This window comes from Artibeus jamaicensis, unplaced genomic scaffold, assembly GCF_021234435.1.
Source record: "Artibeus jamaicensis isolate MK-2021 breed Jamaican fruit bat unplaced genomic scaffold, CSHL_Jam_final scaffold_474, whole genome shotgun sequence".
Lineage (NCBI taxonomy): Eukaryota > Metazoa > Chordata > Mammalia > Chiroptera > Phyllostomidae > Artibeus > Artibeus jamaicensis.
Genome location: NW_026522046.1, coordinates 19,728,889 through 19,943,601, shown reverse-complemented (window position 1 = coordinate 19,943,601; position 214,713 = coordinate 19,728,889). Strand labels below are relative to the sequence as shown.

Here is a 214,713-nt window from a genome sequence, read left to right as displayed (position 1 = left end):
ATCAGGGAAATTATAATAAACCATAAACCCAGCAACTCAGAGCATTCATCAGCATCGTGCTAGTCTCCTGGAGAGTTTACCATCACACCACTGGCAGAATGGGAAGTTTGGGGAAAGCATTTTCAAGATGGGCCATTTTTTAATAACTGAACACTTATCTAAGGCTAGTTGATTTTTCTAAAAACCATGATCATCTTAGATCTGAAAGTTTAACAACCAATAAACAAGGTTTTTTTTAATGTTAGCACATACTTTAAAAGGGTCAAATAAGCAAGCACTTTTTGGAGTAGATCAACATGTTTACCATGAACTTAGAAATCAGAGACCTGTGCAAGAAATGTTAAATGGAAATGAATGTAAATAAGAATAATAGTTTTAAACTCTTAAAAGTTTTAATTTTAATATGATACCTTTATTCTAGATATATACATTTATTTGAATTTTTTAAAGAAAAAAACTGGTAATATATAATCCTGAGTATAATATCTTGTGTTTGAGTGCCCTACTAAGTAAATATCTGTCATTTTCTTCTAGCGCGGGCCCTGGAAGGAAACCAGGTACTGACTTTCAAGCTGCACTCGGTCTTTCAGCCGACCCACCCATCCTTTCATTACACTTGGCGTCAGGGCACTGAGAAGCACTCCAGTCACCCATGTTTTACCTTCTGTGTGCAGGCTCCCTTGAGAACTGAGGACGTTTCTTTAGATGTTAAGGGTCAAGACATCTTTTAAAAATACTCTCCAATTAAAATGATGAGTGATATTAAAAGATACTGGGTTTAGGTCCAGAAGACTTTGTGTCAGTGATCTCTGAGCTTCACCTCATCCACATGATGAACGTGGGAGGATGCCCTCCACGCCCCCCATTTGAAGGATATCAAACAAAAGCTCTCTGATCGGTGGCCTGGAAAACAGCGGGGCCCCTAAAGTACCTCCAGAGAGGGTGGGTCCAGGGAAAGGGGCAGCCTTAGCAACTACCTTGGGAATGGAATGAGGGAATGTCAAAGGCTCTGCTGTACCCACAGCTTCCCTGGTTTTATCTATTTTACGTAATGAGCCTCTGCAATCCGATTTAATATAAAGACACTCTTCTATAGCTTAAAAAAAGTTTGAAAGGCATGACAATAGAGCAATATACAATTATTATTAATTCTGTATCCGCTAAAAACACCTGATTATAAATAGCGATAAAAATATTTTGTATAAACCCTTTCAGTATAAACCCTAACCTAGGCCTTTTCATATATTGATTTATGTATTTCTATGTTATCTCTCCTACCTATTCTCACATAATCAGCTCTTACTGTAGGTACTCCCTTGTGAATATTTTAGGAATCAGAAAATTATGGCATCCATCCAAGATTGGTAACAAAGTCAGAAATTACAATTTTATTCCCAGTCTTGTCAGCTTCTCTTAAGACTCAAAATCTAAAGATGGTTCCATTTACTTAAAATGATTCATTCCTTTAATTTGGATTCATCCCCTTTTGTACGCTTAATGTCATAAAAAATGATGTGGAAAGAACTGTTTAACATCAAGTATTTTCTTAATTTTACATCAATATATTTAAACACCATTAAAAAATCTTTTGAGTGTCAAATTGCTCTAATGAAATGGGAGGCCACAAATTTTTCTCTCTAAACTGTTCCCCATACCTATAGGAAAAAAACAGTTGCTCTGCTTGGTACTTAACATCTTCCATTATGCATCCCAATCTTCCTATGCCTTGTGCTTAATTTTCTACTTCTCCGCTCACTAAGTTTTATTTTCTATTCAATGCCCAGTCAGAAGGCCATCTCTACCATGAATATTTCTTCCATCAAAACTGAGTTTCACCAACTTTGTAGATATCATATGGATGCATTACACCTATTTGCTATTTGATGCTGCCTCCTGTTATTTTTTGTCTTCCTTTCCTTATATAGGTGTTGTTTCCCCAAGTATCTCAAATACTTGAGGGTAATCTCACCTTTAGTCTTTGAATCCCCAGCGATTAGTAAAAGGCCTACACAGTGTACTGCCAACAATAGTGTGGTAAGTTTTAAGTACTTAATTTTTTTCTACTGCTTTGAATTCATTGAACAACCCACCTTATAATTTTTTAAATGAATATAACATCTTTCCCACTGCAACATATCTTTTTGTTTCCTTTTTTCCGGTGTCCTAACGGACTTTGATGAGCTTTCTACAAGTATACATTGAGCACTTCTTCTGTGACAGGTATCAGGTGAAGCACTGAGGAGCAAGGTGGCCCAAAGTACCCATTCCTAACTAAATTTATACTCCAGTAAAGAAATTAGGAAGAAAATCAAAAACAAATAAAGTAATCGTGTAAAGTATTGTGTTTTGAAGCAAACTGAGGACTGAGATACTTTCAAATAATTTCAGATAATTCATTTGTAATACAACGGGCAATATGATGGTAGATGAGGACAGACCTCTGTGTAACTTCCAAGATGCTAGAGGGAGCTGCGGGGTTTAGTTTTGTTTTGTTTGTTTGTTTGTTTGTCTGTTTTGTTTTGTAGTTGCTGTTGTCAGGTTATTTTGTTTTCTATTAAACAAATTTTCAGTTTGCATAGTTTTATCTTGTTGTTTCAACTTGATATGACTTGAGACTGCTAGCTCTTGATTTTAAAAAATACATAATTGAACCTATATATCTGAGCACCTCTAATGCTGATTTAGGAAAAAGTTCCACAGCTGCAGTTTAATCAGTTGGGGATCTGGCGTCCTTCTCTCTCTGAACTTTACTTTGGAGGAGTGCACTTCTGCAATGAAATGGGTGCATGTGTCTGCCACGTAGAAAGAAGGCTAGGAAAGGGAATGAGATCATGGTATTTCAGGCACCGATTTTTTTTTCCTGAGGCGCAAATGGCTTCAAAGAATAAAAGAGACTAGCATTTGAAAAGGTCAGGTTGTAGAAGGAGTACCATTGCTGAAGGCCCAGTTTCGCGGCCCGAGGTTCACCCTTGGTTCAGGTCGTCATTAGCAAACACGAGCTGGGAAGTCTTTTGCTTATAGTAAGGAAGACTATTCAACTCCTGAGGTCCAGGCCGCGTCTTGCAGCCCGCGGGCCTGGAACTGCCTCCGGTACCTGGCAGGAGCTCAGTGAACACCTTCCGGCCCGGCGACCTCGGCTCCAACGGGAACCCAGTCTCCCCCGCGATCTCACCCGGCTCCCTAGCCCAGACCTGGCGCGCTGCCCCGTCAGTCGGACCCCGAGGCCCTCAGCCCACCGCCGCCAGCCCACCTGGAGACCCTAGACATCCGTGTCAACGCCGCCAGCCTTGCCGCCCTGAGCTTCCGCCTTGGTCTCCTTGGTTACCGCGTTTCTTCCGTACCCATAGCAACCGGAATGCTGAGTCCTGCCGCTGTCTGCAGGCAGAGGGAGCCGAGGAGCCACTCAGGGGTAAGGACTGCGATGGGGAGGAGGGAACCTAGGAAAGGAAAGGGCTGCGAGGCTCCGCAGGCCCTGGAGGCTTTCTGCTGGAGTGGGGAACACTGGGCTACCACTTACCTCCTTTGCAATATTTTATTCCATCCTCAGTACAGCCCCATATATTTCTAAGAAAATTAAGGCACAGAAAGTTTCAATAACCGCCTAAAACTACAAGGCCAGCAAAGGGCAGATGCAAGAAGAATTAACACAAGCAAGTTCAGAGCTGTCATATATATACTCTGTTCCAGCACTCATGGAAGGTCGCAATAGACAAAGTCAAGACAAGGTCTCTTGGCAAACTCAGAACTCTTTTTCTTAATACCAATATACCAAACAGACCCCCGTGGAGAGCCTATTTTTGGCTTTTTAAATCTGTTGTAATTTTTTATTACTGTTTTTATATTCTGCAGATAGAATGTGTGGCTGTTTCTGCAGTTAGTGGGTCCAAAACCACGAAGCTGTGCTTATCCACACTGACTCTCCCTTGTTTCTGGACTAATAATCTCAACAGCAGTGGTAAAGATACGACACTTTGCACCGCTGCTTTCCACCATGATGCGCCTGCCAATACTCAAATGAATAATGTTTTGTTTGCTCATGTGCTGTTTTTCCTTGGCAGATTCAATCATGCAAGATTATAACCAGAACCGACAAGGAAGAACAACGATAGTCTGTGGTCATGACTCTGGGCTTTGAAATCACAGCAGACCTGAGTCAGACTTCCAAGACCTGCCACACTGTACCTGCTGTGTGACCCCGAACAAGTTATAAAACCCAGTTTAACTGGTATCATTACCCTTAGTCCACACATGATGGAGCATGGAATAGTAAATGACCCAATGTATATTAAGTCTTTAGCACAAAGCCATAATGTGGCACAGGCCCATAATAGGTACTTAATAAATGGGAAGGCGATGGTGGTGGTGTGACGGTGGTTGTCTTCTTAGTGCTTGTAGTATAAACCCACTAGGTTCTCCTTTCAATTTAACACAGTGACAAGTTTTAAATGGATGGGACATATTCCCAAAAGTTTCTTGCTCGGGACTGTATTTCCCAATAGATAGCTGTGCTCTTCAAGTTACTGGGAAAGGTTTTCATTATGCATCGATTCAGTCATTCATTTATTTATTTATTCAACAAATATTTATTGGGAACCCACCATGCCAGTTTCTAAAACTATGGCAGTGAGAAAAACATAGCCCCCTCCTTCTGTCAAATGTATATTTTAAGGGAGGAAGAAAGACAATAAATAAACATATACATCTATGGCAGGTGTTTTAAAGGGAGGGCAGAGTGAAGAAAAAATTATCAACACTTCAAATTTATATAAGGTCAGGGCAGAGATTTCTGAAATTTATGTAAGGCTTCTGAATGCAGAGATAGAGAAACACATGGGCTAATGAGGGCAAGGAACATTCCAGCCTGGGAACAGGAAACAAATGTCACTTCTGACGTAGTGAAGAGCAGTATTTTACGTAAAACTCTGATCACTTCTGTACAGCACTTTTTTTTACTTCAGAAAAAAATTCTTGAAAGTATATGCTGGTATAATAGTAAAATTAAACATAAAAATAATACACAAAATATCCCGGCACTTTTCAAAAGCATTAATGGACATCATCTTGCTTATATTTAGGGAAATATCTTAGTTCATACACAGCTATGCAAAACAAATCAAAGCCGTAAAAATAATAATAAGCCCATGCCACATTACAGAGCAAAATGAAAAACTGTGAAGTGTTTGTCTTTCAGAACCATGATGAGTAACAAAATGAAGAGTTTGTCTTTCAGAACCATATAAAAACAACGACACCTCTAGAGAGACAATATCCTGAAGCACAGTGAGTTTAACTAACCAGCAATTCAGCAAATAATTTACCAAGTTTGTATCAGGTGCACAAGACTCCTAAAAACTTTTGCAAATTCATGCTTCATTGTGGCAGTGTGAAGACAGGATGCCAGTTTTCTAAACCAGGTATATTCAATTTAAAGAGATAAAAATTACCCACAAGTAAGAAATCGAGAGCATGGATTTACTGAATTAAAAGGGTAGCTTCAAGGTCATACTTAAAAAGATACATTCTCTCTCTCTCTCCCTCCCTCTCACACCCATACACACACACGCACACTGCCATGCAGCAACCCCATCTTGATAAGTAACCTCATTTTCTCATTGGTAGGCAGGCCACTGCCTAAAGAAAAACTGGGGCAGGCCCCAGGACTTTTCTGGTCATTTGCAATAATAAAAGTGCTTAGATGAGGAAGAAAAATGTCCGGTCTCACATAATTGTCAAAGCTTTGCACATGATTTAGCATTGAGGTTTTTGTCCTTTTGCAGTTGCCAGGCGGGCTGACTGCAGACCAACATGAAGTCAAGGACCTACTAAGAAAGGCTTGTGGTCTTGACTTTTCTTGTTCGACTTAAACTCACTGAGCATGATATTCTCAAGATCCATCCATGTTGTTGAAAATAGCAGTATTTCATCTTTTCTTATGGCTGAGCACTACTGCATTGTATATCTGTACCACATCTTCTTTATCCAACCATCTATAGCGTTTCTCTGTCTTGACCACCATGAATAAGGCTGCAATGAACATAGGGGTGTGCATGTCTTTGCAAATAAATGTTTTCAAATTTGGGGGGTGGATACCTAAGAAGAGGGGTTGCTGGGTCATATGATAACCCTATTTATAATTTTTGAAGAACTTCCATATGTGAATATGGAATATTCCATATATGAATTTCACTGATATGTGGGAAACAAAATTGAAATAATTAAGTAAACAAGAAAAACTACAAAACTCATAAACACAGACAATAGTATGGTGGTTACCAGTGGGAAGGAGAAGGGAGGGTAGTAAAGGGTAAGAGGGTTCAAATATATGGTGATGGAAGATTTGACTTTGGGTGATATATCATAGAATTGTACACTTGAAACCTATATAATTTTATTAACCAATATAACCCAAATAAATTTAATTTAAAATGCTTATGTTTCTATTTCTCACCATTCATTCTTGCTTCAGTCTTACTTATTGCCTATATTAGGGTCACAGAAAAGGATAAGAATTAAAACAGAAGAGTTCTAACTTGACAGGTATTGATCTTTCCATGTGTTTAAAGCTGTGGATGCAAAAGGGGTTCTATGGAAAGTAACCTCACAGGGTGATCTGACCATAAATTCTGAACGGGGTAGGTCTTATTGTAGCCAGTCATGCCCTAGACATATAGCTTTTTAGTTAAAGGTTTTTTTGCTTTAAGCGAGCCCTGCTTGTTGTTTCTGTGCATCTAGGTTAACCCCCTTTTGAAATGCCCCTTTCAGACTCCTTAAGAGAGCACATAATCTTAACTGTGCTGTAACCCCACCCCTGCCTTGCTGTCTCCCACCTTCATGTAGTCTTCCTTGCAGTTCCTCCTTCATTCAGGTGCATAAAAGAAGCTGCAAACTGACATTCTAGGAAGCATTTTTCTTAGTCTGTTGAGATCTTGCTTCAAGGTATATCCTCTGTTTGCCTCAAATAAATTTTTTTAAAAGTCTCAATAATGTCAGACATTCTATGTGAACAAATCTATCTAATCCAAAGAGCCTGCCATCCACTGGGGACCTCCCACCTAAATTCCTTTAGACGCCAGTCATGGCATTCTCCTCTTACCTACCGAGCTGCTTACTGGATGCTAGACATCGAGTGATTCTTCTCACTTCTCTCTGCAGGCTCTCAGTTGTCCTCCTGGACAGCAATTTAAGTGCCCTATTTTCTCTTAAATGTTTGCATGTTTCCTGTCTAACCTACAGAAAAATACTCTTGCATGCTTTGCCCTGCCACGCTGCTGGAGAGCAGGACAGCCAGCAGAGTTGCCTCTCTTTGGCCCATAGATCGGCAACCAGCCACCCTAACAATTGCACTTCTGACTCCTCGGATGAGAGTTACAAACCTGCCCAGTGTCCCCAGCTGCAAGGGCCCACGGGTGTATCTTTCACCAGGCTTCACATAACAGTCAGGGACTGTTAACTGACATCGTTCAAAGCCTGGAAATAAGGAATAACCACATACTTTTCAATGTTCACTCTAAGACACCACTCCAAAATTACCTTATTCTCTAAGAAAATGTACCTTTTTGTGATTATCATTTACTATTCGTAAGGCTCTGAAATGTTCCAAGTAACAGTCCTTTAGATAAAATAATTCCAGAGCTTAGGGTTTCACTGCCCTGTACTACAATCACCAGTTTGGTATCCAACCTGGAAATCATACATCAGGATATTTGGCCAATGTCCCTCTATAGTCAGCCTAGCAAATTTTTCTGAACCAGCTTTACCATTCTGGTTGCTCCTTCCGTAATGAATTAAATAACCTGTGGAACAAATACATTCTATATTTATAAAACATCATGTTCTTGCCCCGGCTAGTATGGCTCAGTGGACTGAGCACCAGCCTGTGAACCAAAGGGTTGCTGGTTGGATTCCCAGTCAGGGCACATGCCTGATTTTCTATCCAGATCTGCATAAAAGGCAACCATGGATTGATATTTCTCTCCCTTCCTTTCTCCTTTCTTTCCCCTCTCTCTAAAAATAAATAAATAAAATCTTTTAAAAAACATCATGTTCTTAACTACTGAAATAATAATATTAATAATTATTAATTATTTTGTCCAGCGAAAATGCCATTCAAAAGTAAGGACTAAATGAAGACATTTTTTAAAAGAAAAAGTCTAAATGTAGTTGCAGAAAAAGAAAAGCCTTATAATATTGACTTTGGTTAGAAGAAACACCCTTTATAAATGTCTTTCTTTTTTCTTACTGCACATGATTTTCAATAAGATGTTTACCAGGAGATTGGATAAATCCAAACTTTCCCCAGACTCCTTACAATCCCCCTTGACCCTTTCCTTCCCAGGGGCACAGTCCCCAGGTGGTCCAGGCTGCTCAGTGTCTATGCCTTGTGCTTGGCTCAGTGGGGACAGGACCCCTGACCGGTGCACCCTCACCTCAGGAACAGGATTTACATATTTCTCATTCTGCGCAGTTTCTTCTCGGTTTACAACACTGCCTCTCTTTCTGCTTGCTGCTCTCTAAATGTTCGTTTTTCAGGATTGTATCTATGCCCTTCTCTTTTTTCTTTATTATTGAATTTATTGTGGTGACATTGGTTAATAAAATCATACAGGTTTTAGGTGTACAGTGCTACAATATATCATCTATATATTTTATTGTGTGTTCACCACCCCAAGTCAAGTCTCCTTCCATCACCATTTATCCCCCTGTACCTTCTCCTTGAAGTTATTTTTGATAGTACCAAGCCCTACTCTTCTGAAGGGAGGTGGGACACATAGAATACCACTGCACTTCTTGGCTCCTCAAACTCTTTTTATAGGCAGACGTTGGTGATCAGTTCAGCACTACAAAACTAGCTCTCTGGCTTCTCCTTTTTACAAGTCCTGAAATGCATCCTTCCTTCGAAATGGAGCACCTACTTCCTTCATGCCTTGGCAGATACTAAATATCACATCCCATTACATATGTATGGGATTTTTTAAATTGTCAAGAATAGCTGAGCTTTAGAGGCAATGTAAAATTACAAAAAGATTTCTCAAAAACCTAAATTAGTATGATGTGAATATATTTAATTGTGTCTGAAGGGCTAAACTTAAAAGAAGGAAAAGAGAGAAACTCAGACTTAGGATGACATTGTCCTTTTGTAATATTTTTCAGCATTATAATTTCTGGCTGTCACCCATGACACACAATTCTTCAGTAAGTAAATTTTCATAATATAAGGCAATTATTACTGATGTTTCACAAGTGTAGGAAAGTCTTCACATTATATGATGAATTCCTGCTTCCTACGGTGTGAAATTCTTTCTCAGTTGAAAATAGATACACAGGCTTGTTGGATGGGCATAGTTTCATCTACTGAGGATCCACCCAACACCTGTTCTATCATAGGCTCTGCCCTCAGATGGATACAGAGGAGAGCAAAGACTGTATATCTGGCCTTCAGGAACTCATCGTCTATTGAGGGAAGAGAGGGTGTACAGAAACAAATTTAATATGTAACATAGCAAGTACAGTATGTATTTGTAATGTACAGGAGCATGACATGTGTGTGGCATGATCAGAATTTCTACATGGTTCAAACCTATTATATGTGGCAGGGAGACAAGGATGGAAATTATGCCATGGACACATTTAAAAGCACCTCAGACATTACACTGTTCACAAGAGAAACTCCAAAATTGTTTTAAAACAGAAAATATTCATCTCAGTATGCTTATAGCAACATCTTTGAAAAGTGATTCTGGTGGCAATGTGAAGATAAGTAAAAGGAGAAGATGGAGACAAAGAAACAAGTTTAAAATATCTTGGTCCAAGTTAGAAATGATGAGTCTGGGATAAATCAAAGTAAAGGGCACAGACCAGGTGAAATAGACCCCAGGGGTTTCCTTGGACTCCAATGAGACTGGAAGACTGAAGAAATGTGACTGCTGAGAAGCAGGAAACTGTTCACAGACAGTGGGGATGAGGAGGTGACACAGAAATGAGTTTAGTTGTAAGATTTTACTTTATTAAAGATGGCAACAGGAGTGATACAAATAAAATGTGAGGCCTAATTATTGGAGAAGTGACAGGGACCGGTCATGTATATTAGGGTGTCCTCAGCATATGGAGAGTAACCAAAGCTAAAAGAATTGAAAATGTCCCAGAAGCCTTCAAAAATCTATGGAGGAGATGATTTTGAGAGAGACATCCATCCAGCATTCCTAACGTAGACCAATATGAAAGCCACACTAAGTTTACTTTATCCAGCAGTATTTATTGCGAGGTCCTCTCAAATGAGTTTGATGACATGAATAAATTTATTAACATGATCTTCAATTATTCCTTGTCATTCATACATTTACAGTCAAGAAATATGCACTGCATGCAGCAGTAACAAAATAACTGGCATCAGCCCCTGAAATATCTGTTGCCAATATCAATTCACCCACCTACAATTACAGAACAGGTCCAGAGTGGGTGAAGGTAAAACTCGCCTGATGCAGTTTTTAGAAAGATACTTTACTGAAACATCATGCTTTTGAGTTGTTTTCCCTACACTCTCTAATTTAAACATGAGGCTACTATTTCTCAGTACCATTCAGAAATTGATAAACAACTATTATGGGCTCTGATCATCGGCCCTCCAACATCTCCCTTTTCCTGGAGACAGTCTGTGTGTCTCGGTAGCAATGTTCTTCCATATGACCCAGCCTACCCTTGCCATGGCTTATTGGACAGGAGTCCAAACTGGACCCATCGGATTCTCTCCTGTGAGAATGTGGCTTTGAGACTGAGAGATTCTTGGCTTAACAATACTATGCCACATGGACAGTCAGAAGGAAGAAAGGATGAGCAGAGGGAAAAAAAGAGGAAAGGAGGAAATTATATGAAAGTTTCCCTTTCTTGAGGACTAACTACATTCTACCCTTGGGTCCCAGGATACATCCCTGTATCCTTAAAATAAGTTGGCTTTGTTTCTTAAACAAGCATGACATGGTTTCAGTTGTGCCGAACAAAGACTCTTGAGTAAGAAGACTGCCAGAACTGTAATATAAAATAACTTCTTATATAAGGCAAGTCCAAAGTGCACATTCCCAGCAAATTCTTTTAAACGACAGTAGAATTAATGTTTCTCATTATTTTAAACTAATATTCCTACATATAAAAAGGAAAGTCATCTGACATTTTTTGAAGTCATTCCTTCAAAAAAACCTAGCACCTTCTGTTTATTTTTTAATCAGTTTAATTTCTTAGTTTAAGTTTAGTGGTGCCAGTTTTGCTAGTAGACAATTGTTTATAATTGATGTAGCTTTAGGAAAAAAAGCTCATCATTTTTAAAAATCTAGCTTTTCAGAGAAAAAATCATTCATTTCTGGTCCTCGCCAAGTTTTAATAAGTGTATCCTACTGTCTCCTTGAGATTTATGCATGATTAGCTATACTTCAATTCGAAAATTTGCATTCTTCTCTCAAGCACTCAAGCTGGGAAGCACAAAACAAGAGTTACAAGGTTTGTTTGACATGAAATGTCTAACAGTAATTTACTTTCGTCAATTTTATTTCCCCACAGTTCTGATTTCCAAGGAAAGATTTTTTTATCATATTTCGTGAAACATTTTATAATAACAGACTTATCTTTGCAGAAGTTGTTCCCAAAACATTCAAAAGAAACTGTCACAACTCTCTCCATTGCAGAACAAACTAGATTTTCCATTCCTATGCCCACTGTGAGTTAACATGACCTGTGTACCCATCTTCACATTAATTCAGAAAAGCATATACATCTAATGTAGCTAGCTTTCATGAAAGTGTGGACATTTACCAAGTAGTTATTGAAGACCTACTATGTTCCAAGTACTTTGATAGATAATGACTACCACCACGAACAAGACAGATTTGTATTCTGTATTTTCTGGAAAATTAGGCTATATTGGAGATACAGATAGGAACTCAGAATATTAACTGTTAAAATTGATTGAGAACATGTCACTGTAAGAGCACTGAGAAAGAACACTAACCCAACCCAACAGCTGAGGCTCAAGAAAGCCTTCTCAGCATAAGCAACACCCTCTGTATTTAGCCCAGGTGGGTGAGCAGGAGTTCCAGAATAGTTTGGGGGTAGGAGAATAAAATTAGGAAGTGTTTTGCATTTTTCAAAAAAGCATATGCAAACTTCCACACAGTGAGTTAGAATATGACAAATTTAGAAAATCTAAAAATGTCCAGTCTAACTGAACACAAAAGGGACTTAGACATGGAGAAGTGGGAAGAAAAGAAGTGCAAATCATATAACTTTGGAAAAGAAGAAACTAATTAAGAGGATACTGTCATAGTCTGGTAGGTAGGAGAGTGACCTAGGCCAAGATAGAGAAAGCAAGATTAATGTCAAGTAAAAGGATCCAATATTTACATCGAAAAATTCATCAGTGGACTTGAGATTGATGAGAGGCTGAGGAATTTAGGATATTCCCCAGCATTTTGGGGACTAAAGATAATATTGTTGCATCTTTGTTCAGTAGAGATACTGGTTCATAATTTTCTTATAATGTTTTGTCTGGTTTTGGTATTAGAGCAACATGGCCTCATAAAATTAGTTAGTAAGTATCCCTTCTACTTCTATATTCTTTTCTTTTAAGATTTTATTTACTTATTTTTAGAGAAGGGGGGAAGGAATGAGAAAGAAAGGAAGAGAAACATAAATGTGTGATGTCTCTCACACGCCCCCTACTGGGGACCCGGCCTGCAACCCAGGCCTGTGCCTCAATTGGGAATTGAACTGGCAACCCTTTGGTTCACAGCCCATGCTCAATCCACCTAGGGCTGCTTCTATATTCTGAAAGACATTGTACAGAATTTGTATAATTTCCTCCTTAAATTTTTGGAGGAATTTACCATTTGGGCCTGGTACTTTCTGTTTTGGAAAGTTATTAATTATTGCTTCAATTTATTTAACAGATATAGACCTATTTAGATAGCTATTTTTGTGCATTTGGCAGATTGCATTTTTTAAGAATTGTTCCCATCATTTGGTTATCAAATTTGTGAGCCTAGAATTACTCTTTTAACATCTAAAACATCTGTAGATCCCCCCTCTTTCTGGGACTGGTAATTTGTGTCCTCTCTTTTCTTCTTGGCAGCCTTGGTAGAGGCTTATTAATTTTATTGGTTATTTCAAAGTACCAGGTATCCATTTCATTGATTCTTCTCTATTGATTTTCTGTTTTCAATTTCATTGATTTATTTTCTGTTTTTAATACTTTTTTTCTGCTTACTTTGGATTAAATTTGATTTTTTCTACTTTCCTATGTTAAAAACTTACATGATTTATTTTAGATATATTTTCCGATGTCTACATTTAATGCTATTCATCTCCCTCTAAGCATTACTTTCACTGTATTTCACAAACATTGATAAATTTTATCTTCTTTTTTATTTAATTCATTTTTTAAAACTTGCTTGAGAGTTCTTCTTTGGACAATGTACTATTTAGAAGTGTTTTTGTTTAATTTCTAAATATTTGAAGATTTTCCAGCTATTACTCTGTTATTGATTTCCAGTTTAGTTCCATTGTGATTTTTAAAAAGATTTTATTTATTCACTTCTAGAGAGAGAGGAAGAGAGGGAGAAAGAGGGAGAGAAACATCAATGTGTGGTTGCTTCTCACGTGGCCCCCACTGGGGACCTGGCCCACAACCCAGGCATGTGCCCTGACTGGGGATCAAACTGGTGACCCTCTGGTTCCCAGCCTGCGTTCAATCCACTGAGCTACACCAGCCAGGGCTAGTTCCATTGTGATTTGGGAGCAGACATCGTGTGATTTATATTCTTCTAATTTTGTTAAGGTGTGTTCTGTGACCTGGAATGTGGTCTATCTTGATGAAAATCCCATGAGAGCTTCAGAAGAATGTATTCTGCCATCGTTGGATAAAGTATCTATGGATGTCCTTTTATTCTTTCTTTCTTTAACTTTTCTTTATTTTTCAATTATAGTTGACATACAAAATTGTAGTGGTTTCAGGGTTCCTACATAGTGATTAGACCTTTACACATCTTACAAAGTAATCTCCCCAGTAAGTCTAGTGCTCACCAGACAACATATATAGTTATTACAATATTATTAAATATATTTTCTATGTTGTACTTTACATCTTCATGACTATTTTTATAACTGACAAATTGTACTGACTACAAAATCTCTTAACAGGCATATAAACTGCTAACAGTTTCTTGGGGCAATGGAACTGGGAAGATTTGGAGTAGGAAGCAGATCAAATTTTCATTGTGTACATTGGATCTGTTTCACTGGTTAGCATTTCATCACTGAACTCTTCCGTCAGCTACTTAATCTGGTTTTTGCTTATAATTGAAAAAACTAACACATATAGATGTTCTTTACATCGAGTTTATTAATGGTGTTGATAAGTTCAACTGTGTCCTCACTGATATTGTGATTTTTGGATCTGTTCACTTCTGAAAGAAGGATGTTAAATTCTCCAACTATAACAATGGATCATGTACTACTTCTTGCAGTGCTATTAATACTTGTCTCACATATTTTGATACTCTGTTGTTAGGCACTTAAATGTTAAGAATTATTATGTTTTCTTAGAAAATCAACCTCTTTATCACTCTGTAATGATTCTCTTTATTCCTGATAACTTTTCTTGCTCTGAAGTCTGTTCTGTCCAAAATTAATATAGCTACTCCTGTTTTTTATTAGTGTTAGCATGATTTACATTTATCCCTTTATTTTTCATCTACACATGTTTTTATATATAAAGTGAGTTTCTTTTAGACAATATAGAGTTGGGTTTTGTTTTTGGATGGACTCTGTCACTCCTTTAACTGGTGCACTTAGGTAACTGACGTTCAAAGTGATTGTTGATATAGTTGCAATAATTTCTACACTTTTTACTTTACTTGTTGCTCTTGTTCTTTGTTTTTATTTTAGTCTTCCACTCTTTTTCTGCTTTGTGTGGTTTTAAATGAACATTTTATATGATTTCATTTTCTCTTCTTTCTCAGCATATCAGTTACACCTTTAAAAATGTTTTTAGTGGTTGTTCTAATGTTTGTAATATATATTTCCAACTAATCCAAGTCTTCTTTCATATAACACTATGCCACTTTACAGGTAGTGTGAGTTCCTTGTAATAACAAAATAATCCTAATTCCTCCTTCATTTTCACTGTGTCATTTACTTATATGTAATATAAGTAATATACATATGCTTACAAAATTGAACACATTGTTGCTATTTGAACAAACGTTTTAGCTCAATTATGAATAAGAAAAGTAAAAGCTTTTCTTTTACCTTTACTTATTCCTTCTCTGTTGCTCTTTTTTTTAAATGTAGGTCTATTTCTGACCTGTCTCTTTATATCTCTGTAAAGAACTTCTTTTAACATTTATTTCAAGGAAAGTCTACTACAAATCAATTCCTCAATTTTGTTTGTCTGAACAATTCTTAGTTTTTTATGTCCTCTTGAAGAATACTTCTAGGTTAACTCTTAAAGGTACAGAATGCTAGGTCAATGGGATTTTTTCCTCAACATTAAATATTTTACTCCATTGTCTTCTGGTTCACGTTGTTTCTAAGGAAAAAGTAATATAATTCTCATATTTGCTCCTCTCTAGGTCAGGCTTTTCTCTTTCTGGCTTATTTTTTTAATCTCTGATTTTCTATAATTTGAGAATGATATGCCAAGGTATAATTTTAAGGCATTTATTCTGTTTGATGTACTCTAAGCTTCCTAGGTCTATAGTTTAGCATCTGGCATTAGTCTGTAGAAATGCACCATCATTGTTTCAAATATTCTGTTTCTTTCTGTCTTTCTTCTTCTTTCAGTATTCCCATTACATGTATGTTGCACCTTTCATTTTTTTCCCCACAGCACTCAGATATGCTGTTCTGGTTTATTTCCAGATTCTTACCCACTTGTTTTCAGGTTTTGGAAGTTTTAATTGAGATACTGTCATGGTCAGAGATCTTTCCTCAGATATATACAGTCACCCATGTGAAGAGGCTCATCAAAAGCATTCTTCATTTCTTTTGCCATTTTTTTAAATTTCTAATGGAGCTTTGAATTTCTCTCTGCTTGCAATGTCATTCTGTTTTTGCATGATGTCTATTTTATCCATTAAAGTTCTTAGTATATTAATCATAGTTGTTTTAAATTCCCATTCTGATAATTCCACATCCCTGCCATATCTAACTCTGGTTCTTATGCTTGTTTTGTTTCTTCACACTATGTTTTAGTGTTTTGTTTTGTTTTGTTTTGCCTTTTAGAATGTCTTGAAATTGTTTTTCTTGATGTGTGAATGTGATTTATGGGTAAAAGTGTTGCCTCACAGGGACAACACAGGGACAAGGACCAAGGAGGTTCTACCAGACTGGTCTGAAATGGGTTTTGCAACGTCAGAAGAAAAACATTTCAGGGACCCATGTGTGTCAAAAAATATGAGCTGTAGCAGCAAGATTTAATGGCAGGACACACAAAGCATATATGCCCCGGAAGAGGCAAGCACACTTCTTCATCCATGACCAGGTTGCTCAGCCCCAGCCTAGCTGCAGGAGAAGTCCATCTTCAGGTACCACATGCCCAGGACAAGAGCCAGGCCCCAGAGCTGCCCTGCCATTAGATTGGCATCTGGGCTCTAGTAGCCCAGCAGCCTCTGTTTCCATCCAGCCCACTTTCAGCTCTGTACACAACCCAGGTGGCTGCCACAGCCAGGCCCCTGAGACTGCTAACAAGAGAAGCACCAAAGAACTCCTCCTGTGTTAAGGTTTCACAAGATTTCACTGGGCTTGCGAGAGAGCATATTTTCTTTCAAAACTCACCAATCTTCTTCCTAACCATTCCAAGACTTGTGCTGGGCCCTCCTGGTCTTATTCTTTTCCTGGATCTTCTGGGTTCCATGCCCTTAACCTATCTGGCCTTTTCCCAAGATTTTCCCAGTCTAGCCTCCTCCTCCTCCTTTTTGTGATCACCATTTTGGCTACTACTGCTCACGCCTCAGAGTTCTGCATCCTCATCTGGCTTCTACCTGCATGCATCCCATCCACCAACAGAATTTTCCCTAATGGATTTTTGCTCCCCACCACTCATAACTGGCCTGTTGTTCTCCAAGGAGATTGGAAAGCTGGTCCTTCTCACCTGCCTGCTCAGACCTGCCTTCTCTGGGATTAAGTTCCGTGGCTGTCCCAGGGGTGTCTGTGAAGCTGCAGCTTCCTAGTTAATCAGGCCTAATGTTTGATCCCATTTACTCCCCTCCTTTATTAAGAACCAACTAACTACCTACTGTCATAAAATGAACTGCTATGTGTCAGGCAGGCTTTTAGTGATATGGTATTAGGTATAGGAAGAAGGGAAACGTTCAAGTCCTACAATTAAATCTCAGCCCTTTAGTGAATCTGTACCTCTGGACTGTGACTGTCACTTATCTTCTCAATTGTTTCACCTGCCATTTAGGTGGAACAGCATGGCTAATACCAGTTGAAGTTGAGTATTCCCCTTCTCCTTCCAGACTCTGAGAAACCCATGGCTTAGAATCTGGTTGAATAATTTCTCCAAAAGTTATACTTTCTCAAGAAACACAGAGTGCTCTGGAGTATTTTAAAATGGTTTCCTTTCTCCTTCCCCTGCAAGATGCAATAGGGGATTTTCCCCCATTATTTACAGTGAGAACATGGTAGAATTTCAGGAGGCAAAACTCACAAGCATATGTGGTTCCTCTAAAGACTGGGTCCTTTTAGAGTGTTTAACTCTCTGAGTTGTCCGCACTGTACTGCCAGCAATTCTTCAATTACAGTTCAAGTTTCCATACCCTAGCACCTGTTCCCAAGGAAGGTTCTGTCCCAGTAAGTTGTGACTCTCTGAATCTATCTGTAGGTCCCTAGAATTTGGGAGCAATGGTTTGCCCAGTGACTTCGCTTCTCTTCTAGATCTAAGGAATACTGTTGATTTCTCAGTTTGTTCACCTTTTTACTTGTTAGGATTGAATGGTGACTTCCAAACTTCTTACATGTCATACCAGGAACTGAAATCCTCTGTTTATTTTTAAAATAATTAATATGTAAAATCATATTTTAAATTTGCATTTACTTTATTGTGAGTTTGAACAATGGCCTTTTGTGTTTTTATTTCTGAGAAATGCTTTTCTCTATGATTGATTTAATTGTTACCGTTTAGTATCTACTATAATAAGGCAATCTTTTTTGACCCAGCTTTACTGAAATATATATATGTAATGTACATACATTAAATTATACACATTTTTAGTTTACAGTCACTGAATTTTGATAAATGTTTATATACCTTTATAACTACCATTAAATTCAGATTATATTTATGTGTGTGTGTGTGTATATATATATATATATATATATATATATATATTCCCCCCAAAGTTTCTCTTCTGCTCGTCTATTTGTAGTTAATGTCCCCAGGCAACCACTGGTCTGCTTTTTGCTACTATGGAATAATTTTTCCTATTCTCGAATTTATTATAAATATAAACATGCCACTTTCATTCTTTTGTGTAAAGTTCCTTTTACTCAACACAATGTTTCATAAATTTTTCTACATTGTGCTCTTTTTTGTCCTCATAAGTATTTAATTGGATAGATATACCACAATTTGATTATACATTTCCCTTTCAATGGACACTGTATTGTGTCTATTCTTGCCTCTTATTAATAAAGCTGCTGTAAACATTTGTATGAAAGTATGATAGTTCCATTTGTCACCACTTCTTTTATGAGCAAAACCTGGACATTGTACTGTGGCTTTAGTCTATAAATCCCATTAAGCAGGGCTTAGTCATGTGACCACACTTGACTGTGAGGGAAGCTAGAAATACAATCTGTAGCTGGGAGGCCTAGTGCCCATCTAAACCTCAGGGCTTCTGTTACAAATGACAGAAAGGCAAATGTCAGGAATTGACTTCAGGTCAAGGAGAGAATTCAAATGTGGTTTCTAGAGTTGAGGTGGATGTGGCTGCATTGAATGATTTAACATGCTGAGTTTGAGACATTGTACAGCCGAGTAGATGCGTAAGTAAACTGTTCACTACACCATTCTGGTATATTTCCAGCAGGGATCAAAGCTGGAGAGAGAAATTTAGGAATCATCAATATAGGCATGGAGTTTAAAGTCATGATATGAAATGAGGTTACTACCTGGGGAGTAAATGCAGGATATCACTTCTTTATGATGATGCAATAACTTCATGAACTGTTTGGAGAAACAGAACTACATAGGAATATGACACACAAAATGCTAGTTAGCATAAAACCAAACACAAATCAGAACATCTTTTTACCCCTTTTTTCCTGGTAATACATTGGGCCCCTGAAAAATGATACTCCCCAGCCTCTCTACAAGCCAGGCGTGGCTTCATGACTAAATCCTTGCTGATGGAATATGAGTGCCACAGTCTCTCTACCCAACTGAATTCCCCTCTCCAGACAGACTCCTATATCAAAGGAAAAATTAATTTCTTTCTTATTTGAGCTACTCTATTTGATTTTTAGCAGCTTAAGCCTTATCTTAACATTCATGAAGCATATTTAATTATTTCTTACACTCAACTAAGCTAATTTCCATTGCCACTTATTCATTTTTATTGATTTTGTCACAATCTTGTTTATGTTTTTGCATTACTTATGTGGATATAGTTTTAAAAAAAATTAGGTTACTAGCAGTTTTAAACTGCTCCGAGAAATAAAGTAATGATGTTATTTCGCAGAAAATTAATGAATATTTTCTTAATATACTTGTGATTCTTTCCAGTCATTGCTTCAATTAATTCTTGATGGTAACATTAAAAAAAAAACTAATGTAGTTGTCTTCATTTCACTGAAGAGGAAACCGAAGCAGAGATATTACATTATTTGCCCATAATAGCAAACCAAGTTAGTGGAAAAGCTGAAAGTAAAATATAATTACCTCACTTCTGTTTTTATTGAACTATTGGGTTATAAGTCACAACCAATTAAGTACATGATACAAGATCTAAGAAGCATAACCTTTTTATCATGTAGACACCCTCAGAAAACTGTCTATCAGCACTTTTGTAAAATGTTTCTTAAGATTTTAAAAATTAACTTTATTGATAGTTGATGAAATTTGCATATATAGACATAGACAGATAAATGAAAATATGGAAAATATTTTTAAAGTAGAAAATGTGGTCACTCTAAGTTTTCCACACATATCGAAAGCTCTCTCTGTATATGCATTCATATATTTTCTGCCAGCCCTTTCTCTATGCATATCGCTAATCATTTAATTTTCACATATTCGCGATCAAATATAAACTCAGATGGCACCTAGTATATATAGTGTTTCTCAATGCAAGTGAAATTCAACAGAAAGCCATTGGGTGGAGTTGTACTATAACTTAACATTTCAAAGTGTTTTTCAACTTTCTGTTTTTAACCTTTTCCCAAAGGCTTTATACAGGTTATGACTAAGCTATATCTGCTATTTGAATATCTTAAAAATATTGTGTTCCCACTTTGAATTGTTTGGAGATTTTGACTTAGACATTATTTTCTTTTCTGACTGCATCAAGTATAAGTCACATGCACATGAACACAATTTTAGATTAAATAATCCTATCGAAGAACATAGTTGCTTATTATTCAAAAATATGAGAGTTAAGAAGATTAAATAGAAAATAACAATGGACCTGGCAAAAATGCTCTCCTGTCCTTTCATCCTTCCAATTTGTGTTTTTTCTGCTGTCAAGAAGAGAGGGAAGCAGCTGATATTTTAATTCCTGTGAGACAAAATGCTACATGCCCAGAATAAGCAAGTCTTTATTAATGTTGATTCATTCTAACTGGTGCTACAGAAAGCTGCCAGAAGTTTGACATGTAATTGGGGAACTAGCATCTCAAGAAATGTTTGTACTTACATATGCAATCAGTCTCTCTCTGGCAGAAGTTCTGACTTAAATGTACATAAAGGACTCAATCCTGGAAAATCCGATTTCATCAATCTGAGATGGACCTCAAGAATCTGTACACGTTACAAGCACTTGTAATGGTCCAAGGATCATGTGTGGAAGCACCAACCTGAGCTAAGGAGGAAGAAAATGAGGACCTGCCATCAGAGAGTTCTCAGTCTTGACCCATAGAAGGAAACAGAGGCACATTGAAACTAACCCACAGTTCAATTATCCCTGTAAGTCCAATTCATTCATCCTCTGAAAGGAGACATAGAGTTTTCTTATTTACTCCCCAGGGCTCATGTATCAACCCTCTCAAAAATGCTCCAGTTACTGACTCCACTTAGAACACAGGGGGCCAAGTCTGTGGTGAGACAGTGATGAGTAGGAAGGTTTAGGGACTGGACTAGATGGGTATTTTCTTTGGCTGACTAAGAATAACTAAATTCCTTCCTTAGTAGGAGATAATGTTCTTGAATATTGCACTTTTGGTATCAGGTTTCGTATAGAACAGTTATCAATTTTGGTATGAGCTGGTTCTACCTGCAATACTGGTCTTTTTATGTGAGAATCTGTTTATGGTTTTTTAACTGGATACACAACAAGAGCAGATAGGACTACCAATGTTAGGAAAGCAGACTTGTACCATGGAAAGACCATAAGGAATCTTGAGACCTGAAATTGAATCTTAATCCCATATATAATAGCTGAGTAAAAAGTGAGATTTTTATTAGTATAATGCCAATAATAGTGCTTTAACAACTTTATCGTGTTATAATGAGGTTTGCAAGATAGCCCACAGTAAAGATACTTTATTAACTGTGAAATGCCTTGAAAAGTACAATAACCTTGTTTCTAATGATACACTCTCACTTCCAAGTCACTATCCAAAACACCACTGGCTGTAAGCTGCATACAAATTGAAGGCTGAGAATCCGTCAGAATGTTCACCAACAACAAACTAAATTAATGCTGAACACCCTGTCTGTTTTTAGGGCAATGCTAACTCTGGTAGAGTCATGAGAGATATTTTCCTTTTGTACAGGTGATTACAATAGAATTATAGAATATCAGAGTCAAAAGACACCCTACAGGTATATTTCTTGATTATAAAACTCACTTCGGATACTTGTTAAAAACTCCAATATTTGGGCCCTACATATCCTGAATCAGGGTTCCCAGGAGACCTGAGAACCTGCATTCCATAGTAAATTAAAGAATTCTGTTATGATGAGAAAAAACTGGAAAACTTTCTAAGCTACTTCTTTTTCAAACTCCTCCACCATCACTCAGACAGTACCCTTTGATTCAGTTAAGCTCACATTTTCCAAAAGTAATATATTTTACTGTTGGTATTTCAGTCAGTGCAGAGTTGGGAAGGCAAGATTACATACATGAAATAGCAGCAAGCACTACAGATGGTGACTTTGCTAATGATACACACAAATGCTATGTTCTAGACACCTTTGTAAAAGTGGTGTAGACAAAGATACACTTAAAAAAATACCCAATTCCATGGTAATATTTGTTCTGGATAGCAACACATATCAATGTGTATCTATAATAATAAATATTGAGAAGCAAGCTTTTTATTTTCTTATTTTTACAACAACATTCCATTCACCCATGTGTGGCATTTTAGAAGAACACACCCATGCCAAACACAGTAGAAAGAAACAAGAACAGTTATTGGAGGGTCTCCTCTATTTTCACGTGTCCCTGTGCTTCCTCAGAGCGGGCACTTTGATTCCTCTTTGCTCCCCTTTGCTCTGGCAAAGGTCTGCACCTCCTTTCTCAATCCACACTGTGGAAGATTGACTTGGGCCATATTTTAAGAGGTTTTAAAAGGGCTAAACAGTCAACAGTGTTCTTTGTGTGATCCCACCTCACCTGCTGTCTTCCACTCAGGGAGGCTGGACCGAGGAGAGTGCCAGGGACTGCTCCCTGACCTGTCCTCCTTCTCTCTCCTTCCCCAAATGATCACTAAGTCTAGTTACGTTGGCCTGGCCCGAGGCTCACCAAAGAGGCAGCTAAAGGCAGCTCCGCCATATTGGGGGACATACTCTATTTACTTTTCTTTACACCTGTTTTTGATTCTGGCTCATTTCACCTTTTTGTCTATACATATCATAAGTTACAAATTTAGAAGAATTAATGCAAGAACATAAAATGAAGAGAGAAAGTCACATGGTCTGCTTTGGTTCGAGGTTTGGCATGCTTAGAATATAGGAAACCTTCATGGTTCATCCTCACTTATGAAAGTTCTGCTTTCAGACTTGAGTCCAAACCTCAGTTAAAGTAAACTATTTCTTCATTTTGCTTTGTCTCTTCATAGCTTACTCAGCAATTACTTGAGGATGAAGAGAGCTTTATTCAGAATTCTCATTTTCCTTGCATAGTTTCTCCTTAATAGACTCAAATCTTTTTCATGCAGAAATAAAGCTCCCGAATTTATGTCAGCTCATATGCTGATCCTGGGCCTGTTTGCCCCAAATCCACCTTTGCTCTCTACTCTATTCCATCGCACAGGGGAGCTGGTGACTGCAGGACGCTGTTCCCTGGCTCTGTGTCAGCTGCTGCTAACTGCGTTCTGTTGTTGAATGCACAGTTGACCCTTGAACTCACAGGATTCATTGCTCTAACACCCCAGACCCACACAGTTGAAAAATCTGTATATAACTCTTGACTCCCCCAAAACTTAACTACTAAGAGCTTCCTATTCACCGGAAGCCTTACTTACAGCATAGGTGATTAATTCATATTTGTATTATATGTATTATATTCTATAGTCTTAGAAGCTAGAAAAATAAAACCTTCTTATGGAAGTCATGAGGAAAAGGAAATATATTTATAATATTTATTTTAAAAATCTGCAAGTAAGTGGATCCATGCAAGGGTCACCTGTACACATGAATAACTACGGAAATGAGGCCGGACTGCATGGTTGCAAGCTGGGTGTTGGAAAGTCAGGATTACTATGGTGCTCACCTCCTGTGGACAACATTAACTTTGAAGTATACCTTAATGGCATGTAATAGAATTTTAACCATGTAGCTTGTGTGGCCAAGTTCAAGGCCATAGGGCAGAAGGCTATCAGCATTGGCAGACACAGAAATGAGAGAAAGAAGAAAGTTTTAAAAATGGTAATATTATAGGCAGAGTGGAGTAATGGAAAGAACATTGGATTAAAAATGAGGGGAAAAAAATTTTAATACACATGTGAGAAAGGGAAGTCATCAAAATGGATTAAAATCACTGAGGCAGAGCATATGTATCAAAATATGACAGGGATAAGGTTGAACTAAGAGCAAGGCTAATGGCCAGAATTAGCAGGGGGAAACTAAGTGAAAAAAATCAGAAGTGGTAGGTGAATCAACTAATGCAATACTGTGAAATCCAAGGGGCGGGTGAGGGGGAGCAGCGAATGTATCTAATGGACAGAGACCATAGTGGTCTGCTGCTGTCGAAAAACGAATGTGGGGCCTGGACAGTAACTATGAGCAGGAGAGTTAAAGTTTTGTTAGGGGAAAGACCATGTGCTCGGCAAATTCTATTACAAATCCTTTTGCTCTAAAAAGCACTACAAGTGATAATAGGTTCCATAGGTTTATGATTGAGAGCAAGGACAATATTTAGGTTTGTCTGAAAAGTACCCAAATTTCTGGGTACATAAACACCTCCTGGGGACTTGTTAGCAATGCCAGTCCCTAAAAGTCATCTCACAAAATTCAGATTACTCAGGACTTCCACCAACCTGCTAATTCAATGTGTGCTTTGTGCTTTGAGCACAGTGTGAGTTTGTAAACTGCTTGTTACCAGCAGTGGAAGAAAGAAATACTGATGATAAGGGGGAAGGAGGGTGCGGACAGAGGAAGAGCTCTGGTGAGTTTGCTGACTGCTGCATCCCTAACAAGCCACAGACCCGAGGATTGGGGACCCCTGCTGTAGAGCACAAAATAAAAAATGTCAGTCATCCACAGAGTAAGGGGAAAAAAATAAGAACTTAATCACACACAATTTAAACAGCCTAGATCTAAATAATTCTGATGCAGATAATCCATGAACCAAATTTTAACAAAGCATGCACTTAAAAAGTTTCATAAAGATCTTCATTCAGTCACATTTGAATCCTTTAATTTTCATAACAAAGAAATATTTATGTATCTGTTTTTGCTACCATGGTGATATCTGTTTAAAAGATAAACAAACAGACATATTAAAAATGTTAAGAGTTTATGTGAGCAAAGAGTGATTTGAATGGGGCAGCATCCAATGAAGCAGAAAGAAGCTCTAGGAAGCTGTACAAGATGGACGCCTTTCATGAGCACAGAGACGAGGAAGTTTTTTACCAGGCAAAAAAAGCGGGTTGGTTACTGCAGGGTTAATTTTCTTTATGGGGTGGCAAGGGTCTATCAGACAGATAAGCTCATTAGTGCTGATCAGTTTTCTGACTGTTTCCATTCTGGGAGAGCAGACACTGTCTCAGTTTAGCCATGGGGGCTTAGCAGCTCCATCTCGGGTCTGTTGGCCTGTTTTTAACATATTCTAATGGACTCCTATACAATTTCAACTAAGTGGGTAAAATCGGGGTTCACATCCTAGAGATTTTTGTTAAAGCCATTTTTATGCTCAGATCTGACTTATGTTTGAGAAGTAGCAGCTCCTTTTTTATTTTGTTTTGTTTTGTTTTTGATGAAACTAGTTATTAATACCTGGGAATGTTGTACATATTTGTGGTTTGTGAATAAGAATGCTCACGTGACAACGTCCTTTAGAAATAAGCACAATAATGATGGCACACTGACATCTTTGAGTTTTCATCATTTTAATTGGGAAAAATTACATTAGCGATTTTTCTTACCCTTTTGTTCCCAAGAGCAAATGGTGATGAAGGCTGAGATGCAGCAACATTACTTTAGGGAATTTAAATGACCTCTCTCTGCCTTTCACAAGATTTAAATTAAATGAAATATCACTAAAATGTCAGATCTGGTCATTGTTATTGGAAAGACCAGAAAGACAGCGTGCCCTACCTAGTCTCATATGATGAGCATTGCGCTGCTTACCTTTTCTTTTCCCTTTCCTAATCATTAAATACTCAAGTATCTCATTTATAAACATGAAATACTCAACCACACACTTGCAGAACTGATGAGGTATTAGTTATACACAGAGTTTTTCAGGCGTAGAAAATCTGGCTTCTTTCTACAAACTCCTTCTACTTCTTACTTACCTTCTCTGGTCCCAATTCCTTTGCATTTTTTAGGTTTCTTTGTTTGTTTGTTTGTTTGTTTGTTTGTTCAGCCACCAACTGAACTGCTGCTTCCTTTGAATAAGAAAAAAATAACACTCTATGTTCTGCAAAGATACAGAAATCACATCTCATAGACACTGTATGACTGACCCACGATGCTCTTCTCGACACTAATTACTTCCCATGCCAGTCCAATATACCTATGCACACCATACACTCATACTTTTTTCCACATCATAAGAAAATGATCAGATATGTTTTTCCTTACTTTTTCTTCTTCCTTGAAACACTGCTTATTCTCATATATTAATATTTCATTTCCAAATGTAACATGTCACAGTGGGGAGTTGTGTTGACTAGCAAGAAGTCAGAAGGTAAGAAATTTCCCTGATCCCAGAAAAACTATTGTTAGCACAGCAGACAATAAATAAGTAGGAAAGGCAGGAGGAAGCCTTTTATGCTGAGAGAAATGCAGACGATGACAAAACTTATAAGGCTAAGGAAAAACAAATCATCTTTAGGAGAACTTGCACTGGAAATGGCTTTGCCTTTCAAAAGGAAAAATGCCCCGCTGAATCAGCAGCGTTTGAGGGAGAAAAAAGTCTTGTGTGGCTTTTGAAATACTAAACTCAAATTCCCTGGCAAAAAAGGAAAAAAAGGTTAAAAGGTTGTGTTTGCATGTAAAATGAGAATGAGTTTAAGCTCAGAAAAATCGCAAACTGCAGACAAAGAAAAATCAAACGGAGGAGTTGGGAAGAAAAGAAACAAAGCACATCTGGGTTGGTAGCCTCCTGATGTGCAAAAGAAAATCCACATAGTTGGTAGCTTGCCCATCTCACCCCACACTCTGTTTCACCAATATGCTATAGGAAGGGGAAAAAATGAATGAGCTCTTATTTTCTTCAGTCATACAGCTGCTCAGTCAAGCAAGATAACCGATAATGAATCTCTACAATGGAAAATTGATTTGTGGGTTCTCAAATTCTTCATTTTGTTTATATTTCAGAAACGTGTAGAGATGACAGGGTGTCTTACTGTGGTTTTTTTTCTATTCAATATTTTATCACAGCAAAAAAGAGATGACGATTGTAACTGTGAAATGCAAATTTATTTTATCTTGAAATGTCAGATATACTATTGTCAGTCTACAACAAACATAAAAAGGAATAAGACTCTCTGAAAGACCAGATAACATAATAAATGTTATGCTTTTACTGTGGGAAACAAAAAAAATCCTTCAATTGTTCAGAAAATATTCAGTCTAGATTTTTACATACTTTAAATCTATGGGTCATAAATTGTAATATGTGTGTTGTATTAGTTAGAAAACATTTGCCATTCTTGGTGAATTTATCGTGTAAAATGTACATCAACTACATGCAGATTTAATGAGTAACTATTATCATTACTGGTTGGTATATACTACAAACATTCTTTTTTGTTTGAAGAATTATGATAGCACATAAAAGAAAGTTTAATTTTAGATAGCTAATACTTGCAACCTTCAGCAAAATATGAAGACATGTGAGACACAAGAAGTAAATGGTTCTTTACTTGACAGAGTATTATCACAGGAAAACTTAGTACAGGAGCAGCTAATTAAGAGCCATTGTTAAATTGATAAGAATGAACAAATCTCAGATATAAGAAAAATAGTTTACAAAAATAATCCAAGTAAAAAACCCAGCTATTGGTCATTCATTCATTCTCTCACTCACTCACTCATAAACTCAGTCATTCAATAAATATTTCGTGAACACTTGGTAATAACAGGTATTTTATTGATTCCACACAACAATAACCACTACTTATAGAGACCAAATATGTGTCAGCCATTGCACATATACAGTTTCAAAAAAGTTAAGAAATTTGCTAAAAATTTCAAAACATAAAGTACAAGCCCAGTCCATTTAAACACCATTTCCTCTGCAGTGGAAGCCAATGTTCTTTCACCCACACTAAGCTCCTTTCCTTCTACTATTTTCATAGTTCATACTCTGGTCCTGGAGTTAGGTCACAGTTAAGACTACAATACAATGTGATAAGGGCTCTGGAAGTCTGACTAAAAGGGGGTTTACTGTCCTGGATGTTAAAATAGAAGCTTGATTTGTCTAAGACAAATACCATATGATCTCACCTTTAACCGGAACCTAAACAACAAAACAAACAAGAAAGCAAAATATAACCAAAGATACTGAAATAGAGAACAGGCTGACAGAGACCAGAGGGGAGGGGGATGAGGGAATTTCAGGGGAAAAGGGGAAGAAGGGTTTACAGGAACAAGTATAAAACTAAAGGGGGGTGGAAATGGGAGGGAGGTGGGGAGCACTGGGGGGGTGGGCTGAAATGGGAGTAAAAGGCAGAAAACTGTACTTGAACAACAATAAATGAGTGAGTGAATGAACGAATGAATGAATGAATGAAAAGAAATAGAAACTTGAGTTTCCCAGGAAAAGGAAAGAAAGGAAATCGCATGCTATTGGGTGGTGGTGCGGGGGTTGAGGGTCAGCATGTGCAGTCAGGGAAGCACGAGAAAATACAATATATTCAACAAGCATTCATTATGTATCGATTTTGAGACAGGATCTACACTATGCACTGGTTGAATAAAATGTGGCCCTTGGACTCAAATATTTTATTATCTCATAGAAAGGTAAATCCTATAAACAACTAAGTACTTGAATGTGTCACTGCTGAGATTGTAGAATTGTATACAGGAGCCACAACACAGCTACATTCAAATGAGAAGTTCAGTGAAAACTTCTAAGTAGCATTTTCAGAGGCTCAAAAAATACTTAAAAGTTCTAAAGGCAGTATTTGCTGCCAAGTAGAAGACAAAAGACCTCAATTTCCATATGAACATCTAAAACATCTAAATAATATAAAAATAATATGTGTATATGGGACTATCAAAGGATAATGTATGCAAAAATGCTTGATGAACTCATTTGCAGCTGGAGGAGTTCTTCACAAGACAGCAGTGAGTCCTGGACAGTCTGGGTGTAGGTGACTGAAGGCTGCCCAAGATACAGGCCTTCACTGCTGGATGGAGACACCACCACCTGAGCTCCTGGCCCTGGTGAGGATTGTGAGATGCGTTGGAATATGAAAAACTATCAAGTTTAGTAATAATTTCCTCAGCACAGCAATCTCCATACTACTCTGAATTTGTTTAGAAAACTGAAGTACAAGCAGGACTGATGAACACAAAGAAAATATTCCACCTGACCCACCTCCACATTCTCTGTATACCCGAAACTGTGAAATCTGAAGAGGTAATATGGGATTCCAAATCAAATCCGGATGAGAACAAAGAACTGCCCTGCCTTAGAAATCTGTATGCAGGGGGAGGAGCTGACCAGAGGGAGCTGAAGCCCAGTCCCAGTCAAATGAACCTTTGCTGAAATGTGAGTAATCAATCACCTCCTCACTTTAGCCAACAGATGAGAGAAGAATGTGAAATTCCAGGAGGTAAAATCAAGCACATTTTCCATTCTCACTTGTTTCCTATACCTAATTTCTGGATGCAATAAAAAAAAAAAGAACTCTAAACCAAGGAAAAATATAAGGCGACAAATGATGTAGTACAAGAATTCACAAAAAATAATTTAAATTTTCAATTGTAAATAGAGAAAAATGGTAAGAATAGATGAATGACTGGGTCATTTCAGCAGAGAAATGGAAATTATAAGAAAAATAAATAAAAATTATGTATCTGAAAAATAAAATACATGGAAAAAACAAATGGGTTTAACAGAAAAACCAACAAAATAATTAACTAATTAGTGACCTTGAAGACAGATCAGAAGAACTTATCCAAAATAAAGCCTAGAGAGAAAAGATAAAACAAAAATCCATTAAGAGCATTTGTTGACCTGTGGATGGATCGATATTGAACAGTCAAATATACATGTACTAGAGTCCTGGAAGGATAGGAAAGAAAGCATAAAGAGAAAAAAAACTTTAAGAAATAAAGTTTCTATTTAACTTTATTAAAGTTAAATAAAAATAAAATAAAACTAATAAATTTAATAAAATAAACTATTTTATTAAAATCATTTTTATTTAAAAAACTTTTTTTCTATGCTTAAAATACACTAATCTACAAACCTAAGAATCTCAGTGAATGTCAAGTGGAATAAGTTCATGAAGTATGCACCTAGGCATATCACTGTCTGTCTACTAAAATCCAAATGTAAAGAGAATGATTCTAACAGAAGCCAGGAGAACACATCACGTGCATGTGTGGTGGGGAGGGGAGCATGCTCATTAAAAGGAGTACAAACCATAACACAGTGGATTGGCTCCTTTAAGGTGCTACAAGAAAACAGCCAAAAAATAATGTCAACCTAGTATCTTATATTCAGCAAAAATAGCCCGCAAAGATGAAGTGAAAAACATACAATATTAGATAAATTAACAAATAATAAATGAAAGCCAAGAGAATTTGCTGCCATTGAATCTGTACTACAAGAAATACTAAAAGAAATTCTTTAGTCCAAAAAGAAGTGACAGCATTTGGAAATGCAGATCTTCAAGAAGAAATGAAGAATGTGAGAAAGGCAAATGAGGCACCTCTAAATCTCTTTTTTTTCTTCTAATTCATTTGAAAGACATTTGACTAATTGGAGAAAAAAATAACATTTGAAATGAAAGTGGTGGAGTTATAATTTGGTGAGTTTCCTACCTTATGTGTGAAGCAAAATAATATTAATTCAAGGTAGAAAATGATAGATTAAGTGTGCATACTTTAGTCCCTAGAGTAACTACTTCAAAAAAGTAAAATAAAAATCCAACAAGTTAGATAAAATAGATTAATTTAAAAGAAAAGAAGAAAGTAAAGGAAAAAACAAGCGGAAAATAAAAATTACATGTCAAACTTCAAGCAAATTATATCAATAGTTACATTAAATGTAAGTGTAATAAACATGTCAAAGAAAAAGTGATTATTTTCAAAGGGTATTAAAATGATTACTAATAGTAACTAGTAACATTTAAAAAACAATTACTCTTGGCCTAAGTGTCTGTTTTTATGAAACTAGACCACCTTATTACATCATACAAGAATAAATTCAAAATGGATCAAAGACTTAAATGTCAGACCTGAAACCATAAAAACAGTAGGAGAAAATATAGACAGCAAAATCTCAAACATTGTTCACAGAAAATTTTTATTGGATATATCTCTCCAGGAAGGAAATAAACAAAAAAATAAACAAATGTGACTACATCAAACTAAAAAGTTTTTGCACAGCAAAGCATATCATCAACAAAATAAAAAGATAACCCACATAATAGGAGAATATATTCACTGATACATCTGATAAGGGGTTAATATACAAAATTTATAAAGAACTTACAAAACTCAACACCAAAAAACACCAACCTAATTTTAAAATGGGGTAGCCTGAATAGACACTTCTCCAAAGAGGACATACAGATGGCCAATAGACATATGAAAAGATGCTCAGTGTCACTATTCATCAGAGAAACACAAATTAAAACCACAGTGCAATATCTCTCACACCAGTCAGAATGGCCATCATAAACAAAGCAACAAACAACAAGTGCTGGAGAAGATGCAGGGAAAAGGGACCCTACTGCCCTGTTGGTGTCAATGCAGCCTGGTGCAGCCACTGCGGAGGCAGTGTGGAGATACCTCAGAAAATTGAAAATGGGTCTGCCTTTGGACCCAGCAGTCCCACTTCTGGGAATATGTCCAGAGGAACCCAAAACACTCATTCAAAAGAAAGTAAGCACCCCAGTGTTCATTGCAGCATTATTTACAATTGCCAAGATATGGAAACAGCCCACGTGTCCACCAATAGATGAGCAGATAGCAGATAAAGCAACTATGGGACAGTTACCCAATGGAGTACCCCTCAGCCTTTAAAAAAAACTTTATATTTTGCAACAGTATGGATGGACCTAGAGAACATTATGCTAAGTGAAATAAGCTAGTCAGAGAAAGACGAATATCGTACAATTTCACTCACATGTGGAATTTAATGAATAAACTGAATTAACAAGAAAAATTGGGGCAAACTCATAGACGAAAAGCAGCATGACAGCTAGTAGGGGGAGATGTGAGGGAGTGGTGGGATTGAGCCAAAAGGAAAAATGACTCGTGGACATGGAGAACAGTGTGGGATTGCTGGGGAAAGGGGCATGTAAGGGGGCTAAATGGTAATGGAAAAAAATACAATAAAGATTAAGTAAAAAAAAACACAATTACCAATAACATGCTCTCTATGAGAATTGCAATTTAAATGCAGCATAGATTGATAGAAAAATAATGGAAAAGTATATACAATGCCAACCCCAGTAAAAACAGATCTGGTGTGGCTATGGTAATATTTGACCATGTAGACTCCAAAACAGGGAGTATTTCTAGGAAGCAGGGGATATTCACAATGGCAAATAGGTTCATTCACCAGAAAGATATAAAGTTTCTCAAAATGTATGCTCCCAAGAATGGAACTTAAAAGTAAGTGAAGTAAAACTTCACACAAACAAAATATAGACAAATCCACAGGAGACTTTACCACTCTTGCAAAAATAAATGGACAAACTTAGAATTATAATAGTAGATTTCAACATATTTTCCTTCATTAATCCATAGGACGGCTTTTTAATATCAAAAGAATATGATCAGATTTGCATTTTTCAGTCTGGTGGAAGTGTCGAGGGAGTATTGAAGAGAGAAGAAGATGTATGTGTGTTTGCTGTGAGGGGGTAGGAGGCAGAGAAAGGGGGAGAGAGAAAGAGAAATTATTAATTAGCAGTCATAATAGTTATCTAATGAGAGATGGTGATGGCCTGAATTAATTTTTAAAAAACAGTGAGCATAGAGACAAGGTAATTAACTGGAGATATATTTGATTTCTAAATATAAAAACCGGTCGCTTCTTGGCTGTTTGGCACAGGTGGGAGGTGACAATAGAGAGATTTGTAGAACTTCACAAGTTCTTTTTAAGAGACTGAGGGGTTGCTTTTCATCAAAATGGTGTGAAGGAGGAGGATCCCATCTGAGAAGAAAGGCACAGACTTCACTGTTAGATATTTTTATAATGCATGTGAGGCATTGTTGGAAATGCCCAGTAGGCGATTGAAGCTGTGGGTCTGGAAGACAGGGAAGACGTCAGGTTAAAGAGAGTTGCCGTGACTGAAGTCATTGGCAACATCGAAATAGCCCAGTAAGCGCAGATAAAAAGGCGACACACGGAAAGAACCCTTGAATTTTGACATAGAAAGGGTGGGTAGAGGAAGAGAAACCTGCAAGGGAGACAAAAATGGAAAAGATGAAATATATGATAACCAGAAAAAGTATGTCACAAAAATGAAGGAAAGATATTAATTTAAGGGAGCTACATACTGCAAGAAAGTGAGGACTGAAGTGCGTTCATTGAACTCGACAAATAGATTTCTCCCAACATTAACAGAATAGGCTTTGTGAAGAGGTGAACTGAATAAAAAATAAAGGTGAAGAAAATTTAATGCAGACTATTTTTTCTTTCAGGCAACTTGACTCTTAAACTGAACAGGAACTACTGCTCTGAAATTAGTAATGATAGGAGCCATTCTTGGTGAGTTGGCGTCACCAAAATTAAAAAGACTACTAAAAGTCCTAAGAAAAAAGCAGGAGGCATTTTCTTCAATTTAAGTGATTAATAAATTCTTCCCCACTGGAGAGATTATTATAGTTTCTTTAATGTTATGTCGATATTCAACCTAAGTAATATCTTCAGGGATAATTAGCCCTTAATAATTTCTCTTTACAGGAAGCCCTGTCTGAGTGAAGTTTCCAGGAAAGGTATGCATTTATAGAGTGTGAAAAACACTTTAACAGTGTTAACAGTGTTTTTAAGGCAATTCGGGCAAAAGCATACTTTTATTTTGCACAACAAACAGTGGAAAGGTGTAGCACACCTTTCTTAGTAATTTATACAGTGGAGAGCATCTCCAGGGATCTCATGTGATTAAAAGGGTGTGTGGAAAATATATAAATGTTAGAAAATCTAATTGATAATTTCATAAGTAAGATGTTTCTTCTTAGGATTATCTCTGATTTGAGCACCACACGTACATTTAAGAAAGTGTCTTACAACTCAGATTTCACTGCAAGTTAGTAAACTCTCTCCGCTCTCTACCATGATCTCTGGGAATAAGGCAAAGGAAAAGAAAAGACTATGAAAAGTGGCAACAACGAGCCAGACGGTAACTTTATTCCTGATAGGTAGGTAGAAACGGGAGTTGTGCAAGGTAGAAATTTTTAAATTTTGTGCGTAGGAATTGGCACTTGCAAAGTGATCGTCAGACTCAAAACATCAGTTTTCTGATCCTGGTAGTAGTTTCTGAATGGCCTGACTGCCTACTGTCAGGAGAATGAGGACTGGCTGTTCTCCTGGAAGCCCCACCCAGTCCACCTCTACGGACGCCTCCGGCCAGCTGGCTGCCCTCTTCAGCCCTGTCTCTAAGAGGCCACAAAGTCGTCGTTTGCTTGGTCTGCTGGTGGCGCCAGATCATTGCGGAACTACGGAGTCCCAGAAGTCTCAAGCATTCAAAACATATACATATAAATATACTTATGACCCTCACCATATATTTTGAATTTTTCTTTAAAAATTCAAAGAAGGATACTAGAAAGTAGTATGAAATCTCTCAAGTGTGCATACATTCATTTAAAATGATTTTTTCTGATATTAATGCTAAAACATTTTTATGTATACACGTGCCCAAAGGTCATGTTTATACCTAGGGCTTTTCCAATCAGTGAGGCAAATATAGTTATAGTACGGTATACAAAAACAGCATGCGAGTTAAAATCACTGATGCACTTGCGGGCTGCTCTGGGAAGATCTGGACTGGGTCCAACTACCATCTCAATGTAACATCTCCACTGTTCCCCCAGGTGGTCCCCCATAGTGGCTCCAGGTGGATCTTTGGCTGCCACATTCCTCTCCAAGCTTATCTTAGGCAGCTAGAGTCTCCATACCCAACTCACAGTCAGGCCCAATTAGCCTGCAAAGTGCTATTCACTGTCTCCTCATTAATAATATTGCTCTTTCATGCCTCATAACTTCAATATTTTACTAAAGTAATAGCTATTTTATTGAGTAGACAATAAAGAAAGTGCTGATGCTTTGAATGATTTTAGGGTGGAGACTGCTAGTTGTCTATCAGAATCCATATTCCTATTCTTCATAGTAATGAAGTTCAAAGCAGATGTGTGGCCACTGGGTGGGAGACTGTTTTCCAGACTTGTCTGCAGCTGTCTCTGAGGTGTGACTTAGTTATCACCAAAAGAATATTAGTGAAAGTGATAAGTGCAATGTCTATCTCACTGGTGTAAGATAAAATTGTTCCCCCTCAATATCTGTTCCTTTCCCTTGAGTCAGGCCATGGGCACATCTGCAACTCAGCTTTCATCACTGCCTAGGAACTGACAGACCTTTTAAAGCCTCTGTATTCGGAACACATTTTTTTTGTAGCAACTTAACCTTTACCTAACTAACACAATGTTAATAGACCAGTGAGTTTTATCTCCCATGATTGCATTTTTAGCACAGGCAGCACAGAGACCCAGTTACCTAATGACAAGGAGCACCTCTGTCTGCTACAGGAATCCTGCACATCTTGGCAAGTCAGCCATGTCTGCTACTCACACAGCACTAATGACTTGAAAGGCAAGACTACGTTTTTCTAGCTCTAGCATTTAACGCAGGTTTTAGTACAATAATAAGTGCATAGTAATAGAAGTTAAAAATACTGGGAATAAGAAGGGTTTGCAGCCTCTCAAATCATGTCCCAGAGGCAGCCACCTAACCTGTTTATATGCAGAGTGAGCCCTACAAAGGTCAGGATTTATGAGCACTAACATTGCTGAAAGCTGGATATAATGTCAAGCCTGAATAAGACCATATGGCTAATGCCTGCACATTTTGACCTGGCAGAAATCGTCAGTTCATCAGATCGGCAGTGACTAATATTGACATCGCTAACTTCACTGACATCTGAACTGTGCTTTAATATTAGGTGTCATAAAACTGCATGGATGGTGAGACACCCACAGGCTTAATAAAAAAACACTGCAGGATTAGTTTTCCAGATGAGGGTAATAAGAAATTTGAATCTCTAGCATTAATGCTGTTACTTGGATGCTGTGTAATAGCAATTCTGGTTCTCCCTGGAGCATCATCCAAAGCTGTGTTTGTGTACCTTAGGGCACACCTGGGCAGATGCTAACATCAGCGAAGCATTATTCATGGCTGAAGAGCATTTCTCAGGCTGCTCTACACACAGCAATCTTAGCCTCAGTTGTAACTTTGGTCTGCTAATCTAAGTATCCATGTAACAACCCTTGAAAGGTGGTTTTTATTTTCGGCTGGATCATAACAGCAAAATGAGTCCTAGAAGAAAGTACTCAATCTATAATTCTTTAACCTGCTATATGCCCAAGAAATACAAATAATGCCTTGCCAGTCACTGTCCCTTTCTTCACTAAGACATCATAGTCAAGTGTAGAGAAAATGTTTATCAAGACCCAGGGTAGTTCTCAGATACAAGTACAATAGAATAAATGCTTTTATTCCATTTTTCTCTGAGTCTTAAAGTGAACCCTGTCTCCTCCACGCTCCTTTGCCAGGCCTTCCCTTGCTTTTGAATATTGAATATAAAGCAATGAAATGTAGCTCTGTGCTCGGGAAGGATGTAAACAAGCTGTTCTGCCAGTTTAAACTGTCTTATCATAAGCCAAAGGATTTTGTTTGTGTTTCTTTCTGTCCAGCTCAGCCTATAAAAACAAATACTTTAGAGTTAGGGCAAAAGTCATACATTAATAAAGCATTTGCATTTTTTCTGGAAACTTCTAAGAATCTGAGTATGTCGACCCCTAATATTTGTGGGTTCCTGAAAAAAGGACAAAGACCCACACACTATATGTCTAAGTATTTAAAAGTTATATATCAAGCCAAAACACTTTAAAAGTGTGTCTATCTGTAAATAAACCTTTATAATAACCAAAAAACAGTTTTAATTTAGAATTCTTCAATCTGTTGGGGTTTTGTAACAAAACAGCACCCTATGAAGAGACAGACCCCTGTCCTGTGAAGGAAGTAACTCCCTTCTTTCTCCCCCTTCTCTGCCTCTGCCCTGCTCTCTGAAGGGCTTGGTGGCATGTGCATCCCAATCCCTCCACCTCTGCTCCTGCAAACACCAGGCCTTGGCCCTTCCTTGGGTCTTGAGGCAGGCCCTCTGGCTGTGCAGAGAGAATGGAGTCTAGTAACGCCTTACAGGCCTTAGGAGCAGGCTTAGGGCTGTTTGGGAAGTGAATTCCTGGACTTCATGTACCTAAAGCATGGTCCAAAGAGAGGCTCAAGCTCTGGATGGACATACCTCTAGGTTATGTAGACTTTCAGCTCTGTGGACAGAGGAGTTAGTCAGAGAAGGTTGTAACATGGGACCCCAACTCCCTAGCCTGGGTCTGCCAGTGATATTGAATCTAGGGCAGCAGTAGGCAGCGAGGAGATTTGGGATTCGGGCTCTGGTCCTGCTTCCTGGTACTGACACTGGATTTCAACCTTCAGGAAAGTATCCTTTTGAGTACATCAATAGTTAACTATGTTATAGGATGGCATAGAAATTGATAACATCAAATCAGGTCCCTAGGATCCATTAAAGACAAGGAAGAAATTATTTCTGGGCACAGTCATGATGAGCATTGAAATTGGAGATTTCGAATGAGGGTTTATAAAAAACGTTATCACTGCAGCACTTGTCATATTGCCCTAGTTACTAAATTAGTCTAATTAAGATCCAACTTTCTAGTCCCAAGGGTGAAGCTATTGGAATTATTTTCCCCCCTTTAATTAAGTGAGTACTCACATAGAGACCCAAATAAGACAGCACTGGTAAGATACAGGCCAGGTTGAGCATTTCCACTTCGAAGTCCTCCCATTAACCAGAGGAACAAAATTTAGGGTGCCTGGCCGACAAAGAGAGGTGGGTGTTACATTTTCTCCGCATTCTAGGAGGACTGAAGGGTAGTAGGTTGCATTCCTTTAGGCAGGACCTATCGTCACCTGTCAGCCAGATGACGCCTGTCCCAGTGACTCAGGCTATAGGAAGGGGCAGCACCAGGACTTTCATTTCATGGTCACAATCCACTGCACTTCTAACATCACCAACAGAGACACCGCATTCTGACAAGAACATTCTGGACAGAGCACTTTAAGAACTGATCCCAATGAGAAAAGTCAACTTTATGCTTTCATTGCAGACCTACCCAAATCCACAGTTATGCTCTCAGGCTGCATCAGCCCCCCATTTATATAGGTCTTGATTAATTTAGGTAAGAGTCTGGTGCCCAAAGAAAGAAATATCTTTACAATATAGCAATCACTTAGAGGGGCTCAAACTTCTCAAAGAAAATTCTCCAGGGGATTTCTACCAAAATAGTTACTGACAATGATATGTAAAGAGAGTGTTTACACCAATTATTAAAGTTGCAGTAATTAAGTGTTGCAATGAAGATTGGCTGAGCCACTGGTTAAGGTACTAAGTTACCCAGAGATTAGTAAAAATCTGTTGGATATATTTACATATCTCGTTTCTAATAAAAGGCAGCATTTGTCTAACTCACCAGGCACTTGTTTGAGAACTAACTTATTCCTTAATGAGCACAAACTCCTAAATATCTCTGTGCATTAACTATCTTGATCAGGGCTAGACATAACCCTAATCGAGCCCACCAAATTATTTAAGCATTTGAAATTGGAATTCAGTGATGATAGTTGGCATCTCATGGTGGCTTGGCTTACAAACATGAAACATATGTGGGTCATATTTAACCATACCATGAAACAGCAAAAACACCAATCTATAGAAATAAATTATTAGGATCCCAGAGAGAAGTAAAGAGGAAAAATAATGTGTACCAAAAAGAAGAGTGTAATTTAATAATATCTTGAAGACTTAATGTTAGTCACTTTCAGGTTCTGCCCCCTCCTGAAACTTGATTGCAGTTTCTTCCTTGGTAATCATAATATCCATGTGTCATTTAACAAACCATCTTCCCTGCTTCAGCATGAGGGTTTCTGTGTCCAAGGAGCCTCGACAAAATACTACTTAAATTCTCATTTACCTTGTAAAGCTCTCTGCAAATACTGAGAAAATACAATTGAGTTTTGCATACCTTCTAATGAGTGTTCTCCACAAAACAATCTGCATGATCTTATATTTCTTCAAGACAGAAACACACCCATATACACGTACATATATGAATATATATAAATATATACAATGTTTTTTGTTTACACTGATTCTCTGTGGCCCTTCCTGTAGCTATATTATTCAGTAATGCTCTCTCTCCTACCATCGTGCCAGTTTTTTATAGCTGTTCTGTTTTCTTTTTTGGTGTGAGAAAAATATTGAAGGGGAGGGAAGCATTTCATACTTGACTGTATTATGTATCTATGACTGTAATGTGCCTATTTCACAGCACAATAGTCTTGGTTTCCCGGACTCATGCTTCTACTCTCCCTCCCATTACTTATTGACATTTTTTGTGTATAGTTTGTTTCATGTCAACGTGGCCTATGTGTATACACTAGGGGTTCTCAGTTTGGTCTATATCTCTTTCCATAGTTACAAATCATGGAGCATACTGAAGAGCTAGGTATTTGTCATATTAGATAGTAAAACTAAATAATTAAAACATATTTATATTAATTCACTTTAATGTGGCAATAATAAACTTTTATATGCCAGCCTAAGTAATATATTTTGATTTTAAAAAACTATTTTTCAAATTTTAAAAAGTCACAGAGAAGAATGACATGACTTTATATTTTTCATATCCCTTTTATATCTTATTTAATAGAAGATAGCAATAAGCAACAGTCTCATATCTGTCTTTGCATTCAGTCTGTTGCAATAGTACATAACTTGTAGCCTATAGAAACTCCACTGTACACTTATGAAAAACTAAGGGTACATGGACAATTCATGGTATTATTGTGAAGGTAGTTTGACTTTATAGAGCTTCAGGCAGTTTAAGAAGTATTGCTATAAACTATATAATCATAAGCTTAACCTATCAAAAATCAAAAGTAAGTTTGTTTTTATACAATTAAAAAATAAGAAATTAAATATTTTAACATGAAAAATCTTGTTTTTGTGGCTTTTATCTCAACTGACCAAATTTACATATTTGAGATATCTTAAACCAATATAACTTCTGAAGGAGAAATTACATTCTTATTTTAAATTTGCTAATACATTTTTTATTTTATTTTTAATTTCAATTTACATTTAACATTATTTTGTATTAGGCTCAGGTATACAGTATAGTGATTAGATAATTATATGCTTTTCAAAGTGTTCCTCCAATACTTCCAGTACCCACCTGGTACCATATACAGTTATTACAATATTATTGATCATATTCCCTATGCTGTGCTTTACACCCCCATGACTATTTTGTAACTCCCAATTTGTACTTCTAAATCCTTTCACTTTTTTACTCAGTCCACCAATCCCTTTTAATGTCCGTAATCATCAGTGAAATGCAAATTAAAACCACAATGAACTATCACCTCACTCCTGCCAGAATGGCCATCATCAAGAAATCAATAAACAAGTGCTGGTGAGGATGTGGAGAAAAGAAAGCCCTCATGCATTGTTGGTTGGATGCAGATTGCTGCACTCCCCGTCGAAAACAGTATGAGAAGTCCTCAGAAAATCAAACATAGGACTGTTTTATGACCCAGTGATTCCATTTCTGGGTATAAATCTGAAGAAACCCCAAACACTAATTTGAAAGAATATACGCACCCCTATGTTCATTGTAGTGTTATTTACAATAGCCAAGGTATAGGAGGAACCCAAGTGCCCATCGATGGACAAGTGGTATGTATGCATGCATGCATGTATGTATATACATATATGTATATGTATGTGTATGGGTATGGACATACATGTGACATATATGCATGTGACACAATGGAATGAAATCTTATCATTTGCAACAGCATATTGACTTAGAGTACTGTGCTAGAAGAAATAAGCCAGTCAGAGAAAGACAAATTACCATATAAATTCACCTATGTGTGAAATCTGAAGAACAAAGTAAACAAACAAGAAAAATTAAGACAGACTCATAGGCATAGAAAACAAACTATAAAATACTTTGGGGAAATTTAAGTTGGGTCTGAAAAAGCTCATAAATCAATCCATATAGTGAACTAGTTTGTTAACATTTCATCATCATCTAGATAGAATGAATATATTAGTAATAGACTTTGCTTAAATGTCTTAAACAAATAACATTCCTCTTTTTCCTTTGAACATATCCATGAATAGAAATGGACTATTGTAGCATTTTTCAGTTTTAGTATATTTTTTATCCTAATCTACTGGTATAATAAATATATTAAGAATTGAATATATTGGTCAAAATGAAGTTACAGAATTCTACAAATCTCTAAAAGGGGAAGAATGTATGCTGTGGTTGATATATTTAGTAAAGTTCAAATACTCCAGCTTCCAAATTATCTTTCTTCAACAATATCTAAATAATTTGATCGAATAAAATTTCCTCTCCCCATCTTTTGAGAACATACCAGAGTAAAACTCAATTACACGCTATCTGTCCTCAGACAATTAGTTCTATGCCAAAGTCAATGTTCACAGAGAAATGTAAGGTTGTCTCCTTCTTCTCTCCACCATGGGCATGCAGAGCACTTGAAGGGGATGTCAAGGGTAAAGAAATCAACTTAAGCAGGAGGCTATCTGGATTGTAGTTAATCACTGCACAAGGCACAGGTGGGAATATGTATCTATGTTTTCCCTTTTGGATTCCAGAATTTTGCTGCTTTCTTTCAAGGAGTGATGGCAAGGTGAAGACAAAGTGAGAACATGTGGATAGAAAACTAAATAAGCAACTATTTTTATTAAACTTAACAATCAGCCTGGAAAGCAATTGGTTAGCAGTTTCTAGAACTTCTCTCAAGATTTAACCCAGTTCATAGCAGAATTTTCTACCTTTGGCCTTCAAAAGATCTGCAAGTTATAGCTTTTAAAATAAAATGCATGGGGGTAAAAGGCAGAAAACTGTACTTGAACAACAATTAAAATTGTTTTTAATTAAAAAAAAAACCTCAACTTCTTTTTAAGGCCAGGCAAAAAAAAAAATCCAGAATCACAGCAACATAATAACAGTAACAATGCCCAGCATCCAATCAAAATGCTATACATGCGAAGAGGAAGAAAATGTAATGTATAAATAAATGGAAAATCAATTAATAGAAAAATGGACCCCAAAGTTTAGCTGACAAGGATTTCAAATAGCTATTATAAATACTGAGAATTTAAAGGAAAACCTAGTTACAATTTAGAGAAAAATTAAAAATACTTTCTAAAATGAAATTTTGAGAGCCACAATATGTAATACATGAAATATACAATACAATATGTAATACAATATGTAAAACATGAAAGTTTCACTGGGTAGAATTTATTGAAGATTAGATCCTGCAAAAGAAATTGTTAATGAACTTGAAAATATAATGGAAATTATGCATAGAGAACAACAACAAAAAAGCTGCAGTGTCCCACAGAGTAATGCAACACAGTCTACCATGTATGTACTTTGAAGTCCAGGAGAGGTATGAGAGGAAAGAAAAATATGTGAAAAAATAATGGCCCAAATCATTCAAATCTGATGTTAACCACTAGCCCACAGACACAGTAAGGACAACAACCCCAAGCAGCATAGACACAATTACAGTGACACCAGAGCACATTATAAGCAAGTTATTGTAAAGTCAGTAAAACACAGGGCCACATTCCCTATAGAAGACACTTTGATTATGAATTCTTCAGCCTCCGGGACTGTTCGAATGAAATGCCCCTTTGTTTAATCCACCATCTATGGTATTGTGTTGTAGCAGCCTGAGCTCATGAAGACGCTACAGCACAGGGCGGGTTTACTGAGGAGGCCGAGTCTATGATGAACACGGAACCCCTACATGAGCCCTAGAGTTACAACTTGTAGACTTGCTGCACTTTACGGAAAAGTAAACTTTTGTCATCTTAAGTCATTCTTTTATGAGTCAGGGTTACAGCTGAAACTATCTCATACTCTACAATTATCTACAGCTTTAGGACCCTTTTCTACAGACTAATAAGGCAAACATATACCTGAAATGATATGAAATGATAACTCTAAAAATATTTTTTCTTTCTAGTCAATTCGATGACTCCCCATTGAGCATTTTATAGGACACAGTGGAGTCCTAGGTTCACAGGAAATAGAGCAGTAAGATCTCACTACAGTGTAATTTAAAAAAAAATAGTGTTTCCTTCACCTGTTATTATAAGAGCAGCTCAAACAAAGAACTATTATGAAATAGGGAAAGAGTGTTAGTGGGAAGAAGTTGAAATTGAGAGCACCTTGAATGGCTTTTTTTTAGGAAAGAAAATATTTGAACGAGGCCTTGAGTAAAATTGGAGCTTCGACAGATAGCTTTTATTGAAGAGGAGAGGAAATCATTTTCGACAGAGGAAGCAGCTTTAACAGCCACCACACAAAGTGAGAAATTGGGGACATACTGATGACCAAGCACCAATGAGCGAAGATTAGTCTAGAAATGCAGGATTAAATTGAAAGGCTTTGAGTATTGGTTACAGTCTTCTATTCTTCATGCAATGAGGAGTCTTCATCTTTACAATTTATTTACCTCCTTCCATTTGGATTTTTAGTATAATCTTTATTTACTATGGTATTCTGGAGCCTTTTTTAATTTTGTTGATTGTCAGATCATTCTGAACACAGCAAAGCTTATCAAAGAAGAGCAGCAATGTATCCTATTGCAGTGCATCTCCCGGTATGGCTCCCAGACCGACAGCATCAGCAACACTGGGAAACTTGTTAAAAGGGCAAATACAGAGGGCCCTGTCCAGACCTAAAACATTAGAAACTCTGGAGGTAGTGCCCAGTCATCTGTGTTCTAACAAGCCCTCTAGGTGATTCGGATACACATCAAAGTATGAGAACTACTGGCTGGGTGATTAAGAGGTCAGGTCTGGAGTAAGAGGACCAGAGTTCAAATACCAATTTCACCACTTACACTCCATGTGTGACCTTGGGAAAAGTTCATTAACATTTCGGTTCCAGTGTTCTCATTCTATAAAGAGCATGACAGAGATGTCAGGGTTACATAAGATATGACATATGCATTACTCAGAGATAGTAAGGTCTCTGTAAATATAAGCTATTATTAATTACAAAATAGGCAGTTACTTGCCAGAAATTTGTCCCTATGTTTTCATAGCTATAAGAATATGAGTAATGTAATGTAAGGCATGACAAGCCAAATGATTCAAACTTAGTGCATATATACAAGCTAAAAGAAAAAATTGTTTTGGTGCCCACAAATGCCCATTGAGAACTTCTCTAACCAGCTTTTCCCTTTCATTTTAGGTGAAGCATTAAGCATATGCTTTTAAATATCATCACCAAGGCCACACCTGCACTCCTCGTAAGTGGGCATAACATTATCTTTCAGTCAAACACCGTTCAGGACAAATCTTTAAGGAAGACATCCCCACACTCCCACTTCCACCACACAAACACACAGAGTAACTAGGAGGCAAAGGGCAATTTTTTCATAATCAAAGGAGTCTCAATTAAGAGAACCATGTGTTAGTTGGACAGAAACTTCATTAGTGGGGCTTCTGCATTTTACATTCTTTTCTCTCTTTTGGTAAAGATGCATTTTTATTGTGGAGCTGAACAATTTGCATGGAAAAATACACTGGAAACAACATTCCTGAGCTTCTTTCACAGAATTAGGCAAATTGAAATAGCATTTGGAAATATTTTTGTGACAGGTGTCAGACATTATGATGAGAAAACAATTACTGTGGATTAATACATGGAAAACATGTATTAAGAACCTGGTTATATTATTTTGGTGAGACCAGATACCCAGTTCCTGTGGCCTGACACCATATGATGTGTTTCCTACATGCAGCAGAGACCAGTGTGGGGATCTCTGGTCAGTGGGGGGGAGGCAAAGGGTAGAATGGATGTGATATAAGCAGGCATCAAGATCCAGAATTGATGGAGCCTCTGCCATCTTCCAGGTGCCCTGAAGCCTTTCATGGATGTCCTTAATGTTGATATACAGCCAAAAGAGTGAACAACAGAGAGAGAAAGTGGACAAACTCGCTCCCTAACCACTGCAGGCAGAAGTGACATGCAGCATCTCAGTTCACATTCCACCTGGTAGGAACAGGTTGAGCAGTCTACCAGTTCAAGAGAGATGTGAGATATAGTCTCTGGGTGGGTACCAGGTCAGTCCACACATGGTCTATTTTCCAAGTTATCAGAGGCAACAGTTTTACCAAATATCTCCACAGCTTAGCAAGCCCTCCTGCCTTCCAGCCTGCTATAATTGTGTTGTTGTTTTTGTTGTCTAACTTAAAATTATGCCACATACTTTGGGTTTGTTATATAATCACCCCATTAAAGGTGCCAGATTGACACTCACTCTTGGCTCCACTAAATCCCTCAAATTCCATTGAAAATATATAACTCTTGCCCACACCACACTCCAATGCCAGTAGGTAGTCTTGGTTGGCTTTGACCGAGACGGGAGAAAGGGTCTATGATGCACAATGTGTTAAAGGAACCCAGGTCACAGTGGGCTGTCATCTTCTAGGCACCTTCAAGGGCTTCCAGGGACACCTCGATCGTTGGCATCTACCTGGTACAGAAGGAGAGAGCTCTTAGAAAGGGGCACTGCCAAGCAAGTGCTCTACACTATGGAAGCCATGCCCAAAAATCTCCACTAGGTAGAGGTCTCTGCCATAACAACAAAATTGTTTTATATGCACTCTGTTTTTAAAAATTTAATCTCAAACTTATAAACAGATAGAGGTAAACAGTGGAGTAAATATGTAATGGGCCTACATGCTAGTGAGAGGTATATCTTGAACTTTCTTTGTGGTGAAAAAAAATGCTGCTTATGGACAATAGTCATTCAAATGACATTATTCTAATGATGTGTTTTTGTTGAGAAGTCCAACATTTATAAACATGGGACTGTGGCATAAAAACTAAAAAGGATTTGTGTAATCCTTGACTATACGGGTGAGGAAACTGAAGCCCCAGAGAAATGAGGTAACAAGCCAAAAATATAACATTCCAAAATGAAAAAGATTCCATCCTTTACTTTCTTTATATACCATCATGGTGGTCACTTGAGGTATCAGAGAAAGAAACTAGATCTCATGCTTCAGATTTAGAGATGATCAGAGAAGGAGCCAAAAAAAGGAGAGAAAGTCAGAAAAAAGAACTCTTACAAGCAGGTACCAGCAGACTGGCTTTTGCACCTCGTGTGAGGAGCCAGTGCCAGGCCTGCAGCTCAGGGGCGTAGCTGGTTCCACGCAGCGTGTCTCAACAATCCAAGGCCATACTGTGCAAAAATACCTATGTCCTGAGGTCCAAAGCACTGACTTCTATAAAGTCTGCCTAAACTTTTCTCTGTATCTTTTAAGGTTTCCACATCTTCATCATCTAATTCAGAAGGATCCTATAAACCCCACCCCCAGAAAGTGACTGTTCATTATTGCAGACCTTTAACCTCTGGGGTTCCACGGCCTGAGGTAGCAGACGCCTCTAAAATACATCACGAATTACAAGTACTCGAAGTCACTAAAACCCAATCTCGAGTCCCCCCCACACTGCCAAATACTACTACTTTAATGGGCATTTTGCCTCAAGGAGGGAAAAAATATGTATGCAATTTAGTAGACCTTTATTTGCTATTTTAATCTGATAATATTTTTATTTCAAAAATTATGTACTGTTGTGAATCTTAACAATTTCATATAGTTTGGCAAAAAATTATTTCAGACTTATTCTGTTTCACAATATACATGTTTTATAAATATATTTTAGGTACTTCTAACTTTTGTGATATAGAACTGTTACAACTACCAAGTTAACTGCAGCTGAAGGTAAAGATTAAAATTTAAACATGGAAGTGCTTTGGGAACTCTATTTCTAGAAGGTAGTAGAAGTGGAGGTTTTCAGCTGGAACCCACATGATACAGATATATTCTCGACTATAAGATCTTAAACTTTCTTTTTCCTTTTGTAACCAAAACATAGGTTCAGCTGCCCACTACTCTAAAAACCAGTACATGAGAGGCAGGTGCTGAAAGGAAAGCAGCTTATTTTCATGTGTCCACCACCTGAAAATGGTGGAAGATGGGGGACTCACGTCTCAAAGTGAGTCTCCACATCTCAGTGGAGGCAGAGGTTTGTATAAGGAGGGAGAAGGGAAGCAGAACAAAAGATCAAGGAAGTGGGTTGAAAAGTTTTCTATGAGCCGATGAGCACAGTCCATTCTGACAAGACAAGTGATGGTCCAATGTGCATCATCCTGGTTTAGCCATCTTGGATTCGTGTCAACACAGCTTCAGTAACCTGGATCCATGGTTGAAGGTCAGCAAATCTGGAGCTGGGATGCCTGAAGGTCAGAGTCTGTGTCTTTTGAAGTTAGTTCCTAGGATTCTTATACAAACATGCTGTTCGTCTACAAGCTACATACTAGTCAGAGCTGGCACTTACAGAAACAATATCCGATGAATGGTGGGGTAGGTTGCAATTTCCCACTGTTTTAATTTTCCACTGTTACAACCTTTTTTTAAAGCAAGTAACACCTTCCAGATATAGAATATGAAATCAGTGAAGAAATATGGTATCCAAAACAACCCTACAATACAAAGTCAGCCTCCATAGTAGGGAACTTGAGGCAGACATTTAGCAGATCTTACTGAAGAAAACACAATCATGTTACACTATCTTATTGAATAAAATCTCTCTTATTTCTTCATCCTGTTTTACTAGTCATGACTTTTCACCATTTGAAATTGATTTATGTTTGCTGCTGTTCACTAGTTTACTGTATTTCTGCCACCAGCAAAATATCAGCCCATTGAGGGAAGAGACCATGTCAGTTTTTTTTTTAATATAATTTATTTTATTTACTTATTTATTTATTTATCTTTAGAAAGGAAGGGAAGGAGAGAAGGAGAGAAACATCAGCGTATGGTTGCCTCTTGTGAGTCCCTTGCTGGGAACCGGCCCGCAACCCAGGCATGTGCCCTGACTGGGAATCGAACTGCGATCATATGGTTCGCAGGCCCGTGCTCAATCCACTGAGCCACACCAGCCAGGGAGACCATGTCAGTTTTGCTCACTGGTTTATCCCTGGTATCTAGAACGCTGCCTTGCATGTGGTGGAAGCTCAGTTATAGTAAGTGGAAGGAATGAATGAATCATCAGAGCAGACCAATTTGTTACATGGGGAAGATCATACAAACTCAGGCAATCCCAGTACCACAGGAGTCTGGAGGCCTCAATAAAACTACACTATCTTAACTGACCTGCTTTTTCTCTTCTTCCTGAATAGAGGAAGCATATTTTTAAACCAATTCCAAGACAAAGAACAAATTTATGGCATATCATTAACATGTAAATTAGCATTTGTTTTATTATTCCTAAGTAAGTTCAAGTTGGTGGTCTAAGAAAATGAACATTTCTTTTAATATGTTATTGTTTTAAGTAATCACAATTAATTCTAAAATTGTCTTCATAATATCTTGAATATTGTCCTAGATTTCTGGGTAGTTAGACACCTAGACTTATGGGTCTAGACAGCACAATGTGTCAGGGGGAGACCTGTGATGCACCGAAGGACATAAGAAGGAATTAGAACTCAGAGATCTTTGTCACAGACTTCGAGGTCAGATAGCCTTGGGTTCTAACTTTGCAATATGGTCCAGGCCATCATACTAATTTGCTAAGTATTCTCGGTTGAATTATATAACATCTTCGAGTCTCAGTTTCATCATCAGAAAGATGAATAATAGAATCTCATCAGATTTTTTAGTACATTTCACATAATGTAAAGTGTTTACTTGAGTGCCTGACACATAATCAGGGTTCAATAATGAGTAGCCATTATCATTAAGCCCTCTGCCAAGAATTGCAAAGACAAACAAAAAGACACTTGACATCATTAACATGCAAATGGAAAAACTGTGAAACATGTTATACCAAGTCATTGGAACAAAGTATTATTTTAGATATTCCCATCTGACATTTCAGGGCATTCAAAGGAAGGGTTCTGCACTTAGTCTTTATAGATTAAAATCTTCACGCAAACACTTCCTTAGCTCAGTGTTGTAAAATCTCCAAAGGTCAGCCTCCTGAATCACACTAATTTAGCTGCCACTTCGCCACATCAGAAAGCTTTATAAAAGTTCGTATCATTTTTCCTTTGTAGACATGTTGACAGCTTAAATCAGAACAGAAAAAAAAATGATGGGTCCTGAAAGGTATTAAGGCAAGGCAAATGTTAAATGCAACACACAGAATATCTAATTAAGATTAGCAAAAAAGCTCAAAACTTCTCCATTGCCATAGATCCTAGACCTCCACATCCTAAGTGGTACCCCAGAGATATGCGCACACACACACACACACACACACACACACACACCCCATCCCTTCCATTAACCCTTGCTTCCCAAGGGCCCAACAGTGCTATTATGTCTGGGAATAAACTAGCTCAGTGTTCTAGCAACATAGAGGCTTTCAAATCTGAGACAGAAATTTGAAATCTAAGTAAGAAATCTAAAATATCTTACACAGGATTGTTCTAATATGTTAATAGTAGTATGGACACAAGTTCACTGCTTTTGATTCATACAGACTTCATAAAACACACAAAAAAGAAATGAAGCACTAAATAAATGTTCATTTCTTGATAATTTGATTTATTCATTAATACAGGTCTATGTTGCTAAAGATTGACAAGGCACAGTTTAAAACAGAAAAAGGTACATAGAATATATTTGCAAGATGATGATATTGCCAATCAATGATTTTTTAGTAATCAATCACCTTATCATCTGTGCATTTTATTCAGAGTGAATCTAAATCTCTTCCCTTCACGTTCTGGGTGTAAGGATTTGTCACTCGTCCCATAAATAAAATTGAATCTAGAAAAGAAAAAAAATTTTTATGAATTTCTGGAAGGAAAAAAGTTAATAGTAATTAGTTTTTCTTAGTTTTAACAAATCAGTTAGACAAATAAGCAATGTCTAACAACAAAACCCTCTCTTTTGTCTAAAATAAATAATTACATCATTATTAATTACTTTCTGGTAATTTATAAGGTAAATTAACACCCACAAAAACTTGTCATGAAAAATACATTAGTCCAGTTTTTCATATAGGAAAGTAAAAATAAAGTGACCTAGAAGTGTTCTTCTAAATATAGAGACTCAGCCAGGCAAACACAGAATAATAAAATAGTGATGAGCAGAATAGAGTTTTAAATTTAATGCATTAGCAGTCATCTTTTAATGCATGTAACATAAGCCCTTAGGTTTAAAAGTACAGCTTCTCAAGATCATCAGCTCTGAATCAAAGCTCACTGCTAAAGATAATATTTTTATATCTCCAGTGCTTTCAAAACCTCATGGAGGTGATACAGTATACATCATAAATGCAAATGCCTAATTCCAGACACTTTGCATTCACAGGTGAAAAGGAACTAAGAACTAGAGAACAAAACAGAAATAAATGATGCGTTGAAAATCCATTCACCTTTTACTCAACCAGGGGAAGAAAAATGGTTTGAATTGAACTATGTCATGTGCTTTAAGTTCTTTACAATCATATGGAGTTAAGGTTAATTTCGAAAGTGATCGAATGAGTTCCATGCAATTTTAAAGCTGATGAAAATTATATTTTAATGTCTTTGCAATAAGAGTGATAGAGTCCTTTTCTGTTAGCTTTTGTACTGTTCAGTCTAACAACTGACACACTCTTAGATGAGCCAAAAGCATAGAAATAGATGTAATCACTAGCAGACTTTTTCTTCTTTTTTTGAATAATTATAATCAATAATAACAAAAAAATATAATCCATAGTAATAAAAAATCTCAAAATAGTTCTGAAAAAAAAGAAAACTAATACTCCTATTTTTCAGTCAGATAAGGATGCATAATTAACTTCTCCCAGTATAGTTGAGATGATTCTTATAACAATAAGAATCATCAGTTACTCATATCTTTATAATTCTATGGTATCAAAATTCTTAGGAGAATTATTTGTTCGGGAAGTTGTTAGAGTAACTTTTACAGAAATTCATAACTGAAGACAGTAGTTGAAAATATTAAATGCTCAGAAGTGTAGGATATTATACTAAAGCCACTTGTCTCAGCCTTTGAGATTGGTTTCTTTGACCCAGGAGGGCCACCTTTTAAATTAAGCATTCACACACTCACCTATCTACTCCCCACTGCACTGAGAAGGTTACTGAAATCTTGTCTGACATAACAGCAATAGATTTAGAGACAGGATGAAACAGAAATCATAACTGTTTTAATTTTCTCTTCATGTCCCCTTCTTAAAGAGGTATTCCATATTTAGTGATCATATTTATGCATATCTATATAAGATGTAAACAACGTTTGCCTCTTAATATTAAAATATAATAGCATAACCAAAGCTAATGGCTTAAAGTAAAAGTTTCTTAATAAATATCCTACAGTCTGTTTCTCCCTTCAATTTAAGACCTGAAAGAGTTCAAACACGGTATTTTTTAATATGCATGTGGCACTGTCAGTTTCAAAATCATGATTCACTACTTTCTCAGAAATGACACACTGCATGTAGCATCTTCCACAATTTTTCTCTGAAAGTGTCTAACATTGGCCTATATCCTCAGCCCTCAAGCTCCCAAGCCCTTCATCCTAGAAGAATAAAAACCATTTTTTACTTCCCTGGAAGTTCAGCTTAGTAATAGCTTTGAAAGACTACACTAAAATATAAAACTAACCTGATAGAAAAATACAAATAAGCATGGATTTTACACAATAGAACTGTTTGACCCAAAACAATTTTCAAATCTAGATAAAAATTGTTGCACTGAATCTGAAATAATTCCTCTTCATACTTCTGAAATTGTCAAATGAATATATTTTATATAGAGCATTAAGCCTCTTATTAGTCTAGTCTACCACGCTATGCAAAATCGCCATCTTCATCAAACTAAATGATTTCTTGAGTTCATTTGTGAAAGAAAAATAAACAAATCTCTGAATGTGTGTTGTCTTAAGATAATAGCCCATTCTACATTTTATATGGCCACAATTCACAGCCCCCAATAAATGGTTGAACATTCATTTTAAATAATACTTTAAGGGAATAACCCTAGTTTAGAAAGTTACATTACAATTAAGATCATGGAAGAGTAGAAATTGTCATTAAGATCTGATAGTGAAGCCATGTAACAAATAAATAAATAAGTGCTTTATTTTAGGTTTTGAATTTCACTGCCATTTAACTGATGACTATTGCATAGCCTTAGTCATCGACTTAGAAAATAGAGTCAAAAATCACTATTCTACATGCTATTATTTCCTGTTTATTGATGTCCAATGTAGCTTCATTTCTTTCTGTTCTCCATACTCAGTAATTGCATACTAATTGTAAGAAATTAGAGTTATTCAAAGGTTAAGTATGTATGAATCAAATGACATACTCAGAATATCTTTAAACCCTGACACATCTACTGCTGGAATTGAAGTTGTGTTTATGTAATTTCAGCCAATATAAAATGTCCCACTGTTCTCAGAATGTAACTTTCAGAAGGGCCTTTCAGCGTTAGTCTCGTGGAGTCTAAATAAAGAGACTGGCATCACCTTTTAGGGACCAATAACATCAAAATCCCTAGTTAATCTAATAGATTTAGATTTCGAAATTAATTATTTCTCCTTTCCATATAAACCAATTTATACAGAAAAACTTTTTTCATTTTCCTTTATGTAGTCAGTCATTCACTCAATAATATTTATTGATTTGTTTATAGTAAACACTACAGACTTAGACACAGTTTTATAGACTTCGTACATTCTTGTATTTAACTTTATGAGATGAGCTATTATACTGATATAGGAAATAAAGAAAATACAATGTAGAAAGTGTAAGTGATTGTGCTACAACTATTAGCTAATTGAGCTGGGACTTAAGCCCAGGTCTGACACTCAAATCCACACTCTCAGTCTCTAGGGATACGGATATCATGTACAAGGCACTCTGCCACACACTGGGTACGTGAATGAATAAAAAATGATTTTTGTTCTCTGGTTTATAACCTTCACATAGTCATTACAACTCTTGGAGTCCTGAATGTAAATTTAGAGAAAGTTCTCTCGCTGGATCACACTCCTGACCTCCCTTTTTCATAAAAGAAAGTATAGAAACATCTACCCAGACAATCTGCATTTCCACATGTTGACATTGTGTCGGATGCCAATTCAATCCACCACTATGACCTCTACCTTTTGTACCTAATTGCATCATCTTTCACCAAATTACTACATCAGAGATTTAGAATTATGTTTGGCCCATCCCTCCCACTCAGAGTCTATGCATACTCACTTACTTTTTGGGAATCTACCTCTGAAACTTTTCACAGCTCTACAGCTCTTAATTTGGATTCATTTTGTAGCATTGTAGATAGCTGACTTCAGAGACAAACACATCCTATCTAGTGCCTCTCTGCCACTTAGACAAATTACATAACCTCTGTCAGAGCTTCTGTGTCTTTATTAGTCCAATATCTAACCTGCTGAAATGATGTCAATTTAAAGATAATATTTAAAATGGTTTGCACCTATAATAGATATGTGAGCAGCTATTATTACCACTGCCTTAGTTTCGGCCCTTGATATCTCTTAAAATAGGATGCTTAGTACAAAACAAGCACTCAACAAATATTCATTGCGAGAACAAGTGATTCAGGTATGCAGATTGCAATTAGCAGCTAGGAATCTGTTTAACCAAAGTGCTTCCCCAGGGAACTCTCAAAAAGGTACCTGTTGGATTATTCTTCATAATAAAGAGAAACGGATGGTTTGCTGTAAATTGGTTTCTGGCCAGGCTCATGATCACAGGCATGTGTATTCCTATGAAACAGAGACAATGATTACAGATACTCACATTAAAATACCGGTGGAGACAATTTTTAAAAAATTAGTAAAGAAAAATATGTCCATAATGCTTTTTGTAGACAGGAAATGTCATCCGGTTTGAGGAGTTAACATGTGGGAAAATTACCCTTTTCTAAATGCAGAGAAGTTTGGAATAAATTTGAAAACCAAAAAGCAGAAGAGTAAATATTAGATCACTCATGGAGTAATGCCAACTTCACATTTATGCTCAATGAAGAAGAAAGCCAGATACTAGATTCAATTTAGTGAAAGCAGTTGAAATATTTTATCTTTTAAATAGTGATTTTCTTCTCACTTTTTATTTACATCATGATTTATTCTTATAGTTTCAACTCTAATTTCTATGCAGATATGTTTGCACTTTATTTCTATTCTTCAGGCTTGTGGTAATCACATCTGAGTTTAAATTCATTTTTCAACTTACCTTTCCAAAATTATTCTGTGAGTTCAGAGCTTTTAGAATTTGTGCTGTCAATGTGCATGGGGTTTTTACCATGAGATTAGAAGCTGAGATTTGCTGCTTTGGCAATTATTTACTATGATAATTTATGTCATGCTACCCTGTGGTGTCATTTGTCAATATTTAGAGTGGGTAAATTTAAATGATTGAATTTTCCTTTCTAGATTAAATATCTGTACACTCAATTCAGATGTTTTCTTTACTAATAATACAATGATTTCATACAATTTTTTAGACCCATGAAAAAATATTATGTAAAAATGTAACTTGTCTGTTCAGAATTGAACAACAATTGTACCAAAGGGGGGGAACTGTTCTGCACTCTTTGTTTGGGGTGTGAAAATTAAACTGACAAAAATAGATGAACAGAAGACACTGTTTATTTTTAACCCAACAGGAGCTCCACAGAAAAGAAGTGAATGCCCAAAGAAGTGATTAGGCTTGAGCACCTACATATACCATATGCACAAAGGGTGGTAAATCATGGGGAAGTGAGTAAACCAAGGAAACAGGATTTGGACTTGTAGGAGTGGTAAAATGTGAAGAGGTAAATATACAGGGAAGTTAATGATACATTAGGTTTATTCACTAAAGTTTGACATGCAGACTCATTTCCCTGCCAACTTCCTTCTCCTGTGATAAAGGTTCAAATTTATGCCCTGATTTAGGCTGATAGGAGCAGGTAGAGAGCTCTTTTTGTATCTCTTGTTTCTCAATTGTCTTCAGCTCAAAATAGCATTTCTGCCAAAAGTGACATATTTGGGGGCGGCATGTTCTGATCCCTTTCACAATAAAACATAAACTTAGTGATGTAATAGCACTATCCTATCTGGATTATCAGGGCTGTGTTGCCCAAATTACCAATGAATACAGGCCCATGTCTGAATTAATAAGATGACTGGAAAGGCAACGTCCCTATAACTGCCGTTCTCATTGGGTGAATTCCAGAGCTCCTTTGTTCTGGAGCAACCCCTGAGCACCGGCCTGAAAGTTCAAATACACTGACTACACTGCAGTATAACAGATCAGGGTCACCTCTGATCCCTTAAGGATTGATACAGCCTCTTAGAGAACTTTAGACTTAAAGTGAGAGACGGGACAATAGTAGAGGGAGCTCTGAACATGAAGTTAGGGAACTGATCCAGTTAAAACTCAATTGTCAAGGAATAGTCTGACCCCAAGCAAGCCACTTCACACTGCTGGGTCTGTTTTTTCACCAGTATAATGAGAGGGTCAGAAGAACACTTCTGATTCTATGTAAAATTCTCCATGGTGGGTAACCTCATACCAATGCAACCTTCTGATATCTCCAAGAACTGCAATATTGCATCCCCTCCAATGTAAGTTCCTTGAGCACAATAATGGAACCCTTCAAGATGATGGAATGAGAAAGTCCAGTGTGTCACATCCAGACGTCAAAATTCACTGGCACTACATTACAAATTAATCAAGAAATTCACATATGTAAACTTGCAAAATTACCAATAAGACAGTTTAAATAATACATAGTATTGCATATTGGTTAGAATCTAAGTAGTCTGAAAAATTAAAGTAGACATAGGAGGGGTTCATTAAAGTTGCTTTTTCATTTCTAATTAAATTTAAGGCTTTTCTCTAATTATTATTTAAGTGTCTCATATGCAGCAAGGATACTATTCAAAATGCCATTTGTTCAAGGGAACATATCACAGAGGAGTTGGTCTCAAATTGTAATGTGCACACAGAGCCCCAGGAAACCTTGTACTTTTCTGATTCAGTGGGTCCAAAGTTGGGCCTGAAGTTCCGCTTGCCTAACCAGTTTCCAAGCGGTGCTCATGCTGCTAGTCTATGCCCTGCACTTGCAGTAGCAAATACAGGCTGCCGGTCACTGCAGAGCACTGGTTCACAACCCTGGAAGCACAGTGGAAATATTTAGGGAAACTTAAGAAAATACTAGAGCCTAGATCTTATCTCCAGACAAACAGATTTATCTCAATGATTATTTTGGGCTGTGTACCGGGCTCCGGATTTTTAAAAGCTTTCCAGGTGATTCTACTGTGCAGCTAAAGTGGAGAACCATTACCATGGAGATAATGGAAAGAATCAATGACAAAAGACTAACACAGTGTGATGGAAGAATGAAATTAACAATGACTTAACAGTGAGTATTTCTAAACAATAATTTTTTTTATTTGAGCTTAACGTTTTTTCCACTCATCCCATCTGCAAAGTGACAGGTAATCCAATTTGCAAATAAGTGTTTATCAGTAGACAGGCCTCAACCCCTAATCAAATCCTTTCCCTTATTTTCGCATTACACTATAGCTGCAAGATGCATAAGCACCTTATATAACCAACTTCTTCTTTTTCTTCCTATAGAGGACTAGACAGCAGGAGTGAAAAGTGAGATCAGAGTACTGCAAAAAGCCAGCACCCTAATGCTCACTGTCCCCCAATCTTCCCTCCCCGCCTGTCGTGAATCACTTGTCCTACCAGTAGATGCTGCAGCTTCACTGCCGTCTTCGTTTATCTCAAAGAAAACTTGCTGCATGACCTGGGAAACATACACCTCAGAGGAATCTGTTGGAAAATATAAAAGTGTATTTAAGGGTTAAAATTCAGAGCCGTTGCTTATTTGGTCCCAGGTTAATTACATTTTGAAATGAATGAAGAAAATGAACTGAAGAACCTCTTTCCGGGTTAGTTAATTTGAGAGAGATAAAAGTGGTTTAGGTTTAGCTTTTGCAGGGACGGTTTAGAGACAGGCACAGAGATACCAATATTAGCCCAGATAGAAAAGGTAAAGACAGAAGGGTATGAGCCTCAAATCAGATCTCTCATTACGTGAAATATTTGAATTGTCGGCAGGTTTTGTTCCCTTTAGCCACCGTCTACAGAGAAGATGAAAGAGGCTTTATAGATTCGAATTAATCCCACCCTATGCATTCAACCTCAAAGCCAACTTGCCTTTTAAATTCTGCATTCAGTTTTGATCTGAGTTTAAAACAAAACTTACTCTCCTTTAAGACTGGTGAAACAATGAAAGTCTAAAGAGCTTTTGTGCTATCAGTTACAAAATCACTTCAGAGCTAGACTTTCAAATGTCAAAATTTTCAGTGTACGACGGCGTCATACAACATTTTGTTCTGCTGGATACAAGCCTTGGGAGACGGCCCCTCTTCCCTTTTCTGTGGAGCAGATGTGTGTGTGTGAACGCTGCCCACACAGTGTCCTGTGCGGATGGTCTCCTTGAGAAGGGGGAAGGGACACCTCAAGTTCAGAAGCCATCAGCCTTCCCTGCTCTGGTAAAGTCCCGCAGAGAGACAACTAAAATGTAGCCATTCATTCAGTGGTGAGGAGAGTGGAGAGGAGGATGGGCTTTGAAACTTGCCCATCCTCTGCCTAAACAGTGAAAAAAAGAAGAGGAGCTTCCTGCTTCTTGAGAGAGAAGCTGATGCGCTGCAGGTGGACTCCACCCAAAGCACCGAAAGTTGAAGGATTCAAGAAGAAATGCCTGAGCAAAAGGGAACCAGCTCCGCAAGCTTGCTGAAAAGTAAACGTCCTCAGGCAAGACAGAAGTCATTAAGGGACATTTGCATAAGAAACAGCCACCCATCCCACTAAAAATAAACTCTGAATCACTTATGATGATTGTATTTGGGCTCTGATTACTTTTAGCCTCTTCCACCCGCCTATCTTCTTCATCCAGCTACAAAGTCAAGCATCAAGTCCTTAACCCTAGCTCTCCTGCTGCTTAGAACTTCTTTCTCCGATTAGCTCCCTTGTTATTCAGGATTCAGCAAAATGTCATTTCCTAATAGCAGTCCTCCCTCACCTCATTCTGACATACAAAATGGAGACAAGTAGCCATCCGCCTCCTTGTGCAGATTAAGCGAAATGCAGGAGAATGTCTTTAAGGGCAGGCAACAAGGTGCCTTCTTTCTCCAGGATTGCCTGGTATATGACAGCATTCCCACAGAAAGCACACAGTAGATGACCTAGAGGACCATACCAAGGGCCAAGACCTAAAAGCAGGCTGGGGAGGAGTAGAGAATTTCACCCATTTTTACAATGATGCCACCAGACCAAGGGACTCTGGCTGCGAATGAGCAACTTGGTCTTGTATATTTCATCTTACTGCAGAGCAAGCCCAGTCTTGAGGAAAGAATGGGGGACATGGTAGGTAGTAGGCCAGAATAAGAAATCTTGACTCCATAAACTCACTCATTTCACCTATGTAGTAATACTTTCCTTAATTTTCTATGAAAATTCCACATATGTCTTTGTCAAATTAAAAAGACAAAAAAACCTCACACAGTTGCTAGAAAATGTGCAAGTAAATATTACTGATCCATTTACCCCATTTTTAACTTAAACTTTATTGAGTAACTACTATGTGCCAGATGTTGAACCAGGTGAATGACATACATCCTTTTATTCATTTCCACCACTAGAATAATTATCTCATTTAACAGATTTATACATTGATGCTCAGAAGGTTAAATATTTTACTAACAATGATATAAAAGGAATAACAGCAGTCAAATCTTCATCTTAAAATTTTCATACTAACTCTGAAATATTTTACCTAAAACTTCTTAATTGCCCTGGCTGGTGTGGCTGAAAGGTTGCAGGTTTGATTCCTGTCAGGGCACATGCCTGGGTTGTAGGCCAGGTCACCAGTAGGGAACGTGCAAGAGGCAACCATACACTGATGTTTCTCTCCCTCTCCCTCTCCTTCTCCCTCCCTTTCTCTCTCTCTCTCTCTCTCTCTCTCTCTCTCTCTCTCTCTATATATATATATATATATATATATATATATATATATATATACAAAAATTAAATTAAATTAATTAAAAAATAAAACATCTGAACTGCATTAGCAAAAGGTTTACTAATTGTTTTTGTGGTTTACTAATTGTTTACTAAAGGTTTTTGTGTAAAAGGTTTACATAAAATGTCTCTTTTGTGTAAATACCCTGTAGCAGTAGCCTTGGGCTGGGTCACAGTGGCCTTCAGTGAATGCTTATTCCACAAACAAAAGGTAGGGACTAGCACTGAAGTCCCTTTTTTCCTAACGACCAGGGACAGTGCCAGCCTTGGCTGTGGTTGTTCTATTTCAGACAATAAGACAGAACCAAAATAGTTAAAACAAATCAAGTAGGTAATTCAAGAGAAAAAGAACTGAAAATGTTGGACATTTTTTCTCTATTCAAGGCTATTCTCTTGCACAAATTATTTTATGAATCATTTTGAAAGTATTTTCTTGACAAATCTGCCTATAAAGAGAGGTTTTATACAATTCACAAATTGCTAGGAATTTGCAGAGTGAGTAACTGTCTGAAATTTCTGAAGTACAGCTAGTAAGTTTGCAAAGGCTGAAAAGAAGTTTGAGATGAAGAGGTGCTAGAAAAATGGTTTGGTTCATTTCGGGCGGCTGTGTTCCCAGGCACATTCAGACGCATCCTGTTGCAGTAGTTAATGTTGACTGCCGCATTCCTGATGCTGATGAAGCTGTCAAAGATATTAGATCCATCTGTCCATGTGGGAACAATTAGCTAAATCATGTGTGAAGGTGAAAATGAACATCTACGTCACCTGCGTGCCCCACCCAACTCTTCCACCAGGAAAACTCATTCTGTTCATTTATCCACATAACTGATGAGTAAAAAAAATTAATGAATGCTTCTTAAAGCCCAGATATTTATATCATAATACACAAAATTTCAATGTTATACTACAAAAGCCCATCAGATAGATAAGCTTGTATTATCAGGCCTAGTTTAAAAAATAGAAGTCTGAATTTAAAAGAGGGTCAGTAACTTGGGACCAATTGGCCCTCCTTATCTATCTTTACTCTTTAATTGTGTATTTTTGAACCAGTGGGTGCTGCTAAGATGAGAGAAATAAAAGACTGCCTTGAGTTTTGTTGTGCAAGTGAACATCTTAACCCTGCACAATTTCCCAAATTTGAGTGAGCATAAGAACATCTCAGTTTTGCCATCAGTCCCAAGCTAAACCTACAGGCTGTAGCATTACATTCTCTACATTGTGTTCATCATGTAGCATGTTGTCAATGCCTAGTTCATGGGCTCTGATATTACTGAATTAACATTAGCAAATTGGTTTATAAGTTTTATTAGCTCTGCTTAGATGAGAGACTTAAAGTTGTCATTCCTATTGTCCAAAGAAGAAAATCCAAATAGGGCCAAAATGAAAGGCCATGTGATACTTTGCCTGCACAGTTTCATTACAAGAAGAGTTGGAAGGCTTACCTGACATTGTAGAACGCTTTCTGGCTTTCACTAAGTATTAAGTGAAAGTATTAAGTATTAAGGAAAAATACTTCGGTGCAAAATAGAGTGCTTGTTTACACGTCGCTCGGACATTTATTCTTCATCGAGTTGTATTTTCCGGGACTGAATGCTCTTTCAGTCTTAAGATAGCCAGTTAAGAAAATACATGAACATGATACTAATTACTAGTTACTAAGTTACTAGTTACTAAGAAAATACATGAACATGATAATATAAGAATTATTTATCATATTACCTGTTATTCCAGAAAGGTCACAGCCACCACTAAAGATTTCAGTAATGTTCAAAGAATACAAAGCTTCTTTGAAATCTATTTTTTGTTCTACTTTAAATCTGTTTTAAAAAAGAGAGAGATAAAATGTATTGAAACACTATATACATTTGCTACCAATTTTTTTTATCTATAAGCTGATGACTTGGAAGAGATAATCTTGTGAAATCTTTTGTTTTCATTATTGCAATTACATTTCCTTACATTTCCACATACTCTATTTCTCCAGTTCCACTAAGTAGTTCTGGGTTGTTAATAACTTGATTTCCAGATAAAAGGTTGGTGGGAAGAGGGAAAGAGTACTCTATCTTTTGAAGTAAAAATTCCACAATTAAACAGGATGAGAGTTTTAAGTTTTCAATTGCATGGCTCCTTCTCTAGTGTAAATAGTTCCCCCCAGCAACTATATACACTCAGTTTTTTTCATACCAGCCAAGACTGTTTCTGGCAGATGTCCAAGATGCTCTGAGAGGGGAACAGGAGCCAACAATCCTTGGAGGGAATTGTTCCCTACTGAAGTACAGGGAAGCATTAATAATAGGATAACCTATTATCCTTCTCATCCATTGTCATAACGAATGTGACTTCCTTCAGTTTATGGGCACACCTAGTATCTTTCCAATAGGCCCAGTAAAAGGGGTAAACCTTTGAAAAGGAGCTAAATATCTTCCAAATGAAATATAAGAAAAAATATAGGAGAAAAACTTCTAATGCAGGGCAGCACCCAGGGAGGCCTCAACACAGTCCAGGTCCTTGTCACAGAACAAGAAGGAATTCAAGAGCCTGACAGACTGACAGCAAAGCACAGTGAATTTATTAAAGCAATTGTACACTCAAGAAGTGAGAGTGGGTGACTTCAAAGAAGGAACTGCTGACAGAGGTCTAGGTGGAAGGCTTTTATTAAACATGGGCAAGGGGGTAGACAGGGTGGTCTTCTGCTTCTGACACTGGTGGGCTCAACTGTGTCTCTTCTCTACAGGTGTTGATATTTTTGGTCCTCCAAATTACAGGAAATTGGAGAAGGGGAAGTGGGGGAACAGGTGGTCAGTGAAGGTTGGCTCTCTGATGTCCCAGCAAGGACAGAGAAGGAAAGGAGAGGGAAGGGGTTGAGCTTGATGCCTTTGTTTCCTATTCTAACTTTCCTACCTCACTTCCAAAGCAGAGCCATAAATTAGGACTCCAGATTCAACTCGGCTCTCCAGGCTAATATGAAGAGGGACCTTATACAGGGAATCTCAAAGATTCCCCTAGGCACTGACTGAGCCTTGATTCCAAGTCAACAGCGATCACTGAAGCTTACTTTTTTTCTATTTCAGCAATAAATAAATAATAATAATAATAATAATAAAGGTTAGTTCTCACTGACTTTACAGATGCTTAAGGTGTCAATCTGCATTTGAAAAAAACCATGTTGGAAACTTTGTTTATGAAAGAAAAGAGTGTAAAATCCTCAAACAGGGGGCTATGTACATTCCTAGTCAGCCAAATTCCCAGGCAACTCCTGCCCTAGTTGCTCTGCCTGTGCCTTGATGGGCACTTGCCTCTGTGTTCTCAGGTTTGGATGCAGACACAACTGCTCAAGCACCAGACCCTGGCTTAGCTAACTGGTGAGCCCACATCCAGAGCTAGAAATTAGCTTGGGCAATCAGTGTAATTAGCTCACAGTTTTAATTGTCAAATACTAAATAAACAGCTTCTTAACTTTAATTTTTCAAAACAATAAAAGCCACAGCAGAAATGTACTGGGTTTAAATTACTTCAGGTAAAATATTATGTACTTTTGGAAGATGTTATCCCATTCAAAACCCTACCTAGTTAGCTGGGAGTGGGTAAAACAGGAACATTCAAATTTACTGATAATGAAAATAGCTTGTTTTATGCCAACTGTTTTCAACTTCCTGCTAAGATATTGGTTTTGAGGGTTTGTTTGTTTGCTATTCTATTACCACCCTTTATTTTTAAACTGAATGGACTATGGGCTTCTAAAAAGTGGAGAATAAATGTCCCACTGATAAACTATTTTAAGGATAATAGCAAGAATATTCTAAGACTTATTACCACTTCTCATAATGCCTAATTGTTACCTGAGCCATTTAAGTAACAGTCCTGCACATAATACAGTCCAGTGAAACCTACAGCACCAGAAATCCATTTAACCCAACTAAACAAGATGAAAATTTAATAAAAGTATAATCTACATCACTTTCTAATTATCCATAATTATTGGAGCTATGAATAACCATGTGTGAAGTACCACTTCCATATGGTAGGCACTTAATATAGATTATAGTTTTTAGTCCTCACAAAACTCCAAGAAATTAGCATTATTATTTTCTATTGGTATTCTTATTAATGTGTAAAAAAAAGTGGAGGTCTCAGGAGACTGATTTTTGGGTTACAGGTCAAGATAGTAGACAGAAGTAGGATTCAAACTTAGGCCCATTCCAAGTCAAAGCTAATGGGCTAGCTCCTACTGCCTTCTAATAAAAATATAATTCAAAATCATAAATATATGCATATATAGTGTGAATTATACACCTCTTCCAAATTTTGTCTTGACATTTATTCTAGATTTTATTCACTTCTTTTCCTTGGTCAAAAGAATACAGCAAAGTAAAAGAAGAAGCAAAAGACTGGATAGACAATTAACAACTAACTAATCATGAAATTAATGTTTCAACACATATAAATGTTATCTATTTTCTTGCAAGACAGAAATTGACTGCCAAATGTGACCATTGTGTTTAAAGGGGTCTTACGCATGTAAAAAAAAATGAAACAAAGCAATTCGGAATTTTTGTTTTGAGACATTTTTTCCTTTTTCTTTACAACAAAGACTCTTGTTTGATGAAAAAAAAAGTTTTGGTTGGGTCCCCTTGCCCTCCCCATCTTTATTGTTTGGAATCCCAGCTTTGATACACTAGACTTGAATAAGCTTTGGAATGTTCAGCCCTAGAACCAACCAAACCAAATTTTGAAGTTGCACGCAAAGATAAAAATATAACATAATCCTTGACAGTGGTGAACCTGGATTATTATGTTAATGAATAGTAGCTTCTGGTCATTTTCTAACCAATTACCTCAAAGTGTGTGTGTGTGTGTGTGTGTGTGTGTGTGTGACTCTGTTAGCATCAGAGTTAAACTAAAAAGGATTCATGTTATTAAATACATATAAAAATACCTGCACAACATTTAATGTGAATTTAGGATTTGAATTTGTATAGGGTCCAATAGGTTAAAGCAAATGAATATTTTGTAATTACTACTGCAGCTGGTCATGACATATTTATTCTCATATCCAGCCTCATTGCCCTGCGTTCACCTTCTTTCACCCACGCACCATTCACATTCATCCACTTAGAGATTCACAGCTGGCCAAGCCTGGGATTGATTTCTAGCTCAGCAGGAATAGGATACTTCATGTCCTACAGCAGGAATTATCTTTTTTCAAAAGTCTCCTTGCACTGCTGCTCCACATCTTTAATCTTGCTGCTCACTCTACCACTGACCATTTGCTGTGTCCTGTGCTCTCCTTCTTGCTGGCCCCACATTACACTGTTTTCTGACTCTTACAATTTTGGCTCTGCCATTTGTTAGCTATGTACCCATAGGCAAGGTATTTACTTGCCTTCACTTTATTTATAAAGAAGAATATCAGAATAGATCTTTATCGAATTTATTATGGGGAATGAATGAGATACAGTGAAAAGGAGAAGATTTGATACTTCCGATCAAGATGGTGGCATAGGCACACATGGCTCACCTCTTTGTACAACCACATAAAAATTACAACTAAAATACAGAACACCCATCACTCAGAACCATCAAAAATCCAGTTGAATGGAAGTCTGATAACTATTGTATTAAAGAAACCACATCCATCCAGATGGGTAGGTGGCATACAGATGCAGAACAGGTTAGTCTCACACACACACATGTGGTGGATAAAAATTCAAGAGGGTTATCTTGTGGGTGCAGAGTCCCAGCCACACACCAGGCCCCCAGGCTAGTGGTCTGGTGCCAGGAAAACAAGTCCCCAAAACTTCTGGCCACAAAAACCAGTGGGGATGCAGTCACTAAAAGACACTTCTGGAGGCCCAAGCAGTTTTTCTTAAAGAACCAACACACAGACTCACCTACTAAGACTCATTCCCTCTGAGCTCCAGCACTGGGGTAGCATCTCAAAAAGCACCAGTGGCATACTGGGAGAAACTGAAGTGTCTAGTATCAAGACAAGCAGAGGTCATTGTCCTTTTGCTGAACCTTCCCCCCACAGAGCCACAGAGCCAGCAAGCTGATGCCATATCTGAGACTCTACCAACCTAGCTAACACAGTTTGACCCATCCTAGAGATCCCCAGAGACTCTGCCCCACCTAACTTATGGGCTCACCCAATTTATGGGCCCACCCAAGCTGCTTTTCCATATGAATGGCAGGTCTTGGCTCATGCATCACAACTTCTTAAATACTATCAAACAAGCAACAGCCAGCCTAGATTTCCAAAAACATCAAAAGTAGCAGCCATCTCAGATTGCTTTATAGCTAAAGCAAGGTGGCCCTGGGGAAAAACACAGATGGGGGTTGACCTTGGCCAGCACCACCTGGGAAACCCCAGGGCTAGCACACCCAGAGGACAGCTACAGACCACATCAGAGTACCACCAACTAGCTCCTGCACAGCTGATCCTCTACAAAGGGCAGAGGTTTGTGGCAGCTGACTGGCCTAGGTAAAACACTCCCATTGATCTGTCAGCAGCAACCAAGGCTCACCTGCAATAGGAGAATTTACTCACCCACAAGAAGGTACACCTTGAGTGCCCAGCTTGGGTGGTAAGGGAGGCTGTGCCACTGGACCCTGCAGGACACCTACTACATTAGGCATACTACCAAGACATGGAGTCAAAACCACTCTAATACACAGAAACATATACAGGGCGGCTGCTGAAATGAGTAAACAAAGTAACATGGCCCAAAGGAAATAATAGATCAAAACTCCAGAAAAAGAGCTAAACAAAATGGAGATAAGCAATCTAACAGATGCAGAGTTCAAAGCACTGGTTATAACAATGCTCAAGGAACATAGTGAGGACCTTCAAAGCATAAAAATAGATCCAGTCAGAAACAAAGGATACCCTAATTGAAATAAAGAATAATTTACAGGGAAACAACAGTAGAGTGGATGAAGCTGAGAATCAAATCAATGACATGGAACATAAGGAAGCAAAAAACAACCAATATGAACAACAAGAAGAAAAAAGAATAATCCAAAACAGTGACAATAGTACAAGCAGCCTCTGGGACAACTTCAAGCATCCGGCATTCACATCACAGGGGTGCCAAAAGGAGAAGAGAAAGAAAAAAAAGTTAAATCTATTTGAAAAAAGAACGAAAGAAAACTTCCCTGATTTGGTGAAGGAAACAGACACATAAACCTAGGAAGCACATAGAGTCCCAAACCATATAAATGCAAAGAGACCTACTCCACAACACATCATAATTAAAATGCCAAATGTTAGAGATAAAGAGAAAATGTTGAAAGCAGAGAGAAAAAAGAAGTTAGTTGCCTACAGGGGAGTTCCCGTAATACTGTCAGCTGATTTCTCAAAGAAAATTGTAGGCTAGTAGGAACTGGCAAGAAATATTCAAAGTCAAATATTCAAAAGCAGGGACCTACAGCTAAGGTTGCTCTACCCAGCAAAGCTGTCATTTAGAATCGAAGGGAAGTTAAAGAGCTTCCTAGACAAGAAAAAACTAAAGGAGTTCATCATCACTAAATCATTATATGATTTAACATTTAGAAATGTTAAAGGAACTTATTTAAGAAAGAGATCAAAACTATGAACAATAAAATTGCAAAAGACACAAAGCTATCAGCAATTAAATCTAAAAAACAAACTAAGCAAAAAAGAAGAATAGAGTAAGAATCATGGATACAGACAGCATTTTGATGGTTGCCAAATGGGATTAAGGTGTGGAGGATGGGTGAAGAGGTGAGAGGATTAAGAAGTACAAATAGGTAGTTACAGAATAGCCATGGGGATGTAAATTGCAATGTAGAAAATGGAATAGCCGAAGAACATATATGCATGATCAATGGACATGAGTAATGGTGGGCGGATTGTCTGGGGAAGTGGGAGGTGCTGGGTAGAGGGAGTGCAAAGGGGGAAAAATCAGGACAACTATAATAGCATAATCAATAAGATATAATTTAAAAATAAAAAATAAAATTAGGGTAAAAAAAAGAATAAGCCTTTAGAACAGTGTTGGCACTGTAATAGATATTTATTAAATGTTAAAATTCAATAAAAACAATAACAAAAATAATAAGAGATAATACTGAGTACTAAAATTTTTTACATATTATTTTATATAATCTTCATACCAATCTGAAGAAGCATGTATTATCATTATTCCATATGATAATAAAAAAGTTTAGGTAAGGTAACTAAAATTATATAGTAATAAGGGTCCAAAGCTCTTAGTCTTCAATATTATGTTCTATTTTCCATGACATGGTTTCAACTGCTGGTAAAAGGTACTGTGAGATGTCATATCTGTCAAAATCTTTAAAGAATACCTCTCTGAACTGCTATAGCTATTGTTTACTTATTACTATACTTTTGAATAAAACTATAATATTTAACAAGTTTAAACAACTGGACTTCCAAAAATTCAATGATAACTGTGAAGCTTCTTCCTAGGAAATTCATACGATCTTACTTGCATGCATAAACTTGCTAATAATTTCAAGGTCTTTAAGGACTCTCTGGAATCTAATTCCAAACTCTCCAGACTCCCTGGTGCCTGGACTGCTACGAAAGAACAAAAAATTACAGTCCTCTCATTTCCCTAATAAGTCAAGTTTAGAAACTCATAACAATTTCACTCATCTCTAGTTAATCACACACTCCAAAGTCCATCTGCTTCACCAGTTCCTTTGGACCACGGGTGGCAAACACAAGGCCTGTGGCCAACCTTGTTTTATCCGGCCTGGCCATTTGTTTCCACCCGGCAGCAGCCCTAAAATTACATTCGGCCCTTGGAAGGCAAACACGAGTTGATGTGGCCCCTGGTGAATATGAGTTTGACACCCCTGCTTTAGACAATTATTACCCAGTGCCAAATCATTGCAGTGGTTTTTAACTGATCTTTTGAGCTTTAGTTTTTCCCTCTTCACCACATCCTAAACACAACTACTATTTAGATTAAAGCAACACATTTTCATTGAACAGCTACTATTTTACAAATGCCTGCTTTGTGCTGGGGTCACAGAAAGGAAATATGCATAGCTCCTTTCCTCAAGAAGTTTACAGTCTAGTGACAAAGACAAACAAGTAATTTTTATGTAACTACTGTGCAGAAACAAACAAAAGGTATAAGGAGAACTTTTCCCATCAAGGAGAAAGGAAGATGTTGTGGGATCTTGCATTAAAAGATCAAAAAAGCTTTCTAAAATTCAAACTTTGTTTTATGGACCAATAGAAATTATTCAGAAAAATGGTGGTGGGAATAGAAGAGAATTGGGAAAGAGTTCAGACAAGTTTTTCAGCATCAAATATTAATATATTCTAAAACACTGCTTTAATCATTCCACTATTCTACTTGGAAATTTTTAGTACCTCCCTATTACATGCTGGACCAATCCATCTTGATTCTTTTGAAGCCCAGTTCAACTCCTTCCTCTTTGATGAACATTTTGTTTACAGTTCTAGTTCTAATGCTTCTTGTCCCCACTCCTCTCTCTTTTTTTCATAAACCTTCTAGTGCTTACTGGTTATACCATTTCTTGGTACTTACTGTGCATTGCTGCATAGTGTTGGTAAATTTCTTTTTTATTGATATTAAAGAGAGATGAAGGAGGAGAGAGAGAAATCAATTTATTATTCTACTTATGTATGCATTCATTGTTTTTTTCTTGTGCATTCCCTGACCAGAGATTGAACCCAGAACCTTGGAGTATCAGGATGAAGCTCTAACCAAATGAACTGCTGGGCCAGGGCCCAGTAAATTTCTTCTGCAAATCCTGTAACACTCCATCGAAGTGGTAATTATCTTATTGATAGGCAGCATGTATACAAGTTTGCACCTGTCCTAATTCCTTGTGTTGAGGGCTGTCCCAGTTAATCTGTGTTTCTGAATGGGAGATACATTTTCTAATGAGTAGCAAACTAGTGACTGTAAGCCTGTAAGCCAATAGACATAAGAGTATCCTGTCTCTCAACACTTGGTTGAATGTCTAAGTGAATCCCTGTGGAGATTCCTAAAATGTGGAAGGCAAAATCCTGTGATTCCTGTTGTCAGTGGAGTTTGGGACTTCCACATTGTTCTCTAGGCGTTTGCTATCTAGGCTGATGAAGCTGGGGATACGTTCAGTACAGTCATTATTATCCCCATTTTATACTAATAAAACCACTCAAGACAGTCAAGTGACTCTCCTGAGACCTTACTGTTAGTCTATGGCAAGAAGACTTTTTAAACTCGGGGGGAGAGGGGAGGGTTGGCCCCAAACAGTTGTCTTTCCGATGGTGGGGGGATGAACAAGAGAGAGGGAAAGAAGTAAATTTGAAAAAGTTAATTCCAAAAGTTATTTCTATTATTAAAAAGTAAACTATATGGCACATACATGATTAAATCCCCCATGGTTGGCACACAGAAGTAGCTTTAAAAAAGTACTCTGAAAGCTTGAATAATCTCCAGGTAGAGATTATACAGGTGATGGGGGAAGACAGGTTGGAGAGAGAAAATCAGATTTTATAGACATGAATAATATAGGACAAACTTTAAGAAAAGAGTAAGAAGAGAAAATTTTGAAAATAAAACTCTGGTGAACATTATTAGGGAAGCAAAAGAAAAAAAGGCAAGCCAGTAAGCCAGAAAGCCAGAAAGTTTTACAGAAAGAAAGAAATTAACAGAAATTCTGCCACAGAGATTAAGAAAGATTTTAAAGAAAAATGGGATGGTTAATAACATTTGGATCAAGAGCCCAGAGTTAGAATGAAAAAATCATAGGCTAGCTTTATAGGACAACAAAGAAGGGAGAAAAAAAACATGATCAGCAAAATTGTGTACATATTTTGAGGCAAAGGGTAGAGAGGTGAGTTTGCTTGACAACATGTTTTCTATAAAGAACAAGAAGTTGAGATCCAAGTTTCTTGTAAGAGAAAGCAACACAGAGTAGTGCATGGAGAATGGAGGTGAAGTTTCAGTGTGGCGTGGGAGTTAGAAATGAAGGTGATTTGAAGAGAAACATGGAAACCCAAGCTCCAGCCTTGGTGAGACCAGAAGTGACTGCTTTCTGGGTTTTGCTAAAGAAAATAAGTATTTGAGGAGCTACAGTGGTTCTATGAGTAGATTCAGGATTGGGGGTGGTTGGGGAGAGATTAGGGGAAAAGACAAGGTGCAAAAACATTAACGAATTTGGTGAGAGAAGGATTAAAATGACTGACTGGATCTCGGCTAAGTGGAAAAGAAGGAAATGTCAAGAGGCTTAAGAGGCCAAGGATTCAGGAAGAGAGGCACACAGATTATGTAGGCCTTGATGAGTTTGAAGAAAAAATTAGAAATAAAAAGACAGAATACAATCTATTAGACATCTGTCTCTTTAAGAATTCAAACAGAGTGTGCATTAAGCTATTTGGGCACATGTTATTCTCTGAAATTTTTCCTTTCATCTAGCAGCCTAATATCACAAAATCTGTGTTTAAAATGACTGAATCATGTCTTCGCAGTTCCCATTTTGCGTTGACTATGTAAAGTCAGGCCTAGGAGTCCACATAAAATGCAGTGACTGTTAGACCATTGTCTGTCAAAGGTGATTTAACCTGTCTTTTCATTGTACAGTATCCTAAGTGTTTGGGGGTTTCGTTTCCCTTAAACCTAATAGAAAATAAATATTTTAAATTCTAATCAAGGAAAAATAACCTTGTATGATAAAAAGAGTGATAATTTCTTTTAAACCCAGCAGTCTACTTTGCAGGGTTACGTTTCCTCATCTTTACGAGAGAATACACAGCACTTCAACTCAGTCCTCCTCATGGCAAAGCAGTGCTGATGACGTTCAGACCTGCTTTTTTGTCCGTACTGTGGAGTAATACTTCCAAATGTATTTTCCTCTTCATTTTTGTCTATAGCCTTTCAAGCATTTGTTATAATTCAGCTGACTATGCAAATCCCTCCATAAGTGAAAATATAAGCAGAATGATCAAACGACATCACCAACCTAGGGAGGCTTATTTCCACTTCCTCTTCTTGCATCTCAGAGAACCATTTCAAGATTTGATGAACGGTAATTAGTTTTTCCATTTTTTCTATGTTCACCTCTTCTGCAGGAAGTATAATGATTAAACTAAACTCGTCACCTTTGTAAGGTAATTCCAAAACCTGGTAGTTCATGGAGGATTCAGAAAAATAACCTGGAAAGAGAAAACAAAATACTGAATACACCTGGCAGTCCCCCAAGTCATGCATTAGAGTGCGCTTTCTTATATTACCGTATTTTGTTCTCAAAAGAGCTTTCATCATTGGAACTTGGACTGTTGCACCATCTTTCTTAGTGAAATTCATCAGTTGTGCATCCTCTTTTCTGAATTTTTGTTTCCAATCCCCCTTGAAATAAATAGCATTCACCAGGACAAGCCGAGTCAGAGGGCCAAATTCTTTCCCTGAAAACATGTTTTTAATTTTTCCTGTGAAGGGGATAGAAAAGGAGGCAGGAAGAAATACACGTTAGCTCAATGGAAACACTTTAATAGACTTTTTAAAAATTTCTTTTCGCAGATCATTTATAAACAGAATGCTCCATCACCTAAACATACCGATTTTGAGAGTAAAGGGCAGCACTGTTAAATCTTTTACTTAGAAACAGACACAAACAAGATTTACCTAGGAAACAGAGGAACAAGATTGAAATAAGCAAATTTGAACTGACCTAGTAATGAATTCTCTTTGGTAAGATTATTTTCTATAAATTGTTTTTTAGACAGAAAAAAGTTTCTTCCTGTGCATTTACTGGCATTTTTCAAATGTTATTTCAAGGTGCTCTCATAGATCGATCAGAATGAATAAATTAGTGGGACACTCAGTCTTCTACTCGAAGCTGCAGCTGCTGACCATTGGAAGAGGTGGATACAGAGCTGCTAGCAAGATTCTCTTCTTCCAAGGGTACAGTCTCCTATATCAATGTCCAATGAATATTTCAAAGTCATGAGACAAAGGCATGAATGGGTGCCATGGAGCTGCCTAGGGGTGTTCTCATTTTGTTTACTATTAATACAACTTCCCTATGAACACAACTCACAACACCCACTTCATGTTTTCAACTGACAGTTTCCTGTATGAGGCTTCCCATAAAGAATATAGCAGCATCGTACACCATCACCATGTTTTGTAGTAAAATGAATAAGTAAAGAAACAGACCACTGTTTATTGGGGACCAGATATATGCTTGTCACTTCACAGACATTATTGTTACCCTTTCTAATAATCCTGAAATTTAATAATATCCTCATTTTAATTGAGGCATAGCTTAGAATACGTTAAAATCTGAGTTCATCTGTATGACTTTAAGCTTGTGTTCTATGTGCTATGTCATCCTATAGTCCTTTTGGGATTTTTGCTGGCTTGTAGTTAATTTCAAGTTAAGATTACCACGTTTATAATAGGGCTGTCAACATTTATTATTAAAGATTAACACGTCTAACTAAGATGTGATAATTATTTATAGTATTTGTGGGGAAAAAACCATTTGGGATTGACAAATCTCATTTTTATCTGGCCAAAGATATTATTCCTGCTGCCATACTTTAAAAATCTATACAATAACAAAAATTACTAATAAAGTTCTTCCAGTAAGAATTCCACAAATAGTTGTTTCTCAAAAAAAAAAAATAACCTGTGTTCTTTTCAAAGCAGTTCACAGTTTCTTGCAGTTTTGTTTTAGTTTAAATTTAAATAGCAGGGAAGAGAAATAAAAGATTTATCACTCTGAGCCACTTTGGTAGGGAAATATTCAACCATTCTCTAAGATATTAAAAACTATGACTACCACATCAAATAATGATTTTATGAAAATGGGAAACTTTACCATCTGTTTTGCTCTGCACCCAGGCACTTATTGTCTCAGCACAAGCTTCTGTATCCTGGAAATCCACCACTTTTATGGCACTCTGAAAAAATTCCTTGTTGCCATGGAGATACTGTTCTTTCACAGTGAATCCTTCTTGAAGGTAGAGGGCATTGGCAAGATTAAATGTAAATTCTTGTTTTTTCTCTGAGATGGCAGAGAAAAATGACTTCAGCACAGAAAATTCTTCTCCTAAAAAATAATTATAATGTATACTGACATATTGAAAACATAAAAACAATAGCTTTTCCGCTTTCCTTCTAAACAATCTGATTCTTATCACCGATATTTGCACCATTAGGTGTAATTAATAATCCCTTCTAATTTAGTATAAATATTTAAGCATTTATCTCCCATAGAATATTCATTTCATAGAAAAAAATCAGCTCTTATATAGGAACAAAAGTATCCATGTAAATTTGAAATGTGTCAAAAACAAACTAAACAGTGTGAGGGAAACTCCCTCTTAATAGTCAAATTGAACTAATTCTAGTTGTTGGATATTTATTGTTAGAATCTCGTTCTTTGCCTAACACGCAGTATTTATAAAAGGGTAATGCTAATGGATGCAGGTGGGGCCTGTGACAGTGATTGGTAATTCTTTTCAACATTATTTTATTTCCATTTAAGAAAGAATTACTCTCTTATGAGTACCTGTCCAAGATTTGAAGTTTACAAGGCAATCCCTATAATCATTTCTAGAGATGCATAAGAATTAGAATTGCCTATTCAGGTTTGTGAATCTACATACTTTTGTTGTCTACATGAGCAATAAAAATCTTTAATAACTATAGCCACTAAGTATAGCCATTAGCCAAATGAGTCCGAGTCAGCTAAGAATCGCTGTTGGCCTATTATATTTGTTTATCACTGGATCATTCTGACCACAGTGTTGTCGGAAAGGTGTACGTACCAGTGAGAGAATTCTGTGATCTTTCTCAGTGGCTTCCTATTACTCACCAAATGGCACCAATGGCATCCCTTTTGGCTTAATCCTGGAACTCAATCATTTAGTCTGGGAACTACAATTCACATCAAAAGTTTATTCAGGGCCTTAGTCATATTTTCAGTTAAATAGTGAAAATACCACTTTTATAAATTTAAAGGTGATTAAATGCAATAAATTTCTATTGAAGAAAAATAAATGGTTTATCATTGTAAGATGTCCATTACGTAAAGGCATGTAAAAATATTGCTGAGATAAATTGGATACTCAGTATCTACCAAGTATAAGCATGTGTGCACGTTTGTGTGTGTGTGTGTTAACACTTTACCAGCCCATACTCTATCTTTGTGCAAAGAACACATACCTTTGATGGGGTGCTATAACCTCACGGCCTCGCATCTTGTCCAGCTGAGGAGAAGCTACATTTTGGTCCCTAATTGCCCTTTGTCCTGGCACTCTTGTGTAGGTACAGCCTACACAATCATACAGGAGGCTCTAGGAAGTACGGTATATTATATTTCACACTATAAGTCCCCATATATGGAACATAGACACAGACAGAAAAGATGTTAGATATGGAAGTTTATCTGAAGCGTTTGAGTAATTCTTCACAATCCTGTAATTCCTTACATAAGGAAGGGACAAAAGTTAATCTGTTTTACTTGTTTATGCGGTGATTTCAGATGCAACGGTTTCCTGCGGTTTGAGTCCAAGAAAGATGTCTCAATAGCTGGGAGGCTACAAAGAAGACTTCTTGGTGAAGGCAGTGAGCTTCTCTAAAAGAAAATTCTCTAAAAGACTTAATTAAAGTCAGAAGTAAAGTGGCAAAATGTGAAACCCATTTGCAGGAACTTGTAACTCATGAACATCTTTAAAGGAAAGGGGACAAAAAGGAGAGTGGGAGAAAAAAATAGCTCGAACTCATTTATCAGAGCAAATAGATTTATGTCATGTACTTAAAGGTCTAAGACTGTGTGACAGACAATCAGCTGCCCTTTGATAGATCACTGGACTCAGAAGTCAATAAAAAAATGTCAGCAAGTTGCACAGATCTGGAGGAAAATGTAAAGCTATCATCGGCCTTACAAAGTTGATTTAGTTTATAGATGAACAACTTCTCTTAGCATAGATGAAAAATAATACATACACATGGCTTATAAAAAGCTATGAAAATAAGTTTATTTAACTTCCTAAAACAGAGCTAGGGAAAATGTACTGGTCATGAGGTGAATATGACTTTTGGTTTGATGGTACCAGACCTCCATAAAATGTTCTGAAGTCTAGTATATGTTTACTTCTCTTGCTGAATGCCCAAAAGCCAATTGTGAGTACAATGTGAGAGATTCAAAGATTAAAACAAAGATGGTCGTAAGATTAGAGATTATTTTTGCCAAATAGTCTATATAGATCATCTCATCCAAACTCCTCTTTTTACAGTGCGGAGTCTAAACTCCAGAGAGATACACATGCAGTAACTTGAAAGGTGCCAAATCACAAGGTCATTTGATTGTAGAGCTGAATCAAGAATCTGTGCTCAGCTCTCTCTCCATAATGCACTTGGAATGAAGAAGCACTTTCATGTGAATTTTTGATTAGTAAGCAAAATTATTAGAGGAAAAGAAAAATGGAGCATTAACAGAGGTTCAGTAAACTGGAAAAGGCAAATTCTGAGCAGATGTTTTGGCACCGGGGGAAAGAAAGAGAACCAAGCACACAGAGCCCCAGTGGGGCAGGGTGCCAGGAGTCATGTGCTAATCTCTAGAATAAGCCTGGTGCTTATGTGAAACAGATTGGGAGCAGAAAAAGTAAACTATAGACCGATTCAGCAGAGTGCACCTTTCAATGATCACTGGGAACCAAAGGCAGGGCCAGGACTAAGATGAGTCAGTGAAGACACTTATCTTGGGCATAACATTTAAGGAAATGGCAATGAATTCAGTAATCAAAACAAATAACCTTTTACTGTAGCATACTTTTTAAAAATCACTATTCATTTCAATACATTTTAGTGAACAAAACATACAAATTTTAAAGAAAGGCAGGATCATGAGTACTGATGGTTCTTTCTGTCCTGGGTCCCACTATGGCTTTCCCAGTCACTGCCTTTCTGCCTGTCACAGTCTCCTCCTGCCCTTAGTACCAGACGTCCTGGGCGTTTATCCTTCTTCTTTCTTGTCTCCCATTCTTAATTCTGTCTCTTTTTTCCTTATTCTTGCATTTCCCATCTTTTGTATTTTTCAAATCTTCTCCCTTTTTGGATGGTCTTTTCTTTTCTTTTTGCAGTTTTCCTTCATCTGTGCCCCTGTCTCCCTTCACAAAGCATACCAGAAAGCAGGTTTGGTACATCTAGTCATATGTGCTGAGATGTTCCTATTTAACTGTCTGTATATATTCTTCCAAGGGAAAGATAAAGATTTTCATTATTGTTCTTATGATCTTTAACCCTCACTGAATCACTTTTGGAATTAGTTCTAGGAAAGTCACTTAACATTTCTTTGCTTTGGTGACCTCATCTGTCCATCAGTGGCATGTGTACCTCACAGAGTAATTCAGAAAATTAAACGAGATCATGTATATCAAGCATATAAAAGTTACTGCTAATATATGTCTGAATCTATACATGTTTGATACTGTCATCATTATTACTGTGATTATTATTGCATTCACAATCCGGAGTTGTTAAGACATCTGTGTTTCTCTGTAAGATTAAATCCATTTTAAAGTAATTTAGATTTTAGAGGCTCTAATTTGCTAGTATATCATGGAATCAACTTTACATATCTTCATAAATGCACTATTACTGTTCAAACTGTACCATGTGATTTAAATGTTTCTGGGACTGTGCAGTGGGATTTGCTGAAATTAATATAGACAGTCAAGACTGACTCTGGAACATAGTGGCTCCCTCTTCCATTATTCACAAAGGAAAATGTTTGCAATTAACTTCACTCTCATCAACCTTTTTTAACATAAAATTGCTTTGTTTAAAATGATGCAAATAAAACCTTGTAAAGGAGAAAAACACATTTCTAAATATAACTATGCTGTGCTAAGACAAATACATTGAAATTAGTTATAGTAAATAAATTTTCAAATCAGAAACCTGGATTTTCCTTTAATGTTCAGGACCTGCGATCTGACAGAGATGTAAAAGTTTAAAATTCGAGTTATTATGGAAATTGGTAGTACAGGAGAGCCAGGAAAATGGGCAGTCTCCTCTTCAAATGGATGCCAGCAGAATCCAAAACAACCACCACTCATGTGTAAAAAGGCCTCTGAAATGCTCATTTTTCCAAATTTTCTTTAAAGGCTAACAACCAAATAAGCTTTAAAAATGTATACATTAATGCTCTATTGTCTCATTTAAGTGAAAAGCTTCAATTTTACTTAGATAGCTAGTTTTTGAAAGCTAATGAATTCAACACAAAGATTTCTGGGTGAGGGTGCTCACCAGAATATTTTTATAAGAGAAGTATTGGAAATGACCTAAGGAGGAAGGGCTAAGTAAGTACTGATGTTTCTCTAAGAGTCAATAAAAGGCAACAATTAATATTTATATTCTGAAGCAGTTGCATGCTATAAAAAATGATCACAACAGAGCATGGGACAGGGGAAGAATATGTGTATACAAGCATATATGCATATATATATATGCCTATGCACAAAAACATATATACAAAGCTTAATCTCAATTAATTAAAAAATATCTGAAACAGATCAGAATAAGATATACAGATATACTCATAATTATGTATCTGTATAGAATTAATTTCCTAATACATTATTTTGGTAACATTTAATTAGGAAATAATTATAAATGAATGGACATTATTTATATTACAATTCTCTAATCAATTATAATTTTATAGTTTTTATAATTTTTTATTTATTAAAGTCCTGTGACCCTGAACTTATTTCTAATATTTTAAAAATAAATTTGGCCAGATAGCATCCAGTACACACAATCATGTATAAGACTCTTACCAGTTGAGGTTTCCTGGAATTTTAATGCTTGTCTTATTTGCTGCTGTGCTTTTCCTTTGGCTCCCAGTTGTACCATTCCAAGAGCCAACACCGTTCCAAGTGGGGAAAATATAATGTTGTTCTCATGAGATGAACAAATAGCTCGATAAAGATCCACTGCAAATTCAGTATTTCTTTGAGCCACGTGTTGTGAGGCTTGACTTCCAGAGAAAGTCAATAGAAGACTCCAGAACAAGATCTTAAACATTTTGACCTCTGCAGCAATTCAAAGTTTGTTAGTTTTCAAAGGAACCAGAGTTTACCATCCAACAGTCAAAAGAAAACTTTCTACCTGTTAGAATTTTCTGTCTTCTTAGGACAAATTACCACAAAAATATTCTAACGTCAGTGTTCAGACTAAGCCTCATCTATTAAGAGAAATAGGCTATGTGTTTATGGTAGCTTTTTATATTCCTTTAAAAACTAGTTAAAAATATATGGTAGTTTCTTAAAATTAAAAGAGAAATTATAATTCTAGGCCATTATTAATAGTAATACTGTCACTAAATGGCTATATAATACATTTTTCTGTCTTTTTCCATGGTTTTAAATGGAATAACTGAAACTCTGATATCAATGGAATTCTTTCTCCGGACTACTCTAAAAGGGTTTACAGGTCAAAAAAATACCCTGGCTTGTGTAGTTCAGTGTATTGAGAGCCAGCCTGCAAACAAAAGGGTCGCCAGTTTGATTCCCAGTCAGGGCACATGCCTGAGTTTCAGGCCAGGTCCCCAACAAGGGGCACATGAGAGGCAAGCACACATTGCTGTTTCTCTCCCACTCTTTCTACCTCCCTTTCCCTCTCTAAAATAAATTTTAAAAGTATTTTTAAAAGGAATGTAATTTAAAAAAATAACACAGTCCAAAATGGCTTTAGATCTATAACATTAGAAAATTAATATATTCTAAATCAATTAAGTAACATAGCTAACTTTCAACAACAGTAAAAGTTATGAAATCTGTGGGGCAAAATACTCCAAAACCAACATGTACTTTTCTAAAAAGAGAAAAGAAATCTCAGAAAATTATAAAGAAATGAAACTACGACCAAGTATAAGTAGTACAACAATAACAAAAAAAGAAAGCGATTTCTTTTAAAACTTTGAAGAATAATCCAACAAATAACAAATATAATAAAGCTGCAGTTGAAAACTATAATCAAGTCACAACAACACTAATCACACCCCATTGAAGTGCTCGCCACTAAAACTGCAGAAAAGTTGACCATGACGACTTACATCTTGAGCATAGTGAGTTTTTGTGCTTTTACCAAAGACTTGGGGGAAAATCAACAATGAAAGTCTTGTAAATTTTATTAACACTAATTTTACCTTACAAATAATATACTTTAGTAACCCTTAAGAACTCCTAGTTGAAGAAATTGCTAGGAAATAACTTTTCATTGGGGAGTAAAGATAAAAGCCTCTGGAATAATGTGTAGTTAGCCTTAAATAATTGAAGAACTATGTATCTAGAGTGTTTTGCAAACCATTAGGGAGGTCCTCATGACCCAACAATGAGTTCAGTTATGAAGAATCACTGTTACAAGTAAAGATTTCTAATAGTCCAATATTCTCCAAAACTAAGCTCTGGCATTATTATTTAAGTATTTCACATTCTTGCCTAATACATATAAATATATATTTATATATTTAAACCCCACTTGCTTAGATATACAATTTGCAAGAGAAAAAGATCTCAAAGTGCAATCCAAAATAATTCTCAGAAAATAATGTTTTGTTAAACTGAAAATACAGATTCATACAAAAGATCAAGGATTAAATGAGTACACGAGGTTGTAAGTAGCAACACAACAATAGGAAAAGTTAATGAGTAAGACCAGTTTTACATAAAAAATAAATTTCCGTGCATCATTTTATAATATATTCATTATCTCAGAAGATTTCCACCCAAAATGTCAGTTTGTAGATACATAGTCAAAATGTTCTCAGCACTTTTCAGTCATCAAGTGGTAATCCATTAGACACATGTTTGTGTTCTTGGTTTGTATCAGAATAATAAACAACATTATGAAGGACGTAACTTTGCCCCTATAGAAGAATCTGCAAGTTATCCTCTCATTGTTACAAACAATCTTAATAATTAAAATTTACATTCTTGGAACATCCATTTCTCCCAGACATTTTCTGGGTATTTAATAAATTACAAGAACACACAAAATACTGATTTAAAAAATTCATATATATCATTGGCTTTTGGATTATATCTCATTAAAAACCACAAAATACTCATGAACTAAACATGATGAATAATCTTATAAGAACATAATATTCAAATTTATAGTGGCACCTTTTAAGGTGAATACAAGTAACGTATTAATTTGATAAATTTAAATATCTACCAAAGTGAACTGAAATGCCATTCCTATTCTATTAAGCACTCACAATCAATATTATTGCATATAAACTTTATTCAAAAGCTATTTAATTATAAGGTACTTACTCAAAATTTTCTTCTGATGATTCACAGTAATGTTTTAATTAAAATGTGCCTGCTGAGAAACATTAGTACTTGGAACACCTGATCAGTCAAGGCCAACTCTATTTATCTTGAACACTGCTAGATTAATTCCTCTGAAACTAAAGCAGGTGTTCACTACATGTGTATGAAAGGACTAACATGATCAGGTTAATGATCAATGGTGAAATATGCAAGAACTGAGAAAGAAAACAATACTAGAATTTTAAAAGATCGTTAAGTTTATATTAGTATTTTATTTATTATTTTGCTTCTTTTATAACGAGTGGAAACAGAATTTGGAAGAATGTACCAATGCTTACAAATTCGCTAGCAATTTCTCACAGGACCCCCACATCAGATTACCAATGTATTGCATCATAAATATTTCCAAATGCCTATGAGAAAAACAATAAAGTGCTATCAAGTCCAGGATGCAGAGAGACAAATTGCTGCTACATTTACAGAGTTCTCAAAAATTCACTAAATTATACAGTAGTCAGAGGAATTTCCTATGGCTACAAGACCCATTTCAACCCTTAGTAAAAAGTCTAAATATTAAAGAAATATAATCTTCATGCTGAACAAAAAGACCATATTATCAAGTTATATCAAGATATTACTATTAAAAATAAGTGTTACTATAAAAATTACTATTAAAATAATATGATAGTTAACATTGGTGTTACTTTTATGTGCTCTTAAAACTTTCATATTTTTCTCTATAATCTATTAATTAATGAAAAACAGGTATATGATTGAATGGTTTTTTGATCTCATCATTCTGGTTCAAATCAATCACATCAATGACAATCAGACATGACATACATTGCATTATTCATACATGGCCTCTGAGAAGAAAAATGGAAAATTTGTTCCAGTTACAATTAAACATTTACTATTGATTACTAAATGTAATATTATTTTTGGTAAATCTATGAAAAAAAGTAAAATGAATAAAGATACCTTTAAAAGATATAAATAACTTTTTCAAGGACCCTATTAACATCTTTTAATGTCTTAATAGGGCTATAGCTTAATAATAGCTTTGAGAATCCTGATGGCTGATATTGGCCACAATCTCCTAACTTACTGCAATTTTTAATTGCCCATCTATGCATCTCTAAGTATTTTCTAAATTTGGGGTTATAACCTAATATTTCTTATTCTGACATAGGCAAATGCATTTCCAGCTTTTAACTTAACACTGTCAGAGATTATTTTCTAAAAACACGGTTATTCTACCTCAGAACACTATCATTCTTTTGTTCTACTCTGCAATTCATAAATAAGAGGTCTGAATGTCCAAGGCTATGATTCAATCACTGCTTCTCTACCCATGCAGCGACACCAGCAAACATCCATCACAAGACCATTTGGTTACCAAGTTATTGCACCTACGATGCTCGGATTATAATGTAATTTACCCAGGAACAGGCCATTATTTTTCCTCGGTGACAGAGACAGACACTCTGTCTTAGTAGGATCATTTAACGAATTTGTTCTATAAGGAACTTACATTAGAGCAGTTCAAGCAGACTGTACATTTTTCTTATTTGGGGGAGTAAAAAGCAATGGTCATGAATTTCTCCTCCATGGTTTAAGCTCTTCAAATAAACATTAAGATACTACAAGTGTTCATAAAATATTACTGCAAACTTTAAAAATATTTTCACAAGTCTCTTCCTTCTACAACTCTATTTTGCCACTAGAACATCAGGAGAAACAAAATTATTAATCAGTGAAATCCATAGTGTCTTGGTATTAATTTGAGCACATCCCTACAACCACTGTAAAACAAACCAGCCAACAAGACCGCCTGAGAATATACATAAAAACAGTAGCAAAAGGTTACAGTTTCAATTTCAGTACCTTTCTTAGCATTTCTTAGCATGTTATAGTTTTTTTTAAGTAAAAATGTGTTTAATTCCATACTTTCAAAACACAAGTGCTCTCATTAATAAATAAAGGGCTTAAAAGTTCATTCTTCCATGGATTAATTTCCAGCATTTTCCCCTCTGTCATTTTGCTTCATATATTTTGGATAATAAGAGGAAAATTTTCTGAAAAGAGAACAAGTTAAATTATATTTAGTGTAAATCTTCATACTACAAAGTAGCCTACTGAAATGTATGCACACTCTATTTTAATGTGACAAGTGCTTTTCACTGTAAAAAATGGATCTTAAATAATTAAGCCCAAATGTTAATTTCAGAAATAGATTTTGAAGTCTTCAGTTCTATTAACATTTGGTAGGTGAGACCCTGCCTAGTGCAATTAGGAGTTGTAAGGTGAGACCCTGCCTAGTGCAATTAGGAGTTGTAAGGTATAAAAGAAGAGTAAGGCATAAGTAAAAGTCTTTTTATTTTTCTTTTGGATATGTTTTGTTCTTAAGTATTAGAAACAGTATCAGTAAAAGAGACTTTCACACTTTTAAAAGCTCTATTCTCATTACATGTACTTATGAGACAGCCCCTCTTTTCACAGAAGAAGCCCTGAATTAGGATTAGGGACATACACAGTGTAGTACTTACACATGTAATAGGGCAGAGAGAGAAGCTCTGAATATACAAACCAGACTCTTTCAGATGATCACAGCAGACAAAGTCATCTCTAGGGAAGAAATAGTAAAATATGTCTATAAAATAATTTCTAAATTATACTAGGAAAACTAGGGGGCTCATTCAATCTTTGCTTAATGAACCATTATAATTTTATGTGCCTTTCCTTCAGAAAGCTGGTGGCAGGAGAAGTGTATTCTATTCATTTGTGTGTACATGGTGTCTAGAAATAGTCCCTTGCATATGCCTTTTATAATTGGATGGGTAATGGGTAGAAAAATGGATGGACGGACAGAGAAATGGATGGGTGGATGGATAGGGAAAAGAGCCTTCACAAAGTGTTGGATACCCATATTACATCTCCTTAACATCTTAACAGTCCTTTAAATTGCTGGAAATGAGGCTCAAGTCTCAGTCTACTCTACTGTCACCAATAGATGATTCATTAATCATGTGCTCAAAGTTTAAAATGATGAATTGTCCAATCAAATCTTCAACCAGTGGGAGGATTTTCTACAATAACCCACTGACAGGGTTATTCAGCCTTTGCTTGGACATCCCAAGGAATCCTCTGTCCCGAGACAATGTTTCCATCTTCAAAAAATAATTTACTTTAAAATACTTTTAAGTTTATAGAAAAGTGCTGGTAGAATACAATTTTTCTCCCTCAGTTTCCCCAGTTATTAACATTTCATCACATATGTGTGCTCTTTCTATGTAACTAATTTCTATCTATCCATCCATCTCTTTATCTATCTATCTCTATAATGTATATATATATGTGTCTGGGTACCTACATGCATGTGCGTATGTATTATAATTTGAATTTTCTGAATCCTTTGAGAGTGTACTGCAAACAATTTTCTAACACATAAATATTCTATTCTATCTCTCCATCTGTCTATCTGAAACCATGAGTTCACAGTGATATCTCTAATCTCAATCCAAAACCTCAGGGTTCTTTCTAGTTTTCTGCCTTTCAAAGTTTGTAATTACCTTCTACGGCAGTGAAATATCTAAACCTCATTATTCTCAACATTTTACTAATTTCATTCATTATTCAGCTATTACTTGCTCACTGTAACTAATCTCCCAGCTATGTTGGTCATCTCCTTCACTCACCCCTTCTGCCTTCTCGCCTTCTCATTCTCCGCCCCGTGCCCACTCCCTTCTCTCAGGTCCAGGAAGCATATCTCTGGTGGGTCTTCTCGGGGCTTCTCCTTCCGAAGATAGCCTACAGTGGGCCTGCTGACAACTATTCCTCACCAAGATGGGAAGTGAGGATGGGAAGAAAAGAGAAAATGAGATACTTTTTCACTTACTAACAGTTATTAGGAAGCGATTCTAGAATCTTTTCTTAAAATTATGCCGATCAGTTCTACTTTTACTCCTTTTCTTCGCCATAGCTTTGAAATGTTTGAGGATAGGTTATATCTCCCAGGAATCCTCTTTCTTAAACAAGACCTGACATGTCTTCTTCCTCTTATCATGCTTTCGAGGGTCTGGACCACTCTGAAAACATTCTCCAACACTTGTTAATTGATTCTGTCACATGCATCATTCTCTTATATTCTCCCCATATGTGGCTGTCACTCAATGAGAAGGAAAGCAATGCCTGACTCAGGATGCACTGAATTATAGGTGGAATAGGTAACCGTCTTCTAGAAACCTTTCCTCTATCATTCTGTCCACCGGACTAAAACAATCAGTTTGCTCCACTGATTCTGGAAATTCTTCTGTTCAAGTTCATTTCACTGACTTTAGAAGTAGTAAGGAGCAAACACAAGGTGAAGGGCAAAACAATGGTGCTGGGAGTAAAAAAGATCTGGGCTCCAATCCCAAATCTGCCATCAATTAATGGTCACTCCCAGATTTTAACCATGAAATAGATATATCTTATATCATTATTGTAAGATTTAAATAAAATGAATTTTTACAGCTGCTAGACAGAGTAGTCCCCTGTAATTGTTAATTATCTCATTTTTATTTGTTATTGTAAAATTCTTCCTAAAATAGAAATATCTTGAAAGGACACTTTAAAGTATAAATGAATAGTAAATAAAGTTATGTGAAAGATTTTATTAATTATCCCTCCAGGACAGAATATATGTGAAGCAACATAAGAATATTGATTGCTTGATGGATGATGATATTTACAACAAAAAATGGATCTAAAAATGAAGCACTGTGTTTCAGAACCAAGCATTTTTTATTTGACCATCCATATAGAATTGTTTTTATATAACTTCAGATCCCTTGTTTTCTTGAGGCTATTACCTCTTTGGTTGTACTATGTTACTCAATTTTAGAGTATAACAAAGTATGGAGGTAGAATTGATGCAGTAATTTCTTTTTTTAAATTTTATTTAGTTATTTTTCAAGTACAGTTTTTTGTCTATTTTTCCCATCCCAGCCTCCCCCGCCCCTTGCTCCCCACCTCCCTCCCATTTCCACCCCCCTTAGTTCTCGTCCCTGTGTCCTTCCTATTTATTCCTCCAAATCCCTCCCCCCTCCAGTAATTTCTTAATAAGTACATATGAAATGGATATAAGTTGATAAAAATTAGTAGAATAACATTACTGAAAAGTTTTAATTGCATTCTTAGTATAATTTTTAAATCTAGAAAGTATAAATAAGGGGGTACGTTTTTCTCAGTTAAATTTGTACATATAATGTGTCAGTACTTACTGTGTTTAATTTCAATGCAGGTTTTACAATAAAAATTGAACAAAATGTTTGTCTGTAGTAGCAACCAAAGGTGTGACTGGTCAAATACTTTGTTCTGAAATTGTTCATTTTTTATATAAAAACACTTGAGAATAAGTAATACCAATTGATACTGTCCCCTCTTCAGTCCAATCTTTCTTTTATTGAAAATAGAGGGGAGGCGAAAGGTGATAGATAAAAACATGCTGCAAACAAATCATTCTAAAGTTGAAGTATAAAGTAAAAATGGGTGGGCAAAATTCTTGATTTCTTTTATGTATTTTACACACATACTTTATGTGTCAATGAAATATTTATTTTTCTTTCAGTCATAATTGCTTCTTATTTCTTTTTATCTTCACTTTACTACTTATTTCTTGACATAATTGCTTGGCTCTTCTTTCACGATCCAGAAAGTCTTTGGGAAACAGGTTTTTCTCAACAAATACAGCTTTCCAAGCTAAAAATGGTGAAGAAAATGACATGTAAATTGTACTTGAAAAGGGACCCAATTAAATGAAATAGTGGGGAGAAAATATTCACGTTTCCCTTCATTTAAAAAATTGTGTCTTTTTGAAACCTACAGTTTTGGGGAAAAACTTTTCTCTTAAACTTCTGTTATTCTTTTGACCTGCATTTAAATCTAAAAGTTAAATTTTACCAGAGTTAGTTCAATTAATGAATGCATATAATGATAGAGATCCACCATTTAAACAGTAGAAGACTAAAGAAGACTGTTTTCCATTTTTGTTTTTAATATACTTAACAGCTATCAAGGACTCATAAAAAGCCCAGAACAAATTATTCTGTATTGAAATAAGACAATTAAAATAATCAAAACACAGTTTGACTGTCTGCATGACTGAACAAGTACATCTGCAATCACATCCTGTTAAGATGCTTTGATCTTCAGGGGTCTGTGGCTTCAGGGAAAGAAAAAAGAAAAGAGCCAAATTAGCCCCATGAGTGGTTACATGGCGCATCAGTGAGAAGTAAGAGGAAAATGTGCCATGCATTCAAAAAACTAATTTTGGCCTTTTGCTTAATTTTATCATTTCAGCAAATGTTTATCAAATGTACATTATGCACAATGTTCTGTACTCAGGCGTAAATGAGGCACAAATATAACTAAGTCACAGGCTTTCTTCCCTGGTAGGAAGTAGGAGCAGTACCCAAATAACCAAAATATCACATAAAATAGGACACAGTTCTGAAAGATATAAGCAATGGGAATTGTGGATAAGTATATAAAGAGATTATAATAATATGCAGAAACCAGAGGAAAAGCTTTAAGAATCAGATGCTATTGCAGGGGAGCTTAAAGTCCAGGTGGGATTTTCACTGATAATGAGAAAGGTGGAAGTGAGGAAGAGTTACCGCATGGGAAGGAAATCTCACCAGAGGGAGCAAAGTAAACACCAGTGTGGGGAAACAGACACACTGTTCAGGTACCTGAATAATTCAATAACCTCCAACGAACACGTAAAATAGATGAAGGAGATGGAAGTCGAATGAGGTAGAGCTGGACAGAGCAGCACTTTAAATGCTAAGCCAAGGAATTTGAAATAAACTATGTAAACATTGGAAAACTTCACAATATAGTGGCATCTTGATATATTTAAATTGAAAAAAAAAACAAAGTTGTGAACTCTCCATTCAAACCTAACTATATAATATATTCCCCACTTTCCTCCTGAATATTTTACAAGAACAACCAGGAAAATGAGGGAAAACAACTAATAAATTCCATGTCATGCAAAAACTTAAGACAGATGTAACCTTCAGCCTGCAAAACATGAAGAAAGGCAGCCGAACGGCTGGGATTGGGCAGGAGTCACACGAGATAAAGTGATGAGAAAGGACAGTGTGAGCGGAACAGCAGCAGCGGCATCTCCGAAAGTGTTGGCGCCTTGACAGGGAAGGTGAGCGGCTCTGCCTGCAGTGCCGATGCTTTATCCTTCATTGAAACCTGTGGGTGTTTTAGAGGGGTGAACAAGGCTGGATACCAAAGCCCCCCCTTTCCTCCCTTAGTTCAGAGAAACTGAGGGGGCAGGGCCACCTAAGAGTCACACCCGTGAGCCTTTTTTTTTTGTTATTGTTGTTGCTAAAAGCAGTCTGTAGGTTGTAAAAATTGAAGACCACACTGATATCACAAGTTCTCACCCAGGGACTTACTACAAATTTCAAGTCTGAGCAAAGCCAACTCATTAGGCTCATTAATTAAAAGAGAAAATTCGAAAATAAATAATTGTCATACCATGAACACAGTAGTGTTACAAGCAAAAGTAAAAACAAACCATTTTTTCAAAGAACAGCAAAGTGAATCAATATGTGGATCACCCCCACTGAATAGAGAAATATTGTGACTGAGCATTTGACACAAATTGTTTTTTAAAACTTGAAAAAACACTTGCTTCTATAAAGGAAGATGGCAGAACGAAAATGAAAGAACTCAGGGAAGAAACAAAAACACACAGGAAGTAGCCCTGGCTGGCATAGCTCAGTGTTTGAGCGCAGGCCTGTAAACCAGAGTTTCGAGGTTCGATTTCCAGTCAGGGCACATGCCAGGGTTGCAGGCCAGTTCCCTGCAGGGGATGCATGAGAGGCAACCATACACTGATGTTTCTCTCCCACTCTTTCTCCTTCCCTTCCCCTCTCTCGAAAAATAAATAAATAAAATATTTTTTAAAAAACCACACAGGAAGTGGTAAAATGTGAGCTATCAGCACTGGAGAAAACATAGAAAAAATATCATCACTGAGCATAGACATAATGGCAACATGGAATATGCAAATGAGAAAAACAAATAATAAGATGAAAATTACAAAGAGAACAAATTAAAGAGGAAAATGACAAATGTTGAAAATATAGATCCAACAAACACATAAGCAGGGTGAGTTCTAAAGATAGAAAACCAAAGCCGAACAAATATTTAAAGGCATCACGTAACAGAACTTTCTTCACAGAAGCAACAACTTGACACACATGGAAATGACATGTGGTTGTCCCTCAGAGTCACCCGGGTTGGATCCAGGAGCCTGTGCTCAAGGCCCTTATGTAAAATTCACAGGTGTTTGAATACATCCTACACACATCCTCCCGCATACTTAAGTCCTCTCTAGATTACTTATAATACCTTCTACAATGTAAATGCTATGTAAATAGTTGATATACAAAATTGTTCAGGGAATAATGATAAGGCAAAAAGTCTGTACACATTCATTACACATTCCACCATCGTAGGCCTGACTACATAGTACATATCTCCAACAAAGTAACATCCTTTATCTAATATTTTCAATATGCAGTTGGTTGAATCTGTGGTTGCAAAAGCCACAGACACAGAGGGCTGACTGTACTATGCACAAGGAGTAATGGACTCTGAATAGTCAAAACAAAGGCATAGCCTAGCAAAGTTATTAGACTTGAAAGATAAAGACAAAATCATTTCGCAGCCAGACAAAATGATCAAGTCACTTAAAAGGGAAGAAATATACCTTGCATTGGATATCTTCATGGCAGTGATCAATACCAGAAGATAGCAGAGCAATACCAAGAAGATAATCTGGGAAAGAACATGTGAGGTATGAATATTATGAACATCCAGGCTGTGCCTCAAATCTGAAAGTGATGAATAGTTTCCACATGCAGAGAATTCAGATGCCATTGTTCCCACGAGTCCTTTATAAGAAAATTACAACAAAATAAACTGAGAAATGACTGAGGAAAATTTGGAAGAAGATTTGGTGGTGAGCACTGAAAAATTTTAAATGTAGAAGTGAGACTAAAATAATGTGCAGTTTACAGTGACATAACAGAAGGTATATGCCACATGCCTGACAATGAAGAAATGATTTAATTAATGAAAATTGTGAGGGTAAGGGAGAAGAAGCTTTAGTCATGATAAACCAGTAATAGTTAACAAATGACTTAAATCAAGTCAAGTAAGAACAATAAAGCAAATTTAAAATAAAACTAGGCACAAAGAAAGATCATATTATTGAATAAATTGTGTAGAGGACCAGGGAGAGGGGAATGGAGAAACATGTTTATTTTATTGCCAACTCAGCATGGGCCGAATAGCATCTTAGAGAACTAAAAGTCTAGAGGGATTAATGAACCTATGATTATAAAGGCACCGCTAGAAGAAACATACAACAATTCTCCAAAGAAAAACAAAGAATCCAGTAAAAACCTTCAAGTATACCTAAACAATAAGTAGCATAAAAGGAATGTGACAAATACAAAGCTAAAATGTCTAACACATCCATAAAGGTAAGTGTGGTCAATTTCATGATTAAAGAAAATTCTGTAGTTGGATCCAAAGCAAAAAACCAACGCACATGTAAGGCAAAGTGTTTTAGAAATAAGCTAGTCAGAGAAAGACAAATACCATGTTGTCTCACTTACATTTGGAATCTAATGAGCAAAATAAACTGACAAACAAAACAGAAGCAGAGGCATGGACACATGGAACAGACTGATGGACGTTAGAGGGGAGGGGTAGGTCTGGATAAAAGGAGATGAAGAGATCAGCCAAAGAACAGGTACGCAGAGCCTGTGGGCTCAGACAACAGTGTGGTACAGCCAGGGGAGGGGAGGGCTGGGACTGGGGATGGCTCCAGGGGAGGAAGTGAGGGATGGGGGACACCTGTAATAGTGTCAACCAAAAAAAATGTTTGCAGTGATTTTAAAAATGTTAAGTAAAAAGGTTGAAAAAGTATCCAGGCAAATGAGAACCAAAAGAAAGAGCTCAAAATCCAGAATCATAAATGCATATAGAAACCTTCGAAGGAAACACAGAAGCTCATAATCGTGGTTGCCAGAAGTGCCAGAAGTAGATGAGACTGGGAACTGGACGGCTCAGCCTCACTGAAGGGAGGGAGACTTTTCACTGAATAATTTTTTAATGTTCTAGTATTTACACTGTTTAAATATGTTGTGTTTTTTTTTTCCAGCGAAAATGAGTAAACCTGGAACTATCTCATAAGCGAAGCTGCAAATAAAAACGCTTTCCATCTGCCTACCACAGTGGGAGATAATGGGGGTGTCTGTACATTAGCAGTTGCTCCTGTCCCATTTCACTACCGATTAGCACTCTGGAATCATAAGGATTCTGAGTGCCTCAGAGCTCTCCAGGGATTCATGGTGGGAGCCAAAACGGTCCTTCAGAAATAAAGGACCGTAGCTGTTTGACTGCGGTTTGTCTCTAAACTAGAGGAAATATTTTCAATGTAATCAACCAGTTTTCAGGACAATTAAACCAATAACTAACTAAAAGGCCCTTATAAATATCTTGAGAGAGACCATCTTGCTGAGATAATTCATTTCTTTGTATAGTTAAAAAACAGATGATTAAAAAATGCATATACAGAAGTGGATCCCTGTTTTGGGGGCCTGAGGCTAACACTTCTGGATCCCTCTTTAAGAAAAAGAATATAAAATTACAAATACAAAGTTATTCATGAAAGTGCCTATTAATTTAGAATGAGAAGAAAATCCACGAATTACTGGAGATTTGTAGAGTTGAGTCCTTTTATTCCGAGGTCTCTTTCAGGAAATATACCTGAAATGCTTACCTGGAAGTGATTCCTGCTTGAAACTTAACCTAGAACACTCTAAAACTCACAGCAACCTCCCTAATACTCATAAGAATATTTTAGGGGGTGGCACACAAAACAAGATAATCTTCATTGGTGTTGCTGGCCATCTCTTTTATGTGGCAAAAACAATGTCAAAAGTAACCTAACACTTTCTCACTGGATAATGGTAATCATTTCTTCTCACTCTTCAGAGTGTGCTGGAAACATCTGCTAAGTTAATGGCATATTGTTTTTTCTATAATGATTTGGGTGAGTCTGCAATATATTATGATATATGTTAAGATACCATTAACCACTTACTGAACTTATCTGAGATTACCAAAAAAATGTCTTTAGCCTTGCTCTGATGACTTCTTTTCTTGACGTATTAATTTGGCAAGGCTAAAGGTTTCAGTTGTTCAATGAATACTAATTTAGATATTGCTCCAAAAGATCCTGCTGATGTAAAGAAAGTCCCTAAATCAAGAGACTTCAAGTAAGAAAGAGTATCCTGGACCCAGAACACTTGCTCTCTCTCTAGAGCACACCCACTTCTTCCCCACTTCTTCCCCCAGGTAAGTTACCTTTGTCTATGTTTCTCCTAATCTCCAAGGGCCCTTCTTTTCCCTCTGTAACTTGTTCCCTGAGCCCTCACAGCCCAACTGGCTCCTATGTTTCTACTTCCATGAATCTCTAAATAAATTTTCTCTTATAATTGGGAGAAAACAAAGGAAGATTATCCTGGATAATCTGATGAGCCAGATGTAGTCAGTGGGAAGGTCAAAAGCAGGGCTGAAGCTTCCCTATAAGAGGAAAGAAATTCCACCACTGGGCAACAGCTTCTGCCTGGGCTCAGCCTGCCCGCGATCTTCCCTTCATTGTGGACTTATGAGGTCAGCCAGCCCTCACAATCTCATAAGCCAATTCCTTGTCATAAATTTCAATTTATGGTCCTGCTGATTCTGCTTCCCAGAATCCTGACTGGCATACTTACCATAAATATACTGTTTACCACAGGACAACTACAAAGGGTGCGTTCTTATTGAGACAAATAAACTGGTTCACCAAGTTTCCCGTGGTTTGACTGGAATCTGCTGGACACTCTTTGTAAAGAAAGTTTGTGTTTATTTGAATATACAGCTTATCTTAAAGCAGCCTCCTCCTCCCACACAAGTGTTAGCATACGAACCTCAGGGGTCAGATTTCTTGCTTTTTGGGCCCCACAGCTCACTTAGAATCTTGGACAGTAGTTCTCTTAGACTACAGACAACACATATAGATCCAGGGGTCTCACCCCTTCTTCAAATTTTCAGTTTCCCTTCACACTTAAACCCAGCTTCGTCGCCCCACCTAGCCTGATTCCCAACACCCCTTCAACTCATCTTGTACCAGTCTTCCTCTCTCTTACTCTGTTCCAACAAAACTGACTTTTTTGTCCCTAGAACATGTTACTCTTATTTTTCCCTCAGCAGCTTAACACTTCTGTTCCCTGTCCTTGGAACCATCTGCCCCTGATTCTCTGGGGACTACTTCCTTCTTCCAGGATTCCGCTCACTGATGCTCCCTCCTGACCCATCTTATCACCTTACCTGGCTTCGTTTTCTTCATGCCTCTTATCAATATTCCTATCCAAACTTGATCTTTTTCTTATAAGTACTTATTCATCATCTATCTCTCCAGGCGACAAATTCACTAAGAGCAAAGACTTTTTCTGCCTTTATGACTCATATGCACCCCCCCCCGCCCCCAGCATTGTGTCTGGTACATGGAAGTTGTTCAGCAAACACATTTGTTGAATAAATGAAGAAATGAATGAAGATATCTCCAAACATACCAAAGGGTGGGCTCCGTCCTCACACTTTGGAATTCTTACATTCCAGGGACCTGAGGGCTTGGCTTCACTGGTGATGATAGGAGGATGGTTCTTGGGCGATACCTCCGTATACCCATCCATTTGCCACAGCCCTCGCTCTTCAACATCTAGTGTTATGGATAACCATTCAAATCTATTATGTCCTACCTGGGAAAATATGATATTTATACACTCATAACCTCACTTGTTGGGTGACTGCCTGACAAGATTTGTTATGATAATAACAAAAGGTGTTCTTGAAGTAATAAAAATAAAAGATGTAGGAGTCATGAAGCTATTAAGAGATTTTCACTAAAAGGGAATGATTGAGTGATTTTAATGAAGTCAAGTTAATCTTTTGTCATCTAATTCTTCCCTTGTCCCCTGATTGGCCACTAATCAAATGAACACTAGTGGCAAACCTCATGAAGGTGCCCTGGCAAGAAGGGACTTGGTGACTATGTAAGTATAGCACTGAAATGACCAGCTGTTGTTAGTCTAAGAGTGTCTAGTATTCTGAAAACTTTCTTTCAAATGTACATCCTCCATCCTATTAGAAGTCCTCTGAAGAAGTGCTTCTCAAACTTTAATGTACATTTAAAAAATCACATAGAAATCTTGTTAAAATGCAGATTGTGAGTCAGTGGATCTGACTTGAGGCCTGTAATGGATACTACATTTCTAACTTGTTTCTGAGTGGTGCCTGTGCTATTATCCACTGCCCACATTCTGATGGCAAGGTTCTCATTCCTAAATCTAGACTCTAGATCAGTATTGCTAAGCCATCACTGAACTTCAGTTATCAGCCAGGTAACAAAGCAACAGAGTGCTGAGGAATAATCATAATGCTGTAAAACTCTTCATATGATTCTTAAGTGATTGCTATTCAGGACCTGTAGAGACTTCTTTTTTCTTAAAAAAAATCTTCTATTTTTAACTGCTCTTTTTTTAAAAATATTTTCTTTATTTATTTTTCGAGAGAGGGGAAGGGAAGGAGAAAGAGTGGGAAAGAAACATCAATGTGTGGTTGCCTCTTATGCGTCCCCTCCCGGGAACTTGCCTGCAACCCAGGCATGTGCCCTGCCTGGTTTAACTGCTCTTTTAACGTCACAACAAAATTGAAAGGTAGATAAGATATTTCTCATAAATCTGCTCCCAGACATGAATAGCCTCCCCCAAAATCAACATCATTCACCAGAAAGCTGCATTTTTTTTTTTACCTAGGGTGAATCTACATTGACACACCATAATTAACCCAAGTGCACAGTTTATTTGAGGGTTGTATATTTTGGGGGTTTGAACACAAGGATAATAATATATCCCTTATTATACCATCATACAGAGTATTTTCATTCTTCTGAATACTTCTCTGCTTCTCCTATTCCTCTCTTCTCCCTCAACCTCTGGCAGCCACAGATTCTCTTACTTCCTCCATAGTTCTGCCTTTTCCAAAATGTCAGATAGTTCAAATTATACAGTGTGTATACCTTTTCAGATTTACTTTTTTTCACTTAGTAAAGGTTATTTAAGATTCCTCCATGCCTTTTCATAACTTAGTAGTTCAAGTTTTTAATGCTGAATAATATTCCATTGTCTGTATGGATCAAAGTTTATTTTTCCATGATCTATTGAAGGACATCTTGGCTGCTTCCAAATTTGGGTAATTGTGAATAAAGCTGCTATAAACATCCATGTACATGGCTTTTCAACTCCTTTGGGTAAATACCAAGGAGCATGATTGCTGTATTGCATAAGAGTATGTTTAGTCTTGTACGAACTCATCAGGTTGACCACCTGCATGAGTCCGCATTCCCACAAGCAAAGTAGGAGAGTTCCTGTCCCTCCACATCCTCACCAGCATTCAGCATCGTCGGTGTTTAGGATTTTGGCCATGCTAACAAGTGTGTCGCCATATTTCATTGCTGTTTTACTTTGGATTTCCCTGATAAAATATCATGTGACATGGCTGCTGAGCCTTTTAAAAATATTTTCACAGATAATAACTTCTGTTTTGTATGAGCCAAGTCTTGGTGGGTGTACTCGACTTTCAAGATGATTTGGTGCTATCATGTCAGCACAGATAGGAAATTACAGGGAGGACTTTTACTTCTAAAATGTCTCTGAGTTTTGTGCTGTTTCTGGATCTTTAGTCATTTAAAATTCCCAAAGTGAATCATGTGTAGTAATATCTCATTTCATGTTTTATTTAATCTTCAGTGTATTTTTTCCATTGCCATCTTGTCCCCTTTTGCTCCCCTCCCCCAAGCAATGACCACACTGTCGTCCATGTCCCTGAGTCCTTTTCTCTTTTTGCTCCATCCTTCCACCCACTCACTTCCCCCACCACTAGCTGTCACCCTGCTCTTCATCCATGAGTCTGTCAATAGCTCATTTCTTACCCAAAATGAAAATGTTCATAAATGTTTTCTTCTTGAGTTTTAAACATTTGTTTAAGTAAGAAGGTTTTTTAAAATATCAAAGATGTTTTCTTTATTGGTACTAGATTTAAAATTATATTCTAAACCAAAGATATATTAAACTAAATTTTACTAAAGGTCTGTATGTATATCTTTCACCTGTAGTTTTAAGAACTATAGAGAGAAATTTTGCATTTCGATGGAAAACCATGTATTGTCAGGTGGTAAGATTCTACCTGAGTTCACCATTTTTTACAACTGTCTTGCTATCTCTTTATAAATGTCAAGTCACCAATGCATATGTGGTCAAGGACTACCTGTCTCATCTGGTAGAGTTTGGAAATACCTCCGAATTGGATTGGAAACTTACTTTGCACCAGTTGTTAACCCTTAACAAATTTTCTTTGCCCTTTTTTCTTTATTTCCCAAATTTTCAATTCTTCCACTTTCCTCCATCTGACTACAATCATCTAAACTAACTTTTCCACTTCTCACATCTGACTCAACCTGAGAATTAAAACCAGCAGTCCTTCCACTGTCTTCCTCTCAGGATCTCTGGGACTCCGGGACCACTGATCTGGGCCACCACCTCACAACTTATACAGGGTCTGTCCAGAAGGTGTCCAGCCATGTGATATGAAAAATAGAGACATTTACTGAAGAAGACACAAAATAAAAGGAACATTAAACATAGAACAATGATGCCTTGGTCCCCTTCAACATAGGCACCTTGGGACCTCACACATTTTTCCCAATTGCCATCAGCTGTCCTGTCGTATTTTCCTGAATCTCATCAACAATCTGAAATCTCTTCCCTTTCAAAAGGAATTTCAGTTTTGAGAAAAGTCAGAAGTCACAGGGCACCAAATCTGGGTTATAGGAGGGCTGAGTTACTTGTGTGATTTGCTACTTCACCAAAAAACTCTGCATCAGACATGATACATGAGTGGGCATGTTGTGATGAAGCTGCCAATCACAACTGGCTGCTGCCAGTTGCCCCTCACTGCAGCCTTCTGAATGGTCTGAACAGTTTCCTCAGAGGTATGTTCAAGCCTAACACAAATCTGATGCAGATTCATTGCTCTCCTCGCTCAATTATTTTGAATGCAACAGCCACACAATACGCATGCTCACTCAAAGGTTTACGGTCAGTGAAGTCGTCATTGTTCACTCGTGCACATTCCAGTCCACTCTCTTTGGTTGCCAACTTATATCAACGTCACACAAACTGTTCTCATTATATTAACAATGGCCGGATACTTTCCAGACAAATCTGGTTGTTTTTCAAGTGGTTTTGCAGGAGTGACACCAACAAGAATCCCCCAAAAGACATATTGTTAGATCCTGCTTTGCTTCACCCAGGTTTATGATCACCTCTGAGTTGTTCAGTTATAAAAGAGATTCCTTCATCATGAACAGAAGTGGGATGGCAAATGTTGAGCATTCCTGATCCCTGTGCTCTGGAGACAGTTCAGAAATCTTCCCACCCTTTTTTTGTTCCATAAACAGAAATCAGCAAAGGAACACCTGCTCTCTTATATTCTGAGATGAGACTCTCTCTACCCTTTCCTCACAGGTCTAATGAGACTCGTGAATTCATTGACCTGCCTCTATAACAGTGCAGGCCCCCTTCTGTTTCTTTGAAATGTTCCTCTTTAATGAATATTCCTTGCATTTCAATAGCCTAATTGAAATCATCTGGTTTGCCCATTCATTCTGTCTTTGACAGACCACCACCAACAGGGCTCGCCTGAGGTACCACCAAAGCAGCATTTTCCCTGCACTGGAGGTGTTAAAGATTTACTGATTCAAAGTGAACCAATTGGTGAAACCTGACCTAGAGGCACTTCTAAGTAGGTTTTTGAATCAGGCATATCAAAAAGGGGTTTCAAGCTGTTTGTTAATCCGCAGGGAATAACTTGGAAGCTAAAGAGAGTGTGAAAGACTTTCCAGCTTGAAAGGGAAGGAAACAGAACACAAAAGGATATTGCAGACCCAGTAGGTAAGATCAAAAAGTCACCTGAGAATTACGAAGTGTTGGAAAACTGTCCCCAGTTCCAAAGTGATAGTTTAGAACACCGACACTAAATCTGGCAAAAAGCCTCTCATCACACAATTGCCGGATAACTTCCTGACTTCACACTGTAACTGTGGTGATTGCAGGGATGTAGGCAAAATGCAGCGCAAAGACTTAAGGGCCACTGGGTAATGGTAGAGTGGAGTGGACAGATTGGTAATTGAGATTTTTTAAAGTTCTCTTTTGTAATAACAATTTTTAAATTGAGCAGTATTATATTGAAAACAAAATGAACAGTTTTAAATAAAAGATAATATTATCATAAAATGGCTGGTTTTAGAAATCAGCATAAGAATAGGCTGCCTAGGAAATAAAATTTGTACAGAATTTGAACAAGGAAAGCTGCACCTGGAAATAGTAAATATGTGGACATTTCCCATCTAAGGGTCCATCTTTTACAAGCTATGTGAAACTATGTAAGTTATTCAAACTCTTTATGTCATAGAGTGTCATCTGTTCTTTGTACAGAACAGTAGGGACAATGACAATTCCTGTATCATAAAGCTGTTTAGGGGAATAGCAAAAAATATTATCAACAATGAAAATGGGTCAAACTCTCATTCAGTATCAGGCCCTGTACCAAGTCCATCACATGGGTTGTTTCACTCAACATCCATCATGACAGTAGGAGAGTGGTGTCTAATCTAATGCCCATTCTTAGTTGAAGGGACTAAGGCACAAAGTTTAATTGACCTGCTCCAGGCCATATAGTTAGCAAGTGGTAGAGTTTTGATTTGAAGCCAGGCATATACTGACAAATTTGCCTTCACACTCTTATTGTCTTCAGCGTTCCCAGTTTTATTCCCTCTATAAACAGAAATCCTCCCGAAAGACAACTGTAACCATTAACATCTTATAACTTAGTAGAAATAATGACTGCAATTTCAAAGTTTACAAAATAATGTAAAGAAATCAGAGTGGGAGAAAAAAGCGTGAAGAGCGAGGTGAGTGATAATGTGCCAGTTATCAATTTTCTGGGCCTAAGCTCCAAAGTCGCTCTTCACTGCTTGCTCTGTGATAACTGGAGTCTCCTAAATATTTCTCCTTTGCCCAGGCGTGTGATGTTGAGCTCTGTCACTAGAGGGCACTGGAGAGACACCGAAGGAGAAATGGATTTCTCTTCCAAATCCTTGCTCCTGTCACCAAACTCCTGTAGCACAGTTTCTCCAGCTCTAGGTTCCTATAAAATGAGTTACCCAGTCCCAAGCTCCTCCAGATCCAAACTCCGGTGATGCAGATATGGGTTCTCCAGAGCCAGAAACTTCCATTTGTCACCCTCTTGGATAGCTTTGCAGCAGAGTGCCACCTGTCTGGCACCACCCAGAGAATGGCTCTCCACAACACCCCAAGAGGCAAGCCGAGTGTGACTCCCTGTGCATGGCCTCCCCTGCACACCTGTGAAGGCTTTGCCGAGAGTTCTGAGATACAGCACCTCTCCGTGCATGGCTCCCCCTGGCACCCCTCAAAGCAGACTTCCAGCAAGTTCTGCCTACTGGGTGGGCACCTTCCCTGCCCTCTTTGTCTCAGGTCTCTACGCCTGCTATTCCTGTGTTCTTTAAAGTTCTCTTTCCTTCTTACTAGCCAATTTTCTATGTTTCTATATTATATACAAAATCAGATAAAAGTTAATTTAAAAATAAAATTAATTCTAAAATAGTTTCTTGCCTGCAGTTGCTCTTTAGTTGCCCTTCTTTTACTTTCCTTTCTGCTTCAGTCAGTTTTTAGAGAAGTGTTAGCTTTTCCTGGTAGACGTCCCATGGACACCTCCATCTTAACATATTCTAAAAACTAACTTTAAACCACCTTCTTCTCCTGTATTTTCTCTCTCAATAACAGTCTCTTTTTGGACATAATCATCCAAACTAGAAACCCAACAGTCATACATGTCTTCACAGCTCATCAGGTCACATAATCCTTTAAGTTATTTTTTTGTACATTTTTCAAATTAGTGCTTCCTTTCTGGGGCCTCCTTATTGTCAGAGTAATAACAGATACCATTCATGAATGCTCAGTACATGCTGGTCATTGTGCTAAAATTAACCCCCACGGCTCTAAGAAGGAAGTATCATTATCCTGCATTTTGCAGAGGAGAAAATTGGCACTTAATAGCTTATGTAATTTATCCAGACATAGACAGCTAGACAAAGGCAAAATGACGGTTCAAAAGCAGGCAGCTCTTTGTGAACAAGTTCCCACTACTGTAAGATGCTGCCTTCAGCCTGGTCTCATGGAACTGCGTCCACTGCACTGGTTCCTAAAATGCAAATCTGGGCAGGTCACTTCCCTGTTTTAAATATTTCAACAGGAATTCTATTTCTGGAGAGAATTTAATAGACAATAGCAGGCCATTCTTTTCTTTGCACCAGATAGGAAAAAAAAAACAACAGCATCAAGGACCTAGTAAATTACAAAAATAAAGTTTTAAAGCCATCAGAGGGCTGTGGAAGCCAAGATTATCAAATTAAAAACCTAAGGATAGTAGAACCCTTCTCAGATGAGCTGAGATTGCTACGTATTTTCTTCCCCCTGGGGACTTGCCATGCCTGGGCACTTCTGAGAAACTGGCTTACCATAGACAGAGAGGCTATTCTAAGGGAAAGTAAAATTAGAAAAGCTTTTGATGACTGTGTGGGTTGGTGTGATGTATCGGAATCTAGAGGAATTTCATAGCTGTGGCCAGCATTCCCCGTAGGGCACATCCTGAGTGCTGGGGTGGAGTGGGAGGCGGAGGATCGGACTGGAGAGGCAGCGCGAGGCTTCCTGCAGCCTCGCGCTCCAGAGACAGTGTCCCGCTGGAGGGAGAGGTCTGAAACGGACAGACATTTGACATCAGGAGTGAACTAAGAATTACTGAAGCTGTAACCCAGCACTTGACCAAGCTCAATTTCTAACTGGATTAACTTGCTTGGCCCCTCATGCTCTCTGTTGAACTAAGGAAAGGGTGTCTGGGAGAAAATAACATTAATTTAAGTGTCTATAGATCTTTTATACACAATTTCTGTCATATAATAAAAAGTGTACAAAAATCACGGGACTTACAAAGAAGGAGGAAAATGTGACCAGTAACAAAGAGGAAAAAGTAGGCATTAGAAGCAGACATAAGGATCGTGTAGATATTGATGTTAGCAGGCCAGGACTTTAAAATTACTATTATAAATGTGTTTTTAAAAACAGAAAAAACAATTAGAAAAACTGGATGAAAACATGAATAGTTTCAACTGAGAATATATAAAATATGATCAAATGACTTTATAGAACTGAATATATACACATAATCTGAAATTGGGAATTGATCACAAAGCAATTGAAAGCACATTGGCAAACAGAGGATTACTGGATGCAAAGGCAAGTCAGTACAAAATATCCAGAGTGAAGCTCTACCCTGACTGAGTAACTCAGATGGTTGGAACATTTCCCTGATATGCCAAGGTTGCAGGTTCAAGCCCCATTCAGGGCACATAAAAGAATCAACCAATGAATGTATAAATAAGCAAAAAACAAATAGATTCCTTTTTCCCTCCCTCCCTCCCTCCCTCACACCAACCTCTGTCTCTCTAAAATCAATCAATTAAAAAAATTTAAATGAAGCCCAGAGAGAAAATAAAATAGAGAGAAGAACATAGAGAACATTTGTTATATTCCGAAAATCTAATGTGTATAATTGCAATTCTAGAAGTAGAAGAGAGTGGGAATTCAAAAGAAATAATATTGCAAAAGATAATGGTTGAGAATTCTCCAAAATTGAAGAAAGGTGCATTTAAGAATTCCTATCACCCCAACCAGTATAAATATGGTGAAAAAATAAATTTATACTCATCATGATAAAGCTTCTAAAATGAAGGATAATGAGAAAAACTTTTAAATCAGGTAAAAAAAAAAAGATAATATGCTCAAAGGAGCTATAATAATATTAAGAGCTAGATTCTTAAAAGGACTATGAGAGCAAGGAAACTGGGATGATATCTTCCAGGAGTTGAAATTTTTGAAAATCCTGCTATCTAGAATTGTAAACTCAGTGATAATATCCTGCCAAAGTAAAAATAAAATAAATTCATATTTAAGAAACATAGAAGCTAAAAAACTTACTCATCAGCAGCTCCACATTATAAGAAAAATTGCAGAAAATTCTTAAGACTGAAAAAATCATATGGAAACCTTTGACATAGGAAGAAATAATGAGCACAAGAAAGACTGTTGTAACTTCTAATCACTAGAAGAATACAAGAAAGAGATATTGAAAATGAAGAATAACAGAAGACTTAAAATAGGGTAATCCAGAATATTCTATTAAAACATTCTGATGGATCCTCAGTTCTAGTAAAATGAACACCAAGGTCCTTAGCACACAGTAAACTAAGTGCTCCATGATCTGGCCCCTGTTTACCTATCTAGCATTGATTCTTATCACGCCCCATCTAAACCCCAGCTGTTTGGAACTATGTGTTGCTAACTCCCTTAGCATACTTTGCCACTCCTACCACCCTATATCTGCATATGCTACTCCTTTGCCAGAAACATCATCCCCCTTCTTTCTACCTGAGCAATGCCAATTTAGCATACAATTTCCAATTCAGGCATAATCTGGCTTCTCTGAAAAACCATCTATGAATCTCCATGTGGTCTCTATTTCTCAACAGTGCTTATCTCTATCATGGTCCTGGTAGTAAAACATAATTAGATTTGTTTTGCATTTGTTTTTTTAATCTGTCTATTTCTCCAACATGTCCTGAAGGTTTTTGAAACTAGGCCATTGTGTGTTAGCTCTGTGTCTCTAGCATCCAGCATGGGGTCTAACAGAGAAGTCTGTCAATATCTAGCTTAGGAAAGGTTAAATACATAAATGAGCAAACATTATTTCAGTATCAGCCAGTTGAATACTCTATGATATCATTACACAGAGCATGTTCCAATCTCCTTCCATCCTCCACACCTTTACTTCTAAATGGCACATCCGTACCTCAAACTCAACACATTCCAGACTCAACTCTACTGTTGGGTGTCCCACTCACTAAACGGGTCACCATCTGGTCAGCAAACAGCAGCCAACTTGGAGTTACTGGGACTTCTGCCCTACCTCATCGTTAATGTGTCTGTTCTTACATTGTTTCCTTGATACTGACATTCTGTTCCCCTCCCACACCCTTTGAACTTCTACTCATTCAAAGTCCCAACTCAAACATTACCTCCACTCTGAATTCTTTCCTACGCCCAAGCCAGAGTTGACCTGGCTTCCTCCTTAGTGCTTCAGCAGAACCCATCTGTGGTGTCCTGTGTCCTGCATTCTGTTGCATTCTGTTACATTCTGTTGTCCTCAGTAGTTTGCCTCTATTTCTCCCTCAGTTGGTGAAATAGACAGAAAAGGAATTATTGTCGTTTTCAGAGAAGGCAAAGGAAGAAAAGCTGAAGAAAAACATGTAAAAAGCAACAGAGAAAAAACATCTTTTCAAAACTGTGTGGAAACGACAGAAAATTTTTAAATTAAGAAATCCAGGGAGAAGATTGTCTTTGAAATGTTATTAGAGTCTTTTAGGTATTTTAGGTGTTTCCATCCAGTCATCTACCCCACCTGCCCACACACATCCTCCCTGCACATAAGGAGAATTCATCTGGGGATGAAGGACGACAAACGTACGAGCTTCCTCACATAAACAGGCATTCACAGGATCTGGCTGCCCTGACTGCTGAGCTCTCCAACTTCCTGCTCTCCCCCTTGAGAATGCTCCTTGTGCCCCATTTCTCTTGCCCCAGTGCTGACTCCTGGCTCCATCCTGGTTTCCTCCTGTGCGCCAGTTCTATGCCTCAACTGTCTTTACTCTCTTTCTTAGCTCTCTGAAGCCTTCCAACGTCTATTCCCCAGGCTCTCTTCTGTCTGTGACTCAGGAGGACAAGATTAATATCCCCCATATTTATTCTTCAAGATGAATCACCCTGGGGGAAAACAATAAGCGATAGACTGAAAGCCCTGTGAGAGGCACTAACAGTTATTTAGAGCCTTAACATTTATGGATTCACGTTTTTAAAAGGAATGAGCACAACTCATGATGACCCTCATGAGAGCAAGTAAATGACTGTAAATTTAAAAGAGAGAAGCTCTGAGAAAAGGCAAAGGGAATGGTAATAATCAGAGTGGAAACTCTGACCATGAAGAATGACAACTGTACCTTGCTCAAGAGTGGAATTTCCCAAAACAGTGTTGACCAGCCGTTCTCCCTTTCCATAGGAAACCAGTCAGAGATGAGAGGCCTGGCCGTCCTCAAGTGTGGACGCCAAGAAGAAGTGCCTCTGTCCCACTGCGGTAGCATTTCTCAAGGATGACCCTGAATTTCGCACCCCCCCCCCATCTCGTAGGATGTGATATGTTTAGAAAGCTCCGATCTCAGGAGATGGTTTGAGTGCAGTTTTAATCTTTTGCTTATTACAAGTTGAAACTTGTACTTTCCATTAATTATTTTAAATGAGTTCCCTGCAGAGTCCATATGCTTTCTGACTGCCTCACGGAGAATCAGGCTACGCCGTCTACTCCCGCTGCCTACGCCTCTGTATGGGTCGCATTTTTGTACAGAAATTATTCTTCAAATTCTTAGAAACTCTGAAGCCTGTATAACAGTATGAAAAACAGAGCATTCTTTTACACATAGCACTTCCAAATCTTGAGAGATCATTTCCCAAGTTCGGCTTTCTTGTCCGCTCATCGTATTGGCCCCCGCACTGCAGCTGGAAGCCTCTAGGACAATACATTTTAAGTAGCCTCTATTTATAGTGTTTTACATAGAAAGAACAAAACCAGATTGTCAGAGACTCTTCTAAAGCAATCCTATGCTGTCTCTTGGGTGTCAGTTTTGAAAATTAAGATTACTTGAAGGAAGGCCTTCCCATCCATGGCAACTCATAATACATCTTCGTGCCATTCTGACTTGAAAAAAAGTGACAAAATAAAACATATTCTTTTTATGTATCCCAGGCTGTTGCTGTCCTTTCTGGGAGCTCGGATCAGCAGCTGAGCTATAAATCTTAGCAGTCAAGCCACACTGGGCTGCACTGCAGCCCGAAAGGCATACTGTTTTGCTTTCATGTGCTTCTACTCTACTTTTCTAATTGGTTGAGTTTCATAGGGAGAGATGGTGGAAGTGTATGAGAGCTGCAGACTTACTCTCAGAAGGTGATGGGTCCTCTGGCTCTCCCCTAAAGTATTTCTCGGGGTCTAGAAGAAAAGCCGGTTTATTCACTTCAGGCGGCTCTTTCAGGGCTCCGATGCTTAAGGACCTAAATATGCCTTCACAGCAGCAGGTTTTAGGGCAAGGCAGAAATAAAAGCACAATATCATTAATTCCTCAAAAGAAACCAGCACATTTCCAAGTTTATTCTTTTCATTTAACCTTCCTGTTCCTCAGCTGGTACAGCTGCAGTCATCAGCATTCCCTGCAAACACAGCTGTTCACAACACAAATCCATGGTTCTGCCATTCAATGAGACCAAAAGCAACTCAGGGCTCCCCAATCCTTTAATTTTTGCTTTGTATTCTTTTGCTATCCCCCCCCAAAAATAAGTATTCTACAGTTCTGGAAAAGTTCCAGTTTCTCTTTCATCAGAACATTGTATCATTTGTGACAGAAAATGATCTACTTTTTAAGCATTTAAATTAAGAACATCTCTAACTGTCTGAATGTGTAGGTGATACAGGGTGCAGCCGGGGGGGAGGCAAAAAAAGATTTGGAATGGTGTCCAGAATTCAAAGTGTATAGGAATATTGGAGAGACGTATAAGATGTCCTCACCCTCCCCCTCCCCAGGGGGAAGGGACCAATAGAGCAGGGCCATTGAGAGCTGTTTTGCATAGCAACAGTTTTGTAGCTAACCTCTGGAATGATTATTTAACATATCTATAACCTTTAACTGGTTTCATAGACATGTTAAATAGCTGTGGCCAAGTTTTGAGCCAGGGAGAAGGGAATGGCTTGTACCCGGGATGTAACTAGGGGCTGCGCCCCTGAGTGAGAATGCCTGCGAGAGAGCTTGGAAAAGATGGGCTCCAGGAAATGAGGGGATAACTGCCCAGGTGAGGAGAGGGCTACGTGGTTTGGGGCAGAGTGAGGACACCCTCTTGGTGAGGTGAAAGAGGGAGCCACGTGGTTTTGGCAGGGTGTGGACCCCCTCTTTCTCAGGTGAAAGGGAATACCATGCAGCTTTGCCAGAATGGAGATCCCTGCAGCCAGGTGAAGAAGAAAGACACGTGCTTTTGGTGGAGTGCGAACCCCTGCAGCTTTGGTAGAAGAGGCCCACGCAGCTTTGGGGTGCCCCCTTTGGCCGCGTGGCCTGGAAAGCAGGAGAGACTTTGACTGGAACTGGGTACAAAGAACTCTTGCCAGTGGACTGTAAGAGGGTACCTCAGTACTTTGGATTAACTCCCTGCACGGTGACACAGCTGACGGTGCCAGCGGCCTGCAACACAGACGTGTGCCCTTTTCCTGATTTACGGTACCCAGAGTTGGGACAGTGGGAGAAGGGAGAGTGGTGTGGGTGTAGATGTATACCCTAAAGGACTTTGATATTTTAGTGGAGGCGTTAGGCCTGAATAGCATTAAATAAACATTTTGTTTCCTTTTTACAAATCTCTGGCATTGAGAGATGTCTTTCCAATTGGCAGCGGACAGAAGAGCCCAGTAGATTTTAATATTCCATCCTTGGGAGGGGCCCCTTTTGTATAGCAGATTTTGGCGTCCCTAGGTAGGCCAAATACTGTATTGCCCCTCCCTCAGACCTCTTGTTCGGTAACATAGGTACTTTTCCATTTCGCTAACATGTAAACCAGGACTGTGTTGTCGTATTTATGATGCATACAGTGAGATGATGGAAAGGTAGGCTCTGTTCATCACACTCTAAAAAGCAAGGTCTTGGACAAAGTGACAACATTTTCTTTTTGCTACGGAAGCCTTCATTCAAGATTCAACTTCATGTTTGTTTGGTCGTTAGCGCTGGGAAGGTGGGGACTATGCTTTTGTCACTGTGGAGGCTCAGTGTCGAGGAAAAGGGAGCTCATGCAGATTCAGTTCCAGCTGTGGGACAGACCCCGTGCGACGTCCGTGGCTCTCACACCTACCCGGGTTTCATGAACTACTCTGCAGGGCCCCATTTCTTATGCAGTGGGGGAGGGGTGGGACCTCAGCATTTACCTTTGTAAGTTCCAGGTGATGCCGATGCTGCTAGGCCAGGGAACAAAGTTCAGGAAGTAACGTGTTATGCCAAACCAAAGGAGGAGTCCCCACGACTTGTAAACTATCATTACCTGCTTCTGACAGATAAGGAAATAAACGAAGGCCCCAAGATGCTCTAATAACTTGCCTGAATCTACACAGCCGGTAAACAGGGGACCGTGGACTTAAGCTCAGGTATGTTTCATTTGAAAGATCAAGCCCCAAGGTATAATAATAATGATAATAACAACAATAATAGTAATATTGCTAATAAAATTGCATTGAGTTTCTATAACCTGCGAGGCGCTTGTTCTCAGTGCTTCACATGAAATATCTCTTATAATCCTAATGAAAAATGCTATGGAGTAGATCAGTTTATAAATGTGTAGTGAATGTGAACAAATAATGAGGTAACTTCTGAGATCAAAATTTCAACAGATGCTAAAATTAAAATATCTGCTCTATGAAAGTGCAGCTGCCCCTTGGACATAGGTGAAAAAAAGATTGGTAGTATGTGAAATAGTCTCATTATATGATGGAGCTTTGAGAATGATTCTCACTGTATTTTTGAACACTACACTTCAATGTAATAATGATTCTCTTGCTTGCATTAATTTTTTTTGTAATTCTTTTCCTAGTCAGTCAATAACTAATGCATCATTCTGTGTGGCTTTGGGCTTCCTGAGAGCAAAATTAGTGTTTATTCATTTTCATCTCTTCAACGCTTGGGGGAAAGAATTAAGGTCTGCGTCAGCTCTGTTTGGGGAACTACAGTGGGCATCCAACATGTGCTTCCCAGTTTAGATCTTATACTTCTGCCACTTGTATGTACCTTGTGCCGCCTCAGACAAGTCAGGCAGTGTCCCTAAGCCTCACTGTCCTCCTTTGTGAAGTGCGGATCACAGGGCCACACTTTCAAGTTTATTAAAGAACACCAATATTCCTGCACTCAGAGTGTCATTCATACCAATGAATAAAACGATAATACTAAAGTAGATCAATGGTGATTACTTACCGGATGGTTTTTTTATAACTTCACTGTCGTAAATGTTGCGTGCTTTTTGCTTATATATGGTTCTTCTCTTATATTTTATACCTAAATTTATGACTTCTGGTGGTCTGACACTGGAAGAAAATAATTCATGGTGAAGTACAATGAACCACAAAGGGTACACAGACACTTGCTGGCTATAAATACATTTTTCACTTTGACAAAAAAAAAACAACTGTATCCTGTGGACCTAAATAGTGACATTTGTTTACACCAAACAAGCCAAATCATTGAATAAAATGCCTGCTAGCTATGTGACAATACAAAATGGTAAGTTCTAGAGAAGCCCAGAGGCTAGTTAAAGCAAAGATGCTGTCCTTGTGATGACTGGTAGGTCAGAGAAAAAGCCATGCAGAAGGAAAGGAATAGAGACACACAATGCTTGCCCTGGGTGCCAACTATATGTGGTAATCAGTGGGATGTGTCTAAAACTATTTATTCTATATCAGGCCTATGTCTTCACTTGTGGTGTCCAAAATTCAGGAAAATCCAGTATTTTTGAGGGTTGTCATACAAATCTATAAGAAAATTCTAGATTCGCTTGAATCCAAGGAAGAAATGTTATCAATAAAACAGAGAGTGAAATCACTTTATAGTTGTACATAATTCTAGTCAGAACACAAAAAATGGTCTCAAATTTATTTATCACTCACTGTCACAGACCTCAACCTTAACAGCTACAAATTTCATTGCCCAAAACCCAGCTCCTTAGCTTGTTCTGGCATGTGGCAGTTTCTCAGATGTTTCTTGTTTTTCATGACCTAGGAAATCTTGAAGAAAACTTGTCATATTTTTCATAGAATGTCCTTCCATTTAGATGTGTCTGATGTTTTTTTTAAGGTTAGAGGGTGTCACTGTGGTTGGGAGGAAAACAACAAGGTGAAGCGCTCCTGTCATCAAATCTCCTCAGGGGAACATGCTCTCAACCAGACTGACTGCTGTAAGCCATCACCTGGCCAAGGCAATCTTTGCCAAGCGTCTGCACTGGCATTTACATTGTTTCCCTTTCTTTCTATACACGCTTCTCTAGAAGCAAGTTCCCAAGTATAGCCCGTGGTTACAAGAGGAGGAGGAGAACTCTACTTCCTTGATTGGTGGGAGTATCTACGTAAGTTTGTGGGATTTTTGAGTTATAGAGTGTTTTTTCTGTAGGAAAGTTTTGCCATCTTAAATATTTGTAGATAACACTGCGTAGAAAAGACTTACTCTTTATTGTTTTAGAATAAGAATAAAGATAAATGAAAGAGACCTCTAAAATGGATCGATTTGTCTTGACGTCAGAGCCACTCTCTAATAAAGAATGGTTCAATGGCAGGGACAGCTGTTCGAAGGCAGGTGGTAGTTCCCCCCCTCAAAGTACACTGGAATGGCCTCCCCATAACATGCCATCTCCTACGAATGAGAACATAATATTTAGCCAGTATCTGGGCTCTGAAAACAAGAATGATGGTATTAGAAGTAAGAGATCCCTCAGTTGGTGGAGCATCTTCCTGCAAACCAAGGTCACCGGTTTGGTTCCCAGTGAGGGCACAGGCCTGAACTGTGGGTTCAGTCCAAGGTCATGTCCCAGGTTGGGGTGTGTACAAGAGGCAACTGACCAATGTTTCTCTTTTTCTCTTGCTCCCTCCCTTGCCCTCTCTCTAATAATTTTAATAATTAATTAATTAATTATTAAAAATGATGGCAAGAGAATCTGTAAGAGTGAGAAGTGGTGGTGTATACAGGAAGAATAGAGTATGAGAAGTCAGGTCTTGTACTCATTGGATTAAGGATTTTCTTCCAGAAAAGTATTTTTGAAATAAATTGAGGTATAAAAGGTTGAAGAAGGCCTAGAAGCAGTGAAGACCGGTTTTCACCAGATCTTGATTTGTCCCCAAACAGCCCGAACTCTTTCCTGCTTTTAAACCATTCGCTTTCCCACCCAGTGGTATTTAAATCAAATGCCTTTTGTATAAAACAGAAGACTTTGCTTATCTTCACCGAAGAATGTAACACACGGAAGAAGAGCAGTAGGCAGAGGGTAGCAGAGAACCTCCAGGGAATTGCAACAAATTGCACGCGTAGAGGACTGACTGCCTAGGAAACCGAGCTGTGCTGTAAGGCTCCGGGGCAGAGAGCGGTTCTGTGACAACCAGACTGCAGACGTAGCTTCATATTCAGAAGCCAACCTATTGCTTCTTTTCCATAGAGCTTGTATGTGGGAGAGTGGTTAGTATGAAAATATACAGAGAACTAGAAAAAAGGTGAATATTCTTGAAAGTCTAATAGTATTAATGGATGAAGACAAAGAAGCAGAAGAATGTAATAAAGGGCTGAGAGCTGAAAACTTTTTGCATACATGTCCTTGCATACATGCAGGACAGTGGGGCCTGCCATGGGCAATCACAGCCCTGCCATCAGTTCAGTGAGGAGGAAAGGCTCTAACTGACCTCTCATCTCTTGGTTCTGGATATAAGGAGAGGAATGATGTGTGACAAATCCCCAGTGCCCTACTAGGCATTAAAGGGAAATGAAGCTTCCTAGAATAGTGCCTTACACATAACAGGTGCTTGGCAAAATATTTGATCACTTCACTCAGAAACTACTAACTTTCCAATGTTGTCACGGGACACTTTTTGGACAGGCAGGGTAGGGTGGTGGCAAAGTGTGCTGACTCTGGAGCCAGAATGCCTGCTTTGAGTTCCCTAGTTCATCTCTTGCAGGTCAGTTGACATTGAGCAAGTAGCTTAACCTTCATGTGGCTTGTTTTCCTAGTTGTGAACTAGGGATCACAACTGCAGCTGTGTTGGAAGATTACAGTGACAATTAAATTAGTTTAACACATAAAGACCTTGGAACAGTGCCTGGAATATGGTAAGAGCTCAGTAAGTATTGGCTATGATCAATATTTTTTACTCAAAGCAGAGAGATCCAATACTACCTGTAGCCAGTTATAATACTCCTGGGAACAATCAGAATGATCAGACAGAAAATAAGGATATACAGCATTTACAAAAATAATTATTTGTCATACAAGTATCTTTAAGACTTAAGTTTAAAAAACTGAGTAGACTTTCATTTGCTTTCATTGTCATATGGGAGTTGTCTGATAGTTATTGCCACGGATTGTTGGTGAAAGTAGACTGTCAATCCTCCAAGTGTTTTATGGCACATAAAACCTGATTTAAAATGAGATTTTAATGTTTTGTGTATTTTTTTGTTATAATTGTCCATAAATTTTCCAATTTAATTTCTCACATATGCTCTACTGGTGGAATAATTAGGTAATCAGTAGCATATAAAGAATAGTAAATATCAGTTTCCTCATTACAATAATATAGAATTTAGAACATCACAATTATTTCACATGTCTAAAAATATCACTTTTAACTGTATCTTCTGCCCTGCATAAACATTCTGAAAAATTAATGGAAATTTTCTTTTCATCACCTATCTGACTTTTTAAGTCTTGATCTCTAATATTTAACCCAACCTTCATTAGCAACTTTTTTAATGGTAGCCAAAGGAAAATTTGTTGCTAACAGCAGGTAGAAAAGACTTGTGCTTACAGCAGGTGGAAGAGACTTGTGCTTCATCATCCTAGAACAAGAATAATGATCAGTGAAAGAGACCTCTACAAATGGACAGATTTCACCTAACATTAAAGTCATTCTACAATAAAGAGTGGGTCAGTAACATGGCTATCTGGGAGGTGGTGAGCTCCTCCCGTAGCAATTGCTCAAAAGGAGGCTTCTCCTAAGGGTGCCACGAGAATTGATTTTGTAGACTGCCAGTTCTCTCTCAACTTGATTACTGAATTATTAAAGGCTAATAGGCATGTGAAAAATGTTCATGTTTATAAGTACTTTAAAATGCTATATAAAGCAATAAAGAAGATGATGACAACATTTCTAGAGAAATGACGACATGCAGTGTTGGTTCAGAGGCCACCAATTTCATACACACTGGAGAGAGAGTTCACATGACCAGACAGTGATTTAGCAAGATGACCCAAGGGCTTTTAAACCTTTTGACTCAGTAACTCCACTTTGAATAATATATTCTAACAGTGAACTCAGCTGAGTACTCTAACAAGCGCACATGAAGGTATTTAAAGAAATGTTCACCCAGTTAAAATTTGTGAACACTGTAAATATTTGAAGAGAGTTGTTAAAAAGTCACATGATACATTCCTAGGGAGCCATTAATGAATGTTGATGTCTGTGGAGATTCGTATTAAAAATACAGAAATGAACTTGCTGTATATTTTTTAGTGATAGAACAGGTTATAAATTATGTATACTAAATCCTCATTTTTATAAACTGCACATTTATTTATTTGCATAAGTATGCCCAGAACAAACCTGGAAAGTGAAATTCCTAACTGTTAACAATGGCTTTGCTATGGGTGATTTCTTTCATCTTCTTCTTGCATAGTTTTACTCCAAATTTTCCCCTAATGAACATTTACTATTTTTGTATTAAAATATTCTGAGCTTATATTTTCTAAATTATTTTATCTATATTTCTCTAGATTAATCTTTCGTGATTCCATAAATGAAATATTAACATAATTGAAGAAAATGCATGTCTACTGTAGTTTTTGCTGTCCATCTTATCCTTTAACTTATTTCTTCTTTTTCATTTTCTAATAGCAATATGATTTTTTGCAGAACCTAAGGAAGGTAAAATTTATATCTCTGTAGCAACTGTTAATTCAGCATCAGGACTTGCTTATCCTCTTCAACTCTACATTTGTCTCCTGCTCCCCAGAGCTTAAATGGAAGGTGACATTTTACCACCAACCTACTTCTCAGACATAATATTATCAAATACTCTAAGCACTATGGGAGACTGGTATTTATGTGTAAACCGGAAGATAACATATGCCAAGATTTTCATCTCGGAAAAGAATCTTCAGAGTTAAAATAAAAATGTGTTTTTTTTCCTCCATCTCTCTTACTGTTTCATGCCTCCATTGAAACATACCCCTACCTGCACGCACCTGTACTAAAAGCACCTTTCCTCTTTCATCTCTTTAATTTCTTTTATATGTTTCTTTCATATTTTTGTATATAGACAAGAACTGGCATGATTTTTCTACTTGGATTTACTAATCTAATTAGGAAATCAGCACATTCTTTGGAATAATTTTTTCTTAGGGAAGCCATCATTTGTCATCTCCTCAATCCTGGAAAGAAGCCATGACAGTCATTTTACAGCTGACAATGACTTTGCACCTGTATGTTTTCCACACAGAATTACTGGGAGATGTGAGGGATGTATATACCTGAAATGTCAATTCTGATGATACATATTTAACCTTTTTCTTTCAGTTTGTTCAATAACTTAAATGACATTATTTGGTACTACTTCATTACTACAAAGCCTTAAAATTATTTCATTCCAGTCATCTAAATTAGATAAAGGCAGAAATTTGAATTTCACAGGTATTTTTGATATATCAATTTGACAAGACACAGTACAGTAGTGATAACTTCGCTTCTTACTGCTGGAGATTTTGCTCAAAGCCCACAGAAACGTATGATCAAGGTGAGAAGATCACTCTGCTATACACCTAGTTAATCTGGCAGAATAGAAAATTTTAGTTTTAAGAGAAATCTGTGAATTTAAAAACCTACATATCAGCACTAATTTTCATAATACAAAGTGTCATGATGCAATAGGAAATGTAGTAAGATGAGATGGAAGTCAAGAAAGAAGTAAACAGTTCAAATTGCTAATTTTTATCTCTAACAAAAAGCTCATTAAAAAGTAATAGCTGAGTTTGTCGCAAGGAAGGGGAAACTAAGATATGTGCTGAAATACTCTTACACAGGAACCTCTAACACTTGCCTTGACTCTTCCAGGGGTGTGACAGAAAGAAAAACAATGAGCTACAGGAGTTACCCTGGGGAACTTTATTTCCTGATCTATAAAATTGAGCCGGACAGCTGGGTGGGGTATTTTGTCATAGTGAAAGTCCTTCCGTTCTCAGGATTCTATTATTGTGCAGGATTGGTCACGCTATATTTCTAAATTGAAAAGATCATTCTCCCTGGAAGTAAAATGCCACTTGACATTTTAGCAAGCCATAATTCAAGGAAATAGGAGAACAAATACCAAGTGTAATTTAGTGTAACAGAAGGTTTAAAAGGGATTTTTTTCCTTCTGTTTCCCTGTCAACAGAGGTGCAAAAGGTCTGAAAGCAAAGTAATTAATTAAGAGGTAAAAAGTAACCCATATTGTTAAGTGAGGTAGTTCCAAAACCAATCTGGTGATACCCAGGCTAACCACCATTCTAAGATATAAGCAGACCAAAGACGCAACATAGGAGAGGAGAGACTTTGAGTACTTGAGGTCCACTCCCATGAGGGTGGAGGGAAGCTTCCCCTTGAATTCTAGCTTCCATTCACATAAAGCAGTCAAAGAGTTTAACGTGTACTACCTGCAGAAATCATCAGAGGGACACAGTAGAACAGTGGTTCATTAATTTCTGAAAAAGCCTACAGGAGAAAAGTTGTGCTGGAGCTACCCAGGTGAGTAAGATTAGAAGGGACAACCAAGGAACAGCTGGTGTGGCAAGGATGAGTAAGTTTCCTACTGGCTAAGCAGAGGTTAACCCAAGAAGAGATGTGCAAGAGTGAAGGCCCACCAAAGCACAGCAACTGAAACAGAAAAACACCATGATGTATATTTTCAAAGGTAACCCCAGCTGGTGGGGTAGAGCCATAGCAGACTGGCCAGAGAGGGAATTGATTTGGAAATGTGCTGAGGCCCCTGAGTGGGGTCTTCGAAGAACGCACGTACATCTGTACTCTCTTTAAGGTAAACTAGGGACTTTAGTTATTAATAAAGTATCAATATTGGGTCATCAATTATAACAAATGTGCCACATTAATGCAAGATAGTAGGTAATGAGGTGAGGAATATAGAAACTCTGTACTTTTTGTGCAACTTTTCCTAAAATCCTAAAAAAAGGGAATATATGCACATGGTAAAAAAATTTTATTTATATCAAAGAAAATACAATGAATAAAATCATCCTTTCAAAAATAATAGTTGTTTAGTACGAAAGGTAAAATTTAGAGAGCATAGGTTAGCAAGACTACAGGAAACACAAGAAGTGACTAAAGCTGCCTGGCATGAGGGGAAGAGGAACATACACAGGGGGTCGGCCTAGCAGAGTGAGTGCTGCAAAGGAAGACACAGCTGAACAGCCTGAAGGAAAAGCTGGGAGCATTAAAAGGAGAGTCATGTCTACTCATCCAAGTTAGGCTCTTTGAACTTCTGTCATAAAACCTTCTGCGCCCCATGCCAAAATCAGGAGTGAAATCCAACATACATTCTGAGATAGATACAGGCGTGCGTACATACACACGCACACTTTTCTTTTAGGAAAGAGGCTAGTTTCTACAATCAGGTGGTTGATGGAGCAAAAACAAAGGGCTGAAAGACACTGAATAGAAATCAAGAATGCAGTGAAGGCAAGAAATAAGAGCCACATATAACCCTGAGGACATACATATTCCCTCTGCCACACGCAAACCTATCAATCGCCCCCCCCCCCAATTTTAGAGAAACCATGATAGTCATTGGACATCGCAGAGTACAGAGGATGTCTGGACCAGCTTACCTAGGTTTTATCTGGATTCCAGTTGACATCTAGGTAAACTTAAAATTGCTTACCTGTATGTTGACTCATCTTTGTTTTTCTTATCAAACACAGAAGGTTCTGTCGGGTCTAAACATGATTCCTCCTTAGAAAGTGAAGGGACTTCCCTTATGCTTTCTTCTTGAATCTTATTTTTTGTTAAATTATTATCTTTCTTAGGAAGAGAAAAACAGTTTTCAATTTGCCAATGCTTTGCCTACGAAAACAAAGAAATTTATTTTATTTGTATGACTTTATTTCCTAGAACATTTATATTCTACACTGTTAATTAAATTTCTTGGGACGTACACAAGAGAAGAGTGAGACATGGTTTCTGTTCTAGAGAAACTTACAGTCTTGCAAGGGAACTAACACAGATCTGTGCAACTTTAATAAAGGTAGAAAGGGTGTCATCAGAAACTAACAAAAATTTCCTGAAAATATAAAAATGGAAAAAAATAGACATTTCTACTTTTAAAGTTCTGAATAGACAAAAAATGTATATTAACTGAAAAGATACAACTTTTGTTGAAGAATCATCAGAGTTTATTTTTGATAGAACTACTACTTTTCACCTCATTTCCTAAAAATCTCAAAAGCCAGTCCAATTACTGAGATTTTTTCCCAGAAAATATATGTATTATTTCATAGTTTTAACACAGTTGGGCTATATTTCTTACTTTGTATCCATCTGCCAGAAGCTCCCAATGACTATCTCAAATACAGAACCAATTTCCTTGTTTCTCATCATCTCTCACTCAGACTCAGGAATGCACCAGAGAACACCATAGCAGGGTGTGACAAGGGCTTCCCCAGAATGCCCGACTGGTCCACAAACTGACAGCCGAGGGGGCGCTGAGTAAAAGGCCAACAGACGGCAGGACGACAATGCCAGTGAATGAATCATAGAAGATTCATCCAAGAAGGCTCACACAAGATGATCCAGAGCGAATAAAACTCAGCCTCGGTGTTCGCAGACAATAGAGAAAGGTGGGGACTGCACTGATCAGACAATTCATTTCACACTTACTCTCAAAGAATGACCCGTCCTCTTTTTTGAGAAAAACAAGAGATATGGGTCTTATATGAAATGTCTTAATTTTAAGGTGAGCAACAAAATCAAATTTGAAGCACTGGGTGAATGGGCACAAAGTCACTGTTTCCTAGAAAAGGAGCAGCAGAGGTGCTGATACAGGAGGATCTGGTGAGGTTGCCGGAGGGACAGGAAGGACCCTGAGGCGGAGAGAAGGGAGGAGTCAGGAAACGCTGGGGAGGGGTGGGACTGAAGCCCGCACAGCCACTAGTAGATCCCACACCCTCAGGTAAAGGGGCGTGCGGGACAGCAGAGCACATAAAATTTTAGGCCTGCAGATTTAAACAGAGGGTGTACAGAGACTTGAACCTTCTGGTTTCCCTCACTTGCTGGATTGGGGGCCGGCTTGTGCCAAAGCTAAGTCCTCCGCCCAAGTGTGCATGCCCCTGGGATACCACCGGGACACCACAGCTCTGTGCAGAACAGAAGGTCCCAGACCGCACCCTTCGGTGCCTTTGAGATCAGTGCGGAGACACAGGCCCAGAGTGTTCGCTGGCCCCTTTGGTACAAGCAGTCTTGGGCGCCAGGCCCCAGGATGGAGCTTCTGCAGGAATGGCTACAGTGGTTGGCAGTGCCCCAGGTCGCTCCCACTGGGGGAAGCCCTGATGGTGGTGTGGCTGTGCTGGGCACACTACATGGCCATGCATGCATACAGATTCCAGAAAGATTCCTGAAGCCATTCTGACTAGCAATCAGCTAAGCCGTCTGGATGATCATACTGCAGTCACCCGTGTTTTCCAAAAGATGGTATTTTAAATTCGAGAAGGAATTCTAGGCATAGCTTTGAACTAATCTAACAAAGTGTGGCAGGTTATTTTGGGGGGGGATGTTTTAGGGGGAATGGGCTTTGAGGCAGAATACTGTCATTCTTCCAAAATTGTGTAGCTTTTAAATAAAAGACTCCTTTTTTTTTTTTAACCAAACCTCTGCCTCTGGAATTTATAGGCAGCTCAGGCAGCAGGACCCCATCTCTGGTCAGTAACAGTGCCAGGAAACAAGCTCCACCCAGCCCAACTGCGGCGAGTGCTTAAGGACACACTGAAGACGCGCACACAGCATCTAATTTCTTTTTACACCTCAACCCCCTGACAGTTTCCTGGAGTAAATGGATCTCTGTGGTTAAAGCCTCTCCACTCCCATTTCTCCAACTCTAGCAAGAGACATACACTGCCACTTATTTTTAAAAGTCTGACTTGAAAAGCAAACTTAGATCAATAGTTATGTTGTTAAAATGATTCACATTTATTTGAAAAAAAACTTCTTTCATGAAATATGTAGAATCACATTGCATTAAATTTTAAACACTTTAATCAGACTGTATATAATTCAGAAATTAAGTCTTCACATGGGAAATTAAAATCCATTAATGCTTTCCTCCTGTTTTTACAATTGCTAGACCAGAATTAATTCAACTAGAAGACAAATTCCTCATTCAAATGTAGGGCAAAAGTCACTATGCTTTACAAATCAAGTTTGTCCAGTAAAACTTGTCCTGATCCTAGTTATATTTACTAACTGGCTCTCTTCTTATCTACTATTTCCATCTGCCTCCCATATCCTGCTGTAGAAGGATGTCTCATCTTACACACCAGAAGGGCATTCGCCACTCTCTAGCATCTGCTAGTTTTACTCTTCCCATCCTTTCTCCCTCCCTTCCCCTTTCTCACTCTGATCCCCTGTACCTCTTGGAACTAGTAACACCCATATTCAAGACTGTTTGATTTTAAATAAATCTTTTAAAAAACTAAAAGCTCAAGCAGAAGGGTCTAGAAAACACAGCTGTCCCTGCTTTGCCAGACCTGACTTTGTAAAACTACACTAGCCCCGCTGACTCCTTCTCTGCCTTCAACAGCAGGAACAACAAAACAAAAAAACCAAAAAACCCTATTTTCATGCAGGCTTTTGGGGGCGGAAGTCCTTCAAAATAACTAGGAAAGACTATCAAAGGCATAAAGCAAACAGTCCTACTAGCACACACTTCTGAATTAAAATAGAATTTAGATACAGATTGTGTTTCGTGGGCACAGTTTATATGGCACCCACACATGAGATAGTCTTATTTTTGCTTCAGTCCCATCTACGAGACTTATATTCCAGATGTCACCCACTTGATGTCACTTTGATGTCACTTTGATGTCACTTTGATGTCACCCACTTGATGTCATTCTAACGTCCACCTCAACCCATGCAAACCCACGTGGCCTATCTGTGTAGCAATGTTAGCACAGCATTAACTTCTCCGCTGCCCCAAACAGCCTTCCACCTCTTCCTGCGTTCAGGATGCCAACATGCTCCGCTCTATGTCACTCACCACACGCCCACCCACACACTGGTTTGAGTCCCCACTTGGATGTTGTTTTTTATTCTAAGACCACTCTAGCACTTGCCTCATTAACAGAGCAGGAGAGACTGCAGTCCTTGAGTGTTACACTGAGACTCCCACATTACCTGTCCAAATGTGGGTTCGCCTCCCCAGATTATTTTCTGAGTTACCCTCACCCTTCACATCCTAAAGATTTGTACAGAGTTCTTTCAGCACAGGTGGACATCATCAAACTGACTTTACCAGTAGAGCGACAGTAGGCATTGCCTTCCCACATGAAGAGAATGGCTGTGCCCGCACAGCATGGGAGTGGCACCCAAGGTTGCTGACTGGTACCAAGTCAACCAGCCAGACAGACAGAAATTAAGGTTTGAGTGTAACCTCACACCACTGTGTTTGAATAGTACTGGTTGAGACAGATCAAGCCAATATTTTGTTCTCAAAAGCACAAAAGGAACAGGAGCAGAGTTTCCATGAAAAAAAAAAAGAACAATCAAAATGTGAGAAGATGAATACCTCCTTTCTCCCATTTTCCCACTCCCCACCATGAGCAGGTACAATTGGGAGTTTACTTTTATGGGAGGTGGGGATTAAAAGCATTAACTCTGCCCTGGCTGGTGTAGCTCAGTGGATTGAGCTCAGACCTAAGGAACCAAATAACTGCAGTTAGATTCCCAGTCAGGGTACATACCTGGGTTGCAGGCCAGTTCCCAGCAGGGGACAATGAGAAGCAACCATACATTGATATTTCTCTCCCTCTCTCCTTCCCTTCCCCTCTAAAGATAAGTAAATAAAATCTTTTTTTTAAAAGCATGAACTCCGACATAAGCCAGCTTGAGTTGAAAGCAAAATTCTACTACGTATTAGCTTCTGTGAGCTCAGGCAATTTACTCAAACTGTCTGCACACGTTTCCTCTTGTAAAGTAGGAATAATAAAAGTTCTTCCATAATGAGATGGGCAATTGTGAAGATTATGTGAAATAAAACTAGAGATCTTACAAAAGTCCTCCAGAAATACAGGAAAAACTCAGAAAATGTCAGCTACTATTATGTTCACAGAAGCAAACCAAGTGATGAGCAGCGAGGTTTTGGGGGAGGGTAGGTGGGTACAGTGAAATTTATGTGCATGACATGGCATGTTCCCTAAGCCCCTCCCTTCTCCAAGGGGTCTAGGAAACTGGAGATCAGCAGTCTCTCAGTGTGTGGGGGGATCGATTTGGGGCAAGGACTCCCCAGCAGCTGAGGGTCTCCCTTCCTATCACTGGGGCTGGTGGTCCAGGGGGTTCTTACTCCTTGAAGGCCTTGTGGACCACAAGGTCCAGCCATCCTGTGGCTGCAGACAAAGTCATTGTCATACCAAGAAATGAGCTTGACAAAATGGTCGTTGAGGGCAATGCCAGCCCCAGCATCAAAGGTGGAGGGCATGCTTTGTTTTTTTCTAAAATTTTATATTTTACCACTAACTTGATTATTACTTGACAGTCAGAGTCATCTGTATTTAATAAAACATGCTAATATTATCTATATTGTATTTTTAGTCAGTTTTGAAATGGAAAGAATTCACTTATTTTAGAGGAAAAAAAGTTTTGGCAGAAATTCTAGACTCAGGTGAACTGCATGGAGTCAACATCTTGCCCTTCTCTGGAGTCCTGCGCCAGGCCGAGCTTCCTGATTCATGGTCAACAGGACGAGAAAAGCCAGGAGCTGCAGCTCCAGAATGGAAGGCAGCTCTTTCACCACTACTGATCATCAACAGCCATTGAGTTTCAAACGGAAATCAGCCCATGTCATCCTAAATGTCAGGTAAATACTGGAATAATAAAGAAGCAATATTTCTACCTGACCGAAGATCCAGACAGCAGCGCCGCGGACATCGGTCACACAAATGCTGCAGTCTGCCGAGGACGAGATAATCAGTGCACCGCCGCCCGGCTCACACATCTCTAAGGAGCTTATCTGGTCTTCATGAGGTTGGAACGATCTTATCAGAGTTGGTGTCTGCGTGACTTTGTTCTCACTAGAATTAAGACAGTATTCCTGAAGGAAAACAAATGCCAGAACTCTAAAAAGTCCAAATATTAAATTATTGTAGTCATACAACATTTCTTTTTAAAAAATTCCTCATGCAGAGATGAAAAGCAGGCCCACTTGGGAACAATAATCTGTGATCCATATGCAAAAGGATAGTTCACGATAACAGAGGTTAGAGAAATGATGTGAACACACACAAAAAGGCTCCTAACTCATTTAACTAACTTGGAAAATGGAAAGAAAGGAAAGAGGGGGAGAGGAAGGATGAAAAGAAAAAATGAACAGTAAAATCAATTATTTGATAGAAGGGAACTTTATCACCTATAGGTAGTCCTATATTATAACAATTTTATAATATTATTAGAAAATTAAGGAGGTAATCGGTGACACAAGATTCCCAGATTAACTCAGGATGACAATAATGCTAGATGAAGAATGAGTACTTTATTTAAATTGTGTTTATAGTCTTATTTCAAATAAGGTATATCCTAAGTATACTCAGACAATGCTGCAGTACCTTCCTGACAATAACGCATTCTTAAACTGGGATCTACTTGAGTATATACTAACAGAAGATTTTTAATACTAAGAAAAATATGGTTTTCTCCATAAATTACTTAAAGGAAGTCACTGCTCAATACATGTAAATGTTTCCTTTAAAATAGACTATCACAGGGTGGGAGGGGATCGCCTTGTACATTACATAAATGTCTCACCACTGTGCTGTATACCTAAAACTAATATAATACGGAATGTGAATTGTAAGTGAAAAAGTTTTTAAAAATTAGAAGACATTACTGTAAAAAATAAATAAAGTACTAAGAATGAACATTTCTTCTTTTATCTAGGAAACAAACGAGACTGGATTCATAGTTATCTGCAACAAAAAGTGATCAGAAATAAAGATGATGTAGACTGTGTTCAATGCACCTCTATATTCCAGATGTTCAACCATCCATCAAGATCTCCTGTGGTGAGGTATCGATTCAGTTTATCAGTAGCCATAATAATAGATCCAACTCCACTATGAGCCAAAAATTCAGCCAGAAGTTGCTTCTTAAATGTATTCCAGAATCTGACATACCCGGATCCTCCACATGACACCAAGTTAGCACCTCCTGATGTGTAAAGGAACATTGAGTGAGGAAACTGTGACAATAATGACCAGAAACAACTTCAGTGGCTTGCCCTGTGGAAAGTGAAGGCATGTTGTAGAGGTGGGTATCCCTGAGACCAAGTTACAGCATTTATTCTAATTCTCTCAAATATAAAATAGAGATAACCCTATGATAATCTCACTGGGTTAGGTTGAATATTAAACCAGATAGGGTATGTAAGATGCCCCATTAAATTTAGTTCCCTTTCCTTCATTCATTATTTTCATATTATTTGGGTTTTTAAACTAGAACGGAATTAAGTTGTTACTTCAAATAAACTTTTAAGATATTAACTGCAACTTGATGATTACATTCTGATTACATAAAACTCATTTCTTGATAACCCACTGGACCTAAATAACAAAGTAAAACTCCTCATGCATAGGTCTGGCCACATAAATGTAGTTGTAGCAGTATAATTATTGCTTTCTCTGTGTAGTAGCAGGCTTAGAATCTATTTATGAGCTTATTTTTACATTTTTAATCAAGAATTTATTGTAAACTCTTATGAGGCATTTTTTTTGTTCATAGGCCTAGAACTAACTTTTTCATTTGCCATCCTTATATGCTTTGTAAAAGCACTTTACCTAAATTATTCTTCTGTGTCAAAGTTCCTATTATTATACAATAAATCTGTAGACGACTGTCAATTTTCTTCACAAATGTACTGCCGATTAACAATCGTATCTGTTTAAGGTAGAAATAATAGCATGTAGCTGCTCCAGTAGAAACAATTTAGGAATACTGATAACATTAAGAAAGAATTAGTCAAGGAAATGAGAGCAATTTCGGGATAATAGTTCATTTTGTGAATATAAGTGAGTTTCAGAAAATAGAAAGTTTGAGAATCTAACAGTTTCAAAGGCTGCATCAGCACGAAGCTAACAGGGCCATTGAGAACAGAGGGGAAATTAAGATAATGTTTATTTCATCTCTATAATGCTAAATAACCGCAGGAAACCGCATGGCAGCACCAGTGTACACACACATCTCAGCAGAAGTTCTAACCAGGACCCTGACGCACAGCTGTTCAAGACACTCCAACTACTAGGCTGGCTCCAAAAAAATTCAGACAAAAAGTAGGCACCTCTCTTGCCCTACCTGGGATCAGCAGTATTTAAAATGTTGCGATTGCCTCCAGTCTCAGGTGTCACACTATTTTTTGTTAGTCAGTTGTGAGTGAGCTGCCAGTGCAGTCAGCCCGAGACGCCACCCTGCTGCTGCGTGTAGACCTCTGCTTAGCTCGTGTGTTTGGAGCATTTTTTTTTAATGTCAAAGTTAAATTTATTGGGGTGACATTGGTTAATGAAATATATAGGTTTCAAGTGTACAGTTACGTGATATATCATCTGTATGCAGCATATTTCTCCCTGTGCTCTCTGCCTTACCAATTCTCTTTGTATCATGGCTGGGATGCCATTCTGATTGTTGCCAATATTAGGTAGCTTGCCAGAGTTTCTCTCACTCTGATTCTGACCTATGCAGTACTGTAAATTGCTGGTAGGGTCTAGTCGGGCTCCTGTTCTTGGGCCCATCCTCCTGAACCCTAACCACGTTGGCCAGTTAGGGTCTCCCATGACCTAGCACTGACTGTTAGCTAGATGCAGTCGAACTCCACAAGTTAGATACAATTAGATCGAATTCTCTTTATTGCCCCATTTTCCAATATTTTACAATATATCAAAGCACTCTACAGTCAAAAATAAATAGAGATAGTTTACCTGTGGCTGCAATATCTTTTCTTGCCTCAAGGAAGCAAAGCCTCATAACAGCATTATTGCCCGCAGTGCCTGTCTCAAAGGAGCCAGCTCCCAGGGCCGCCTGCTCTACTGTGGGGTGGCTGGGGCAGCCGCTCCCCACATCGAGGAGCTTTTGAGGATTTATATCTGTGGCAGAGACAAAGCCAGGGAGTCTTAATGAAAAGAAACATCTGCTTTTCAAGCAAATGCTTATGAAAAACGACAGGCCCACCTTCATCCCAACCTCAGATGACCCCATCAAGTCTCAGAACAGGTTTCACTCATCGTTCACCCAGCCTTCTGCCATCCACTTCCTCAACCTCAACTTGAAGGATTGTTTCATTCTCTTTTGGTGTGAATAGTCCGTACACTTACACTGTTTTCCCTTGATATGAATTAATAAGAATTTCATTTTGTAGTCACCACTAATGTCTTAGAGATCTTGATATGTTTAAGACAAATGTGATTCTATTATCATAACATTTTCAGCTTCTTCATCATTAATATTAATCTTGCAAATAATTTAATAAACATGAGATGATTATTTAAATATATTTAAATGATCTTTTTTTAGTAATGTTATTTGTTAGTGAGTTACCTTGGAAATGATATTCCTAATGCTATTTTGATTATCTCATGACATCATCTCCAAGCCACATTAACAAAAACTTGGGTGTTCATCTTAGAACCTAAGAATAGTCTACACATAGTTATGAAAAATCTATATGGAAGTATCTTCAAATTTCTAAAACGAGAAATCCACAGCAATGTCTCTAGTGTCTTTTAGAAACCTGATGCCATCTTCTCTTTCTTATCCATCTCTGTTTTTAACGGTAGCCATGGTTAGGTTTGCTATGAGACCAACATGGTGTTCTCCTAGAAGTCAAGAAAGAGGAAGAGGCAGAAATCCATTCTCTCCTTGGAGAGTTCAGATGAACCTAAATGGTTAATTCTTCATGCATAAAGCAGGTCAGAGTTGTGGGCCTGCAGGCTAGTAAGCCCTGAATCTCTTAAATTTGTTTTCTTACTCTTATCACATCAGTCCCTATGCTTTTCACACACACACACACACACACACACACACACGTGCCCTGTAGCTAATGACCAGTCTTTTCCTAAGGTCCAGTTCAGCCTCTGTGAGTTTATTCAATTGAGACAACAGGACCGTGCTAGGCCATGAGGAATGACATATTCATTACCTGAATAAATGAGTCTAAGGAAAAACCCTTAGTATCTAAGGAAACTAAAATAAAATGTGAAAGTCAATTGTCAAGACATTTTGCTTAAGTGTAAAATATTAATGTGCTCAGCTAAATTCCCTTAAAATACAATATACTCCCATCTAATGTTCCTCACAGGTTTCTAAAGCAAGAAATAATTTAAGATTTCCAGGTGGCGTAATATTTAATGCACACTCCAGACTGAGCCTGAGCAGCCAATCAAGTGAACATGAGTTCCCATTTTCTTGCCAAGGGTTCACTCAAAGGTAATTTGGTGAGGCTTATTGGCGAAAACTAAGCTAGATGGAAACAAGAGACTTGCTCCCTGCTGTCAGTAATTCAGAAATGCTGATATAGTATAATAGAAAAAAATGGCATGCCATGGAGAATTTGCTAAACCAAGTAGATCTCAAGGTTTTTTAAAGTCACTTTGACAGCAATATCCCTAATCCCTGGTGCCTATAGCCAATCATCCATAATTTGGGAGCAAGATGCAGTGGTCCATGAATAAACAATCAGGCCTACCATGGTTTGACTCAGCCACATTCTTTCCATTTCAAATTGCACTCACCTGATCTTGTTTTTAGCAGCCTCTGATAATCTGGGTGAAGGACATAGTGAGCATTTTCTGTTTGACTGTTCCACAGAATAATTTCTCCATCATAACTCCCTATATGAGCCAGGATGGAGAATATAAATTGCCAGAAAGTTAGAGAAATATGGGCAACAACAATGAGAAGTCATTATCATAATATCTTGCATGGAATGTGGCACTTAGTAGGTACTCTACATGTTTTTGGAGACATGAATGAATAAAAGTAGCTAGTAGTTTTATTAAACTTCAGAACACATGATTCTCACAACCTATCTGTGCATTAAGTATGCTAGAAACTACTGTTATATTTTATATTTTTAGTTTTTTTTATTCATGTTCAAGTACAGTCGTCTCCATTCCCCACCCCTTCTCCCCTCTACCCCATCCATCCCCACCTCCCTCCCTCAATTCTATTCCCCTTTGGGGTTATCTTTTTATCTGATGGTAATAAAGCTTTCAGAATAAGGGCTTTGCAATTTAAAGAGCTTGAGTTTAACTCCTGATTTTTCTACCTACTATCTGTGCAACCTTGGGCAAAATATTTAATTCTACATGATGCCACAATTTCCTTATCTAAAAAACTGGGTTGAAATTGTATTTGTCTCCTAGGGTTGAATGAGGGCAGGCAAATCAAGGTTTTCGAGTTTTCTGTTTCCCACATCTCTTCTGTGGTGTGTGTGTCTCTTCCTCTTATTCCCTCCCTCCTACATTCCTTATTGCATTTTGCCTTCTCCAATCCTAAAGTTTTCCCTGCAGAAAGTCCTTTCCCCCTGCTCTTCACAGAGAACATAGGAAAACCCAAATAATGAAGCTTAAGTCTGACCCAGCCTGTCTTGCAGAAGAGCAATGCAAGCCAGATAGATCACTGTTCTCAGCAGCTCAATGAGGACAGCTCCCTACTCAGCAGTGTCAATGTCAAGAGCAAAGGGGAAAAGCTGAGTTTGAGTGGGATGTACATATGGTGCCTTTGGTGGGATTTGGAGAGAGAAGAGAGTAATAATATTAAACTCTGTACTGTCTTGGAGACAGCAACCTGTGAAGCTCACAAATTAGCCAACGATGATATATTTGCATGTATTAGCTGCCCATGCAGTACCTACCTTCTCCTATGACTTTGTAATGCTTTATTCTCAAAGTGCTTGACTAAACATTTTCACACAGGACTGATGGAATGAGAATGAATGGAGACATTATCTATTCACCAATTACAATGGTATTTTATGGCACTTTAAAATAACAGCTATAAAGCCTTATAGGTTACTTATTTCCATCATTGTTCAGTGTGTAATACTCCCTGTGGGGACTGACTTCCCACAGCTAAAAAGCAAATTGAATAGCGGTGTTGGCTCTACTGGAAGGTAATCAGGAAAGTCCCCAAAACTGTGAGACTTTAAGTGGAGATAGAGTAGTGAACCTCATATTGTAACACTTCATAGGTAGCCCAGCTCTTTTCCTGCAAGTTTTCATTTCTCTTAATGGATGGTATTTTTTATTCTATTTTTTAAAAGTAGCCTGTCAAAATATGGGCTTGTTAATTTTATGGTGCAATCTGTCTTTATAAATTGTTTTCTTTGGCCAGAAATAATGCAACATTTTGATTCTCTTTAATATGTCACATCAAAGTCTGCTCATGGATGTTTTTAAGAGCTTAAATGTGTTGACATTTCTATGAAGCCAGTCTTTAACCAATATTACTTAGACTACATTGTGCCAAAGGGTTAATATGATTTCATTATGACACATCTGAATACCCCAGAAGTGCAACTTTATCCAGGATTCCTAATGTTTCTCCTAGAAAAAGGACAATAAAGCTAAAAGCTAACTGCATTTAGCCCTTATACCAATTATCTTATTCAATCTTCACTATAAACTATATAGGTATAGTTTATAGATATCTATAAACTATAGATATAGATACATTATTGTTAGCCAGAGAAAACTATGATTTCCAGTGTGAATAACTTACTCAATATTGTGAGTTGCAAGTGGTAAAAATAGGATCTGAAGCCCCAGAAATAAGGACCAAGAGTAGCTTTAAGTGCAAGGACTGATTCTTCAAAAATCTATTCATTTTGTAGTGGGGAAAAGTGTTTTTTTAAGTGAGTGAGATAAAAGGAACCAAACTTTCACCATTGATTGTCAAGTGAAGGTGTAATTAACCTGTAACAAGAGTTTGTGGAGGTGAAAATGCAGCACACAAGATATCATCTTGATGCTGCGTTCCTCCTTTCCATTCTTCAGGCTGGATGGAAGATTGATTGAAGTTCTGAGGTCGAAACACAGTAATAGCCCTAGTAAAAAGGATATAAAATTTAGCTGTGGGTCTAAAAGTGATATAGATGAATAGCCATCCTCCACTTGGACAGTGTGACTTGAGAGGTCTAAAATGCTACACTACCCAAGACTTTATCCCCACATTATACTGAACTTCCAAGACCCTAAAGGAAAGTTTACTCATATGGAACCACTAAGAGTCGTGTGACAGAAACAATAAAAAAGGGATGGGTCTGTGAACACACACTATTTGGTGGTTTGAGCAAAATTACCAGAGTGTCTTTTATCCGAGTGTCCAACCCTGGTTAACATTACTTATGTTTCCCATACATACTTGACCACAGAGCCCTTTCATGTACAGCACCTTGAAGAACCACCAGGTGTGGAACACACCTGGGAATGCCACTCCAAAGGAATGGGGCACAGGACAGACATATTTTGAACAGAAATAATCATTTTAAGAAGGTCAGAATCTTGAGGTACTGCTGGTGAATCTGAAGACAAGCCAGGATGGGTAGAGAATGAAATGCCTGGTGCCCGATGAGGACCACCACAAAAGTTAAAGTGTGAGGGTGTTGATGCTTGTCTGCTCCCATGGGACTTAGGCTCTGGCTACCAGCCTGAGCTAAGCTCCTCCCTCCTTCTAGAGCCACACACAACTCAATGAGCATTTGTAACCACAAGCTTGGTGTCTGCACCCTCACTTTCTTCACCTCCCTGAAATCTTAGTTCAATATTCCCACCATTTTAAAGGTCTTCTAATTGCCCTATAAATGTAACAACTCCTTACTCTCTGATGGAAGAAACATTCTCCTCCTGGAAACTCTTGTGGGTCCTGCTTCACTGTCTGCCTCCTTGATTTTCATTCTCTATTCCCTATTTTCCCTTCCCTTCTTCCCCTCCCCCCTTTTAATGGGTGCATTCCTAATTGGCATTCTTCCAATCCATCTCTCTACTCAAAAGGGCTTGTTCACAAATGTTGGAGACCACCATTAGCTCACTTATTAATGGTTGTTAAATTGCCCTTCATTTATAACTTTTTTTTGGCATTGAGTGGTTCTCCCTTGCCAGCTGACAGTTGCATATAATGCTCACATCAACAGCATATCAAAAATCCAAAATTTCCATCTTTCCTCCACATCAGCCCTCCTTAAATTCCCTATTTTGGTTAATAGATCAGAATTCCAATCTCCTGCATGACTTTCTCTTTCTCAGTCCAGTAAAGTGCTCAGATTCTACCTCTGCCATAGGTTACAGATCCGTCTTTCCCTAGTTCCATGCTCACTACCTGATGGTCGAACAATCGTAACAGTCTCTTAACCAGTTCTGCTGCCTCTTATCTACCCACCTCTGGTACATTCTTCATCCTGGTACTAAATTATTCATTCCATTTCAGGAAGCTCTTATTATGCATTTATTCTACAAGCATTTCTTGTTTTGTCTGTGGAAGTCCCTAGTCTGCAGGATAGAGCCATCAGCATAAAGTGACCGAAGTGCAGAGAAACGTGGTAAGTGCCAAGGAGGTACGGACAAACTGCCCTGGAATTCCAGGTGCAGAAACCACGGAAGGCTGAGCCGAGTGGTCGTGTTGGAGCTGGACCACAATAGATGAGCAGGACTGTGACGAGGAAGGCATTCTACATAGAGTGAGGAAGCAACATGAGCAAAGATGAGGCTCATGTTCCACTGGAAAACATTTATGAGCTTCTCGTTTCCTGTATTAAAAAATTCAGATGTGTGGGCCTGTTATTCAAAACGCGATAATATTGGTGTTCAATCAACTTTTTAAGAATGATTTCGCTCAATTTCCTATCCTTTCTTTTAAAAGTAAACTGTGTATGTGCAACCAGATACTTGACTGAGCTACCGGGAGCCACGGGGTAAATGCAGCCCAACTTCCAAAGTGTTACTTTCACTCAAAGATCCTGGAGAAAATATTTTTTACACTAAAATAAAAATAGATGAATCAATATCATGGAATGCAATTTTCACCTGGATTTTAAAGACAGAATATAAAGTTTCAAATAAATTCCTTGCTTACAGGAGCTGTTTTGAACTGTTAAGAGCATTCAGGGGCCAAGTTTCCAAAGCACACTTTCTCATTCAACCCAAACCATATTCTAACTGCTCTCTCAGAGCCTTCTGTTCTGAGCCTTAGGTGTTCTCTAAGCACCCTGCATGCTTCTTGCTGCTTTGTTTCACTTATGATGCGCTCTTCCATGCCTCTATGGGTTTCCTTTCGCACACAGACTCACATCTGCCTACCCATACACTCAATCTCTGAGCCCTATCTTGTCTAGTAGGCTTCCTTAATAACTGGAGTTGAAAGAAGTAGCTTCCTCTTTTGGCATTTTACATTGTTCACATTTTACTTATAATATTGAATAAATAGTATGTAGTCTTCACTCTGCTACACTGTAAGCTCTCTGAAGCCAGTGACCTTGTCTTACTCTGCAATCCTACGGTAGCAACTATAGTGACTTACACATACGGACTGTTCAATAAATATTTGTCATACAAATGAATGAACAATTTTCTGCTCAAATGTTGCCTCCTTGAGTAAGTCTTCTCTGACCACCCTAACTAAAGACTCTTGAGTCTCCCACCTCTCACTATAGCATCTTTATTACATTATAATCAAGTGATATTGTGGTCTGTGTTACTTGTCTGTTTCTTTTTCATACTTAAGCTCTAGGAGAGCAGGGACTTTGTTCCTTTCTTCATCAGCAGGACCTAGAATAGTACCTAGAACATAACAGGCATTTAGTAAATATTTGCTGAAGCCATGGCTGAATAATTCTATCCGTAAAATTAATAATCAAATATTAATATTCTTTCAATATGAGATTTAGCAAGTTATGATCATGTAAGTAAGGTGATCTGAAGTTCTGAAATTGCAGTTAATCTCATTATAGCTTTATATGTATATATTTTTAATTTCTTCTTTACCTATTAGTAAGTTTGATTGAAAAGATCACCCCTTGGGAATGGAGAGTATGAGGTGGGAATCAGAGGGAAGGGGCCAATCCTCTCTCTCTTCTATTATCTCTCAGCTAAAATTCAGTGTCATATGTCTTTCCACCAAGTACCCGTTTTAACTAGACATATTTAGGGAGTCCCACCTGAAGCACAAAATGCTTTTCATAAGATGATGCAAAAACTAGCACTTCTGACATTTGACCCAAATCTCAAAAACGAATAGCTGCCTTTTTCCTAAAACTTGATGTGAAACTTCCATTTGAAATGACAGTTATCCTTAAAATACCTTCAGAATCTGCACTGTATTTCCTACTGTTTTAATTTTGTACTTTTGCCAAGAGTAAAATTAAATTACAGAATGAGCCAATTTCAAGACCATTTTAGGAGCCTGAGATTTGCTCTTTCTGACACTGAAGGACTTTCCTAGCTCTATTTCACAACTCACATTTGAAATCCTGAGAGTACTGTTCTGAGTTATGTCACCTTCTGAAGATGATCATATCTGTGATTCAGAATTTAGATGTAGTGACCAATCCTGTGAGAAAAAAATTAGTTTTCCAGTCAAGTGCAGAAAAATAGAAAAGAGAAAAAAATGTTAAAAAATAACCTTTTTTAAAGATGAATGGATTAGGACAATAACTTTTCACTAAAATTTATCATGCAGAAATTACCATGGAAAGAACAAAAGAACACCATTAATTACTTGTTTTCTTTGAGGTTACTTTCTCTTGTGTTTTAGTCCAACTATCCTAAAGACCTATCTACTGACATTTAGGCTTAAAAGGAGTACCCCTAAGGCAAAGAACTAGTTCACTCTACATCAGTTCATTTTTATCCTTTTCTCTAAAAATTTTGGAGGCAAATTTTAACACTAAAAATATGACAAAATTATGAGAGGTATTTGTGAATTTCCAACATACTTGCCTCCTTCTTACCCCTAACATGATTATCCAGAATAAGTCACAACTTTGGAAGTTTTCACACTGATTTTCATCCTAATAGTAGAAACTGTTTAAGTCATGTAGGATCATATTTCTTTACTAAGGCAATTTTCAAGAATGTATTATCTTGTGACAGGTAAGTTTTACTGTTGAACAACTTCAAATTCCTAATCTTATTTCATTAAGAAACATGTTTGGAAATCAAATTACATCAACAGCTATTTTTTGAAGACCTACTTTTTGCAAAACTCTGTGAAAGATTCTGCTATTAACGTTTTCAAAATTATTTGAGACTATAGTAAAGATTCTCTTTTTCAAATATTTGTATGTCGATATATTTTACAGAAATAAAATATTCATAGACAATTATTTCACCTATAGCATAAAACAGGAAAATAAAATGGAGAAAACTAAGAGTGTGACTATTTTTATAGAGAGCTCGTAAGTATAGAATCAGAATTTTAAAGCAGAATAAAATACCAAACAGATATGTTTATTTATTTGACTTTACCAAAATATATATATTGCATGACTCCTCTAAACAAATGCAAAGATAATTGATCATTCATTCAATTTTACCAAAATAAACATGACCAGGTATTTAACCAGGGTTTTTTTTAAGATTTCATTTATTTATTTTTAGAGAGAGTTAAGGAGGGTGAAAAAGAGGGAAACATCAATGTGTGGTTGCCTCTCCAACACCCCTGCTGGGGACCCGGCCTGCAACCCAGGCATATGCCCTGACTGGGAATCCAACCGACAACCCTTTGATTCACAGGCTGGCACTCAATCCACTGAGTCACACCAGCCAGGGCTAACCAGGTATTTTTTCACTTGACTCTATGTCACTTCACAACTTTGTCTCTAAAGTATATTTCACTTAAAATAATAAGAAATACATTTTTAGAAGTTCTGAATTTGGGGCTTCTTTCTTCTGACAGAAATTCTATACATAAGAATGACAGTGTTTCCAAATAGCTCACATGGGCTCTGTAGTTTAGGTGTTCCTTATGACAACTTTACAGTGGCATATACCACATCTTGCCTCATACACATCGACTCCCCAATTAGACTGTGATACCACTGACAGACAGCATGAATTATGCTTCTTCACATTCAGTCCATCATAGTTCCTAATTAAATGTTTTTCATTTAGGTGCAGTTTCATAATATTTGTGGAAAGGAAAGGGGAAAATAATGGTAAGCTAAAACTTTAAGGTGTTAATTCAATAATATGTTTTTATGTGCTTCTTCAAATGAGCAGAAATGATTCATTAGCTTTGGTTGATATGACTACCCTCCTCAATAAAATTATTCGTTTCAAAGAATATAGTTGCACTCTGGCTGGTGTGGCTCTGAGTGGCAGCCTGCAAATCAAAGGGTCACTGGTTCGAGTCTCAATCTAAGGTATATGTCTGGGTTGCAAGCCAGGTTCCCAGTAGGGGGTGCACTAGAGGCAACCACACATTGGTGTTTCCCTTTCTTTCTCCCTCCCTTCCCCTCTCTCTAAAAATAAATAAATAAAATCTTTTTAAAAAAGAAAAAATATGTATAGTTACTTTCCAATGATTTAATGAATTCATCTGTAACTCGGAAATGACATAAAGAGCATGGACTTTGGTATAGAATTCTAACTCAGCTACCAATTAGCTCTGTAAGCTTGGCCAGGCTACCCAACTTCTTAAAGCTTTGTTTCCTTTCTTGTGAAAAAGGGGTTCATCATACTTAGCTTCCTGATTTATTGTGAGGAGAATATGGATTTGAATATCTACTCTGCATGCCTCTTATTCAGAGTGTGACTAATGGGTAATTAATCTTGCTCATCTTCAGATTCCCTGTCTAGTCAATGAGCATTAATTAAGTCATTCAACAAATATCATTGAGCACCTAATATATATACTTATTAGATGCTCAATGATGTATATATTCCTATGTTGGATAAAGTATAGAAAGCGCAAAGACAAAAAGGAGACATATTTCCATCCTGGGAGTAAAGAGAGATATCTTGTTGAGGCAGATACCTGCATGAGACTTGAAATAGGAATAAACATTAACCGTGAGAAAATGCTTGGAGAGAGGAGAGAATAAAGGCAAAGGGGTGTGAAGCAGTGAGGATTATACGGGGTAGCAGGTTGCTCCTCGAGTTTACCATGTACATGAGAATGAGTGAGAATGAAACCAAGAAGAGGTCTGGGCCTGAGGAAACTTCAATTTATTCTGTGGACACTTTGAAAAGTGTCAGATGAGGAAGGGACACTGATAGAATGCAGTGTAGAAAAAATCATTATTGCTAAAATGTGCAGTATCTATTTAAGAGGTAAAAGGGAGATATTACTTGAGGAAAGAACAAATTATAAGGCTGTTACATCCATGTATGTGGAAATGACACTGTCAGTTACACAGCTGGGGTAGTAATGAGAAGAGGTTTGAGACATTTTTAGAATATAAAATAGATCAGGCTTAGTGACTAGTTGGTGGTGATGTTGAGTGGGAAGGAAAAACCAAAATGGATGCCTGAGTCTCTGGCTGTTAACCGAGGCTCTGAATGTAAGAGAAGAAGTAGTTTTGAAGAGGGGAATAAATGATACATTCAGTTTAGAATAAGTAAAATTTGGGATTGCAGAAAACATGTTCAGCAAGCAAAATGATAAATGAGTTTAGAGAGATAAGAGCTAAAGAGAGCATTGAGATATCTATAAAACACTGCACACCTTCCAAGATGAGGCTAAAGACTAAATTAGATAATGTATGTAAAATGTTGAGTACTACATAGCTCTGTGAATAAAGTAAATGAGATGGCATGTTTATCTACCTAACTCAATAAATGAAATCCTTATTCCACTCTGGGCAAAATTATCAAATGCCTCTCTTTATTTAGCTAGAGCCTTAAGTTAAAGCTTCAGCTTAACAGTTTTCTCTGGGTTTTTTAAGAAAGCCTAGTAAGCTGACTGTCAATATTCTGGTTATTTCTTCTCTAATCACTGAACTGTTGAAGAATTGCCTTAATGGACCATCATTTCCAAGCCACAACCAAACAGTTGACCTATTCTCTTGCTTCTTTTGTTAAACACCTCCTGGTAAAAAGGCCCTTGCAAAGATCTTCCACAATCCATTCTAACATAAGGAAATATAATTTTTAAATCTAACAATATAAAGTGAAATGAAATAATTGAGAGGTATTCCTTAACTTTCAGTTCCAACTATGGGACCCAAGTCCTCACACCCTTGAGGAAGACGGAAAAAATGGAGAATAATGAAAGGAATGGTGACTTTCTCTCCTCACATTTCAGTCTTTCCAAAGCTTCCTCCCCAAGATTATAAAATATAATCACCCACTAATACAGATCAGAACAGCAGGTTAAACCATTGAAACCATTTTTACATGACTTTATACATCTCAACTCTTAAAATTTTTACCTGTAAACAATCAAAAGACCTTATACTTGATGCTAATTTTAACTATATTTCAAAAAAAATAAGAAACGGTATCTCTAAACTTTTAAATTATACTGAATAATTTTAAAAAATTGTTAAGTTCCAAATTTAAATTGGATCAGCTATATACTACACATCTACTCTGACATGATGTTAGAGAATTAAATTTATTCATTGCTGCAGCCTAATTACAGAGATCATTAGGCCATAGTCTGTTGGAGTGGGTATGAGTCACTAATCGATCAGGTTTGCTCCCAGGGATGAAAAGAAGTCTTGTCTTTCAAAGGTGAGGATGGTTGAATTAATTCTTAATGTCAAGTACAATAATCTGGACTATGAAGTCTTGTCTTTCAAAGGTGAGGATGATTGAATTAATTCTTAATGTCAAGTACAATAATCTGGACTACATTTCTTTGCTTAGAGTTAAACTTCTGAAAACTAAGTTGTGTGGCTCTGTCTTCTAGTGTGGATATACACATTTTGCATTAGAAGAAAAGCCTTTCATATGATTGATAAAAATCTCCAAGTATATCCTGCTAGTTTTCTCAGTATAAAGTCTGTTTAATCCCAGTTTCAAACCCTTAAGATAACAACTCTTTAGTGAATAATGTTGGCAAAATTACTTCCTAGAGCAATATGTTGTGAAATGTTAAATTTATGGACAATGTTTTCAAAACGTAACACTTTCATTTTCCTAGTGCTTATACAGTGCCATAGAAAAGACTCTGTTTATGATCACTTTGTTCTTTCAGGAAAAAGGAAAGGAGAGTATTGCTCATTGTAATGAAATGGAAGACCCGCTCCTTGAGAACAGTAAGTGGGCTGGGAAAGGCCCTTCTCTGCACTAAGATTAAGGAGGTACTAACAGAGTGCAGTGGGCTATTTCTTTCTTGTGCTACAATTTAAAATAGGCAACAAGAGAAGGAATGGGCTCCTTTTACGGTTCAGATAATGCCATTCACACATTAAGAATGTATTGCCTATAAAATTTGGGAAACATTCAGAGTTAATACTCAAGAGGTGGTATTATATGCCTATCTGGAATGCTGAAAGGAAAAGACAGATTCCCAAAGCCAGGAGAAAGCCCTATAGCAATTCTCCAAGCTGCTCAAGCTACACAATCTTATAATATTGTAGTCACTAAGCACTTAGTCAATTCCAAGAATTTTCACTCATGTAGGTAACCAGGAAGTTAATGACTCAGAATCAGTCAAGATTTCTATGTTCTTTTTTTCTTTTAAAATTTGATTCAAATAAGAACATTCTCCTTTTACCTTCCCATTAATTTTGCAAGAAGCCCATCATACCTGTCCCAGCCTATAACCAGTATTGTCTTCTTAAGAACCAGGATCTGTGAAATATCCACAGCTCCCTCTTGCCCAACATTTAGTGTGCGGTGACAATATCCATTGAAGTCCCACACCTTTGAGAAAAAGATTAAAAAATCACCTATGGGAGACGAGAAAAGAAAATGTCTTCTTCGATGAGTAAAATCACACGATGTAATAAGATGACTCTAAAATTGTGTGTTTCCTTTCTGAACTAGGGTTGATTCACTTGGGATATGTAATAATTATAGAAAATCCTCTCACCATTTAAATTTAGCCATTATATTAATTACTTTAGCCATTATGTTAATTAGCCATTATATTAATTAATATGTATAATCCTATTAGTCTATTCTAATTGTACATGATTCAAAGGCTAATAAATTAGTGCATGTTTTTAAGGAGGAGGCAAATTAAAATCATGAAGAGCCACATTTTGGAGTCTGTCGAAATCCTGGTTCTCGCTCCAAGTGTGTCTCTCTAAAATTGTGCTTCCTCATTTAGGACAAAGGAAACATACTCCTCGGGACTGCTTGGAAATTTAAAAATCTAAAACATTGTTTACAAAAGCTAAAGATTTTAATCAACTTAGTTGTTCATTAATAAGAGACTGAACGTCAGAATATCTATACAGTAGCATATAACGTAGCCACTAAGAAAAATGAGTCCCCTCCATGTGTTTAAGCTCTGCCCAAATTAAACTGCTACAGAAACTTAAGTAACTCACTTTATCTCTTTGGACTTCAGTTTTCTCATCTGTTTTCTCGAGCTGGGATAATAATAGCACCAACCATATTTATGTGGGTGTGTATATATGTGTGTGTATGTATATAATGCTAAGGTAGTGCCTGGTTCATAGTAAACATGCAATAAATGCCAGTTAAGATTATGATTATTGTCTGCACTGGTATGAATCAACGTCCAAGACAGGAAAATGCAGAACAGCATGAATAGTGAGTTGCCATTGAGAACAAGTGCCCGTAGTCTAGCAGTAGGCATAAGAAACTTGTAACAGTGGTAGCCACAAATATGGAATTGGGAACAGGTGAGAACGAGACTTTCTTTTCACTTTGTATCTATTTTATATTTTAAATTGTATTATATGCATGCATTAATTATTCAAAACATTAGCTAATATAAAAAATAGGCACTCCAAACTCTTGATAAATAGAGCAATACGTTTAAATCTTTGATTACATTGGTATTGACTTTAGATGTTAAATGATAAATGAGATTGGAAAATGTCATTCATTCTTGTTTCTTCATAGAATATGGCCAGTACAGCCACATTTATGTGTCCTATGCAGAGAGAGCTAAATTTAAGAATTCTGTTGTGCTATTGGGATAAAGATAAATGCACCTTCCAAAGCTGTGATTATACTACTAAATTCACATTAACTTCTAAGATGGCAAGGCTTGAGCTGAGACTTAGAGTGGTGCACATCTCCTCACCCATGTCCTCCACTTTGTTTTCCTCTACAAAGGGCTCGTAACCCAGCCCACCTAAAATAACACCCACAAATAGGCATTGTGAAGCTCTGGTTTCCCCCAGATCCTATCAAATCCCCTGGCTGGGACCATTTTAGCAACCATCAACAAGTCTGACCTACCCTGGATGGTTACTTCCCAAGATAGGGTTAGAGTGAACCTAATTCGCTTTCTTTAGTTCTCTGTTCTGTCTCATACCCCAGGACTCGTGGGGGATACTTGCCTGTTCCTTTTACCTAAGCCACTGCCTAATACTCCACTTCTAGGTATCCCTGTTTTATTCCACCTTAACTGTTAGGATTGAAGTTATTCCATTTCCTTCACACGTTTTAACAGTCAGTCCTCCCAGGCACCGCGTTACTTTGCTTAACCCCAAGTTCCAGTTTGTCCTTGATCCATTAAGTGCAAACTCCCAGAGGCCAAGTTTGGCCGATTTGCAGATTCTCACTGTGACACGTCATAGCACCTCCTCCCCATTGATCAGTACCAGCCCAAAATCCCCTGCACATTTACCCTCAACTTCCGTGGTGTTGTAACTGCCAATCCAGGGAGCTTTCCCTTACCTTCCCCGACACTGACCTGAATGCATTACAGATCTCATCGTGGAAGGTACAGCTAATTAATACCTTAATGACTCCGCATATGACAGAAGTTTGAAAAGCGTTTAAATCTTATTCAGAAAACTACCTTCTTTTGTTGCCTCAAAGTGTCACAAGTCATCTCCAATCAAAGACTGCCATTGCTCTCAGAGCTGAAGGGAGCAGGGGAGACTCACTGATGAGCATGATTTCAGGCTATATTTAACTTTGCATGAAAATGTGATCTTTTTTGCAAAGTAAAATAGCACCTTCTTCCCAGAAGAAATTAATAATTGTTACAAAGTAAAAAAAAACAAAGCATAAAATCATGTTAGTTTAAGATGAATAATAAATACGATTATGTTTGTTCTTCCTTCTTCCTTCACTGTCTCATCTTTACATGAAAATGCAAATTACAAAAAGGGATATTTTAAAAATATTAACTTTCTGAAAAACTTCCATTATACTATTTTTAAAAAGTTTACTTCATTGCCCTGATTTCTAATTTTATAAATCAAGAAAAAGAAAACTAGAGACATTAGCTGAAACACATGAAAATCGTTCAAGCCTCTTATTCTTCAAAGCAGTTCTTTATCCAGGGCACTGGCAAAAGCTTTCTGAAATAAGTAAGCCAAGTTGTGTTTTTATTTTAAATAATTTACTCAGAAAAAAATCATTGATTCATTTTTCCACACAGAGATTTATTTTCCTAATAGCTTTGTTATTAGATGGTTTGGGTTATTTAGTTCTTCTAATCTTGTCTCATCTCTCTGCTTGCAGGGCCAGGAAGGCAAAAATAAATATTGTCAGCACTGTGCCTCCTCTCACAACATTCCAGCCCCCTCACATCTAGACAGAAAAGCATCACTCGGTTCGCACCTTAATAGTTCCATCTGTGCTGCCAGTCAAAAGCCGCGTCTCATTTGCATCAAGGGCCATAGTGCTGATTTCTGCATTTCCATGGCAACCAGTAAATTGTTTGACTTTTTGTCCAGTGTCTATCATCCAGAAGGACACAGTTGACCCCACATCAGAGCTGATTACCTAAGAGAAAATAACATTGTAAAGAAATCACAGTTAGACCCAGAATCCACCATTTTTATTTCAATAAAAATATCTAACTTGTGCATTTTCCCTACTGGGATCCCCCAACATAGACATTTTTGAAATGCATTTTCTTTCTTTTTGTTGAGCTGATAACATTTCAATTTCTAAGCCAGAACTGAGGTAATAAAGTCATGATTCTCTTTATAAGAAAAAGAGCGGAATCTACTTTTGTTACCCACAATTCAGTTTCGTGTCTAAAGGCCATCCTGTGATCGAATCTTACTGAAAATAAACTTATTAGTCCTTTCATTTAAACGAGAAAGCTGATTTTGTTAGTCATGGTGATTTGACACTATTTACTCTATGAAAAGACACATTTATTACATATCACTTTCCATTTAGCATTCAGAAAAGAAAGCACCATCAGCCATTATTGGGAAAAGTTAATTTCAGCACATCGCTAGAGCTATTGCTTTTACTTCCATTAGTCCCGTTCTCCATCCTTTCTCGAGGTACTGTGTATATTTTTACAGCTAAACACTGTTATTAATGGGTCACTAAAGAGAGAGAACCCGGGAAGGTTAAAAATAAATCTGCATATACACCCCAAGAGGAAGGCACCAAAATAAATACTACTAGGGATAGAATTATATATAGTAGTTCAACACTGAGAAATCTTAGAGTAGTGAGCAGACTGCTAATTTCAGGTCTGGGCATTTAAGCACCTTTTAAAAGATTTACAGGTTAAACAATCTCACCAACAGGACTTCAGGACCTGAAGAATGAAAGAAAAAAAGCCACTAACTATTCAAATATGTCGGTAGGAAGTTACCTGAAGCAGCAGCATCTACTTTGAGAAAATTTGAAGTATGTCTTTACCTGCTTTTAAGTGTTGCTTACTATTGTATAAATGTAAGTTCACTAAAAATATGTTAAATTTGAGCCTCTCATTTTCATATTTAAATGGGGTTTATGAAATGTGCATTGAGTAGGGATGGAGAGCCGGCCATCGTGCAGACACGCATTCAGTCATTCTGTGGGCTCACGCTGAACCTCCACTCTGGGCCTGCTGCCACGATGGCAGTGGGCTCCCTGATGAATCCCTGCTCTCAAGGAGTCTCTAGTCTAGGCTTGACCATGAAAATCACTTGGGAACTTTGTAAACCATGACCACATACCAGGCCAGAGACTCTGATTTAACTGGCCCAAGGAAGAGCATCTTTCAAAGAGCTTCCGGGTTACTTAAGTGTACAAACTGGGTTAAGAACTACTTAACCCAGATGGAGAAACAGACAAGAAACAGGAAATGTCAAGGCACGCTACAAGTTATCACCCTGGATGCTGTGGGGGTGCGGAAAGGAAGCCCTCTCATGAGGATGGGAGATGGGGAGTGAAAGGTGAGGAGCAATACAGGATTGAAGACAGGGACATGTATTCATCGAGTGCCGAGCTCTATCTATTCACCGTCTCATTTGATCCTCATAAAAATTCTGTAAAATAAGCAATGTTATCCCCTTCATCTACAAGTGATAAAACTGATATTCTAACTAGCTGAATGCCATTCCCAAGTTCATAGAATGAGGTTTGAATCATGGGCTGCCCATGACACACAGGCATATTAAGGCCTTTCTCTCTTCTAGCATAGTACTCCAGAAAGTTAAGACTATACTTAGAAAATAGACCTTGTATAACATGCTAAGCACGAGAAACAATAAGAAATGGAATAGAACTGGAGTGCGGATAAGGGGATAAATGTTGAAATATATCAATGTTGAAATATATAAGGGGATAAATGTTGAAATACATCAGAAGCAAGCTAGTGATGGATATCTGAAATCCCTAACAAGCTATGCCAGAGAATAATAAGTAAAATGTATAAAGCTCTTTTTACTCAGAAAGGGTCTATAGCTTTCACTGGATTGTCAGTAGGGTGTATGACTGAAAACGAAGTTAAGAACAATCCGATTGTTCCTAATAAGGAGCAGAGTCATGTAGCGTTTTTGTGGATTGGTTTTTGAAGACACCTTTGGCAACAGAGTGGAAAATGAACTGTAGGCTGCTGTAACAGTCCAGGTAAGAGATGCTCACCAGAGACAGCGTTAGAAGTAAGTGCAAAAAAGGAGCTGGGAAAAAAGGGCCACCATTTAGCAACATTTATGTCTCAGCAAAGAAATGACCATGAGCGCATAATCTCTCATAGCCTTTTTTTTCCTGATTTCACAACTCTGAATCTGGTAACTTCTCAAATGATATAACACTATTTTGATACACATTTTCTCTCAATGAAGTCAAAGTTAGCTTACACATTTAATTACCATTCTTAAACCACAGTGTAATTCTTGGAACAAATGGCCTGGATCTTTGAAATAGTATGACCTAACACTTCAGTCATCACTCCAAGTAACTGTGTCTCTCTCTCTCTTTTGGTTTATGCAATACCTGTGGTGGTGATGAACGCTGGTCCTGGAGCCAGGGCGCCTGAGTCCGCATGCCAGTTGTCTGACCTTGGGCTCTTTCCCTGCCCTCTCCAAGCTCCAGTTTCCTCATCTATATACAGGAAAGAATCACGCTAACTGCCTCAAACTGTTTCCAAGAGGTTTAAATAAACTAATATTGGTAAAGCACAGTGCATGACATACAGTAAATTAGCCTTAAAAATTAGCTAGTGTTACTATTCCATATAAGCTTTATTTGTCTGAAATATATTTGGGCTGATATCGCTTTTTATATCCAAATCAATTTAACAAAAGTATTTAGTATCATGTTTTCTTCTGACCATGACAGGGAATATAAACAATTATAATTTTAGAAACCAGATTTACACATGTACATTAAGATTTCAAATTATACCCTACTTGTGAATATTTCTCATAATTGCTTAGGAATTTTAACTGTATTCATTAAGGACAAAATTATGAAAACATATAATGTTCTAAGCATGAGAAAATTTTGATAGTAGTCTTTTAAGAAATGGTTAAAGTTTATGAAGAATTTTAGTATTTCTATTCAAAAAGCAATTACAGAGCATCATCTATTACATGCTAAACAGTTCAGCCTTAAAAGATAAGCATTCCCTGGCAGAAATGGAAAGATCAAAATAAAATGCAGTTATATTAAAAAAAAAGACTTCCTTACTTGTTCAGAACTGGCCACATTACAAAACATCTAATCATCCACCCGATTTATCTGATGGAGACATTCAATCAAATATGAATAACACCCACTCTTTGTTGCTTTGTACTCTCCCTCGTTTGCCCACCTGCCTGAACTCGAACAGACTATTCATCAGTTTTTAGCACCTTTCTGTTCTCATGTAACAAACACTCCCTCATGAAATCTGAATTAATAATGGCAACAGTATATAATCAGCCGTATTTCATTTTATGGTGAAGACTTCACGAAAACAATGTGTTGAAAAACAAGGACTGACTATGTCACAACACACAACTAGTATTAAGAATCCACGGTCACTATGACACTGTCAGAATATAAGAATAACAAAGCAGGTGAAAAGACTTTCAAAGTTTGGTGAGAGAGGCGTGCATGTCATATCACTTGGCAGATGAAGGAAGTGGTGTGACTGCAAAATGGAGGTGACTTTATTTTTAGCAAGCTGTTTTTATTGGTAATAAAACCCAGGAAGAAGTATTGGCGTCACATTTATATGCCACATTTTGATGATATCAAATCTCTTTAAGTTTCCACTTCATTCCTGGCTGCCGCTCAGAGACGAGACATCAGCCAATGCAGGCAGGGCCCCGGCAGTTAGCAGAGCAGAAATGGCCCTGTTTCTATAACTACATCCCTTCGCATCGGGCCTCCTGAACAAATCCTTGTTCTGACGGAAATACGCTCCACCTTCTGTACCCGAGTTAATAACTGTTTAGGAATATATGGGTCTTTTTATCTCTCTCATCTGAGGCTGTCACAGCCAATCAGACAATACTCGAAGATATGACACTGTATCTATTTACCCTAATTGTCTTCTTGCTACTCCAACAACAGTAGGCATTTTAGCTGTCTTTCATATATATCCCAAGTCCAAGGTCTAAGCAAAAAGAGGAGTAAAAATTACAGCACTGGATGTGGCTGGCTCCCAAGGGATCAGGACATTTGATTTAATTGCTGTTTTATATATACATATTTTAGCCAGTGCTGTTTATGGTCCCTTAATATAAGACACATTACCTCGTTTATTTCTAATTTTCATCAAACCTCTGGAAGTTACATCTCAGTAAGCAGTGAGGTGAGGAGAATGATAATATCTTAGGGAATTGATACAAAGGATTCAAATACTTTAAGGCAGTCATTCTCCATTAATAAATCTTATTTATTGGCTATCACCTCTTCTTAGACTAATTTGTAATTTGCTCTTTCAAATTCATTCCTTAAATTTATGGAACACTTGTAACATGCAAGGCACAAGATCTAGACATTAGGGATACAGTAGTGAAAATTTTCTACCCTTCTATTTCATGGGAGAAGTGAGGGAAGATGCAATCCAATTAGAAAAATAAAATAAAATAAATCTCTATACATGTATATATATAAAATGGTGAGCATTATAAAATATTTAACTGAGAAGTTAGGTAAAGATCATTTGGGACTTGGTGGAAAATTGGGCGACTCATTTGAGGAAAAACATGACTAAGGAGAAGGATGAAGTCATGCAAATACCTAGGTAAAGAAATTTCCAGGCAAAGGAAACAGCGATGCAAAGGCCCTGAGGCCATGTGTCCTTGACATGTTCAAGGACTGGCATGAAGGCTAGCAAGGCTAAGGCAGAATGAGGGGAGGGGCCATGGGCTGTGACCATCTGTGGTCACTGTACAGGCATTTCAAACACTCGTGAGGTTACCAGACATTCACAGTAAACAGAGGACAAAGCCAGAAAAATTTCCCCTTTTTAACTAATAATATATACCTTTTACCCTCGTGTGGTGAGTAATCAGTTAGTCTCTGAAGCCCACCCACCCTGTTCATCACTGTTACGTTTCTCCCGTGAGTGCTTATGCCCACGAGACCTCTTGTCTGCTCTGAGATAGTCCTCCGTATAAAGCAGGCCACTTTACAGTGGTCTCTGCTGCCCCATCACCAAGGAATGACCTGGAGCACACACAAATATGACATGCTGCTAAGCAAGGTTTAATTCACACAATTGTGCACCTGGGGTGAATAATGAATATAACATCATTAACATCAGCGAATAAGAGTGCAATGAACCTGAAAGTCTCAAGAGTCCAAGTCCAGCAGTTGTCCCTCAGATCCAGGAACCAGTGAAGATGGTCAACGTCTTACAAAGCAGAATCTCAAGGTCAAGAGGTCAATGTAAAGCACTTGAGAACTCTGACTCTAACCCCCAACACCTCCTTCATTATAAGAAAAATCTGAGAAAAAAAAACCTTCAAAAAATAGCTGGGACTGCATTGGATTCCCAGGTTCCTGTTCTGCATATTTGGAATTCCTTGTCCATTCTAAAAATAAGTAAAAACCTAAACAAACTGAAAACCAACAACTTTTCTTAGATTGATATAAAAAATGAGGTCACAGGGCAATCACTGCCCCCAAAATCAGAAAGATCAATAAGCAAACAAAGAAAGTCACAACCTATCACAGCAGAACTCAGGCGCTGAACACTCCCCCCAGAAGGGCCAAGATAAGAAAACAGGACTGCAGTTAACAGACCCTGGAGTCTGCAAGCAGACGAGTCTGAGAGTCAGAACTTCAGGGGAGCCAGTCACTGGGGAACCCCACCAATTTCTAAGTTTTATCTTGAGGACATCTACCATGTTCTTACTGTAAATATCAAAGAAAAATCCTCTCATATTCCTGGCAGGAGCAGAAGAAATGATTTCTAAATATGTCAGAGTACTCCCTTCATCCTAACAAGGTCAGCCTTCAGGAGAAACTGTTTAACCAGAACCTAACCTGTGAGGGTTTAATCAGAGGCTAACTGACCTGGGTAACAGAAATACCAAATTGTAGCTGCCGCTCACCTTCCTGTTCTATTTAAGAGGGAGGAGGGGACAGTTGAGGTGGGGACATATGCTTATATGCGGTCACAGTCTAGAGGCACAGGCTCACTAAAGCACTGACATAATCACATTACTCCAGAGGCTTCACCTCCCCCGTACCTTGCCTCCACATTTCTAAAGTCCTACACAGATGTTGCTTTTACTCAGTACATCATATCCAGCTGTGGAAAAAAACACGAAACGTACTAAATGACAAGGAACAGAGTTTGAGGACACAGAGCAAACATCAGACCCAGACATGGCAGCGAAGTTGGAATTATCAGATCAGGAAATTAAAATAGCTATGATTAATATGCTAAGAGCTCTAATGGGTAAAGTAGATAGCATTGATTTTAAAATGCTTCTAAAGATCATACAGAGAGGCCAGGCCCAGATGAGCCAGCACAAAATTGCAGGAGGAGGACAAAATCAGGGACTGACATACCCAACTTCATAACGTACTATAAAGCTGCAATAATCAAGACCGTGTGGTATTGGCAAAAAAAATGCACAGTAGATCAAAGCAGATTAGAGAACCACACAAATATAATCAACTGATCTTTGACAAAAAAGCAAAGCAACAGGACAGAGAAAAGATAGTCTTTTCAACAAATGGTACTGGACATCCAACATGTTAAAAAAAATGAATTGAGGTACAGACCGTATCATCTTCAGGAAATCTAATTCAGAATGGACCACAGACCTACATTTCAAACAAAAATACTCTAAATCTCAAAGAAGATAACATAGTAGAAAATTTTAATTTTCTTTTGTTTTGCAATGACTTTTTAGATAAAACACTAAAGGTATAGTCTGTGAATTAAATAATTTATACACAGGACTGCGTCACATTTAAAAATCTCTGCTCTGCTCTGCTCTGCAACACACACTGTCAAGAGAAAGAGAACCCACAGACCGAAAAAACATATATTTGTAAAAGACATATTCTTGAGGTACTATTATGTAAAGTACTCAAACAACTCTTAAAATTCAACAGTAAGAAACTAAACAACCCACTTAAAAATGGGCCAGCAATGTTAACTGTCCTCACTAAAGAAGATAAACAAATGGCAGGTGATATATGAAAAGATGCTGCACATCCTACGCCATCAGGAAGCAGCAGTGAAACAATAACGTGCTACATAGAATGACATAGATCTGGAACACCAAGTGCTGACGAAAGTGTGGAGCGATGGGACCATTACTTCATTGCTGACATGAAAGCAAAATGGTACAGTCACTTTAGAAGGCAATGGGCAAGTTTTCACAAAACTAAGCATGTTCTTACCATGCAATCCCACAATCAGGCTCCTTGAAATTTACCCCAAGGAGTTGAAAATGTATGCCCACACAAGCACCTGCACACAGATGGTTAGCAGCTTTATTCAGAATTGCCATACTCAAAAGCAACCAAGACATCCTTCAGTAGGTGAATGGATAAACTATGGTACATCCATACAGTGAAATATTATTTACTGCTAAAAAAAGAGCTTTCAAACCATTCGACTATATAGAGGAAATGTAAACACATATTGTATATTATAAAGTGAAGGAAGCCAATCTGAAAAGGTTACATGCTGAATGAGTCCAACTATGGGACATTCTGCAAAAGGCAAAACTATGCAGGCAATAAAAATGTCAGTGGTTGCCCAGTTTAGAGGAAGAAGGTGGGAAGACAAGGTGGAACACAGGTGTTTTTAGATCAGTGAAATTACTCTACGTAACACTATAATGGTAGATGCATGTTCTTATATATTTATCTAAACTCAGAATTTATAACACCAGCTCTGACCCTTAGTGTACACTGGTGACATTCGGTGATAAGGTCGGGCCAATACAAGTTCATCCGTTGTAGCAAATGTGCCACTCTGGTGGAGAATGTGAACAACGGGGCTGTGCATTGGGGGGACAGAGGGTACTGAATATTTCTGACTCTCTTCTCAATCTTACTGTGGACCTAAAAGTGCTCTTTAAAAAAACGCTGAGACTGTGATGACATGAGAGGCTGAGGAAAGGGTCCTGCTGATAGGTTTAATGCAACTTTTATGGAGAAGATTTGATGATATCTTTGAAGGTTACCGACATTAAATAGTTTCTGACCAGTGTGAGGAATTTATTCCACAGATATTTCCTCACCTGTGCCCAAATTTGTGTGTTCCAGGTTAAAAACTACTACATTAGTTGCAATTTAAAAATCAGAATTAACCTAAATGCCCATAAGAAGTGACTAACACGAGTTCGGCAGACCCCTGTAATGGAGCAACATGGGCTGTGGGGGAAAAAACGAGCGTGACTTTTAGGTAAGGAGGTAAAATGACCTTTAAGCTGTATCACTAGGTGAAACATCAGTGCACAGAGCAATGTTTCTGTGCATATAACATGCTACCATCTGTGTAAACAGCATTTAAACTAGCATGCTCTTAAAGTTAATAATTATATACATTTGAAAGTGAGTGTGCGTATGTACTTGTGTATGCGTTGAAAAGCCCTGGAAGGGAGCCTATGAAACTCATAAGACTGGCTGCCTCCAGGGCACAAAGCTGAGTAGGTAGACGCAGGGATGAGGGGAAACTTTCACTTCGTACCCTTTTGTTCTTCTGAGTTTTGTTAACACCGAAACGTGGCATTCCTTCCAAGCTAATCACATTTAACTGAGCTTGTGTGTGTGTGCAGGTGCATGTGAATGTGTGTATAGGTTTTAATGTGACCTTAAAACTAAGGCACTTCCCAGGGCTCCATGTACGGATTAGACATCACAGGCTCAGGACTGACGTGACACCAAGAGCAGCTTTAAGCCGGCTCCTGGAGAAAAGCCATGTTAACACAATGGAAGTCACTTGGAGCCCCGCAATAAGGCAGGCAAGTGTTTGTCCGGTTCTGTGGAAAAGACGCACTCACTGACTTTGCCCTAAATACAAGAGATACAGTGCCTTGTAAGGTGAAGATAAGTTTCCCTTAAGTTTGTCGGCTTACATTTTCTCAGATTTTATAATTTCCAAGCAAACTACAAATTGAATTATTTAGATTCTCAAAAACCACAATTCCCCCAAATAATGATGTACAGAAAAGAGGACAGGAGATGCAGTTACCAAAAAAGTGTGCCCCAGTTTCACATTTAATGAGTATTACAGAATTATGCTTCTTCTGACCACGTGAGAGGGAGATGCAGTCTTCAAGACACAGTACCACTCTGGACCACGTGCGGAGGGTCCAGACTTCAAACCACCAGAGCCCACACCCCGTGCCGGGTTAGAAACCCACCAAGGGTTTCAGGGCCCTGCTGAAGGCAGCCAGCCAGCACATGTCTCTTTATGTAACCATGGGTGTGATTGATGTGTTTACTCTTAGCGGGTGGATAAAATGGTAAGATTATGAGGAGCAATTTGTGTATCAAATTATATACTAGGCATATATTTTAACCTAGAAAGTCATTTCTAAGATTTTACCCTAGAGAGCTAAACTCATGAGCATGAATACAGTTATGCACAAAAAAATTGTAATAGCAAAATTCTCATCAAGGCAAATTGCTCAGTAAATGATGATACATACCTACAGTGGGATACACGCTGCCTTTTAAAAATGATGGCATAAATCTACATTCAGGTACAAGGAAATGCATTTCAATCTATTATTGAATAAAAAGCAGATTACTGAACCATATTTATCTGAAATACTCTAGGCACAGAGAGCTATTTAGAACATGATGATATTTAGTTTTTTATTTGAGTTTTACTGCATTGTTTTAATTTCTTAGAAGCATGTAGTATTTTACGAAAATTATTTCAACAACAAAAATAGTCGAGTATTGTCTGTCAAAACTTGATGACACCTAAATGTCCAGCCAGACTAAACATGTGTCCAACATGTGAAACAAACTGTCATATTATGTATTTTACAAAAACATATTAACCCACATCATTAGGATGAGAGGCATATTAATAATCTGAAATTTTATCCATTCATGTTTACATCTATAAATATAGTTTTTAAAGTTTCCTAAAACTCATGGGTTTTTAAGAAGCACTTCATTTAAGAACTCAGTACGAAGACATTTTATTAGAACTGCCTCCAGGATATTGAGTTGCTTGGATTCTTTCAGAATTGGGCATTCCAGGGACCCCTCATCCTGTCTCACTTGTTCTGCTGCAGGCTGTGAGGGCAAGCTTTGCAGGGTGAGACAAAGCAGATGCTTCTTTCTGACAGGCTTTGCCTGGCTTACCATCACTTCTCTAGATTAGGGTGCCAGGGCACCAAAAGTCAGAAAGATAAAGAAAATTCACAAAAATGTGCCAAGTTGCTTTTATATAGGGATTGTGTTAGGTCCCCACAGAAGTCAAATAGAATTGAATAATACTAAATGTGTTAGTGACATGTTGAAATGACAGCAGGGGAAAGGTTTCTCCATAATTTTAGACAAATAAAAGGTCTTCAAAAGAGACACCAGACCAGATAACCGAAGAGCAAGCGTCAGTGGGCTACAAAAGCATGGGTTTCATTTGAACTTGGAATGAAAAATCGCAGTCATTGGCCAAACCTAGCAATTGAGCATCTCTACGGTACTTGGAAGAATGTTAGGAGTTGTTGGAAAATATAGGAGTGGAAGACAAGGATCTTACTCTTACACCGAAAACATAGGAGGAGAGAGAAAATGAGTGAAATGTTTAACTAGCAAACAACTACGAAGGTGGCCAGTGCTCAGAAAGGGCTGAGATAAGCATGCCCCAGGCTGCCCCTGGGGCCTTCGGGGCCTGAGAGGACCAGAGACGAGCTCTAGAACTAAACAATTATGAACAAGATCTGCAGTGGCTGAGAAGGACAAGCAACTTCCTCGCTGCAGGGGTATTTCTGAACAGAACCAGGGGAGGGGCAAAGCCCAGTTCAGGGTCTCCTCCATTTTCCTAACTTTCCTTAAGATCTGATCCCTCATGGCAGATGGTTGAAGAAAGATGAAGCAATATCAAGAAATTAATAAGCAAAAAAGGTGTCTTAAAGTATTAACATTCAACCTGAGAAATATGGGGGACCTGAGGGTCTTGTGAGTGCTGGCTGCTTGGGAGGAAAGAACTGTTTCCAAAGGCAGCCGAGGAACGTCAGCAAGAGCCGTTGTTACCGCTAGCGTGTCTCCTCCCCCACAAGCACACATATTTTTTAAAGTTAATAAATTGAAACTTCAGGATGGTAAGTAATCTACCCAACATTTGAACTCCAATTTCTCTAACCCAGAGGCTCTTGAAACTTTTGATCTTATGGTCCTTTTACATTCTTAGAATTATCGAAGGATTCAGATAGCTTTTATGCATATGGAAGACTAGATAGATAGATAGACACATACATACATATCTAAAAAGGCAATTCACATTGTCAGAAATCTGAACCGAGGATCTGTTAAACACAGGAATACGAAAGCACACGTTTCTTTGGACGGCCCAGCAATGCCGTCACCGCTCGCCACGTAGCCCCTACAAACCCCGCTCTACACTGATGAGACAGTGAGAGTGAAAACTGATATTACAGTGGAAGTAGTTTTGATCCCATAGATTCCCTCAGCCCCCTGGGGTCTGAGATCACTCTGAGAATTTGTGTGTTAATGCCTAGTCAATACATAAAAATTTTTCCAAGACCAGACGGTGGTACCTTCTGTGAATGACCTCCGTAGACCTTAAGCTCCCTTCACTGCTTCGACTCCCACCTTTGCCAAGTGCTCCCACACCGGCCACACCAGCACGAATCCTCTCCCCGTGAATGCGCTGGGAGTGCTCCAACCTCCTGACAGGCGCTCAAGCTGCATTTTCTGTCTGGACTTTCTCCTTTGAAGGGTTCTCACTCTGGCTTCCAGGGCTCTGCTAAAACGTCGCTCACCCGAGCCCCAGGTGGAATTGATCGCTTTTCCTGAGCAGCACTGTGCTCTTACCTCTGCCTCATTATACTCAGTCCCACTGTTGCCCTGGGAGTTGGTAATGTTCTCATCCCACAATCCCGCCCTGAGGATGAACCCAGCAATAAGCACCAGAAAGACACCCTGGACTGGGCCTGCCCGTAAAGACTGACTCTCCCTCAGCCCTGGCTCCTGGTATTTCTTCAGAGCTATTTTATTTGCTCTGTCTAGTTATTCTGAAATAATAAATGTCACTGGTTGATGATATGGGTGATGCTATGGGTGATACTATCTTCTTTTACTTGACTGCCAATGCATTTTTATATGTATAAACGTAATACAATGGTAAAGTGTTTCTTTATAGCTTAGCCGCTAATATTTAGGAAGCATTTATATATGTGCTACACAGCTCAATGTATTTTATATGCCTATTAATGCTTTTAAGTATTCATACTATTAAGAGTAAGAATGAAGAGGCGTGAATACTCAGCTGAATTGGACAGTGATTCTCCCTACATCACATACAATGTGTGCATATTCTGTCATCACTTATGACTTGCATTTATTTGTGTTATCTTGGCTTTATCTTCACATACTAAAGGGAAGAGTCCAGATCTTCTTTGTGTCTCATTCTCTGAATTCCTCAGGGAATATTGCTCATCTTATGGCCAGGCAACAGAGGATCTTAACATCTAAGCACAAACCTAGCTTTTTAACTTCACAGATCTCAATTAGCAAAATGTTCTCCTGAAAACAAATACATTGCTCAGTGGCCACCCGGGAGCCATAGGAACTGGTTGCCTTCGTAAAGTTCAGTAAAACATTTATGGTGGAACAATTCCCACAGATGGAATTCAAAATGCATTGCTTTGTAAAGGATTTTTTATCTCCTAGAATAATCAGAAAACAGAATGCTTGAAAGAGTGACAGGACACCATCCTCATTCCTAACAAAGAGCTTTCTGCCCCTTGCACAAAATCCGAACTACTCATGTCTGTGTGACTGCAGAGGCTTCTCCGGAAGCGAAGGCAAGAAAGGGTTGGAGTTATTGTTTAATGGCTGCAAGCTGGATACCGGCAATCTTCTGGGCTCCTGCTGTGCTGTCACAATCATGCCTGGGGCGGCCACAGCAGCAGACAGGTGCCCGCTTCCTCCCTGAAACCCCCAGACCAGCCCTCCCTGTCCTCTAGGAAGGCCTGTGCTCTGGGCGGCATCTCTGCTCCTGAAGAGCCGGCTTCTTCATTGACATGCAGGTAGTGCTCCCATCAACAAAGGCTGCAGAGCTTCATTAAAGTGGTGGGGAGACAAACAGCACTCATGCTGCATACCAAGTGGCACCACGTTTAACGGAATCATTTTATTATGAATACATTCCGGGCTGCCACTGTGAGCCACTGGTGTAAAATATGCTGGCAAAATGGATCTCTGCTAATTACATTTCATGAATATTTCAGAACTTTCCACAGGGATACAGGGAGATGGTGTTATAAAAGAAAATTTAACAACCAGGTTCGCTTGCACTCACCATCAACAACCAAGTTAGCAGCTAACAGAGATGAGTTCGATCATGTTACACATTGTGTTTGTTTCAGCTGGAATGTTGTCATTTCTTACCACTCTTTCAGTACTGCGGTGGTCACTGGTTGAAAATGAAGTCATCTTCAAATCCACCTGAAGACACATTACTGCAGAAAAGCCCATGCCCATTAACTCATAAATTTTCCACACTTCCTTTTCTATATTTGTCCTCAGTGACTCTAGACAGAATTAAGGAAATGAGCCTCTGAAGATGGGGACAGGTTGGCAGAGTGACAGAAGAGCCTCATTACCTGCTTCAAGACTGAATTGTAAAGGACACAAGTGACTGCGTTCTTATGGCTCTTCACCCTCTTGCTGGCTTCCCGTTCCATTGCCAGCAGTGCCAGCTGGTGATTAAAGGAGATGAAAAGGCGACCGTGGGCTTCATCGAAGTGGAAGAGGCATCTGAAGTCCTGACTTTTGGGGAAAGAACATGCTATCCTCTGGATGGAGAGTTGGTGCTGGATATCCCAGAGTCTCAAGACCTGGATGAAAAGTGGTAAAGTCGTACAAATAAGAACAATTCTAATTTTCCAACCAATTCTTTTCTCCCTCATCCTTATCCTCAAGCTGACAGTCGTGTCCTCTGTGGTGCTCTAATAGTTGGCACTTCTGTCATAGCGCAGACTGCTTTTCCCTTGTCCCTCCGAACACCTCATCAATTGTGATCTCCTTGAGGAGATTGTGTTGTGTCCCGGTCCCCGGAGAAGTGCCTGGCATGCAGTTGGGGCTGGTGGCAGGCAGACTAATGATCCCCAGAGACACCCAGGTCTTATCCCTGGAATGTGGGACTATGCCATCTTGTAAAGAAAAGGGGATTTTGCAGATGTGATAAATTAATGACCTTTTGATGGAGAGATTACTCTGTATGATTTGGGTGAGTCTCTGGGAGGTGACTTTGAAGTTGGAGGAAGAGGGCCTTGAGCCAAGGAGTCAACAAAACCTTCTCCCTCAGAGCCTCCAGAAAGGAGAGCCCTACTAATGCCTTGATATTAACCCAGTACACAAGATAGTTTTGTATTGTTTCAAGATAAGTCTGTGGTGATTAGTCAAAGGAGCAATAGAAAAATAATAGCGTCTCTCTCTGTCTCTCTCTCACATGCACACACACACACACACATATACATATGCATATATAAAAGAAATGGTAGTAAATGATATCAAGTTCAAATAATCCATAGATACTAAACTCCTACTCAAGCATAATCAAGGCACAAAGCTAGAACAAGACAAACACAGGAAAAATGGAAAGAGCAGCTTTGCAGGTGCAGCTGTCACTGCTGTGAGTGACGGTGCAGAATGAACACAGATGAGTGAGGGGAGCTGAATCGAAATGAAGACAGTGAAGAACCCACCCAAAGGGGACTATCAGACAAACGCTAGGGCCAGATGTCTTGGGTTCTAATTTTGGTTCTGTACCTCACTGTCACTTTATTCTACATGGTTACTCAGCCAATTGCAGATCTCATGTAATCTACGATGTTATTTGTGAGAATTTTTCAAATACCTTGCAGAAATAATTATGCTTGATGTACCTAGGGCAACCCCTCCACCCACTTATAGCAAACACAACAAACTTAAACCGACCTAACCAACTCTTAAACTGCATGACCAGTCCTTCTAACCATTACCAAGAAAATACAAGGTGGAGCAAAAGCAGATTTACAGATGTTTCTATAGAAAATAATACAATAATTAATAAATAATACAAAAATAAATGTGTTGTGCCACAACTTTTGCCCTACATTGTATATCTATAAAATAGATTGTTTTTCTTGGCAAGAATTTTTTATTAAAGAATTTATTCTGGTTCTTAACCATTATTAAATTATTTTTATTTAAAATATTCCAGAAGCTCTTCAGAAAGTGTTTATCCTCAGAAATACAGATTCTATAGGACCCAAGACTTGCCTATGGATTCCAATGTTTTCTAAATTTTATATTTAGAATTATGAACTATTTTTTTAATGTTAAGTCCATGAGATTAGACAGAGCTAGATCATTCTCAGACATTCATATTACTTAGGATAGTCCTGCTCTCATTGTCCAAAATCCTGTCTTACTTAGTATGGACTCTGTTCTAAAACATAAAAATTAATTTCATGTCAGAGTAATAATCAGGGGCATCGTTGAGTACAGATTAACAATAACTCAACAGTATTAATCGTCTATAATTCTTTCAGAATCATTTTCCACTGTGCCGTTCAAATAATTTATATTGGCTTTAATATTTCATTGACATTTAGTCATGTAAATTAAATAAAAATATAAAATAGATGAGCAATAACCTCTGTAGTCTATGACAGATTACTTCTTGATATTAGCAATTAAAATTAGAAATGTTTTATTAGAATGTGTATATTTGCTTGCTTTTCTTAAAATAGATTGTATTGTCTTGCTTTCCTTTATCTGGAGAACTCTTCTCAGTTAATGATCCCACTGAGCCCACGTCCTATCTTTAGTTCTTAAGTTTTTCTCCTTGCTGAGAGTCAAAGCAACAGCACTGAAAATCTGCCATGGATGCAGGCAACAGTGTTCCGGCATTCTCCTAGACATCATGTCATGGTGTGTGGTCCCCCCATTAGCTTTTCAACTTTCCCTGCACCACACACTACCTTCTAAGATACCAGTGGTTTTAACCTTGACCTTAAAAACACCTATGGGGCTTTAGAAATTACCTATGCTTGGGTCCCTTTCCCAGGCCAATTAAATTAGAATCTTTTTAATTTCCCAAGTATTTCCTGAGTATTATACCTTAACTGCTCTACTTGGTTCTAAGGTCAATGCTAATCTCCTTAAATGAGAAACCCTAAATCTCAGCTTAATCAGTAATATTACGTGGTTTGGGTTTAAACCAAATAGCTGTATTTCTTTCTTAATTAGTCTATATCCTTTTAATCATGAAAAATATCTCACATTAATTAAGTTTTATTAATCCAGTTCTTTGACAAATGTTGCTTAAATATCTACTTAATATTTGTGAATTCTGGGTTTTCTTCTTTTATAGTCAAGTTGACTTTTGGAAAAGAATTAGGCCACAGTTCAGAAAGGACTATACTTAATATCAATTCTTCTATATATCCTAGAGATATTTTCTTTATTCTTAGGAGGAAAAATACATAAATTGACAAACACCTAAGCTTAAAAATCACAATTAAATAATTGTTCTTATTAAAATATTTTCCACAAATTTTCATCTCAACTCTACTATTTGCATTTGCATCAAGATAACTACTAAGAACCCGGGACGTTTGCCCACACTCAGATTTACTGAGTGAAGTCTTTAAAATGCCATGATTTGGGGCACTCTACTTTATCTTTATTTTCTATTAGGAGGAATAAGTACCCAAGCTTATGATTTTTTTATACCAAGGTAAAACTGAGCTATTCACGTAAAGATGATGGCATTATTTCTGTTTAGTCTTCATCTTTTTTCAACTGTTAGCTGTTGAAAAAGTTTAATAATGCAAATACTGTATTGCTTACATACACTAGAAAAGTAGAAACCAGGTTCCTGAGACTCCAGACATCCGGATCTTAGTTTTACACCACTCAGGTTGATCAGCTTAGATATGGCAGTTAACCCTCTACTCCCTCACCTTTCTACCCTGTGGCCCCTGCCTGCTCTGAAGTTCTGTCATTTTAACCTTGAATGTACTGAAATGTGCAGCCCACTATCTACAGATTCCAAAAGAACAACACTTCAAACAAACTCAGGCAGGAGCATCAGGAAGACTGACTGCAGATAGGGGGCATCACCATGTTTTCAGTCCAGTTCTCCTGAAGAATCTCTCCTGGCATTGTGCCACAGATGGACAGAACCATTTCACACAGGCACAGTAAAACTACCACAAACAGCCCTGACCATGTATGGCTCAGTTGGTTGGATGACGTCCTGAAAAATGAAAAGTCGCTGGTTTGATTCCTGGTCAGAGCACATGCCTGGGTTGCCAGTTTGAACCCTGAACAGGGCGCACAGGAGAAGCCATCAATTGATATATCTCTCTCTCAGCAATGTTTCTCTCTCTTTTTTGCCCTCCCTTCTGCTCTCTCTAAAGATAAATAAAATCTTTTTTTAAGTATAACAAATAAATAATTAGTAAATGAAGAAGTACATAAATAAAATTGTCTATTATTTTCTTCAAAGCTACTGTTAGTATAATACTAAGTGAGGAAAATGAAAAAAGAAAGGAAGAAATTTAAAGTGTCTAGGTTTGGCCAAAAAAAGGAATTTAAAGTGTTTAAATCTAGTTCTATAAGTATCACACTTATAGATGTATAACTTCATAGATAAGGTAGGTTATGAATAGATATATGGATAAAGAGTCTATTCTTTGTGCATTTTTTGAAGCCACGTCAAGATTAGTTACATATTGGCAACATGTCCAAGTATAATTCAAAGTAGTTAGGGAAAGAAATCCTAATTTCCGAATAATAATACAGGAGTGAGGGAAAAGTAGAAGACAGACAGATTCAGCTGACTATGAAAATGAGCCTTGTTTGGTTTCATCAAATATTTATTACTAATTCCTGCCATCCTGTAGGGGATGGATATGAAATCAAAATATATATATAGAGAGAGTATGTATCGCTATGGGGATTTCAGGACAACAGGGCAGAAGCTCAGATCTCCAGGAGTAATCCCCCAAAATGGATAGCTTACTTGCAGATAATAAGATAATAGGAACTGGAGCATTGGCTCTCCTGAATACAACTTTATGTGTTAACAAGTCTATGTATGTAGAATTAAGCCTTTGGGTAATCCACAAAGGCATAACCAGTGAGTACTTAAAGATAATTTTGTTTGACATGATATGTGCTGGCAAAATGCCTTAGCTAACATTTTTATCTTAAAGTCATATACTAAATCTTCCTTCAAAAATATTGTCACCATTTTCCCAATACTTAAGCCAAACATATTAGTCTCAAATTAAAATCTTCTCTTGTGGTCCTGGCTGGTGCAGCTCAGGGGATTGAGCGCAGGCTGTGAACCAAAGTGTTGCTGGTTCAATTCCCAGTCAGGGCACATATCTGGGTTGCACACCAGGTCCCCAGTGGGGGGTGCGCAGGAGGCAACCACATACTGATGTTTCTCTCCCTCTCATTCTCCCCCCCCATCTAAGAACAAATAAATAAATAATTTAAAAATAAATAAAATAAAATCTTCTGTTGTGCTATTCATGTTTAAATTGTTGTCATAACCATTATTCTTCTCTTTTTTGTTCATTCTTTTCAACAAAAATGAAAGAAGACATACAGCTCCAAGTCTCAGATTTTATGATGTGTCTGTTTGTGTATTCTGTCATTGACACTGAAAAACTCACAATGTTTTCTAGCACTATGAATTGTTCTGCAGAAATCTCATTGCCTTCCCAGTTCAAATTTGGCAATAAATCTAATTCCAACATTTTATTTCAGGGACTTTCTTTTTTAGAAGAAAAATTCCGTAAGGAAACTTTAAAATTTTGATTAAATTTCTTTTGGGTGGTTGTTTTTTTTTTTGCTGTCGTCATTACTTATGCAACACCAAAAAAATAATAGAATTTAGCTGGTCTCTAAAAAAATTCTAACTTTGCTTTTCAAAGATCACAGTTCCTCTTTTATTGTACAAAGTAAATTTTAACATTTTAAGTTTTTCTTTCTTCTTTAAGCTACTTAATATTTATACCAACAACAGTTTGGGAGAACAAAGGCACTCGGTTCAAGTATCACTGCTGAGGAGCGTTTTGTAGAGGGCCTTCCTGCTTCAAAGAAACACACCTCTGAATAAAACATGACTAGCGCCTTCCTTGCTGGGCCTTCAGGGAGTGGGGACAAGCTTCACTGTTCTAAAAGAAGAAAGGGACAAAAAAATAAAAAATGAAGATGGATACACTGAACAGTAGGCATAACAGCAGAGACGACAACGAGGAGCCTAAGCCTCGTACCGGCCGCAAGGTGGAGGCAATGAGGTGAGGCTTTTCAGTTAAACTGGACAAGGGGGAGGGGAATGCAGTCGCCTCGGGACAGAGTTTCCTCGTTTCCACAATGCGAACACACACACACACACACACACACACACACGAATGTCCCTGGGAGGAAAGCATCCTCAACTTAGTTCCTAGAAGTGCCTACAGTTTAACGACAGCAAATAAACCAGGGAAACAATGAAAGATAACCAAGCATAAGAGGGAACAAGTCACCCTGAGGGAGAATCACCAAAACAGCAAATATCACATGTGAATCACCAAGGACTCCAGATATTGACATTATTAAATAAGAATGTAAAATAATTAATACCATATTAAATAGCAGAAAGTCAAAATCCCCAAAATGAACGAACAATGAAAGACTATTCAAAATTGCCAAGCAATGTTTATTTTAAACATTTTAAGACTATGCTAAATAAAAGTATGCTAAAATTAAAAACTTAATGTACGGGTTACATAGAAAGTAGACACACCCCCATGAGAAACACCCCTTTCAAAGGTAAGAATATAAATGATAAGTGTGTCTCCTAAACTATAAAGGAAAAACCTGAACAAAGAATAGACAACAACTGCATGCATATTTTTTCCTGAAAAACAGCTAAAAGAATAAATAAATGGGTAAGTACAGGATATGCTTTCTCAATATGTTAAAGATGTTAAACATCAAATTCAATGAAATTCCAATTATATATGAATATGGCTTATTGACCCTAAAATTTACCTGGGAGTATAAAATGGGAGACAACAGTTAAAACTGGAGAAGAGAAACAAGAAGGAGGAGTTGCCCTTCCAGACAGTAAAGCACACAGTAAAGCTATGCTGGGTGAAGGCAGTAAATTAGTGTTGAAAAAGACAAGTAGAATCATGGAACAAATAAAGCATCTAGAAATAAATTTGCGTATAGACAGTAATTCAAATGATGAAAACAATAGCATTCCCAACCAGTGAGAGAAACAAACTATTGCAAAAATAATCTTGGATATCTCTTTGTAGAAAATAACAGCTGTACACAAATAAATGACAAAGTTTAATGCAAAAAAACCTACACAATATGAAAAGTATCAGCAGAAAATTAAAGAGTATTTTTATGAGTAAGAGGTGTGGATGACATTCCTAAGCTAGATAGATGAGCAATGCACAGCCATAAAGAAAATAACTTCTTAGACTCAACTTTATAAAAAATTTAAAATATTTTAATGAGGAAAAAATGACATAAACAAACATAAGGGGGCTTAAAAGATATATTTGCACCCTACATAATAAAGAGTAATCAAAATATTTCTAAAACACAAATCAGTAAGAAAAACACAAAGTCTAGTTAATAAGATAAAAAACATGATCAGATAATATACAAAAAGCAAAAAATATAAATGGTCAATAAATATTTGAAAAAAATTTACCATAATATTTTGTCATCAGGGTCACAAAATGGGGAACAAAATATTGGTATCTACTATTGATAAGAATAGTAGGAAATGAGGAAAACCTGAGGAAATGAGGACCTTTCTACATCTCAGAAGAGTATTCCAATTAGTGCAACATTTCTGAGTTGAAATCACCAGCATTTATGAAAATTCTTTAAGAAGTGCATCCCCTTTGACCCTGTAAGTAGCATAAGTTCTAGGAACTTACCACAAAGAAATTTACTTATAAAATGTTAATGGTGTGTGTGTGTGTGTGTGTAATAATTGGTTTATAAAGGTGAAAAAATAGAAACAATATCTTTTTTATATAAAGGTGATTAAGTCACTAAGTTATGGCCACCCATACTATAAACTACTGTATTGGAAAATCTCTAAGAGAGCTTATTGGGGAAAAGCAAGTTGTAGGAAAATATGACTCATGTTATACCATTTACCAGAAAACTAATAATAAATATTTTGCTGTATTTGTGTACACACATAGAATGGGATATATGTTAATATATTGTAAAGTATCATAACTATATAATATTAAATAGTAATAAAATAATATGAGAAGATACACCTTCAACTGTTAGTAATAGCTATTCGGGAGGAGAGGAATTGATCTGAAGGGGAAATTAGCAAGAAGAGTATTCCCTTTTTTACTATATGGTTCTTAACTTTAATTTTTATGGGAAGGCATTACTGCTCACAGGTAGATAATTAAGAGACAATGAAAATGCCCGTTTCTGGGTAAATAGAGGGAAGTTGAGAAGGAGGGGACACAGAGGGGAAAGGATGACAAACGGGTGAGACGTAGACACCAACACAAAAGTCTAATGTATTTTCCTTACCAACCGTGGGTCTCCAATACAAAAACAGGGCTCTGGGCAAAACCAGGACCTCAGACAAAGGATTAAATTACAAACTGATCTGTTTCTAGTGGTCAAGTTAGGATTAGTAGCCCAGGAGAGAAGAGTTAAGAGCAATAGAAAATTGGTTCAGGTTCACTGGATGGAATATCAACCGCCCCCCAACAGAGAAAGTCCCCCTGGGGTTTGAAAATCCTCTTACTCCCCAGGGTGATTCCTCCTTAAAAGGACCAAGTTGCTGGCCTGCAGCAGGGCCTGGCCAGCAGTGACTGCTGTCTTATGAAACAGCTTAGGCATCCAAAACAAAACGCAACTGGACAATTATTTAGTATGCTCCCAAATTCTGCAGGGATAAATGTATTGTTTCTTCATCCCTGGAAAGTGGCCATAGAACAGTCTTCCAAAAGACAACTGGTTTCAGATCAGCTTGGGAGGAACCTATTTAGATATATGAGTAAACTACTCTGCTCTAAAAATCCCCTCATCAGCAACTCATCGACCAAAATGTGGTTGGTTCACTCAAAGACTCTTTTGGAAAAAAGACACTTTCTTTCATTTTCTCTGTTCTCTAACTGATCCCCAGTCTTATAAAATATCCAAAATAATTGTATGACAGTAAAGCAGAGGCTTAACCTGGTAGGAGAAAACGCTGTTGTTTCTTGGGAAGACATAAAGACTGAGATTATTGTGCATTTATCAAAGGGAAATGGCGTTAGACTAATGTAAAAGCAAGCATGACAAGCTTTATTATAATGTAATGGTTTAGAAGTCAAAGCAAAAATGAAATGTTAAAAATGCCTTGGAAGAAGTCAGATAGTCTTCACATTGATAATAACTGCACACAACCAATTCTGACTCTAAAAACATTTTTTTGCTTGCTTTTAAAGTTATAAAACTTTTCAGACAACTGTGTAATGATAAAATACCTGGTATTTATTGTGTGTTTATGTTTAATAGAGATTTGCTAATTTAACTACTAAACAAATGCATTCGTTCCTCAAGAATTATTGAGGACCTACTGTATGTATGCACAATCAAAAAAAGACACAGTCCCTAACTTCACAAATTCTATCAGTTAGTTGACAATTACACTATTCCATATATTACATATTTAACATGTGTTTAATGTGCACTAATATTTGCGAGGTCCTGGGAAACACAAAAAATGAATCCAACAAAAAATCTTTGCGGTCAATCATTCAATCTAGTGAAAGATGCAATGTACATATACAACCCAGAGTGTGTAAATTAGATTGTCTTAAATTCAATAATGGAAATTAAAATAAAGTGCTAAAAGGTTTTAAAGAGTAAAACAACTAAATCTGAGTAGGGCATCCAAAAGACATTCACCTTGAGTCTCTTTGGTGTTTGAGGTTCACAGTGATGTGTCTTCACTTCAAGCTGCTAACAAATGACCATTGAACAAACACTGCAAGGAGCCAAGCACTGCGACACTATACAAGGGAAAAAGATGCTGACCCTGCCTAAGGAAGCTAATCACAGTTCAGTACAACATGACACAAACTCTAGTAAGGGACTCAAAGGTAGAATGGGAGTGCAGAGAACCACCCAGGTGTGCATGAAGGACTGCAAAAGGTCTGAAACTTCCAGGATAAATAGGACTTTGCCAATTGATCATGGTGGAGAAGAGACTGAGGGCAGAAGGAAGAGCAGGCTGCGAATCCCTGAGACAGCGCAGGAGTGTGATGAGGCTGGAGCATTAAATGGATGCAAGAAGAAAGAAGGAAAGGCTTTGTATAAAAGTTCAAGCATTTTAAAATTGATATTCAGGCCAAGGGCAAAGATGAGAAGTTGAAGAATTTTTCTTACTGGAGGACAGGTTGAAATCAGACCAGTCTGAAAGTGGGAAGACTTGTTAGGAAAACTTTGTAGTACTTCAGGCAGAAGAAGATGAGATTTGGAATTCGAGCAGTGTTGGTTAAGAGGAAAATCTGATATAAGACATATTTTGATGGTTTAACCAACAAGAATTGGCAGTTGATGGGTGAAGTTTAAAAGAGAGAGAGAGGATTTATGTGACAGGCACACAGTAAAACACGTTCATTTCACAGGACTCATGCCCGAAGTGAGATTAGAAACTGAAGATAAACTTCTGGCTTCTGCATGCCACTTTAGAATAAAGCAAAATGTCAGATTCAGAGAGTCTCAGACGTTGTGCCCCCTGAGCTCGTTGTCTACCCTTCTCTTCACAACCAGGGGTCTTGAAATCTGTCACGTGTTAACTGGATCTAGACATCAGGCATCATGTACAATGGAAATTTTACAGAGGGACCAATGACAAGATTCTTAGAGATGAAGTTTTCCTGAGGGGAGATGAGTAACTAAGTAATGTGGTCAGGATTCAATGGGGACTAGCTGGTTCAAAGTGCCATGTTTTTTCCTTCATATTTAAAGTATCCCATCAATATCAAAGAGAAAGGACTTGATATACTTAATTGAAATGTTCCTAATGTACTTGATATTCTTCATATTAACTTTAATTTCTTACTTACTGAGTCTCTTCAATATCAGAGCAATGATAGCTAACTGGCTGTGTCTTACCAAAGGGACATTTCTTCACCTAATTTCTATTGTTTTCTACTGAATTTGTGAGCACTTTTGAAACTCTTAAGGTGTGAAATATTAGGAGCTCAATAATAAGAATTAAATTTATGAGTACATGGCTTGAAAAAAATTTTAATGAAATACTTTGCCGTGTTACCCAGGAAAATTGTTAAGTGACCATCAACATCATTTCCAAATATATTAGATTCCCAAAGACATAGTAGTTAGACAATATATCTTAAAATCTAGACCAGCTCTCAGAGTACTCCAGGATCAGAGGTAGATTTGGATAGAACTGGGGAGGCAGAACTAAATAAATGCACAATGCCACTTACTTTATCTTGGGAGAAGCTGAAAAGTTGTTTTCTTGAAGCAAAAAATTGGACGGCTATCACACTGGCTGAGTGACCCCAGAGGACGCCAACCGGCTTAGAGGCGACATAGGGGTTCCAAAGACAAACTTTGTTGTTAATACCAGCAGTCGCTAATCAGAATCACAAGAAAAAGTTTTTTTTAATAACATGCATAACCCACATTTTCTTTTTGAAATGAATTGATCACATATCTGTAAATAAATGCTTTCTGAGCGCTAATGTACCCTGGCTTAAAGGACGGAAAATCTCGTCTATGCCTAACAGCCCAGAGTACTAGGGCATGAGCTCTGTCATATGAAAGAGCTGAAACCGAGGGACCAGGGGGAAGGGGTCTCATGATGTGAAAGGACAACACAGTCCCATTTAAGAAGCAACCAGCTGCCCAGCCAGGAGGGAACAAAATCCTGCTTTCTAGTCCTTGTATTTCTGCTCTCTGGCCAGCACACCCTAGGAATGGATTTAATAGACATATTCAAGTTATCCTAGGAGTAAGAAAGGACTAAAACAATACTTAAAGTTTCCAAAATAATTACAAAATAGAAGCAAACAATTATTCACTGTCATGTAAATAATTGAGTATTTACAAGGAAACAAGAAACACAAAAATATTTTTGACCTGCTCTATTAAGAGAACAAGGTATTTTTTACCATAAATCAGCTGCATTAGTTAAGCAGGTCAGGAGCAAGGAGCACAGGGCTTCCTCGGGTCTGTGGAGAGACCAGAGGAGCCTTCTGGTGGTGTCCTCATTCAGGGCTGCCTGGAGCCGAGCTCATTCACCCTTATTTTTTCAGCACTGTGCCATATACAAAGTTGTGATAGTGGAAAGGGGTCAAAATAATCAATCAATCAATCAATCAATCAATAAGCAAAGTGGCTGATATTTGAGTCCTTCCAAAGTCAGTTCACCAAACTCTCCAGCACACTCTAATAAATCTACAACATTCCTTGAAAGTTTAACACTGGCACATTCCTGAGTTCATACTCAAGATATCTTTTACCAGAGTTGTCAGCTCTTATGGTCGGGCAATTTAGAGAATCAGCCCTCTAGCAAAGAGTCTATCAATACTCTTTATATGAATGATAATTACTGAATGAGGGGTAATAAGACCCATTCTCTAGATCCTATGCGTTCATTCTCTTTAACTGCCCTTATTAAGTTTGCAACAGTACCTCACATTTGCTACAATGCTTGAACTAATATTACACATATCACATTATTCAGCTTCCCAAATGTTTTCCTATTACATAGTTAATGCCTGAAAACCTTTATAGCTTATTCCCTCAGCTAAAATATACTTTTACATCAAAAGAAAAATTCTCCTTTAATAAATTAGAGCTAGGATCATCTGAAATTTTTCAGAAATCATTAGCAGTTGTATTGTAGAAGGTGAAAACATTCTACATGTTGCAGTTCACACGTGTGCATGTGTGTGAGGGATGAGGAGTGAGAAAATGATGTATTTGGGGGTCAAGCTTTTGGTGGTGTCAGGATAACGGTAGAATGGCAGACACAGTACATGCTGGCTTTTTTCTATGTATCATTTTATTACCTTACAATGCAAATAAAAACACTAATTGAAGCATTGTCTCCCTTTCCCGTATTTTCACCCCAGTGTGGCTCATGTATACTGCACCTCATAATACATCGTTATCAGACATTCTCAGGAAATAAAACGTAAGCTTCTCGAGTTGGTCTCTCTGGCAATAAAGCAACAAGGTGGGGCATCTTTGTGCATACAAATAGGCATCCAGACTCTTTATGAAGCCCTCATAGTTATCATGATTTATTTTACATACCAATTAAATTGAGCCGAGAGTGATAATCAAAAGCATGAACGCCCTGGGCGATGTTGAAGGACGTCATTTGAAGATGCTTGTTGGATTTCTCTCTCCAGGCCAACACCACAGTGTTCGTATTGTTGGTTGTGCTGGAAATAATAGCATCTAAAGATGCATTGTAGGTAACTGATTTTTAAAAAAAAAGGAAAATAATCTTTAACTGATTTCTCACAAGAGCAAAATAGAACCATTTTACTGAGTAAAGATAAAAATGAAACTCAGATTATGGTAATACAAGCTGCCACTTAAAAAAACACCTCAGTCACCCCTCCCACAACCTGCCATTAAAGAACTTACCCTGGAAAGGTATAACAAAGTCCACATTTGAACTTTTATCCAATGTAAGGCTACCTTGTTTTATTTTTTAATTGGAACACATGGCAGGAAAAATGTTAATCACTGTAATTGCATGTGATTCTGGAGATCTAAGTGAGTAATTGGCCAAATTCCTGGGTTCTTCCTCCTGGCTCTGAAGCAGGCACACAAGAGCGTAGCAGCATCTGCTGCTCTCAGAGATTTAGCTCCTGTCCAGACCTGGGTGTATGTAAATCGTGCCTGGTCTAGAGTGTAAAAAGGCTGTTCCTACATTCTTGATGACCCAGAACCAGATGATGAGAAGCAATATCCTATTTCCCAAGTAAGGAGAGTGAGGACTCTTTTGTTGGAAGAAGCTTTCCATTCTTTCAGACTCAGGCTCCAGGGCTCCAGAGGCCAAGGGCTTTCCCTGACTTCCAACCACTGCTGTCTTCCATGGTTGGGTGGAAGTTCTCCAGTGATTTGTGTCCAGAGGTGAAGGATTTTTGGTTTGGCCTCAAAATCAAATGCCTCGCTCACACAGAGAAGGATGCTGTAACTTTGCATAGCTTAAAGAGAGTTGCATTAATAAAATGGCCCTTAGAAATAGTTAAGATCTGAATGACTACCCACAGAATCAGGAGTAACACTGTTAGATGAGAACTCCTGATAGATTGCTAGAATTCTCACACTCCTTTTGAAACTAACCACACACTTCCTTTGTTCTAAACTGTCTTTTCAAGGGTGTTGGCATAGGAAATAACTTCGGGATGTAGAGAAGGTCTCTCACTTTGCAGCAAAACGTAGACAAACTTACTACCCAGGATAAGAAAAACAATGTCTCCCCCCTAGACTTAAAGGCAAACATGTATCCAGTCTGGTTTAAAGAGTCAGATCCTCTAAGCTTGGGGTTTCTTTTCTGTCACACAAGTCACAGCACGTGCAAGCATTTACCTGGGACCTGTTGCCCCTGTGGGACTTACAGGCCAGGGGACCGACATGAATGGGTTCATGATCGCATTGCTGCTGTGCTGTGAGCAATGAAGTCCTTTCTTCTCTAATACAGGAGTCTTAGGTCCTTTGTCATTTTAGGATTTTTGTCTCCAAAGTTCTCTCTTCTTATAAGGACAATAGTTGTACTGAATTAGGAGTCCACATTACTCTGGCATGACCACATTTTAAAATATATTTTATTGATTTTGCCATTACAAGTTATTCCATTTCTCCCCTTCACTCCCCTCCTCCCTGCACATCCCCTCCCACCCACATTCCCCCCTTTAGTTCATGTCCAAGTATCATAAGTTTTTTAGCTTCTACATTGCCCATACTACTCTTGCCCTCCCTCTGTCTATGTTCTACCTACTGTCTATACTACTTATTCTCTGTACCTTTTCCCCTTCTCCTCCTCCCACTCCCCAGTTGCTAACCCTCCACGTGATCTCCATTTTCGTGGTTCCGTTCCTGTTCTAGTTGTTTGCTTAGTTTGTTTTTGTTTTTGTTTTAAGTGTGGTTAACAATTGTGAGTCTGGTGTCATTTTTCTCTATGCGTTTTTATACATGTTTTTTATCCTCTTTTTCTTAGATAAGTCCCCTTAACATTTCATAAAGTAAGGCCACATCTTATCCAAGGAGACTATTTCTAAATAAGGTTATCTTTTAAGGTCACAGGGGTCAGTACTTCAAACATATCTTTTGGGTGGCCATTATACAACCCATAAATCTACCTTTTATGTAAAAAATGAAGAAACTTTAAAAATATGCATGTGTCTGCTTATTTGTACAAAATGAAAGGGTGGCAAAAAATCAAGAGGCCAAACAAGTGACAGGAAGTTGAGGGCAGAAAGACACTACCACCCCTAGGCTGATGGCAGGCTCACCCCTAACAAAGAGCCCAGGGTAAGCACACAAAGGGAGGCCCACATACCGTGTATCTAAGTATTTAAAAGGTAAAAGTCAAGTGACAAATTATAATACAAAAACATTTTATCATTCTACCTTACAAATACTTTTATAATGACAAAATGTTCAGATCTGTGTAAAGTTATTTTTTGTACCAATAAAAGTTGTCAAAATAAGAACAAATTTCTCCAAGTAAGCACCACCATGTTGGTTTTGTATTGTTGGTTATATTGGACATGGCAACCTAATATATGTGTGTATATACATACACACATCCGGATACATATGTGCATATATATGTATATATACATTTCCAAATAACTATTAAAGGCCAGCAAATTTGGAGAGGCAGGATAGCTTAATACATTTCTTTTCCCCTAGCCTATTCAACTGGGTTAACAACAGCTAGAATTTATTGACTTAAGAGCCTATACTGACATTTATGAATGGCTTAATTTACCATAATTCTTATTTATCTCACTATGAAATATATGGGTTAACATGACCAACTTAAGACTAAATTAACGAGACTGAGAATACCCAGTGTGTCATCTGTAGTTATCCTGTCTCAAAATATGGTACCCCGCCTTCAGAGATTTACGGGGCATCTACTATGTGCCCCGGTGAGATTAATAAGAGGAGAAATAGATACAGCCTGGATGCCTCCCAACCTGGAATGAAAAATATATATCAAACAACTAGAAGAAACTTTAGCACATAATAAAGTGGTGGATTGAGTGAGTGGAACAGAAAGTCTAATAGATATTCAAAGAAGAACAAAACAATGTGGGCTTCAGGATTTAGGAGATATTTGGTGAGTGTTGACAAAAAGATATGATTTTAGTTGATAAAAAGGGGTGATAAAATGTGTGTGGGAAATGAGGTAAACTCCAGAATTCAGAGCTAAAAGAGGACTAATCTACTTTACAGATGAAGCAGAGACCCACGCGAGTTCAATGATTTGGCCAGTCAGCAACCGATTGCTGTCAGACTGTGGAATTCTGACTCTGATTTGGTACAATTTAATGTTACATGCATTTGGCAGAGCTAGACTGCAAATGCAGAATATAGGGCATGATCTCTTGACCACCGGAGCAGGGCTTCTCAAATTTCAGTATGCGTGGGAGTCACCTGAGATCAGACTGCTGTAAAAATGCAATAACCATTCAACACATCGTCATGCAATGAACTAGGATTCTTCATTTCTACCAAATCCCCATTTGTTGCCCTGATGTTGGCTGAGCATCACACTTTAGGTAACAAGTACTAGAATATGTTCTGTAGAGTATCACCATTACTTTATACTACAAGGAATTGTTCCAGAGGTCTTAAAATTTAGGAGGTCAAATATTCCTTTGGAAATCTAATGAAAACTGTATACTGTCTCCACCAGAAAAAATGTATATGTGCACAAAATTGTGAATAAAATACCAGGATTTTAAGAACCTCTCTACCGTCACTCACAAAGCCCAACCATGATAGATCTGAAGAACTCAGGTGATGAACTTCCAGCTACAAGGTGATTTTGGATTTTTAAAACACTTCACTGGCTTTCTCAAGTGATTCTTAAAACTTTTCACTCTTTGTGCTCATCAGTGCTTATTTTGGGCTCCATTTTTTTTTTAGCTTCTATTTCTTTAAAGTGTATGAATTTAACTGACCTTCGATGCTGGGTTTCTCCTAAGAACGACAGAGAACAATTTCTAAGAGAGAAAGGAAAGACTGGGATGAAGCAAAGAAGACTGTGAGCAAGGGGACTAGTGATTCACTGTGAAGCATGTCATGAAACACAGAGCACTGCCCAGGGCCAAAGCGGTCTATTTCTCTGCTCCGCCGAGAATTTGCCTGGATAGTGCGATTTTTGCTTAGCTCCCATTATAATCTCCCTCAACCTATGAATTACTTTCAGGCATTATTAGGATAGTTTATTGTATCTCTCTTATGTACTAGGCATCATGCCAGGCGCTTTACTGCAATCGTCTTCGGCAGGTAGATTACTGATGAGGTAACAGGCAGTCCCGAGCCAACTCACTCGAGGGCAGGCAGCCAATTGGAGGTGGAAATGAGACTGAACCCACCTCCGTTTGGTTGTGAGCTGTTTTGCATTACTGCATCATTCTTTTCCACTAAGCCACACTGCTGCATGTATGCAGATCTGAGGTTCTTTCTATGACTGACTACATTTATGTCCCCCATGCTCTCAATCCCAGACCAAGCCCCTACTTTACCTTAAGCCTTCCCTTTCCTGATCTCTTCAATTTTCTATTGCCACTTACCATCTAGGAACAGTATTTTATGTCTTCCTTGTTCTCTCTCCATCCTTTTCTCTTATCTACTGCTTTTCCTTCTAACAAAGAAAAAAAGAATAGGGGAAGAAATAACAAAAGGAAAGAAGGGAGGGAGGGAGGGAGGAAGGGAGGAAGGAAGGAAGGAAGGAAGGAAGGAAGGAAGGAAGGAAGGAAGGAAGGAAGGAAGGAAGGAAGGACAGGACCTGAGAAGTGACCAGTTCCTACTTTTGAACCTCACTGGGGAGCATCAGTTTTAGGGTCATAAAGTTGGTATTTCTGGGACCAACTTTATGACCAGCTAAATATTTAGTTGACAGTTGACTACCTGCTACACCACTATCACTACTTTGCCAGAAATACCAACAGTGTAAAATCCAATAACAATTGTTCTCATTAGAAAACAACTTCACTGAAAATATTCCCTTTGTTTACAGAAAACTCTAAGGGTTATTACAACCTGGCTCAGTGAAGCAATACCATAAGATCTAAAGTCTATAACACAGACTATAATTATATCTTCAAATTCATAAAACTTCCATAATATCATTGTAGCATAATCAAAGTTTTTTCTACCCAGAAAATTACTCTGTCACATGTTTCCACATTATAGCCAAGTATCATCTTAAGTTTTGAGGCTATAAAGAAAGATGCAATAAAAGTACATTCTGCTCTGGTATTCAAAGTATAGCTAGCTGTAAGATTTGAATCTGCAGGTTACCAAGTGACATTTAGGGACCTGTATGCACTGTTACATATTGAAGGCTCAACAATTCACACTTTATTTTTAAAGCAAGATAGAACTTGTTTCTGATTAAAATGCCAGAACTCCTGAGAATGCCTGAGAAAAGGTGAGAGTAAAGCTATTTTCTTAATATCAAATTATCTGACAAAGTTTTTCTTAGTTCTTAAAGGTAGTAAAGGAAATGATAGGTTATGACATTTTTAAATATCAAGCTAGAGAATGGGATGAGCTGATAAAATAAATCATTTCTTTTTAGTATTCTTGGTGAGGCTGAGAATTGGTAGAGGGAAAAAAACTTTTAAATTTCTGTTAAAAAGAGAAACAGAAACATATTCCTAGATAATAGAGAACTAACATTTTGATGATGCCAGATGGGAGGGGAGTCGGGAGGACGGTGAAAAAGGTGAAGGGATTTCAGCACAAATTGATACTGATCAGTCATAGGGATGTAAAGCATAACATAGGAAATATATTCACTAATATTCTAATAACTATGTATGGTATCAGGTGGGTAGAGATTTATTGGGATGATTATTTTTTATAGAATTCTAACCACTGGGGTGTACACCTAAAACTAGTATAACTTTGTACGTCAACTGTAATGGGAAAAAAATAAAAATTACTTAAAAAAAGACAATGCACCAAAAGAAGCATTAATTATAATAGATAGATATGACACTAAAATTAAAACCATGTTTTCATGAAAAAATACCATGAGACAAAACAAAAAACAAGCCTTGCACTGGGAGAAAATATTTTTAACAGAGATAACTGACCAAAAAATCATAAACTGTAAGTAATATAGAAAGGACTACAAATCAATAAGGAAAAGAAAAACAACCCAACAGAAAAATAGGCCAGGTAATTCACAGAAGTCGAACCCTAAACAGCCAATAAACTCGTGAAAAGATGTTTTATCCTCACCAGCAATCAGGAGAATACAAGCTAAAACCATAGTTGATGAGTATAATTCCCACTCATCAGGTGGGGAAACTTTAAACATAAGTATAGCAATCCCAAGGTTGGCGAGGATGTAGCCAACCAGGATCCCTAATGCCCTGCTGGTGAGAATGTAAACTGATGCAAGAAGTTTGGAGAATAATCTGGCAACAGATGACAAAGCTGTGGCAGCCCTGGCAGTTAAAAGGTAGGTAAACCCAAACTCACAACTCGGCAGTTTCACTCCTAAGCATGTGAGCTGAAAAGGCATCACATATGTGCTCACAAAGTGTGTAAAGAATGTTCTAAAAGCACGATTAATAGAGGTAAGAGAAAGAGGGGGTCCCCCTGCATGTCCATCAACAGGAGACCAAATAAAGGGTGGAAAAGTCTACAACCTGAGATATAATGGGGGAAGCCATTTAAGTCAACACAGATTTATCTCACAGTACGGACTGATACAAACTGCAGCAGAATACGAACAGGATGATACATTTATATAAGGCTTAAAAGCATACAAAATGATACTACATAGCACTTACTGATAAAACTCGTGTGGTGAAAATAAAATAAACGCATGAAAAATAAGTTTCTGTTAGATAACATCTTGACGGAGAAAAAGACAACTTAATCATGTCTGTTATTAGGATGCTAACTTTCAACTGCCTGTTTTCCTGCCTGTTAGTCATTTTTAGAAAGGCCCTGAAGAAACTTGCTATCAGTCCTCATCCTCGTGTATGTCAAAGTGACCCTATGTAACAGCAATTAGGTAATGTGGGGAAAGTGATCTAACAATGAGAAATTATACCTAAAAATGAAGTAACTCATGCTATTAGGCGTACTTAGAGTAAGCTAGACTAAGACCATGCTATATCATTTGCCCACAGGTACATCTGCAGCAGGGTAAAAATCGGGCCATTTCTAACTAGGAATTATTGCCATTTTTCCAGGCTTTTACTTTATGGTTCATGTGACTAGGAAAACACCCTGCCTTGAACTTCCTTGGATGTTTTTTGTTTGAGGGAGTTTCTTTTCAGTTGCACTTCTTATTCTAAAGTTCCATTCTCTGAGACCACCACAGGGCTCTCTGTATTCTGAGCAGCTATTATTTGAAAGAGGAAAGATAGAAACAACTCTATCTGCTCCATTTAAAAAATTAAAATGTGCTGCCATAGCTGGCATGGCTCAGTTGGTTGGAGCGTTGTCCTGGGGCCAAAGGACTGTGGGTTGAATTCCGGTCTGGGGCCTGGGTTGCAGGTTCCATCCCGGGTCCAGGTGCATTTGGCAGGCAACCAATCCATGCTTCTGTCTCAGAACGACATTTCCCTCTCTCCCTTCTTCTCTCTCTAAAAGCAATAAAAATTGTCCTCAGGTGAAGATAAACATTTTTAAATATTTAAAAAATAAGAATGCATCTAATTCAGGACTGCTAAGTGATTTTTTAAAATGCAATTAATTTCATGACTTTTCAAAATGTTGCTCAGACCCACGTTCATGATACAAATGGACTTTACCCTTCCATGAGGCTACAGAACAAGCTACAGGAAGAGACCTCTTCCTTCAAACCTGGGCTGCCAGCTTACTGGATGCTTCAGCGGCTTTCAACACAGTAAGGGGACCGGCAGGAAAGGCGAGTGTTCCGGCTGACTCAGCGGGGCGCCGCACTTCTGTCCAGAGGACTGATTTAGACACAGTGAAGTGGAGCCACACACAAGTGGGACACTAAACCTGGCTCCTCTTCCAAACCCAGTCCCTATCCATTATAAAGTCCCCCTGAGGAAACAACCCGGCATCTGCATTCTAAATTCTGGGGCAGAGCTCTGCTAATTAGCACGGCAATTAGTGGTGGTGTTATCAGTTCTGCTTTGTACCTTCTCCCGGCCATGGTCAAACAAAAAGGTCAGAACACATTCCGATGTAATGAAAAATCAATAACTTTTATGGCTGGTGATTGGGGGCTCACTCACTCAATAAGTGCACCTCCATTCTGTGGTTTCCAACAGCATCATCTCCATGAGAAGCAATTATTTGGGACCAAAACCAGGAAAATTCTCCGAGATTTAAGACATTTATATGTCTTGCCACTCTTGCTCAAAATCTCTGTGCTTACTTTGTAAAGCATTACAGAATGCACTTATTTTCCCATTAAAATATGACATGGAACCACTCAGACAAGATGGAAATGTTTTCTCCTTCAAAGTGTTAAATTTGGTTAAGATAAGGTTAAGAAATCTGAACCTTATCTTAAAGCAGTAAGCTAATATCCATGACCGAAGCTGAGATTTTCCTTTGGAATTTCAGTTGTGCAGTTATTTTATTCTTAGCTTTAATGAAACATTATTGTCATACATGCTCATATATTTCTTTCTTTTCTCAATTTTATATTTTCTCCTCACACTGAGAAGAAAATCAGCAAGAATGTGTCTCGAGGAGTTCTAAGAAGATCAATTCATGTTGCTGGGGCAAAAGGAATGTCAAATGAAGGCAGCCCTTGGATGCTTGCTCCTGACAGGGTACGTCACGCATAGCAAGGGAGGGGCACAGTCACCACCCCACCAAGTCCCTGGCTCGTCCCATATTTGACTTGGCCTCCCTTCCTCCTCCCTGTCTGCTCATTTCACCCTCCCTCCCTTCTTCTCAGATTGAAATAACTGAGCTGCAAACAAGCAAACAAAACGTTTTTATGTAATTTATATTGCTAAACCTGAGAAAGGGTACTCATTAATTGGTTAGGACCTAAGTAGGCTCCCCTTTCAGAAGTGCTTGAGCTTCAAATCTAAAACTTGAAAGAAGAGGAAATCTTATACAGATACTTCACCTTTCTGTACTCCTTGCTTTCTCCTTTTTAAGTTCTCTTCTCTTCTCCTGAATTTCCCCAATACCCATTCATGCAGTATTAAACCACACATTATTTGTAAAAATGATTTTCTCACCCATTTTCCTTTAACCATAAATAACCCTCTATTTAATTTTTAAAAGCATTCTACAAATATACTTAGAAATATTTTATATGGTTTCTCTCTTTTCTTTTGAAATAGACTTCGATAATATTTACCCAATGTCTTAGAGCATTTGAGTTGCTATAACAAAATATACAGACTGAGTTGGGTTAAACAACAAACATGTATTTCTCACAGTTCTGGAGGCTGGGAAGATCAAGGCACTGACAGATTCAATGTTGGTCGGGGCTCATTTTCTGGTTCATAATGGCCTACTTCTTACTGCCCCCTCATGTGGAGAAAAGGTGAGAGAGCTCTCTGAGGTTGCTTTTATGAGAACACTAATCCCATTCATAAGAGCTACACCTTCATGAGCTAACTACCTCCCAAAGGCACAACTTCCTAATACCATTCATTACCTTGGTTGAGGAGTGGGGTCAAGATTCCAACATGTGAATTTAGGGAGGACACAAAAATTCGGTCCATAATAATTTGCCTCTGTACCACTCCCAAATTCATGTCCTTCTTGCATGTAAAGTACATCTCAACAGTCCCAAACGTATTCTCATTACAGCATCAACTCTACAGTCTACATTCTAGTCTCATCTAAACAGCCTCTAAATCTGATGTAACTAAGATTCAGGATATAATTTACCCTGAGGCAAATTCTTCTCCAAACTATAAGCCTGTATAACCAAACAAGTTAGTACTTTCAAAATATATGTTGGAACAGGCATTTAATAAGCACTCTTATTCTGAAAATAGAAACAGGAAAGGAGTAATGGGTCCCCGGTAAATAACCTAACAAAGAAAACTCAAACTTTAAGGCTCACAGCTCCTCTTGAGCTTGATGCTCTATCTTTCAGACACACTGCAAAAGCAGCGTCATCCCCATAAGCATGGTCCTTGATGTGGCAGTGACCCACCCATGCTGGAGCTCTCTGAGGCGGCCCCTTTCATATAATGGCTTCACGGGGTACATTCTATACCACAGGTCTCTGTAGCTGACCCACCTTCACTAAGGCACTAGGTGGGGTATCCCAGCACCCATGAACCAGAGAGGCAGCCACAGCCTTTGAAACCTCTCTGCAATAGAATCTAACTAAACTAAAGCATAATGATTAAAGAAAAAGACTGAATGAAAATGTTAAAGCCTGTATAACTTGTAGAAAAATGTCAAAAGTCTAACGTACACATAATGGAAAGCCCTGTAGGAAAAAAGGAGGGGGTTGGACAAAAAAAATGGAAAAAACATTAGAAAAACTTTCAAACTTAATAAAATTTTAGGTCTACATATCCAAAAATCTCAATGAAGCGCAAGCAGAATAACACACACACACAGAGACACACCCCCCACCCCCAAGAAAAGTAAGGCACCTCAAAATCAAATTGCTTAAAGTCAGTGAGAAAGGAAAAATAACATAAAACAGTACATTACACACACTAGACTGGACACTAAGGAGAATAAAGGCCATACTTCCCTCTCTAAGATTGTCTTAATTTTTGGTTTATGTATAATTGTGATTTGCATATGAGACATCCACATGTACTTGTGGGAGTGAGAAGGTTGACAGACAGGACCCAAATTCTGATGTGGGTACAGAAATGTGTAGGACTGGTTCACAGATTGAGCAGCATCTGAAAGCCAGATTTAAAAGAACGAGCCCAGGAGAAAAGCCAAATCAAGAACCTTGCAAATCATGCATGGAAGAGTTCATTTGATTTAAATGCAGAAAGAGGCAAAATAAGAAGCTTGAAAAAGGTAAAAAAAAGTTTCAGAAACAACAGGGGCAAGAAGTACTCTTCTTTGGGGGCAGATATGGAATATCACAGAATGAAAGATCCTTCAAAGGTAGTCAACATCAAGAAGGCAAGCTGGGAAGAGACTGATCACTGGGCCCAGCTGGGCATCTGTGATCTGCAAGCATAACGGTTCCCCACCTGGGGACGGAAGCCTTTGTAGGACATTCTAAAATGGCTCATCACACCACATTTTTAGAGCCCAAATCCTGAAGATGCCTGTTTCAAAAGGTGGCTTGTTTCTCACTTGCTTTATCATTGCCAGTTTCTCATGATCAAAAGACTTCTAACTGGCCAGTCTGAGAGCAGTTTCCTTCATTGTCCTCCAACTTATCCTGGGCAGAACTACCAAACGAACCTTCCCTAAACACTGTCTGCATTAGGAATGTCCAAATTTCCTCAAAAGCCTTCAATGTTTTACTGCTTCTTTTTCTAACAAATGTGAATTGACCTGGTTGCCACGGTCATCCAATATATGTCCTTGTTAGATCTATTTATTTTTACTTCTTCAATATTCAATCTCTTATCTGTTCAGGTTCATATCACGCTCCATCATTATTATGTTTGCTGGTCTACCTTCACTCATGCTCACCATGTTCTCCCTTTTTCCCTCCACCTGTCCATCCTTCAGGTACCACCAGTCGCCCTTGAAGCTTTTGCTCATGGCTTTTCCAGCTTAAGAATTAGCATAAGAGTCAAAGCCTTGTTTATATGATTTAATAGTTAATTTTTCATACCATAGTACAATGTTCTAATAAATTATTTTATATTAGTCTTTAATTCTTAGTTGTGTGTTAAGTTTAAGCTAATAAATAATCTTTGTTCTATAGTCTCCAATGCCTAAGACAGTTTCAAAGCACATAAATGATAAATAATTGTTGATTGATTGACACACCAAGTTCACAATTTAAATAAACTGACCAAAGTCAATCTTCTCAGTTATTCTTATAGAGATTACCTATTTAGTTATGATGACTTTTTATTCCAAAAACTATTGAGAACTCAACTATTCAGATGAGCTCTCTCTTCATTCTTCTCCCAAGTAGGTAATGAGGAGATTAATTTTTTAAATACCTCTGAGAAAATGAGGGTGGTCCAGCCACGTCAGGGAGAAGAAAATATGGGTTATCTTAGAAGGTGAGTGGGACTGTTTTTATTGCTTATTTGTATTTATTGTTTTTATTTTAAAAATAAAAATATTTAATCCAAGTTATCTAGCGAAGATCCCTAATAATTTTCACATATAAAAAACTTTTTTGTAGCCAGTTCCTAATTGCAGTGATTTAGAGGCTAAACTCCAAAGTTAAATTCCTTAGTTTATGAATGCAAATCTCTGTTGTTGATACTAAACTAAGTCCCAATGTTCTCTTGTCAGTTGACAAGAAAGCCACAGATCAGTCCAAATGATATGTCAGAAATGTGATGAGCAATGAATTCAGATTCACGGAAAGAAAAGCCTTTGTCCTTCAATTTGACAGACAAAGCTCTTTAACAGTTTACTTCACCAATAGGGTTTGGTTCTGAGAATTTTAAATGGTATTGTGACAGGGTCTACAGTGAGAATTCTTCATTCTTTCCCTGAGCATAAAAAGTATTTTAATATTACTCATGTTCATAAAAAACAATTTCAATTTTAAAACATTACGTGTTACATTCCCAACCTTTTCAAAAACAGATTTCTATTAGCCACTTCTCTGTATTTATCCATGTTAATGTTAGGTCATGGAATATGAGTAATTGGTCAAGGTAATGTAAATAATACACTAAAATGCAGGAAACCTACTACAAGTAGACTTCAAGAACTATAACTTTATTAACATAGTCTAGCTGGTCTTTGGTTTACATATAAAAGTATCATGCTTATTTGGACGCATTTTCAATAGCCCTCTAGAGTTTCTAGCACTGTGATTTTTGTTCCCATGTTATGAAATGTAACATATAATTTTGTGCCTGTTATGCATAGTAATGGCCAAAAAATATCATCTTTTGTTTTTCCCACTATTAATTGTTGTAGACCACTCTGCCTGGTTCTAGGAATTGTATCTCAACCCCTTGTGGCTAAGGCCGAGTGACAACCTTTGGAATGCAAGCAGCAGGAGACAAAGCTTGTCTCTGGTAGCAAATGCTGCCTCAGTTTCCTCTTCCTGCCTCCAAAGATTGGTCCGGAAGTTAATGATGAGTAAGACCCCTCACAGCGGGGGGGCAACCTAAATCAGACTCCATCACTTGGGAGGCCTTCATAGAAGGACTCAGGGGGCTGCAACAAAGAGGGAGCAATGGGCTCTCGCCCCCCGGCTTCGGTAAAGCCCGGGTCCCCAAGTTCTCTGGAGAAGTGCTTCCTGGTTCTAATCCTCTTAAGCCTGATTACCTATTGGGGAGAGGTGCAGCTCCTTACCTTGCTGGAGGGTGTCCTGGGGAACAATCTGGCATCACAAAGACTTATTGATAAACCTGTAAAATCTGCTCTGCTAAGAGTGCTTGCATTCATATGTTAAGGATTCAAGCAGGAAACCCTAAAACTCTGTTCCTGACAGACTCTGACTCATAGTAAGCCCCCAGATTTCTCTGAAATGTTATCTACTGTTTGATCCTTGCCACCCTGTATTCCTGTGTATTATAACCTAATAAAAGCCCCCGGAGGAAGGGGCTCAACGCCTTTTACTCCTGAGAAACTGGCCACTGCTCAAGGCCTTTTTTCTCTGGGAAACTGGCCACCTCTCCTCCCCAAGCAGATCACATCATGTCTCAGTCATGTTTACTCTCATCTGTGGTGGCTGGGGGTACTTGCAAGGAAAGTCGCCCCCACAATTAATATTATGCCAGAATTAAAAGATCATTAGAAGGTACCAAAAATATAGTATGATTTATCCTGAAGGAAAAAATGAAAGATCTATAGATTTTGATGAGGAATATTTTTATTGTGGGTCATACACTAAAGAATTACCACCCTCCTAAAACCCCAAAATGGTACAACTACCATGAAAGCCAAAAGTAAGGTCCATTTTGACTATCTCTTCTTCAAAGTATATTAGGAATAGACCTACAATATAACAGTTCATGAGACTGAGTTTCCTTCCTTTCTGTGGGCATCATGTAATGTAGTGATTCAGAATGAGAAAATTACTGTAGTTCTTAGTGTCTGGACCAAAGCAAACATAGAGAGCAGATATCTCACATGTGGGTCTTGAGCCATCAGATTCAAATTCTGTAAAATTTAGGCATATTGTGAAACTAATATACTCATTGGTGACTAGGTTTATGAAAGTCTGGCTTTCTATAGATTCTGTTTTATAACATAATCCTATCACACAGAGAAATACTGCTCAAGTACTCTAGATCAGAAGAACTCAGTCACTATACCAAAAAAGAATAAAAAGTACAAAAGATAGTTAAGAAGATCCCATTGGTTGCTGGAGGAAGGGGGGTTGGAGGTGGATGAGGGTATAAAAGAGATAAATGTTAATGGAAAAATATAACAAAAAATAAAAAAGAAGATTCCACTTTGAAGACAGTCCTACTAGTACACTTCCATGAGAACATAAAGAAAACAAAGGAGTGGGTTTTGAGGGAACTTCTTTTATTAAGTTAATTTCTTTTATTAAGCAATACTGAAGTGACTAGATGAGACTAGTTAGGATCAGAGTTGAGTCGAAGTTAAATGGATGCTGTGAAAATTATCTCCCTTCTCTCCCTTCACTTGATATGTTTTGAGTGCAAAGTTCAAAATTGTATGAGGCACACTTTAGAAGGAAATAAAATAAAGTATTCCTGCCAGTATGCAGGGGACAACAGAGAGTCCAGGACAGCACCTGAGAACCCCTTAGAAACCATCACTAGTTTCTAAACTTGAACATCTTGTGTGAAACATTTGCATCAAAGAATATAAATGTAGAAGTCAGGGACTGTTTCATTCATTGCGGTAGAAATTCGGTACCTTGCCTGACCCACTCTCCATGATGAAGTTTGTGCTTTAATGTATAACAACATTTGTGACGTCCAGAGAGCACTTCCGGCCAGTTAATGGTTACGGTGGCTTCTTCATCTTCGCATGCACTAGCTGGACGCTCAAACAGAGAAATCGTGGCCATCGTGAAAACAATTGCTTGAACCTTGAGAGAAACATTGAAAGAAAAACAAACAAGGGCAAAGAAATTGTTGCGAGAAAATTCTACATCCTTTAAGACTAATAACAATTGAGATCAAACTAATAGGAAATTCTTCAAAATTATTTACAGATGCAAGCGATCATATTAAAAGACGGCGAAACTGCAGTGTTAGTAAGGCACTTAGCAAGGGTGGCTCATTTGCTTTCATGATACACTAGTCACTAAAAACAGTAAGAATGAAAATATTTCACCATTATGAAAGGAAATGGTTCAAATTAGACTACTTAAGAGTTCACAGGCATATTCTAGTGTCATTCTGTAAGTAATAATTTCACAGAGGTCAGGGGGAATTTGATAGGAAGACAGAAATCACTGCATCCATGTCTGTATCTGTGCTGCCCTCTCTAAGGCATCTGTCTTGTGTTACATGATGCAGGAAATAATCACTTTCCAGGAGGCTGGTACCAAGAAGCCTGAAACCTTATAAATAAAACTCAGAATAATTAATTTGAAAGTTATGAGAGGTAAACATTGATAATCAATGTTTATTAATATTGTGATCTAATAGATTATAAATATCCTGTGGTGAAAAAAGTGCAAAATATTTTATATATGAAAATTGAGACTATACATAGTCAAAAACCCACAATAAAAATTGTTTTTTCATAAGCAAGAAGAGAAATTGTGACTAATCCATGTTTTCCATGTCCCTCATCTGTGGCCTTATAATCTATAATACAGTTCAATTAGAAGGTCACAATCATTGCATTTTATTCCTATATTTAGTTACTATTTGATGATTAAATTGATAGTGTAGTGTTCAATATAATGGTTCCCTTACTTACCTTTCCAGTTATGTCCCCAAAAGACAGAATTGATTCATTGGTATCAAGAGGGTCATACCAATAATCCATGCAAAGCGGTGCTCCTTTTAGGCCTTGGAGTTTATATTGACAAGGAAATCCTTCTTTGGACGGCAGATCATAGAAACCAATCTCTTTACTTGTAAAAGCCACCGCTATCTAAAGTAGCAAAGTATAAAGTCAGAAAGCATTTCTAATGGAATTAGTGAAAACAATATGCAAAGCAGACATTTTCCTTGCAGGTTCTTAAGAGCATTACAGAAGTTTAGCATGGTGCACAAATATGCTTTATTCTAACTTTGGGCACTAACCAAGAAAAAATACTTCCCACCGAAGTCATTTGAACGTACATTCTTGTCTGTATTCACTTTATACACCCACAAACTTCTGCCCGTGGAGACTGGATGACTAATCACAAAGGAACAATAAAGACCCAGAGAGCTAGTTTCACACAGACACACCAGAAACTTTTCACACCGGGTTTCACAAAGTCGGCAGAAGCTTTCACAGAAATCAGTAGACAGAAATTTGGTGAGAAGCCTTCCTAAGTCAGATAACACCCTAAAATATATTTTTAAAAGGGCAATACATTTGTTAATAAAATTGACAAAACTAACCTAAACTAACCCAAGAAATAAAAGAGAAAAGATACACATTACTAAAATCTTAAATAAAGAGTGGACATCATTATCAACTTTACAGAAGTAAACAAATCATAAGAGAATACCATGAACAATTGTATGCCAAAACTTCAATTAAATGAATAAATTCATAGAAACACAAAAATTACCTAAACTAACTCAAAAGTCATAGAAAAACTCAGCAGACATATAATAAGAGACTAAATTAGTAATCAAAAAATTTTCACAAAGAAAATCCCAGTCCTGGGTGACTTCACTAACAAATTTGACCAAACATCTAAGGATTTAACACCAGTCCTTCTAAAACTCTTCCAAAAAAAGTGAAAGAAATATTTCACAAATCATTTTATGAAAACGATACTATCCTAACACCAAACCACGCAAAGACATCACAAAAAAGGTGTATCAATATCTCTAATGAATACATATGTAAAAATCTTTGAATAAATACTAACAAAGAGAATCCAACAACACATGAAAAGATGACACTCCATTACCAAGTTTTGTGTATATATATAGTCTGTCCAGAAGGTATGCAGCCATGTAATATAAAAATAGAGATTATTGAAGAAGATACAAGATATAAGAAACATTGTACATAGAACAATGATGCCTCAGTCCCCTTCAAAATAGGCACCTTGAAACCTCACACAGTTCTCCCAATTGCCATCAGCCCCCCTGTCATATTTTCCTGAATACCATTGCTGGTCTGAAATCTCCTCCCTTTCAAAGCTAATTTTAGTTTTGGAAAAAACCAGAAGTCTCAGGGTGCCAAATCTGAGCTGTAGTAGGGCTGGGTCACCTAGGTGATTTAATGTTTTGAAAAAAAACTCTGCATGAAACATGATGCATGAGCGGGTGTGTTGTGACAAAGCTTCCAGCCACCAGTTGCTCATAGCTGCAGCCTTCTGAATCATCCAAATAGTTTCCGTGAAGGAATGTTCAAGCTTAATGCAAGATCCGTTGCCCTACTGGCTCAGTCATTTTGAACACAACAGCCACACAGTACACATGCTCACTCAAAGTCATCGACTGTGCCCAGTGACTACTACAGTGAAGTTGTCATTGTTCACACATGTGCATTTCAGTCCACTCTCTTTGGCTGCTAGCTTCTAATAATGTTGCACAAAATACTCTCATTATACTAACAATAGCTGGACTTATTCCAGGCAGACCTCGTATATCAGGAATAAATGCTTAGTTTAACATGTAGGTACAATCAATGTAATACACCACATTAATAGAATAAAGAACAAAAACTGTATGATTACCTCAATAGATACAAAAAAAGCATTTGATAAAATCCAACACATTTTTATAATAACAATACTCATGAAACCAGGAATAGAGGAGAACTTCTTCAACTTAACAAAGAGCATGTATAAAAGAAAAACAAAACCCACAGCTGATATGAAAATCTGAATACATTCTCCCTAAGACCAGGAACCAGATGAGAATGTTTGCCATTACCACTTTATTCAACACTGTACTCAAGTTTCCAGACAATAGAATTAGGCAAGAAAAATAAATAAAAGCATCCAGATGAAAAAAGAAGAATTTAAACTATCTATACTAGTAGATAGCATAATCTTATATGTAGGAAATCCTAAGGAATCAACAATTAACAACACCGGCAACAAAGATTAGAATAAAGAAGTCCAGGGAAGTTGCAGGACATAAGATCGTTTTTTTCAAATCTACTGCATTTTATATATTAGCAATAAGCAATCTGAAAATAAAATTACTAAAAGCAGTGTTGAAAAAATGAAAACACAAAAAAATACTTGGACATACTGTTTGTAAAGTATTCATTTGATAAATGTATAAAGCCAGAATATATAAATACCTGCCAAATCTTAATATTAACAAACCTTCATAACAAATGGTAACTCAATAAAAAATAAACAAAAGATTTGAACAGATATTTCACCAAAGAGTATATGCAAGTAGCAAACAGTACATAAGAATATACTCAATATTATTAGTCATTAGGGAAATGTGAATGAAACCCACAATACAATGAAATACAAACCTATTAAAATGGCTCCAATTAAGAGAACAAAAAACCTGATCACACCAAGTATTGGTGAAGTTGTGTGATATTCATACAATGGAGTACTACACACAAAGAAAAATATAAACGGCTGATACACCCCACAACATGCAAGTATCTGGAAATAATTAAGCCAAGCTAAAGAAGTCAGATAAAAGGAGGAGCACACACTATGATACTAATTATATAAAAATCTAGGAAATGCAAACTAGTCTACAGTAACAGAAGGCCTATCTGTGGTTACCTGACAGGGAGGCATGGGAGTAGTTGAAGGGAGGACTACAAAGGATACAAAGAAAGTTTTCAGATGATGAACACCTTTGTTATCTTTATTGTACTCTTGAGTCTTCCCAGGTATATAAATGTATTAAAAATCTATTAACTTGGATACTTTAACATGTGTAATTTATTTTGTGTGTTTATACTTCAATAAAGCTATTATTAAAAGAAAGTACAAGCAGCATTCTTGGAGCTTCTATGTGGAGTAAGGACAAAGGAAAGGCTAAGATGTATCGGCCCTGGAAAGCAGAAACAGCAGCATAACCATTACATAATACAGCAACACAAACATTCCATTGTAAGAACAGAATGCTGCGCACAGGCATAAAAAAATCTGGACTAGAACTCTGTTTTAAGCCATACCAGTTAAGCATTAACACCAGATCCCCGGCAAGAAGGAACAGGATAGGATGTTAGCTGGCAGTACAGAGACGGCAAACACGGAAGCACAGGTTCAGACATCAGGCCGCTTCCATGACACATCTTGCAACACTGATTACATCCTGGGTGATTGGGGCAAGTTCCGTAGCCTCTCCTTGCTCAACCTCTAACTGTGAAAGTGGAAGTAATATCCACTTTATGTTGATATTGAGGGAATTAACAGAAAAGGGCACGTCACGCAGGAAGCTAATAAAGATGATGATGGTTCTTAATGATTCCAGGAAGCAGAGATCACTATTTTCCACCTTTAAAAAAACCTTGCTCTATGCAGAAGTATCTGATTCTGGGTCTAGTGTAATAAATATGAGATGATCCTGGAACCTCTGTCATACCAGGAAGCAAAGACGTTTTCAAAGACTGGCAGGATTACATCAAAAAAGACTCATAAAGCTGACATGTATTAGTTCCACTGACAAAAAAAAAATGGTAGTTCTGGGGATGGAACAATATAGCTCAGAGGGCTGACACAATTCAAATTTGTTTAAACCCCTGAGTCTACAATGATATTGATAATAATAATGATAGTAGTACTCATGTTTTTTCTTCAGAGAATAGTAGAAAAGCAGCTCATTATTTTGAATGCTGGGAAATAAAAGTAAAGAATTAGGCATTGATTCTGCCTTTGTTACACAATGTGTACTGCATGAGAGTTAAATAATGACCAGGGGAATTCGTTTTTATTGAGGTACTGCAGTTTATAAGGAAAGAGGAAATGATGAAACTACCATGTCATCATCTGGCAACCATAACTGTTCACATCCCACGAAGAGAGAGAAGCAGGGATTTTGTGCCTCCTGACTGAGGAACACCTGTATCGAAGCTTTCAGCTTAACTGCCCATTTACGGGAAATGCAGAGAACAAGCAGGCATGTTAAAAAAAAAAACCCAGGTAAATTCAATCTGCAAATCTAGAGTGTGGAACAGCCTAAAGGACAAACATCTAGTTTCTTTAACAAAAACATTAACCAGCAACAATAAAAATGCAAGAATAAAGATGAGGTGCGGGAAGAGGTGTAGATCAATAGAGAAGTATCAACTATTTACAATGTTTTTGAACTTTATTTGGATCTTGGTTCAAACTAACTTCCAAATAATCAAATTGTGAACAATTAATAGTCATAAGATTAGAAAATATGTGATGACTTGATATTTAATGATATTAAAGAATTATTGCTGTTTATATTAAATATGATAGTGATATTATAGTTATACTAAACGGACACATTTTAAAAATACCAAAGATTTCCAGATTAAATGATTGGATGTTTTAGATTTCAAGAGAAAGGAGGTACAGATGAAACAAGACCGACTGTGAATTGGAAAGTGGGTAGGCTGTGAAAACAGGTTTTTAATACTATTATTCATGCTTTGTACGAGTTTAAGATTTTCAAGGTGAAGTTTGCCACCTATTTAATATAAAATATGAAGAATGTGGATTTTAAAGCTGCGTCTTTCTCATAAACTGATTCTTTCAGTATGTTACCTTGCCCACAGGCATAGTTACATGGACTGAGTGGGCCCTACATGTCAGAACTAAGAAACCGAGTAGTGCAGTGGTCAAAATCATAAACATGAGAGAAGCACTTCCCTGTAATTGCACTCAGCTGCGCCATGCCTGGTAGAGCCCCTTGGATCTGCATATAGTGCCATGATTTTGCTGCAAACTATATAGTTATAAAGGTCTTATTAGCTAGTAATGCAGCATGACCACATTTGGGACAAAGCCAAACATCTGAGTCAGTATCAGCCGTGTCATTTAAAGGCACACAAGAGAACGGCTTGGAAAACGGAGTAGCTCCCTTGGCCCTACTTGTATTGCCTGGAAGTCAGGCTGGAGGCACAGAAGAGTAATGCAGCTCTCTGTCCCTGCTAGTGTTGCACTTGATACCGATCTGGAGCCCTGTCCCATCATTTTCCCCTTTACAAGCAGTACATTCATTTATAAAAATGTGTACCTTGTTTACATTTTCCAGAGGAACCAGACTAGTCACCCACAGGTGTTTGAGCTTAGCGGCATCTGGAGTGATGGGAAGTGTTTCTTGCAGCTTTAAATTCTCTCCCCAGACTCCTAATAAGCCTTCTTTGCTGATGGTTAAATAACAACTTGAGCTTTTTAAGAAAATCACTTTTTGAATGGTGTCCTTGTGTTTTCCTGGGAGAAATTCAAGGTCCTTCCACTGGGGAACCACAGTCGCCTTTGCTCGCTCCTCATTCTCGTAGAGTGTTAACAGCAGAAATGAAGTCAACCTGTCCCAGTCAATGAAGCCATCTTGGGCAATATCCACTTTGTCAAAGAGTCTCCCATATTCCTCCTTTGTGCCCCAACCAACAATCTCTGTCATGCTCTGCATAAACTCTTCTCTGGACATACAAATGGTTTGACTTGCCTCTGGGGCCTAGAAATTAGGAGAAACACAAGACAACAGTGAAAGCATCATCAGTACCAGAGCATTGTGCTACACCACTAGGCTGATACAATCAGCAATTCTTTGAAGGTGCAAAGAAAAATGTCTTTTACTTATAACGGCATTAAAGTGAATGGGTGCTGAGGAGCAAATAATTCATGGGGCTACAAGCAGACATTCTCAATGACAAATGTCCTTCCAAGTGGAAGAGGGGGAGGCAGCAGAGTCAGAGATCTGATATGATGAGAGAAGCAGGGGTCAGAACCTTGCCAGGATCTGGGCCAAGGAAGGCAGGCTGCCTCTACAGGTTGAAAAAGGCAAAGCTTTTGATTCTTTGGAGCCTACAGAAGAAAAGCAAGTCTGACACCCCCCCCCCGCCCCACCCCACCCCCCGTACAACCTGTTTTGGAACTTTTGACCTCTGGAACTATGAGATAGTAAAGTCGTGCATTTTAAGCTACTGAATTCATGGTAATTTGCTATGACATCCATAAGAAATTAATACAGTGGTTTACAGAAAATTGGGTGAATCCCTGAAAAAAGTTAGCACCACCAGCACCAAATTATACAACAGTAGAAATTTAATCCAAGGGCAAGAAGTATATTTCTGTAAATATACACAAAGAACAGTGAACCCATAGACAGTTGATTTTTGTTATTCATCATATTTATGTTTTATAAAGTCTCTACAAACAATAAATCAGTAGGCACTCAGCCACTGCTACTAGAGGAAATACAAGGTTAGGTTTCTTTGCACAGTATTTTTATCAACTGATTAATTCATAATTTTGCTTTATGTGTGTTTCTGTTGAAAGACGCTTTATATAATGTATATTGTTAACTCATTAACATTGAATTCATGGCCAATAGCAGTATAGCTCATGAGTGAATGAAATCTATCAAACACGTGCATTTGCTCCATAAGGCACATCACAGTCTTCTTGCACTTAGAAACACTAGACAGCACTTTAGGACTACTTTTGGGTGCCATTGTAAAGAGTGAAATCACCAACAAAAAGCATAAAATAAAAATAAAAACCTTTGGCAATAAATAGACCACAAATAGGACACTTTTTTACAGTAAGAGAACAGAAATAAGAAGGCAAAGTATTATCTGGTTGGACCTCAGCCCAGAGTATGCACCTCACAAGGGTAATTTTTTTGCTACTCTGTGTATGTCTGTGAATGTTCATAAAATCACCTTAAGTACTGAACATAGAAGTACATATATCTTTGTAAATAAATATTTTCAAGTTTTTCGGTCGTATGCCCAGAAGAGGGATTGCTGAGTCATATGGTAATTCTATTCTTGACTTTTTGAGGAACTGCCATACTGTTTTCCATAGTGGCTGCAAATTTTAGCAAGTAAGCAAATTCACAAACACAGAATTCATGAATAATGAAACTCATCCATATTTCAAGAAAGTACATAACTTAATATTGACAGATTGTTTAGTTTGGCAAAATTCATGATGAGAAAAATCTACTTTTCCTATTATTTCAGAGCCAAAAAGTCAGTATTGAGACTTAGCTCTGGGACATAGCATATTACAGAGCAGGTCAAACAATCAAAGGTTTAATCCTGATTCCACCAGGAACCGGGGGAACTATTGAGAGTCTACAGCACTGATGGGTCAATTTCCACATCTATGAAATGAACATGGTGATATCAGCCACAGGAAATTTGTTATGAAGATTAACTGACATATCAATAGTTGCAGAAAAAAACAACAAAATTCAATACCAATTCATGATAAAAATTCTCAGTGAACTAAGAATAAAATAAGATTTCCTTAACTCGATAAAGAATATCTGCAAAAAAAAAAAACACAGTAAGCATAATGCTGAGAAACTTGAAACTTTTCTACTAAGATCAAGTAAGTACATGGCAAAAATGTCCCCTCTCATCATGGCTTTTCAGCAGCATCCTGGAAGCTCCACATCATGCCATAAGACAAAAACAAAGGAAATGAGAGGCATAAATATTGGGAAGGAAGGAACAAAACTGCATTTGTCCCCAGATGACATTATTGTCTATGCAGAAAGTCTGAAAGAACCGACAAACTCTTGGAACTAATAAGTGATTACGGAAAGGCTGTAGGGTACAAGGCTAATATACAAAACTTAAGGGCTTTCCTATGCACCAACAATAAATGCAATTTGAAATTAAAACCATAATACCATTTATTTTAGCAGCCACAAAAGTGCAATACTTTTATATAAATCTAAAAAAATACATATGTACAAGATCTATACAAGTAAATCTACAAACCTTTGGTTAATGAAATTAAGAACTAAATAAATCAGAGATTGTTCATGTTCAAGAACAGGAAGACTCAAAATAATCCAAAGATTTTCTACAATCCCAAATTGCAGAAAGTTATTTTGTGGAGTTATCCACAAAAATAACTGATAACTGTATAAAGTTCTCAGTTTCATATAAAAAAGCTGATTATAAAGTTTATATGGATGGGCAAAAGACCTGGGTAAGCTAACAAAATATTGAAGGACAAGAATAAAGGTGGAGGACTGACTCTACCCAATTTCTAGACTTACCATAAAGTTCTAGTAGGCAAAACAGTGTGGTATTGGTGTAAGAACAGACAAATATACCAATGGAACAGAATAAAGAACATAGAAATTAACCCACATAAATATAGTCAACTGATCTTTGACAAAGGAGGAGATACAATGATGAAAAGATAATATTTTCAACAAATGCTGCTGTGATAACTGAACAGCCACATGATTTTTTAAAAAATGAATCTGGATACAGATCTTATGCCCTTTACAAAAATTAACTCAAAATGGATCACAAATCTCAATATAAAATGGAAAACAATAAAACTCCTAGAAGATAACATAGAGACAAACCTGAATAATCTTGATTTTGGTGATTACTTTTTAGATGGGCTATACTAAAAGGCATGAATAATGAAAGAAAGAATTTATGATCTGGACTTCATTAAATTTAAAAACTTCTGTAAAATATAATGTCAAGAGAATAAGAAGAGAAGCATAGACTTAGAGAAAACATTGAAAAGATACCTCTGATAAAGAACTTCTCCAAAATGTACAAAGAAATCTTAAAATTCAACAATAAGAAAACAAACAACCCAATTAACAATGGGCCAAATATCTTCTCAGCAAAGATATACAGATGGCACATTAGCATATTAAAAGACAGAGAACTGCAAATTTTTTTTAAAAGTGAAATATCACCACACACCTAGTAGAATGGCCAAAATCTGGAATGATGAAAACACCAAATGCTGGCAAAAATGTAGGGCAGTAAGAACTCTCATACATCGCAGGTGGGAATGCAAAATGGTACAGACACTTTGGTGGTTTCTTACAAAACTTATGAATCCAGCAATTGACCCACATAAATCCATTTATCACACTACTCGGTGTTTACCCAAGGGAGCTGAACACTTATGTTCACACAGACATAAGTGTGGACATAATTATTCGTAGCAGCCAAGATGTCCTTCAGTGGGTGAGTTGATAAATAAACAGTGCTATCAGGTCATGAAAAGATACGGAGGAAATTTAAATGGGTATTGCTAAGTGAAAGAAGCCAGTCTGAAAATGTTTCATACTATATGATCGGGGGTTGCCCTGGAATTAGAGGAGTGGGGGAAGCAGCAGTAGGCAGAACACAGAGCATTTTCAAGGCAGTGAAACTATTCTATGAGATACCGTAACGATGGATACATGTCATTACATGTTTGTCCAAATTCATAGAACATACAACTCTGTGAAAGAACCCTAATGTAAACTGTGGGCTTTGGGTGTCTGTGTAGATTCATCAAGTGTAACAATTGCATTACTCTGCAGGGAGATGTTGATAATGAGGAAGGTTATGCATGTTTCTGGTCAGGGATATAGGTGTAATCTCTGTATTTTCTCCTTAATTTTGCTGTGAACCTACAACTCCTCAAAAAATGTAAAGTCTTAATACAAAAACGTTGAACTGAGATGCTATGTGTGCAAGAACTATATAATCAAGTATTTAATAGAAGTTAATCTTGGTTTTTAATTAAATTAATTTCCTGAGAAATAATTGGTGTCTAGCCCTTTGAACTACTCAGAAGTCCATAATTCTTATCTTTCTTCAATTATTTTTAGTTTAACAAGCTTAGATAGAAATTTTCAGTGACCCAGATTTTAAGTATAGAGAAAGAAATCTGATCCTAAAAACACTCCATTTAAGCCACAACTGCAAACTGTTTGTGAAAGCTAAGTCATGTTGATCTTTTATTTTAAATTATTTCATCAATCAACCCCTCACATCTAGGTCAGTATCCCATTAATTTAATAAAATACATTTTAAAACTCAATCTCAGAGTATTTTCTTCCTATGAACTAATAATTTATTTCTACTTCTAAGGACAAAAAATGGTTCTGACGAATATCAAAACATCCTTTCTTATTTATTGGAACATGAAATTGGAACTAGACTACAAAAAAGAATAAGACAAATGTTCTTCCCCGAAGTAAGTTAAACAACGAACTTCATATTTGCTGCATATGGAGAATGCCCATGTGCACAGGGAAGACGCGATGAATACTCTCAACACATCTGATGGACAAGCACAGCTGTCTGCCCTGACTGTCCACTCAGGAGCTCTTGTCATTTTAGGTGTGAACGTAAAACCATGATTTTGCCATACCTTGGGTTAAAGTGCAAGAATTTGCCTTTACCCAAAAATCCTAACTTATTCAAGAATCATTATTCCTTGACTGATAAGTATGTGCTTTATGTTTATTAATTCTATTATATGTTGTTTTAATAAATTCATTAAATGTAGAATTAAAGTAGGTGATCTTTTACATGAGCTTTAAAACACAAATGCAATAACTTTTACCATAGAGTTAATTTTTATTTGTCCGTGGCTCCCATTTATGTTCTGGGACTAGAAGTACTTCATTCATTCTGTTATGTGATATACATGCACACACACATATATATCACATTCTGTGGTAAGGAGACTGTGGTTGTTCAGCCTCAGTTATTACACTTCTAAATAGGGATCATAATCAATAGCTCTCAGGGCTGTTATCAGGATTAGTTAATAAGTCAATGTACATATACCACATCAGATCATTTATTGTGTGTATAGCATATTTATACTCAATAAAGGTTAATTCCCTACTAAGTGTTTTAAAAGAATAAAACCATAAACTAAGCCATCATGACAGCAATGAATCTTTCCTGGGGATTGAGATCGTTGATTTGTTGATGTGTGTGCTTTTGTGTGTATGTGCGCAAGGCCTCCAGAATTGTATGTATTGTTGGCAAAAAGGCTCCTTTGTTTATTTTGCATGATGGCTCTTGTAGTGTTTAGTGGTCTTTAATTTCATTCTGAACAATTTTGTTAGATTGTATTGTGACAGCTGTCATGTCAGGGTGCATTAAAAAAAAACATCAAAATTGGTGAATTTTATGTAGCCATTTTAATACTGAAGATGAAAGAAGATAAGCAACATTTTCTGGCATATTATGCCTTATTATACTGAAATGTTTAAAAAAAAGCATTTCTGGGTATGGAGAAAGTGCTATGACTGATCAAATGTGTTGAAAGTGGTTTGTGAAGACTTGTGCTGGAGATTTCTCTCTGGACGATGCTCCACAGTCAAGTAGACCAGTTGAAGTCAATAGCAATCAAATCAAAACATTAATTGAGAACAATAAACATTATACCATGCAGGAGATAACTGACATACTCAAAATATTCAAATCAATAAAGCTACTGGTGAAAATAAAAAAATGTGTCTTTTATTATATGGAAAAAGACCATGAGAACTTTTTGACCAACCCAATAATTACTAATTTCAATAAACTTACCCTACCTGTTGCGTCCAGGGTGGGTAGGTGCTCCCTAGGTGGTTCTGAGATACTTCTCAGTGGGTCAGGAGAATAAGTGTAGGACACTCTGCAACAGGATTATGTGAAGCCCTATTTCCATCATGATTACCAGTTGCTAGTCTTTGGCATAACACGAAACAGAAACCGTGTACACAGTGTTTCAGCTGCTTTTGCTCAAAGGCACAAATACAGACTATCTTAAGCGAGTCTAGTGAAAGTAAAGTGCACCTGTTCCCAGAAACTTCAGCCATTTCATCTGTGTAAGACCAAATCTCCGTGGTCACAGCTTCCACCTTGTCTTGAGCCACTGGTACTGCTACGCTGGGAACTGTAGGTGAGCCAGAGCTCGGTCTTAAACTTTTTGGAAAAAGGTTACTCCACAGAAAGAAAGAGAAAATAGTCCTTCAATCTAAAAATAAGTTCAAACACACTATGATTTAGTTGCTACAAACTCTCGATCTGTAATTAGATTCATTCACCAGTGGCAACATAATTTATCTTTGTGTAATCTTTGGATATATATATATATGTATATGTATATATATACACACACACACATATATATTTGTATGTATACACACATATAAATACATAAATATGCATAGATACATACACATACATATATACTTACATATTTAAATTAGTGCTAATTCAGGTACCATCTGGTTTTATGCCTTTGTGACATGACACCCCGGGGCCACAGTGTCTTAGGCTCCAATAAGATGATCTGTACATGAGGCCATCCTTACATTAAATAATTCTATTAAAATAGTTACTGTTGTTGACAATCTATCCACATGAAGATAAATTCACAAGCATATATTTAGTATAATTAGGGAAGTATTAATAATTTAGGAAATTTTATTTCATTATAAAACATAGACCACAAAAGAATTAATTCTCGGCCCCTTCAACTGAAATTTTAAGTAATATGGCTTTAATAGGATTTTCTTCCAATTTGTTCTAATTTGATGTATACCTAGCAAATAAAAACTACCTAACCATGTTTAAAAGTATACCTTTCACTCCTGTTAGTGACGATTTGCTGTCTGGGCTTTTTGAGGTAAAATTTAGTACCTCTGTGTCTCTTAGAACTCATTTTCTGATAAAATGAAAAGTGTATGATCCATTAGAAAACATATTCTCACTCAGCCCTTCCTGAGATAATGCTTTTAAACTTTTTTTTATGTCTTTTAACTATTGAGTAAGAAAATAGTGAGTTATTTTCTCCAATTTTTATGGCAAGAACAGTAATATACTCAGAATGCCTCATTGATTATCTCAGTAGGCACAGTGTTGGACCTTTAGAAAAGTTTCCTGTTTTCCGAAATCCCTGTCAAAGAATATTCTAAAAATCATTTCCATCTTCCTGGAAAGGTTTTTCTGCAGCCACAATCAGTTCTAGTGAACTGCCTATCTGTTTTTTATAAAAAATGAACTCTATAAAATTCTGTTCAGCTTCTGAGCTTTGTAAGATCTGGATTTCACTGTAACAGGAAAAGGGAGCACTGAGCTAAGTGCAGACCTTCCAAACTCTACCCAAAGTAAGAAATGTGACAGCCCTTTTCTCTGTAAGAAGAGACCATGTGCTTTCAATTAGCAATGTGTGAGCCCATGCACTCTAAAAATTATTTGTTTTTGCCCAAAATAATCTGTTTTTACTATAGAAAACACAAGATGTAGATCAGCCGACAATTAAAATTCTCCATGATGCCATCAGCCTTTCAGATTTTTTCTAAGGCGGAAATAGAGTATTTGTGTGTTATTTACCAAATGGTGTCATGATATACCTATCTTTGATTGCTGCTCTTCCAGTTTCTGTCATGTCATGAAGCTATGCCTTGTACAATATATACTGGTTTTTATCATCATTTTTAATGGCTGCACAATATTCTACAAAGAAGGCATATTATTTATAAACACCTATTGTCTTTGTTCCCAATTCTTATCCGTTTTATATAAATAACCCTAAGACAAACATCCCCGCACATATAACTTTGCTCAACTGTCCAATTATTTCCTGAGGAAAATTTACAAGAAGCAGAATTGCTGAGTCAAAGAATTCCCACGTTCTTAAAGCTTTCGATATAGCTTGCCAAATGCTCCTCTGGAGATGGTTGAACACATTTCCATTTCCATCAACAAAGTATGAGATCGACTATCTTGCTCCAAATCTCACCAAGTTGTGGTATTCTCATTCTTCATAAGACTCATCCGTTGGTCACTAAAAAATAGTTCTAGTGGAAGCCATACTTCTTGACATACTTCTTGGTAAAACAGAGCAATGCATTCCCAAAGCAGCAATTCTTTCAAAAAGCCTGATAACTCTTAGAAATGCTGTTTATGTTTTTCCCCTTTAACTTTTTCCTGTGACAATATTTTATAATGAAATGAGGAAAGAAAAAGTTTCTTCATTTCTCCTATTCTGTAAATAAGGACTTGCCCGAAACAAGAATACAGGTCCCAGTTAAAAACTATGGAGAGAGCACACTTCAATTTGATCCGGAATCTGGGTATTCTCTCCTCTGTCAAAACTGACCATGTGTCTGCATATCATTGACCAAAGGATCCCTGCCTTTATCCATTGATTGCTATTTTCTCCCAGATCTTGAAAAACAATCTGTTCGTTAATAAATGTGCATTGACTGTGTACACCACACATGCTGGCATAAGGTACATTTATTTATTCATCTACTAAATGAACATATATTAAGTGTCTGCCCCATGTCAAACTCTATTCTAAACACTCAGCACCAGCTTTGAACAAGACAGATATGGTCTATGTCCTTCCAATACTTAGACTTCAGTGGGGAGGGTGGGTGTGCTGGTCACAATGATTCTAGGTACCAAAAGTAATAAAAGATCCCAAGAATCACATTAATTATGTTTTTCTTCCAATTTCAAACAGAATCTAGACTTTAAACATGTCAAAACATCTCACAAACAGAAATCCTGTACGGCCCAGAAACCTTCCCTTAGTTTGAATGCTTCTTGTTTTCTACTTTTCCTTCGGGTCCTTAGAATTGTGCAATGTTTCTTTTTTCTACATGAAAAATAGTTTCTAATAGGATCTCAGAATCTTGTTTTGCCCAGAACCTGCTAGTTTTATCAAGCACTTCACCATAAACAACATTTTCTTCTGCCAAACATTTGACATGATTTTTGGGTAATGTTTCGTGACAGCTGAATTAGTATGCACTATCAAAATGCATTCTTTCCCTTATCTCTGTAATAAAATTTAAAATTAACATGCTGCTCTCTCATGCTTCATCCTGTTGCATTTGCCTCAATTTCTCTTGGTTACAAACCATATTGGTTATGAATATGTATTAGGGTTTGCTGTCAAACCCTGTGAACATCTTCTGGAGCAGATTAGATATGTTATTTCAAAACAAAGGCATCAGTTTACATCAGCCCCTGCAATTTTCACTTACCACTGAACATTCATGAGAGACTGAATGACAGAATAGGAGAAACTGGTCCACCAGCCAAGTTTTGTGTTGCTCCTTTTTCTTGCTTCAATAGATTTTAGTTGGTTTTCATTTTCATTTACATTATGATATCAATGATTCAAAAGCTCACCAATCTAAATGGAGTTTAAACTTTGTGACTAACGAAGACACAGACCTTGAAATCCTTATACTGAATTTAAGGTTTGGAACTAAACTTTTCTAAACTGAAATATTAAAAGTTAGATTTCCTATCAACTGGTAAATTAGAATTGAATTGCTTCTGCAGGAGAAACAAGTTAATAAATCTACCTTTCACTTTTAAACAAAGATAATCATAATCCCCAAGATATGTAATTGTCCATATCATTTTTCTCAAACTATGGAAATTTTCAGGTCTCTGCTTCAGACCTAAATGATGTTTATTACCATCATCTGTTTTGTCTAAGCAGGAAACTTGGGCCATACGCCTGACCAGAGAAATAGGACAGCCAAGAGACAATTGAGCTTCACTGAGCTTCATTGAGCTTCTTTGGTAATACCACTACAGAAGGATAAACATACACCGTTTTTAAAAACAATTTAAGTTGTTTTTAAATATTTTTAAAAACAATTGTGCATTGGTTGGAAACCATAAATGAGGTCAAAGAATTTCATGCATCTACAGATTCATGCATTTCAGAGCTAGAAGAAAGTTGAGAGAATCTATCCCAAACCCTTCATTTAAAAAGAAAATACTGAAGCCCAGAGAGTTAAAAAGACTTCCCAGGTCACACAGCTCACTGTTGACAGAACTAGGCCTACAAACAATGATCTCCAGTCCCTAATCACTTTTATTATACCACCAATATGTTGATCTCAGCAAACCCTGATTATCTCTAGTATAACATGTTCATCAACAATCCAGAAACACGTGAGGTTAGAATTTGTATACCCAAATAATGTCATGCAGTTTTGATAAAAGATATTTACCGAGAACCATAACACTTTGTGATGATATACTTAAAATTTACATATGAGCCCTGGCTGGCGTAGCTCAGTGGATTGAGCGCGGGCCTGTGAACTAGAGTATCGGGGTTCGATTCCCAGTCAGGGCACGTGCCTGGGTTGCAGGCCAGTTCCCAGCAGGGGACTCATGAGAGGCAACCACACATTGATGTTTCTCTCCCACTCTTTCTCCTTCCCTTCCCCTCTCTCGAAAAATAAATAAATAAAAATTTTTTAAAAATTTACATATGAAGTCTAAAATCAATAAAGCATGAATAAACTAAAAAGTCAAAAAGATTTCAAACCAGGTTGTAGAAGAATATCCTTTCATCTAAATGATCATTTCTTTCTCACCCTTGCATCATTCTCAAACCAACTCTCCAACACTTCAGCTAATCTCTGGCCATCATACTCATTCCTGTGACCTCTCATCCTTCCATCCCAGGTGTCAAGAAAAACCCTAGCTGAGCACTGACAAAGATCAGACAGATGCAGAATGGTATCACTATAATAAAATGCACACTCTCCAACCTCAAAATGTTCCTCTAAACTACTAGGAACCCTTCCAAGTTTCTTGCTGATCTCTTAGTCTTATTCTCCACATTCTTCAAACTTCTAATAGAGAAATTTAACTTGTAATTCACAGAAATGAAGGAAAAGAAAGAAGAGGATGAGAGGAAGAAGAGGGCAAGAAAGAAATGTCAACCAGATGGGAACTTTCTCAAATATCTGCATGATAGATTGACTTGCATCCTTTCCTTCCTGTGACAACAGAACTGCTCCTCTCATCTGGATACCTCCTTCCAGTGCCTCAAAGCATCTCTTCAATCATCCCCTTCCTGCTCTCTATTGACTCCTTTGCATCAGCATTTAAACACAGTTGAGTCACTTGAATCATTAACCTTCTTTCTTCAACACTACCATATACTTTTAGCTAGTGCTTTTCCTTCTCATCCTTTCAAACAGCCATCTTGAAGGAATCAGGTTCACACATTGTCTCAATTTGCTCACCTCCAACTTTCTTTTTTCCCACTGCAATATAGCTTCTTTTCTTCCCCTCCACTGAAACTGCTCTTACCAAAAAGACCAAACACCAGTAGTGGTATTTGTCAGTGGATTCATGCCAGTTCTTATAAGATGAAAAATGTGCCAAGTTAATGTTGGTTACAAACAGCTTGGAGAAAATTTCCTGAGATTCCTATTTAGTTGAAAAGTGAAACCAGAGAAATGTGTAAGACATCAATCAAAGAAGAAAAAGGTTCAAGCTGCTGTAAATGAGAAGAATTTGATTATTTGTTTGTATTGCTTTGGTTTCATTGTTTTATTAGACAGAGAAAGAAAGAAGAGTGGCAGAAAAGGGAGGTGAGCAGGGTGGGTGACAGCATGATGGTAGAGAGTGACGTGGCAATAAAGAGCCATTTGGAAAGTTCCAAAGGCAATAAAGCTAAAATAACTTAAAATTAAATACTTATATTTCTCTTACTCTTTTTACAAGCCAAGTAGTATGTGATTTATTTATCCATTCATTTATTGATAAATAATTTGGTTGTTTTAAATTATCTATTTGATTGACAATATTAAAAATATTCTTATGCAAATATATTTTCTGCATATCATAAGTTATTTAGAACAGTTTGTAGAATCGGAATTGTTGCTTCTGAAAGTATACTTTTGGAGCTCTGGCCAAGATGGTGGCATAAATAAATGTGCTACACCAATCTTTCCATAACCACATCAGAATTACAAATACACTAGAGAAAAAGCATAATTCAGAACCACTTGAAATCTAGCTGACAGAAATCCTACAACTAAGGATATAAAGAAGCCACATCAAGACTAGTAAAAGAGGTGGAGATGTAGAACAAGCTCGTTTCTTACCCACACGTGGCAGATAAAAATTGGGAAGCATATCTTGTCTGCAGAGGTCCCTTCTGAGGATCGAGGGGTCCCAGCCCCACTGCAAGCCCCCAAGTCCAGGGTTCCAGTGTTGCTAAGAGAAGTCCCCATAACTCCAGTCTGTGAAAACCAGTGGAGATTGTGGCTGAGCGAGACGGAGTATCCTGGAGACCCAGGCAGTTCCTCCTAAAGGACCCCTGCATGTACTTACTTACTCTCCCTCTGAGCTCTAGCATTGGGGCACCACCTCAAAATGCATCAGGATATATGGGGAGGAGCTGAATTGTCTGGCATCATGGTGAGAACTAAAGGAACAGCTTTCTCCCAGACAGAAGCACTGGCAGAGGCCATTGTTCTTTTTCTGAGCCCTCCCTCAGAGACCTGGAAGGTAGGAGCCATATCTGAGTCTTCACAAACCTAGCTAACACTGTTCACCCAACCCTGGCGATTCCATGAGACCCTGCTCCACCGAACTTTTGGGCCCACCTAGATGTTTCCAGTGGCTTTTCGATAGGAATGGTCTGTCTTGACTCGTGCTTCAGACTTTCCTAAAAGCTCTCAAACAGGCAGTATCTCATTATAGTGTGCCCTGTACCTCTCACTAAGTAGCCCCAGGCCTGGAACTAGCATCAGCCAGCCTTAGTTCACAGCTTGGCCTATTCAGGCATCTCTAAGCCCAGCACTTTTTACATGGGCAGGACATGGGCGATGGCCGACCTTAGACTGCACCTCTTGGGAGGCTCCATGGCCACCTCACAAGCAACACACTCAATGGGAGGATTCAGTGGGCACCAGAGCCCTGCTGCAGTTGGTCCTGCTCCACAGAGTGGGCCCTACATTGTTTATCCTCCATGGTACTTGCAGCCAGTCCTTGTAGTCTATGAGCCTGGGGATAAATTTCTCCCACTGACCTGGCAACAGTAATTAAAACTCAACTACAAGAGAAGGATGAACACAGCCCAAGGAGGTGGGGGACAAACCTGAAGTACCTGGCTCAGGTGATCAGGGAGACTGTGCCTTTGGACCCTATAGAACACCTGCTACATAAGCTCTTTCTATCAAGCCCAAGAGACATTGATGTTCTATCTAATACAAAAAAAAAAAAACCAACACAGGGAGACATCCAGAAAGAGCAGACAAAGAAACATGTCCCAAAGGAAAAAATAGAACAAAATTCCAGAAAAAAAAACTAAACAAAATGAGGACAACCAATCTACCAGATACACAGTTCAAAACCCTGGTTATAAAGATGCTCAATAAACTTAGGAGCAGAGTAGATGTACTTAGTAAGGATTTCAACACAGAGATAAAATATACAAAATGAGAGTAGAAATGTCTAAAAGAACCAGTCAGAAATAAAGAAAACACTCACTAAAATGAAGAATACATTACAGGAAAACAACAGTTGAGCAGATGAAGTAGAGGATCAAATCAGAGATTTGGAAGATAAGAAATAAAAAAATCAGAACAGCAAAAAAATACAAAAGTAAATGAGAATAGTATAAGGAGTCTCTGGAACAATTTTGAGTATACCAACATTCTCATCATGTGCGTGCCAGAAGAATATGAGAGAAAGCAAGGAATTAAAAATCTATGTGAAAAAATAATTGCAGAAAACTTCCCCAACTTGGGAAAGTAAGCACAGAGAGTCCTAAACAAGATGAACCCAAAGAGGGCTACTCTAAGACACAACATTGTTAAATAGTCAAAGATTAAAGAAAAAAAAAAGACACTCTTACAATAAAAGCAGCAAGGGAAAAATAGTTATCTATAAGGCAGCTCCCATAAGACAGTTAGCTGATTTCTCAGCAGAAGTTTTGTAGTCCAGAGGAGACTGTCAAGAAATACTCAAAGTTATGGAAAGTAAAGAAATACAACAGATCACTCTACCCATCAAAGCCATCATTTAGAATTGAAGGGCAGATAAAAAGTTTCCCATACAAGAAAAGGCTAAAGGAGTTCACCATCACCAAACAAGTATTACAAGAAATGTTAAAGGGTCTTTTTTAAGATGGGAGGGGGTTGCAGGGTAGGTGAAAAAGATGATGGGATTAAGAAGTACAAAGTGGTAGTTACAGAATAATCATAAGGGTATAAAGTGAAGCATAGTCAATAATGTAATAACAGTGTATGGTGTCACATGAGTACTAGATTTATCAAGGTGGTGAGTTATATAATGTCTATTCACTGGGTGTACACCTGAAACTAATATAATATTGTATGTCAACTGTAATTAAAAAAAGATGATTTACAGTAAAAAATTATACTTTTGATAGATTTTACATTTTATATATTCTGGAAAACTATCTATAAAAAAGATTTGATAATTTACAGTCTTAGTAATAGTACTCATTTCCTTGATTCTTTGCCAATAGTAAATATGATTGGTCTTTTTAATCTTTGCCAAGTTGATGAATAAAAGAGGATGTCTGCTGTTTTTTATTAGAGTTTCAAGTCTAATTCTTAATGAGGTTGCGTATCTTGTCACGTGATTAGCACCTCTTTGTGCGGTACTTCTTGAATGCATAAAAATGATAATATATAAACATAATATGTCATTAAGCTATATGTGATATATATATGTGCATATATGGATAGAAATGAATAAAAATACATTGAGAAATGTAGTGTTAAGAGTAGTTATCCAGGCAATGCAGTGATTGTGGGTTGACTATAGTCATAAGGGAATTTCGTGTGTTACTTGGACTTTTTTACAGTGAGAATAATGTATTCCAACTTTTTAAAATAATAAAGTGACTTAAATAAATAGACATCATAAAAATGGATTAAATTGTATATGACTGGCTACAGCTTCTTTTCCTCTTTGCTTGCTTCTCATCCAGCTACTTCCAGTAAATAACCCTGCTTCTCTGTTGCATCAACTTCAATAGTTTCTCTACCTCCTTGAAGGAGTTTCTGAAGATCTGGTCTTAGACACTCTGCAATCTCCTCCAGCTATCTCTCCTGCACCCCTGGTCTCCACCCTCAGAGATCTATGGATCTCACACCAACACCTCCCTGCCTGCCTAACCCTTCAACTTGGCTTTAAATAAATAATGGCATTGAACTTAATCAAAACATGTGCAATTACAGCAACAAAAAGAACATACAAGAACCTCTTAGAAGAGAAAATAGACACATAGTAAGGTGCTAATGCAGCCTGCGGAGTGAGACAAGGCTTTCCTGAGAGAGTGGTATTTAAATATGAAGGGTGAGTAGGTGTTAGCTAGGAAATACCATTAAAGCTTTCCAATGACTAAATTATGAGCAGCATGACTAAAACAATTTGGGTACTGTTAGACTAGCTTGAAAGAAAGTATTTTCTGTTATCTCTGGGGCCAAGAATCAGCTTGGCCTCCAGGCTCCAAGGCATGAGAAGTCTGATATGTTTCCAGGGGGATGGAGGTGCTTCTTGGCCATATACATGTGGCCAGAAGTGAGGAAGTGGAAAAAGTTAGCAGGATTCCATGAGAAGGATCCAAAGCAGCATTGTCCAAAAGGACTTTCTGCAGTAATGGAAATATTCTATAATCTGTCCTGTCCACTGTGGTAGCTACTAGTCACATGTGGCTATTGAGTACTTGAAATGTGGATGGTGTTTTTGAGGAACTGAATGTTTTATCTTATTGAATTCTTATTTTATCTTAATTTAATTTAAATAGCCACATATGGTTTGTGGCCACCATATTGGGCATTGCAGATCTACAGCAAAAACAATGTGAAACGTGGTTTCAAATATGTTGAGAGTTAAGGAAGGACGCATGCACACATGGAATACCAAGGAGTAGGGGAAAGTAGTGGACCTGGTAGTCCTTATTAGAGAATGGTGTTACCAAGAGAGTCAGCAGTTAATGAAAGTCATATCATAAAATGGTGCTAAGACATGATAAAGAAATAAAAGACCCCAGGAACTTGTGCCTAAGCAAGCATGACTCAGAGTCTCAGGAAAGAGTTAGAAATAATTAAGAGAGAATTCAGAGGTTTCCTATTTTTAGTAACAGAGTTGGTGGGGTCTTGTGTCATCACTGGGTATGCTGTATTTGATGATATATAAGGATGTGAAATCAAAATGATACAAGGTACAGTTCTTTGGGGGTTTTGCTGGTGGTGGTGTTTGTTTTTTAATTCTCAGGAAATTTGAAAAAGTAGGCTTTGGTCTACTGAGCATCTTTGCTTTTCTTCTCTCTCCTTTATAACAAGATTCCTAGTTGCCTTCTCTGCTCCAGATCTGGCTGAAGCTCAAGGTTAAAACATTTGTTTACCAAAAGCACTCCATCAGCCTCTCTGATCCGAATTAATTTTTATAGGCACCTGTTCCAAAAGCACACAGAGAAATTGAAAAAGGCATGAAGCTGTTAGAACTTGTCAAAGACTTCAACACAAAGGCCAAGCGTGGAGGAATGCCAATTTTTCATGTGTGTTGACACACAACTTCACTTACTGTGTTTTGGTGATGACATCATTTGCTAACCTCACCCATAAATTCTAGCAAGTGAGACAAAATCACCAAAAGTCCTCTGTCATTTCCACCTGTGCCAGCTGCAGTGGTATTGGATTTATCTTCACAGTATTATATGATGATGAGGAGGGGGACCTGCAGAGCCCCACTGATTTTCTGCTGCCATCAAAAAGGGTTTTTTTCATTCCACTAAGGGAGTCGGGGCAAGATGTGTTCTACCTGCTGCCTTTGTTCAGCAGGTGATGAATTGACTGAGGCTGTTGAATGCACTCCGCAGTACATAAACAGAGTTATAAATTCAACGTCCCTGTTTACCTTCTCACAAGTCTTCATTGAGATGCCTTTAGAAAGAAAAATAGAATTTAAAAAGCAATGGGTTATTCCTATCTGTTCCTTTTATTCTTCCATTCTTTCTCTGCATTGATTTTATTGTAGGAACTGCTGATTATTAGTCGATTACACATTTGTTCCAAGTTACAAAGACACAGTGCTGTGCTATTAACTTAACACACTCGTTTTGCTCATGAAATCCTTATCCTATTCCTTAGAGCAACATCCCAGATAGAAGATGTCTTGCAGCCAGTGGGAGCCATGCCATATAATGGGCTGGCAAGTGGACAATCTACCCCCTGAGTCCTGGCTCTGTCTGCCCCATTGTAATTCCATTAAATATATTTGAGCTTCATTCTCCTTATGCATAAATGGGAAATAAAAATGTCTGCCCTGCCTACATTCCAGGTTTGTGAAAGGATCAAATAACAAAATAGTTACAGAAGTGATTGGTAAAATTGTACCGTACTTGGAAGATATTAAATTTATACTTATTATTGCACCTCCACTAATTTCCAGAAAGACTTTTAGTTCAGTTACAACAGAAGGTTCATAGGCATTTGGGCCATTAAAGCAAAGCTAAAAGAACAAGAGTCATATATGAAAATAGCAGATAATTGTTCCAGAAAAATCTATGTTAAGAATAGTTCTATCATTTGAACACTAAATTTGGCTTTCAACTTCTTGGCAGCTAAAGCAGAACACAAAACACCATTAGGCACATGACTCTCCCTGATTTACAAAATGAAGCATGTTGTTTTATTAGGAGAGATGAAATTTTTCCTGCCATTAGACTCTAAAAATTGTGGGTGAAATCACTTTCTGGGCACAGACCTGTCTACATGCTGCAGTTGGAATGCCAGCCTGGCCCACAAAACCTCTGCCTACTTGCCCCTTCAGGCTTTTCTCCCCACACTCACTTGAAACATGGCAAGTGTGAAGGGAGACATTAGAACGAGCTTAGGCACCTGAATCCCTACTTGGAGCTGCCCACCAATTAGAAATATCCACATTCTACTTCATATGAGAGAAAAATAATCCAGCCTTATGTTTGAGCTATTTTACAGTTTACATACTCTATAAAAATTAAGGTTTTCTAATTTGGAAAGTTGTTGGATAACATAATATACAGAATTTGGGGGAGTTTTGCTTCACAAATTTGCACATCATTCTTGCACATGTCCATGCTAACTTTCTGTGTATCGTTCCAATTTTAGTCAATGTGCTGCCAAAGCATGCATCAGAGTTTTTAACTATCATTTTTATCTAATCTTTTTAAAATTTTTATGGGCTGTCTCATATTTTGTCATAGAGGAGTAAAATCTAACAGCTCTAAAGAAAGAGAATGAAACAAGGACAGGTGGTTTCATTTCTGTGTTTCCTGCGGCAGACAGGAAAGAAGCAGGAGAGGAGAATCGTTGTAGAACATGAGACAAGTCCAGGAGGTCCTGTCCATTCGGGTAAATTGACGGTGAACATACAATGGGTGATGAAAAGACAGAAAGAGGACTGTTCTTTAATACATTGGGAGGAGTCCTAAGAGTGTAGAAACAAAGACAAATAATGGAAAGGTAGAAAAGCTCTAAATCTGGTTTTCCTGATTCCCTTAGAGTCTGCTCTGCCCGGTGGGGCATCAGAGCCCTCGGCTTTGACCTGTTGGAGCAAAGAAGCATCGTCAATCAGCCTGGGTATAAGATCTGTCTGCAGCCTTCTCAGGAATTTTATAAAGACAATCAAGCATCATACATACTGTGGATTTATTCATTTTATTTTACCTCAAGCACAGTTCTCAGATCTGCACAACTGCCTCCTGGACTTCTCTGGTCTTGTTAGGTCAAGTGTGTTTGTTTAGATTCCATTCACCACCCCTCCCCACCCCCGGACAGTTCGTTCTGAGAACACTTCCTAAACATCTCTGGGAACTTCCTGCTTGGCCTTACTATGCCTTTCCCACCCTGAACTGTTTTTGGCCCTTCCTCCTTTGCATATAAATGCCCCACTGTTTACACACAATTTAGGAGATTTCATATGTAGCTATTTAAATCTCAAGATTTAGCAGGACTTGGACAAATGAGAGCATGGAGTAGATAGGACAGGGCCAGCCTTTAGCTCTGGACCATCACCTGGGCCAAAACAGATGCCCCAGGAGGTGATATAGACACAGTTGCTAACAGAGGTAGGTCAAGACCCAATCTGGTGAGTCTAGCAGTGCAGGGAAACTATGGTCCCAGGTCAACAGGCAGCAGGGCATCCTGGAGCAAAGAACGTCCTGCCAGGTGAGGCCAACGATAGTGAGGAATTATGAAAAAGAAATACTCAAAACACCTCCACAGCCAGATTTGAGGAAGAAACTCAATCTGTATATGTCAGGCTTCAGTGAAACTTCTCCAACATTCCATTTCCCTTGACCCATAATTTCTACTTCTCAGCATGCCTATAAAACCAGCAAACCACAGCCATCCTTTTGTACACAATAGCTGAATTTTGAAGTACCTAAGAACGTGAGAAATATGGTTGACACCAAAATCATGTGAATACCCAGAGACTACGTCATTTCTCTGAGCATCAGCAGTGCTACGAGAAAGTTCAAGGAACTGCCATTTTTACAGTTCTATTCCTTCGCTTCAAGCTGACATATGGCTTTTTGGATACCATCACTTGAAAGAAAGTGAAAGTCACAAGTTATTTTTCTAGTACTTCTATCCAAGTATCTTTTTTGTTCTAAAGAAGAGGATCAAAGCACCAATGAAAATGTTCTGAATGTTAATAAGGTAAGAGATAGAAAATGATGTTCTTGTTCTCTTCTGTGCCAATCCATGTCTTTGCAAATCTTATTACCCCCACTTCCTACTGCAACTAACACGAATGTAGAATCACAGTTGTGTCGTGGAGGTCTAACTGCCTTTAGGAAACATATGCTTTAGAATCAAGACTGTAGAGACTATGGGGTTCCCTCTACTCAGGGAACATGTGATACCTGTTAATGAGCACTTGCTCTTTCAAGCCTTCTCCAGACAATATCTAATCTAATCCTCCCAACAACCCCATTACCTCCATGTTAGAAATAAAGAAAACTGAGCCCCAAGGAGGTTAAGTGATTTGCAGTCACATTATAAGTGACAAAACTGGAATTCAAACGCTAAGTGATTGTGCCTCATTTGTGACTCATATAACAAACATAATAAGCATTACTGACTTTGCTCCTAAATGATCCTGCTAAGATTGATAAGGTATGTGAAATATTATTTGGAAATACGTGTGAAACATTTGCTACACAATTGAAAGGCCCAATTTCCCATTTGTTTAATTAAGCATCACTCTCGCTATTAAAGGAGATCTAATGTCTGACAACTTCAGACCCAAACAAGGAAATGTCATATAAAAAATAAAATGAGAGATAAAGAATCTAGTGTCAGAATCCTGGCATTTCTAAGATCGTGTCTTCAGTGACTGGGTTACAAATCACTGCCTTTACAGTGCTGGGTTGCGTAACAGCTGCCAAGGGCAATTTCTCCTCATACGGGTGCATCTCGACCTGTAGCCTGTGACTTAGTGCTCATGAAAGATGGACGAGACTCCACTGAGACTGCCCTGTGTGTCGCTCTTGTCTAGGTGTTCATGCTGCGTTTGGAAACCAGGTTGGCTCAAGGGCTAGCATTGAGTCCTGCTTGCCCATTGGCCATTGAATGATCCCATTCTGTGTGTGTTGAGTCTACTAAAAATGACCAGACTTCCTTAAAAAAAAAACCTGCAAAGTTTAATTTTTTTGTAAAAAAAAAAACAACCCTGTCATTAGATTCGCTGTGTTCATGCAGGTTCTGGACTGTAATCTCTTCTCCTACCACTAACATGTGCTTTTCCAACTGGTAATTTCAAAATGAGTGGTCTGGTCTTTGACATGTTTAAAGTTAAAAAAGAAAAATAAATCTTGAGATTGATTTGACCAGTTTTCCTTGGGTTTACTCCAGATAACAAATAATTTGAAAAGAACACCCACTCCCAACATTCCAAAGCAGTTTTATTCTCTAACATAATGACGGTATCAGGCTGACTCTCCTGATGGCCCCAAGCACCCAAAAACACTCTGCGTTCTTAGCACCAGAGAAAAACTGCCATGTTTCTGTTCATTCCAGAGTCAAAATTGTTATAATCTGCTCTTACGTTTTTCTGGATGTCCTGTCAAAATGTTTGCTCTGTCTATTAAAATATGTGAAATTCACTTAGGTCATCGAACATGAACAGCCCTGAAATCTTTCAGACAAATGGACTGGGTGAATAGCAAACACATGAAGATGGGAATGAGGAACATGCAGGGCAAAGCATGTCTTTGCTACTAAGTACAGTAGATTCTACCATAAAGAAATGATTGATAGCACTGGGACATTAATTTATCAACACAGGTAAAATCTAACTTGTATGACACACAGTATAACAATTTTTCAGTGGTTAGCAGGGTTTTTTTTTGGATAGCTAAAGATAAAAAGTTGTTCCAATTACAGGATAATGTAATTGTTATATTTCATCATACTATGTTCATTTCAAGGTGATATTTCAAAATATGGTATGTCTGTTTCCAATTACTATGGACATTCCCAAGTACCCTGGAGGACTTGTAGAAGCTCTGAGATCATATTTTGGTAAACATCATGAAGCAGAAAGAATTGGAGCCCACGCCTACCTAAATTCCACAGCCCAGAAAAGCACTTCTTCCTCTATGCATGAGGAACTAAAATTCAGTTTAATGCATGCTTTTTATGGTGCATAGCTGCAGAATTCCAAACTAATTAACTGAGAGAGACAAAAAAGTACTCACTTGTAATTAAAATTCCTAAGGTTCAGTTTATATGTAAAACCAAAATGAAAACTTTAAATTGTGTTTTCTCTGGCATTGCTCCAATATTTAGAAAAAGAGTGGGACGCTTGTCCTTTGCACGGGATCTCCAGATCATGAAGCATCAGAACCAGCTTCAAAAAGGAGCTGTGTCATTTGGGTAAGGCCGAGAGAATGTTTGCAAACTGGAAGTTCATACTTACACTTCCAGAGGTCTTCGGCATAACTTTTGCCTTTCTAAAAACGTGTTGATGTCTATTAAGAATTTTTTCCAAGAATTAATCTTCCTTCCTCTGTGGTAATGGTGTTCAAGGAGCAGCGCTTGCATACTAAATAATATAATTTGGCTGGAAGAATGGAGATAGAAAGCTACTGTGATGTTGAATGCTAGCCTGACCAATTCTTTTCAATTCCCTGTTTTGTTTTGTTTTGTTGTTTGTTTTGTTTCTAAGAGTAATACCTGCCCTCACTGGTGTGGCTCAGTGGATTGAGCTGTCAGCCTGAGAATCGCAAGTTAGGTCACTCATTTGATCTCCAGAAAGGGCACATGCCTGGGTTGTGGGCCAGGTACCCAGTTGGGGCTATAAGGCAACCAATCAACATTTCTATTCTTCTTTTTCTCCCTCCCTTTCCCTCTTTCTAAAAATAAACAGAGCCTTTAAAAATGAATAATACCTTTATATTCTATTAATTTATTTTTTATTTAAGTATAGTAGGTATATAATCTTATATCGGTTATATTAGTTTTAGGTGTACAATATAGGAATTTGATTGCCTAATGATGATTGCCTTATAATGATTGCCACACTAAATTTGGTAATCATCTGTCACCATGAAACTTATTTTTAACCATTCAATATATAAGCAATTTTAAGAGGAAAGTCTGTTTCATCCTAGTCTCCTTTGTTAACAACTCAAAACTTCCAGCAAATAAAATTAATGCTTACCTCAAAAGCCCTCTGTATTTTGACAAAGTCACCCACACCGAGTTGGTTTTCAAGCAGAGCTGTGCTGTGGTCTTCACCTTCGGTTCTCTCTGGCCCAGGCCGCGACCCCTTGTCCAACTCAAGTGCAGTGCTCTGGAAATTCATAATGGCTCCACGCCTTTTCAACAGCTCTCGACAAGGTCTACACTTACTTTTTTTCCCTCAACAGGTGTCTTTGAAAAGAAACCCAATTTAGAAATAGATTTCCAAATAAAAGTACATTTCAAGGCTTACAACAAGGAGGCACAATGTTCAAGCTGAGAGGTAGAGAGTGAAAACCCTCAGCCCCCACACTTCCTTCACTCCATGGTTTACTTTCAAAGTCTGCAGTCCAATCCTTTTGAAACACCACCACTTTATACCCTGTTGAACCTGACTTGGTTAAACATGGGTAAAGCTTCCCCCATGTTTATAGCAACTGACACAGGGTGCAGTTTCTAATCTTCATTTCAAATGCATTAGAAAAGCAACGTCTCAAAACCTCTTTGGCTAACCTTGTTTCTATTAACATGTTGAGGTTTGAAACTCCATTTTCTTGTCTGGAGACACTAGATGAGGCAGCTGCAAGGTTTCCATCGCAGGGAAGGGCTCCCTTCTGAAAAACGCCTTGGCAGCGACGTGGAGTGGTTTGCTTCATCTGTTCCCGCTGCTTTTGTGTGTTTCCTGGCAACCAGCATAGAGCCAACTACAACTTTCCTCTTCTCCTCCCTCTCTACCCCCAACTAATGACTGACCTGAAGGTTTGAATATATGATATACATACATACTGATGGTGTTTTTGAAAAGACAATTCAGTCCATTTTTCATTAAATTTCACCGTTGTGTTATTTAAAAACAGCTGTTAGAAATATATTGTTATGAAGCATGTCATGTATTGTGAAATGATATGATTAGCCAAAGAAAAGAGCGTGACATTCAGAAATTGTATGTTTTGCACAGAGGAAATGTTTTTTCCTTATTTAATAAGAACCCATTCCTCATATTCTCTTTGTCTTAGTTTTTATGTATTTAAAATGAGGTGGGGATGGTTTAAAAAGGCTCTCAATTCACTGAAAATATGAGGGAAACATAATATGATAAACTTTATGATGAAACTATAGCACCATCACTGTTTCAGCTACTGTGAATGAAAAGGAGGGGAAAAAAGAAAAGTTGGCATTTTTTGAGTATGTACCAGGTGCCAGGCCCGACAGGAAACACTTGGTCCTCCTTACTTTGTTTAAGCTTCACCATCACCCTCCAGGCAGATAAGATCCTGTCCCCACTGTGCAGAGGAAGGCCCCAGGGTCAGGAAGGTGTGGAATGTAGCAGCTCCCTCTCTGACAGCCTGAACTCCAGGCAACATCCTCTCTGCACCTGATTTTCTCTCTGTAAACTGAGAAGTCGTCACTAGATATCCCTTAGGTCCCTTTCACGCTGTCGTCCTGGGAGCCGTTGTGCACAAGGCGCATGGTGATACGCAGCACATTTCCTACATCACAGAGGAGGAAGCGTCCCACACACATTCCTACACCAGTTTCAGAAAAATCAATGAAATTTCATTTATGAGTTCATTAATTCATCTCTCTGTCCCTAGCTTACTTATTAAAAAACCTACTCTATATCAAGTCCCAACTGCTTGCTGTTTACCGTGCTGTGTTGAGAAGGATTCTGAAGGCTTAGCTAGGTTCAGAGGCAAAGAGTGGCTTTATAGATTGTAGATGTTTATCACAGGCACAGAGGGGTGTATTGACCACAAGTTTCTCTTTTGGAGTTTAACCCTTCATGTAAGTTAGGAAACCATTTTTAAGCCTAATATTATAAATTCCTCTAAGCTATCTCACATAAGAATCAAACTTGTCCGATACCACTCTAACTTATAAATTAATAATAGCTTAGATCAGCTGAATGTGTCTCATAAATGTTTGCAAAATGTTTTATAGTGGTGTTCTGGAGAGTCAGTTACAGACACTAATGAGGGAAGAACAAGGGAATGAAAAATCACTCAGTGAGGCGTAGGTGTCCTACTGGCTGGCAATGCAAACTTCTCTAATTGTTCTAGGACAGTCCAACTGCCTGGCCTGCTCCGCCTTCCTGAAGATGCAGCTCTAAACGTTTTCATTAGTCAAAACAGGGAAATACAATGAGCAGCTAATAAGTTACTGGAGAAGTTCATCAATTGACATCTTTCTGTAAATTTATGGCAATAAAAATGATTCTTGATCATAAAATCATGAAAATGGTTTAAAATGTGTTTGTAACTGTGGGGTTGATTTTCAGGTTAAACGTCCACAACCCTGTAAAATCCATCACTAGCCTGGTGGCTCTGCTGAAATTCATCTCCTGGCTTGTCATGAAGCAATTATGACTGTGAATACCTGTCCCCTGCCCACTCCACTACGCGGCTCTTTGGCGGATGGTGTAGTGATGGAAACAGTCTGTGCTCTCAAGGAGTAGACGGTTTAGTTGGGAGAGAATTTTAGCAATGAACCTGTACTTTCTCCCTTCTCTTGTAGGAACGAGCCCACACTCACTAGCATCCTGGAGAGCTGAGCGCCCAAGTGACAAAGTAAGCTGATACATCCACTCTCCTTTGCTTCCTTTGGACCCTGGGGGACTGACTCACTCTGCCCATTGAATAGACACTCCCACGTGTGTCCTTATCTCAATTCCCCCGTCCGCCCCCAAATCCCTGCTCTCTTCCTCTCCAGTGATTTGAACTCACTGACATAAATGTAGGTCTGGTCTTTCCTCTAATCCCCCTGCTCTGTGTTCACCCTCCTCTAGCACTGAAGCCTATTCTTCTTTACAGTCTTAATCTTTGCCTAGCATTCTCCCAACACCTTCTCACTTTAACTGAAACCAGCTTTCCCTTACCAACCTATTTCCCACTAAACCATTTAGAGTTGAACCTGCTCCTTGTCCCCAGTTCCCGTCCCCTGGGGCCAGCAGAAGGGTGGCTTCCCATGGTGTCCTTACGTCTCCAACTCGGGCCTTCCCCACAGGACCCCAGTGGCGAGAACTGCCAGAGCTCGTTTTCAAACACAGCTTTCTCCCAGAGCCGGAGGGAGAGGAAGCACCAGCCCTGCCTTCGACAGCTTTTAAGCCCTCAGTAAACATTAATTGCTTTTCTTCCTTGTTCCTGGTGCTCCCAGTTCAAATTAATTACTCCCTCCACTCTGCAACCGCAGCATTTTGTATGTACTTTAACCACAGCACTTTTTTTCCTGCCTTGCGATGTAATTAGTTGCCTGTGTATCTTTCTCTCCAACTACATTAACTCCCTAAGAACAATGCCCAACACAGTGCTTTGCATAAACTACACAACATCCAGCAATGTGTACTCCATTGTAAGAGACCCTAAGTGAAAAGTCAAGTTCACCTATTGCTTTGAGTTTGCAGAACAGGACCCTGGAAATAGGTGGCAGTGAGTCAGAAACAGGGGCAGAGTTCCATGAAAAAAGAAAACGAGGGAAACGAAATATGAGATTGTGTCTTTGAGGCATTTTTTAATACACTAATTCAAACACTCTTGAAACAAAGCATTTTGTTTTTTACACATACAA

The 214,713-nt window shown here is 37.8% G+C and overlaps 2 protein-coding genes and 1 non-coding gene across 3 annotated transcripts; all 3 read right to left on the bottom strand.

Annotated features, from left to right (window-relative positions):
• Positions 1-50,063: 50,063 nt before the first annotated feature.
• SERPINI2 (serpin family I member 2) lies at positions 50,064-82,776 on the bottom strand. Its single transcript, XM_037163291.2, has 9 exons — positions 82,755-82,776; positions 78,366-78,620; positions 73,397-73,627; positions 71,805-71,999; positions 71,534-71,726; positions 61,280-61,377; positions 57,221-57,307; positions 54,154-54,243; positions 50,064-50,265 (listed from the first exon to the last, which is right to left on the bottom strand). The coding sequence occupies exons 1-9, from the start codon at positions 82,774-82,776 to the stop codon at positions 50,189-50,191; spliced, it is 1,248 nt and encodes a 415-aa protein (XP_037019186.2). The 3' UTR covers positions 50,064-50,188.
• Positions 82,777-86,490: 3,714 nt separating this feature from the next.
• Positions 86,491-211,273, bottom strand: WDR49 (WD repeat domain 49; the record flags this gene model as incomplete). The annotated part of the gene is made up of 20 exons (XM_053657731.1): positions 211,130-211,273; positions 187,909-188,349; positions 182,522-182,698; positions 181,505-181,679; positions 166,628-166,795; positions 164,791-164,939; positions 153,898-154,131; positions 140,012-140,176; positions 137,013-137,161; positions 128,270-128,400; positions 126,086-126,184; positions 124,277-124,441; positions 122,329-122,516; positions 121,207-121,404; positions 115,987-116,168; positions 108,283-108,392; positions 105,228-105,350; positions 95,281-95,292; positions 93,056-93,067; positions 86,491-86,609 (listed from the first exon to the last, which is right to left on the bottom strand). Coding segments are annotated over exons 1-20 (3,141 nt in total), but the record flags the coding sequence as incomplete, so codon positions are not given.
• On the bottom strand, positions 206,482-206,588 carry LOC119062494 (U6 spliceosomal RNA). The gene has a single exon (XR_005084987.2). It is a non-coding gene; the product is annotated as a U6 spliceosomal RNA (small nuclear RNA).
• Positions 211,274-214,713: the final 3,440 nt, after the last annotated feature.

Bases quoted from the DNA above. Each gene is read 5' to 3' on its own strand.
- SERPINI2 (XM_037163291.2), bottom strand. From the start codon at position 82,776: ATGCTAAGAAATGCTAAGAAAG. The intron at 73,628-78,365 runs GTAAGAGTCTTA...ATTATTTTTTAG, and splicing joins ATTCCAGGAAACCTCAACTG to GAGAAGAATTTTCTGTGCTG. The intron at 72,000-73,396 runs GTAAAGTTTCCC...TCCCCTTCACAG, and splicing joins GGTGCAGAGCAAAACAGATG to GAAAAATTAAAAACATGTTT.